We start from the raw sequence: 288,358 nt of genomic DNA, 5'->3' as shown, positions 1-288,358 counted from the left end.
CGCCCCCTGTCGTCTCCCAGATGACATAAGTGATTTTGGAATGGACTCAATGAAAATGAATGGGGAAAAAAATCCGGTACTCCACATTTTCCAGTTCACTGATCCAGCCGGGGTTACTAGAGTTCATTCTGGAGCCTCAGATCCCCGCGGATCATGGAGTTCTACTGTATCGCGTTGGATCCATACACGTATCGATTTTTTCGAATGGTGATCAGGAATTGGAATATACCAGTTGGATACCATCTGATGTCAGGTAAGGACTCTATGTTATCAGTGGTAGGATAATCAGAGTAAGTTTGATGAAGTTATAAGCTGTTTTGTGAAATGTCTTCTTTCGGTTTCACTGTAAAAGTCCGTGAGGAAATCAACGGAGCGATTATCAGTGCGCGGCCGTAATGTGCGTGCACGTATAATATTGATCATCTAGCGTTTATTTGAAAACGATTCATAAAAAGGCCGACGAATATCAACGTTGTGGAATATTCCACTAAAAGACAATTTTCATAGAATGCTCCAGAATGAGCTGTTTTTGCTTTTCTAACTGCTCTGAAACGGCAACGACGCGATAAAAAAACAATCTGCCTCCACAGCACTGACTGGAAAATAGTCTTTGATAATGCGATGGGCAGATTAGACACATAGCCATAATTTAAAACATAGATTAGGCGATATTAACGTTAACATTGGCGCCGATAGTGGCATTCAAGCGGTAAAACGGAAAACCAGGCGTGGCGCTGAAAGTGTTACATGGAATTAAACATAAGATTAATTTCCGTATTTTAAACATGGTAACTCATCCACCTCTGTACTTAAACATGGGACCAATTTCTGTATTTAAACATGGAATTAAACATAGGATTAATTTCAGTATTCAAACATGGTCTCTAGTCAGACATTCAAACCTGGATTCTACTCCTCCCGTATTTAAACCTGGAGTATCCTCCTTCAGCATTTAAGCAATTAGTCACCCTTCATTATTTAAACATGGGGTACCCTCCTTCAGCATTTAAGCAATTTTCTACGAACCATACTCTGTATTTGCCGTTGCCTTCAATACCCTCCTGGATGGAATACACCCATTTCCCTCCCACTGTCTGTCTGCCCTCTCGTAACTTGGTTGAATACACCCATTTCCCTCCCACTGTCTGTCTGCCCTCTTCGGGGGACAATGTGACCTCTTTAAGGGTCGGGGTTACCCCACTGACTACCCTGTAGTAGTACTCAACGGGGGTAGGTGTACTGTCCTCCTCGTCACTCCCTTTCTGGGCATAATCTATCAGATATTTTGGGGGTTTGTGTTCCCTTGAGGGATACCTCCCACTGCTTGGGGCACTTGACGTCACCCTCGGGTGCTCCTCATCATCGCCCTCTGGGGGTTGCTGACTGTCTGCCTGCACGACCGTACTAGGTACACTGGGTCGATGTGTCTCTGTTTCTACACACCTTACTCTGGAGTCCAGCTCTGGCTCCTCTGTCTGTGTCTCACTCTCACATGTTGCCTTCGTGACAAACTTGACTAGCATGTGTTTCTGCACTCTCCCGTTACCGGGATGATAAACTAGGAAAGCGGGGCTTCTTTTACACCTTTTACACTTCTGGACTTGGGCTTTCCCCTGTCCTGCAGGTACGCATAACACACTGATCCAAATCGGTGCATTCTGGCTAGATTACACTTCTTTCCTGTTAGTGCTGTATACGGGGTGGTGCCAGAGTGCTTATTAAAGCACCTGTTTCTGGTGTAAGCGGCTGCTTGCACCGCATAATGCCATATGCTCTTAGGTAAGTTACTACCTGCTAGCTTACACCTAGCCATTTCGAAAAGGGTGTGCCATTCCCTCTCTGCCACTCCGTTCTGGTGGGGGGGATATGGACGTGACGTCTCGTGTCTTATCTTATACCTTCTCAACAGTGATTGGAACTCTCTGTTTGTGAACTCTGTTTCGTTGTCGGATCTCAAGCATCCTACGTTTCCATAAGGGGCTACGTCTGCCAGGAATTTCTCCGTGGTCTGGAGTGTGTCACTCTTTGCTTTAAGAAAGTAAACAAACACTGCCCCTGTGCACACATCAGTAAAAGACTGTACATATCTAAAACCTCCTATGGACTCGTTGCTTACTGGGCCGGCTAGGTCCGTGTCAACTAATGCAAGTGGTACCCTTACTCTGTCTCTGGGATTTCTGTATCTCTGGGCCGGCGTCTCGTCCATGGCCATCATCTTGCCCATGCCCGTATCGTTGGTGGTAGGCTTAGCTTTAGCTCCTGTTGGCCTAGCGTCTAGCCACGCGGTACTCCCGGTGCTAACCTAGCCTATACTTTAGCTAAGCTTGCTACAGTACCCTTATTATTTTTGCCCCGGCGTTATCTGGGCCCATAACCTGTTAACAGAATTCGGCTATAGGGCGACAATAATGTGGTCAAGAGGCATGGTTTCTATCTTGAGCCTTAACTGGCGTGGTTTATTTATTCACATGAAGAGCAGCAGTAACATACAGGTCTCCTCTCTCTGAGAGGCTTGGGGGGAGAGAAAGAAGTGGAAGGAGACATATCTATTTATACTCGCCACCTGGTAGTACTCCTGAGTGTCTCCACCTAGAGCGCCCTCTAGTGGAAACAGTTATGTATGCAGATAGACAGTTACTAGTGTAAACAGTTATATATGCAGTTAGACAGTTACTAACAATCCTACACAGAACCTCTGCCTTCAACACCACCTCTTGTTTGATGTGGTTGTTCAAATAGAGAAGGCATGTGTCAGTGGAGTGGGATGTTCTGAAGCCAGATTGGAATTCGTAGATTAGATTTTTTTCCGCTAGGTACTTTTCTACCTGTTCGTAGACATTTTTTTCCATGACTTTCGAGATGGAGGTAAGAATAGAAACAGGGCGGTAGTGGCCTGGGTCTAATTTGCTGTCCTTTTTGTGCAGAGGGGTCACTCTCGCAATTTTGAAGTCCTTAGGGACGTGTCCCTGTTTTATGGAGAGGTTTATTATGTGTGTGATGGGGTGATGGCTGAGTCTCTGAGGAATTTGGAGGGGATGTTGTTATGGCCAGTGGCCTTGTTAGGTTGGAGGGCGCTCAGTTTTTTGAGTACCTCATCTGTTGTTACCATTTCCAGTTTGAAGTCGTCTTTGCGGACCCCTATGTTTTTGTAGTATGCTACTATGTGTTCTACCCCATAATGCCCTGAGTGGGAGGGTAGTTTGTTTACCAGTGTTGTGGCTATGTTTGTGAAGAAAGTGTTTAAGTAATTGGCTACATTCAGCTTGTCTGTGATGAGCGTGTTGTCCGTCTTTATGTTTATGTTTGAGAATCTGGTTTTAAGTTTTTTACTGCAGCCTAGTTGATTATTGAGTAATTTCCAAAGTTCACATGGTTTGTTTTTGTTTTCCTCAGTTTTGTCATTGATGAAATTCTTTTTTGCTGTTTTGATCATGGAGTTTACGTCATTTCTTAGTCTGTTTCTTTCCAGTTTGAGTTCAGTCACGTGGGCTTGGAGTTCACTGCTTGTGCTTTTGGTAAGCTTTGACTAACTTTTACGAAACTCAGAGCATTTTTTGTCTCTGGTTTTCATAGCGGCCAATATTTCGGAGTGCATCCACGGCTCAGCACGATTTTTTACCCTGGTGGTTCTTAGGGGTGTAGTGTATTTTTGATTGGGTATTAATGGTTATTAAACCGTAAACAGCACAAATTGTTATTAAGAAACAATATGAACAGAATTCCAGACAAAGATGTCAATTGCAAGAGCTCTGAGAAGCATTCACCCCAATCAATACTGACTGACCAAGAAGGAACCTGACTTCATCAGGCAGATCTAATGTAATTAACAATTGAGTGAGGAACACACACACACACAGAGAGAGGGAGAGTGACACACACACACACACACACACACACACACACACACACACACACACACACACACACACACACACACACACACACACACACACACACTCTATCTCACCCCCCACCCAGGAACCAGCTTTGTTGTAAACTTGATGAACGAGAGAGACACACAATAGATGCATGTGACACACATAGACACACACCCACACACTAGCTCACCTCCACCCAGGAGCCAGAATGAGTGAATTACCATGTTAATGTCTAGAACGAAAGTCAGCCTTTGTAATCAAATAAATATATTGTCATTATGCTATGTGGACCAGTCGACTCCAGTACCAGGTACGGGGGTCGAGAAAGTGTTTAAATACTGAGCAGTCTCGACATTAGAAAACACTCGACAGACCCAAGCTGTCTGTGTCACTGAGAGATTCTTTTGCATCCTGTGATATTGCTGTATTCTGCCGCTGGTGCCCTGCTGAATAAATCAACTGGGAACCTGAAGCCATTGACTTTCAACTTGTATCAAGCGTCTACTTTCTTGCCCTGAAATTGGTCATTCCATAATTGTTGTTTACAAAGTCACAGCTGATTTGTAACATCAGGGGGGCCATGTTGTTTAGTATTGTTGAAAATTTGGTTTTGAAACCAAGCCATGTTTCTTCAACCAGTGTACCATTGAGCTCATCTGACCAGTCCAGGCTCTCCAGTTCAAGGTTAAAGGCCTCACTAGAGTAGGTTTTGAGGTCTTTTGTTTTAGCTTTTTGCGGGTACAGAATATCATATAATGATCGCTTAACCCGCATGCTATAACCCCTTTATTGGAGATCTTGGACTTGTCAGAGGTAAGGATGAGGTCAATGGTAGTCTGAGTTGATTCACATACCCTTGTGGGTTGGATGATTAGCTGGCTGAGGCCGTGTAGATCACAAAACCTACTGAATGACTTGAAGACGAGTGCATCTTTTTGTTGCATATCCGTGTTCCAATCCCCAATAAGAATCTTTTCAGCATCCTCAGCTCCAGCTAAGCACCCATCCAGAGTATCATAAAAGCCAGTTTGATCTTTTCTTTGCATATCCGTGTGGGTTGGGTGATCTGGGTTGGGTGGTCATCTGTGGGCTCAGACTGAAGTGTCGCAAAACAGAGAGGCAATGGAAATATTCCAACCTCCAAGCATAGATATACGTATATATGTATCTATATCAGTATGGATATATCTGCATATATACCTGTATAGTACAATTTTGTACACTGTACACACTGTATATACTTTATCTGTTACATTGTCACGGATGTAGTATTGAACCCAATATGCAGACAGACAGAACTGGTGGAAACCCAATATGGGTGTGTTTAATAGAGTGGTCAGTGTCCAGGCAGGGGTCGGTACACAGGGGTAATACTCGGAATGTCCAGGGTGTGCACGGGGGAAAGATAGACAGACAGACCGGGGTCAGAGCAGGAGCAGTTGTCATCAGCCGGGCGTAGGTCTGAGCAGTACTTTGTGAGCAAGGTCAGTGTCTCCAGGTCTTCACCTGCAGGTCAGTGTCTCCCAGGTCTTAACCAGCAGGCCAGCATCTCCAGGTCTTCACCGTACAGGCTAGGAGAGGGGACGAGAAAAGGAATTAGGTCAAGGTCAGTGAACACCACGATCACAACACCAGAGGGAGCTCCACAAATCATGTGAAACCCAGATTCGGCTCAAACAAGGGACTAAACACGTTTCGCAATTATGCCACATCAATGTGGAACGCCCTACCCAAAGCTGTAAAGGAATGTGAATCACTACCCACTTTCAAAAACACTCAAAGAACACCTACGGGAGACTGCAATTCGAAACTGGCCCCTACAAATGTCCTAACCCAGTGTGGTAATATTGACCTTGAATTCTATAACTATTATGTGTGAATAATTAGAAAACCATAATATTATGCCAGGTGTACCTTTCAACAGCAGAATGGATTTTCAGTGCTAAAGTAAGGAGCTGATACTGGTGTTACAGAGACAGCTGAGTTGAACAACAGGGCAGACCAGCTTAGACTTGTTGACAGTTGCATCAGATAACAGCAACACTAGAACAAAGGAACTGAAGAGACACCCAAATGTTAGCAGATGTCAGCACCGACAGCAGAGACCAGATAACTGGCTCTGATAAGTATAAGACAGGACTAAAGATCATTAATCAATAAGGACATGGTTCAAAGTTAAATGAAAAAGCATGATACTTGATTGGCTTGATTGGATTGACAACTCTATAAAGAAATCAATAAAAACATCTATATAGATATTTAGAATTAAGAATCCTGGTATAGTTATCACAGTTATATGATCTGGTCAACAATGGTACACGAAGGAATGTTGATTCAGTCAGAGGAGACTTGAGCAGCCAAGGAGGGGGGGTCATCAAAAACGCCCTCCTCTATACTCATCAAAGGAACCACACCGACGGGGGCCATCGGCGGCCCCCCTCTGTTTAGAACAAAGGAACTGAAGAGACACCCAAATGTTAGCAGATGTCAGCACCGACAGCAGAGACCAGATAACTGGCTCTGATAAGTATAAGACAGGACTAAAGATCATTAATCAATAAGGACATGGTTCAAAGTTAAATGAAAAAGCATGATACTTGATTGGCTTGATTGGATTGACAACTCTATAAAGAAATCAATAAAAACATCTATATAGATATTTAGAATTAAGAATCCTGGTATAGTTATCACAGTTATATGATCTGGTCAACAATGGTACACGAAGGAATGTTGATTCAGTCAGAGGAGACTTGAGCAGCCAAGGAGGGGGGTCATCAAAAACGCCCTCCTCTATACTCATCAAAGGAACCACACCGACGGGGGCCATCGGCGGCCCCCCTCTGTTTACTGAAGGAAGACCCACACAGGAGATCGAGGAGGTGGGGGCAGCCAGACCCCACAGAGGAAACCAGGGGGAGGGGCGGACCGCCCTTCCAGAAGAACCAACCGGATTGGACCAAACGTATTATTAAAATGTGCTACTATTGGTGGGAAATTATAGTATTTAAGAGCAAAACAGTGTTAGTTCAGGAGCCCAGACCGCCCCCAGGTCTGTGGCTCCCCGCACCACCCAGAGAATGCTGTTGGCTGATTTTGATGTAAGTAAGCTGGATGGTCCCAATGGTTGGTTAGAATAGAATGTAAAGGTACTTATCTTAGAAACCAGGCTTACTCATATGAAAAGGGGCTTACAGTAGATTCTCTATTTTCATTGATGTTAACAATCAAATCAAATTTATTTATAGGGCCCGACAACACACGTTAATGTCCCCATGGGCCGTACAGGTCTTCTTTAAACAAGTCAAGAAGAAAACATAACAATAAGTCAAGAACAGAACAAGAACACCATAAGGTCCAAACATTTTTAGATGAATGCAAATAAATGAAAGAATGCAAGCACTCCCAGACATACCCCACGCGAAGGTAAGGAAAAACTCACTAAAACCTAACAATAGGGAAAAAAGCTCCACAGGCAGTGTGGAGGAGAGAAACCTTAGAAGGGCCATTCAAGGGGGGATCTCCCTTCTTAGATGTTGGTGATAGTAGTGTTGCAGACGGACAGTTGGTAAGCATGCACTCATGTGTGTAGTGAAACACAGATGAGTGCATGCAATAGCAACTGAACATTTTGAAAGATTAAAGATAGAGCTAATAGCGATAGCAACTGAACATTTTGAAAGATTAAAGATAGAGCTGATAGCGGATCTATTTGAGGCACAGGGGCGGCGCAAAGAGGGTCACGTCCTCCCCGTCTTAGTCACGGGACATTCAACACTCCGGTCATTGCTCAGGGACAGCCGGAGACAGGGAGATAGGGGGCAGCGCAGAGAGGGTCGCGAACTCCCCGACATCATCGCGGGACATCCGGCACTCCGGTCACCACTACGAGAACTCCGGAGACAGGGGGGCACGCAGAGGGGGTCGCAACCTCCCGGCCTTCATCACGGGACGTCCAACACTCCGGTCAACACTCCAGGACAGCAAGTCATAGGGGGACAGGGAGACGGGACAGGCGTTAGACAGCTCATGAGATTGTAGTGGGCGGACATAGCAATAGATACAAGTGGTAGGCATATATGTGAATGGAGTAGATATATGAAGTAAGCGTATTATGTGAATAGAATAGAAGTACTTAACCCAGCAATGAAACCGCGTTGACTGTTAATCTGTTAACAGTCTGTTAATACTGTTAATCAGTTGACAGGACCACGGACAGACGACGGTGAATAACTGATCCAAGGCCTCGGAGGTGCATGTAGAGCAGTCACTACAATCTTGGCCAAGACCCCGAGGCATCCATCACCTTAGTCAGCGCCAGGAGACGGGCACTCAGAGAGAAGGGGGAGGGAGGGGGGGGGGATGGGGGGGGAAAGAGGGGGGGGGGGGGGAGAGTTAGAGAGTTCCCATGTTTGTGGTGCTGCAAAGGAGCAGACATGTAGTACCCTGTAGTGCCATGTAGTACCATGTAGTACCCTGTAGTGCCATGTAGTACCCTATAGTACCCTGTAGTGCCATGTAGTACCCTGTAGTACCCTGTAGTACCCTGTAGTGCCATGTAGTACCCTGTAGTGCCCTGTGGTACCATGTAGTACCCTGTAGTGCCATGTAGTGCCATGTAGTGCAATGTAGAGCCATGTAGTACCCTGTAGTGCCATGTAGTACCATGTAGTACTCTGTGGTACCATGTAGTACCCTGTACCCTAACTAAACTATCCTGTAGTAAACTACCCAGTGGTACCATTGTAGTACCCTGTACCATAACTAAACTACACAGATTAATCTAAAGGTCAGTCCCCGACCAGGTGAGATCAGGGTAGGTTGAAGGAGAGAGAGAAAAGATGAGTCTTAAGCAGGGATTTAAAAGCTTCGACAGAGCAGGCGCCCCTGATGACGGCAGGTAATTTGTTCCACAGGTAGGGAGCGCGGTAGACAAAGGCTCTGTGGCCGGCGGATTTCTTTTTAACCCTAGGGGTCGATAGAAGCCCCGCATTTTGTGAGCGCAGAGCACGAGCGGGCGAGTATCGGGAGATGAGATCGGATAGATAGAGCGGTGCAAGCCCATTTAAAATTTTGTAGGTGAGGAGTAGCACTTTAAAGTCAGAACGGGCTTGGATAGGAAGCCAGTGTAGGGCGGACAAAACTGGTGTGATGTGATAACATTTTCTAGTTCTAGTTAGTATCCGTGCAGCCGCATTTTGCACGAGTTGAAGATTTTTGATGCTTGAATTAGGTAGGCCTGAAAAAAGTGCATTACAGTAGTCCAGACGTGATGAGACAAAAGCATGAATCAGGGTTTCAGCATCAGCCAGAGTTAAAATGGGGCGTATTTTTGCGATATTACGAAGATGGAAGAATGCAATTTTGGTGACATTTTTTATATGTGCATTAAATGAGAGGGAGGAATAAAAAATGACTTTTTTATGGTGGAGCTCTGGGATACATGACAGGTATCAAAGTTGAGGGAGATGTCCTGAAACAGGCCTCTGTGGTTTGGGGGGCCAACAATTAACATCTCAGTTTTATCTGCATTAAGGAGTAGAAAGTTTTGCGACATCCATTTTTTGACGGCAAGCAAGCAGGCCTCAAGGTTTTGTAGTTGGGAGGAATCATTTGGCTTAATAGGTATATATAATTGGGTGTCATCAGCGTAAAAATGAAAGTTTATGCCAAATTTGCGTATGATATCGCCGAGGGGTAGCATGTAAATCGAAAATAGCAATTAATTGACAGCTGATTTAAAGGCCAGGGGCACCACGCCAGTAGACAAAGAGGTGTTGAAGATATTGAGTAGGGCAGGGCCTAGAGTTGGGAAGAGTTTTTTGATCAGAGTTGCTGGGAGAGGGTCAAACAGACAGGTTGAAGGTTTAGCCACGCCAACCAGTTTAGAGAGGGCACTAAGTGAGATGTTTTCAAGGCAGCATAGCGTATGACTGGAATCAAAGTCAGGGGGAATGCCCGTCAAAGGTTGGGAGGGACTCTGATTGTTGAGTAAAGCAACAATTTCATCTCTAATGAGGTCAATTTTCTTGGTAAAAAATTTCATGAATTTGTTAGCCGAGAACGCATGGTTTAGGGCACTTGGTTGTTTCTGCGTAAGTTTTGCAACTGTGTCAAACAGAAACTTTGAGTTGTTTTGTTTTCATTTATGAGCCTGGAAAAATAAGAGGTTTTGGCACGTGAGAGTGCCTTTTTGTAGTTACGTAAACTATCATTCCAGGCGAGGCGGAATACTTTGAGTTTGGTCGAACGCCATTTATGTTCAAGTTTGCGACAAGCCTTTTTAAAGGAGCGTGTTTCCTCCGTAAAACCAGGGAGTTCGTTTTTGCGGAGCACGTTTAATTTTAGGTTTAAGGGGAGCGACAATGTCGAGCGTGCTACGAAGGGCGGCATTAAGTTTGTCTGTAAAGAGATCAAGGGGGCCAGAGTAAGAGAGGAAGGGAGAGAGGGTGTCTGGTAGGCAGTTAACTAGAATTGGGACAGTTGAGGCGTTAATACGACGGCTCATGTAGGATTCTACACTGTCTGGGCGAGAAACCGTCAGATCAATTTGAAATTTGATGAGGTAGTGGTCTGAGAGAGCAGGAACATAGGGGGAGACGGTCAAATTTGACACAGTGAGACCGCGGGCTAGGACTAGGTCAAGGGTGTTCCCACCACTGTGAGTGGGTTGGTCAACGATTTGAATGAGACCGACAGAGTCAATGATGTCGGTAAAAGCCTTATTTAGGGGATCTAGAGTTTTATTGGAATGAATGTTAAAATCACCAACAATTAAAATGTTATCTGAGCGCATAACAAGCTCAGAGATGAAAGTTGAAAATTCATCTAGGAAGAGGGTGTAAGGGCCTGGGGGGCGGTATAGGACAGCCATTACAAAGGATGCAGTGGAGGTAGGAATCAGACCGCCACACTTTCTGTTGGGTGGAGAGGGATGCAACAGGAGCACCTCAAACGAGGAAAACTTACAGTTTGCGTCGGATGTAAAGTTGTGCTTAGTCATAAATTAGAGCAACTCCGCCTCCTTTCTTGGAGGTTCGTGCGATGTGGGAGCTACTAAAATTAGGGGGTGAGGCCTCGTTTAAGGGCAGAAAGTCATTAGGTTTAAGCCATGTCTCAGTGAGGCCCAATAGGTCGAGACTATGGTCTGTTATCAGTTCATTTACCAAAAGAGCTTTGGTTGGCAGAGAGCGGATGTTGATAAGGCCAACCTTCACACACTCTGTATACTTAGCAGCGCGGTTTTCAGCCATGCGGGTAGGTTTAATCGCAATTAAGTTGGCATGGTTTATCGCACAAGGACGAGCTGGGTAAAGCGGAGCGTAACGGGATATTCTAGTTTTGATTGGGTATACAGGTTTAGGGGTAGAGATAGAAAGAGAGGAGTGGGGAGCCTGGTGGAGGAGGGACCGAGCAAGAAAGGTATAAGGATTGGCAGGGTCCATCAGTTTAGCATGACTAGCAGGCTCGCTAAGAGCCTGCACCCTGGCATGCTTGTGGGGTGGCTGTCAGCCCGAAGCTATAATCTTGTCTATATTGCGAGATAAGAGAGAGGCGCCTTGCATGTTAGGATGCACGCCATCCTTTCTCAGCAAGCCAGGGCGCCCCCAGAAAGAGGACCAATTATCCACGAACCCTAAGCCCTGTTCTTTACAGTATTTTTCCAGCCATCGGTGTAGAGAAGCTGTCCTACTCACGAACTCATCATCATGCCGGTTTACAGGCAGGGGGCCAGAGAAGATTACTCGATGCCGACTCATCTTTCTGGTGAGGTCAGAAAGCCTAACTATGTTGATCTTTGTGACCTCAGAGACTTTCATCCTACAGTCATTATTTCCGACGTGTATAACAATATGGTCGAATTTATCTTCAGTGGGTGGGATATGTGGGTTACCTTTTGCCTTGACTATGCTATTCGCCAGAAATCTCAGGTTGGCTTCAATGTCGGTAGCTCTGGCTCCCCCATAACATTTGATCTCGGCTGGCTTACCTAGCTTAATATGCCGGGTGATGGAGTCGCCAATCACAAGGACGGGAAGACGGGGTTGCAGTGGAGGCCACTGCGTACTGGGACCGGAACCCGCAACACGTGTAAAATCATGTTGCGGAGCAGGTGCTGTTGAGGCCGAGGCTGAGCGGTTACACTGCCGCTCCGTAATGGGCGCAAAGGCCTTGTCCTGAGCACTATGTCTGGGACTCTCCAGACAAGGAGACCTCGCTAGAGGCTCCTTAGAAAAGCCTGTAGTGTCCGAGACGTCTAAAGCTGACTGTTTTCCTGACTCAAGTTCAAGGACACAACTCTCTAACCGAGTTAACCTTTCTAGGAGAGAGGGACAGACAGGACAGACAGAACACATAGCCAAGCTTACACCAGGTAGAGCAGGAACAAATAAAAATACGAAGTACTATGGATCAACTGCTAAAGGCTATGTGTATGAAGCCGATTGAAGGTTTAGCTAAGGAGCTAAAACCAGTGGGTCGAGTTAGTTGACAAGCTAACAAGGCAAGACCAGAAAAAGCAGGTACAGAAGAGTGGCCTGCTAGAGGAGGGCAGGTGAGGGGCAGTAGATATGCACTCGGTTGCCTTGTCGGATAACTCCAGCAGGAAAACTCCAAGTCTTTGTCTGTCTTAGTCGGTCGCCGGCGCTCTGCTGGCGCTTGGATAGACTACACTTAAATCCCTAATGAATATTGTCCCACACCTGTAGGGGGCTGGTCTCTGAGTGATTGGACTAATTAGCACGGCTGCTCAAGTCAGAACCCAATAGGGTGAATAGAGCCTGATTGATTCAGAGAACAAACAATTACCAAAATATACAATGGATTGGGAACTAACTTACATTACTCAGCAAGATCAGTGTAGTCAGCTCGGGCTTAGAGCCAATGTGAGCAACAGGCAGCTGTATTTAACACAGGCCTTGACTCTGAGTGATTGGACTAATTACCACAGGCTGCTCAAGTCAGAACCCAATAGGGTGAATAGAGCCTGATTGATTCAGAGAACAAACAATTACCAAAATATACAATGGATTGGGAACTAACCTACATTACTCAGCAAGATCAGTGTAGTCAGCTCGGGCTTGACTGTTGTATGTACATGTTGGGGTTTTGAGCAGTGGTGCGTTATTGAAATCATCTGGGGTGACACGCACCACGTGCACGCGCGCTCCCGGCGCGTGCGCGCGCTCCCGCGAATGCGCATTTAATGTCCCCTCGCTTGGGCACAGACTAAAGACAGTGCCTAATTGCCTCTACGAATGGAATGTAACACGTCTTCACAACAAGGTTAGGTGTGAATGTGTCTGAGAACGTATTTAACACACCTGACGACCGGAGCTATTGATATGCAAATAGCGAGTGAGGTTGCACACCGTGCTACCCTGTCCCATGAACAACGCATGCCTGGTTTTGAGATGCAAACCTTGTTGATCTTTTGTACAAAACAGACATGTTAATGTATTCTGATAATCCTTGTATGTGAAAAGCAACCTTTTTATTCACTCTGGGCCGCCGAGACAAATAAATCCATGAGTTTGAATTCGAACTCTCCTGTCTGGACTGCACGTTTATTCCTTGCTGGCTATATTGGAAGTCAGATGAGGAGACCAAATTCTATCACTTATGACCAGTGTTGGGCAAGTTACTTTTAAAAAGTAACTAGTTACAGTTACTAGTTACTTCTTCCAAAAAGTAACTAAATTACTTACTCAGTTACAAATTATAAAAGTAACTAGTTACTTCAGAAAGTAACTATTGCGTTACTTTCAATATTTTTTTTTACATAAACAACATACACAAATCGAAACTATTTTAATGTTGCTGTGGGACAAAGTGAGACTAGCCTCCAATCAAATGCCATGTATGTAGATATTATAATTACTATGTTTATATAGTGGATCATACAAATACAATAGATGTTTTGGAACTTTTGATATGTATTGCCCCTCAACAGGCCACAACTGGGCAACATTAAATTATGCTTGTTAAGCACTATACCAAAAATAAATAACAAATATATACTGATTGATTGAACATTTTAATTTTAATTAACATTTTAATCGTGTAAAGATGGCGCCGCTACGTCCGGCCGCCTGTCTGTGCGCTCCGTCGAGACTGTGCATACTTTTGTTAATATTTATAGTTTTAAGAGTTTTGTCTGTACCAACAGTAGGTGCATTTAATGTGTATGACCGTCAGTCACTTATAGACATTGGATTACGGGAAACTTACAGACTGGATTACTCTCTGGATCAGCTCTCTGAACCGCAACAATGGCCCGTTGAGATCTTGAGGACATCAGGACCGGATCTCGCCCCCAGGGACAAAGGACCCAGACGGCGAGGAAAGAGAGCTGGAGTCCGTAACAGGCTGAGAACCAGGCGGCACAGGACACCACTACCCAGTATATTGCTAGCCAATGTACAATCAATAGACAATAAACTAGACGACATCCGAGCAAGGATTCAATTCCAGAGAGACGTTAGGGACTGTAACGTTCTCTGCTTCATCGAGACGTGGCTGGCGCCAGAAGTCCCAGACCACGCCATCCAACCGGCCGATCATTTCTTCATTCACCGCAAGGATAGAACAGCAGAATCCGGTAAACAACGTGGAGGAGGTATTGCCTTCATGTTGAACAAAAATTGGAGTGACCCAACTAACGTGAAGGAACTATCCAACCACTGCTCCCCAGAACTGGAATATATAACCATCAAGTGTCGTCCTTTCTTCCTCCCGAGGGAGTTAACGGCGATCGTCCTGGTCGGAGTGTATATTCCACCGCAAGCTGAAGCCAGCAACAAGGTTGCGCTCTCCAGACTACACGACGAGGTAAATAGAATCCAAGAGGCGAATGTTAACGCCGCCATTTTAGTTCTGGGAGATTTCAATAGCGCCAATCTGAGAAAGGTATTGCCCGACTTCTATCAGCATGTGACTTGCAACACCAGAGGCGGTAACATCCTAGATCACTGTTACACGCAATTTTAAGGTGGCTACAAGGCTCATTCTGATAGTGGCTTCGGTAAGTCAGATCACGCATCAATTTTTCTTACACCGAAGTACAGACAGAGAATTAAAAGTACTCCCGTGGTCTCGCGAGAGGTGCAGAAATGGGATGTGACGTCAGAGGATACGATCCGGTCAGTGTTTCACAACACAGACTGGAATGTGTTCCGCGACACAGATAACATTAATGCCTACACGGAGACAGTGCTGGACTATGTTTGTACTAGGGTGAAAGAAACAATCCCCACTACCAAAATGAAAGTTTACCCAAATCAAAAACCCTGGGTAGACAAATCCGTCCGTGAAGCTCTGAGAGAGCGCACCAAAGCATACAACGACGGCCTAGAGGCAGGCAACATGAATGACCACAAGGTGGCGCGATACAACGTAAGGAGGACTGTGTCAGAGGCCAAACGACGCTACAGGGATAAAATTGAACTCCAGTTTGAACAAGCTGACTCTAGAGCTATGTGGCAGGGGCTCAAAACGATGACAGACTACAAAGGCGCCTCCCTCAAACTGAACAGTGACATCTCCTTAGCAAATGACCTCAATACCTTCTATGCGAGGTTTGATGCTGGTAATAACAACACCAGCTCACAAGCCTCGGCAATGGGGGGGGGGGGGTCGGCTGCTGATGGAGGCGCAGTGTTCAGGGTAACAGAGCATGAGGTGAGGCGGACCTTTAAAAAAGTGAATATCAGGAAGGCAGCAGGTCCAGACGGCATCCCCGGCCGCGTCCTAAAAGTCTGTGCCGACCAACTGGCCCCAGTATTCACTGACATATTTAACCTGTCCTTAGAACAGGCTGTCATCCCCACCTGCCTGAAGAAGTCCACTATTATCCCTGTACCCAAAAAATCCAAGCCTGCTTGCCTCAACGACTACCGCCCTGTAGCTCTCACCTCCATAGCCATGAAGTGCTTCGAGAAGCTAGTAAAGGGCTACATCTGCTCCTCCCTCCCCATCAACATGGACCCCCTGCAATTTGCATACCGCCCCAACAGGTCCACGGAGGACGCCATATCCCATGTGCTGCACACAGCAGCATCACACCTGGACAAGAGGCAGGGGAACTATGTGAGAATGCTATTCATCGACTACAGCTCGGCATTCAATACCATAGTCCCCTCCATACTCATAGCCAAGCTCAGGGACCTGGGCTTGGGCTATGACCTCTGCCAGTGGGTCTTGGACTTCCTGACTGGCAGACCCCAGGTGGTGAGAGCAGGCAACTGCACCTCCTCATCCATCACCCTCAACATAGGGGCCCCCCAGGGCTGTGTTCTGAGTCCCCTCCTCTACTCCCTGTACACACACGACTGTGTGGCTCAGCGGAGTAGCAATACAATCGTCAAATTTGCTGACGACACAGTGGTGGTGGGCCTGATCTCTGCCAACGACGAGAGGGCCTACCTGGAAGAGGTCAAGGTCCTGGCGGGATGGTGCCAGGAAAACAGCCTCTCCCTGAACGTCAGCAAAACAAAGGAGATGATTGTGGACTTCAGGAGGTCGGGGGTCAAGGACTACAGCCCCCTCAGCATCGACGGGGCACCGGTTGAGAGAGTCAACAGCTTTAAGTACCTCGGAGCCTACATATCCGAGGACTTGACATGGACCACACACATTAACAGTGTTGTGAAGAAGGCACGACAACGCCTCTACTTCCTCAGGCGCCTAAGGAAGTTCCAAGTCAGCCAGAAGATCCTTAAGAACTTCTACTCATGTACAATAGAGAGCATCTTGACCGGCAACATCACCTCCTGGTTTGGGAATAGCACTGCACAAGACCAAAGCAGACTACAAAGAGTGACACGTTCAGCCGAACGCACAATTGGAGGGGGGCTCCCCACCCTCCAGAACATTTACTACAAGCGTTGCAAGGGCAAGGCTAAGAGAATCATTAAAGACTCCAGTCACCCGAACAACTGCCTCTTTGAACTGCTGCCGTCAGGCAAGCGATACAGGAGTCTCAAGGCGAGCACAGAAAGACTCAGAAGAAGCTTCTATCCCCAGGCCATCAGGCTGCTAAACGAACAATGAATGAACACTACACAACAACAACCACCAAACGCACATAGCACACACATCCACACGCACACACTCACTTTAAACAAACACACTGTAGCACCCACTCCACACACTTATAGCACACACCCACTTTAAACAAACACACTGTAGCACCCACTCCCCACACTTTATATTTATGGATGAAGGATTGCACTACAACTCGTACACCTTACTGTAAATTGTACCTAAAATTGTACCTCATCCCATTTCTGCTTTGCACTAGATAGTACTGTACATTAGTACACTGCATAGTATTGTGTATTGTATATTATATGGTAACTCAGAACATTGTACATATGTCTATACCGAACACTGTGACCTCATTTTCTTCTTCTAAATTCATGCTATATTATGTTATTATGTTATTTGATACTATCTTGTCTAGCACAGTCTCTGGAGCGTAACAGTAAGAAGCATTTTGTATGAAAGTATTCTGTACTTCTGTATGACAACTATTAAAGAACTTGAACTTGAACTTGAACTTAATTAACAGATTGCAGAATGGGTACAGCAGTACGGCTCAATACACACAATTGTTAAGGGGATGCAGATCAGAGAAATACTTTCGTCTTGTTTACATCAGGGTCCCCCATTTTCAATTCATGACATTTATGACATACACAACATACAGATATAAGAATCTAATCGAATCATTCTAAACCAGGGGTCTCAAACTCAATTTACCTGGGGGCCGCTGGAGGTAGAGTCTGGGTGAGGCTGGGCCGCATCAAATATTCCACAAAAAAAGGGTTTAAAGTATTCCAAAAAAAAGTACAACTGATCCAATCTTCTCACAAACAAACTCACTAAAACCTCACAAACACCAGCAACTGAGCATTCTCAGTGGTGTCAGTGGACGCATCCACAGCTATGGAAATGCATGTGCATTTTTTTAACAATAATTCTGCTTGCAGCTTGATATGATTTCATTCCATTTATTTTTGTGGTTCTTAGCACTGAATTCTGAGGAAAGGCTGCATCAAAATAACTGTGTTTTGTTTCATAGTGGCGTTTCATATTGCCACTCTTCACAAGAGCTACCGTTTCTTGGTGCTGGGAGGATGCATGCACGCATATTTTTTAGTCCATGCAGCTTTGAATTGCAGCGATTTTCACTGTCGACTTTTCTTTTACTTTCTTTGAACATGCCACATTTTTCTACTAACTGCCTGCTGGCGAAACTAGGCTTGATTGATTGATTGATTGAAAACTTTATTAACAGATTGCAGAATGGGTACAATACAGTACAGCTCAATACACACAATTGTTAAGGGGATGCAGACCAGAGAAAGACTTTCGTCTTGTTTACATCAGGGTCCCCCATTTTCAATTCATCAGGAAACTAGCAGGCTACTAGCTACATTTATCTCACGGGGATACAAGTGGGAATGAGGTTACTAGCTACAGTACACGCAGATTAGACTACCTGTCGATGCGCTGTCAACTCGCTCTGACTCGCCCTGCTGAAAGACAACATGCATTCCGTGAAGACCTGCCCTACTCTGCTCTGATTCGCAGACTGTGGGTGGGGGGAGACACGCTGACGGGACGCTGAATGTGATTGGACCAGAGTAGACAGACACACACAGTGGAGCAGTGCTTGCAGAGGAGATGAGTGGAGAATTTGCGCACTAAACAAGGAAGAACATATTGCCCCTCAGCGCAGATATCTGTCTGATGAAAGAAACAGGTTCATTCATAGTAACGCGCCGCATTTATTTGCAGTAACGGTAATGGCGTTATTGAGATTGGAAGAGTAATCCGTTAGATTACTAGTTACTGAAAAACCTAATGCCGTTAGTAACGTCATTACTTATAGCGCCGTTATTCCCATCACTGCTTATGACCCTTCCTTCCTCCTTCCAGATAGCGATCTCATTGTACTGTACAATAACCTTAGATATTGATAGGATTATACGACACCAGTTGTACAGTAAAGACCAAGTATGGCTTTGTCAGTATTCCAATGTACAGTGTGTCCCCCCCCCCCTACCCCCCCCCCCCCCCCCCCCATCTCCAATGTACAGCCCCACCCAACCCCACCCCACCTACCCAACCTCCTCCAATGTACAGTTTCTATGTCAAATGTATGTCAGTATTCCAATGTACAGTGTCCCCCCCCTACCCCCCCCCCCCCCACCTCCAATGTACAGCCCCACCCAACCCCACCCCACCTACCCAACCTCCTCCAATGTACAGTTTCTATGTCAAATGTATATACACTCTTTTTCTGGATTTGCAAATCTGGTATGTCATAAATGTATAGATGTAGCAGTACTGTCTATCTGTATGTCGTGTGTGTCATATGATTAATTGAAAATGGGGGACCCTGATGTAAACAAGACGAAAGTCTTACTCTGGTCTGCATCCCCTTAACAATTGTATGTATTGAGCTGTACTGTACTGTACCCATTCTGCAATCTGTTAATAAACTTTTCAATCAATCAATCAATCAAGGTCGATGAAAAAGAGATCCAGGAGAACAACTTAAGCAACAGAGTAGATACAAGAGCTTAGTAACGTGACTAACGAGGTACGGGAGTTTACGATCTGACAGCTTCCCTACATCTGGGGCGGGTTTATATGCCCAGATTCACTCTGCCTCCAGACCGTAGATCAGCTGTCTCTAATGTAAACCACCTGTAACTAGTTAACGATAATGAGAGGTGGTAGAGTGAACAGAGAGAGCACTGACAAGGTAGAACCATGACAATTTGCACTCTGGTTAGAACTTATTCTCATTCTACTGAACTTGTGTGGTATGATGACAATAAATCTTAATCTAATCTGATCTAGGACGTTTGTTGTGAGAGTCAGTTTGCCTCATTCAACAATACCCTCTTATTATTTTTCTTATATTCTTGCTTACCTGTCTGTTAATTCAATCAGTGCCAGCTATTAGACAGGGCCCGTCGTAGCAATGCCACACTTTAAAAGATTAGAGTGTGTTACCTTGTTTGTAGAGCTATAACTATATTTTATATGATAGCTATGGGTCCAATGTTATTGTCGATTGACAGTATGAACCTTCCCTTCAATATGCCATAAAGAAATATTTCTTTCATAAATACGTTCCCGTTTTATACCGTGATGAATATGAGTGTTATATCGGAATGATCTGGGATAATTCCTGCAAAGCTATTTATAAGGCGCTAAGCTAATAACGTTAAATCCATTGGCGTGTCGGCCCTACACAAGCTAGAGTTAAAAATCCAAATGCATTTGATCAGTATTATGTTCCACCATGAATGCATGAAAGGGGGGGTGGCGGGGGAAGTCGTTTCTGATTATTGATTACCAGTAACGGCATTAGTATTGAATGCTAAAAACGCTAATCAGCTGGATCGGTATGAAAACATTGCACAATCAAGCCAGAATTTACGTCAGATAGTCCTTACCTGTGGCCGGGAGTATTCCAAAAATAATATTCCAATTGTTTGATCGCCTTCTGGTACAGTACATCCAATGTTGATTAGGGCCACGGCATAATCAATCACAGTATATGGATCGGATGTCCCGTAGAGGTTTTGATGCGACCGATTGAACCTATACCATTGCCGTCTAGTAAAAATCTGAGCCTGGAGACCTTACAGTGTAATACAAGGGTCTGGGACAGGGTTTACTGCAGCTCGATACCGCCACCTGGGAGAATCTGGCCCGTACTGCACCCTCAGCGTCGTAGTAGGGCTTTGGCAACATATGGGTCCCTGGCATTAAATAGGATATTCAAATTGAAAAAAAAAGAAAAATGAACCAAACACATAATATTACGTGGTCTTGCACCCAACGGTTGTCGGGCAATCACGTAATATTACATGGGCGGCACTTATTGAGTTAAGAGAACAATAATAAAGGTCACCGCCACATTCATAAAGCCGTTCTTAACGTCCAAATCTGTTCTTACCGAGGTGTGTTGCATGATAAATCTCACTCATTCTTAAACTCAAATGCGCCTTCGCGCTCAATGCATTTGCATACAGACACGCTAGCCATCTCCTTATAAGGCGAATGAGGCGTGTGTAAAACAGCCGTGGTTCGGCATCTCATCCCTGTCTGATGATCCATTCAACAGGAAGCGATTTGCGACTGATCTCAAAATGACACACACACGTTGACTCAGTGCATGTGTGTGTGTTCCTGTGGGTCGCTCATCGCATGTGTGTGTGTGTGTTAATCTGATTACAAATAAAGACTTACTGTATAGTGCGAAATAAATCATTCCAGCAAAGTAGGCTTTGGCAATACTTTGGCAAAAAACGACTGCACGCTTGTCAAGAACCAATTGTGCAGTATACTGATATGTATATGTCTCTGATCCTATGCTCTCTCCTTTCAGAGAGAGATGACAGGTGACCGATCCGGTATTTCCGAACCTATAGGTTTGGAAATACCGGATCTGTCACCTGTCATCTCTCTCTGAAAGCAGTGGCGGCTCTGCCACTAGGGGCGCAAGGGCGCCGACCCACCTGCTGACTGCTGTTAAATCAGAGAGAAGAAGAAAATAAAACTTTTTAGTTTTTAGTTTTATAGCCCTATAAATAATATAAACATGTTTAAAATTAATAACATTTACTCATTTTAAGTATGTTTGTGTTTCCAATGCACAATATAACGTTATTATATAAAATAAAAAAATACTCGTTTTCTTGAACAGGAAGTGACATCACTTTTTTTTTTTTTTTTTTTTCGGCCCGGGCTAGACGCAATAGCGCTCTGAGTGCGCGTCACGGTTTGATCGCTGTATCCGTCGAAGCCAATCAGTGCGTAACGCGCTGTGCGTTGAAATATGACTATTATGTTGGAATCCGGGCGCGATTTGAAGCGGTCTAGCCAGTAGCGTCAAGAATGTCTGTAGCCGCATTTCGCGGAGACGCTCTCTGATTGGCCGACGCCAGTATTTTTTTCCGTAGCAGAATTTCACAGAGACGATCTCTGATTGGCCGAATCCAATTTCTAATGTTCCAATTCTAGCTTATTCCGGAATTTCCGGTCCGTTGGTGAGAGACTGAGAGATAGTTGTGTTGTTGTGTTGTTGTGAAATGCAGGCAGCAGAGCGTGCCGTGACTGCAAGTTCTTTAGATGGTTAAGCTTAGGCACTCTTTCAAAGTTGGTTAAGGTTAGAGTTTGTCTTAGAGCATGGCGATAGAACGCCAGGTAGTTTGCAGTCTGTTCGACGCGGAAAAATGGACAAAGAAATGTACTTGTGTTGTGCTAACAGCCTAACAAGCTAACACTTGGCTAACAAGCTATATGGCGGATGCAGTCTGGAGACAGTGGACAGTGGATATACATCAACAGTGGATTATACACGTTTATCAAGCTCTCCTGCCCTGGACGTTTCAACTAAACAGTGAGTCTCTCTCTCTCTCTCTCTCTCGCTCTCTCTCTCTCGCTATACACAGCTGTCTCCGCGAAATGCGGCTACGGAAAGAAGTATTGACTGTGCTTGCTGAGACGATAATTAATAGGCTAGCGATTCAAAACGCGCTGCTGTGTTGTGAACTATAACATTAATTTAGCTGCTGCTGATGCATAATGAATGAATGGTGAGTTGTTTAAAATGACAACATACATGTGTTAATTATTTGATTTGATTGATCCGAGAGACAGAGAGAGATTGCTCCAGAGCATCTCAGAGCATTACATTTTCAACTCGACCTATTAACGAGAACTGCGACCTACAAGGCACCAGCGCCAGCGGCCGCCACTGTCTGAAAGGTCCCTGTGGCTAAAACCCAGAGTGCGCTCAGAACTTGTAGGTGTGGAGCAGAGAAGAGAAGAGAGGAGAGGAGAGGAGAGGAGAGGTTGTAAATATGCGTTCTATGCGTACGGCCTGGGCAGCCAGCATCTAACTGTTCTAACAGCAATATATAATCCATTTCAGAGGCAGAACGCACGCAATAAGTTATAATAATAATTATTATTATTGAAAGGTTCTGGGTTTATAAAGTCTATTTGGGGGCAATTGACCAATGGTTTGCTTTCAACCCATGAACTCCTTCGTCTCTCACCTTTTTATATACAATTTTTTTTATTTGATCTACTAAAACTGTATTGTATTATATTGTTTGTTTTGTAAAGTGTCTTTGAGCATTAGGAAAAGCGCTATATAAATCTGATGTATTATTATTATTATGAATGGTAGGCTTTTTTAAAGTTTCTCATCTGGGTAAGAGTTTCTTATCTGGGTAAGAGTGCTCTCAACCACTCTTAGAATTTGGTCTTGCCTGAGAGAAAAGCAACAATAAGAAAACATTGCTGAATCCCAGGTAAGAACAAAATAAGAGGAAATGCTAGTTAAGAACGAAATCTGTTCTTATATTGCTTCATGAATGAGGCCCAATGATCTCCCATGACCTCAAGTGGGAGCTGAACATCAAAGCACAGCAGAGGATGTAGTTCCTGCGGCAGCTGAAGAAATTCAACCTGCCAAAGACAATGATGGTGCACTTTTACACAGCCATCATTGAGTCCATCCTCACCTCCTCCATCACAGTATGGTACGCTGCAGCCACGGCCAAGTAGAAAGGCAGGCTGCAGCGTGTCATCCACTCTGCTGAGAAGGTGATCGGCTGCAATCTGCCATCTCTCCAGGACCTGTACGCCTCTCCAGAACTCGGAAGCGTGCAGGTAATATTGTGGCCGACCCCTACAACCCCGGTCACAACCTGTTTGAGTCACTCCCCTCTGGCTGTGGTCCATCAGGGCCAAAACCTCACACCACAAGAACAGTTTCTTCCCCTCTGCAGTGAGCCTCATCAACAAGGCTCGGGACCCTCACTGACACCCCCCCACTGTGTTACATTAACACACCCTACTGGACTATATACTTGCCCACCGCAGTGTTACTCATTCTAATTAGTGTATATAATTTACCACATCTGCCCAGTTGTACAGCCCTCCTATTCCTATTTTATTTTTTACTTATAATTGTACTATATTCTATTGTGCTATATTTAATTTAGTTCATATCCCATATAATTTTATTCAACCTCTTATTTACTGATTCTGATGTAACTCTAACCAGTTCATTAATTAGTCTCTCGATCTATGTGTAGCACCCTGAATATATGGCTATTATTCAGAAGTGCTGACTTGCCTTTTATCTCCTGTTGTGGCTGAAGGTTGTTTAACACAGCAGGAGACGATATTTCCAATTGTAACAAGTAGGTAATTTATTTAAGAAAAGAAGTTCTTAACAGCAAGAGCTATGGGTCGAGCAGAGGATCACCACAGCTTGAACAAAAAAACACTCTCTCCTCAATCCCTTTGCCTGTCCCCTAAATCCCCTCTCAGTCCTGCCCCCCCATGACAGATATGATGACGTATCATATCATGTCAGATCTGACATGACGTACATTAAGATGATACGTAGATTTAACATCGGAGAGAGATAAGAACATTAAGAACATGAAGAGAGATAAACAAGATATGATGTCCACACACGATATGATGTAGAGAGTGAGATGTGTGTGTGTGTGTGTGTGTGTGTGTGTGTGTATGTGTGTGTGTGTCTGTGTGTGCGTGCGTCTGCGTACAGACGTATGTGTATTGTATGTGTGTATTGTGTCACAGGGAATGTGTGTGTGTGTGTGTGTCGGTGTGTATGTCTGTGCGACTGTGTGTGTCTGTGTACGTGTGTGTCCGTGTGTCTGTGTGTGTGTGCTGTGCCTGTGTGAAAGAGAGAAAAGAACAAGATATGAAAGCATACAATGTACGAGATTACCAGCACACAACATGCCGTACTGAAATGTCCATCTGTTCCAAATTGTTTTAAGAACGTCAGCCAGACCGTCTTTCAGCACTGCTAGTTGACCTATATTAAACTAGTCCACCCCATACCCATTTTCCCCAACATTCCCCCATTTGGGGCTATCCCTAGTCCCACCCAAATCATATAACCAAGAAAATGTGAACGTCTAACTAAACGAGAAACCATATTTATATAATAAAAGTTTAAATGGCTGATCTAAACAAGAAACCTAGCCATATAATAAATTTTAAATGTCTAACTAAACAAGAAACCTTACTTCATTCACTGGACCCCTAACGGACCAACAAAGGCTGACTACCGTTCTCACAATAAACACAAAACCGCTCAAAACAAGAGTAATAATAAAACATAAAAAAAAAAAATACCCCAATTTATAATCCTAACCTGACAGACAAATCCCCCCAACCTCCACCGCTTACCAAATGAGCCACAGTTCCGGCCGGAAACCGCGACTCTCATCAGGGAAAGGAGAAGTTGACCGTCAGAACTAAACATAGAACATCCCTCCCAAAAAAATGACATTGTCTCTTCCATAACATTGAGTCCCAGTGTCCATCGCTCAGCCCCCCTTCCATGCCCACGCCATAGTCTCCTCACCGTATTGCCAAAAGTCACATTTTGCCAATACAGCAACCACCACGCCACACCTCCAGTCCTCGTAGAAGCATGTCCCCATGCCTGGACGGGAGGCACTGGTACCGACCTCACCACGTGTCCCCCCATCTTCGACGGGAGGTGCCCATCTTGCCCACTGCGTTAGCCCCCCCCTTTGTCCCTCCAGTCCCCAGAACCGATCCCCAGACCACTTCTTCTCAATGCTTCCTCAGGCTCAGAACCGACACTCTGCCGATGCCCCTTCCCATTCCGGTTTGACCAGGACCACAAGTAAAATAAACAAAAAATAATAAAAAAATAAAAAACAATGCAATGATTTTCAATGGTTGCAATCTCTATGCCGAAGGATCATTAGAAAATCAGACTAAAATTCCTAGTTAAAGGAATAAACCAACAAAACTGCACTCAGACCATCCCCCGTCACTCTTAAAGGAAAGAACCAACAAAAAGAAAATGTCCCTACCTCACCATACCCCTAATCCTCTATCCCCTCGTCTCCCTCTAAGGCAGCATAAAGCTGAGGATATGGCCCGATTTGTGGCTCAATCTCTTTCTGTCCCACCATCAGCATTTGGCTCGTTACGTGTGAAGTTACCAGCCTACCCAAGAGAGGCATACCACAACAGAAAAGGAGAACCAATATCAACCCTGCCACCCCAATGGATATCCCCGTCTGCATCACTATGCCTCCCCACTGTCCCAATCTTTCCAACACCCCACTCCCCCACCATTCTTCATTCCGGCCAGAATTCCCCCTCAACTCCTCCCTCAAATCCTTCAGCTTAGCCATGGCCTCGGAGAACTTTCCCCCTGGCCCCACATTCGTCGGAATGAATGTGCAGCAGTACTGTCCAAACATGGAACAGACTCCACCCTTCTCCGCCATTAACCAGTTCAGAGCCTGTCTATTCTGCCACGCCACCGTACTGGTCGCGTGCATCTGGTCCCCCATTGCATCCAACGCCTCCTCGGTGTAGTTGAGATACCGCTGCTGATTGTAAAACAAATAGTTGATCCACCCGGTGTTCTTATTGACCGATATCCATGGCAGAATAGACTCAAACCCTGCCGCAATCTCATTCTTAGCCATGAACTCGGCTGGAATGCCCCTTGGCTGTCCTATGCTGTCCAGATACACCCTTGGGTCTGCCTTGTAGCTACGCTTCGTTCGAGAGATAGGGGACTCAGAAGGTCCTTCCGTCACTGATAATGGTAGGACCACCATTGGCATGATCGCCTGAACCCGGGCACATCTACCTGACCAATCTAAAGGAAGTGTATTCCTCAACCTCCTACCGCCGCAGAGCCAGTATTGGTCCGCCAGTGCCATATCCTGGACATGAAAAGGGCAAGCTACAGGCCGTGGGTTGGTATCAACTCCCTTTAACACGACCCCGTGTCCACACTTTCCTTCTTTCGTGCAGTTAGTCGTGATGCTCCAAATAGTAGTGCACCGCCCCTCTGCCACCTCCCCTACATCCCGGGTCCCCTCCTTTTGCAAGCACTCGAAATCCTTGGTCAGCCATAGTTTGACACCTCTGGGTATTGGCAACCCCGTCGCTACCCCCTGCACACGTACATCCAATTTCCTACAACGTTCCCGCATAGTGACATCCTTGAAATCCGTGACGTTTCCTGCCGCCTTAAAACAACTAGAGCCGAGAAACCCCAAACACTCTGCCTCGCACCAAGGGCGACTATTATGGGGCCCCTCCCATGCCTCTGCGTCCCTGTCACACTGAGCCCAACTGAACTTCGTGCCCTTCACCAGCAGCCTATCCGGACGTGCCTTGGAGCAGACATAACAATCCTCTATCTGATTCTGCGCGCTCGTGTACTGGACCCACTTAAACCACTCATTCCCTAAAGCCGCCCTATACATCGGGTCAGCCTCCGGGTCTTCCTCGTCATAGTCATAGTCGCCCCCATCTTGTTCCCCGGAAGGAAGCAAACCCCTCAACCTGGCCCAGAGTGAGCCCACTGAGTCCCTCAACGTTCCGGCTGTCCTCTGGAACATATCCTGTCCCCCCACCTCTTCCGACTCAGTGTCCTTGACCTCCCTTTTTCCCCTCACCCCTGTCCCCTGTGATTGGTTCGGGACAGGCTCAACTCTCCTATCTACCCCCACAACCCGATCCTCGTTAGTATAATGGTAAGTATCCCCGCCTGTAACGGGGGAATGGTCAAAATCAAAAACATGCCCTTGCGGTCCTACGGGAAACACCCCGTTTGGTTGTAGTCTTATCTTCTCCCCCCCTTCCTCGATGGAGGGAAGAGGGGGCGCCTGATTCTGAGCCTGGTCATGAAAGCCTGCTGGTACTTGAGCCTGAGCGGGACCCCGTGGGACTCCTACCCACTCAAACCCGTCATCCTCAAGGACGGGTCGACCGTGACGGTTCTTAATGACGTCGTTGTGCCCGGCCGACCGTCCGCACACTGCTGCCAACATCTGCGGGAGCATCAGCAGGCACTGCACCTTCCAGTTGCCGTCTCGGACCCTCCATGTCGGGTTCTGCATAACTGCGATCGATTGTATCCCCCAAGAGATCGCCGCTGGCCTTTATGCAGTGATTGAAGTGGAACCAGGTCGCTGATCCTTTGACTTGGACTGCCGTTCCAGTCGATCGGATCACCTCGTACGGGCCCTCTCTCCGGGGTGATGACCACTTTCTCTTGTGGACCTTTACGAAGACCAAGTCCCCAGGGATCAGTCTCGGTTTGGTGGCTTCCTTCTCCGCCTCCTTCACCCCCTTTCTCTCCTTTCTCTGCTCCTGTCGAAACACAGCTTCATGTATTTTAGTCACTTGCTGAAGATATTTTTTCAGATCTTGCTCAAAAATATCTAATGCCGGGCCCCTAGCCAGGTGTCTAAATGGCGGTGCTGGCATGCTGCGGCCTGTAAGCATTTCATGCGGTGTTAGCTGTGTTTGGCGGTTTACGCTGCTTCTAATAGCCATCAGAGCAAGTGGCAAAGCATCAATCCAGTTAAGCTTAGTTTGCATACAGATTTTCAACAGTTTGTTTTTAATGACCAGATTGGCCCTTTCCACCTTCCCCTGCGACCCGGGACTATAGACACAGGAAAGGCGCTGTCTTATACCTAATTTCTGCATCAGCCCTTTAACCACCTTGTCGATGAACTCGCGGCCATTATCGCTTTGTAATATCGTGGGAATTCCAAATCTCGGAATGACCTCGCGACACAGGAACTTGATCACTGTGTCCGCGTTCTTGTGTTTAGATGGAATGGCCTCAATCCAGCGACTAAAGCAGTCCTCTACTACCAGGAGGTATCGTTTGCCCTGCACTGGCGTTATCATGTCTGTATAGTCCATAATCAGATGTCTGAATGGTCCCTCAGGGAGGGGTGTGTAAGCCGCCACTGTCGGTACTCCTTTGCGCACATTGCCCTGTAAGCATGTTAAACACCTGGCTAGTGTAACGTCAATTTGTGCCTGAAGCTTTGGGGACCAAAATCCCATTTTCGTGATTCGTTTCAGGGTCTCTGCTCTTCCACAGTGATCAACACCATGAGCCTCAGGTATCACTAAGGACAGAAGATCGATGGAGGCGACTATCAAACCGTTATGACTCCTCCACAGACCATCTGCCCCCCTTACAGCCCCCCTCTCCGTCCACGACTGTTTCTCGGCCTGCGTGGCTGAGTCCTGAAGATCACTCAAATTATCCTCAGTTACCTCAGTCGTCAGTTCGGCCGCAAACATCAGAACAGCCGTGGACGGCACCGCAGCCGCCGCCTTCGCGGCCTCGTCCGCCGCGTTGTTTCCCGTCGTCACAAAGGACAGGTCTTTTCTGTGTGCCTGGCACTTTACGATAGCAATGCTTTTGGGCAACTTTACAGCCTGAATAAGCGCCACAACCTGCTTGTGGTGAAGGATCGGTGAGCCGTCCGATTTCTTAAAGCCTCTTGCCTTCCAAATGGCCGCGAATAGGTGGCATACGCCATGCGCATACGCAGAGTCTGTAAAGATGTTAACCGTGCGATCTTTAGCTATTATGCATGCTTCTGTTAGTGCTATTAGTTCTGCAAGCTGGGCCGAACATGGTTGCATGCATTGTCCGGCCTTTCTTGTTAGTGTTTCTCCGTTAGGTTTGCACTGTACGACGGCATATCCTGACCTTAAATTTTCCCCCTCCCGATAGCAGGACCCATCCACAAAAAGTGAGAGTTCTGCTATCGCGAGCGGGTCGACTCCCAAATCAGGACGGAGTTTCACGAAAGCCTGTACCTCCACCTCACACTCATGCGGTTGACCCTCGCTCGGGAGTGGTACCAGATCCGCCGGGTTACTGCCGTGGCATGTTTTTATCGTAACGTCCGAGTACTGCAGGAGCCTCATGTAAGCCTGTTGCCGTTGGCTGGTCAGAACAAATTTGCCTCTTTCAATCAAGTTTGCCAATTTGTGATGTGTCCAAATGCAAATGTCATATCCCATTGTCACGGCCGTTGCCTTCTCATACATCAAATGTGCTGCGGCCAGGGCCTGATAACAAGGTGGCAGACCCTGCTCTACCGGCGAAAGAGCTCTAGAGTAATATGCTATCGGTTGTTTTTTCCCACTCCCCCCCTGTGTTTGAGTCAGGACAGCTGTCGCATGCTGCGCTCTATGTGAGACGAATAGGTGGAAACACTTCTCATAATCCGGCAGCGCCAGGGCAGGGGCCTGTAACAACAGACGCTTAATGTTTATGAACGCGTCATCCCCCTCCTCGGTCCATGTCAAGGGAGCGCGAAGCTTGTCTGTACCCGCCTCTTTTATCATCATCCTCAACGGCGCTGTCGCTATCGTATAGTCCTCCACCCACTCAGAGCTGTACCCAGTCATCCCTAAAAACGTCATCATCTGTCGGACCGTCAATGGCCTAGGTGCCTTGGATACAGCTTCGAGCTGCGTGGGTGAGATGTTTTTTATGCCCTTTTGAATGACGCGAGACAAGTACTCAACTTTTGGCTGGCAGTACTGCAGTTTTGATCGGGATGCCTTGTGGCCTCCCACGGCTAATCCACTCAAAACTTTGATGGAGTCCTCATGGCACTGCTGACGTGTATCCGAGCAGATTAGAATGTCATCTGCATACAGTAAAACCGTGCTGAGTAGTGTGTCGCACACTCCTTGCAAGTCTTCCTTGAGCGCCTTCGAGAAGTAATGCGGCGAGTGCGCGAACCCTTGTGGCAACCGGGTGTAAGAGTATTGTTTCCCCCTGTGGGTAAAAGCAAACAGATACTGAGACTCTTTTTCCAATGGAACACTGAAGAATGCCTGCGTGAGATCAATGACCGTATAGTACTGCGAGCTACTCGGGATGTTTGTCAGGAGGGTGTGTGGATTAGCGACTTCCGCCTCTGGTCCAGACACCACGTCGTTCACCGCCCTCAAATCGTGTACCAGTCTGTACCTAGCCCTGTCCGCCTTTAGCACTGGGTGGATAGGTGTATTACATCTGGATTTGAAAGGGACGAGCACTCCCCCCTTTAACAGTCCCTCAATCTGATGTGATATAGCTTCCTCCGACTCTGGCTTCATTGTATACTGTCTGATAAAGGGTGGTCTACAACCCTTCTTTAACCTGACCTTCACTGGCTGTGCCGACAATATTAGACCCACATCTGTGTCGTGTTTTGACCACAACCGTTCTGGGGTGCGCGCCAACATGTCCTGTTCCAGCAAAGCATCCGCCTCTGGAATAACGCAAGGGTCTCCTGGTAATCTGATTACTTGCGGTTTTGCCAAAACTGAAAAGGAAATCATTATTTTTATGAAACTCCCATCTGCGCTGTTCCAAATTAGCGGAGATTCCGTGGAGACCCACCTTTGAGTCTCGGATTCCTGTATCATTGAACCTAGATGTTCGGATTCGTAACCAGGATTTATTCTCAGAGTGATGTGTGGGGCGGCGTCTCTTAGTCTATGTTGTTCCCGTAGATACTTACTCGTGTTAACCCTCAACGCCGCGCCCTGTCTCCCTACAATTATCGTAGATGAGTCAATCTGCACCTGCTCGGGCTGTCCCTGCAACCATGCCTTGTTCCTAACTAGGTCACTATTCGTCAAATATTGTAGTGTGCAATGTGCCTCCATGTTTGTTTGTCTAGACTGAGGCAGTTGGGTTTTCAGAAATGGCTCCCAGGGGGCACAGACCCTTTGCAGCTCTGCATCTATGTTGCCCAGCCAGAACACAGTGGCCTCTTTCTCCCCCGTCCCTTGTAGCATCATTTGGTACACGTCTTGTTCAATTTGAATCCCCTCAGGCGTACATAGGATTTTACAGCCTAGTTTACACATTGCATCTCGTCCCAAGAGATTGCGCGGGGTGCTGTCCGAAATTAATACAGGTATTGTTATGGTCTTGTTGTTATACGTCATAGAGATTGGATCTGATGTGGGTATTAATTGTGTTTTTCCCGAGAATCCGACCGTCCGAACATACTGTCCAGACTGGGGTAAGTGAGCGGCGTATTTTAGCTTTATGCAGGAAAAACCTGCTCCAGTGTCTGCCATCATCTCTGTTAATTTGCCCTCCACTAGGACCTGCAGAATAGGTTCTTGCTCAGCTCCCTTGGAAACCACAATCATTTGATTTCCCCCCGTCGCATTCTCTGGGCACCCCTAGTGATTACCCCCCTGGTTTCGGGGCCCTCCTGTCTCCCCCTGGTCGTGGGGCCCTTGTGACTCCCCCTGGCGCACGGGTCTTCCATACTCCGAGCCGGGACGGTATGGTTGCCTACATCTCATTTCCCTGTGTCCCTGCATGCCGCAGTTCCAACAGTGGAAACGGGGAAACTGTTGTTCGTTCCCCGGTCCCTGTGTAAACCGTGGGCCTGATTGCCCATTCCCTGCCTGCCGCCTGGACGCCTGGTTCTGTGAACTATAGCCATAGCTTCTCACTACCTGAGGTGCAGGCGGGGGTCCCTGGTCCTGCATGGGTGGAGAGGTAGCAGATGACACCATTACTGCCTGCAACCTCCTTTGGGGCTGCAGTTGTTGCTGAGTTAACTTCCTTGAGTCATTTCTATCCTGATCCCTGACTTTCTGCTCCTGAGCCCTTTGCTTCTCCACACTATGTGTTACATGTGCACAGAACAAAGGATAAGTCATGTCCATTAACCCCACCACGTCTTCCAGTCTATTCTTAACCACCTCTGGAAGCCCTCTCATCACACTTTCTCTAAACATCGCTCTCTGCAACGGGTCAATTTCTGGGTTGTGTCCTAGCTCACCTCTCCACTCCTTCAGTATTTTGTTCACATAGCACATGTTCACCGGCAATTGCGTGACATAAGGTGGGGATGTTGGTTTCCCTATATCCGTCTCTCTCTGATTTAGCGCTAAAGCTTCCTGCCTGTATGCTCTCCCCTTCTGGGCGTAGAGCTTCATTACCCCCAACTCTTCTGTCCTCTTTTTCAACCTCTTTTTGCTGCTGTCGCCTGGCTTGTGGTTACGAATCATTACATTCATCTCTTCGCATATGTCGAGATCAAAAGTACCTCCGGAAGGCCATTTTGTGTCCCCGGCCTTTGTACGCCTCTGCCAACGGACACCAACCTTGAGAATTAGGTTCTTTATCAACGGGTTCCGGTCTAACAGTATGTCCTCTGCTGTATGCATCGTTGTTTAGTGTGTATATGTGTTTATTGTGTTGTGTGTGTGTGTGTGTGGTTGTACTTCAGCTACTACTACTCTACAACTACCTACTACTCTACAACTACCACTCCAGGAACAACAGTTAACCTAGATCTACTCTCTACAACTACCACTCCAGGAACAACAGTTAACCTAGATCTCCTACTCTACAACTACCACTCCAGGAACAACAGTTAACCTAGATCTCCTACTCTACAACTACCACTCCAGGAACAACAGTTAACCTAGATCTCCTACTCTACAACTACCACTCCAGGAACAACAGTTAACCTAGATCTACTACTCTCTACAACTACCACTCCAGGACACAGTTAACCTAGATCTACTACTACAACGCTACTACAACTCGGTGTGTGTGTATGTGTGTGACTGTGTGTGTGTGTGTGTGTGTGTGTGTGTGTGTATGTCGGTGTGTGTGTCTGTGTGTGTGTGTGTGTGTATGTGTGTATGTCGGTGTGTGTGTGTGTTTGTGTGTGATTGTGTGTGTGTGTGTGTGTGACTGTGTGTGTGTGACTGTGTGTATGTGCGTCACAACCCGCTGTCTACCGGGACACAGGAATGTGTGTGTGTTTGTGTGTGTGTCAGTGTGTGTGCGTCTGTGTGTGTGTGTGTGTGTGTGTGTCTTTGCTGTGTGTGTGTGTGTGACTGTGTGTGTGTGTGTGTGTGACTGTGTGTGTGCGTACTGTGTGTGTGTGCGTCACAACCCGCTGTCTACCGGGACACAGGAATGTGTGTCTGCGTGTGTGTGTCGGTGTGTGTGTGTCTGTGTGTGTGTGTGTGTGTGTGTGTGTCTGTGTGTGTGTGTGTGTGTGACTGTGTGTGTGTGTGTGTGTCTGTGTGTAGTGACTGTGTGTGTGTGTGTCTGTGTGTGTGTCGGTGTCACAACCCGCTGTCTACCGGGACACAGGAATGTGTGTGTGTGTGTGTGTGTCGGTGTGTGTGTGTGTGTGTGACTGTGTGTGTGTGTGTGTGTGTGTGTGTGTGTGTGACTGTGTGTGTGTGTGTGTGTCTGTGTGTAGTGACTGTGTGTGTGTGTGTCTGTGTGTGTGTCGGTGTCACAACCCGCTGTCTACCGGGACACAGGAATGTGTGTGTGTGTGTGTGTGTGTCGGTGTGTGTGTGTGTGACTGTGTGTGTGTGTGTGTGTGTGTGTGTGTGTTTGTGTGTGGTGACTGTGTGTGTGTCTGTGTGTGTGTGTGTGTGTGTCTGTGTGTGTGTGTGACTGTGTGTGTGTGCGTGTGTGTGACTGTGTGTGTGTGTGTGTGTGGTTGTGTGTGTGTGTGTGTGTGTGACTGTGTGTGTGTGTGTGTGTGTGTGTGTGACTGACTGACTGACTGTGTGTGTGTGTGTGTGTGTGTATGTATGTATGTCTACCACCAGGGGTCAGAGAGAGAGAGAGAGAGAGAGAGAGAGAGAGAGAGAGAGAGAGAGAGAGAGAGAGAGAGAGAGAGAGAGAGAGAGAGAGAGAGAGAGAGAGAGAGAGAGAGAGAGAGAGAGAGAGAGAGAGAGAGAGAGAGAGAGAGAGAGAGAGAGAGAGAGAGAGAGAGAGAGAGAGAGAGAGAGAGAGAGAGAGAGAGAGAGAGAGAGAGAGAGAGAGAGAGAGATGGCTGTGAATGAATTGAAGGAGAAGGGAAGAAGGGCTTTTTATGCCATCAAAAGGAAATTCCAATTGACATCCCAATTAGGACCTGGCTCAAAATTCTAAATTCCGTAATATGGCAGTGAAGTGTGGGGTCCATTAACTAACCAAGATTTCCCAAAATGGGAAAAACACCCATTAGAAGTACTGCATGCATAATTGTGCAAAAACCTACTTAAGGTCCACAGACACACTGCCAATAATGCATGCAGGGCAGAACTCGGCCAATACCCCCTAATCATTCAAATTCAAAAGCGAGCCATAAAATTTTACACACACCTCCAATCAAGTGACCCCCACTCCTACCACTACAAAGCCCTTCAGAGCCAAGAGATGAACCCAGATAAGAGTCCCCTCTGCCAGCTAGTCAGAAATCTCTGCCCACAAATGCCTCAGGACAGATACCAAAAAATCTGGCCCAACCAAATAACCTCAAAACAAAAAGAAAACTATATAGAATATTGGAACAAATCAACCAAATCTCAAAGTAAATTAGAATTCTATTTGACCCTAAACAGAGAGTACACGGTGGCAGAATACCTGACCACTGTGAATGATATAAAATTAAGAAAGACATTGACACGGTACAGACTGAGTGGACATAGTCTAGCCATAGAAACAGGCCGTCACAGGCAGAACTGGCTGCCCAGAGAGGCCAGGCTGTGTTCACTTTGTCATCAGGGGGATGTTGAGACAGAACCTCACTTCCTACTATACTGTGAGAAATACAAGGATCTAAGAGAAGTTTTCTTTTATAAAATAAATAAAATTGATCCACAGTTTATCCATCTCCCTGATAATCAAAAGCTGTTATATATATGTGGGGAGAAAAGTCAGTGTACAGTATTAGCTGCAAAATATGTAGATGGTTGTCATACAATAAGAGAACAAGCCCTGTAAATACACGTATCTGGGTGGCTACATCTGTAAAATGACTACCCGATTGAATGATTATTTTGTAATTTAATATGTTTCTGTTGATTGTTTTACTTATTGCTAATATTATGGTATGTTTTATTGCTTAATAATATATATGTTATTGTTTGTATATTGGACTTGATTTGGCAATAAGTATGTTGATATTTCATGCCAATAAAGCCTATTTGAATTGAATTGAATTGAATTGAGAGAGAGAGAGAGAGAGAGAGAGAGAGAGAGAGAGAGAGAGAGAGAGAGAGAGCTATCTCTCTTGGCAGAACGCCCAGACCTGGGAGCTGGCTTTCCGCCCAGAATGAGCTATCTTCAGCAGTTTTTGTTTTGAAAATTTGAGAGTCTTATCTACAGAGGACAGAAGGCACAGTTATGTGAAAGGGGTCGGGGAGAGGTTTGAAGAGGTTTGAAGAGGTTTGAAGAGATGGAGAAAAATTTGACCAGAGGTCGAAAACATGCAATTAAAATTGATTAGTCGCGTACTTATAGCCTGTTAAAAGAGGAATCGCCCCAGTGTAAAACACCTCATCAGTCGTGTTCTTTTTAGTCGTCCATCCAGAAAACCAGTTCACACAACCAGCTCACTTTCTCCTCCCGCAGAAACTCTGACGGATATTTATATAACAAGCCCAACGCTTACCTTTTTTTGTCGACAACCGGCAGAATGTCTACGGGAGATTCCAGGAACTGGCCGTATGAAAAGGCCCGGTGGAGCGATCTACAGGTCAAGGGTCACCAAATGTTGTGGCTGAAGGTTGTTTAACACAGCAGGAGACGATATTTCCAATTGTAACAAGTAGGTAATTTATTTAAGAAAAGAAGTTCTTAACAGCAAGAGCTATGGGTCGAGCAGAGGATCACCACAGCTTGAACAAAAAAACACTCTCTCCTCAATCCCTTTGCCTGTCCCCTAAATCCCCTCTCAGTCCTGCCCCCCCATGACAGATATGATGACGTATCATATCATGTCAGATCTGACATGACGTACATTAAGATGATACGTAGATTTAACATCGGAGAGAGATAAGAACATTAAGAACATGAAGAGAGATAAACAAGATATGATGTCCACACACGATATGATGTAGAGAGTGAGATGTGTGTGTGTGTGTGTGTGTGTGTGTGTGTGTATGTGTGTGTGTGTCTGTGTGTGCGTGCGTCTGCGTACAGACGTATGTGTATTGTATGTGTGTATTGTGTCACAGGGAATGTGTGTGTGTGTGTGTGTGTCGGTGTGTATGTCTGTGCGACTGTGTGTGTCTGTGTACGTGTGTGTCCGTGTGTCTGTGTGTGTGTGCTGTGCCTGTGTGAAAGAGAGAAAAGAACAAGATATGAAAGCATACAATGTACGAGATTACCAGCACACAACATGCCGTACTGAAATGTCCATCTGTTCCAAATTGTTTTAAGAACGTCAGCCAGACCGTCTTTCAGCACTGCTAGTTGACCTATATTAAACTAGTCCACCCCATACCCATTTTCCCCAACACTCCCTTTGGTGCACCAAGACATTAACTAGTTTCCATTGATATTCCCTCGAACAATTGTTGTGAATTGTCAAAATAAAACATGTGTAAACTCCCAAGGAATGTGCAATTCTACAGGGGACCGGGCTGATTGTAAGTGGTAAAATGGGTGTCTGTAGCGCTGGCACAATGCCTAAAGCCACCGTTGTAAATACCTTCCCCCGCCCAAGCACACATTCTAAAGGAGAAGGATACCAAGTCATTTATTATCTTTAAAACAAATGGCTGTTGAAAACCAAACCTTTTCCCAATGGATCATTAGGCCTGAAGGCCACAGCTAAGTTAGTATTTCAACCGTGCTTTATTTACTTAGGCCAGGACCCAAAAGGTCAGGCAGGAAACCAATTGTTTAAAATAGGTGATTAGATCACAAATCTAGCTTGAGGGGCCGAGCAGCTGGTCACCTGCTAGTCACCGGGAACTCCTTGGGTGAGATTTCAATAAAGGAGAAAACTAATTGCCTAAAAGTTAGAGAACAGTTAACCAGAGAACAATACATAATTAACTATAAGACTAATCAACTCGGTATAAAACTAAACAAGATACTTAGAGTGTTCAATAAATCAATAAAACAAAGTTAAAAGATTACTTTAGAGAATAGAAATACAACCAGTATGATTAATTAACAAACAACAAAATGTTTAAAAAAGTTACATGAGGACAAAACTCAAGGAAAAGACTGTTAGGAACTGTAGTCAAAATAAAGAATAAATCTCTTAATGATAAGGATAAGAAAACCATGACAAATAACTTTTTATCTGTTAACTCAAGAAGCCACGTATGCTATTTCTGTTCAAGGAGAGAGGGCCGCTAGAACTTCCATATAAGGGGACGAAATGATTAAGATAGTTCCTAGATGTAAATAGGACCTGCCCCTTTAAGGATCCAAAATGGCCGAGATCACGTTAAGCCAATAGAAAGCAGTGACGCCCCTAGCTATCGTCACCAGGACGACGCGGGAAAAAGGGGCGGAGATTTGTCTTTATCTACAGACGCTGGGAAGACGATCCAAAAAAGAGAAGAAAACGAGCGCTCCCAGCTCTGAGCCAGGGGATCACGGAAGACCAGGGTTGCCGTGCCAACCAGCAAAAACAAAGGACGGGCCTCGTGTTGCCGAGACGACCTGAGACAACAAAACAGGAGAAGACGTTCTGAGCGGCACCAGCCGATCAGATACATGAACCGACAGCCAAACCGAAGACGATGATTTTAGATATAGAAAGTAAATTAAGTACTTGTTTTATTCATTTAGTTTGTGTTTATTGGAATGAATAAACACAGCTGTCTTATTCAAAAACCTCTCGTCCGTGCTTCCTTCCTGCAACCGAACCCAATTGAAAGGCAACAAATGCAGAGAGAAGGGTAATTCCACTATACGATCAAGAGATACGGTATACATTAATTAATGATTACTTCACAATGACGCGGGTTCTCCTTCTCCTACCGGCTGGAATATGGATTATAAACAGTAACACTGGATCATATTCTTCCACCCAGTGCTTCTTCTGTGGGGCTAGTTGGCGGTACCAGCAGGGGGCAGCGGTGGCAGGCAGAGCGTACGACAGAGACGGAGAAGGAAGCAAGCCAACTGAGACGGAAGTGGGAGGAACGAGCCTCTTCGACAGTGGACTTGGATGTGATCGGTCGTGTCTTGACAGAGCCCCCGTTGTGGACCACACGGGTGAACGTATTGAACTTGAGTATATGACGGGTTATCCTAGAAATATCCGTGATAGCGCGTGAGTAAGAGAAACCGAACCCAAGGACTAACGTCCATAGATAACGTGTTATAGTAGCAGTGTGTGCGGTATATTTAGCATGCTGCTAACGGCTATGTTGACTCCAGTATACACCGGGCGCGAGGTGCTGAAGAGACCGGTGGTGTAGCCAGCCACGTTGCGTAACAGTATAACCGTATAGCAGGAGGGCTGTTTGGGACCCAAAGAGTAGCTTCAGTTTAAGGTAGGGCTAGAGTATTGCTGCGCGTCTACCCAGCACTGGCCGTCAACAACCAGTCTTCGCCGGTGTTCGACGTCTGCTCTGCCCCGGCTGTCGTCAGCCCAGCACGGGAGTCCTTCTCGTCCAGCAGAGGTCGCCATCACCCAGCACGCGCTCTCAGCCCGCTACTGCCCCTCTGCTCCAGCCCCGCTTGCTAGCGCCCGTGACGAGAGCGTTCGACGCCATCTTGCTACCCGGACGGTGGTGGCGCGGCGAGGCTGCGTGAATATTTTAGGCAACCAACTTGTGTTCAGCGTTTCTCTGATTGGCCACTACGCCCATGTGACCGCGGCAGCGCGAGAGAGCGGCAGTGCGGAAATAGGCTGCATTCTATTGCTATTCTCTGCGACAAACTCTAACCTTAATCAACTCCGAAACAGCGCCTAAACTTAACCCTTCTAACCTTAACCAACTCCGAAACAATGCCTAACCTTAACCCTAACCTTAACCAACTCCGAAACAATGCCTAAACTTAACCATAACCTTAACCAATTCCGAAAGAATATTGCCATGCTCAAAGACAAACTCTAACCTTAACCAACTCCGAAACAGCGCCTAAACTTAACCCTTCTAACCTTAACCAACTCCGAAACAATGCCTAAACTTAACCCTAACCTTAACCAACTCCGAAACAATGCCTAAACTTAACCGGCGAAAGAATGCACGTTAAAAAAAAAATTAAAAAAAATTTAAGGGATTCAAACTTGTTACCAACACACCGCAGGATCCACAGCAAGACGGCGAACCAGTTGAGCTAGCCGTCAATGTTAAAAAAGGGGGAATTACTGCTACATAATGCTGCCGCGGCAGGGCTCTGCCGCTACCGCGTCGCCGCAGGGGCGTGGCTAGACGCAAGTTGGTTACCTTAAATAATTACGCGGCGAGGGCGCCATCTTGGTTGAGTACAATAGAGCTTCGATGCTCAGGATCTTATTGCACCGTACACAGTGTGATGCGGCCTACGGGTGAAGCTAACGTTGCTAACTACAGTTCATAGGGGTACCCCATAAACATTACATGCCGGCATTAGTATAGGACTTTTGTTTTGGTAAAGTGGGCCCACCTTTTTGATTTCCTTTGAGTGTGATAACGCGTTGGTTCTTTAATAATAATTTCCCATCTAATTAACCCTTTCCCAGTGGGGAGGTTACAGACCTGAGGTATTATCCCTACCATATAATTAAAGCCTGATAGAGGTATTATACATGGTACTGACCCAGACGTGGGTGATGAGTCAAACACATTGAAGTATATTATTCCTGGTACTAACCCAGAGGTGGGTGTATAATATACGTGTCCATAAGGTATTGAGTTACAAACTGAGCAATAGTAGGACTTCATTCCATTCGACCACTCCTATTAAATCTTTGTAACTGAACCATACAAACTAACATAAAACATTAGATGGGGTTCTGTGTGCGTGTCCATTCCTGTGCCCAGTATTAACCATTTTGGTGTGGGTAACGTTACTACAATTAACCCCTTCCTATTCCACCTTTCCCTTCTTACTGTAAGGTTTCTAGTGTCACTGAGGGAGGGTACTGCTTGCGGGGGGAACCAAGTTATTTATTTACAATTCAGTCACTAGGTGTGGGAGGGTTAAAGGAGTAATTGGGGGAAGTGCGAGCGTGTTGGGGAGTACTGCTGACCGCCCTGGAAGGGAGAGGAAGACCAGAGTACCAGACCAGGTTGGTAAATCCCGGGCCCCATCCACTCCCACTGCCAGCCTCCAGTTGGTGCTTCAGACCCAAAGACGGAGGTGCAGTCAGACAGAGATCTACTGTGTCTCGCTACCCAGTGGCTGTGCACACCCGTTCCCACGAAGCAGGGATAATCCACCCTGCTACATATGTAACTAACCAGTTCATTAATCTCTCATCGTAACTCTAACCAGTTCATTCATCTCATCTATGTAACTCAGTGGCGGCTCTACCACTAGGGGCGCTCGGGCGCCGCCCCCCCTCAGCTCCTACCCTGGTTATATGAGAGAACAAGAAAAATAAGTTTTTAGTTTTTTGTTTTAAAGCCCTATAAATAATATAAACATGTTTAAAATTAATAATATTTACTCATTTTAAGTATGTTTGTGTTTCCAATGCACAATATAACGTTATTATATTAAAAAAGAAATACTCGCTTTCTTGAACAGGAAGTGACGTTTTTTTTAATTTTTTCGTATTTCTCGCCCGGGCTAGAAGCGATAGCGCTCTGAGTGCGCGTCACAGTTTGATCGCTGTCTCCGTCACAGCCAATCAGTGCATACGGCGTTGTGCGTTGAAATATGACTATTATGTTGGAATCCGAGCGCGATTTGAAGCGGTCTAGGCAGCAGCGTGAACTTCCGTGAAGAATTTCCATAGCCGCATTTCGCGGAGACGCTCTCTGATTGGCCGACGCCAGTATTTTTTTCCATGGCAGAATTTCACAGAGACGATCTCTGATTGGCCGAATCCAATTTCTAATGTTCCAATTCTAGCTTCTAGCTTGGTTCCTAGGTTGGTCCTAGGTTGGTCGGTGGAGATAGTTGTGTTGTTGTGAGATGCCTGCAGCTGTTTGTCTTAGACGAGCGTGCCGTGACTGCAAGTTCTTTAGACTGTTAAGCTTAGGCACTCTTTCAAAGTTGGTTAAGGTTAGAGTTTGTCTTAGAGCATGGCGATAGAACGCCAGGTAGTTTGCAGTCTGTTCGAGCGGAAATGGACAAAGGAATGTACTTGTTGAGTGTTGTGCTAACGAGCTCAGCTAACACTTGGCTAACAAGCTATATGGCGGATTATACACGTTTATCAAGCTCTCCTGCCCTGGACGTTTCAACTAAACAGTGAGTCTCTCTCTCTCTCTCTCTCTCTCTCTCTCTCTCTCTCTCTCTCTCTCTCTCTCTCTCTCTGTGCTTAACGTTAACGTTTGTAAATAGTTTTTTTTAGGAGCAGTACTACTGCTGGCCATTCATGAAGCGAGACATTGCTGATTGTTTATTTATTTTATAACACAAGACTATGACTACCAACTGCCTAGCCAGCCGTGTATCAATCTTGGATGCAATAATAACGTTACTTACCACACTGACTATGTCGATGGCTCATTGATTTAACTACTGCAGCTCTCTCGGATTGAAAATACGTGGATTATGGCTTGTTCAATATCGTCTATGTTTGAATGAATGAATGAATGAGAACTTTATTAACAGATTGCAGAATGGGTACAATACAGTACGGCTCAATACACACAATTGTTAAGGGGATGCAGACCAGAGAAAGACGTTTGTCTTGTTTACATCAGGGTCCCAGATTTTCGATTCATATCGATAGTTTAATAGCTAGCCTTGGCTCGTTTAACAATATGCAAAATATGTGTACAGCCCTGTACTCATACTGAAGTTATTCTTGGTATATAATAGGTCTGATTGTGTAACGAATCGATTCCACGTCGCGCTGTGTGTGAGAGAGAGAAGGAGAGAGGGAGAGATCTGCCTGTGTTTGTAGACGGGCGAGTTTTGTTTCTAACTTTTCTATTTATATATTGTGTTTCAAGTTGTGAATTAGAGTCTAGACTATACTTTATTTGACTGGTTGTGTGTTGTTGTAGTAACAGCTGAGCGACTCGTTCATAAGAGCCGATTCATTGCCGTGAGCGTGAGTCGAATCGCTCACGTCTTGCCATGAGTGTTGCGTGGTACTGTACTGTACATGTTTGCATTTTGCAAAATGTTTGGTATAGCGCCCCTAGTGGCGAAGTACCCACCGGCCGCCACTGATGTAACTCTAACCAGTTCATTAATATCTCATCTATGTAACTCTAACCAGTTCATTAGTCTCATCTATGTAACTCTAACCAGTTCATTAATTAGTCTCTCGATCTATGTAACTAACCAGTTCATTAATCTCTCATCGTAACTCTAACCAGTTCATTCATCTCATCTATGTAACTCTAACCAGTTCATTAATATCTCATCTATGTAACACTAACCAGTTCATTAGTCTCATCTATGTAACTCTAACCAGTTCAGTAGTCTCATCTATGTAACTCTAACCGGTTCATTACTCTCATCTATGTAACTCTAATCAGTTGATTGATTGATTGATTGAAAAGTTTATTAACAGATTGCAGAATGGGTACAGTACAGTACAGCTCAATACATACAATTGTTAAGGGGATGCAGACCAGAGAAAGACTTTCGTCTTGTTTACATCAGGGTCCCCCATTTTCAATTCATCATAACATATATGACATACATGACATACAGATAGACAGTACTGCTACATCTATACATTTATGACATATCAGATTTGCAAATACAGTACTGTTTGTGATACAAAAGTGTCCAGAAAAAGAGTATATACATTTGGCGTAGAAACTGTACATTGGAGGAGGTTGGGTGGGTGGGGTGGGGTTGGGTGGGTGGGTGAGGGCTGTACATTGGAGGTGGGGGGGGGGGGGGTTGGGTAGGGGACACACACACATTTTACACTGTACATTGGAATACTGACAAAGCCTTACTTGGTCATTTACTGTACAACTAGGTTAGGACATTTGTAGGGGCCAGTTTCGAATTGCAGTCTCACGTAGGTGTTTTTTGAGAGTGTTTTTGAAAGTGGGTAGTGATTCACATTCCTTTACAGCTTTAGGTAGGGCGTTCCACATTGATGTGGCATAATTGCGAAACGTGTTTAGTCCCTTGTTTGAGCCGAATCTGGGTTTTACATGATTTGTGGAGCTCCCTCTGGTGTTGTGATCGTGGTATTCACTGACCTTTGGGAAGTATTTTGACATGTACATGGGTACCTTGGTCGCGTAGTGTATCTTGTAGACCAGGCCCATTGCAAGTTGCTGTACTCTGTCGTCTACTCTAAGCCATCCTAGGTTGTCAAAGTGGGCAGGGGTGAGGTGGGTTCTAGGAGTCAGGTCAAGCAGTAGTCTGACTAGCTTGTTTTGAGATGTTTGTAATTTGTTTTTTAGTGCCTTTGAGGTGCTTTGGTACCATGAGGTGCAAGCATAGTCGTAGGACCCTTGAATGAGTTAATTAATTAGTCTCTCATCTATGTAACTCTAACCAGTTCATTAATCTCTCATCTATGTAACTCTAACCAGTTCATTAATCTCTCATCTATGTAACTCTAACCGGTTCATTAGTCTCACATCTATGTAACAAACTTCAGTGATCCTTTTGTCTTGCTGCACCGTCCTGCTCCTGAGAGGCAACAGACAATCTATTTTAAAAGAAGCTGACATACGATGGCATCTCCCTGTTATATCTCAATGTGTTTTACACAAGGTCACTGATTATGAGGAATTCATAGTTAAAAGCCTCACTCATGATCAAGGTGGCGACTATCAAAATATTTTTGATAACATTGCAGGCTTTCCATTATGGAGTTAAGCGTGATGGCAAGTTATTTCGACGGTTAAGCTTAGGCACTGTTTCGAAGTTGGTTAAGGTTAGAGTTTGTCTTAGAGCATGGCGATAGAACGCCAGATAGTTTGCAGGCTGTTTGACGTGGAAATGGGAAAAGACACAGCTCGTCACGGATTGGGCAAACGCGTCAGTGGCCAATCAGAGAGTGCCAGTCAGTGCCAATCAGAGAGCGTCTCCGAGAAATGCGGCTAGGTTGGTTTGGTAATCACGCAAACGGCGCAGTGGTTGTGGTAATATTGAGTTGAATTTCATAAACAGCCTTGTATACTGTTTAGCAGAAGTGGTGGCAGGGATAGTTGAATAGACAAAGGTCACACCTACTGTGACCAGATAGTACTGTATGGTAATCTGGCCCAAAGGGTCAAAGAGTATTCACACCCCCCCCCACCAGAGGACATCAGGCTAGCCCCCCCTCGTGAGACAAGACAGGCCCCTTCATCTCAGCAAAAGATCACATCAACGGGGGCCACCGCTGTCCCATCACGTCGCCACAACCCAGGGGGGAGGGGCTGCCAGCGCCCACAGGAGACCGCTCACAGAAGACGCCCACGGACCAACTGTATTATGTAAAGCTATTATTGGCTAGAAATTAGAGTATATAAGAGGACACAAAATGGTAGTTCAGGGGCCCAGACCGAACCAACCCCAGGGGTCTGCGGCTCCACCCCTCCACCATCGAGAGACTGCTGTGCTGTTTGCATTTTATGTGAGTAAATACATGGGAAACACCATTTGTTGTTTAAGCTTAATGTCTGAAACCAGATTTACTCATGTATAATGTGTGCAGTATGGTTAATGTATGTTCAGATTATGTTAACCAAGTGACTGTTTTATGTACATTATTGAGGTTTGAGATGCAAACCTGATTGTGATATTTCTGTACACAGACAGCCCTGTTAATGTTCTCTGATAATCTTTTGTATGTAAAAGGCAACCTTCTATTCACTCTTGGCCCTGGCTCAAATAAATCAGTTGAGTTGAACTACAGTTCTGGTTTGTCTGGTGTACACGTTTATTCCTCATCTGCTAAGTCAGATGAGGAGACCAACAATTCTATCAAGTATGAATCCTTCCTCCTCCTTCCAGTTAATCAATCTCATTGTATTGTACTACAATAACCTCAAATTATTGTAGAAAGTCTGTGGGAATTTACCACAGAAATGGTGCCGTTCTTCCCACCCTTTGTGTCTCCCCCTGAAAAGGTGCGGTAGGGTCTTGTCCAGTGTTGGGACTAACGCGTTACAAAGTAACGCGTTACAGAAACGAAGTTACTTTTTGCCGCAACTAGTACTCTAACGCATTACTTTTGAAATTCAGTAACGCTACTTACGTTACTGAATGGTTCGTCACTGCGTTATTTGCGTTATATACGGCGTAGATTGATAGCGAGCGGTAGTGATTATTATTATTATCCTCATCCCCACCCGCGTAGAATGATACGAGGCGAGTCTGGCCACTGGCCAATCAGAAGTGCGCAAGAAATGCGGCTACGGAAAGAAATAGACCCTCTCTATTGTAAACAAAACAAACGCTCGCTATGAATCTACATAAAAAGAACGCAGTAACAAACTAACAAACCATTTAGCAACTACTTGGAGAGATAATTAATATACAACATGGAAACGAGATAAAGAACATGTTTGAGGCGCTGCTGGAGTCAACTGGACTAACGTAACGTTACTACATCTCAACCACCGCAGACTTTGGTGAGTCAGTGCAATGTGTTCACTGAAACTCAAGTTGATCAATGGATTTTGACTGTACGAAATCTGCCAGGGAATCTCATAATACTAATCAAACAATATAAATATAGTCCTTTCATGCACAATTGATATCCTAACTATTCTAACGTTGCAATGCTTTGATTGATATCTTAAACAACGTTGCAACTTGCAAGATGGTGAATGAATGAATGAATGAAAACTTTATTTAACAGATTGCAGAATGGGTACAATACAGTACGGCTCAATACATACAATTGTTAAGGGGATGCAGACCTGAGAAAGACGTTTGTCTTGTTTCCATCAGGGTCCCCCATTTTCAATTCATATAGACATTTATGACATACACAACATACATGACATTTATGGCATAGGGACATATAGGTATTTAGTACTGATACATTTGTGACATAAACGGTATTCAAATATACAGTACTGTTACCCCTAGCTTTGGGTAGGGCGTTCCACATTGTTGTGGCATAATTGCGAAACGTTAGTCCCTTGTTTGAGCCGAATCTGGGTTTGTTGAGCTTCCTCTGGTGTAGTGGTTGTGGTATTCACTGACCTTTGGGAAGTATTTTGACATGTACATGGGTACCCCGGTCGTATAGTGTATCTTGTAGACCAGGCCCATTGCAAGTTGCTGTACTCTGTCGTCTACTCTAAGCCATCCTAGGTTGTCAAAGTGGGCAGGGGTGAGGTGGGTTCTGGGGTCCAGGTCAAGTAGTAGTCTGACCAGTTTGTTTTGTGATGTTTGTAATTTTGTTTTAAGCGCCTTTGAGGTGCTTTGGTACCATGAGGTGCAAGCATAGTCGTAGTACCCTTGAATTATAATGGTTATAATGAAACGCTCCGGCGACATCAAGGCTGTTCCTTCAACCGGCGCACTTCTTATTATATGACTCGGGACAACATTTGTTTGTGTCAGATTTGTGTTTGTATCTAGACCACATTGCTTAGCAGAGTTCGGTGATGTGAATGGAAACTGTCAAGTTGATCAACCGATTTTGAGTACTATAGGGCATGGGACTCGGGAGCAATCTTTTTTTTTTATCTTTTTTTTTAAATAACTAAATAGTTACTTTTCACAGTAACTCATTACTTTTGGGTGTAAGTAACTAGTACAGTAACGAAGTTACTTTGAAATGAAGTAACTAGTAAAGTAACTGAGTTACTATTTTTCAGTAACTAGCACAACACTGGTCTTGTCATATCAAATCTGGACCTTGCTGTGTGTTGGGGACACGGGGCAAAGAGCTGGGGTGTTGCTGCGTTTGGAGTTATAAACGAGGGGCTTGTTGTCTGAATGGAGGAGAGAGAGGGACAGGATGAAGGTTGGTTGTGTACGCCACTGGTTGGGACCCACGGTGAATAGGGCTTTTGCATGCAGGGTTGGGGGAGCGGTGTCTTAGGTTAGGATGTCCGGGGGTATAGAGATCGCGCTTGTTGTGCAGTGAACATGCAAACGTGGGCTTTTTATGTTTGTATGTTTATTCAGACACAGGAGGCCGGTCTCGGCCTATGCGGGCCACGGGGGTTGGGTTGGTTAACTCGTATGGAATATACTTTATGAACTGTACGGGGGATTTTGCGTATTGGTGGCGCACAGACTATCTGATCATGATGTAAGGGTGGCGTCGCATGACGGCAGATAAAAGGCTTTCCTGGCTAGGGAGCACGGTTATCTGGTGTGTGCGACAGGAGCGCGTTCTGAGTATGTAATTGCCCGAAATTGTTCTCAGGAAGGGGGCGCGGGTAAGTTGGGGAGATTTGATTGTTCTGGAATGGAAATAGGCGGGACGGGGACCGTGAGTGGGTCAGTATGGGCATAAATGCGTCGGGCTAAGGGCTCTGTTACTATTTCAGAACATGCAAGTCGGGTATGGTGAAAGATTGGTGGACCTTGACATGATCAGCGCAGGGGTCTGTGCGATTGCAGGATTAAAACGTAGTAGTTAATAGAAGATAAGGGTGCCGGCGTGTTCAGGACAAGGCTCGATAATGGACTGACTGAAGTCAGGGACCGATCTGCCTATTTTAAATGAAGATATATTTGCCGTCCTTAGGCATAGTATCGAACGGATCGGGTGGTCCTTTTTAATCTTGAGCGAAACCGGCCTGTTGATTCGATTACGTTCGCTGTGATACAAAAACAATTCGGTCGAAATGACTGATAAGTACTTAATGGTTGTATGGGGGACTATGGCTATGGTTATGAATGATTGGCGAAACGTGGGAGCTTATTGTTGTTTTGTTATGATATTTTAATGACCAACGGACATATGTTTGAGGCGAGTCCTACTGGTGGTTGGGGCTAGCTAGCTTAGCTCTGTGGAAGAGTCCGCGGTGAAACTGGGGACGTTACAATGGCGTTATGAGAGAATTGATTAAACACTGTGGCGGCGATTGCTGGTAAGAGGCAAAGCAAGACGTAGGGTGGCGAGATTGTGGCCGTTTTGAGGGTTATTATTGATGCGGTAGCGATAGTGTATGGTATTAAGGAGTCGCTGCTTGATGACGTCATGGTGTTGTGGAGAGTATGTAACGTTCGCGGTGCTATGAAGTGAGGCGGAGTAGGTAGGAGAGAGAATTCGTGTTGAACTATAGGTGCGGCGTTGGTTTGTGTGAATGTTTTAAAAATTATTTTCTGTTAGAGTGGTTGGTTATTTTAAGCTTGTGTGAGTTGTTTATGCTTTGGTTGGTACTGAGCGAATTGCGTGGATGAACGGATCTTGAAAGGCACGGCTCCCGTGAGGGCCTTGAACATCGCATTAGAGCTGGCTAAGCTAGTTAGCTTGCATGCCGTTGTTTTGTGGCGTTTGCGGGCGGCATATGTTACGGTTCGAGTTTTGAGAATGATGTTGGGGAAGGGGTAGAGAACGTGATGAATGTCGTGGCAGGTTATGAATGTCGTGGCAGACTTTGGTTGTCGTGGCAACGTTATAACGGTCGCATCGGTTGCTACTGCGCATGCACGGTACAGCGTGGATTGGGTCTGGTGCATTCGTGATAGTTCGCTCAGGGGACAGAAATAACGGGTAAGAGAATATTCTGCATTATGTAATATGGTTATATTTGTATATTGTGCATTGTATTTTTGTGTAAGCAGGGGAAGAGATGTAACATGTATGGTGGTTAGGTTAGGGGAGATGGTCAATAAGGGTTTACTTAGGCTGCAAACAATACAGTGAGCCTATTGAGGAGAAATGAAATAATGGATACAATGCCCATAAGTAAACTGGGATTCATAAAACCGGCTATACTGGGTAGATTGTATTATTGTCTTTGATACACAGGGGTATATTTTTAACCAGGGGGGAATGAGTAGTGATTGATTAAAAATATTGTTTAGTTAAAAACATACAGTTGTTGAAAATTGGTAAAATTTTCTACAAAGTAGAATGCAGTAAAATCAATTTATCACACGTGTATGAAGAAAGGAGCATTTAGGACTAACCACTATAATGTTATGCTGAAATGAATGATGCTTACATGTATAATAATTAGAGTTGATGGACATTTCCAGTTTTTTAATTTGTGTAACGTGTACAATTGTAAGCTTGGAATAATGATGTTGTGTTTTATGTAGCTTGAATTAAGATGCTTGTATAGAATGCATTGATGTTGAAATGTCAGATATTGATACTTGTTATAGCTTTAAGGCCATTGAGTTAAATAGGATAATGTTTAGATTAATGTTTGCTGCAAGTCTTTAGATCATGGGGATGATAATTTAGTGATGTAGGCTTGTTGGGGTATATTTTCTTTGCATTGCTATGTTGGAATCTGTTGATGCTGGTGTAATTGGTTAAATCTTTAATACACTGTTAATATGGGTAGGACATGTGTTTATGCTTGTTTTAAATCGGTAAATCTTTAATACACTGTTAAAATGTTGACACAAGCCTCCGACTTGTAGGATAATTTATTGATGGAGGCTTGCTGCAATGACAAATTTTGATATGGTTGTGTTTACAGTGATCGACATGATTGTTTTTATTGATCCTTAATAATTTTATACGCTGGGGAGGGGGTTGGCCTTCTCCCTGGGAATGTGTGATTAATTCAAAAACCTGGGGGCGGCTTGCCTCTGGGAAGATGAGAAGTGTGATTAACCATTTAATGATTTACAGATGGAGTTATTTCATGAAGTGAGGAGATAGGGTCTTTGTGTCAAAAGCCTTTATGCTCAGGGGAGACTGTATGCATGGAGCATGAAAGAGACAAAAGTTGAGGAGGTTATTTTGCCCGGGGGGTAGGAATCCTTTTGAGGCAGTAAAGGGCCCAAGGGGGGTCGTGTATACAGCTGCTTACAATGGCTGTTCTTTTTATGACAGGATGGCGTGAGATTAGATGCAACAGGAGAGAGGTCAGAGGTGAAGATGCAGGAGACAGTTGTAGAGTGAGAGAACAGTTGGCAGTTATTTTTATGACGGGGGAAATGTTGAGACAGGAAGCGTGCTAATACAGAACACAGCTGATGGAGGAGTGAGCACAGTAATTGAATTAGGATAGCCAGTTCAGATGAGGTTAATTACATTGGAGGGCTACCTGTTTGATTAGAAGGATTAGCTTTGGCTCTCAGGACACTGGGTATGTTTTGAGGTCTATCGCTGAGGGGGTTCCCAGACTTCCTCTGGATGTGAGGAGTAGAAGATACAGTGAGGACTGTATGGTGAGAAAGTGTGTACTGGATTAGCCAAATATTGAGAGCAGAAGAGATAAGCGCAGGGGAACTAACCTTTGTTTGTCAAAAGATGTGAGGTGATTAACGAGTGGGGTGAAAGGATATATGTTTATAGTATGAATGATGGGTGGTGATGTTGAATTGTGATGTTTGATTGGGTTTTGCTTTTATTTCTTTTGTTAAAGAACTCTCAGGATTGAATGTGTTGTGACACTGTGAAATTGGATGTTTGGTTGAGTTGGTACAGATGATATTTTTAATTTAAATTTAATTTTTGTATGTATGTGTGAGATTGGGATGTCCTTTTGATTTCAGTGAATGATTGAGCGGGGGATGGGGGCCAGGAAGCCTTAATTACCCATTCACACACAGGCACACACACACACACACACACGCACACAGACACACACACGCACACACACAGACACACACAGACACACACACACACACAGACACACACAGACACACATTCACACGATCTGATTTCACATACATACACACACACAACTTAGCTTTCACTTAAGGTGAAACTAGTCTTAAAAATAACAAAATGTGTTTAAGTAAGGAGTGTATCGAACCACTTGGGTTATACCATTATCATTTGTTTCATATCATTTGTTTTACTGAAGGAGTTTGTTTTTATTACTTTCATTTTGGTTTGATTTCTTTTGAATGTCTGGTATGGGTGTGGATGGAGCCTGTAGAGAGAGACTGTGCAGGCTTGAAAGGTGTCAAAATCACAATGATAGGTGTGATGAGGTTTAGATGTAGGGTTTTAGATTTCTTTTCTTTTCTTTCTAAATAACCATTAAGGTGGTCTGCGGTTGGAGCTGGTTAATTTCATTGATTTGCTTTCACATCTGTTGGAATGTTTTTTTGATTATTTGACTTTTGTTTCTTAATTTCTCTGTTATGATCTGGTGAGAGGACGGTTGAAGCGTGAGGTGCATTGGGACAGATCGAGGCTGGGATGCATTGGATCAGATCGGTGGCAGTTAAGTGGTCCCATCACGTTTGCATAATGGTTAAACATTTGGCTTCTCTTGAGAATATTTGACATATTGTGTAAAGAAAATTTGTTTTGTGTTTTTGTTCCCTTGCAGTTCAGTCGGAGGGGGAGGATGGACCATCACAAGTGGAGGGATCATGGGAAGATGTGTAGGAATACATTTCATTAGATTATGACACAATGGTGTGAACCCGTTCAGTCAGTTCCTGTGGGAGATTGTTGGATTGTGGAGAGAGGTCGCTTGTAGATGCTGCCCCTCCTTCAATATAGCCCCGGATACAAAGGCCGGAGGTTTGAGACAAACCTCCAGACTGACAGAGTCGTTCGTCTGTAGATCCATGGAAATACAGTCATGGGACAGAATATGACGAGGTCCAGGCCTACAAACATTGGCTTCAGCTGAGGCTGGCCGACATGGGGTGGAGGGGGGGGGGGCGGAGACGGTCAGAGACTGTGCAACCAAAGCGTTGAACAAGGGCCTCTGTGTGATTGATTGGTATGTTGAACGGGAGGTGACTGAACGGTAACAACTGGTATAGATTATGACACAACGCAAGAGTACTAAACTAAACACGTACACATAGGTAGAATATTAGGTGTAGATTATGGCCGACATGGTGAAAAAAAAATTTTCCTTGCGTGATGCTCCGCCTTCCCTGTCCGTCTGTGCGCAGAGGTGGTAGGTGTTATGTCCATGGGATGTTCATAAAAGGGGGGAGAGGTGAGAAGACCAACTGAGTTGATTATGCAAAATGTGATTGGGCTGACTTGGAAAAGGAATTAACAAGAGAGGAGAAGCAAAATGTATGAAAGAATGAATAATAATTTCTGTGTCCTCCCCAGATCATGTAAACGAATACTGTAATTTTAAAAAATTGTGATGGATTATACTTTAAATGTGTAATGTTTAGATTAAATTGTTATATTGTGTTCAACAAGCTCAAATGTTGTTGTTTCAAAAGTAGGCCTCTGGCTATGAGCCATGAGGAGCAGAAAGCTAATTGATGATATGTACAAAAGAAAAATGGAAAAAGAAAAAACGCAGAAATTTTGAAAAAATGAATTTTAATTTTAGAAAAAATGAATCCTTTGTATGATTAGTATGTATAGAAAATCAAGTCAATATATCATATGTGACGATAAGAATCGTCAAAACGGGGAAATGTGGTAATATTGAGTTGAATTTCATAAACAGCCTTGTATACTGTTTAGCAGAAGTGGTGGCAGGGATAGTTGAATAGACAAAGGTCACACCTACTGTGACCAGATAGTACTGTATGGTAATCTGGCCCAAAGGGTCAAAGAGTATTCACACCCCCCCCCACCAGAGGACATCAGGCTAGCCCCCCCTCGTGAGACAAGACAGGCCCCTTCATCTCAGCAAAAGATCACATCAACGGGGGCCACCGCTGTCCCATCACGTCGCCACAACCCAGGGGGGAGGGGCTGCCAGCGCCCACAGGAGACCGCTCACAGAAGACGCCCACGGACCAACTGTATTATGTAAAGCTATTATTGGCTAGAAATTAGAGTATATAAGAGGACACAAAATGGTAGTTCAGGGGCCCAGACCGAACCAACCCCAGGGGTCTGCGGCTCCACCCCTCCACCATCGAGAGACTGCTGTGCTGTTTGCATTTTATGTGAGTAAATACATGGGAAACACCATTTGTTGTTTAAGCTTAATGTCTGAAACCAGATTTACTCATGTATAATGTGTGCAGTATGGTTAATGTATGTTCAGATTATGTTAACCAAGTGACTGTTTTATGTACATTATTGAGGTTTGAGATGCAAACCTGATTGTGATATTTCTGTACACAGACAGCCCTGTTAATGTTCTCTGATAATCTTTTGTATGTAAAAGGCAACCTTCTATTCACTCTTGGCCCTGGCTCAAATAAATCAGTTGAGTTGAACTACAGTTCTGGTTTGTCTGGTGTACACGTTTTATTCCTCATCTGCTAAGTCAGATGAGGAGACCAACAATTCTATCAAGTATGGTCCCTTTCCTCCTCCTTCCAGATAGTCAATCTCATTGTATTGTACTACAATAACCTCAAATTATTGTAGAAAGTCTGTGGGAATTTACCACATGGTTTTACGACAGGCTGCTGTACCGTCAAGCGTTGTGGTGACGTCAGTTGGTTGCTGGATTGAGTTGCAGTAAAACGTCTAACGTTACTTCGTGGTCCGGTACGTTTTTTTAATACATAATAGTAGGTTCTTGTCGACCTCTCCGTTTTGTTACAGTAAAATCTGCTTGTATTAATCTACTGAGCGCACATCTGATCTGTTGGGCGTTTCTGCCACTTTTCCATCCAGACTGGGCCTTGACCAGAGGTAAGTTAGCTGGAGCAGCTAACAAGCTAAGCTGCTATGCTAATGCTAATGCTACTACTGACTGAGTTTGTGAGAATGTGTGACGTTAGGTCAGAAACTGGTGCGACTCTATGTATAGAGAGAAATGTGCGTTTATTCAGCTCGTTACTAATAATGACCGAACATCTCAACTGTTGAGCGTTTCAGCCACTGTTTGGACTTTACTTGAGAGGCTATGCTGCTGAAATGCTTCTAGGATGAGGTTGGGATGGAGCCCATAGCTGTCAACCCTACCGGTTTTCCGGTATTCTCCTGTTTTTTTTACCCTCTGCACGGCCTGTTCACGGATTGGTACGTATTTTGTACTTATTATTATTATTTTTTTTTTTACAAAATGGCTGCAATTCTCCTCCGTGACGACAGGTGGCAGCAGTTATCACAGGAAGTCAGACCGGAAAAACCGGAAGACGGTTGCGACATGAAGAAGAATAACAACAGCGTCCGGATAAAGGAGGGATTTAGCGCAAATGTATTAGTACATTCTACGATGGACTTGAGAGAGGATTGTGCGCTTCCACCAGCTAAGAAAGCCAAGAGGACCGGCTGCAAATATCTCGCCAGGTGGGAGGACTCGTTCCCGTACCTCACGAAGAGCAACATTTCAACACTCCATGCTTTTTGTAAAGTATGCCGAGCTGATTTCAATATCTCACATGGAGGAAAACACGACGTCAGTCAGCATGACAAATCAGCGAAACACAAGCGAGGCATAGAAGGTATGACAAATGCCCGTGTTATGACTACGTTCGTGACGAGAAATACAACAGAGGCTGATCTAGTCACCAAAGCTGAAGTTAAAATGGCCATGATTATTGCACAAACAAACAGTTCCTTCACTTTCTGCGACGTGTTCAACCGGAGCGTATCAGATATGTTTCCCAAAGGTTATGACATTGCTCAGAAGTACTCGGCTGGGAAAACGAAAATCACCCAACTCATCAAAGGTAAGATAATGAATGAAAAACTTTATTTAACAGATAATTGTATTAACAGATTGCAGAATGGGTACAATACAGTACAGCTCAACACACAATTGTTAAGAGGATGCAGGCCAGAGAGACTTTCGTCTTGTTTACATCAGGGTCCCCTCCCCTCCCCCATGTTGTGGCTTTCATTGCTAGCCACAGACTAGCTAGCAGCTAACGTTACTAATGAATAGACAATATACTACTAGCCTAGGTTTACCCTGCGTTCTGTTAAATGGCTGCTGTGAAAAGGATCTATAAATAATACTGTTTGCTAATATAAAGGACAATCAAATCTAATCAATGGACTCTTTTGCTCAACAGGTGCCATAGCTGTGGAGTGTGATGACGACGTTACAAGTGTAACCCGATGGTTTAGCTTGCGTTGTGTTCTGGTGTGCTGTCAAGAATCAGGCAGGACTGGATCTCAGGTTGTTTATTCACCCTCTGTGAAAACCCAAATAACACAGGAATCAATGTCTGGTCTTATCCTTTTTGGCCACAAGATGGCGCCTTGGTTCTCTTAACAACCAGAGAGAAACTGGCGCGAGAGGGACGCACGCTCAGAAATGAGCGACGTGAGGGGAAATACGTCACTTCGGCAGGAAGTGACGATGTTTCAAAACAAAAGACTTTTGGTAATAAAATAATAATAATAAACAAAACAATGAAAAAAGGGTGTTTTGGCGAAATTCACAAGAGGGACATATTAACCTGTTACATTCACCCCCCCCGAATTTCCCCAAAATCACCTAGCACCAAAGCTGCACTTCAACACTAAGGACGCGCATAAGACACCGCTCAATTCTACCCCTCTGGATCAGTCAACACAAAGATCTAATCTCTGAGTTCAGTTAAAAAAACTATCCGGAAAACAGATTAAAAGGCGTTACAGGTTGATCAAACCCCCAACCCTTCAAGAACATAGGGGTGCAGTCTACACCCCATTACACCCGATCCCCAGGCACTCATATGCGACAGCGTCCTATCGGTCCCATTTATAAATATGTGTATGAAGTGACTCTAAAGCTTTATGCCACACCATGCCTTGCGAGGCGGCAACAGACCCCAATTAACAGGTTTCTGAACCATGTTCTCTATGAGCCTATTGACTGGCTTGACCATCCTACCCGCCCTTGTGACTACCCCACCCGCAATCGGAACTCGGACAGAATCATGCTCGGGCAACCCTGAGAGTGGTCTGTCATGTCGGCTGCTAAAGGTTTGAGATAGGTCGGGCTGAGGGCTGTCACGTCTGTGTTCAGAGGTCTGTGGCATGTCCGAGTCGACAACAGGAACAGTCTGTGTCTCTTCAGAGTCAAGTGGACAACTGGCCAGAGTGGAGGCTGTGTCAGTCAGTGCGTCATCCACGTGATCAGAGGGAGGCGAGTCAACGACATCTGCCACTGTGCTTCCATCCTCATTTCGGTCCGAGTCAGACAGGACCCACGATGATGTCCGCTCCCTAGAAGACTCGTCGTCCAAGCCACTGAGATCACCAGCATCGGATGAGATGTCTGAATACTGATCCTCCAGTCGATCACGAACAGGGAGGAAACTGACATCCAACAGCAGGTTCCTGTGGACGACCTTCTGCCGGCCTGAAACATCACAGATTTTGTAGATATGGAGCTTGGGTTTTTTTTCGACAACAGTGTACACCACAGGCTCCCACTTATCAGCTAGCTTCCTCTTGCCCCGTTCCCCCTTGTTGGCCAGCAGCACACGATCCCCAACTTGTAGACTGACGCCCTTGACCTTCTTATTGTACTGACCAGCCTGGTGCGCTTGCTCTTTGGCGGTGTGCTGTTGAGCGATTCTGGCAGCCTCAGACAGGTAAGTCTGGAGGGTCTTAGAGTAGCTGCTAAAATCCACCACAACGGGATCATGCAGGGCAGACCTGAATACAACGTCCACCGGAAGCCTCGGCACACGCCCAAACATCAGGTGGAACGGCGCATAGCCAGTGGTCTCATGGACGGTCGCGTTGTAGGCAAAGGTCAGCGTCTGGATCTGTTGAGGCCATTCTTGCTTGGCTCTGAGAGGGAGTGCTCGCAACATATTTCCCAGGGTGCGATTGAACCGCTCTGTGCCCCCGTTGCCCATGGGGTGATAGGCGGTGGTATGAGACTTGGCCACACCAGACAACTGCAGCAGCTCGGACACCAGTTCACTCTCAAAGTTGGCACCCTGGTCTGAGTGAATGCGCTCAGGGAACCCGTAGGTACAGAAAACACCGTCCCACAGCTTCCTGGCAATCTGTTTGGCCGTCTGGTTTCTGCATGGGAAGGCATGTGCCATTTTCGTGAAGTGATCAGTTATCACAAGCACGTCAACAGAGTTCTTGTTCTTGTCTTCCGCTGACCAGAAGTCGATGCAGACGAGTTCCATGGGAGCTTGGGCTTCGTCAGTATGTGGGTGAGTGGGTTGTTGTCAGTCCACACCGTGAAGCCGTGCCCTTTCAGCCAGTGACTGAACTTCTCCGTAACGCTCCACTTCAAAGCCAAGAATTCAAGACGATAGGCGGGATATCTCTGCTGCGACTTGCTGAGGCTTTTGCTGGCAAAGGCGATGGGGCGTGCCTTATCCTCTCCAGCGGGTAGCTGTGACAAGACTGCCCCTAGTCCGTCCAGAGATGCATCGACAGACAAGATGAAGGGCCTCGAAAAGTCTGGATGAGCCAGCACAGCACAGCTGAGGAGCTCCCTCTTGAGCCTATGAAAGGCTTCCTCACATGCAGGACTCCAGTCTGCTGCGGTCAACTTCCTGAACATGCCGGCACTCCTTCCACCACGGCCCTTCCTCTTCTGGCCCCCTGTCAGGGCAAACAGAGGCTTGGCGATGGCGGAGCATCCAGGGATGAAGCTCTGGTAGAAAAATACCATGCCCAAGAAGGACCTAAGCCTCTTCACGGAGGGAGTACAGCCATCCTCCTCCATTACGGCCTCCCTTGGCATGTTAGAAATCACATCCACCTTTGTTGGGTCCACAGCAACACCACTCCGGTCGATTACGTGACCAAGGAACTTGACTGACTCCCGCAGAAGATGACATTTCTTCAGACTCAGCTTGAGATTACTGCCCCTCAGCTTCTGGAAGACCACTCGCAGCCTGCTAAGGGCTTCCTCTTCGGTGGGGCCGAATACAAGGAGGTCATCCAGGTAGCAGAGCAAACTGGTGAAGTTGAGACTGCCAAAGATATCCAACATCATCCGCATAAAGGAAGCTGGACTGTTGCAGAGTCCCTGTGGCATTCTGTTGTATTCGTACAGGCCAATCGGTGTCGTGAAGGCAGTGTACTTTTTGTCTTCTTCGCACATGGGGACGTTGTAAAACCCGGAGGTTAGGTCCATTGTGCTGAAGAAGGCATTGCCTCCGAGAGCTGCCAGACAGTCGGCTTGGTGAGGAAGCGGATGGGCATCCTTCAGAGTCCGAGCATTCAGCCATCTGAAATCTGTACAAATCCTCAGCCCACCATCCTTCTTCCAGACCATGACGAGGGGAGATGCATATTCGCTGATGGATTTGCGGATGATGTCCATCTCCTCCATCCCTGTGAGCACCTGCCGGAGATGTTCATAGTGGGCAGGGGGCACTCTCCTGTATGGCATGCGGAACGGCCGGTCATCTGTCAGGCGGATCCGATGCACAAACCCCTCTGCTTTGCCGCAATCAAGTGAGTGCCTGGAGAATATATCCTGGTACTCTTCGACAAGCTCAACAAGCTCCTTCTTAGAATGGAAGCTGGCGTGGCACGAGTCGATGTCGAGGGCACTCAATCCGAGGGTGGAGAGCCTGTCCCTGAGGTCGGTATCTGTAGCAGCCGGCCTGATACCCTGTCCTGGCCTTCCTGCCTCCTTCGTGCAGGAGCCCTGCTGGATGTCTAGGTCTTCCACCGCAAGGCAAGGTGAGACATCTGCGACCTTGGAGTTGCGTTTCAGGGTGATTGGTCTGGGTGAGAGGTTGGTCATCTTCACAGGCACCCACCGATCTCCCCACATTGGCGTGATAACCCGCCCAACAAGCACGTCTCTCGGTCTGGCCTTAGAGGTGCAAGGCTCCACGATGACCGTGCTTCCTGGAGACACTGGCACATTGCTGGGCAGCCTGCCCCACACCAGGTATTCGCGTTGAGGAAGCAGCGTGATGGCATGGGGTAACTTCACAGTGCCGATCCTGTCGGGGGCCTCGTCTCCCCTCCATCTGGTGGTACATGACATCATATCCAAGAACTGCTCATGATCAGGCGGCGAATGCTTGCCTGCCGCAGATATGAGTTTCCAGTAGGTGTCACTACCTTTCATGACACTCATTAGGTGCTTGAGAACGTTTGATCCGATGATGAGGTCATCGCGCTGACCTGGGACCACTAGAACAGGGACGAAGCATTTCACTCCGTAGATGGTTAGTGTTAAGTCATATATGTATTTGGGGTGGGTCTGTTTTCCTCCACAGCCAACCAGCATAATCCTTCCTGCTGACTGAGGTTCTCCCACTAGGGCCCCAGCTTCTCTGAGCTTACATTCTGCCTCCTCATTCAGGGTGCAAGCCATGGATCCTGAATCAATCATGCCCTTCAGTCCAACTCTGTCATTCACTGTGACCTGAGTGTAGAACAATTCACTGAAAGCTGGCACCTCTGCTGATCTTTGAACCACGACTTCGCATTCTGGCATGGCTGAACAGGTGTTAACATAGAGAAGCTCGAGACTTGACTCATCTTCACTGAGGGTCTGCTGTCCACCCCCCACACTGCCCCTCTCTGAGTGTGGGTGTTCTAGTTTCCCGAAGGCTGATCCCGACTGGGGTCGCCCTGACCTGACTGCCTCTGTCCACGCCTGTTGCAGTCTCTCTTCCAATGACCTGGAGTGAAGCATGAGAGGCACAGATTCTCTCTCCTGCAGTGCATGAGCGTGGAGTGGCCGGTATCACCGCAGACCCGGCAGTTCCTCGTCTGAAAAGGACCCGGAGCGAACTGTCTTGGCGGGGCCGGTGCCGGTGCATGGGCTGCCACCTGCACATTCTGCTGTGTCATCATGCGACCCAAGAGGCTGAATAGAGCACGCATGCCATCTACGTCGGCCTCTGCAGTGAGGCCCGGAGCCGGCTGGCGATGACCTGGCTCAAAACCAGGTTGAGCAGTGGCCACTGGTACCGGGTGAGGGGCGATTAGCACCTGGGGAAGTTGTGGAGTGAGAGCGGCTGTTGGAGCCGGAATGAACTGGGCTGCTGTGGGCGAAAGCTGTGGGGTTAGTGCTGACCCCGATGCCACATCGTATGCTGCCGCAGTTGAGACAGCTGAGAGATGTGAAGCTGTGCTGACATGCACTGGCGGTGGTCTCTCCATGTGCTGTGGTATGGCCGTCTGGGTGTGGCTCAGTACATGTATCTGCGGGCTTGAGAACGGCCTTGCGATGACCTGAGCTCACGCTGGTGGCTGTCGATGCGCTCCTGAACCTCGCTGGTCGACCATTCTTCAGCCGCTCTGATGCTGAGCCTGTTAAAAAGGACCGGGTCTGGACAGTACTTGATGAACATCATCGACACTTCACGTCCTGGATCCTCCACACTACGCCCCTGCCTCTTTAGACACTTGTCTGCAATATCAATGGCATTGTTCAGTCTCACCCAGTACTCCATCACTCCCTCCCGCTGCAGTGGCTTGATATTATAAAAGTCAGCCATGGGCATGGATGAGTAGGATAGCTCACCGAAGTGCTGCTTCAGAATGTCAAAGATCAGGTCGGGAGTCTTAATGGGGTCGAGTGTGGGGTTGTGTCGTAGCGTAATTCTCACTACATCTTTCGCCCCCCCCATTAGCTTAGACAGTATCTCTTGTGACTGTTGGTGTTTCGGTGTGTTTTTCTTTATAAGATATACCCCCATTACTTCCACCCACTCACGAACGGAGTATTTATCACTGCCATCGCCCCTGAAAATTGGTGGCTCCTTAACATCGGACTGCATGACGAGCTTTACACCTGACAAATTCAACTCAGGGGCTCTCTGCTCCGATTTAGGGCTTTCTGCTGACATGGACCTATTAACACCCCTGTCACCCTGTAACTGGGTCGCAATCGACTGACCAATCTGACTGGCCAACTCTGAGATGAGAGCACTCAACTCTACGTGAGAAGCTGTTTGTGGGCTTGGTAATTCATACCGGGGGACCTGGCCACCAGTGGAACAAAACCGTGGGGTTTGCAACCCACCCGCCCTAGGCGTTTGGCCTTCATCTACATGAGAAGCTGTTTGTGGGCTTGGCAATTCATACCGGGGGACCTGATCACCAGTGAAACAAAACCGTGGGGTTTGCAACCCACTCGCCCTAGGCGTTTGGCCTTCATCTACATGAGAAGCTGTTTGTGGGCTTGGCAATTCATACCGGGGGACCTGGTCACCAGTGGAACAAAACCGTGGGGTTTGCAACCCACCCACCCTAGGCGTTTGGCCTTCTTCACCCAAAAACCAACCTCTCCCAAAGCCCACCCCAGATAAACTCTCTCCTTCAGAGACCCCAGCCCCTTCTGAGTTAGCTGCTGGTTCCATGCCAATTGAGAAATTCAAAGAACTATACAAAAATAAAAATCATACGTACATAAGTACATATATATATAGTCACACAATATCCAATAATCCAATGTTCCTATTTGACACTTTAAAGTAATTATTCTCCTTTTTTTTTCCAGCTTTTTCTCCCTTTCTCCTTTTTTTTTGTATGAAACCTTATCTAACAAAGTATTTGCTTTATTCTATTCGACACTTTGAAGTAATTATTCCCCTTTCTTCAGTTGTCAATCTTTTCTCCCTTTCTCCTTTTTTTTTTTTTTTTTTTTTTTTTTAACCTTATTCAAAATGCCCCACACGGCCAAGAGTGACCAACTTGAAACGAAGGCGATCTTCAGCTTCCCTCGGCGATCGAGACGACATCGATTGGCAGATGAATCCGAAGGTCGACGGCACCAATGTAACCCGATGGTTTAGCTTGCGTTGTGTTCTGGTGTGCTGTCAAGAATCAGGCAGGACTGGATCTCAGGTTGTTTATTCACCCTCTGTGAAAACCCAAATAATACAGGAATCAATGTCTGGTCTTATCCTTTTTGGCCACAAGATGGCGCCTTGGTTCTCTTAACAACCAGAGAGAAACTGGCGCGAGAGGGACGCACGCTCAGAAATGAGTGACGTGAGGGGAAATACGTCACTTCGGCAGGAAGTGACGATGTTTCAAAACAAAAGACTTTTGGTAATAAAATAATAATAATAAACAAAACAATGAAAAAAGGGTGTTTTGGCGAAATTTTAACCTGTTACACAAGCATATGTAAAGCTCAGCCTTTTTCATTGTTGTGCGACGAATCGAACAACAGAAACAACGACAAAGAATTTGTCATTCTTGCAAGAATCTACGATGAGTCCAATCTGGAGGTGATGACGAAGTTCCTAGACATGCCCATATGCAATGTGGGTAATGCTGAGAACTTGTATCAGAAGATATCCCAAGTATTGAGGTAAGATAATTTCACTGTCTACCTAGTTTGCATTTAATTGTAACAGCTAATATTAGAGCATAGCAGCTTTTGTCAGGTTGTTTTATGGGCATATCTTAATTTTTTTCCAATAGCAAAAGAGGAATTCCATGGGAGAACCTTGTTGCCTTCAACTCCGACAACGCCAGTGTCATGAAAGGCCGGTACAATTCTGTTATTAGCAGAGTAAGGGGAAGCCAGCCTAATGTCCAGGACCTGGGCTGCATTTGCCACCTTGCCCAGCTTGCCACTGGTTGTGGAATCAAAGCAGCCAAAGTTCCAGTGGCGAGCATTTTGGCCGGGATACACAACCACTTTGACCAAAGGTAAAAACTACAATTTCTCTCCTCTTGCCTGTACCCCCATCTCTCCCTTATGCCCCCCCCCCACACACACACACTCATAACTAATCCCATATATTAGTAGCCTACACCATGAGCAGACCTACAAAATATAAACTAGAACAAGGAGGGCTGCAGCGTTCTTGTAGTGTGAATCCAGTGTTTAGATGAAGAGTGTATATATATGAAGAGTGCCTGGAACTTCTTTGTTTTTTACCTACAAAATATGTTCTTGTTTTCAGTGCAAAGAAGGGTGAGCTCTTCAAGGAGTTTCAGGAGTTTACAGAGTCAGATAACCTGAAGCTGCTGAAGTACTGCACTATCAGATGGCTCAGTCTGCACACATGCATACTGAGAGTACTCAACCAGTGGGAGGCTTTGAAGGTAAGATTGTAATACTAAACTCCACTCCGCCGATATCTCCATGTATTATGGTATGTTTCCATTGATGACAGGTATAGAAACAGTTTAAGATAACTTCTGTGGCTCCTCACAACATGCACTGAGCTCTGCATAGCCTGGTAGATGGTGCCATCTAGTGGCGATCAAAATGCTTGATTGTGATTGGTCAATAGCGCTCTGTTACCCGTATCAGCGGTCATTATTGCGCGTTGCCCATGCCAGCGGTCAGTTATCGAGAAATAATTGACCGCTGCTATGGGCAACCGAGCGCTATTGACCAATCACAATCAAGCATTTTGGCGAATGTGAAAACGCCATGTAATAACCCTTTTTTAAAGACGGGTAGATATTAGCAACAGTTTCCAGTTAGAATAGAATTATAATTTCCAGTTGAAGACAGCAAGATAGTTTGACTGTATTGTATAATGTATTGTATGGTTTTGTTTTACAGTGAGAAGGCTAGGAGCCCTGTTCCCTCAGTTGAGTTTCGATCTGAATCTGCTGTCACAGGAACTCGCCGTATACCAGACCGAGCAGCTTCCCCAAGAAGACAGAATCGACAGATTTTGGGGCCTTCTAGGCAAGGACTTGAAGTTCAGTGAGCTGGCGAGACTTATGAAGGCTCTGTTATGCATTCCACACAGCAATGCCAGCTCTGAAAGGGTATTCAGTATGGTGAAGAAGATTGTCACAGAAAACAGACTGGCATTGGACAACAGTACTGTTTGTGCTTTACTGTCATGAAAGATCAATCACACTGGTTCAGCTGACAAATACACTCCTTCTCAGAAGGTGTTGAAAAATGCGAAGTCTGCAACGTATATCTACAACCGGTCCCTGGCCGATGCAAGAGCCGCCCGCGCATGAAGTATCAGTCTAATTAGATTAGATTCAAATGTATTGTCATTATACAGTACAACGAAGACATTTGGCATCCAACCAGAGTGCAAATGTAACAGTAAAGTGCAATAGTAATATACAATACATCAGATGTATGTACAGTACAGATCACTTTAAACAAAATGTCACTTTAAAGGAAGGAGGTATTGTATAGTTTAGATACAGTTACAATTGTATATTGTAGTGTACATAGGATCCAGTTTTTCATGAACATGGCATGTCTTTTTTTATCATGCATATCTTTTGTTACCTATTTTTATTGTATTGTGCACAAAATGTCACTTTAAAAGGAAGAAGGTATTGTATAGTTTAGATACAGAGTTACAATTGTATATTGTAGTGTACATAGGATCCAGTTTTTCATGAACATGGCATGTCTTTTTTATCATGCATATCCTGTTAGCTATATTTTTTGCATTTTGCACAATCAATGCGGGCGTGACCACCTGCATTTCCCTGTATGTGACAAATAAACCTCTTGATTCTTCTTGAGTTGTCGAATTAATATGTAGCCTACAGTGATGTGCAATACACAATTGTTAAGGGGATGCAGACCAGAGAAGGACTTCTTCCCCCATTTTCAATTCATAACATTTATGTATGAATTGTAAGATTTCAATAAATATGAACATGTTAATGCTACTACTACATAAACTGAATTTATACTGAATTTGCAGGGATGCTCACAGCATTTCACTTTCAACCAAGTAGCTGAATAATTTAATGTAGTAACTAGTTCCTTGTTGGACTGATAAGTGGTTGCCTAGTGGAGATTTAGGATTCACTGACTGTAGACTGTAAGAAAAAAAGCTGCAAGAAAACTAAATGTCTGGCATCTATGGTTTCCAAATACTGTCAAATTACAGTAAAATCAAATGCATTTACAGATTACAACCTTTATTTAATGGTTAATATTTTGATAAAAGGTAATTTACTGTATTTTTATAGCATTTATACTTTAAACATTGATCTTAAGGCGATCACTGTGACTATTGCTTTTATCGTTATATATGCCTATGTTTGTGTACAGCACTTTGAGCTACATGACATGTATGAAAGGTGCTTTATAAATACTTACTTACTTACTTACTTAAAGTAGGAAAACAAAATAATACAGGTTTTGACCAGCAGATGGCAGCGACGAGGCAGCTCCATTGGGAGGGGGCGGGGCCGGGTGGGAGGGGGCGGGCTGAGGGGGCGGGGCCAGGAGAAGGGGCGGGGCTAAAACGTGCACGTTTTAGCAAATCGTAATGTTGACAGCTATGGATGGAGGAGATGGCAGCAAACAGGTCTCTCCACGCAGAGAGGAACACATTCTATCCTCTGGACTGGACAGGAGATTCCTTTATTGATAAAGCAATATATAAGCAATAAACAAATGTAATCTGACTGAATATACAATTTTAATAAAATAAACGATACACAGAGTTGCATAGAGTCTGTATACCCTATTGGTCATAATATAAGTTGCAATAAATATAGGCAATATAAAATATGACTAAAAGTAAACGGTATATACATAAAGGTGCAGATGATGGTCTGTCTTAGGGCTGGACGGTGTGGTCTAAAATTTATATCACGGTATAATTTGAAGCATAGACGGTAACGGTATACAGGGAACAAACTTAACTTTTTGACTTACCAGCCATCTGGCTGGTAGATTTTTAAAAGTACCAGGCAGCCGGGCAGATTTTTTACCAGCCAAAAATTATAAATAGCTTTTTAGTATATCGCCATGTGTTATTATTACATATAATACTCTCATATGCTATTTTCAATTAATATCATAAACAACATAAGGAATATTAGCATAATTTTTAGTGGACTGAAGGAATGAGTCAGCGTTAATAGTTTTAAATGCAAATAATTTATTGAAACATAGAAGTGGGGTCGGGACACACACACTGTTTCAACTCACCACCCCTGCATCATATTGTAGTCTGTCTTCAAACTTCCACTCCTCTCGAAACTTTTTTATATTTGAATATCAACATTATCTGTCCATCCTCAGTAATCCTCAGTTTACTATAATATACTCCTGTCCTGAGTCCTGACTAGTGACTCCGTCGTCTTTCCAAACGCACGCACACACACACACAGGGAAGGGGAGAGTGCCCCCCCCCCCACCATTTCCCTTTCCTCAGTGCTGTTCACTGGCTCTGCCTCGTCTGATCATCAGGATTAGCTTGTTAGCTTACGTTAACGTTGTAGTGATTGGTACATAAACGTTAATTTCGGGCGATGTGGGCATAAAGGAATGGCGACGGTGCAAAGCATGTAGCTGCATAGGACTCGTTGTGAGAAGAAAAAAAACATCACAGACTTATTTCGCGTCTGTAGGCGCACTGCTGTGTTAACGCTGCTGTGTTAACGCTGCTCTGTTTTCAAGAAAGTGAAACACGGAGTGGGCGGATATCATATGACTCGCGGAGTTTCTACAGGGTTTTTCAAAATAAGAGTATCATATGAACCTGAACGTTGCTAGCTGCCGGAGCCCAGATATTATGACTGGAGCTGCGCTTGCGGCGGCAATGAGACACGCACAGGATTTTCAAAATAAGAGTATCGATATGAACTACACGCCAGCTGGCGGGCAGACTATTATTTTTAGTCGCCAGACGGTAAATCTACACGCATTTGGCGAATGGCGTGTAGTTATTTTGTTCCCTGTATATCACGGTATATTCATTTATCTTAAAAAAAAATCGTATTCTTCTGAAGGGGTAAAACACTGGTATGGCAGCTATTACTATACTCTTGTATTACTAGGATATATTTCACATAGTAGTACAGAGGTATTTTAAGAACATTTATTGTGCAAAACTGCAATAGAAAAATGCAAAAGCTTTTCTCAAGTGTCTGCGGGCAGGTAACGCGTATTTTGGATCCAGTGCTTTGACCATGTCTTTAAAGCCCTTTTGATCGACAGTTTGAAAAGGAATCATGTCCTTAGTTACACAAGTAAACAGTGACAGCGTTTGTTATGTCGGTCCACCGCTGGCTTTTTTTGTCGTTAACTTAAAACATAAATAATAAAAAATAATAAAATGATTCTGTTACAGCTGCTGAGCTATACTATAGCTAATGTCCATCAATATCCTCCTTTTAATGAAATAGGTTCAAGAATCGAATCAGGATTGTTAGCAGAGAGAGAGAGAGGGATGGGGAGACTGAGGGAAGGAGGGAGGGAGGGAGGGAGGGAGGGAGGGAGGGGGCTGCTAGAGTGGAGCTAACGTTAACGTGTAGGCTACATCAACAGGCTGCTATGAGTGGAGCTAACGTTAGCTTTCTGAGTCTACATCAACAGTTAACATTACATAAGGTTTTAGCGCGACGTGGGCATTCCAGAATGGCGAGGATGCAAAGCATGTTAGACCATTGGTCATTGGACTCGTCGCAGAGTTTACATTACACATAGAAACTGCGCGTTGTCACACAGCCTTCAAACGCAGGGCGGAAGAGCTAGTTTGCTTCTAGAATTGAAGGTCCGCTCTGCTCTGTGTCTATTATGAAATGACAATTGCGCGTTGACACGCCCACTACGCGAAGCCTCTGTGCTCCTAAATAATCTTTTCCAGTTCGCACATATCTATTTTTAGGGGAAAATACGAGTGAAATAGTCGCACTGTCGAGCCCTGGCTGTGGTTACGTCACGGCATTGCTATTTTAGAGCTGCTCTACCGGTTACAAGGTATAGTCAAAATCCATACCGTAGCGCAAATTCATACCGTTTATACCGTTTATACCGTCCACCCCTAGTCTGTCTATCGGTCAAAATATGCCTTATAGTCCATGCAGGGTTTAGTGGTTAAGAGTCAGACATTCCTAATGGTTCTCAAGTTCTGCAGCCGTTAGTTCTCCAGCTGCTGGCAGCAGTCCGTGCCCCCGGTTGTGGAGCCTGATGGCCACTGGCTTGAAGAACTGGCAGACGGGCACACAGACACACACGTTGTTGACCTAGTAACGTTAGTGGCAGCTTGCTTGCTGTTGCTGTGGCCTGGTGTTTTGAAAAGTGCTCCATTCCTTACCGAGCGGTGTGGAGGTGAGGAGGATCTGAGGGTGATCCAGGCTTGTTCAGTAGTGGTAGAAAAAACGGTTGAATTATCTGTGCTGACGATCCATGGCTGTTCTTTTATATTATTATTATTAGCTGCGGCAGCCTCAGATATTAGCCCTTCATTAGCAAAATCCAGAACTAACGTTAGCTTAGCAGTGTCTCATCTGTTTAGCTTGGCTTAGGAGTCCATGGCAGGGCTTGACATTAACTTTTTGAGCCACTTGTCACAGTGAACGTTGTACTTTGCAAGACTCTTATTGTTACTGTTTTTTATCTGGTATTCTTAGGCCATAGCCGCACTGATATCCAGTACAGTGGAGGAGATGGCGTCTTGCAGTCACCTCTCTCAGCTGGGACTAAAGGAGGTGGCTGTCTACTTGGTGGACTGCATTAAAACACCAGGGCCCTCATTCATCAACGTGACTTACGCACAGATATGTGCTTAACCTGTGCGTACGACCATTTCTAAGCAAAGTGTGGGATTCATCCATTTCAACTTGAACTTGACTTCGTGCTTATATTTACGCACAGCTCGGAGCATGCGTAGCTGACGCCCAGTGGTAGAACATCGTTACTACGGCATAAGCGCTCCTCAGTTCTGCATTAGTTTCAACGCGGAAATAAGCTTCCGTGCATTACTTCCAACACTGGCGTGTTCAACTTCTGTATGACCCGTAATTCATTATAGTTCATTGTAAAATAGCGACAGTAGTGTAATTATAACGGGCTCATGCGGGAACAAGAGGTTGGCTTGCTTGTTTGACACGGGGGACAGAAGCAGAACACCCACCTCCAAACGCCATTAAATATTGTTTCAAATAAAAAGCGACGTACTATTATTTTGTGTCATGTTTCCAAATAAGATTGGCCACAACGGAATGCTTTCTACTTCAATTTGTTGATTAGAATAGATTACCTCGCTCCGTTGAAACTTCACTGAGCTCAGCACACAGACATGATAATAATAACAACAACAATAATAATAATAGCTTCATTTTACATAGCGCCTTTCAAGAGAGACCCATGCAAGGTCGCTTTACATAGATGGGGGGGGGGATAACAAAGTAATAAAGATAGTGGACAGACTGGGCGGCTAGGTGGTGTAGTGGACAAGTCACTCGCCACCAGTGTGGAGACGCTAGGATTCGCGTGTTCGAATCCAGCTCTCCACATTGTTTTTCAGTTTGGCTGGTCGTCCGCAGTAATACACATTGGCCGTATTACGGGGAGGGAAAACTGAAGGGTGGGGATCGAACGTTGTGAACAAGCGACTCCTACAAGTCGGTTGGTGCGCCTGCGCAGTAAAATCAGGAAGTGTCGGGGGCAGCGTGAGCCTCCCACGCGTTACTCCTCGACACTAAGAGATCGAGCTGCGCAGGTGAAAAGATGCGACTGCTGTTACCTCAAGTACCGGAGGGGACTTGTGCTATGTATGACTTAGTCCACATTGCAGCCGGCTTGTGGGAGGCAAGAAACAGCGTTCATGACAGGGGAGGGTTGAATTGGATGATACGAAATTGGGATGGGAGAAAATATGGAAAAATGGGAGAAAAAGTGGATCAAAAAAAAAAAGATAGTGGACAGACTATGTAAATATGATGATGGGATTCAAGTTCGCGTTTTTGTTGATCATAGGCATGCTGTCAGAGTATGATATCTTAATCAAACATTCTAGAACATTTGTCGTCACAGATCATGTCATAATAGAACATAGGCTACATGGCATGGTCCATCGTAATATTGTAGACTGTTATTACTGTACCAGTACCACCCATTGTGACAACAGCCTTGTGAGTCCCGCACACAAACATGATGGAATTCAAGTTCATGTATTGAAAGGCAGGCTACATCATACATGGCAGTGAGATTCATTGTTCTTGTATATGCTCTCGTATTATTGTTTATATAGGCTACCCAATACTGACATCAAAATAGATTGTATGCCTCTAGAAATCATATGCAGCAGGTCGAAAATTTACGGAAAATCCGTCGCGATTTGGAATAAAATTGAGGAGAACTTTAATCCCTGGGTATTAATCAAACAAAACGGGAAAAGGCAGTCATATTCCAGCACGGTCTTTATTAGTGCCCAGGCAGCAATGGTTAATAGATATCATATCCGACATCACCGTACGTGTACGTCTGTCAGCCTGTCACATAACACGCTTCCCTCGGCTTAGTCCATTTTTCCACATTTCATGGGGGTATTCCATTACCGTATATGGTTAATCGGGGCGGTTCTGGTATGCAAATACTTAAAACAGTGCACGAGCTCAAACGTAGGATCAAAGTCATATTTATCAAGACAGGTGTGCGTAGGACCTGTGTACGCACGTGTGATAAATCCCGTTTTTTTTGTGCGTGCACATATTCTAAATTCTGTGCTTAAGTATGGAAATAGAACATTTTCTACGTCACGTTGATGAATGAGGGCCCAGAACTTAAAGGATCTGTGAATGAAGGAGGAGGTAAGGCTCTAAAGGGTAAATCCATCTTCAGTGTTCTTACAGATTCTTTTTTTTAATCCACTTTTTCACCTTATTTTCTATTTTTCTCCCATCCCAATTTCGCCTCGCCAATTCTCCCTTCAATTCTCCCCTCCCCTGTCTCGAACGTTGCTAGACTATGCCTCCCACTGGTCGGCTGCAATGAGGCCCAAGCCTTGCATCACGTGTCCCCTCCGGTACACAAGGAGGCTGCTGTCGCATCTTTTCACCTGAACAGCGCAATCTCTGTGGCGAGGAGTAATGCGTGGAAGGCTCACGTTGCCCCCGATACTTCCTGATTCTGCTGTACTGGCGCACCAACCGACCTGTAGGAGTCGCTGTCCACAACGTCCAATCTCCCCACCCACCGGTTTTCCCACCCTCTACCACTGCCAATTGTGGTAGTATGAACGACCGGCCAAGCCGGTAGTAACGCAGAGAGCTGGGCTCGATACCAGCATCTCCTGCGTTAGTGGCGAGCACCTTGCCCACTGCGCCACTCAGCCGCCCGTGTTCTTACAGATTCTTGAAATAAATCATGCAAAGACTAGGCAAAACCTTTCTAAATATATCCCAGGGCTGTACGTTAACTTTTTTGCACATAGCACTGGTGCTACAGAGGTTGATGGTTTTGTAGCACAGGTAAAAATCTTGTAGCATGAGTATAAAACGTGTTATATTTGTAACAGTCACAAATGTGCCTATTGTATTTCTGTGTTGTTATTTAGTTGCAGTGCCACGTTTGGTCACTAAGTGGCGCTTTATTGTTTGTACCTGATGTAGCTACAGGTTTAATTTGATTTAACCTGAGCCAGTGACTTCTTCACTTTCTGTTCCACCTGACGTCCGACAGCAGCGTCAAGCGTCAACTTGTTATAGTAGTTTCTCTAGTAACGATGTGGCTAGTAGGCACTAGGGCTGCACTATTTTGGGAAAATATCTAATTGTGATTTTTCTGACAGATATTGCGATTGCGATTCAATTTGTGATTATATATTTTTTTAAAGCAGCCCAACAGAGGTTTATTGTAAAATGCGGCTTATATCTGGCCTACACGGTGGGTCTGCTCGGGACACCGAGCCTGGAAATGTTTATTTTTACCTGGGAATCGATACCGGTACCCAACAGTACCTTTTTTCTGTACTTTACTCTCTCTCGCTGAAGTCTAAACTTCACAATACACAACAACATTCCTTTCAATAAACTTTTTGTATTATTTATTTATGTTTAAATATCAACATTATATGGCAATCCTCAGTAAATACTATCAAACTCCTCTGACGTCATCTGGTCTTTTTAAAGACCAGATGGGACGTGCTCGCGACACACACACACACGCACACGCACACGCACACACACACACACACACAGGGAGAATGGCTTATATAGTAGACTTAATGATTTTAGAATATTTCAGCTAATGAAGTGAAATGTTTATTATTATCAACTATCCAGTTCGTTTTTATAGTGCATGTTTTGCTACTTAAATGTTAATTGAAGGTACAGTAGAGGGAGGGAGGGAGGGAGGGAGGGAGGAAGAGAGACGGGGTCAGCCCCCCCCCCCCCCCACTATTGGAGCTCAACTGTTTTCTCTGTCTGAGCAGGGTTAGCTAGCTTAGCTAGCGTTAGCGGCTGACGTTAGTTTACCCGACGTGGGCATCATGAATGACGAGGATGCAAAGCTTGTTAGACGCATTGGAGTTTTCACTGCACAGAGAAACAGCGTGGGAAAAAAAGCTGGGACTTATTTCGGGTCGTACTGTGGAGCCCTGCTGTAACGTCTTCACACACAGGCGTTTCATGAGCTGTTCTTGTTGGGCGTATACGTAGCTACCTTGGGCTACTTCTGATTGGTCAGCAATGAGAGCACAGCACTTCTGATTGGTAAACATGACTGGCACGTAAGAAAAAAATCTTGAATCAGACTCGCTGTATAATGTCACACACAGGCTATCGCACGGGTGCTACTGCAGTAAATTCATTCATCGCACAGACCGTTTTTTTCGTAGAACGTGTGACATATATGTCGCACTGTACAGCCCTGTATCCCCATTCATTCTTTCTATGCATGTTTTTCCATGATTCTCATTACCATAATTTTCAATATTCCAATAAATCTAACTTTCTTTTAAACCTCACATGAAATGCAAAAAAGATTTGCATTATATCACCAAAAGAAATGGCCCATCAGTAGTTTCCAGCCATTTCAATTTCCATTTACTACTAACATAAGGATTTTTTTTTTACAAAAAATGTATGTCCCATTTCAAGATTCAAGAAAAAACACAACAGGAGTAAGATTTTTTTCAAGAGATTTATTCGTCACATACATACACGAGACATGTAGTGAAATGAAGGTGGCCATGCCCGCCTTGATTCTGCAAAAATAGAATAGATAATAAAATAGACATGATAAAAAGTAATACGAATAAAATACTATACAATGCTAAGCTTAAGAAATAAAGTTAATGAGTACTATATACAATAATATACAAATATACAGTTATGTTTTTTAATGTGACCTTTTTTGTAGTGTGTTTGTGAGAGACTGCAAGTGTGTGTGTGTGTGTTCATGTGTGCTTGTGTGTGGAGAGATCAGTGTTCAGTGTTCTGATGGCCTGGCGGAAGAAGCTGAGTCTGAGTCTCTCTGTTCTTGCTGCATGTATGCGAAGGCGCTTGCCTGACCGCAGCAGCTTGAACAGGCTATTGTTGGGGTGGTGAGTAGGGCTGTTGCGGTATGACATTTTCTCACCGCGGTTGTGTGTGGCTAATCACCGCGGGATGCGGTGGTACCGCACTTCTATTAAAAGTTAAAAAAAAAGATAAAAAAATTTAAATGATTGTGTATATATTTTTTATTATTAAGACATGCAAGTTTACCCGCGGTCATGATTAGAAAGGTCGTAAGAGTCCCAAAACTATTTTAAACATGTTTGATAATCTATCCATTTGTCCCTCAACGTTCTGATATGTGATAAAAGTAGATTAGGGTGTTGCCTGCTCCTTTAAGAGTGATACGTTGTGGGATATATCTATGCCCTACTCCAACTTAAAACTAGCGTTATTTGAGCGAACATTTAACGTTATTATAACACTATTTTAACGTTAGTGAATTTGAATGCACATACATAGCTAGTTAAATATCACAACTTGTGTCATCATTGGGGGAAACTAAGTGCTGCCTCTCTCTACCATCCCCGCTACACTTTTTTTGGCAATCGAAGCTTCGGGCCGAGCTTCGATTTTAATTCGAAGCTTCGATTTTTTTTATTTTTTTTATTATCTTATGTTGTGGGACTTGTACAGCACTTTCATAAACTTTGTTGTTTTTAAATGTGCTCTATAAATAAAGTGGGTTGGATTAATTAATTAAGTAGCCCCTTTCGTGACTGAGCCAACAAGGTTTCACTCGGCTGTGTGATTTAATTCAAGGTGGATCGCTGTTGTCGTTTGAACAACTTCAGATTTCATGGGAACTACCAATCCCCCAAATCAAGAATGTTTAAAATTAATGAAGTACGATTTTGATTATTTGAAATATGGCCTGTGTAGACTAAACTATGCACAGAATTATGTCAGTCTACAAGGTCCGGATCTACATGGTCCGGCAATGTAGACCTTGTAGACTCCACTACAGACCAATTATCAGTGAATGTTCATGCATTTTTAAGAAGGACAACTTCCACAAAAAAACAAAGAACTCACCAAAACATCTCAGTAGCACCTTATCTAAATTTTATTTCCTATTTTGTTTATTCATCCCATTATCTTTCTTTCTTATGTGTGGAATTCTACAAGGCATGTAGGTGTATATGTATTTGAGGATGATATCCTTCAAACAGGCAATAGTGATGATATAATTTGGGCAGTGCTGAGCTGGGTTACTTTCCTCCAGTGTATTTGTCCCCCGGCCCCACCCAATGGCCCCATGTGCGCGGGTGCGCGCACACACACACACACACACACACACACACACACACACATTTACATTTACATTTTACATTTAGTCATTTAGCTGACGCTTTTATCCAAAGCGACTTACAAGTTCTGTACGACAAGCCATCAGGAAGAGCACAACTCTATCAGCTGAGTAACAATGTTCATCAAAGTGTTGAGTGCTACAGTGTAGGTTAGTTTATTAGGACAAGTGCATGACAGTATGGTTAGTTAGGGTTAGATTTTTTTTTTTTTTTTTTTTTTTTTTTCAGATAATGGTTGAAGAAGTGAGTCTTTTAGTCATTTAGCTGACGCTTTTATCCAAAGCGACTTACAAGTTCTGTACGACAAGACAGCAAGAAGGGTACAACTATATTAGCTGAGTAACAATGTTTATCAAAGTGTTGCGTGTTACAGTGTAGGTTAGTTTATTAGGAAAAGTGCATGACAGTAAGGTTAGTCACGGTTAAATTTTCCTTTTTCTTTTTTTTAATCATTTCAGATAATGGTTGAAGAAGTGAGTCTTTAGTCGACGGCGAAAGATTGGACGGGATTCGGCTGTCCTAACTGGGATGGGTAGTTCTCACACACACACACACACACACACACACACACACACACACACACACACACACACACACACACAAATCGAAGTAAAAAAAAAATGTGAAAACATTTTTTTAGACTTTTTTTTTATCTTTTTTTTTTTTTTTTTTTACTTCGATTTTTTTTTTAATGTTCGAAGCTTGTGCCATCGAACGAAGCTTCGAAACTTCGAAGTATTTAAGACAGCCCTAGAGAATAGACTACTTTTTGATGACGACGGGGGACAGTTACAGGGTACGGGAGAGCAGAATAGGAGTAGCGGACATATCGGATCACAGTGCCATATATCTGACAGTAGATCTAGAAGGGAGATGGAGGAACACGATCTGGAGACTAAATGTAGGAATATTAAATAACAAGGGGGTGGTGAGTCAGATCAAGGAGGAGATAGCCAGGTATAAGGAGGAAAATGACAACGGGGCGGTAGATCCGAACATTCTATGGGACACACTGAAGGTGGTGATAAGGGGGAAATTGATGGAGAAGACAGCAATGCTGAAGAAGGCCAGAACGGAGACATATCACAATCTGATAGGGAAGCTGAAGAAGCTAGGGGAGACACCAGATATCAAAAGAACAGGAAACGCTCGGAGAAATCAAAGAAGTAAAGGCCAGGATAAATAGGGAATTATTGACGGAAATAGAAAAGAAAGCGAGGTTCATGAAACAAACGTACTATGAAGGGGGACCAAAAGCGACCAGACTGTTGGCTAGGAGAATTAGGACGCAACAGAAGTTGAACACGATACACACAATAAGGGATACAAAGACTAATGAAATATTGAGAGACCCAGCTGAAATAGAGAGGACATTTAGAGAGGGATAAAGGGAACGGAATATAAACTAGGCCTATTTGCGGACGACGTGATAGTATACATGAGGCAACCAGACAAGAGCTTCCCGGCACTGATGGATCTACTGAAGGAATATGGCCACTACTCAGGATACAAACTAAACGTGACAAAGACACAGACCTTAGCATGGAACTATACCCCAACGACGGAAATTAGGGAACAGTACGGGATAAGATGGGACATGGACAAGATTAAATACTTAGGGGTGAACATCACGAGAGGGGTGGGGAAACTGTTTGAGGCGAACTATACACAGATAAATCAGAACATCAAGAGAGACTTAGAGAGATGGACAGTAATGCCCTTGGACTTCAATTCAAGAATAGAGGTCATTAAAATGAACATACTATCAAGGTTACTGTACCTATTCCAGTCACTACCGATACAAATACCACAGAATCAATTCAGTGGGACAGACTGATATCGAGGTTCATATGGGTGGGGAGAAGACCACGGGTCAGATATAAAACACTACAACTACCAAAGGAAGAGGGAGGGATGGCAGTACCCAGCCTACAATATTATTACTATGCAGCACAACTGAGAGCAGTGACGTGCTGGTGTAACGACAGATATGAGGCAAGATGGAAAGACATTGAAAAAGAAGGGGAGGGATTCGATACAAGGTACAAGCTCTGGTGGGAGATAGGGAACTATTTAAAGAAAAAGAGGGACTATTAGATCCAATCACCAAATGCACCTTGACCATATGGAACAGAGTAGTAAAAACACACAAATTGGAGAAGCAGTCAGGGGTTCTGAGATGGGTAGCACATGACAAGAGATTCAAACCAGGTTAGACCATGGATTCAGAAGGTGGGAGAGGGGGGGAGGGGGGGGGGGGCAACAGCGATATGCAAAATGATAGAGAAGGGGGAAATGCAGACACTACAAAAATTAAAGGAGAAATTTGGACTAGAAAACAGGGACCACTTCAGATATCTACAGGTTAGAGACTACTACAACAAAGAAATAAGGGGGGCCAAAGACGAAGAACAGAATGGAATAATAAAGATGATAGTATACGAAGGGGGGCAAGGAAGAGTAATATCAGCAATATACCGGGCTATAATGAACAGCAAGGGACACACGACCGATTACATAAGGGAGAAATGGGAGAGAGAGCTAGAGATAGAAATAACAGGGAAGGAATGGGGGAACATATGCGAGGTGCAACATTCAACAACAGGATCGAGGATATGGAAAGAGTTTGGATGGAAAAACATAATCAGATTCTTTATAACCCCAGAGCTGAAGGGAAAATATGCACCAACACAAAGAGCATGCTGGAGGTATTGGGAGGAGATAGGGGAGGCAATGATCAGAATATTAGGATACGGGTTACCACAAACAGGACTGGTGCTTTACTTAGGAGACCTGACACACGAGGGAATACAAGGGGGGGACAAATATTTAATAAAGATAATGTTGATAGCGGCCAGAAAAGCAATAACAAGACTGTGGTACAAAGAAGACCCACCGACAATAGCACAATGGGTAGGAATAGTGGAAGAGATACAGGATATGGAGAGGATAACACACATGCTGAGGTTACAGGAAGAGAAATTTGGAGAAAGATGGGGAAAGTGGGAGGATTACAAGGGGAACGAAAACGACATCACAGAGGAAGAACCAAATACACCACAAGAGGGCGAAGGGTAAAGGAGGAAAGAGGTTCAAAGAGGGTCTCTGAACCCATGTCACACACTTAATGTTTTCTAATTTTATTTTTGTTTAAGATATGACAATTGTTTTATGTTTTTTATTCTGCTTAAGTCAGTATTTTTTATTTTTAGTCTTTTGGGTATTACATTTTTTCTTTATTATTTATGTCTGTTTAATAGTGTTGTTGAAGTTATTGTATATGTTGTGTTGTTTGTCTATAAATGTTTAATAAAGATTTAAGTTTAAAAAAAATAAAAATAAAAAAATAAAAATAAATAAAAAATTTTTTATTCGAAGCTTCGAATTAAAATCGAAGCTCGGCCCCGAAGCTTCGATTGCCAAAAAAAATTCGACGGTCAGCCCTAGACTAAACGTTAATGTAGTCCCGAGTGCAGCGGGGACGGCAGAGAGGCAGCACCCAATCTGCGTGTAACGTAGTCAATAACATTAAGAATAGAGAGCTGCAAACGGAAATGAATGCCCAGTCCTTGAGAGAATCAAGAATCAAGAGGTTTATTTGTCACATACATACCAGGACATACAGTGAAATGCGGGTGGTCATGCCCGCATTGATTGTGCAAAATACAATAATAAAATAGAATAAAATAGGCATAGAAAAAATAAAATAGATAAGACACAAGATATGCATGGTAAAAAAAATACATGCTAGGTTCCTGAGAAACTGGTTCTTATATACACTACTATGCAATATACCAGCGGTTCTCAAACTACGGGTCGTGACCCAAAGTGGGGCCGCGGGTAGGTGACAGTGGGGTCGCACATTGGCAAAAAGAAAAAAACTCCGATCGAGTTTTCCACCCGGCAGCTGTGTGTATTTGCCATGTCTCGCCCCTTCATCAACGGAGCCTGACACACAGTATTCCAATACACATCTCACTACATCCTGTGCATGTATAATCGCGGGAGGGGGCTGGGGCCCGGGTGTGGTCTTTTGTGTGTAACCTGGACTCGCAATGGATAGGTTTGTTGTCAGAAGCGGTGCCGGTTGGTCGCGATGAAATGGGCTCTGCACATAACCAGCTGCTATACCACACTGAAGTGAGGTGGCTATCTCGAGGCAGAGTAATAAATCACTTTTTTTAACTCGGAGAGAAGAAGCGCAGATTTTCCTTGCAGACAAAAACAACCGATTGGCAGAGAAATGTGCTGATAATGAGCTGGATTACGAAACTCTGTTAGTGACACCAGGGGCGGACCTAGCCCATTTGGCGCACGTTAATATAGAGAGATGAAAACAATACAATACGTTATTTCAATTGATATGAATAGCTAGTTACGTTAATATAGAGAGATGAATGTTATTTCGATTGATATGAATAGCTAGTTACGTTAATATAGAGATGATAAATTAATTAAACGTAAAAAAGAAAAGAAAATATTTAACTAAGAGTGATTTGAACTTGTGACCATAGGCTCCACAGCCAGCTGACGAACGAGTTGAGCTAAGTGCGTCGACGTTAAAACTGAGTGACGAATGCATAATTTACACTTGTGCCAATTGCGTGCGTTTGTCTAAGTATTATTATTCTAAGTATTATTATTATTATTATCTACCGGCGTGGCGGCAAAACCTGCGTGTGTGCGAGGGCTCTCTCATTATTATTATTATTATCTACCGGCGTGGCGGCAAAATGCAAAAACAGGCTCATGCGCATGCGCACGCTCAAACCGGCGTAGGGGCGAAACTAGCGTAGATCGCTGGCCAATCAGAGCAACGCGGAAGGACAAGCCAGTTGCCGAAAGGATATACGCACCCTGAACGCGTGTAGCCTTTTTACAACTCATCCGCGTTTCCGGCGCTCTGATTGGCCAGGTCATGTGACATGTGCGCCCAATAGCGTGTTTGCCCATTTCCGCGTCGAACAGCCTGCAAACTACCTGGCGTTCTATCGCCATGCTCTAAGACAAACCTTAACCAACTTCGAAGAGTGCCTAAGCTTAACCAGTGTAGAAACTTGCAGTCCCACGATTGGCGCTCATGTCACATGACCTGGCCAATCAGAGCGCAAAACGGGAACCCGGAAACGGCGATGCGTTGTAAAAAGGCTTCAAGCACCCCGAACACTGTAATGACATTACGCCGTAAAACAGAGTGCATTATCCCTTTAAAAAAATACAATAGGGTCCAGCTGCAGACTCGGAGCCTCGAGGTCCAGAATGGTACTTCCGCCCTGCCACAGGACTATTAGTCCTGTGACAGGGCTATGCGCTGATTGGCGGAAAGTACGGAAGTATCTCGAAGTACGTCTGACGTATCTCGAATTACGTCTGACGTGTACGGAAGTATCTCGAAGTACGTCTGACGTATCTCGAATTACGTCTGACGTTTCTCTACGTTAGCGAACATTAAGTTCAAGTTCTTTAATAGTTGTCATACAGAAGTACAGAATACTTTCATACAAAATGCTTCTTACTGTTACGCTCCAGAGACTGTGCTAGACAAGATAGTATCAAATAACATAATAACATAATATAGCATGAATTTAGAAGAAGAAAATGAGGTCACAGTGTTCGGTATAGACATATGTACAATGTTCTGAGTTACCATATAATATACAATACACAATACTATGCAGTGTACTAATGTACAGTACTATCTAGTGCAAAGCAGAAATGGGATGAGGTACAATTTTAGGTACAATTTACAGTAAGGTGTACGAGTTGTAGTGCAATCCTTCATCCATAAATATAAAGTGTGGGGAGTGGGTGCTACAGTGTGTTTGTTTAAAGTGGGTGTGTGCTATAAGTGTGTGGAGTGGGTGCTACAGTGTGTTTGTTTAAAGTGAGTGTGTGCGTGTGGATGTGTGTGCTATGTGCGTTTGGTGGTTGTTGTTGTGTAGTGTTCATTCATTGTTCGTTTAGCAGCCTGATGGCCTGGGGATAGAAGCTTCTTCTGAGTCTTTCTGTGCTCGCCTTGAGACTCCTGTATCGCTTGCCTGACGGCAGCAGTTCAAAGAGGCAGTTGTTCGGGTGACTGGAGTCTTTAATGATTCTCTTAGCCTTGCCCTTGCAACGCTTGTAGTAAATGTTCTGGAGGGTGGGGAGCCCCCCTCCAATTGTGCGTTCGGCTGAACGTGTCACTCTTTGTAGTCTGCTTTGGTCTTGTGCAGTGCTATTCCCAAACCAGGAGGTGATGTTGCCGGTCAAGATGCTCTCTATTGTACATGAGTAGAAGTTCTTAAGGATCTTCTGGCTGACTTGGAACTTCCTTAGGCGCCTGAGGAAGTAGAGGCGTTGTCGTGCCTTCTTCACAACACTGTTAATGTGTGTGGTCCATGTCAAGTCCTCGGATATGTAGGCTCCGAGGTACTTAAAGCTGTTGACTCTCTCAACCGGTGCCCCGTCGATGCTGAGGGGGCTGTAGTCCTTGACCCCCGACCTCCTGAAGTCCACAATCATCTCCTTTGTTTTGCTGACGTTCAGGGAGAGGCTGTTTTCCTGGCACCATCCCGCCAGGACCTTGACCTCTTCCAGGTAGGCCCTCTCGTCGTTGGCAGAGATCAGGCCCACCACCACTGTGTCGTCAGCAAATTTGACGATTGTATTGCTACTCCGCTGAGCCACACAGTCGTGTGTGTACAGGGAGTAGAGGAGGGGACTCAGAACACAGCCCTGGGGGGCCCCTATGTTGAGGGTGATGGATGAGGAGGTGCAGTTGCCTGCTCTCACCACCTGGGGTCTGCCAGTCAGGAAGTCCAAGACCCACTGGCAGAGGTCATAGCCCAAGCCCAGGTCCCTGGGCTTGGCTATGAGTATGGAGGGGACTATGGTATTGAATGCCGAGCTGTAGTCGATGAATAGCATTCTCACATAGTTCCCCTGCCTCTTGTCCAGGTGTGATGCTGCTGTGTGCAGCACATGGGATATGGCGTCCTCCGTGGACCTGTTGGGGCGGTATGCAAATTGCAGGGGGTCCATGTTGATGGGGAGGGAGGAGCAGATGTAGCCCTTTACTAGCTTCTCAAAGCACTTCATGGCTATGGAGGTGAGAGCTACAGGGCGGTAGTCGTTGAGGCAAGCAGGCTTGGATTTTTTGGGTACAGGGATAATAGTGGACTTCTTCAGGCAGGTGGGGATGACAGCCTGTTCTAAGGACAGGTTAAATATGTCAGTGAATACTGGGGCCAGTTGGTCGGCACAGACTTTTAGGACGCGGCCGGGGATGCCGTCTGGACCTGCTGCCTTCCTGATATTCACTTTTTTAAAGGTCCGCCTCACCTCATGCTCTGTTACCCTGAACACTGCGCCTCCATCAGCAGCCGACCCCCCCCCCCCCCCATTGCCGAGGCTTGTGAGCTGGTGTTGTTATTACCAGCATCAAACCTCGCATAGAAGGTATTGAGGTCATTTGCTAAGGAGATGTCACTGTTCAGTTTGAGGGAGGCGCCTTTGTAGTCTGTCATCGTTTTGAGCCCCTGCCACATAGCTCTAGAGTCAGCTTGTTCAAACTGGAGTTCAATTTTATCCCTGTAGCGTCGTTTGGCCTCTGACACTGTCCTCCTTACGTTGTATCGCGCCACCTTGTGGTCATTCATGTTGCCTGCCTCTAGGCCGTCGTTGTATGCTTTGGTGCGCTCTCTCAGAGCTTCACGGACGGATTTGTCTACCCAGGGTTTTTGATTTGGGTAAACTTTCATTTTGGTAGTGGGGATTGTTTCTTTCACCCTAGTACAAACATAGTCCAGCACTGTCTCCGTGTAGACATTAATGTTATCTGTGTCGCGGAACACATTCCAGTCTGTGTGGTGAAACACTGACCGGATCGTCTCCTCTGACGTCACATCCCATTTCTGCACCTCTCGCGAGACTACGGGAGTACTTTTAATTCTCTGTCTGTACTTTGGTGAAAGAAAGATGGATGCGTGATCTGACTTACCAAAGCCACTATCAGAATGAGCCTTGTAGCCATTTAATGAGCCATTAAATGTTGTATTCATAAAATAATATAAAATCAGCAGCATGGGGAGGGCCGGGGGGAGGGGAGGTACAGGTAGTAGAAGACATAGAGGTACAGGTCACATAATTATAGTACAGTGGAGAAGTAAAAATAGAATAAAAAGGCAGTGTAAACAATGTAATGGGAATTATTAAAGGACAAACGATGAGCCGTTTACATTAATCATTCTGAGTCATTATTAATAATAATAAGAAGGTTTATTTAATAAAGAAAGTTCATGACAGCGTGGCCACGCTGCCAGGCCAGTCACCCGCCAGAGACAGACATGTTTACCCACTAGCGTCTGACAGGGACTGACCTAGAGCCTTGGTCAGACATACAATTGAATACATGAAATGACGTAGAAGAAAACAAAATGGCTGGTTAGAGAAATTAATAATACGACTATGTTATGGCTAAGCCTGGAAGGAAAACAGCGCTCCATCTTACAGTTCCCATGACCTTGGGTTCTGGCTCTATGGCTGGTAGAAACAGCAACTTCGTTATGACTGAGAAGATGATAGAGTATCTTAAAGAGACATACACACATTAACCAGTAAATCTGGTCGGACTGAAACTCAAGCTGTATGACATGATAAAACAACAGATATATAAGAACATGATAATATATTTCCACGACAGTTCCCTCCTTCTGATAATATTAATCACAATCATTATCATTTCATAGAGACAACAAACATATTATCATCATTAAACTCAGCACAAACTATTTTTATTATCTAAAAAACAAAAGGTCCTCTGCATAGACCCTGTGTCACGTGCAAAAGAGAAGTTGTCATAACAGCAACCATCATTAGCGTCTCTTTGCAAATGCCCAGACGGTGGTTGCAGGACTCAAGGGTACAGTCCAGCCTCTGGTTTTGTCAAGGCCATACTTCTCCCACCACCAAGCTGAAAAATTGAAATCACAAAAGAAAAAAACAGGAGAGTATCTTGCAGAATAATAATTCCCCTTATTCAAAACAAAAACATTCTCACAAAACCCTTTCAGTAGAGCGAAAACAGATTACAGCAAGAACACGTGACTGCAAACTGCACAGTGCTTGGAATCCCTCAAGCAGAGGAAAAGCTCAAGGCTATACTCTCAGATAGCTAAAACAAAACAAAACTACAATTTGCAAAAACATTTCCATTCTTTAACAAAGTTCAGTACATTGTTACTTAATATTTCTGAGATAATGTAATGTGATGTGGGTCAGACTTGCCTCTTAATCAGTTGTTGAATCTCAGGCAGGTCCCCCCCTCTCCGCCACCAAACACCCCCGGGCCGATCCAGTCTGATGGTTCCCTCGTCGTTGCAGATGGTCTGTTCTCTCGCACTGTCCTTGGTTCGTTTTCACAACTGAAAACAGGCCAACTGTCTTATCCTCCGACGTTAAAAGCCTGTTGATGAATCGCAGTTGGGACTGAACTGTCTTAGTTCTTTATCTTCGGCCAATGACTCGGCCAGTGATGGCCCAGCTGTGGTCAGCTGTTGGGCAGTGTCTGATGTAGCTCATAGCTGCGTCGTCGTGTCCAGCTGCAGGCCAGAGCATGCAGTAGACCCGCTGCAGGCTAGAGTAGTAGGCCAGCTGCATGCTAGAGCAGAAGCATATGCTTCTCCGGGAACAGCTTCCTCTCACTGGGGCAGTGGTCAGTAGGGCCCGGCGGTCACTTGTTTGGCACAGAGACGGAGGACCCCCCCTGAGAAACTACAAAGGAGAGGTGTACGTGGGAGAAAAAAGACAAAAGAGAGATACGAGTGGCTGGCTGTAATCTCCCTTTCCTGAAGCTGGACGAAGGTCATTCCATTATAAAGCTCCATCTGACATCTATTTCTGATTTTGCGATAGGTCATTGTACTGTATACTTGACCTCTTTATTTAAAATGAGTTGGTGAATGGGGGTGTGGGTGGCACAGAGTGAGCAGGCTACAGTAACCGCATCTGTACATGTGTGTATTGTATTGTGTAATGCATACCACCCACAAGACTAACCCTGTGAAGTCACATATATATATATAGACATTTATCCCAAAAATAATGGAACAAACGCTCTTCAGCAACACAAACAAAGTGAGGCAAAACCTCCTGTGTCACCCTCCAGCAACATCTAATAAACAAACTCAAACAAACAAACCCAAACAATCCAAACAGGTGCTCCTTACAATCTGATATGACTCACAAATAGCTTCTAAAACCTACACTGCAGCCAAAGAAGGACTGCTAGGCCCACCACATCAGGTCCTAACACTAATTATTTTTCCGGCCCCCTAACCTACCTATACTGAAAGCACTGTAGACCTAGCATTCTTCAACCACACCTGCTACCAGCCAAATATCATATCGACCATATACTGTCAAGTATATTGTATAATACAAGACAAGTATATCGTACTAATCCCTTCAATGACTGCCCCAGGGTTATGTGGTACACAGGAAGCTAAACACAGCCAGAAAACAATGAAAGTACCTACTTGTGGTGTCCACTAAACTAAATATTTAAACAGCATATAAGTGGTCAAATCAAATTATAAATTAAGAGCATCCTCACCTGTTTGAAGACCCGCTAGAGCCCCCATGTTACATTCAAGCCTAAAGTATGGCTTGTGTAGGCCTTGAATGCAAAGTGGTGGACACAGGACAAGACAGGAGTTTATCAAAAATAACAATATCTATTGGAACAGCTATTTAAATGGACAAAAGGGTGAGAGCTGGGTGTTCCAGACTCCAAAGGTCAATAACAAAACTAAGGCACCTAGGCCAAAATAGAACAACCTATATATATATATATATATATATATATAGTAGCAGTGAGAGCAGATGAGACTCTGGTGAGCGACATCTCTTGTGAAAATGGGAGACTCTGCAGCCTGCACTCTGCTCTGCTTTGTAGGGCGTGGTGCCTCATCTACTGGACCACTGTTCTATCACCCTCTTCATAGGCAAACCATGCACATTTTGATCTCTCTGACCCGGCACCGTTTTAGCTGTGGTCATCTCCCATGACAGTTTTGTAAAGCTCAGTTGACATAACACAAGCAAATTGTCCTGTAATTTGTTAGTGAAGAATATTGCTGTTCTTCCTATTTTGTTGCAAATGGAGTGCCGTGTATATACTGCGACTCTGATAATTTGGTTCTAAAGATACTATCACACACCCACTTCTATCCCAAAACTACGTATTGCAGCTTTACGTTAACTTGAGTGGTTTGTCTTGTTCTCCACTCGCTCTGTTCCCTCTGCCCTGCCTCTGAAAGCCCACAACTAGGAGGGACAGCCTTTCAGGTCCAACACATTAGCCTATTACCTTCATCTGGGAGTATTAATACATATCCACTCTATTATCCACAAGCATACATTACTTGTGAACGCGCATGTACCTCTTCCACTCGCCTGTCCCAAAACACACTATTACAGCTGGCGTCATAACAAAAACCCTGCCGCTCTGCATGTTTGAAAGTGAGAGGGCAAGGTTATGACATCCGTCCTTCCATCAAATTTTCCTAGTTACTTTACCGCAGGGTTTTCCCTCCATCCTTTTTTGTCTCTGTTAAATACACAGTGATGGTCAGATAATAGGTAATTCGATTACTGATACTTTATCAATTAAGGCTAGGATGTCACCTAGATTATTGTGCAGCAGTATAGTCCTCTGTATCCAAAGGTCAACTAAAGAAATTGCAAACTGCCCACCACAGAGCTGCAAGGTTAGTTTTTTAGGAACACTGTTTTTTCGTCTCAACCTGTTTTCTTATACAAACAAATTGTCAGATGCAACCAGGTTCATTCTTATTTTACTAGGTCAGCTGATGATGGACAGACTACGTTACCACGTCCAAAATCTTTAAAGAGGACTGTTGTTCATCGTGCCATCAATCATTGGAATAACTGCCCACTGAACATAAGTAAATTGAATAGTAAAGTGTCTTTCAAATACCACCTAAGAATGCACTACTTAAATATGTGAGCTGATGTTGATAATGATGTCTACATTGTTAATTGTGATTGTCATATGTATCTCATGTTGTTATGTTTTGTGTCTTCCAAGCACATTTCACTAGATAGACTATTTGTTTAGTTCAATAGTTGTTCTTAAAGAAACATTCCCATCAGGCACCTCGCGGAACCCCTGTGTGCCCTGTGGTGTGCAGGCAATCTACCCGTTATGTCAGTCCTTTGACCACCCGCTTATTGTAAACAATCATGCATGCACTTGTTTTAACGTTATTCTGTGTCGTTAGCCACGCTATATGTTGTATTCATTTTGTTAACTATTTAGCCAATGTTGTTATCACTGAACGAACACCACCAAAACGTTACTGATCTCTAATCCTCATTTAGCAGCCCAATTTCTCCGGCAGTAGCAAGTAAAACAACATACGTTACACTACTTGTATGATAGCGCACATAAGTCCTTTTAGACCCAGTGTCATCTCCCTCTAAACTCTCACTATAGACCGCTCTCCATAGACTCACTATGTTTGCCACATGTATTCCCACTGTAGGCCTACTGTATTTGTGCTGTATAACGACAACACATTCGACACTTAAGTATGGATAAGTTCTATGTATTGATCACAGACACAAGTGTCAATCTATGTAAATATTGATGAGTATTTTGGTGGCTGATACAATGTGATGATGAGCAAAAACAGTCCAGCTCTACTGTCAATAACAAGATACTAACTGACGTAAATTCACCCATGGCAATGTCAACACACACAAACGATGCAGATAAACACAAACGATGCAGATAAAATAGCGAATTGTTTATCCCCTATCACAGCGTGCGTGCATGTAAACGTGTGTGTGTGTGTGCCTACACAGACAGAGGAAAATATTTCTATGTAATATAACAGCGTGCACAGCCTGTGCTACAGTATGCACTTGTTTCTATTCTATCCTGCATTTAATAAAAATAATTACCCATATTTGTGCCTTTATGGCTGCTCTCTTTTTTTTTTTTTTTTTATGTTGATTCAAAACAGGGTATATATTGAAATGTATTTAAATCCCAGTCTCAAAGGTATACCTAAACCCTATACACTTTATGATCACTTTGGAGCTACTAATACAAATTTCAGAAGGCCCATTGTCAGTGATTTGTTCACATGGCCTTAATATATTGCTGTACCTGTATCTCCATCGATCTGTGTGCGTGCATGTGAGTGTGCGCTATACTTTGCCTGAGCTCAGGTCGATGTCTCCCCGCCGTGCGTCCAGCCAATGCGCTGTGGGCCCGTCCCGTCCTGCACCTCCGCACGCCATTGTGCTTTTTTCCCCTCAAACACCTCCTTATAGGCACAGTCTTTATACCAATGCCCGGCGCACCGGAGTTGATGGTCGCCGGCGAGACCAGCGGATAGGAGACGGGACGGCCGGTGGCGGTGACGCACACGGAAAGACACCGAGCCCAAAATCCAGCCCCGGGCACACCGTGGGAGAAAAGACAGAAAAACAGATTCTTAGCTTCTCCCGTCATGACCCCACAGGCCCCCCTTTCCGGCCCCTCTAAACTGTCCACATTTTCCATTTTCTAGGTAAACACAAACCAAACAAAAACAAACAAAAAATAAACAAAACCAAACAGAAAATAAAAGACAAAAAATAAAAACCCACAATAAAATATGTGGCAGACAAATCGTTTCCTCTGAACACTTTCGAGAAAAAAGCTCTGTGGAGTAGCGTATCACGCCTGTTATTTCGGATATCACGCCTGTTATTTCGGATATCACGCCTGTTATTTCGGATACAATGCCCTTATCCTATTTCTTTTCAGAAAAACTGCAGTATGACCAGATAAGGTAGTGGAAAACTAATCACGTACTAACACATAAGCCCCTGTCCCCCTATCTTTTGGCATCCCACGCACGGTCCAACTTCCCGCCTCTCTGTTAGGAAACCCACAGAATCTAAACCTTCTCATATACTTCCAGAATCAGTGCCTAAAACTATTTGCATGAACTTCCCTTTCCACTATACCCACAGTACTTTGCACACGCCTGTTATTTCGGATACAAATGTAATTCACGCCTAATTATCGGAACATACCTCTTAATTTAAAGTGTCCAGAGGAAAACCATAAAAAAGGTACCCAAAAAAAACAATACTATGTACAAATTATGTGGCCCCCAAAAATTGGTTCCTCCTGAGCACTCGGAGACAAAAAGCTCTGTAAACAGCGTACAGCCAGAACATACCCCTTAAATCCCAGTGCTCAAGGAAACACAGGGGGGTTACACACATTATCCTATATTCAATACCCCACTCGCATAATTACTTTATAGATAGAAACAAAAACCGCTTTTAAACAGAATGGCTACTTTATACATAACCGCTTTTAAACAGAATGGCCACTTTATAAATAACCGCTTTTAAACAGAATGGCTACTTTATAAATAACCGCTTCTAAACAGAATGCCCAGCTCACCGAATATCTCCCCCACGCGCTCCCATGGATTCTAGCCGTAGTTGGCAGCCAAACGGACGCTAGCAGGCGGTTCCTCACTCCCTTCCCATGTGCGGGGGAGTATTGAGAAGAAGAAAGCGCTTTCCCTGAAACCCAAGATTTCAACCTGCCCGCATAGCGCCTCGGCTCGCGGCCAACTCGACCCCCATCGCTCTAAAATATATATTAACCTAATTAAAAAAAAAAATACCCCATAATTCTTCTCATCGTCAACATATTTTATTATACTCGTGGTAGGCCCCCGCACCCCGTCTATAAGGCACGAGCCTAATCCCTGCCTAATACATTCGGGACGTACCAAGATTGAGAAACTATAGAAAAAACCATCGCCAGTCTACCAAGCACAGTAATACACCAATACAATGAAAAAAAAATAACCACTGCAGAGCACATAGTAATATACATTTAAAAAATAGCTCTGACCGGCACCATGTTCTAGTTTAGACCTCTAATTATAAATTTAAAAACAAAAAATGTTTTAAACAGAAATCAGAATGTCAACAGCTCACCGAGTGTTCCTCATCACGCGTCCCCAAGGTTCATGCCGGAGGTGACAGCCAAGCGGACGGCGCAGCTGGTTCTCTCCCCTCGGTGTCTCGCACGGAGGAGCCTCGAGACAGCGCTCCCCCGGAATTCCAGGATTCACCCTTTCTGCAGAGTCCGTTTGGCGGCCGACCTCGACACCCATCGGTTAAAAAAAAAACACCTCGTCGCCATCTGTAATGGGAATTATTAAAGGACAAACGATGAGCCGTTTACATTAATCATTCTGAGTCATTATTAATAATAATAAGAAGGTTTATTTAATAAAGAAAGTTCCATGACAGCGTGGCCACGCTGCCAGGCCAGTCACCCGCCAGAGACAGACATGTTTACCCACTAGCGTCTGACAGGGACTGACCTAGAGCCTTGGTCAGACATACAATTGAATACATGAAATGACGTAGAAGAAAACAAAATGGCTGGTTAGAGAAATTAATAATACGACTATGTTATGGCTAAGCCTGGAAGGAAAACAGCGCTCCATCTTACAGTTCCCATGACCTTGGGTTCTGGCTCTATGGCTGGTAGAAACAGCAACTTCGTTATGACTGAGAAGATGATAGAGTATCTTAAAGAGACATACACACATTAACCAGTAAATCTGGTCGGACTGAAACTCAAGCTGTATGACATGATAAAACAACAGATATATAAGAACATGATAATATATTTCCACGACAACAATATACAATATTATTAGCTCTAATAATAACACGCCTCGTGGGCATAGCTGTCAACACGCACGGTTTTACCGGGATTCTCCTGTATTTCGACCGTCTGCACGGCGTCTTTACGGCGCACGGATTGGTACGTATTTTGTACTAATTATTATTATTTTTTTTTTTACAAAATGGGTGCAATTCTCCTCCGTGACGACAGGTGGCAGCAGTGTAGATTAGACCGTTATCACAGGAAGTCAGACCGGGAGACGGTTGCGAGCCGAATAAGAACAGATCAGCGAGCGGATTTGCTCAGAGCTCAGGGGAGAGACTGATGCGGCACCGAGGGTGTCAAATCAACTTAGCCAGTGTCTCTTGATTGCCCACTCTGTGGCTTTTGTCTCTGGAACAAAGGGTTTGCAAATCTTCTGTGGATAAAACAATACAAAGTTACTGTGTATGTGATGCAGGAAGGAATGTGTAAATGTCTTGGTGAACAGCCGTTTGCTCTGCGCCTCGGCGTCCCCCTCCTTCACTCTGACGCCCAATTTCCTGAATGCGATTTATAAATAATAATTGATCCGTTTTAAAAGTTGTCGTGAATTGTCATGGTATGACAAGTACAGTTACTGGTAACTCGCAGGCATTGCAGAGATATTGAGGAAAAACACAAAATCGCATTGGCTTTTTTTCTATCTCACATTTCTCTGTAGACACACACTGTTCCAAAATGATATTCCCACTGCTAAATTAATTACCATACACAGTAAATTTCGCAGAGTAAATTTTACTCAAACTGAGTCCATTTGAGCCCAAGTGAGTAAAATTTTACTCAGTTTGAGTAAAATTTACTCAGTTTGAGTAAAATTTACTCTGTGAGATTTACTGTGTAGGTATTTTTTTATAGCTTTAACGAGTTGTAGTATTAATATGTAGCCTACAGTGATGAAGGTATAAAGACACTATGGTAATACATTGATTGATTGCTTTTATAGTTTCACAAACACATCAAGACAAATCACAAACACAAAGAAATAAAAAGAACAATAGTATGTTGCCAGACACTGTCACATCAATGAACAAACATACACCATGTCATATGCTTTACACTAAGGACGCAAGGGGCTGATTCTCTGACATATATACACACATTACATATATACACATACACATATATATATATATATATATATATATATATATATATATATATATATAATATATACACCAGCGCCGCCAATAGATAAAAAAAATTAACTAATCAATCTCACAATTTTCTGTAATCAATCTAGATTAATCTAGATTAAAAACAGCATTTTTCTACATAAAACCGAAGCTTGTAACAGATATTTACTTGAGTAAAATCATGGAATTAATGTAAAATCAACACAAAGAAAGTATATTTAGATTCAAAGACTATTTTAATAGCTTTCTTTGAATACAGTTTCTCTCCTGTGAAATACAAATGTTCAACAAAACCATAATTTACATAGCATTTTACACTCTAAGTAGGAAAAGTTTACCCTACAACGAAATGGCTGGGTACATACAGGTTTTGACCAGCAGATGGCAGCGACGAGGCAGCTCCATTGGGAGGGGGCGGGGCCGGGTTGGAGGGGGCGGGCTGAGGGGGCGGGGCCAGGAGAAGGGGCGGGGCTAAAACATGCACGTTTTCTCAAAACGAAATGTTGACAGCTATGCTCGCGGGTCATTATAATACGAGAGCCGTGGGTCTGCATTGTATAGAGCGGATCCCCCCGTATTCAAGCGCTGGAGCGCTTTGCGATGGATCAAACTGTATTAGTAGTAATAATAGTAGTTGGCTAGTTGCGCGCTTCTGGCCACCTCCCGCAGTGCGCGCATACACACATACTGTCTGTAGCTATACAGTACGTGCAAAATTAATTGTCAAGAGCCAATCGCACAGGTTGCCTCATCTCATCTGGCTCTGCAAATAGATCTAGAGTCTGAATATCATATATAGCTGATGATGATCTCTCTCGAGTCAAATCCATTCTGAGAACGGAATGCAGTGCCCGCAACGAGGGTCTTGATTGATTGATTGATTGATTGATTGATTGAAAATTGTATTAACAGATCATGCTGGACCTACAAAAGGCCTTTGACACTGTCAATCACTCCATTCTTGATTGAACATTTTATTAACAGATTGCAGAATGGGTACAGTACAGTACAGCTCAATACACACAATTGTTAAGGGGATGCAGACCAGAGAAAGACTTTCGCCTTGGGGGGGGGGGGGGGGGGGGTCGGGTAGGAGGGGTGGGGGACACTGTACAACTGTACAAGCAAAACTGCACATTGGAATATTGACAAAACCATACTTGGTCATTTACTGTACATTGGAGGGGGTTGGGTTACAACACAGGAACAGAGTATAAACAACAGTACAGGAATGAGAAACAGTACTGTACTGTTGTTTATACTCTGCTCCTGTGTTGTAACCCAACCCCCTCCAATGTACAGTAAATGACCAAGTATGGTTGTCAATATTCCAATGTACAGTTTTGCTTGTACAGTTGTACAGTGTCCACCCCCCACCCACCCCTCCTACCCCCAACCACCTCCAATGTACAGTCCCCCCCCCCCCCACCTACCCAACCTCCTCCAATGTACAGTTTCTACGTCAAATGTATATACTGGACTCTTTTTGTATCACAAACAATACTGTATTTGCAAATCTGGTATGTCATAAATGTATAGATGTAGCAGTACTGTCTATCTGTATGTCGTGTATGTCATATGTTATGATGAATTGAAAATGGGGGACCCTGATGTAAAGTTTAAACAAGACAAAAGTATTTCTCTGGTCTGCATCCCCTTAACAATTGTGTGTATTGAGCTGTACTGTACTGTACCCATTCTGCAATCTGTTAATAAAATGTTCAATCAAGAATGGAGTGATTGACAGTGTCAAAGGCCTTTTGTAGGTCCAGCATGATCTGTTAATACAATTTTCAATCAATCAATCAATCAATCAATCAATCAATCAATCAATCAATCAAGACCCTCGTCGCGGGCACTGCATTCCGTTCTCAGAATGGATTTGACTCGAGAGAGATCATCAGCAGCTATATATGATATTCAGACTCTAGATCTATTTGCAGAGCCAGATGAGATGAGGCAACCTGTGCGATTGGCTCTTGACAATTAATTTTGCACGTACTGTATAGCTACAGACAGTATGTGTGTATGCGCGCTGTAAACGACCCTCCAGGTAGCGTCATTCAGCTTGTGTGTGATAGGGAACCTTTATTTTGAAGCACCGCCAAACCGGAAGTAGCTAACCGGAAGCAGATACCGCGAGCATGAGCTCAGCTTGACGGTCCAAATGAACGTTAGACATACGGCTACAAGGAAAGAAAGTTCTCCGTGAATATCTTCTTTATTCTTTTGTTATATGGAAATGGTCTACAAGGTAACTGCTGTGCACTTTCTATGGTTTTAATGTTGGTTTGAATTCACTTTTGTTTGTGTTTTGACAACTTAAAGTTATTCCTGCTACTGTGAAAATACGTTGTTTTCTAGCTAACTTGGTCATTGCAAATTGTTAGCTTGTCTACACATTTAATAAGGTCCAGAGTACCAGCATTTTAAGAGTTTTTTGTTTGATTGTAGATCTGGAAAAGAAGACTTTCATGTGGGTTATGGTTAAGCCCCTGTTGGAGAGAGAGAGGACAAGGTACTGGGATGTCTATTTGTCCTATTTATTGATATGGGCTGTTTACTTTATATTTGTATTCATTTAATGTATTGGCTATGTCACTGTTATTGGAAGCCATTTGTGTCAAGTGTTATGTTAGCTTATTGAACAATGTGAATGTGGCACTAATGTATATATATCTGAGTATCTTTTCTTTGTCTTTCTCTGTCATTTCACTTCAGCTCTTACGTTGTGAATTGAAATAAACATTCATGAAACACCAGTAAAGGAGTCCATCCATCACTCTCCCAGGGATGCTACAGTAAGAGCTTACTCTATGGTGAAGTGGAACATCGGATATTCGTCTCCCGGACCCTGCACTTAACTTCACCCTCACTTGAGTTGTTAAGAGAAGGAACCGTTTCATTACCTTACTATAGACCTGATAATTAATTACTTTTTTTGTTTTAAAAATGCACACTTCATGTAGAGCTTCCTTTGTTATTGTGTGTATTCTAGTCATTGCTTTGGCATGAACACTGATGTAAATGCCCATAGATAACACATTCAATGCTGGTTATTTGCCCTAATTTACCATTCAAAGTGTATGCTGTGCTATTTCTCTGTCCATGTCTATGCTGCTCTGTATGAAGGCGCAACCACATTCACTTTATTCTAACGTTGAAAGGTGCAATAATTAGCTCATCATGGCATCCTTAGAAGGGAAAGGAGGGTTATATAAGGAAACTAGCTCCCCAGATGAGGTCAAAGGCTTAGGAGAAGAGCATCATACAGAGGTAGGCCTAGGGTTGGAAGAGTCTGAAAACCGACAGAAGGAAGCTAGTGAAGAGGAAAAAGGTCCCACTGATATCCCTGAGGAAGAGGATGACCTAACTGAAGGTCTCCGACGCTCCCACCGTACACCGCGCCCAACAGAAAGGATGCGTGCGCACCAAGAGGAAGAAGCATGCAAAAGGGAGAAAAGACTGCTGTACCTGTATGAAAAATGGAAGCGCGACATTTGCAAGGCAAGACACGAGATGAAGACATACATGTCAGAGGAGGAGCTCTGGACTCTCATCGACAAACTAAATATGTCTAAGACGGACGTTTGTATGATGTATGTTGAAATCAGAAGTCTCGCCGCGCCCCCCAATGACATACGACGACGAGTGGATACGTGCGAGACAGTAACCAGGGAATTAGTCAACATCGCTCATGATAGAACCATAGGTACAGAAGACGATTTCAATGTCCAACGGGAAAGGAGCCGACTTCATGAACTGCGTCGCCATGACTACGCAAGGTCGGTCTATGGAGCTGCCTCTGACGTCTCTGCATTAACTCAGAGCAGCGGGTCTGCACAAGGCTCGTCTATAATAACAACGAAGCGTGTGGAGGCAGCGGCTGAACTAGCCGAAAAGGAAGCCACCTATCAGATGATGCAAGTAGAGGAAAAACAAAGGGAAGTTATACGCGAACTAGAGGAACAACAACGAAAGGCTCTGGAGGTACAAAAGCGTGAGTTAGAGCGACTGCAGGCCAAGAAGGAAGTGTTCGCAGCCCAAGCCAAACTAAAGGTCTACGACGATCAGATCAGACATGAAGCTGCCGAACACATCAATGAAAGCAATGCAGAGATGAGGAACGCACCTGCTGCCACACTCTTTCCATCTCATGCTGCACCAACATCTCATTCTGACATCACTGCTCTCGCACAGGTCTTCCATGACAGCATAGCCTTGAGTAGGCTTCCTGCACCAGAGCCATTCGTTTTCAATGGTGATCCTATACAGTTCATCGAATGGAAGACAACGTTTACCTCACTCATCGACCAAAGAGCAATAACCCCAGCTGAAAAACTCTACTACTTGAAGAAGTATGTTGGTGGCCCAGCTCGCCAGGCTCTAGATGGCACGTTCTATCGTAACGACAAGGAAGCCTACAAAGACGCCTGGGATAAGCTGAATCATCGCTTTGGCCAGCCATTTGCCATTCAGAGATCATTCAGAGAGAAGCTATCCAACTGGCCGAGGATTCAGCCTAAGGATGCAGAGGGACTCAGGAGTTTCTCTGATTTTCTCAATGCCTGTCGGGATGCCATTCCTCATGTCAAGGGTCTTGACATACTCAACGACTGTGAGGAGAACCGAAAGCTTATTTACAAACTGCCAGACTGGGCAGCCGCTCAGTGGAACCGTCAAGTCACAAAATGCTTGAATGAACGTCAAGAATTTTCAACTTTCGAGGACTTCACAAAATTCATGTCAACTGAAGCGGAGATTGCCTGCAATCCAATCACGTCTTTCCAAGCTCTACACTCATCAGCCACTAGTGCCGATAAAGGAAATGTCAGAGACTCTAAGAGAAACAACGCCAGCGTTCTTGCCACTCAAGCAGACACTGACAATGAGAACCGGAAGTTTAGGACTATGGCTCCATGCATTCAGTGTGAAGATGACGGACACCAGCTCCATGCATGTGAAAGATTCACAGAGATGTCACTGGATGAGCGACGCAACTTCATAAAGGAGAAGAGACTATGCTATGGATGTCTAAAGCCAGGACACAATGCGAAAGACTGTCGCCATCGTCACTCCTGTGACACCTGCAAGAGAAAACATCCTACAGCCCTCCATGATAACAACTATCAAAGAGAAGAAAGGCCTGCACCTGATGCAGAATCAGATCAAGACCCTGAGGCAAGATCCCTCAGTGTAGCAGTTGGAGGCTCATCCAGCACATCAATGATTCTACCAGTATGGGTTTCCTCCAAAAGTAACCCAACTATGGAGAGACTTGTCTACGCTCTTCTCGACACTCAAAGCAATACTACATTTATCGACCAAGAGGTGAGTGACGGTCTTAATGCAGACAAGCATCCAGTTAAACTGAAGCTGACAACCATGAGCGGAAAGGACACAATTCTCACAAGTGAGAGAGTCTGCGGCCTTCGTGTAAGAGGATATAGCTCTGCCACTCAAGTCGATCTTCCAGTGGCCTACACTAAGGACTGCATACCCGTAAACCGTGCACACATCCCCACTTGTAAGACGGCTAAGAAATGGAGTCATCTAGCAGGAATAGCAGACGAAATTAAAACACTAAAAGACTGCGAAGTGGGTCTTCTCATAGGTTATAATTGCTCGAGAGCCATGGCTCCAAGGCAAGTCATCCTCGGAGCAGATGAGGAACCATACGCTGTACGGACAGATCTAGGGTGGAGTATCGTGGGGCCCTCAGCTCAAAGCCAGGATTCGTTGAGCACCAGTCACATGTGCCACAGAACCACAGTTAAAGAGCTACCCCCGGCCACACCGGCCGATGTTATCCGCATTCTAGAGTCAGACTTTAAGGACGGCAGTGAAGACGGAAAACCAGTGTCTCAAGATGACATCACGTTTCTGAAAGGGATGGATGAAGGAATACGGAAAACCAAACAAGGCCATTACGAAATGCCCCTGCCCTTCAAAAACAGACTCCCCAACAATAAGAACTCAGCCCTGAATCACCTTAAAAGGAAACTGCAGCGCAACGAAGGGTACAAGAAGAAATACGTCAAGTTCATGGAAGAGGTTATTGGAAAGGGGGGCGCAGAACCAGTCGAAGATGGTGGGAGAGAAGGCGAAAGGTGGTACATTCCCCATCACGGCGTCGTTCACGCAAAGAAACCCGACAAACTTCACATTGTGTTTGACTGCTCAGCAAGTTACAAAGGAACAAGCCTCAATGACCACCTCCTTTCTGGGCCCGACATGTTGAACAACTTGAGTGGAGTGCTCATCCGCTTTCGCCAGCACCCAGTTGCTCTGATGTGCGACGTTGAAAAATTTCACGTTCAGGAAGCTGATCGAGACTACTTGCGCTTTCTCTGGTGGAAGCAAGGAGACCTGAACTCACCGCCCAGGGAGTTCCGCATGAAGGTGCATCTGTTCGGTGCGGCCTTCTCGCCAGGGTGTGCCAACTACGAACTAAAGCACTTAGCTAAGGAGAAGGCACACACCTACCCGCACGGATCACGATTCGTCATGAGAGACTTTTACGTGGACGACGGGGTCACAAGTGTTGAAAACACTGAGAGTGCAATTCAGTTAGCCAAAGAAGCACGCAAACTCTGTGCCACAGGTGGCCTCCGTCTACATAAGTTTGTGTCAAACAACAGAGATGTCCTCAAGAGTATCCTGCTATCTGAACGAGCAACCAACGTAAAGTGCATGCGCCTCACCTTTGATGAGCTGCCACTTGAAAGAGCTCTCGGGATTCAATGGGACACAGAGTCTGACAACTTCTGTCTCAACGTCAACCTTAAAGAACAGCCTACTACACGCCGCGGCATCCTGTCAACAGTAGACTCCCTGTACGACCCCCTCGGGTTTGTGGCACCAGTCCTGCTCAAAGAGGAATTTGGCTCTCCTGGTGCTGAGGAGTTCTTCTGGACTGATTCGAAAGTAGTCTTGGGATACATGAGGGAAGTCAGAAGTGCTTTGCACTTAGCACAATGACCAAGGAGCAAAGCACTATAGTTGATCACTTGTCTACGTTTTCTTCTTGGTCACTCGCTACTCGAGCTATCGCACGCATTCAGAGACGCGTCCACAAGAATAAATCTAACTCACTAACCTCTCGAATAATCAGAGATCATATAGAATTAGCGGCAGTGGCTAGTCCGTAATGAACTAGAATGGAGAAGTAAGATGACTCCTTCCATCCACTAGTCTGGGGGTCCACCTTGGGCAAGTGGTAGCACCCCCTAAGCCTCCCTACCTGGGGTTACAGGCCAACTAGGTTATTCCTTATTATGGAATCAGTCGGATTTACAGTGTAATATAAACCACTCCTGATTGGTGGGAGTGTAAACGACCCTCCAGGTAGCGTCATTCAGCTTGTGTGTGATAGGGAACCTTTATTTTGAAGCACCGCCAAACCGGAAGTAGCTAACCGGAAGCAGATACCGCGAGCATGAGCTCAGCTTGACGGTCCAAATGAACGTTAGACATACGGCTACAAGGAAAGAAAGTTCTCTGTGAATATCTTCTTTATTCTTTTGTTATATGGAAATGGTCTACAAGGTAACTGCTGTGCACTTTCTATGGTTTTAATGTTGGTTTGAATTCACTTTTGTTTGTGTTTTGACAACTTAAAGTTATTCCTGCTACTGTGAAAATACGTTGTTTTCTAGCTAACTTGGTCATTGCAAATTGTTAGCTTGTCTACACATTTAATAAGGTCCAGAGTACCAGCATTTTAAGAGTTTTTTGTTTGATTGTAGATCTGGAAAAGAAGACTTTCATGTGGGTTATGGTTAAGCCCCTGTTGGAGAGAGAGAGGACAAGGTACTGGGATGTCTATTTGTCCTATTTATTGATATGGGCTGTTTACTTTATATTTGTATTCATTTAATGTATTGGCTATGTCACTGTTATTGGAAGCCATTTGTGTCAAGTGTTATGTTAGCTTATTGAACAATGTGAATGTGGCACTAATGTATATATATCTGAGTATCTTTTCTTTGTCTTTCTCTGTCATTTCACTTCAGCTCTTACGTTGTGAATTGAAATAAACATTCATGAAACACCAGTAAAGGAGTCCATCCATCACTCTCCCAGGGATGCTACACGCGCACTGCGGGAGGTGGCCAGAAGCGCGCAACTAGCCAACTAAGTATTACTACTAATACAGTTTGATCCATCGCAAAGCGCTCCAGCGCTTGAATACGGTCGGGGGATCCGCTCTATACAATGCAGACCCACGGCTCTCGTATTATAATGACCCGCGAGGCGTGTTATTATTAGAGTTAATAATATTGTATATTGTTTACACTGCCTTTTTATTCTATTTTTACTTCTCCACTGTACTATAATTATGTGACCTGTACCTCTATGTCTTCTACTACCTGTACCTCCCCTCCCCCCGGCCCTCCCCATGCTGCTGATTTTATATTATTTTATGAATACAACATTTAATGTTCGCTAACGTAGAGAAACGTCAGACGTAATTCGAGATACGTCAGACGTACTTCGAGATACTTCCGTACTTTCCGCCAATCAGCGCATAGCCCTGTCACAGGACTAATAGTCCTGTGGCAGGGCGGAAGTACCAATCTGGACCTCGAGGCTCCGAGGTTGCAGCTCGACCCTACTCAAAAAATAACCCAAAGGCCCCGCCCCCCTCTCTTACTTCCTTTCTCGTCTATTCAGACTTGATAAATCAATGCACGATAACCACGATCGGCTATGCAGTTTGTAGGGGCAGCAAAGCGAGGAGCGACTTCTTTTCCCTGGCTCAGGCTTTTGGCTGTTATGTTTGTTGTGTTGCTATCAAACGCACCAAATCATGCCCCGACAGCAGCCAGCCTCGCAAATAATGTCATCATTACCGTAAATAGAGGCGTCCAGAATCTTCTTTTGATAGTCGGACTTGTCCTGTAAAGTGACTGTCGTCTCGGGGCATCTAGACAAACTTCTAGGCTGGGCGACAATAGGGTCTTTTTTTGCACTGATCCGAGGCCTTGTCATCGCTCGGAATACTCTCACACATCCGTCGGGGAGTTCATGGTCTACTCGTCAGATCTGTGCTAGAATTTGTATTTGTTGGTGTCGGAGATGGACACCGACAAGTTTAACTATGTCTACAGCTGTGACTTGGACATTAATGTTCAACTTAAACTGTGAGTGAAACTTCATTAACAGCTTGCAGAATGGGTACAGTACAGTACGGCTCAATACACACAATTATTAAGGGGATGCAGACCAGAGAAAGACTTTCGTCTTGTTTACATCAGGGTCCCCCATTTTCAATGATCATGGTGCAGAGATGAAGATCTGTATGCCCTGTCAGTTATATTATGCATACGGTGTCGGTGTTTATATACCACGTGACAAATTTGACTTATATCACCTTGATTTCAGCGATGCGTTTTTCCATATAAACTAGTTTCTGTCGGGGTGTTTGTCCAGTGTTTACTTCCCCGTGCATGGCAACATCATGACTCAACCTCTGAATCTGCCCGGTGAGGGCTCTAATTTGGAAGCACAATCCATGTGCAGTGGTCTCACGGCCAATCTCGTGAGACCCCTGACGGGGACATAAATAATCTTCATAATTTTTTAACCAGCCGTCCACTGTAGCGTTTCGCCAGGTAGTTTTGATTGATTGATTGAAAAGTTTATTAACAGATTGCAGAATGGGTACAGTACAGTACAGCTCAATACATACAATTGTTAAGGGGATGCAGACCAGAGAAAGACTTTCGTCTTGTTTACATCAGGGTCCCCCATTTTCAATTCATCATAAATTTATAAATTTATAAAGTTAACACAGTCCTAGGGCAATGTGACATTGCGTTAGGCTCCTTGCCACCTGAATTATAGCGGCTATCAAAATGTCAATGGTATGACGTTAAATCATATTTGGTATTTCTGGCTATGTTGTCACAACAGTATATTGTAAACAGTTCCACAGTGTGAGGGATGACTCGCACACCACATCTCAACCCCCTCTTCTGCCTTCTCTCCAGCCCCTCCCTCATACATTTTACATTTCACTGTACATTTTACTGTATATTTTTGGACTGTATATTTTAGAATGTATATACATATTTTATACTGTGTGTTCTTATTTTTGACTACCTAAATGTTTATTGTGAGCGATCTGTGGTGCTGAATTTCCCTCTGGATTAATAAAGTACTTCTATTCTATTCTATTTTGTATCCTTCTCTCCTCTATCCAGGGGCAGTCTGGAAGGCAAACGCGAGCAGAAGAGCTACAAGGCTCTCCTCCAGGACCCCATGCTGCGTTTCTCTGGCCTCTACCAGGAGGACTGCTCCGACCTCTACGTGACCTGTCAGGTGTTCGCCGAGGGCAAGCCTCTCGCGCTGCCCGTGCGCACCTCCTACAAGGCCTTCAGCACGCGCTGGAAGTGAGTCCTGAGACGTCACTAATACACTGGCTGTGATGTGATCATCCGTTGAGCTGTGGTGAATTTAGGCGAGCTTACTTAAGGAACCTGTCCAGGCCGGGCCGTCCTCAAACTAATGACCAAACACCCTGAGCACAGTGCCTTAGTTATTAGCATAGATTAATGTCAAAAGATTCAGTGGTCAAGTCACGTTTATTTGTATAGCCCAACATCACATGTTCATTGGTAGATTATATTAGATTCAAATGTATTGTCATTATACAGTACAGTACAATGAAAAGATGTTTGGCATCCAACCAGATTGCAAATGTAACAGTAAAGTGCAACAGCAATATACAATGTACAGCCTACAGGTGATTAAACTGGGTATAAAATATATGAATTAGTACTACTGAGTAATAGTGCTCATCAGATGTATGTATGTACAGAGTTGCACATAACACCACCAACGCTTCCGTTTCTCATGTCTCCTCCTGCCATCGTGTCTTCTCTCTCTCTCCTCCACCCCCTTCTCCATCCTTCCCTGTCCTCTGTAGTTGGAACGAGTGGCTGCGGTTGCCAGTGAAGTACCCAGACCTTCCCCAGAGCGCCCAGGTGGCCCTCACGGTGTGGGACGTCTATGGGCCCGGCCGAGCCGTCCCCGTGGGGGGCACCACTGTCACTCTCTTCGGCAAATACGGGTGAGTCTTGTTCCACGGCGGTGGAAAAGTTCTTGTTGTTTACATTTAGTCATTTAGCTGAACGCTTTTATCCAAAGCGACTTACAAATTCTGTACCACAGGTCAGCAGGAAGGGTACAACTCTTATAGCTGAGTAACAATGTTCATCAAACAGTGCTGAAACTTGGGTGCTGCAGTGTTGAGTGCATACTATAGTAGTAGAGACATGTTAGTATAGTAGGTAGAGTGCATGGTAGTATAAGACAGTAAGAAGGTTAGTGTTTTTTTTTTAATTTATAAATTTTTTAAATTTCAGATATTGATTGAAAAAGTGTTTTTAGTCGACAGCGAAAGATTGGTCTGGTTTCGGCTGTCCTAACTGTGGTGGGAAGTTCGTTCCACCATTGTGGAGCGAGGACAGAGAATAGCCGGCTTCTCTTTGATGACCCTCCCAGAGCTCTGATAGGAGTGGGTCTGAGGCGGCCAGAAGATGTAGAGCGGAGGGGTCTTGAGGGTGTGTAGTTAGAGACCATTGACCGGAGGTAGGCGGGAGCTGTTCCCTTCGCCGCGTGATATGTTGTTGTTGTTCTTTTATCTCCATCTTGAATCCTTATCACTACTTCAAGTAAAACCTTAATAAAGTAATTCTCTTTACCTATATGTCGGTTTGAGCTTCTGTTATAGGAGCAATAGGCGGAACTATTACTATGGAATATTTTCAAATCCTTAAGCCAAATTTGACAACGCCCTTCCCAATCAGAACGCATTAGGACATGCTAGCTAGCAGGCAGCTATGTGTTGGCAGTAGGGATGGGCGTGATTAATCGATTACTCGTAGCTATGAGAAAAATCTCTTAAATTATTAATCTTTATGAAAAAATATATATAATATATATATTTCTTTTTACATATTTGTTTCACATGTATGTGTAAGATTATAACTGTTTGTTGGTTTCCTTAAACATATACGTGAATGAACAAAATTAACACTTTGGTCGCCAGGCTTATATTCTTAATATACCATCCTCCGCCAGCTCTATTTGTCTATGGAGAAGTTCCCCTTCTTTGCAGGGCTATAACTTTTTAAATTGTATTGCTAAATTGACATTACTATGGCCCATTCAACATCAAGTATCTATTGTTCAGGGTGTAGCAACGTTATACTTTTTCATTCACATATTCATACTAAAATACGGTCTAAAGTATAAGTATGTTTTTATCGTTTTCTGCAGCTTTCTCCAGAACGTGATTTATAGCCCCAAATGCATTATATTGATGATCAAATACAGTTTGATAGGAATCTGCGCGAGATAAAGAATTTCAAATGGACGTGCTTCTAGAAGTTACTACTGATCATCTGATGTTGACCGGATGGGGGGGGGGGGGGGGGTCGTTTATAATTCCGTGGCCAACGTTAGATGATTCATCTAGTGTGGGTGATATGATCATTAGAGCCATTAGTATCGAACACGTTAAAAAATAACGCTGAATCTTACCGTAGCTTCCTCATAGCGTTGGGCGATGAGCGTGGAGCAGAAATATTCCTATTATGGGATGTAGAAATATGCGATCCATTTCCAGGTTGTATAATAGTATATACGTCCAAATCATGTTGTTTATCGAGTTATTGGTAACTGATTGCTATCCGTTGTGTCTAGCTCGAGTCCTGGGACTATTAGCGAGTGATCGGACCGAATTGGAATGAGCACCAGCTTCCATTTCCTGTTTCCGCTCTGGGCGATCCGCCGATCGGCCACCAGATGGCGCTCTTGAACCGTTGGAGAGTTGAGAGGGGATCAACAGTAGATCTCAAGTGTCCGGGGGAGAAATATGATTTCGATCACAGATTTTTGAAATATTGATATCAAAGACGTGGTACGGCGTCTTTGGCAGAATGAGCATGGCGGGGAATGACGTGGTACAGCGTTTTTGGCGACCATAGTTTTAAGTAAAAAAAACAAACATATATATATTTTGAGTTTTTTTCCCCCTTTTCGAGTAATACACGATCACTTGAGTATAGCATGCGATCAATCGATCTGGATTCTTCTTAAAAATCCCCATCCCTAGTTGGCAGCAGGCCTTTGTGTATGCTGTGCCACTGTAATGCGCGTAACAAGCGTGCGTGTCACTAGACTAGAGGGTTTGACAGACAGCTCGCTTGTTCCAATCATTTTACTTTGTCGTTTGATTGGATGCTGTTGTTTTAGCTCCTGCCCCTTACGGGAACAACGGCTCTTTTTCATTTTTGTGTCAAACGTCCTTTTTTTTTGGAGTACTATAGATTAGGCCTACTGTCGAGATATAATAAGAAATGTTGGCAAAAATTGATCCTTGAAACAAGCACGAAGCCGTCCAGACCCACGGCACAACTAGCGCTGTGTCAGCAGCCAGGTGTGGAATGTGAAAGTTGTTTGGTCAACATTACACTTACTTGCTAATGCTAGCAGCCCATGTCATTCCGATCTTGCGCCATCGCTGTCTTTTGAAGGTCATACCGGGCTGAGTTTTTAAGCCAGCACAAAGTCATTGACATCATATGAATCTCGGCATTGCACGGAATCCATTGGTACCACAAGTGACTCGCTAGCTTACCGGGAAACAGGATAAATATCGCTCCAAAAGTAGCTGCGTCTTTACCGCGACATCTCCACTCCCTAAATCATACAGAACGCAGCAGCCCGCCTGATCTCCAACCTACCAATGTCAGCCCACGTGCCCCCACTTCTTAGTGAGCTGCACTGGCTCCCCATCGCCGCACGAATCCGCTTCAGGGTCCTTGATCTTGAACGGCTCCCTCCTACCTCCGGTCAATGGTCTCTAACTACACACCCTCAAGACCCCTCCGCTCTGCATCTTCTTGCCGCCTCAGACCCACTCCTACCTGAGCTCCTTCAAATGACAATATATACCCCGTGAATATTATTGCACGGATCGGAATACGCGTGTGCGCGCTTCAAGTTGCGAGTCTGTGTCAAATGCAGGTGGAGAGGCCGAGAAGAGATCGCTCCGTATGAGCCTCTCTGTCTCTCTCCCTCTCTCTCTCTCTCCCTCTCTCTCTCTTTTTCTCTCTTTTGGGGAAGTGCAAGTGTCTGACAGGGAAAACCGCTTCCGCATTATTTCCACTCGCTCCGTTTTGGTCATTGTTGATTGTGGGCGGTGGCTACAACCACAGAAGGGGTTAGGTATGCAGATGAGAATTCTTACACGTCACATACGCTAAATTCAGAATGGCTTAGTTCACTGGGGGAGGACCTTGTCTCATCTGAACTGGAGGAATGCACAAAAATGAGAAGTTGAGACATAGACAGTGTTGGTACAACCCCACATTGCTAGAAAACAATGCTAAATACTGGTACAGGCAATTTATAAGATAGTTCCCCTTTAATCAATCGAGCGTGGAGCTATGTCTCATCACGGAACTCCTCCTGGTCTCAGGATGTTCCGGCAGGGCATGCACGACCTGAAGGTGTGGCCGGGGGTGGAGGGCGACGGAGGGGAGCCGACCACCACGCCGGGGCGCACCAGCAGCAGCCTCTCTGAGGACCAGATGGGCCGACTGGCCAAGGTAGGGGGGCGGGGCCGGGAGAGGGGTCCCTGTCAGTTAGTGGGGGGATAAAGTGTGTGTGCGTGTGTACTTGAGAATGGGGACAATCCTCCCAATTTGAGGACACTTCCTACATTTCACTTATCATCTTCACAATGATGAAGAGCTTGGGCTTTAGGTATACTGTACATAGTCTTCTTCACAATGATGAAGAGTTTGGAGTTTAGGTATACTGTAGGTAGTCTTCACAATGATGAAGAGCTTGGGGTTATGGTATATTGTAGGGTAGGGGACTTTAATCCCAACACCAGTTAGTACTGAGTATGCACTGGTACTGGCCAGGTTTAGGGAATATACATATATATATACATACGGTACATAATATACGTTAGAATGTCCTCACAAGTATAGGAATATAGATGCGTGTGGCTGTTTGTGTGTGTATGTGTGTGTGTGGGGGGGGGGGGTTAAGTATGATAGATGGAGAGAGGGAGAGCCTTGTCTAAACCATCATCTGTTCCAGGCCCCAGACCTGGAGTTACTCAGTGATGTGAGTACAAGAGGAAAAGACGGCATTTGGAATGCTGTGCGTGTGTGTCTGTGAACATTTTTGTGCATTGGCATTTGTGTGCTTGAGACGTTTGCACACATTAGGTTCCAATATCTCCCTTGCTGCACGAAAATAACAGGAATTATTTTAAAGGAACACGCCAACATTATGGGAAATTCGCTTACCGTCTTCTCCAGACAAGAAGATAAGATACCAATCTGTGCGTTCAGTAGAAAGCCATCTGGCTGCAAGCTAACCTAGTTTAGCACAATTAATTAGAGGATATGGACCACTATCAGCTAGGCTAGTGGTCCGTATCCGCTTCATTCATTTGTGCTAAGCTAGGCACAGAGACGAAATTGGTATATCTATCCTCTTGTCTGACTCTGGAGAAGACTGTAAGCACATAATGTCCCATAATGTTAGTGTGTTCCTTTCATATTAGGCCACCATTCATATTTAGGGTATTTATGTTCATAATGTGAATACTAACTACAAGCCAAGGTGGAGGCTTCCTGTTCATGGCCCTGATGCCTGTAGCTGTTCCGCAACCGTTCCTACTTCCGGGGTAGGCCTGATTGGCCCCGACAGGCATGTGACCCGCCGCGGCCACGCCCCGCGGCAGCCCCAGGAGCAAGCGCGCTACTGCTGGAGTTCGCTTCGCCTTTCACATCGCTGCCGTTGGCGAAAGCAGGATGAGAGGCGAGAGCGTAGATTTCGCTGTGTATCATTTAATCATTTAACATTTGAAAGGCATACATTGTTGTCATACAGAAGTACAGAATACTTTTATCCAAAATGCTTCTTACTGTTACACTGTTAGAGACTGTGCAGTGCACGGCTTTAGTCTCACTCGAGTGAGGAAGACCGCTGGTTCTCCAACATACAGCGGTGTGCTCTTCAGAATGTACCGGGAGAAACGTTTACTGTACCCCGCAGACATAAGCGTCTCACATGGCTGAGCTGTGCACGGCTTTAGTCTCACTCGAGTGAGGAAGACCGCTGGTTCTCCAACATACAGCGGTGTGCTCTTCAGAATGTACCGGGAGAAACGTTTACTGTACCCCACAGACATAAGCGTCTCACAGGGCTGAGCTGTGCACGGCTTTAGTCTCACTCGAGTGAGGAAGACCGCTGGTTCTCCAACATACAGCGGTGTGCTCTTCAGAATGTACCGGGAGAAACGTTTACTGTACCCCGCAGACATAATAAGCATATAAGCAGTGCTTACTAACGTTATTAGTTACGTTATTTCTGACCGAATTAGTCATTCATTTGTCTGCTTTCACCAATGGCAGCGATGTGAAAGGCGAAGCGAACTCCAGCAGTAGCGTGCTTGCTCCTGGGGCTGCGGCGGGTCACGTGCCTGTCGGGGCCAATCAGGCCTACCCCGGAAGTAGGAACGGTTGCGGAACAGCTACAGGCGGCCCTGATACCACCACTCTAACCACTGAGTGGATTAACTCCAGAGTGTGTGATTGGCTGCTGAGTGTGTGATCGGAGTCTCCAGATTGGCTGCTGGCACTCAAACCTGTGCATTGATTGGCCTAAGTGTCTGCATATCAACCACGGTGCAGTTTACCCATCTGTACACATCTGTTGCTGTTCCATTTCTCAATCTCACTTCACTAAACCCCTTTCCTCTCTCCTGTCTTTGTACCCTTCTACCTACATCTCTCTCTCTCTCTCTCGCTCACTCTATCTCTTTCTCTCCTTTTGTCTCTCCATTGCTCTCTCTATCTCTCCCTGTTGTCTTTCTTTCTCTCTTTCTCCCATCTCTCTCTCTCCATTGCTCTCTCTCCATTGCTCTCTCTCCATTGCTCTCTCTCTCTCTCTCTCTCTCTCTTTCTCTCTCTCTCTCTCTCTCTCTCTCTCTCTCTCTCTCGTCCAGTTGACTAAGGCCCATAGACAGGGTCACATGGTGAAGGTGGATTGGCTGGACCGTCTGACCTTCAGAGAGATAGAGATGATTAACGAGGTGAGTCCGTCCAGAACTGCTGGTTCTAAACCCCTGCTGGTTCCAAACCCCTGTTGGTTCTAAACCCCTCTGCTGGTTCTAAACCCCTCTGCTGGTTCTAAACCCCTGCTGGTTCCAAACCCCTGTTGGTTCTAAACCCCTCTGTTGGTTCTAAACCCCTCTGCTGGTTCTAAACCCCTGCTGGTTCCAAACCCCTGTTGGTTCTAAACCCCTGCTGGTTCCAAACCCCTGTTTGTTCCAAACCCCTGCTGGTTCTAAACCCCTGCTGGTTCCAAACCCCTGTTGGTTCTAAACCCCTGCTGGTTCTAAACCCCTGTTGGTTCCAAACTCCTCTGCTGGTTCCAAACTCCTCTGCTGGTTCCAAACTCCTCTGCTGGTTCCAAACTCCTCTGCTTGTTCTAAACTCCTCTGCTGGTTCCAAACTCCTCTGCTGGTTCCAAACTCCTCTGCTGGTTCCAAACTCCTCTGCTGGTTCCAAACTCCCCTCTGCTGGTTCCAAACTCCTCTGCTGGTTCCAAACTCCTCTGCTGGTTCCAAACTCCTCTGCTGGTTCTAAACCCCTCTGCTGGTTCTAAACCCATTGAACAGCCCATCAGAGGTTTCTATCCTCCACGGGGAAAGTCTGGGAGTGTTGCATATTTGGATTTGATGGTGTTTTTTTATGTTTTTTTTATTTTTATTTTTATTCGCCTTTTTTTATACGCTTTTATCCAAAGTGACTTACAAGTTCTGTACGACAAGTCAGCAGGAGGGGTACAACTCTTACAGCTGAGTAACGATGTACATCAAACAGTGCTGAAACTTGGGTGCTGCAGTGTTGAGTGCATAGTAGTAAAGACATATATTAGTTTAATCTCTATCTCTAGTTACTAATGTCAGACACTGTTCCAACTTGCACTCGCTGTTTCTCAGTTAGATGATACTAACCTCCTGGCTGTTGTCATAGTAGTCAGAGTAATCATGCGTACGCCATATCTACTTATATCTTGAAGTCTCGTGAAAAACGCTGTGCAGCCAGGGTCTAATATGGATGTAATATTATTAGTCACACTTGGGTAAGCTAAGCACTCACAAACATTGTGCTTACTTTCATTGATTTTATTGTAAAAAATTAAATAAAAAAAAATGCAACACGTTGCTGTTATCATGGCGTTTGGATTAATATCACACGGCCGGGCTTTAGGGACACAAGACAATTTGGTGCAATAGCCGCTTTTGAGGATATCAAGCGTTTTGTGAAAACGGTTAGCTAACCGCCTGGGCAGCCAAGTGGGTCAGCATGATCCGAGTGACCTGTGAGCATGAGTATGAGATTAGTCGCGGCCAGGCTACCGCCTCCGCTGATCCCAAAACACAGAAGGAATTGAGCAAAAACGAAGGGAACGGAGGCCTGATCGGAGCAATTTTCTCAGGACCTTCGACTGCAATTTCCTCAGGACCTTTGACTGGAACGTTTGGTTATTTTTCTTTCTCCCCCCCTCATACCTTTCCGAAGCGGCGGCTGTACATGTTGGCTAATGATTCTGAGGAGAGCTCTGGCGTTGATCCATGCTTTTGTTCCACAGAGCGAGAAGCGCAGCTCCAACTTCATGTATCTGATGGTGGAGTTCCCGCGGGTCAAGACCAACGAGAAGGAGTACAGCATCGTGTATTATGAGCAGGTAGGTGATGAGTACAGCATCGTGTATTATGAGCGGGTAGGTGAGGAGTACAGCATCGTGTATTATGAGCGGGTAGGTGACGAGTACAGCATCGTGTATTATGAGCGGGTAGGTGATGAGTAGGTGTGTCGCGGTGGGAGCAGAAGGGTTTCTTCATGTAATCGACGGTCTGTCTTGGGTAGAATTTCGTCTTTTGTGTTTTAGTTTTTATTGAACACGTTACAAAATGTAAAAAAATCCATATCCAAGTTTCAAGCTTTTATTTGTTACGTATAAAGTACATGTACATTACAGTAAAATGCTTGGTTCTGTATGAGCCCCTGAGAATGTGCTTCATACAGTAAAAAAAAGTAAGTAAAAGAGGAATAAGTCCCAACACTATACAATATACAAACTAAGGTACAACCTAAGTACAATGAAGTAAAAATGCAGACAATGAGGTTCAATTATTTTTTTTTAAATAAAGGCAAAATGCTAAATGAGGTATGGATGTAGTGCAAATTTAATAAATAGATAAATATGATCTAGTGTTAAAGTGAGTGTTAACACATTGACGACCAGCATGTAGCGCCGATTTATAGGCCAGAGGACAGAGGTTTGTTTACAAACCGATGTACTTTCTAACAGCTATATATATAATTTATAGTATTGCTATCTGTCCATTCTCATTGTCACTTGAGTGCATAAACCGTGCCTTCATAATGGCTTAAAGAAAATAAAAATCCATCGGTTGGTTGTCATTTTATAGCGCCGTGAATATAAGGTTTATTGCAGTTTTCGCCTCGGTTTTTTTTCTGGGGAGCTAGATAATAGGCTAAAGGCTAGTCACGTTATATCAAACGCCATTTCTGCTGTATATATACGAATGAAATAAAACAAACTGCGTAGCATCCGGACTATTACAGAGCATCTATGGATGAAATGGGGGCGGTGGGGAACGCCGATCAGTATTATTGATTAGCAATACAGTGTGTGTTCAAGTAGCCATTTTCACTGATCGATCACGTTACGTTTGAAAACAATGTCCAATCCAGCTGTAATTTGGGGGAATAGTATCCTACCATCAGGCCATGTGATCGCCGGCAGCATTTCGTCATTAGTCATCGGAATCTGGTAGATCGATATGTCCATTGGCTAATCATAAATCCCATTATTCCAGGCTGAAATATGCGTTCGGTAACGGGATCAAAGATGGAGGGTCTTCGTTTGGAACCGAGGCTCATATGAAACGCCCACAGACAGTGAAAAGAATTTTTTTTAATCGCCCTCAATGATACTGCAGTGGAGCGATGTCGCCCCTAAGCGGATCTGGCCGGTATTGCATGTTTCGAAAATCAAATATGTGGGTAGGTCCTGCAAGTCGATCGCGGACGTTAACACTTTGAGTGCCGTGGGTTCATTCACATTTAGTCCCTTGAATGCCACCATCGGCGTCAATGTTAACGTTAATATCGCCTAATCTATGTTTTAAATTATGGCTATGTGTCGAATCTGCCCGTCGCTTATCAAAGAATCATTTTCCAGTCAGTGTTGTCAAGGCAGATTGGTTTTTTATTGCTTCATTTCCTTTTGAGAGCATTTTGAAAAGCACCCGTTTTCAGGTGAAAAACAACCTATTCTATGATAATCGCCTTTTACTGGAATATTCCAGAACGTTTATTTGTCGGCCTATTTATGAATCGTTTTCAAATAAACGCTAGATGATCAATAGTATATGTGCACGCACGCACGCACGTTCGAGCCGCACGCTGATAATAGCTGCTTTCATTTCCTCATGGATTATCCTAACACTGATAGCATAGATTCCTTACCTGACATCAGATGGTATCCAAATGGTATATTCTAATTCCTGTCACCATTCTAAAAAATCGATAAGTATATTGATCCAACGTGTGTACAGTATAACCCATGCTCGCCGCGGCTCAGAGGTTCCAGAATGAACTCTGGTAATTCCGGCTGCATCAGTGGACTGGAAAATGTGGACTGGAATATTTTTTTTCCCCCATCCATTTTCATTGAGTCCATTCCAAAAGGGTGATTTACCATCTGGGAGACGATAGGGGGCGCTTTTTTCACATCTGATCGCCGGCGGCCCCTGGATTTGAATATGATTTCAGATCGCTTAAAAAAAAAAAAAAATCTGAGAAAAGCCGTGACGTGGCTTTCAACGTAACTATCGTAAACCCGAGATTAGCCGTGAGTGGCGCTCAAAGTGTTAATAGCGTTATAAATATGGAATAAAACAATAACAACTCGCCACGAGTTAACTCGTGGCTCTGGTCCTTATGTTCACTGATTCTTGTTTTAAAGGCTCTGGTTGTCTTCCCCACATAAGAAAAATCACACGGGCATTTTAGTAGATACACAAGATTGGCTGAATTACACGTGATACGCCCTTTAACAGGTATTTTTTTGTTCGTTTTCGGGTGCGTGTAAAATTTCTCTTTGATCATGCCTTGACACTGTACACAGGCTTGACATGGAAAATTTCCATCAGGGATATTAGACAAAAAATGTGTAGGTTTCCTTACGGGCAAGTCGGTTTTAACTAATAGGTTGGATAAATTCGCTTGTCTTTTATAAAAGTAATTAGGCGAATGTTGAAACGCTGTCCCTATTATTGGATCCGACTGTAGAATATGCCAATATTTATTGACAATGCTCCGTATGCCTTTCGTAATGGGGCTAAAAGTGGACACGAAAGATACTTTGTCTGTGTTTTCTTTTTTCTTTTTGGGGATAAACAACGAGGCCCTATCAATCAGCTTGGTTTTATTCAGGGCTTTACGTGTCAAATCGACACTATAGCCTCTGTCATGAAAACTGCTTCTTAGAACTTCTGCTTGTGCAGTAAATCTATCTTCAGTGTCGCAAATTCTCCTATAACGGAGTATTTGGCTGAAAGGTAGACTATTTTTCAAGGCAGGAGTGTGGTAACTGGAATAATGTAAGAATGAGTTACGGTCTGTCTCCTTTTTGAAGACCTCTGTATGTAAAGAAATACCATCCGGGGCTTTCTTGATCAAAACATCTAGGAAAGGTAAAGTATGTATATCAGACTTTAATGTAAACTTTATAGTTTCTCTGCAGGTGTTCAAGTACTCAAGGAAGGCTTCAAGATCAGACGATGTACCAGACCAAATAAAGAACATATCATCGATATATCTCATATAGGATTTGACGAATTTCTCAAACGGGTTATTATTAAAAATGTGGTCAGACTCATACTTGGACATGTACAGATTGGCTAGGTTCACAGCGGCTGGGGAGCCCATGCTGAGGCCTCTGTTTTGCAAGTAGTATTTATCTTGGAATCTAAAATAATTCCGAGTTAGTACTAGGTCGGCTAGATTAACTAGCGCTTCTGTGGAGGGGAGTAATTCCTCTCTCGAGTTTAGATAAAAACTCAGTGCGTCCAGCGCGTCAGCATGTGGAATGCTGGGGTATAAACTGACTACGTCTATGGTAACTAATAAGTCCAAGGGACTAATATTACAGGTCGAAAGTTTGTTCAAAAATGTAGTAGTGTCTTTCAAATAACCACGCTGAGAAGAGGCCAAATCCTTAATATGCGAGTCAACAAATTGCGAGATTTTTTCTGTAGCGGAACCTATACCAGAGACGATCGGTCGACCAGGAGGGTTAACCAGATCCTTATGGATCTTCGGTAAAGTGTAAATAATAGGCGTAACTGGGTACTCTACGAACATAAACTTAAATTCATTTTCTGTAATCACCTCTGCCAATCTAAGGCTTTTAAGGGTAGTCTTAATTTCCGCGGAAAATTTAAATACTGGGTCTGTATTTAAAAGGGTATAAACCTCAATATCGTTCAATTGTCTATTGATCTCGGATACATACAAACTCTTATTTTGGAGCACGATTCCGGAACCTTTATCGGCTTTCCTAAAAATTAAATCATCGTTCTTAATAAGATCCTTGAGAGCTGCTGACTCTGATTCTAATAAATTAGGGTAAAGGTGGGCTTTGTGACTGGTTTCACATAATTTAAGGACATCAAGTTGTACCAATCTGCAGAATGTCTCCACTGAGGGTGGGTTGAGATGAGGGGTAAACACGCTGCGTGGTTTAAATACCTTTCTTTTGGAGCAAATGGTATCCGGCTCTGTTTCTGGCCTTTCATCAACATCATCACATATAGGCACATTTTCATTAGTAACATATTGAGTTCTCTTATCCAAACCTCTGGCATAAAATGCTCTTAACTTAATGTTTCTAAAAAACTTAAATAACTCAACTTTGGTGGTAAAGGAGTCCGCTTTCCGAGCCGGGACAAACGATAAACCTTTAGAGAGGATATTGTGATGTGGGTCGCTCAAATGTGCGTCAGAAATGTTTACTATATTAGAATCAATGTTAGAATCAATGTTTATCACCGGAACCGTGGATTTCTTTCTTTGGCTCCTCCTCGTCTTCCTACGGGATCCCTCGCCGGTCTGGGAGGGAGAGGAGCGTCCTGCTCTCCGCGAAAATTCGACTGGCTTCGAAGAGGGTATCTGCCTTGAGAGGGCGTCTCGTCTGAGCTCGCCGCTGTGGAGGAAGAATCAGAATGCCGTTGTTGGTCTCTAGGCTGCCAATTCTGCCTACGGTTCCTGGAGTGGGGATGATGGAGCCATGGATACACCATTTGCGTTGCGTAATCTTGCTCATCTCTTCTCCTCTTAGCTCTCTTGTGCAGTTCGATGTCCAATTTGTACTTGTCGAGCTTCTGGTGTACTGACTCGAGCATTTCGGTCAGCTGGTCAGGCGTTAAAACCGTTTTGATTTCAGCCTCTAACGAGGAAAGTTCAGCTCTGACCTTGGCTAATTTGGAGCCTTCGTTATCAATAATCAAGAGCATTAGATCCATGGAGCACTTGTCAAGGATCGAACACCACTTGTCACAAAATTCAGGAGATTCTCTTCCTAGTGTGGGTTCCTTGGAGATACGCAGGCCCCTCGGAATGATGTCATCCTGCCAGTATTTGGTAAGGGTCGTACCATGGAGCAGGGTACGAGTCTCTCTCTGCCGTAGTCTGGTAATAGTAACTACTACTAGTAGTAATTAAGACTACCCTTAAAAGCCTTAGATTGGCAGAGGTGATTACAGAAAATGAATTTAAGTTTATGTTCGTAGAGTACCCAGTTACGCCTATTATTTACACTTTACCGAAGATCCATAAGGATCTGGTTAACCCTCCTGGTCGACCGATCGTCTCTGGTATAGGTTCCGCTACAGAAAAAATCTCGCAATTTGTTGACTCGCATATTAAGGATTTGGCCTCTTCTCAGCGTGGTTATTTGAAAGACACTACTACATTTTTGAACAAACTTTCGACCTGTAATATTAGTCCCTTGGACTTATTAGTTACCATAGACGTAGTCAGTTTATACCCCAGCATTCCACATGCTGACGCGCTGGACGCACTGAGTTTTTATCTAAACTCGAGAGAGGAATTACTCCCCTCCACAGAAGCGCTAGTTAATCTAGCCGACCTAGTACTAACTCGGAATTATTTTAGATTCCAAGATAAATACTACTTGCAAAACAGAGGCCTCAGCATGGGCTCCCCAGCCGCTGTGAACCTAGCCAATCTGTACATGTCCAAGTATGAGTCTGACCACATTTTTAATAATAACCCGTTTGAGAAATTCGTCAAATCCTATATGAGATATATCGATGATATGTTCTTTATTTGGTCTGGTACATCGTCTGATCTTGAAGCCTTCCTTGAGTACTTGAACACCTGCAGAGAAACTATAAAGTTTACATTAAAGTCTGATATACATACTTTACCTTTCCTAGATGTTTTGATCAAGAAAGCCCCGGATGGTATTTCTTTACATACAGAGGTCTTCAAAAAGGAGACAGACCGTAACTCATTCTTACATTATTCCAGTTACCACACTCCTGCCTTGAAAAATAGTCTACCTTTCAGCCAAATACTCCGTTATAGGAGAATTTGCGACACTGAAGATAGATTTACTGCACAAGCAGAAGTTCTAAGAAGCAGTTTTCATGACAGAGGCTATAGTGTCGATTTGACACGTAAAGCCCTGAATAAAACCAAGCTGATTGATAGGGCCTCGTTGTTTATCCCCAAAAAGAAAAAAGAAAACACAGACAAAGTATCTTTCGTGTCCACTTTTAGCCCCATTACGAAAGGCATACGGAGCATTGTCAATAAATATTGGCATATTCTACAGTCGGATCCAATAATAGGGACAGCGTTTCAACATTCGCCTAATTACTTTTATAAAAGACAAGCGAATTTATCCAACCTATTAGTTAAAACCGACTTGCCCGTAAGGAAACCTACACATTTTTTGTCTAATATCCCTGATGGAAATTTTCCATGTCAAGCCTGTGTACAGTGTCAAGGCATGATCAAAGAGAAATTTTACACGCACCCGAAAACGAACAAAAAAATACCTGTTAAAGGGCGTATCACGTGTAATTCAGCCAATCTTGTGTATCTACTAAAATGCCCGTGTGATTTTTCTTATGTGGGGAAGACAACCAGAGCCTTTAAAACAAGAATCAGTGAACATAAGTGTTCAGTGAGAAATTCAGATATAAAGTCGTCAGTAGCTAGACACTTTTCCAGGTGTAAACATACCGTTAACGATCTCAGATACATGGGACTTGAGTTAGTCAACAGGCCCGCGAGAGGGGGAGACAGACATAAGTTACTGTTACAACGGGAATGTTATTATATCCACCTGTTTGATTGCATAGAACCTAGAGGAATGAATGAAGAGAACGTTTTAACCTGTTTCCTTTAAGTACCTTTTATCTATATGGTTTAATCCAAGTGGTTGTTTCCTGCAAGAGGTATGTTTATCCTTTGATGCTTAAAAGAAAAAAGAAAAAAGTATAGGGGCTAAATTAGCCCTATAAACTACGGGCATGTTACATAGCAAGTTTCTGGTAGGGTAATGTAATGCAATTTTTGCTTTTGCTTTTGTGTTTTTTATGCCTTTTTATATGTCTTTTATACATGGTATATTTGTATAATTTGTATTTACTAACAGACTCTATTTTGATAGGTCTTTTCTTTTGTCATTGAGGACCAATAGACTCAGGCACACCTGCGCTGTGATGTCATTTCCTGCCAATTAACCACCTGTGTGTATATAACCATTATCTTGACTGCAAGTCCATTGCAAGCTATAACACTGAAGAAGGAATACATATTTCCGAAACATGTTTGTTTCAGGCTGCCATTAAATTTTGAACCTGAGAGTGCTGGTCTGGCTTCACTGCTTCTTTTATATAATACTTAATGGGATTTCAGCACCCAGTGTCGTATCTTGAGAGCGCGGTCTAACTTGACATTTGATGTTACATAGTCATTGAGCATCCTTATTTCCAATTCATATTTTCCAACACTAGAACAATTTTGAAACTTTTTGGAGATAGTTTCTGTGTATGTTGTTTATATTCTTATGTACTGTACGTGTGTGAAATCAGGCTGCTGTTTAATTGGATACTGTAACTCCATATGGTGAAGTGACTGCTGATTGGTGCACTGTCTCTTAACCCCCCCCCCCCTTTCAGGACGGAGATGAGGCGTCGCCCGTCCTCACCAGCTGCGACATCGTTAAGGTCCCTGACCCCCAGATGTGCATGGTGAGAGGATAGACACATACACACATAGTGTCATATATCTGGAGAGAAACAAACAAACAAAAACGACTAACCTTCGTACGTCTTTTTCTATTATGCAGTCTGCTACTAAAGAATCTACCATGCCTATGTTTAGGTTTATGTTTATTAAAGGATCCCCATTAGAGACGCATGGAAGAGCCTCTAGTCTTCCTGGGGTCCTGGACAAAACAAATGCAATACAAATGTACAACTAAAAATATGTTTTTTTATTCTTTTATTTTTTTTGACATGACATACAAACCTTTACAGTAGAAATCCACTATAAAACACATACATGCTCTTACTCGTTCTTCCCCCCCCACCGGACCCCCCTTGAATACATCCATTATTCCGTTTGATACCAAGGATTAATAGTTCATATAATGTTTTATCCTCTCCACCACCCCTAACCAGATTTCTATGCTGGCTTCATTAATACCTAGAATTCGTGCGGTAGATATCTCCAGGTAAATCACATCAAGATATGTAAGAATCCATACCCTCCGGCACATTTTATCAGGTTGAATCCAGCGTGATGCTATTAGCTTTTTGGCAGCCGTAGTACCGGACAAGATTAGCCTCTTTATGTGTACAGAGTGTGATACCTGAGAGACATCATTCAGCAGCAATACAGAAGGCATTACAGGTATTGTCAAATACAAAAATCCTGATAATAGTGTGGTTATTTCTTCCCAAAATATCTTAACAGGCGGACATTCCCAATACATATGCATAAATGTACCATCATCACCGTTTGTACATAAGGAACATCGAGAGTCTTGTTTAAGCCCCATACGGTTCAATCGAATAGGAGTTAGGTAAGTCCTATGAATAAAATTAAGATTAATCTGTTGATGATCCGGGTTACGTGATGATAGCCGAATGTTTTCCCAGACCTCAGCCCAATCAAAATCTACTTCCAGGTCTGGTATATCCATCCTCCAAACTGAGTCTAGGGGAAGGGCTTCATACGAAGATGTGAGTAAGTGACGGTAAAAGTCTGACAAATCCTCTCGATGTCTCCCTTTCATAAAAGAACTTGTGATATCTGTGGTACTCAAGTGGTGTCTTTAATGGGACTCCATGAGCCTTCAAGCATGCTAATAATTGTCTGTAGAAATAATATGTGGAACTGGTGAGGTTAAATTTGTTAAATATATCTTGATAGCTACAGAAACCCCGTTCGTTGAAGATATCTCCCAATGTATGTATGCCATTCTTTTCCCATTTGGGAAATCTGATAGGTTGTTGTGCAATAAGGAGTGTATTGTTATTAAATATGGGAGAGTGTTTATGCCATTTATGTTGGTTACTAATTTTTTTGTGTGTTTCACGCCATATCCGGATCACATGTGTAATAAGAGGGCCAAATTTCAAGTTGCATTGCTTAATTGATAGGTTGGTGTATACTACATCCTGCAGTATATGTGGTGCCACAATGTTTTCTTCTAATGTTCTCCAGGATACAGATGCTTGAGAATCAAACCAGGTGATCAGTGGTCTTAAAGAGTACGCTTTAAAATAGTGGTAGAAGTCTGGAAATGCTAAACCTCCGTCGGCTTTGTTTCTCTGTGCGGTGGATCTTTTAATTCGTGGAGGTTTGTTGTTCCAAATAAATGTATATGCGGCGGAGTGTAAGTAGCCAGCAGGGGGGGGGGGGGGGGGGGGGGTGTAACGGTAGCATTGAGCTGAAGTTGATTCTGGGTAAAACATCCATTTTAATTATTGATACTCTGGCCTGTACTGAGTTTTTATGTTTTGACCACCTGTCAAAGTCATTTGTGATCCTTTCTTGGATTCCTGTATAATTATACTTCACTGTTTGGCATATAGTGGGGAATATTTCAACTCCAAGACATCTAAAGTGTTCTACCATTTGTATATTTCCTGGAAGGATGGTAGCCTTCGCAGTGACATTCAGTGGAAGGAAGGCCGATTTTGGCCAGTTTATCCTAAATCCCGATAGATTGCCAAAATCGTTTATTAGCTTGAGAAGATGAGGTAGTGAGGTGGTAGGGTTTTGCATGAACAATATTACGTCGTCCGCATATAAAATAATATGATGCTGTGTGCCCCTAATTGAGATCGGCTCTATGGATTGGGATTGTCTTATATACTGTGCTAAAGGTTCTAAGGATAGAGCAAATAGTCCGGGACTAAGAGGACAACCCTGTCTCTAGACGAACGCGAAACAGGAAAGAGAGGGGAGGTGAATTTACCTGTTATAACCATGGCCGATGGCTCTGTGTATAGTACTTTTATCATATTAATGAATCCTACACCTAACCCCATCCCTCCGAGTACTGCCCATAAATAAGCCCATTCCAACCTATCAAAGGCCTTCATCGCATCCAGGGATAATATAGCTGTAGGAGGCACGATATCCTTGCTGTTGTCTATCACATGTAGTAATCGTCTAATATTATCCGTGATCAGGCGGCCTCTTATGAAGCCTGTCTGATCAGGATGAACTAGAGCTGTCATATGCTTTTGAAGTCTGATGGCTAGTACCTTAGCATACAGCTTAAGATCGTTTCCGAGGAGGCTTAAGGGTCTATAACTACCACATTCGGTGGGGTCTTTGTCTTTTTTAAGGAGGACAGATACAGTATGAGTGCCATATTGACATCCCTGGGGAAGTTCCCCTCTTTGATTGAGTATAAAATCATATCCAGTAATAGGGGTCCAATTACTTCCCAACATGAGAGGTAAAGTTCTGGTGGGATACCATCCCAACCGGGAGCCTTCCCACTTTGCAATTCCGATATAGCCTCTCTAAGTTCCTCTAGTGTGATAGGTGTATCTAACTGTTTAGCGTCTTCCTCTGAGAGTCAATGTTGATGGTTTTGTTGGACATTTGTATTTCACAGAGAGAAACTGTATTCAAAGAAAGCTATTAAAATAGTCTTTGAATCTAAATATACTTTCTTTGTGTTGATTTTACATTAATTCCATGATTTTACTCAAGTAAATATCTGTTATAAGCTTCGGTTTTAAGTAGAAAAATGCTATTTTTAATCTAGATTAATCTAGATTAATTACAGAAAATTGTGAGATTAATTAGTAATTTGTTTTAATCTATTGACAGCACAAAAAATAATACACAGATAACAGTTACATACTTGACAAGTTTACAAGATATCTCTTAACACATTCTGTGCCACGCAGTTTGCCCATCGTATACCACTCTCTGCCAGTGCTTCTTTGCAGGGCTATAACTTTTTAAATATTATAGCTATATCGACATTACTATGGCCCATTCAACATCGGGTATCTATCGTTCCGGATGTGGGAACGTTATATTTTTCCATTCATACATTGTCGTGTTAGTACCGTCGTGAATATAAGTGTTTTTGGAGTGTATAGCAGTAATTCCTAGAATGCGAGTTATAGGCCCGACGCATTTTACACATAATCGATTGGCGTGTAGTTCCTATAAAAACTATATTAAAAAATTCAAATGCATATGCTCGGTATACATTATGCTCCATCATGCGTGAATGAAAGGGGGGGGGGGTCGTTTATGATTCATTGATTGTCAGTAATGGCTTTCCTTAGTAAGACATCATACGTTGAGCAGATGGATTGCAATGAAATAAATGGACAATCGAGCTGGAATTAACGTTAGATTCCTCTAAAGAAAAAAAATTCCAATTATTTGACGTTGATCTGCTAGATCCATTTTCCGTTTGTATGACGCAATAAACGGCGAAAGCATATTGATTCTTGCGTCTCGAAAGCGATCAAATGCACTTGAGTGTTTGTCTTGATCAACGTAACAAGATATCTCTGCCGGCGGATTTTCCCCGATGCACAGAGCGCCACATCCGGTTTAGAGTGGAGTGCAACTCGCCCGAAATCCACCAGGTGGCGGTATTGAGGCGTTGAAATATCAGACAGGGTCCAGCTGGCTCCCGGAGCCTTCCTGGGTGAATTATGAATGCCAATAGCGAATAAAGGAAATAACGATCATAAAAACTAGTAAACTCGTTGTTGGCGTTATTAGATTGGCGGGCAATAACGAGTAAACTCGTTTTTTGGCGCAGGCTGTGTTAATATATTTTTTTGCAAGTCATTTAGTTATGTATTGTAGATAAGATGTTTTTTGGCAGAGCATTCCAGAGTACTATTGACCTATATATACCAGTGAGTTTGAGAACATTTGATTTTGGTGCTGTTTTTGTTCTGATGTTACCAGTGTTGTAACCATGTTCAGAAGTTCATTTGTTCATTTGCAACTGATGAGCCAAGCTAGATGGCTTACCAGTGCTGATAATGTTCCGCAGTAGCATTAGAAGACTCACCGATCATTTATTTTCAACCATTAGCCATGCCAGATGTTCATGCATAAAACTAATACTTTTCCTGTATGAATTGATTGATTGATTGAAAACTTTATTAACAGATTGCAGAATGGGTACAGTACAGCTCAATACACACAATTGTTAACACATTCCCTGCCATGACTTATATCCATCAATATAGCCAGTCTGCCACCACTCTAAGCCTATGGAGATGTTCACCTTCTTTGCAGGGCTATAACTTTTTAAATTGTATTGCTAAATTGACATTACTATGGCCCATTTAACATCGATTATCTATCGTTCAGGATGTAGGAATGTTATACTTTTTCATTCCTATATTCATACAAAAATACCTTCTAGAATATAAGTGTTTATCGTTTTCTGCAGTAATTCCTAGAACGTGAGCTATAGGCCTAAACGCATATATAGATTATCGATTGCCGTCTATTCCCTAGACACGCTATATTAAAAAATTCAACTGTACATGATCGTATACGGTATGCGGCATCATGCGCGGATGAAAGAGGGGGGGGGGTCGTTTATAATTCCGTGATCGTCAGTAAATGCTTTATGTAGTATGGGTGATATATTGATCAGATCGGTTTGCGGTGAAATGAATAGACAATTGGGCTGAAAATGACGTCAGCGTCCTCTTACCGTTCGCCGATGAGACTGGAGGAAAAGTATACCACTTATTTGACGTCGATCTCCTAGATCCATTTCCGGTTTGTATGGTGCAATAAACGCCCAAATCATATAGATTATTGAGTTAAGGCAGCGATCCATATGCACGCCAGTGTATGTCTGGAGTCCCGCAACAATATGTGACTGCCGGACGGATTTCCCAGATGCACCGATTGCCACTTCCGGTTGTAACTCGCTCGAGCATCCACCAGGCGGCGGTATTGAGGCGTTGCAATATTGTGCAGAGTCCCACTGTATCACCAGCGGCTGGGTGGCTGAATTATGAATGCCATGGCGAACAAATTAAATATGATCTCAATATCGCTGTACAGCGTGGTTTGGCAGACAACGCATGGCGGGCAATACCGCTGTACAACGTGAACGGCGGTGGATGTGTTAAGGGGATGCAGACCAGAGAAAGACTTTCGTCTTGTTTACATCAGGGTCCCCCATTTTCAATTCATCATAAATGAACAGCCTATTGCCAGACGAGCCACTTTATTCTGAGCAACCTGCAACTTTTTCAAATTAGATTGAATATGCCTATATATATATTAACACTTTCAGTGCCGGCCTCCGTTTCCTATTTACCCCGTTGAATGCCACCACCCACTTCAATGATAGAGCTCTGTTACGACCCCTGTGTGTCTAAGGGTAAAGGGCTGTAACATAACAGTTGGTTGACAGAAAAGATGGACCACGTTTGTAAACAACAATGATATTTATTGAGAGATGCAAAGGAAGCACATGTAGCTCAGGGGTGAGCCCAGGCCAAAACAACAAACAAACACCACTATACTCCAAATAAACCCAATCTAATCTATGGTAAAAGAAATTACATTACCTAAACTACTCTTACCTAACCAAAACAGGAGAAAACAATATCCAAAGGAAATGGCAGCTCACCCCATCTGTGCTTCCTGAGAAAGAGAGAAAAACACATTAATGATACATACAACAAAATGGAAACATAACAAAACAATCTATAGGTAACAATGCTCTCTCTGCGGCCTGGCAGGGACCAATGGTGGAGGGAACAATGGCTGGAGGGAGGAAAGAAAAATGGAGAACACACACACATGGAGACGCACACTGGGGAATATATACATTGGGATGTAACACCCCCATACACAAGACAAAAACATGTTTGACACATAACACATACCACCAACAAAACATGTTTTTCTTTAACAACGAGATCCCCATCTCCGAGATAACTTGTACTCCAAAGTAAAGAGCTATGAAAAAAAAAATAAGCCGTCGGTACAACAATGAACCAGTCAACAAACAAGTCGACCGCACGAGAGATTTAACTCCGAGATAGAGCATCCGCCAACACATTCTCAGACCCCTTCTTATGCTTTATGCTGAGGTTATAATTTTGCACTATGAGCGCCCAACGCATGAGGCGCTGATTGTGGTTGTACATCCGCGACAGAAAAACCAATGGGTTGTGGTCGGTGTATACTACCACTGGTAAAACGCTCGAACCGACGTACACCTCAAAATGTTGCAACGCATACAACATAGCCAAAGTCTCCTTTTCAATAGTGGAATAGTTTAGTTGATGTTTGTTACATTTCCGGGAAAAATAACAAACCGGGTGACTGACACCATCGTGATCTTCCTGTAATAACACCCCTCCAGCTCCCACCCCGCTGGCATCCACCTCCAGCTGGAACGGCAGGGAGAAATCTGGAGCAGAGAGAACAGGGGAACTGCATAAGAGAGCTTTAACACCATCAAATGCATTTTGACAATCAGCTGTCCAAATGAATGGTTTGGACGGGCTACACAGGCTAGTGAGAGAAGTGACGACAGAAGAAAAGTTTCGGCAAAAACCACGGTAATACCCAGCCATCCCAAGGAATCTACGCAATTCCCGCCTAGTAGTAGGCACTGGAAAAGTTGTGATTGCAGATATTTTTGCATCCACCGGACGCACTTGGCCTTGTCCTACCTGCTTACCAAGATAGGTAACCGTAGCCTTGCCGAACTCACACTTGGCAAGGTTAAGAGTCAGGGAGGCTCCAGCTAAGCGGTCAAAGACAGTTTGTAAGGTTGTCATGTGGTCACGCCAGTTGGTCGAATAGACAACCAGGTCATCGAGATAGGCATTACAATTTGGAACACCAGCCAGGACTAGGGTCACCAGTCGCTGGAAAGTGGCCGGGGCATTACGCATTCCAAAAGGCATTACAGTATATTGCAAAAAATTGTCAGGAGTAACAAACGCCGAGATTTCCGAGGCACGGGGGGTCAAAGGGACCTGCCAGTAACCCTTTAGCAAATCTAGTTTGCTAACATAGGTGGCAGATCCAAGGTTGTCAACACAATCTTCCATGCGGGGCAGTGGGAAGGAATCAGGCACGGTGACAGCATTTACCTTTCGGAAATCAGTACAAAATCTAGGAGTTCCATCCGATTTGGGAGCTAACAAGCAAGGTGAACTCCAGGGACTGCAACTTGGCTTGGCTAAACCATGTTTTAACAAATAGTCAACCTCCTGTTGCATCATGGCCCTCTTGGTGATGTTAACACGGTATGCATGTTGCTTGATAGGCACAGCATTGTTAACATTAATATCATGGGCCAATACAGAAGTACAGGAGGGAACATCACCAAACAGAGCCATGTAGGCCTGAATCAAATGTGTGATGTCCTCTCGCTGCTCCTCAGGTAAGTGTGCTAAGTGAGTGGGCAGGTTCAATAACATCTCAGTGTTGGACAATCTAGCACCCTGATGGGCTGCATTGCGCAACTCTAAGCCATCTACATCCTCACCACTAACGTCAGGAGAGTCCGGAACTATTGGAGTTGAGGCAACAGCAGAGACGGCCAGTCCGGCTGTCTGGTCTGAGGTCTTCACCTGCACACTATCTCTGGAAAAATATGGTTTAAGCATATTGATGTGGCAAACACGAGAGTGACGTTTATGATCAGGGGTGCGAACTACATAGTCTGTATCACTTATTTTCTTGTCTATTGCATACGGTCCGGAAAAACGAGCGGAAAGAGCAGAACCAAGGATAGGTAACAGGACTAGAACCTTATCACCTGGCTGGAAAGATCGAGAAACAGCTTTCTCGTCATAGTGCCGTTTCATAGTTCTCTGGGAAGAAGAGAGCGCTTCTTTTGCGAGAGAGCACGCCTGATGCAGTCGCTCTCGAAACTGGCTAACAAAATCTAGAACATTAGTGGGTGTGCTGGCACCCTTTGACATGAACCGTTCTTTAAGAACTTTCAGAGGCCCTCTAACAGTGTGCCCAAAACGAGCTCAGCAGGACTGAAACCAAGAGACTCCTGTATGGTCTCTCGCGCAGCAAATAGAACAAGGGGGACACCCTCATCCCAATCTTTCTCTGTGTCTAAGCAATATTTACGCAGCATGGACTTTAAGGTCTGATGCCAACGTTCTAGAGCCCCCTGAGTTTCAGGGTGGTAGGCACTGGACACTATATGTCGGATACCCAGGGACTGTAACTAGGGCTGGGCGATATAACGATAACGATAAATATCGCGATATATTTTAATAATCGATATCGAATATCAAATTTTTATTTTTTTTTTACCTGCAACAGGGCAGTTTTAAAACCAGAGACAGTGGACAGACTTGTCTTTCTTGCCTGCAACTTAAAGTAATGGCTTTGCTTGTCCAAATGACAATACTGACCAAATTCAGATTTCTTTTTCTCTTGTCCATTTATTTTGTTTGCTTTCTAATTTAAAATACATTTTGAAACCGTCTGTACACAGTAGGCTATGTGTGCTAGCAGAACTAGACTCCAGTCACGAGTCACAGTGCACATGTGCGGTGGTTTGTCCACCAAAAAAGCGCCAAAAGATCGAAAATAAACTAGCAGAGCCAGAACTGTTCAACTCCTCTGGAGCCACAGCCAGCAGAGAAGCCGGTTTACTTTAGCTTTTAAACCAGCTGCAGCCTGAGAACTGGAGTGTGAGGGGATGTAACACTAAAGATGGCGGCAATGACAAAGAATTGCTGCAAAATAAACATACATCTGTTGTTAAAAAAAAAAAAAAAAAAAAAAAATTGTTTTTTTTATACTTAACAATTCGATAATTATCGATATCGAGAAATAAAATAAAATTATCATATCGTTATCGCGATATGATTTTTTTCCATATCGCCCAGCCCTAACTGTAACACTTGCTCAAATAACCTAGACAGGAAGTTGGTGCCTTGGTCAGTTTGTACTACCTTAGGCAGTCCAAACGTGGAGAAGAACTTCGTCAAAGCCTTAATTATTACAGGCGCTGTAATTCTGCGAAGAGGGATAGCCTCAGGGAAACGGGTGGCGGTACACATTATTGTCAACAAAAACTGATTGCCGGCTTTGGTCTTTGGCAACGGACCAACACAGTCAACTATGACATGTTCAAATGGTTCACCGACCGCTGGTATAGGACAGAGGGGAGCAGGTGGAATTACCTGGTTTGGCTTTCCGGTGATCTGACAAGTACTACAGGTACGACAGTACTGTGCTACATCGGACTTCAAACCGGGCCAAAAGAAATGTTGAAGTATTCTGTTGTATGTTTTAGTGACTCCCAAGTGTCCAGACCAAGGGTGGTCATGGGCCAAGAACAGTACATGCTGACGATAAACTGCAGGGACAACAATCTGATAAACAGTGCTCCAGTCTGGTACCTGATCTGGTAGCCCTATCTCCGATTGTGCATGCTCTGCCAGTCTAGTACCATGGGACCTCCATGTACGCATCAAAACTCCTTCATCCACAAAATAGGAATGCAACTCTCTCCTCTGTTCTGTTTCAAGAGAAGAGAAACATTTTGCAAGAGAAGGGTCAGCCTTCTGGGCAGTAATTAGCATTTCACGAGTAACGGGTAACTTCAATGCGTCGGAACTAGTTACAGTTGTCTGTGGGGGTACCTTACTATGAGTCGGTGGTTTGTCAGTGGTATCAGAAGTTGGAGCCAGCAACTCCTCCCTGACAAAGGCTGAAGCAAAAACAGAGTCAGACAAATTAATTTCATCACCTCTCTTTTTCAATTGAGCCCGAGTGACAACACTTGCAGAAAAAACTTCAGGGAAGTTCTGTGACAAGTCATCAGGCAGAGAATCTGTGTCTGGGTGATCCAACACTTCCAGCACAGCGTTCACCTGTCCTCCAGCTAAATCATTTCCCATGATAAAGGAAATGCCTTTAACTGGCAAGGAAGGTCTCACCCCTATTTTAAAGAAACCAGTGACCAAATCAGATTGTACATGAATACAGTGTAACGGGGCTGGCACGAAACCCATCTCAATACCTTGAACTAGGACACTAGAACCACAGGAAGATTTCTCAGACAGAGGTAGTACATCAGAGAGGATAAAGGATTGTGAGGCTCCAGTATCTCGTAAGATCTGAACTGTACACTGATCTTTTGGATCCCCTGTCAAGGAAACTAAACCCTTGGAAGTAAATGGCCTGAAACAAGGATCGAGAACATCCTGATCATTGTGCATCTGTTGATCGGAATCAGGTGCCATTTTAATCAGACCAACCCCTTTGGGTTGCCTAAAGTTCTGAGAGGACGGTTGCTGCTTACGTTTCAATGTTAAACAGTCAGAAATAACATGACCAGATTTATGACAGTAGTAACATGTCTGCTCCTCTTTTGAGCGTGGAGGTGACATTTTTGGTCGGGGGTGTGTGAATTCTGGATGGTTGGGGACAGAAGGTCTCTGAGAGAAATCATGGGGGAGAAACGAGTCACGCCTATCTACAAACACAGTTTTATGGGTTAGCGCAAACTCATCAGCTAATACAGCAGCCTGCTGCAGAGTGGACACTTTCTGCTCACTCAGGTAAATTACAATACGCTCTGGCAAACGATTCTTAAACTCTTCTAATAGAATGAGTTCTCTGAGAGAGTTAAGATCTGAGGCCTTGCTTGCTGCACACCATTTATCAAAGAGAGTTCCCTTCTCTCTAGCAAATTCTACAAAGGTCTGGTTGACAGCTCTCTTGTGACTGCGAAACCTCTGCCTATAAGCTTCGGGCACAAGCTCATATGCACGAAGGATGGCAGCCTTCACAGTATCATACAATAGACTATCTTCTAGGGGAGTGGTTCCCAACCTTTTTCCCCCCAGGGACCCCCAAACATCTCTGATGAAATTCGCGGACCCCCTCCTAATAAGATACCATAAAATACTTTTTTTTTTTCATTTTAATAACAAACTGCTTATACACAGGCATATGCATCACAATTAGACCCACTATGCTTCTTTGACTTGTGCCTTCAATCAACAAATCTCATCTTGCACCATATGCATTTCAAAATGTTTGGCCAATATTCAAATGCTGTATTCATCCTCTCAAATCAGGCCCTAATGGTGAACGGTTTGCATTTATGGAACAAATCAATGCAACAAATTAAACTAAATATGAGACAGGAAATTCCAATCAGTAGCAGAGAGAATCTGTCCTAGCTGGGTTTAATACCTTTTTTTGTCATTTTAATAACAAACTGCTTATACACAGGCATATGCATCACAATTAGACCCACTATGCTTCTTTAACTTGTGCCTTCAATCAACAAATCTCATCTTGCACCATATGCATTTCAAAATGTTTGGCCAATATTCAAATCCTGTATTCATCCTCTCAAATCAGTCCCTAATGGTGAACGGTTTGCATTTATGGAACAAATCAATGCAACAAATTAAACTAAATATGAGACAGGAAATTCCAATCAGTAGCAGAGATAATCTGTCCTAGCTGGGTTTAATACCTTTTTTGTCATTTTAATAACAAACTGCTTATACACAGGCATATGCATCATAATTAGACCCACTATGCTTCTTTGACTTGTGCCTTCAATCAACAAATCTAATCTTGCACCTTATGTATTTCAAAATTTTGGCCAATATTCAAATCCTGTATTCATCCTCTCAAATCAGGCCCTAATGGTGAACGGTTTGCATTTATGTTGAATGAAGTAAGAATCCACTGCAGTAAAAATATCCTCACCTCGAGTGGTGGTAGTAAGGTTGACTGACATGAGAATGTCCTGCTTCAGATCCTCATTTTCAATATATTGCACATAAACGATGAGCACAGCCTCGTCTGCGACAGTTGTAGTTTCATCAAGTTGTATGGCAAATGGACCCTTTCTAAGCTTTTCTGACAGCTGCTGCTCGCAATCACTTGACATCTTATCAATTCGGTATTTCACTACATTGTTCGAGAGTGGTACTGATTTTAGTTTATCCGCCACCTGTGGGCCGCACAGTTTCGAAACCATTTTGATGCAGGCTGGTTTGATGAGCTGCTCGCCAATATTGTGCGGTTTCTTTGCTTTTGCAATTAAAAGCGAACACTCAAAGGAGGCTTCGGTAGCCTTCTGTAAATCACTGCCACCCCTGCTCCACGCTACTCTAACATCAACAGGCTTGTTCGCCTTGAGAGACTGTTCTTTCCTCCGAAAAAAGTCTGGATCCTTCCCAACGGTTTCTGGGTGCTTAGACGCCTGATGTCTCTTCAGCTTGCTGGGCTTCAGGCTCGAGTTTGCCAACTTTTCTCCACAAATCACACACTCGGGTCGTTTGTCTGGTCCCTCAGTGAAGCCCATGGTGATGTAATTTTCGCGATTGCTGTAGGTCCTAACTTTTTTTGCAGATGAGCTGCCATCATCTCCTTTTCGTTTGTCACACATTTTCGCCTCTGGCGGCTGACTGCAGACGAGCCGAGAAAGTTAACTAGCGTGCTAGGCTAGCTACAGAAAGTGATACAGTCAACTGATTCGCGTTTTAGCGGCTACCCGGTAGCCTACTGTTAACATTCAAAAATCATGTCTAGATGTTTATTTATTTATCTTTATTTTTTTATTGTAGTGGAGAGACTATTCATGCTTCTGATGAGGAAAAAAAAAAAAGATAAAAAAAAAAAAGGCCTCAAATAATCTGTGGTCTGGCGGACCCCCTGCGCCCCCTGGCGGACCCCCAGGGGTCCGCGGACCCCAGGTTGGGAATCACTGTTCTAGGGAAAGTGTTGAACAAACCTCTTGGGCTTTACCAGTCAATTTGCATTGAAGCAACAAAGGCCAGACCTCTCTTGGCCAGCGCAATGAAGCAGCAATACGCTCAAACACATTAAAATAAGTATCAACTTCTGTCTCGCGGAACGGAGGCACCAAAGCAATGTGTTTACTTATATCAAAAGTGTGTGATGAATAAGCTGTGGAGGAGGACATACCCGGGCCTTGTGGAGGAGTCGGTGTAGCAGAGTTGGATTCACTCCTTAGGACTTCCAGCTCCAACCTCCGCAGTCTGAGCTCTTTTTCCACTTCATGCTCAAGCTCCAACCTACGAATGTTAACAGCCCTTTCATTTTCTGCCTCAAGCTCCATTCTACGAAGCCGATACTCCGCCTCACGTGCTTGTGCCTTCTCCTGAGCCTCCATCTGGAGACGTGCTATTCTAACCTTGACCTGGGCCCCTTCTCGAGACCCAGTTGACACAGGAGAGGTCAAGTGAAAATGTGGCAATGTGACTTTCACACCTGCCTTCTCAGCACTTTCACCATGAGCTTGCTCCTCAGATACAGAAGGCTGTGCTTCAGTAGGTTCACCAGGAGGACTTGCATGTTCATCAGAGACCACAGGTAAAACAAGCGTCCCCTGCTCCAACAGCTTATCTACCACAAGACACCTGATATCCTGCTTAAGATGCTTCTGTTGAACCGAGAGTTTAAAATGTGTGGCAATCTCCACTAAGTCTGCCTTGCGGCAGCTATCTAGCGCTTCCCAAGTAGGATTGCTCAAGAATTTCCCCAGATCAAAAGTACTAACTGCCATTTTTTTTTTTACACAAATGCCATTTTTACACACAAATCAATTAATTACTATACAAGTGTAAACAAACACAGTTCACCAAATCCATCAACCAACAATTGAACACGGGTTACAAGATCCAGGCAGAGCCCCCATTTATGTTACGACCCCTGTGTGTCTAAGGGTAAAGGGCTGTAACATAACAGTTGGTTGACAGAAAAGATGGACCACGTTTGTAAACAATGATATTTATTGAGAGATGCAAAGGAAGCACATGTAGCTCAGGGGTGAGCCCAGGCCAAAACAACAAACAAACACCACTATACTCCAAATAAACCCAATCTAATCTATGGTAAAAGAAATTACATTACCTAAACTACTCTTACCTAACCAAAACAGGAGAAAACAATATCCAAAGGAAATGGCAGCTCACCCCATCTGTGCTTCCTGAGAAAGAGAGAAAAACACATTAATGATACATACAACAAAATGGAAACATAACAAAACAATCTATAGGTAACAATGCTCTCTCTGCGGCCATACAATCACAAAGGCACTTTCACTATTACAAAGGCCTATAAACAAAAAGGGATATTATCAAAGTACAATGCCACAAAATAACACTAGGCCTAGCCTCATGCCAGAGAGAGAGAAAGACTGAAGGGAGAAGCCATGTTTTAACAGGTGTGTGGTGATCCATGATTGGGTGGTGTTGATTGAGTGTTGGAGTCTGGAAAACCATCTACCAATCGGTGCTGTGCTGGGTAATGGAAGGGCAGGCCTGGCAGGGACCAATGGTGGAGGGAACAATGGCTGGAGGGAGGAAAGAAAAATGGAGAACACACACACATGGAGACACACACTGGGGAATATATACATTGGGATGTAACAAGCTCTCATATTTGCGAACGCATAAACTATATCTTAAATTATGGCTATGTGTCTAATAGGGCTGACCCCTATTAATCGATTAGTCGACTAATCGGTCGAAAGGAGCCGTAGTCGACTGACCAACCTCTTAGTCGAATATATATTTAAAAAAAAATTATAATTTTCTTTTATCATTTTTTCCAAAAGAAAAGAGGCCTAGAAGTGTGGCTAACGCTAATGGCACACATACCAGAGGCTAACTGCCTACGAAAACAGGCACAGAGGCACTGAAAGAGGATTTCACCCATCTAATGAACACACTAGACTAGACAAATATCAAGATGTATCCATCAGTGGACCAATTGCATGCTTTTGTAGAGGACAAGAAGCCTTCAGTCGACTCCTTCAGACATTAAGCACCCCCACAGCCCAAATGGAATGATAAAAAATAAAATAAAAATAAAATATTTTGTATTTAATTTTTTTATTATTTTTTAAACAAACATATAAACAAACATGACAACACACGATAAGATATACAAGCATTAACACTTTGGGTGCCGGAAAACGCTTAAACACGTCATTCCCGGCCATGCTCAAGTTGCCGAAGACGCTTTACAGCGTCTTTAATATCAATATTTCAAAAATCTGGGATCGGATTCATATTTCCCCTCCGCTGGCCTGAGATCCACCAGGAGGACCCACTGAGCTCTCTGGCGGTTCAGGAGCGCCATCTGGTGGCCGATCGGCGCAATCGCTTAACAGGAAGTGCCGTAGAGGTTGTGCTGGTCGGCCGTATTACTTCCGGGCACTCGCTATAGGTCCCGGGACTCGATCTCGACACACTACATAGCGATCGATTGCCAATAACTCGATAAACAACATGATTTGGACGTATTTACCATTATACAAGCTGAAGATGGACCGGGTAAATCGACATCCCATAATGGTAAAATTTCTACTCTAGGATGATCGCCCGACGGCGCACGGAGACTGGGGTGAGTTTTAGCGTGTAAAATTACCGTCTTCGATACTAACTGCTATTATCAACATTTGACCCACATTAGATGATTGGTATAACGCTGCCCACGGAATTATAAACGCCCCCTAGCCCATCCGGTCAACATCAGATGACGTGTAGTAACTTCTAGAAGTACGTCTATTTGGAATTTTTTATATCGCGCTGATTGCCATAAAACTGTATTGCATCATCAATATAATGTATTTGGGGCTATAGATCACGTTCTGGAGAAAGCTGCAGAAAGAGATGAAAACATACTTATACATTAGACCATACTTTACTATGAATATGTGAATGAAAAAGTTTAACGTTGCTACACAATGAACAATACATATAGGACTTTGAATGGGCCCTAATAATGGCAATGTAGCAATAGAATTTAAAAAGTTATAGCCCTGCAAAGAAGGGGACTTTCTCTATAGACAAATAGAGCCGGCAACCTATGGTTGATAATGAATTTAACCCATGGCAGCCAAAGTGTTAATTAACAGTGCATATCCAATGAAATCACCATTTAGTTAAATGTCTTATACAGGATATACCCCTAATACCTGCTATCTAGTACCCTACACACATATGCTCTAGCTCAGGGGTTCCCAACCTTTTTTCCCCCAGGGACCCCCAAACATCTCTGATGAAATTCCTGGACCCCCCTCCTAATAAAATACCATAAAATACTTTTTTTTATCATTTTAATACTTTTTTTGTCATTTTAATAACAAACTGCTTATACACAGGCATATGCATCATAATTAGACCCACTATGCTTCTTTGACTTGTGCCTTCAATCAACAAATCTCATCTTGCACCATATGTATTTCAAAATGTTGGCCAATATTCAAATCCTGTATTCATCCTCTCAAATCAGGCCCTAATGGTGAACGTAGGGCTGGGCGATAGGGAAAAAAATCATATCGCGATAACGATATGATAATGTTATCATATTTCTCGATATCGATAATTATCGAATTGTTATAAGTATTACATTTAAAAAAAAAAAAAAAATTTAACAACAGATGTATGTTTATTTTGCAGCAATTCTTTGTCATTGCCGCCATCTTTAGTGTTACATCCCCTCACACTCCAGTTCTCAGGCTGCAGCTGGTTTAAAAGTGAAAGTAAACTGGCTTCTCTGCTGGCTGTGGCTCCAGGGGAGTTGAACAGTTCTGGCTCTGCTAGTTTATTTTCGATCTTTTGGCGCTTTTTTGGTGGACAAACCACCGCACATGTGCACCGTGACTTGTGACTGGAGTCTAGTTCTGCTAGCACACATAGCCTACTGTGTACAGACGGTTTCAAACTGTATTTTAAATTAGAAAGCAAACAAAATAAATGGACAAGAGAAAAAGAAATCTCAATTTGGTCAGTATTGTCATTTGGACAAGCAAAGCCATTAATTTAAGTTGCAGGCAAGAAAGACAAGTCTGTCCACTGTCTCTGGTTTTAAAATTGCCCTGTTGCAGGTCACAAAAAAAAAAAAAAAATAAAAAAAAAAAACAAATTAAAAACGATTTTTCGATTTTATTTTTTATTTCGATATTCGATATCGATTATTAAAATATATCGCGATATTTATCGTTATCGTTATATTGCCCAGCCCTAGGTGAACGGTTTGCATTTATGTTGAATGAAGTAAGAATCCACTGCAGTAAAAATATCCTCACCTCGAGTGGTGGTAGTAAGGTTGACTGACATGAGAATGTCCTGCTTCAGATCCTCATTTTCGATATACTGCACATAAACGATGAGCACAGCCTCGTCTGCGACAGTTGTAGTTTCATCAAGTTATATGGCAAATGGACCCTTTCTAAGATTTTCTGACAGCTGCTGCTCGCAATCACTTCTTATCAATTCGGTCTTTCACTAGATTGTTCGAGAGTCGTACTGATTTTAGTTTATCCGCCACCTGTGGGCCGCACAGTTTCTAAACCATTTTGATGCAGGCTGGTTTGATGAGCTGCTCGCCAATATTGTGCGGTTTCTTTGCTTTTGCAATTAAAAGCGAACACTCAAAGGAGGCTTCGGTAGCCTTCTGTAAATCACTGCCACCCCTGCTCCACGCTACTCTAACATCAACGGGCTTGTTCGCCTTGAGAGACTGTTCTTTCCTCCGAAAAAAGTCCGGATCCTTCCCAACGGTTTCTGGGTGCTTAGACGCCTGATGTCTCTTCAGTTTGCTGGGCTTCAGGCTCGAGTTTGCCAACTTTTCTCCACAAATCACACACTCAGGTAGTTTGTCTGGTCCCTCAGTGAAGCCCATGGTGATGTAATTTTCGCGATTGCTGTAGGTCCTCACTTTTTTTGCAGATGAGCTGCCGTCATCTCCTTTTCGTTTGTCACACATTTTCGCCTCTGGCGGCTGACTGCAGACGAGCCGAGAAAGTTAACTAGCGTGCTAGGCTAGCTACGGAAAGTGATACAGTCAACTGATTCGCGTTTTAGCGGCTACCCGGTAGCCTACTGTTAACGTTCAAAAATCATGTCTAGATGTTTATTTATTTATCTTTATTTTTTATTGTAGTGGAGAGACTATTCATGCTTCTGATGATAAAAATGTGCTAATTAAATATTTCTATGAAAAAAAAAAAAAAAAAAAATCATTGTGGTCTGGCGGACCCCCTGCGCCCCCTGGCGAACCCCCAGGGGGTCCGCGGACCCCAGGTTGGGAATCACTGCTCTAGCTCGTACCCCCCCCTCCCGGACCCTCCATTGGATAATCCATCCATTATAACTTGTTCCTAACCAGACACTACCTTTATATGCTAGCTTTTATTCTCTCCACCACTTCTAACCACATTGTCATTTTGGATTCATTGAGACCCAAAATTCTTGCTGTAGATATTTCTTGATAAATCACATCGAGATATGTAAGAATCCAGACCTTCCGGCACATTTTTTCCGGTTGAAACCATCGTGATGCTATCAGCTTTTTAGCCACTGTGATACCAGATAAAACCAATCTCTTTAGCTGTGGAGGTACTGCACACTCAAAGACATCATTCAGCAGTAATACAGAGGGGTGTACAGGTATATTCAGAGTTAAGAGATTTGATAATTGCTGGGTCACTTCTTTCCAGAATATCTTAACTGGTGGGCAGTCCCAGTGCATAAATGTCCCCTCGTCCCCATTTGTACATAAGGAGCATTTGGGGTCTTGTTTAAGACTCATTTTGTTCAGTCTTATAGGAGTTAAGTATGTCCTGTGAATATAGTTAAGATTGATTTGTTGATGGTCCGGGTTCCTTGATGCAAGTCGAACATTTGCCCAGGCTTCTTGCCAGTCAAAATCTATCTCCAGGTCTGGTATATCCCTCCTCCAGACTGAGTCTAGATGGAGGGTTTCATAGGAAGAGGTTAGTAATTGATGATACAAATCTGAAACAAAACCTCTCGATGTCTCTCTTTCATAGAAGAATTTGTGGTATCTGTGGTGTACATTTGGTATCCTTAATGGAACACCGTGAGCCTTCAAACATGCCAATAACTGTGCGTAAAAATAATATGTGGACTTGGTGAGATTTATTTTTTGCGTATTTCATCATAACTACAAAAACCCCATTTGTTGAAAACATCTCCTAATGAGTGTATGCCTTGCTTTTCCCATCTAGGGAATCTTATAGGTTGTTTTCCAATCAAGAGTGCATTGTTATTGAATAAGGGAGTATGAGTATGCCATTTATGTGGGATATAATATTTTTTTTGTGTTTCACGCCATATCCGGATCGCATGAGTAATTATGGGGCCAAATTTCCGTTCGCATTGCTTAATTGATAATTTGGTGTATACTATGTCCTTCAGCCTATGTGGAGCTACTATATTTTCTTCTAAATTTCTCCAGGATACTGATGCTTGGGGATCAAACCATGTTGTCAGTGGTCTTAAAGTGTACACCTTAAAATAGTGGTAGAAATCTGGAAATGCCTTACCACCGTCTGCTCTGTTTCTCTATGCGGTGGATCTTTTTATACGTGGTGGTTTGTTATTCCAAATAAATTTGTATGTGGAGGAGTGTAATTCTTTCCAGTAACCCTCTGGAGGGGGTAACGGTAGCATTGAGCTGAAGAAGTTGATTCTAGGTAGGACGTCCATCTTAACTATTGATACCCATGCCTGTACTGAGTTTTTAAGTTTTGACCACCTGTCAAGGTCGTATTTGATTTTGTTTTGGATTTTTATGTAATTGTGCTTCACCGTTTGGCTTATGGTAGGGAATATTTCAACTCCCAAACATCTAAAGTGTTTTACCATCGGTATCTCTTCTGGGAGGGATATATTTCTTTTTGCATGGCCGTTAAGTGGGAGGAAGGCCGACTTCGGCCAATTTATCCTAAATCCCGATAAATCTCCAAAGTCCTCAATCAGCTTGAGAAGATGAGGCAATGCGGTGTTGGGGTTTTGCATGAACAGTATTACGTCGTCCGCATATAAACTAATTTTATGTTGTGTGCCCTTGATTACGATTGGTTCTATGGATTGGGATTGTCTTATATATTGTGCTAAAGGCTCTAATGATAGATCGAATAGTCCGGGACTAAGAGGGCAACCCTGTCTGGAAGAACGTGATACCGGAAAGATTTCGGAGGTGATTGTACCTGTTGTAATCATGGCCGATGGGTCTTTGTATAATACTTTAATCATATCAACGAATCCTTTTCCTAACCCCATCTTTTCTAATACTGCCCATAGATACAACCATTCCAACCTGTCAAAAGCTTTCATTGCATCCAGGGACAGCATCGCCTTAGGTGTGGTGTCGTCCTTGTTAGCATCTAGTACGTGTAGTAATCGTCTTATGTTATCAGTGATCAAGCGGCCTCTTATGAAGCCAGTTTGGTCCGGATGAATTAAAGACGTCATGTGCTTTTGTAGTCTGATGGCTAATACTTTAGAGCAGAACTAGAACTATCCGTGCATGCTTTTATTTCCTCTAGGCTTGACTACTGCAACTCACTTTTCACCTGTCTCACCAAATCATCCACAGATAAACTACAAATGGTCCAAAATGCTGCAGCCAGGCTACTCACAAGGTCAAAAAAATCATGTCACATCACTCCCATTTTGGTATCCCTGCACTGGCTCCCGGTACACTATAGAATTCACTTCAAAGTCCTCACTTTCACTTTCAGAGCACTTCACGGTCAGGCCCCTATCTACATCACGGAACTCATCCATCCCTACACCAACACCCGCTCACTCAGATCTGCCGATCAGCACCTCCTAGTGATCCCCAGGACCAGGCTAAAAACAAGGGGTGATCGAGCCTTCGAGGTGACAGCACCAAGGCTCTGGAACGCTCTCCCCCTGGACCTGCGAACTGCCCCCTCTGAGAACTCTTTTAAAAAACAACTAAAAACACATTTGTTCAGGCAGGCTTTTGATCACACATAGGCGCCTTTTTCTTGTCCTCACTGTTCTATAGTGTTGTTTTAATTAGTGACTCATGATTTTATCCAAATTCTTTTATTCTACTTTTTCTATCTGGTTTCACTGTTTTTAACTGCTGTTTGTCTATTGTCATTTATTTCTGATTTTGTTTTTTATTGTGTTTTTATATTAACCTGTAGTGTAAAGCACCCTGTGCATTCGTGCTGTGAAGGGTGCTATATAAATAAAGGTCATTCATTCATTCATTAGAGCAGGGGTTCCCAAACTTTTCAGGCCAGGGCCCAGAAAATAAGGCGCGGCCCAATGCACATCGTCAGGCTTTTTTTTTTTGCCAGGCGACTGATTTTTTTAAGCCAAATATCACTTCAATCCTATTAAGTTAGTTCAAGTTAGTTATTCATTTATATGTGCTATTTATGAGAGGGCTAACTTGTTGCAAAATAATAATGATAATAATAATAGCCTCATTAAAATACTATTGTTGCTTCGGTTGTTTTCAGCGTTTTATGTGCATAATCTGTTATTTAGTTTGAAATGTTCGTTGAAATAAGTAGATTTTTCGTTTTTGTTTATTTATTAAGTTAATATAAAACCATATAGTCACATTTTAGAATACAATAGAATAGAATTTTAGAATACAACTAGAAACACTGTCCTGGCCTGCTTCTAAGTTCAGTGACCTGACAAAAAAAAAATTAAAATTTCTTTTAAATCATCTCGCGGCCCACCCGTGGCTGCTCGCGGCCCACCTTTGGGTTGCGACCCCGACTTTGGGAACCACTGCCTTAGAGTACAGTTTGATATCGGTTCCGAGGAGGCTTAAGGGTCTATAACTACCGCACTCGGTGGGGTCTTTGTCTTTTTTAAGGAGGACTGTTATGAGTGCAATATTGTCGTGTTTATGGAAGTTCCCCTCATTGACTGAGTATAAAATCATATTTAGTAATAAGGGTCCAATTATGTCCCAACAAGAGAGGTACATTTCTAGTGGGATACCGTCTCTTCCAGGAGCCCTACCACTTTGCATTTCAGATATGGCCTCCCTAAATTCATCTAGTGTGATCGGTGTTTCTAACTGTTTAGCGTCATCTTCTGAAAGTTTAGGGAGGTTAATTTGATTAAGATATGTGTCCATTTTGTTTTGATCGAAGGTCGTTTCTGATTTGTACAAGTTGGAGTAGAATTCTTTGAATGTCGCGTTTATTTCTTTAGGTTCTGTAACAAGTCCTTGTTGTGCTTTAATGGTAGTTATATCTGCAAATGTTGCGTTAACTCGCATAGCTAATAGGTGACTTGGTTTGGAACCTTGAGAGTACTGCTGTTGTCTTGTGCTACGTATTTGTATTTCAGATTGTTGTCTGTATATGGCGTTAATCTCTTTTTTTTAGTATATTGACTTGATTTTCCAGTCGAGCCGAGTTGTTGTATTGTAAAGAATTAAATAACGTTGAATAAAGCGTTTCCAGTTCAGCCAGTTTTGAGCATCGATTCTTGCGTATTTTGGAGGAAAAGCTATCAGTGAAATCCTTGATCATTCCCTTTACCGACATCCATAATATTCTGGGGTCCTGCACCGAATTAGCGTTCATCCGTAGGAATACCGTAAGAGCTTCTTTGATTTGTGTAATGAATTCCTTGTTATTAAGCAGCATCGAGTTAAATCGCCATCTTGGGGCTCGGGATGATTGTATACCAAATGTTCCTTTTAGGAGTAAATAACAGTGATCTGATAATGCATTGGGTATCTTTTCCACGTCATAGTTATCAAATAGTCTCGGGGATGCAAAAACGTAATCTATTCTGGATAATGTGTTATGTCTCGCAGATCGGCAAGAGTAATTCCGGGTTGTGGGGTTAAGTGATCGCCATAAGTCATTTACACCTGTAATCTTTGACCAATCCTTTAATGCATTAGATGACTTTTTTTGTTTGTTGGAAAAGGAGGGGTAAGATTTATCCATCCTTGGATTCCAAATGGCATTAAAATCTGCACCAATTATAAATGAGTATTCGGGAAGGTCTAACATTGCTCTGGTAAGTGTAGTGAAGAAACTAACTTCGTACAAATTTGGGGCGTATACAGCTACCAACGCTATTTTCCTGTTCTTGTGTACAATCTTAGCTATAGTTATCCGACCATCTGAATCAGACCATACTCCCTTCAATTCAATATTCAACTTCCGTCTAACGACTATGGCAACTCCACGAGTTCTCGTTCCAAAGGAAGAGTGACTAATGTTATGATATGTGTTGTCCGCTAACGTATCTATGTCTTTCCCTAAAATGTGTGTTTCGCTTAGTAGAGCCACGTCAACCTGTCCTTTTTTCATCAGTGTGAGCTAGAGCTGCCGCGGTATTGATGTTTTCCTTACCGCACACATTTGCAAAATATTTCCTACCGCGCGGTTATTACCGCACGCACAAAAAAAAAAAAAAAAAAAAAGTTTGAATGCATTTTTTTTTTTAGTAGTAGTCTACTCTTTATAGCATATAGCCTGCCTCTAGTCTAAATGTCTATCTTTAGAGGATGACTTTGCAGCATGAATATTGTTTGGGATTCGGCAAGCACGCATTAGTTATTGAAAGTGAAACACGGATTCGAAGTTTCCCCTATGGTCGTGCGCCGTTCACTCGGTGTCGCGGGCAGGGGTGGTTACCCCTAACCCCCCCGACCCTTTCTTATTATTATTACTATAAAGTTACTACTTTATAATAAAGGCATTCGTTTTGTGGCATTAACATTATATAGTTATACGTTCAATAACATCAGCGTATTTACCGGACCATAACAAGGCAAGCAATACTCTATTCATATCTCAGTTCCTTTCTTTGCTCAGAGCGTGCTGAGTTGTCCCATTCTGCGGTCTGTTAATAAAGTTTTCAATCAGACAAGTGTATAGAACGAAGGGCTTTTATTATAACATTCGTTGCAGACAGTAAAATCATTATGTCTCGTTTAGTACTCCTGAAGAGCGATGGTAGTCCACTCCGGCGGAGAGTTAAAGCTAACGTTATTAGCCGTGTTGTGATGAGCTGACATTCAGGACGTAAAAAACGTGTGACGCGTCTCTCTTCTGACCAATCAGTGGTCTGCAATGTTTCACGTGACTTTTCTGGTACCCAATAGGGTCGCTTGGAACCTCGATAGAGTAGTAGGGTATATCTGCAGAGCCGCAAGCCCGACGAGAGGAGGGTAATTTATTATTATTATTATAAAAAACAGCGGTGACGCGGTATTCAGCCTACTCTGCGGTGGCCGTGATGTAACAGCGATACCGCAGTAATGCGGTAATCGCGGCAGCTCTAGTGTGAGCACGCTTTTGCGTTTGTGTCGATTATTTATTCCCCCAGTGTTCCAGATCATTATATTCAAACTAGCCATAATCAATACATGTTGTGTAGTTGTTGGTAATGCTTCTGGAGAGCGAAGCTACAATAGATATACATCCAACTATTGAGGTCCCGTTGAGAGCCGAGCTTAAAAACATACATATATACAAATAATAATCCCCTAATCCCCCCTCCCTCCGAGATTCATACAGGACTGTGTTCCATAGACACATCCTACGCATATGACTCCCTCCCTTACGCCACCGGGTTGCCCAAGATGAGCTTTCTAACCCTAATCTTCCTATGCTAATTGCCATAGAATCTAAAACTTTCATTCTAATTCAATAGAATGTCACTTTTGGTCTAGCGCCTTCCCATTAATGTAATAACAATAGTGTGAAAAATGAAAAATATACCTCTATTGATATATTAAAAAAATTAAATATTATACATTTTTTTTTTTTTTACCAATAGTCGACTAACGGCAAATTTTGGCCAATCCTAGTCGACCATCCAAATCCTTAGTCGGGGACAGCCCTAGTGTCTAATATGGCCGTCGCTTATCAATGACTTGTTTGCAGTCAACATTGTCGAAACGGATTGTTTTTTAATCTGTTCATTTCCGTTTTATACCATTTAGAAAAACGCTCGTTTCTTGAAACTTCCAGAAGATTTCAGAAGATTCTGTGATAATCGCCCTTTACTGGAATACACAAAACACGTTGTAATTTTTCGGCCTATTTATGAATAGTTTTCAAATAAACGCTAGATTATCGATACTATATGTGTACTTATGCACGCTATAGAAGCGGGCTGAAAAATGTATTCTCTTATTTCCTGATCGCACACACACACACACACACATACACACATATGGCACACGCTGATATATAGGTGAAAATAGCTCTGATTATCCCAATACTGGTCAAATAGATTCCTTACCTCAGATCAGATGTTCTCCAAAAAGATTATTCCAATTCCTGATCGCCATTCCAAATATCGATCGCGTTTATTGATCCAACGCTGGGTACTGGAAATATATATTCCACGCTGTTCTGATGGTCCACAATGAGTCCGATCGGCTCGGGTTACTTGCCTGAGAAGTAAAATGTGGATTCCGGACTCTTTTTTTCCTATGCGTTTCATTAAATCCAATCCAAAGGGGTGCAGTACCATCCGGGAGACGATGGGGGGCGGTATTTTCCCAATTCGAGTTCAGACAGATCCCCACTGGTAACGTGAGGCTAGATTGATGAAATATGAATGGAAATCGCTAATAAAAAAAATAACGATTAAAAACGAGATATCTCGTCGGCTGGCACTCAACGGTTGGCATGAACTAACGAATTATGCCGTGGCTGGCACTCAAAAGTGTTAAGGCTGTCAAAGTTAACGCGGTATTTACGCGTTAACGCACAATTCTATTAACGCCACTATTTTTTTTAACTCGTGATTAACTTTTTAGAAATCTTTTAAATTATTATAATTTGTTTTAGACTTCACTCAGGTGTATTATTGATACTCTCATTGATACTATGTTTGTTTCTGACTCAAAGTGTGTGTGTGTGTGAGAGATAGAGAGAGAGAGGGGGTGGTCAGAGAGATGAGGAAGGGGTGAGAGAGATGAGGAAGGGGCAAGAGAAAGAGCTGGGAGAGTGAGTGTGTGCATGTGTGAGAGGGAGAGAGAGAGGGGGGGCGGGGTGTGAGTCCTCAGCCCTTGTGTGTGTGAATGTAACAAGTTCCTAACGTTTTCTTTCCCCTATTATTTCATGGATACTTTGGACACTGGACAGTTATTTTGTGCATCACTCTGTTTTGAATTTGATGCAAATTTGCAATGCATGAGGGTCATCCTTTTGTGTTAAATGGCTGCATAAAGCAAGCATTTGTTGACTCATGTTGATAAGAGTATTAAAACTTGGAACTTGAAAAATATCTGTTTAAGGTAGGGGGAAAAATGCTATTAATTTGTGATTAATCGCGAGTTAACTATGGCCAATCATGCGATTAATCAGATTAAATATTTGAATCGATTGACAGCACTAATATATATATATACTACCTACTATGTTAATATGCCTTTACTACTATGCACTCAAAACTGTAGCACTCAAAGTTTGACACTGTTTGACGAACAATGTTAGTTACACTGAACGCACAGGAAGTCCTTCATTCTGACAGCCATCAGACTATACAACGCATCACTGTGCCTCACTGAGCACAGAGTGACGGTACAAACTCCGGTAATCTTCCTGGATTTATGACCTTTGACCCATTACTTTTTACTCTCACATTGACACTTTACATTTTCTTTTCTACATTTATTACTGTATATTACTGTATATTTTTGGCTGTATATTTCAGAATGTATATCCCAGACTGTATTGAGGCGACATCGGTCTGCTACACTGGTAATGCATTTACATTTTGTCATCTATCTGATGCTTTCATCCAAAGCGACTTACAAGTTCTGTGCGAAAAGTCAACAGGAAGGGTACAACTCTTTCAGGTGAGTAACAATGTTCATCAAACAGTGCTGAAACTTGTGCTGCAGTGTTGAGTGCATAGACATAATACATATTAGTATAGTAGGAGAAGTGCATGGTAGTATAGGACAGTAAGAAGGTTAGTGGTTTTATTTTATAATGTTCTTTTTTTTTAAATCCGATATTGATTGAATTGTGTTTTTAGTCGACAGCGAAAGATTGGTCGGGATTCGGCTGTCCTAACCAGTGTTGCGATGCTCATATCAACACTGGTTGCACGCACGCTAATGATGCCACGTGCACGCGCGCTCCCGCGCATGCGCATAAATGTTCCCTCGTGTTAGATTCTGATGGTTCAGCCAGTATCACTTCTTCATCTGTTTGGCTTGTGTTATCACCTCTGCATCGTCGTCGTCGTGTAGTGTCTGCGTTGTGTTTATTTCCCTCTGTCTTGTCATATTGGCTGTGCAATCTTTGTCATTCCCCTTTAATGCAACTCCGTAACCATAAGTATTCACCACCTTCGTAAGAATTCGACACTTGACAGCGTAATACCTTTCTCGGAGAAACATTGTTTATTCCATAAACAAAACCTCATAATCAGATGGGAAGTTGGGAACCAATTCGTATTGTCCTTGAAAAGTCTATTCTGATGATCTCTCCTTTCACCCCGCTCGGGGGGTCATCGCGGCCTGGTGGTTATTCCAAAAGCCTGTCGTCGTGGCACTTCTCTAGTGCTGCCCCCCCCCCCCCCCCTCTCTGTGATGGGAGGAGGGAGCCGTCTCAAAGTCTCTGATGGTTCCTCTCTTCTGTGTGGTTCGTTTCTCAGTCTGCCTTACACCCGGAAGAAACTCACTTTTCTATATTCTTGCCATAGCAACGACAGGCCCGGCCTCTCTTCTGGTTGTCATGTGACGCGCCGTCATGGCAACGGATTTTAACCTTTAACACACATTAAACTGCCGTTTCATTAATGTCAAACTCTCCATCGCTCTGACCCAAACCTCCTGCCGCTGTTATCAGTTGTTTATGTGCTGTGGAATGCAAACACCCTGCTTGCTGCTCCTACTGACTCCTTCTTGCCTCTAAACCGCCTCCCCCACTGTCACCATGCACAGCTGCCTCTCTGACCTGGCACCGTTAGATGCTGTCATCTCCCCCCAATATATACATTGAAAAACACCGACATCCTTCACTCACATAAGGACAGACTAAGGCCCCGTCCACACGAGCGCTGGATTTAATGTAACCATGATTGTATGTGCGCAGTTGCACTGTTCGGGCACACACAACCGGGGTTTTGCTACACTGCAACCGCGGTCTTTGAAAACCGGAGTCCACTGTGAAGTTTTGCGCACATCCCGGTTGCAGTGGGTGCGTGTGGGCATAGCAACCGAGGTTATTCCCAGTGTTTACAGCAGAGCTGTCGCAATTATTTCCCATGTTCACGGCAGACTGTCGCAAACAATAGCAAGTTAGCAACCGAGCTGCATCCCCTTAACAATTGTTTGTATTGAGCCGTATTGTATTGTACCCATTCTGCAATGTGTTAAATAACGTTTGCATCCATTCATTATACTAGCGTTAACGTTACCACATTATTACGTTAGCATGTAAGCTATATACTATACATAGAGAATGCCATTCACATTAGCATGTAGCTAACGACACCGGAGATCTTTTTGTGAGACTAAACTATCCGCTCTTGGTGGTAAATTGTGTTGCTGTTGGTTTTGTTTCATCAACAAATGAGAGGCAGAACACACAGTGAATGTTTGTTTATTGCACTTTTATTGCACTTTCTTTCTTTGCTGAAAAATATATGCTCCGTTGGCTAAATGGCTAACGCAAGGTATTTAAAGATGGCGGCTTTGTTTTGTTTTTAAGCAGGAAGTGTAGTGAGCGTTCAACCTTTTCTGATTGGTTGAAATGGCCTTCATGTCTGAACAACATCGCCGCCTACTGCTTTGGCATTGTACTACATGTATCGGTTGCTGGTTTTTCAGCCGCCGTGAGTACGCGGTTATACGCGGTTATTCACCTGTGTGGACAGAGGTTTATTTTTTTCAAAACTTCGGTGTCATTAATACCCATGATCGTGTGGACAGGGCCTAAAAGCAGTGCCTAATAGCCTCTACGAATGGAATGTAACACCTGACGACCGGCGCTATTGATATGCAAAGTAGCCAGGTGGGTACTGCGAGTTGGCCCATCAGTCGAGTGCAGCGCATTCCTGTGTGCACACGCGTGCACATCCGTGTGTGCGTGCACGCGCTTCTGCTCACAAAACTTTGGTTGCACGGAGTGCAACCTCGTCCCATGAGCAACGCGTCACTGGTCCTAACTGGTGGGAAGTTCGTTCCACCATTGTGGAGCGAGGACTGAGAATAGGCGGCTTCTCTTTGATGTCCCTCCCTCCCTCTAATACAGTAATATGTGTTGTATTGTCTTCTTCTGTAGGAGAACCTGGTGGAGAGCAAGCATCACAAGCTGGCTCGCAGCCTGCGCAGCGGTCCCTCGGACCACGACCTGAAGCCCAACGCCGCCACGCGAGACCAGCTCAATGTGAGTAACCAGTTGTACAGGAGTCGTCTGGTAATCCGGAGGTTCCCGGTTTGATTCCCGCTCCTCCCGGGCAGCATGTCGAAGTGTCCTTGAGCGAGACACTTAACCCCTAATTGTTCCCGATGTGCAGGTTGGCACCTTGCGTGGTCGCCTCCGCCATCGGTGTGTGAATGTGTGAGTGAATGGGTGAAATGTGAGGAACAAATTGTAAAGCGCTTTGGATAAAAGCTGCTATATAAATGCAGCTATTTACCATTGACTTAAGAAAGCAGACCCTGGCAAAAATCACATCATGATCATTTGAATCAGGGTATCTGATTATCTGGTATTAAAAAGACTTAAATTCATAATTTAAGGCCTTAAGCGGTATTAATTAATCTTTGCACTGGTATTACATTTCGTGGGGGTGGGGCAGCCCGACTGTCGGGAGATGAAATTATAGTAAATATATTAAATGTTTTTGTATTCAAGTCAATGTTTTTTGCGGGGCTACTGGGAGCTTGGTGCGTCTGACGAGAGCTTTTATGGAGCGTGTGAGAATTTTAATTGGTTGGCATGCAAGTGCAGCCGCCAGTTCAGTGTCGCTATGCGTTTAGTTTTTTTGCTAGTATGGTTGTGAAATTGGTATTATATGATATTCTAACTGGTAATAACCTTTTGAAAATTATGAATTACATGATTAACAACAATTATCATTCCCTCTAATCTCTTGAATCACATCACACTTGCAATATTTGTCAAAAGTATGGCAATATGATTTCTTCCTCAAATTGTTCACACCTAATCCTGGGTTTATGTTCAGGATGCACTAAATATGAAACATAATAAGATCACAATATTATAGACATTTGAAATGATGGGGCATCCCAACATGGATCTGTTTTTCATCCTTCAGCCAGTTTATTTATTAACCTGTGTGTGTGTTCTATTAACCTCAGTCTCATATATATATATATATATATATATGTCTTATTATCTCTCTACAGATCATTGTGAGCTATCCTCCAACCAAGCAGCTGAGCTCAGAGGAACAGGACCTGGTGTGGAAGTTCAGACACTACCTCACCACGCAGGAGAACGTGAGTGTTCCAGTCTTGTCTATTCTGCTCTGCTCTGTTCTGCTCTGCTCTGTTCTGCTCCGCTCTGTTCTGTTCTGTTCTGCTCTGCTCTGCTCTGCTCTGCTCTGCTCTGTTCTGCTCTGTTCTGTTCTGCTCTGCTCTGCTCTGTTCTGCTCTGCTCTGCTCTGTTCTGCTCTGCTCTGCTCTGCTCTGTTCTGCTCTGTTCTGTTCTGTTCTGCTCTGTTCTGCTCTGCTCTGCTCTGTTCTGCTCTGCTCTGCTCTGCTCTGCTCTGTTCTGCTCTGCTCTGCTCTGCTCTGCTCTGTTCTGCTCTGCTCTGCTCTGCTCTGCTCTGCTCTGTTCTGCTCTGCTCTGCTCTGTTCTGCTCTGCTCTGTTCTGCTCTGTTCTGCTCTGCTCTGTTCTGCTCTGTTCTGCTCTGCTCTGCTCTGCTCTGCTCTGTTCTGCTCTGTTCTGTTCTGTTCTGCTCTGTAACGTAATATCCTGGATGTAAAAACAGGTATATTTACTGTATACGTAATATCCTGGATGTAAAAACATGTATATTTACTGTATACGTAATATCCTGGATGTAAAAACATGTATATTTACTGTAAACTTAATATCCTGGATGTAAAAACATGTATATTTACTGTAAACGTAATATCCTGGATGTAAAAACATGTATATTTACTGTAAACTTAATATCCTGGATGTAAAAACATGTATATTTACTGTAAACGTAATATCCTGGATGTGCTCCATCTCCTCCCCAGGCTCTGACTAAGTTCCTGAAGTGTGTGAACTGGGGCATGCCTCAGGAGGCCAAGCAGGCCCTGGAGCTGCTGGGGAAGTGGAGGCCCATGGACGTGGAGGACTCCCTGGAGCTGCTCTCCTCCCACTACACCAACCCCACGGTGCGGCGCTACGCCGTGGCCCGTCTGCAGCAGGCCGACGACGAGGTACGGGGGTGTATGTGTGTGTCTGTCTCACATGAGCTACGGGTGTGTGTGTGTGTGTCACAGACGAGCTACAGGAGTGTGTGTTAGTCTATTGCTCTGTTTATAATCGATCCATTTATGAATGATTCACACATTAAATACATAACCGACATGATGTACATGAGATACCAGATATGACAGAAATGAAAACAAAGAATGGGTCTATGGCTTTGTTACGTCTTCACACACAAAAAACTGAAGTCCAAAATAACCTTGGGCGTCTCATCTCCTGGCCCTTTGGCTGTTGTTTATAAGAACACTGTCAGACTGTCACCTAGTGTCTGAGCTCAGTTTACTAGTTGATCATATTAACTAGTCAAGGCTATCAGAGATAGAATATGTATTTTAACACAGATCTATATGACATGATAATATTTCTCTCACATGGGCTTTCAGAATATTTCAATTTTATCATCAAATTCAGATGATAAATAAAACGCTTGTAGATTCATGATGACAAGCGGAATGGCGCAACTTAACGGGGCAGTTTCTCTCAGGCTTTCGAGACCTATTTCTGAAGCGCTGTGGCTGTCCCATCAACACTGCAAATCGGGATCAGACATCACGCCATTCTGTCAGGCTTTGTGCCTCCTGGTGGCAGATAACAGAACAGCAATCAACCTCAAAATCAACCGCGTCGGTGCTGCGTATTGCAGACGGTTTATTTTTGTATTTTAGTGTTTGGTTTTTATTATTTAACTTTTTACTGTTTGAAGCACAATTTCAGGAAGTACAATTTCAGGAGGGTCATACATAACCACTAACCAAGCATTTCACTATATTGTACCTTATATGTGACAAATAAAACAAAACTTGAAACTTGAACTACAGTACCACTACACCACTAGTTGTCATTGTGACTGGAAACTAGAGATGGGCATATATAAAATTTTTTAATCTAGATTAATCTACCTGCAATCCTGGAATTGATCTAGATTAATCTAGATTAAAATGGCTCAAAAAAAAAGAAAAGGGTCTGCCAAATGCATTCAAAATGTGTGTTCTACCCAAATAATGACCGGAGGAGGAGATTTATCCTCTCCTCTTCATCTGAGGAGTCACTAGCTGTTCTATCTCCTTGTTCAACAGCATGAACATGTCTCTTCTTTTTGTAATTTCCAGTGTTTCTTTTAAAACCAGATTTATCGTAATTGTCTGTGCCCTTCCTTTGATGCCATTAACATTGTTACACTGATATTGACAGCTCTCTCCAGTGTCAAATCACTCTGTCAGTAGTTTCTTCTGTGCACCTTCATTTCTTAATCCACACACAAACCTGTCTCTCAATGTGTCTTTTAGTGAATCTCTGAATTCACAATCCTGCTGACTGGTTGCTCACACACAGACTGCTGCAGAAGCAGGTTTCTCAACAAATTCAGTGCAAGCTCAGTGTAACGGTTCCATGAATGAAGAGAACACTGAACAGCTACTACAGTCTCAGGTCCACATCCAAGAGAACACTGAACAGCTACTACAGTCTCAGGTCCACATCCAAGAGAACACTGAACAGCTACTACAGTCTCAGGTCCACATCCAAGAGAACACTGAACAGCTACTACAGTCTCAGGTCCACCTCCAAGAGAACACTGAACAGCTACTACAGTCTCAGGTCCACCTCCAAGAGAACACTGAACAGCTACTACAGTCTCAGGTCCACCTCCAAGAGAACACTGAACAGCTACTACAGTCTCAGGTCCACATCCAAGAGAACACTGAACAGCTACTACAGTCTCAGGTCCACCTCCAAGAGAACACTGAACAGCTACTACAGTCTCAGGTCCACATCCAAGAGAACACTGAACAGCTACTACAGTCTCAGGTCCACATCCAAGAGAACACTGAGCAGCTACAGTCTCAGGTCCACATCCAAGAGAACACTGAACAGCTACAGTCTCAGGTCCACATCCAAGAGAACATTGAACAGCTACTACAGTCTCAGGTCCACCTCCAAGAGAACACTGAACAGCTACTACAGTCTCAGGTCCACATCCAAGAGAACACTGAACAGCTACTACAGTCTCAGGTCCACCTCCAAGAGAACACTGAACAGCTACTACAGTCTCAGGTCCACATCCAAGAGAACACTGAACAGCTACTACAGTCTCAGGTCCACCTCCAAGAGAACATTGAACAGCTACTACAGTCTCAGGTCCACCTCCAAGAGAACACTGAACAGCTACTACAGTCTCAGGTCCACATCCAAGAGAACACTGAACAGCTACAGTCTCAGGTCCACATCCAAGAGAACACTGAACAGCTACAGTCTCAGGTCCACATCCAAGAGAACACTGAACAGCTACTACAGCAGGGCTATTCAACTGGCGGCCCGCGGGCCAGATCCGGCCCGCGGGATGATTCTGACCGGCCCGCCAAAGATTACATGATAATAAAAAAAATATAAAAAAAAATTAAAAATAAATATTTTTTTTTAATCTCTTTTTTTTTTAATCTCTTTTTTTTTTACTTTTTTCTTTTCATGTTAACGTTAACACGCACAATTGAGCCAAAAGTCACTCAATTAATGACAGATTTCATTGATAAATTGAGGGAAAACTTTGCAAGTCGATTTGATGAATTTGACATGTCCAGCTCCAGAGAATTGATGCATTTTGTGAGCAACCCATTTGCCAATGTAGCTGCTATTTCCACAAAAGGACAAGAGTTCCTTGCATCACTTCACATTGATGAAGGTCTCCTGCAACTTGAAATAATTGACATGCAAGCATCATCTGCTCTGAAGCAGGCACTTGAGAATGAATCCACCACAACATTTTGGATAAAGTGTATTCATGTCAAGACATTCCCTAAAATAAAAACGCTGGCAATATCTGTGCTAACAATGTTTGGCTCAACATACACCTGTGAATCCAGTTTCTCTCACATGAATGCCATTAAAACAAGCAACCATGCCTCCTTGACAAATGAGCATTTGCATCACTGTTTGCGGGTAGCCCTCACTTCCTATGAACCCTCTTTATCTGCCATTGCCCAGTCAAAGAAGTGCAATCGCTCTCATTAGGTGTATGTAGGCTAGGCCTGTCTGCCCCCCACCCCCCTGATGTTTTGAGAGTTAAGAGTCGACAATAAGTGCTAATAAGATGCTGTGATTTGCTGTTGTTGCACAGACATGAAGCACTTTTTCATAAGCTCAGCTGCACTATAAATGTTTTTTTGTTCAAGTGCTTTTTTGATGTTAGAATGTTCAGATGCACATCATGCACTTGTTTGTTTTTTATTTTATTTTTATATTGAAATGTTGAAGAGGAGATGTTGCAGTTGTTGCACAGTCATAAATGAAGCACTTTTTGCAGGAGATGTTGCAGATGTGGCACATAAATGAAGCAATTTTTTTTTAAAGTACCGTAATTCCTCTAATAGTAACCCCGGCTTGTATTTGTTTCAACTGTAGCGGGTACCAGGCTTGTATTAGGAGGAGGCCTGTATAAGAGGGAGGCCTATATTTCAAATTTTCAAACGGATCATAATGAATAAATCAACATTTTGTGTCAGTTTGAACCCAGTAAAATGTACTGGGTTCATTTATTGAAACCAAGTACTGTATGAAATAGTAAACAGTGCAATTACAGTAGGGCTGGGCGATATGGCCTAAATATGATATCACGATATTTTCTGACCTTTCGGCGATACACGATACGCATCACGATGTTTTTCTTTTTTCCCCCCAAACAATTCATTATGAGGCTTACCAAGACAGTATTTGAGTTTGCAAGCTAACATTAAAGACAAAATAAAATACCCATGCATTTAGCATTTTTATATTATATATTAGATTTAGATTATTGGATTATTAGATTATATATTGCATATATTTAGCAATGAGATATTATATGATTTAGATACGAAATATGATGAATTGAAAATGGGGGACCCTGATGTAAACAAGACGAAAGTCTTTCTCTGGTCTGCATCCTCCAGTCCACTGTTGACTGTTGTTGTATTGAGCTGTACTGTATTGTACCTATGCTGCAATCTGTTAATAACGTTTATATTCATTCAGTCGGCAAACAGAATCAGTTTGATTGATTATTTGAGACCCGGTTACTATTAGAGGAATTACGGTATACTACTTTTGCAATGTAGTTAAATAAAAGTTGTGAAAATGTGGTTGCGTGTTGTGTCAAGTGTCCATATATTCATAGCACGGGGAGGCGCCGTGGCAGTCCGGCCCCTGGCCCCTTGGGTTTCTGACAATGTGGCCCCCTGAACAATTTAGTTGAATAGCCCTGTACTACAGTCTCAGGTCCACCTCCAAGAGAACACTGAACAGCTACTGTCTCAGGTCCACATCCAAGAGAACACTGAACAGCTACTACAGTCTCAGGTCCACCTCCAAGAGAACACTGAACAGCTACTACAGTCGGAGTACAGCTCAATACACACAATTGTTAAGGAGATGCAGACCAGAGAAAGACGTTTGTCTTGTTTACATCAGGGTCTCCCATTTTCATTTCATATTGCTCCACATTGTCATCAAACGGTCCAATATTTCCAATAACCCAAGCCATTTCTGTTGTAAACACTCACGATAGTCCAGTCGATCCTTCCTTTAGTGTGTAAAGTGGATTTCCTCCTCTTGTAGATGTTTTCAAGTGCCGCCCGAGTAACGTGAGCTAACATGCTAACATCAGGGTCTCCCATTTTCATTTCATATTGCTCCAGATTGTCATCAAACGGTCCAATATTTCCAATAACCCAAGCCATTTCTGTTGTAAACACTCACGATAGTCCAGTCGATCCTTCCTTTAGTGTGTAAAGTGGATTTCCTCCTCTTGTAGATGTTTTCAAGTGCCGCCCGAGTAACGTGAGCTAACATGCTAACTCGCTAAGCTAACGTTAATAATGTAAACAAAGCTCTCAACGGACTTCTTCTTTCTTGCATTGCGCAGATTCAGACGTCCTCATCGCCGAATTGTGTTATATCCTGAGGACTTCTTAACCTCACCTGTATAACAATGATTACCGGACCACTAAAGTTACTTTAGTTTAACACATTATTCTGACTACAACTCCGGTACATACGTGCAATCACTTCCGGGCACCACAGCTGTGAACTACGGCAAGTATTTAAGGACAATACAGACTCAACGTTGAGAAAAAGATTAACGGCGTCAATTATATTATCGTGCGATACTAGTCTCGCGTTAACGCAGCACGTTAACGCCGTTAACGGCCCAGCTCTACTGGAAACATTACATTACATGAAAATTTACACATTTGAATGCTTAGAGTACCATCAGCATAAATCTCCCTCTCCTCTCCTCCTTCACCCTCTTCTCTCCTCTCCCCTCCTCCTTCACCCTCACCTCTCCTCCTCTCTTCCTTCACCCTCTCCTCCTCTCCTTCACCCTCTCCTCTCATCTCCCCTCCTTCACCCTCTCCTCTCATCTCCTCCCCTCCACCCTCCTCCCCTCCTTCACCCTCTCCTCTCCTCCCCTCCTTCACCCTCTCCTCTCATCTCCTCCCCTCCACCCTCTCCTCCCCTCCTTCACCCTCTCCTCTCCTCCCCTCCTCCACCCTATCCTTTCCTCCCCTCCTTCACCCTCTCCTCCCCTCCTCCACCCTATCCTTTCCTCCCCTCCTTCACCCTCTCATCTCCTCCCCTTCACCCTCTCCTCTCATCTCCTCCCCTCCACCCTCTCCTCCCCTCCTCCACCCTATCCTTTCCTCCCCTCCTTCACCCTCTCCTCTCCTCCCCTCCTTCACCCTCTCCTCCCCTCCTCCACCCTCTCCTCTCCTCCCCTCCTTCACCTCTCCTCCTCTCTTCCTTCACCCTCTCCTCCTCTCCTTCACCCTCTCCTCATCTCCCCTCCTTCACCCTCTCCTCTCATCTCCTCCCCTCCACCCTCCTCCCCTCCTTCACCCTCTCCTCTCCTCCCCTCCTTCACCCTCTCCTCTCATCTCCTCCCCTCCACCCTCTCCTCCCCTCCTTCACCCTCTCCTCTCCTCCCCTCCTCCACCCTATCCTTTCCTCCCCTCCTTCACCCTCTCCTCTCCTCCCCTCCTTCACCCTCTCCTCCCCTCCTCCACCCTCTCCTCCCCTCCTTCACCCTCTTCTCTCCTCCTTCACCCTCTACTCTCCTCACCTCCTTCACCCTCTCCTCTCCTTCTTCTCATCTCCTCTCCTCCCCTCCTTCACCCTCTCCCCCAGGACCTGCTGATGTACCTGCTCCAGCTAGTCCAGGCTCTGAAGTACGAGAACTCCAGTGACATCCAGGCAGGCCTGGAGCCTGGCAGCAAGAGAGACTCCCAGGGCCTTGGAGAGAGCTCTGGGCTGGGGGACCTTGACAGGTCAGTAAGACTGCAATATTGGGTGTTAACATCCCAGTATTATTCAGAGTCCTCAAATATTCCGTCCGTGAGTTGGAGCATGTAAATCCAATCCAATCCATTTTATTTATAGAGCACTTTTAAAAACAACAAAGTTGACCAAAGTGCTGTACATGTCCCACAACATAAGATAAAAAGATAAAAGCACACAATAAAAACATATACAATATATCTAGGGCTGTCAGTTTATTGCGTTAATTAGATTAATTAATTACACAGCAAATTATCGCGTTATGAAAATTAACGCAAAATTAATTACAAAACGTTTTTTTTCTTTTTTTTGTATAATTTTTTTTTTTTTTTTAAATCTCATTCATTCCATAAGAATGTAGAATACACATTACAGACATTTTTTTATATGGTCCATTTGCATGTTCTTGGTATCTGATTTTAGGGACATGGATCTCAGGGAATGTATTCCCAGTGTCAGAAATACTGTGTCTGTTACTAGGCTTGAGTAAATTGTAATGAACCAAATGAGAATATCAATTAAATTTTTTTTATCTTTGACTGTGAATAACACTATGCTCAAATTGACCAGACCTGAAAAATCTAAGCAAATTAATAGATGGAAGATGATTAAACAGAAGGTTTTGTAGATACAATACTGAATTCTGCCATCCGGACACATGAAATTTGAAATATGATTATAGAATATCAGGCATAAAATGGTTATGCGATTAAAATGTGATTAATTAGATTAATTAATTACAAATCCTGTAATTAATTAGATAAATTTTTTTTAATTGCCTGACAGCACTAAATATATCACATAAAAAAGGCAGGTCTCTCAAACTGTTTAAAAACCAAAAGCCAAAGCAAATAAATTAGTTTTGAGGCGATTTAAACACCTGCAGAGTGGGGGCCTGCTTAACATGCAGTGGCAGCTCATTCCAGAGCTTTGGGGCTGCCACAGCGAAAGCACGGTCCCCCCTAAGCTTCAGCCTGGACTTGGGAACAGCCAAGAGGAGCTTATCAGAGGACCTGAGGGACCTTGGAGGAACATAAGGTTCCAGCAGGTCCGAGAGGTAGCCCGGTGCCAAGCCATTCAGACATTTAAAAGCAAACAGTAAAACCTTAAAATCAATCCTAAAACACACAGGAAGCCAGTGGAGTGCCATTTACAGTTGCAGGGATATGCTAATATCCCTATGAAAAGCCCAGCATATGATTACTGGACTATGGAATATGGAAGCACCTTATCCTGTTTATTGTTGGGTTTTGTGGTCTGTGTGAGATCCGATTCCATGGTAATACAATAATCCATTTACTTGTGTATACAGGCTTATTCATAATCTAATCTAATAATAGAATCTGTAATGCCATCAAACAGCATACAATACAATACATAGTAGGCAAAAGAGCCCTGCTTGGTACTGCACTTTGTTTATGTGTTTTATTTTGGTGTTTGGTATGGGTTGCTACTGCTGGCTACACCTCGGGCTCTGCCAAGAGAGGTCTGGAGAAACTCACAGTATAATAAACGACTAAACTCCAACCCAGACATCAGACCAAACCAAGACGGGTGCTTTTGCCTCAAGCTCACTGTTTGACGACATTACAAACTGTACCTTTACACGAGATCTTAGCTTAGTATCCAGGATATTAACCCCTTATGCTGAGGGCACATTTTGCATAAAACGCCTGACGATTGCATACATAGTAATTAGCGATGTATTACTTGAACCACTTATAGCACATGCATGAGTATGGTCTCTTTTGAAACGTAACATTCTGAACAGGAGAAGAATCACTCTGAGTGCCAATGTAATAGAGGTTTGAACACACTGAAATTAGGGCTGGGCGATATGACCAAAAACGTTATCGCGATAAAATTATAAAATTATTTTCATATAATTCGATATCGATAATTATCGTCGATATAATGTCTGTCAAGTTTAATTAACTTCTTATGCTGCTGCGAATGTCTCGAGTCGAGTTGATGTCGTCATCGGTCCGCGCACGTTAGCAGTTAGCCGACAAGCGGAATATCTCATGACAATGTAATAAATATGACACTAAAATACTCTCTTCCGCCACAATATATTGAAACGACGTCCACTGTATACCCACACTACTATAAACGTGGCCTCAGAATTCACGCCACACACATACTCGCCACGTAAATATATAAAACATCGCCGTGCAAGCTAGTTATCCTAGCCAGCCTGTTGCTTCTAAGCGGTGTATTCCATGACAATGTGCTAAATATGACACTAAAATACTCTCTTCCGCCACAATACATTGCAACGACGTCCACTGTATACCCACACTACTATAAACGTGGCCTCAGAATTCACGCCACACACATACTCGGCACGTAAATATATAAAACATCGCCGTGCAAGCTAGTTATCCTAGCCAGCCTGTTGCTTCTAAGCGGTGTATTCCATGACAATGTGCTAAATATGACACTAAAATACTCTCTTCCGCCACAATATATTGAAACGACGTCCACTGTATACCCACACTACTATAAACGTGGCCTCAGAATTCACGCCACACACATACTCGGCACGTAAATATATAAAACATCGCAGTGCAAGCTAATTAGCCTAGCAAGCCTTGTTGTTGAGTGAGTCCTACCTCTGGGTCTCCTTCCGGGTCTCCTTCGCTCTCTGCCATCTCCTTCACCGATTGGTTGTTAGTGCGTGCTCATATCCAAGCTTGGAAAATCGATATATCGAAACTTTGCGACCACGTTTCATGTTTATTTCGAGGAAATAATTTATCGCGATAGTTATCGTTATCGTTTTATCGCCCAGCCCTAACTGAAATAAAGGTTTTGCTTACTCATGTTTACGGTTACTTGTCCGAAACCGACGCTCATTGGTTGTAATAGGTTGAGTAGGGTGTCAATCGAACGGCAGCCATTTTAGCTTTCCAATGATGTGTAGGTTGATCTGCAAAAATACAGCGCTAGGCCGACAGACGAGGGCAAAGTGCGTGGCAGCCTGTATAAGGGCCGACTAACATTAACCTCCTTAACAGGTGCCCCAAAAAGTGGGCATTTTTGTTTTCATTTGAGGACTGCATACTTTCTTTGCAAACCAAAATACTATACGTTATACTTATAGCACATGCATAAGCCTGGTCTCTTTTGAAAGATAACATTCTGAGGTTTCTGATACAATAGGTGCTAACTTTTAGTGCTAATGAAATAGAGTAACATAGGTCTGAACTTGAGTTGTAGAAAAACTTGTTACTCACGTTTTTCTGTAGTAGTTGCAATATCCAAATATAGTATTTCCCAAAAAGTTGGTATGAGCTGGAAAACACCCTGTTCTTATGTAGTACATGTCCAAATTTCATAAAGATCCGTTCAGAAATTAGTGATTAGGAGCGATTTTGGTAAACTGTAAAAGCTCTCCAGTAAACCATTTGCTCATTGACTTCAATTCATTCTGTGGTTCTTTCTCTTCCGGTTTTCGCTCGTGACCTTTCACCTTGATCCCTGATTCGCACATCCCTACGTGGGATATCATTTGAAAGCCACACTCATTGGCTACAACCCTGTCCAATAATCTTCGAGATTGCCAAATGATTGACAGAGCTAGAGTCCCGGGAGTCGAGGGTGGTAATCTGACTCTGAATCTGACTCTGTACTTTGGCGCACGCCGCACATATCGGCATGTAACTCGAGAACCGCTGAACGGATTTTGTCGCCTGAAACAGCAATTGACATGCAACAAATAGGGCTTTATTTCTCTATATATATATCGTATATATATATATATACCGATCGTTGAGTGCCGGAAACGTAGATCTACGTTTCTGTCACGGTATTTCTTTTATTATCTATTGCCATTCATAATTCAGCGGGGCACCTTGTGCATACTGTTCTGAGTGTGTCTGAGCTGGCAGACGGTATTATACCGCCCTCTTAACGCCTTTGGCCAGTAATGCACCCCGTTAGAAATGGGTTGGTTTCTTTTCTCTACCAAGCTGCGGCATGGGGGCGGGTCCTAAACACTCCGGCAAAACATACACTTCTAGGGATGGTTTGGACTACTGACCCCGCCCGCCCGTTGAAGTGCAATGCCCAATAACGTCGGAGACAGGATCGCTGTGGATAATGAAAGGTTATGACTATAACCTAGTTATATGAGTACTGGCTGAGCGTCTCGCTCTTCGCCATACCGAGATATACCTCTATCTCCAGTACCTACTGTACTTCATTAACGAAAACAATGCACCCTTGCACTTGACCAGGCCCCGCCCCAGTGTCCCCTATAAGACACCGGACATGGTCATACTCGCCCTCCTCGGGAAAAAGTTTCCATCATAGAAAACCCAACCAAGGGACCTCAGGGCGCGCTAAGAGCGAGACGCTCAGCCAATACTCATATAACTAGGTTATAGTCATAACCTTTCGTTATATAATCGTACTGGCCAATCGCGTCTCGCTCTTCGCCATACCGAGATATGGGGCAGAGCAGACGCGTGGCCCGACAAATGTACCCCCTGAGGACCCGCAAGCCCTACCACCAGGGGGGAGGGGAGTCCCGTCCACCCGCCCTTCCTAGTGAAGAGGGGGCGGCAGTCAACTCTACCAAAGTGCGAAAAGGAGGGAACTAGAGACTCCTAAAAACACACAGCACAGGCGGGACCACGTGTGACACATCACCCCGTGGCACACACCCACACACCCCTGCTAACCCACCGAAGGGCGGGACACAGAGGAGGTCCCAGACCTCGGAACCGCCTGGGAGACAGAACCCCCAGTCATGTCCATGAGGTAAAACCTAACGAAGGGACCCGGGGAGGACCAGGAGGCCGCAGCACAGATGTCCTCCACCGAAACCCATGACTCAACAAACCATTACAGGGGGGGGGGGGCAGGTGGCGCACGGAGATTACGTTCGTCACCAACACCGGGAGACACTAGGATTCGCCTGTTCGAATCCAGCTCCCGGCGTTGCCATCAGCTTGGCTGTCCTCTCACACTGATACAATTGGCTGTATCAGGGGGTGGGAAGCTGAAGGGTGGGTCCTGGGCGTTGTGGACAGCGACCCCTACAGTTCGGTCGGGGCGCCTGCTCAGCGAGGGTTGGATCTAAGGAGAGATAGTGTGGCCTCCCACACGCTACACTCTCCCCGGTGAGAACCTGCGCGGCCAGGTTGGCCTGCCCCAGGCTGCACATGCGTCGGAGGAAAGCATGTGACAGTCTCCGGTCTCCCGGACCAACAGTAGGGGAAAGTACGCAACAACCAGGAAGGGTGGGATGGGAGAAAAAATCGGGAAAAAGGAGGGGAAGAAAGATAAAAAAAAAAAAACAGACCATTACAGGCGAGGAGTCAGGGAAATCCCTAAACAATACCCCGTCAACCTGCTCCATAAAGGAGGGGACGGGGAACCCCCAGAGAGACTTCCCACGTGAGCAATAAATTGACACGTTTATGTAACATTGAGCCACGTGACCAAAGGCAGCGTGAGAGTAGCAGAACTCTCGAGTTCCCATGCACCGCAACACCAACTTGACAACAACAGAGAACCACACATGGGGCCTGTAAAGAACTCACGAAGTCGGCAACCAATAGAAACGCGCCCAGTTACGTATTCTATGGCGGGGGGCCAGTCCAGCCAACGTGTAGCAAAGGGCAATGCCCTCGCACAACCAATGTGACTGTTTGGACAGTGCCTTACCAGCGCGAGAGCCACCGTAACAAACAAAGAGCTGATCGGTAGCCCTGAAGTCCTGAGTCCGACTGAGGTAAACCCCCAAAGCCCGGACGGGACACGACAGGTGAAGGCTCGCCTCTAACTCACCAGCGTGACGAGGCGGATGAAACGCCTGAACCACAATATCCCTGGAGCGAAAAGAGCTCTGGATATTTTTTGGCACGAAGACTGGATTAGGCCTCAGAGTCGCACCGCTATCGAATAGACAAGCACTCAGGCCTCACCGAGAGAGCACACAGCTCACCCACGCGCTTAGCGGAGGTGATGGCCGGCAGGAATGCAGTCTTGAAGACAGCTATTCCAAAGACGCCTGCTCAAGAGGCTCAAATGGGGCCTCAGACAACCGGCCGAGGACCAGTTGGAGGTCCCAACTCGGAGACAGAGAGCGTTCCACCGGCTTAAGATGCCGAGCGCCAAGCAGGAAACGCTTCACAAGAGGGTGGCTGAACAACGTATACCCTCACCGTCGAAGCCCACAGTCTACCCAAAATAGACTGAAGGAAGGAAAGGACAGCCTCCAGGGGGCAGGACACCGGGTCCAAGCCCCACACTCTACACCACTCTTGGAAAATACGCCACCTACCCGCGTAAGCCGTGGTAGAGGACGGAGCGCGCGCGTGTTGGATAGCGTTAACCACAGAATAGCCAAGACGCATCCCCCCCAATTCACACTGACAGCAGCCAAGCCTAGAGGCTGCCCCAGAACAGGAAGGCAGAACAGAGTTCCGCGTGCCTGAGAGAGGGCCCGCGGTGACCACGGAACAGGCCACGGCGGGGCCACACAGAGCTGAATCAGGGCCGGGGACCAAACAGCTGAGCCCCGTCCCCGCACGACCAGGACCAAGTCCCGCGCAAGGTGTGAGGCCCCCACACTGCCCGATAGGGTGGGTTCCTACACACCGTAGCCCTGCAGTGATATTACTACCACCCAAATTACACGTGCCTGCCAGACCACTGCCGGTCTTCCGGGAGTGGGAGGCACTAACGTGATACCCGGCCTGGCGAAGGCGAGGTCGGGGGAACCCGCACTGTTTGCCTCAAGAGGTCTCGAGCCCCCCTGCTGACAACCTTTGTAGTTGACAGACTTAACACCAGGCTCAACCAAACACAGACGCAGAACGTGTGGCGTGGGAGCCGCTTAACAGCACAACATTCTCACGGACAGACCCAGTCTCAGCCATCAACTGGGTGTCAGCCCCTGTCCCCATGAGAAGCGAAACGTGGGGCCGCTTGCGCTTCATTGGAGACACGCGGCCCGCAGCCAAAGGAAACAAATCAGAGCCCTTATCCCGCTGGTGTTGGGGGGGGGGGAGTGACCGGAGAGCGAGCTGCACACAGCTAGACGGCGAATTTTTTTTAGGGTGTGCTCATCTAATGTAGCCGATCCCTCGACCGCCAAGGCTGTCGGCCTTGCGGTCACCTGTTGACGTTGTGCCCAGGGTACCTCAGGCGGGGGAAACATGGCCGCTGGTTGAGGGCCTCGCCACAGCCGCTGGCGAGGCCGTGCTCTCACCTCTGGCTGCGCGGTGTGGGGCCTAGGTCAAATACCGCCCGCGCTCCAGCGGAAAGACCAAAGTCCAAGACTAATCCAACCAAGATGTCTGTAAACAAGCGGTGACAGCATCCTAGCCCTCCCTGTGGTTATAGCTTGCGGCTAGGTCAAAGCTAATAACGTCAAAACCTTGCGCGATGTTTCAACGTCGGCTGGCCTTCAAGGCCACCCGACACCATTTTTGACAGAAAAAACAGCGATTCGAACAATGTTACTAATCGCTGCTAATTCTATACCGTGGCGATATAGGCTTAATAGCCCACCAGCCACCTGCTGGGCCGACTCACCTCATGGCGTCGGCCGGGCGGGGCACTGTTCCAACATGCCAGAGGCAAAGGACTGATGCCACCTGCTTCACAAGCACGGAGCACCAGTGGTGGTTGCAACCAGAAACCTCCACTGTGGTGTGCACCCATGAAGGGGTTAATGAATAAATGAACTAAAACTCCACCAACACACTGCAGAATGGGCCAGCCCATACACACAATGTTAAGGGGATGCAGACCAGAGAAACACCAGTCCTGCACACTATTCATAAATTCACAAAAAGCACACCAGCCCTAGGCCTCAGCCCATTCACCCATGAAAAAGGTAAACAAGCCCCGTCAAAACTCCCAGCAGTAGACACCGATTGACCGTCAGCATGAATGGTTAAGAGGAGGGAAGACCTTTTTTAAAAAGACAGCCCTCAGGGGGGAATCAAAAAGAACAGTAACCCAGCATCGTAGCATAGCATTAGCCGCACACTCCAGAATAACCGGGAAAACGACAACGTTTACCCAGATATCCTGCCCCTTGCGCCAATACACAACTCGGTTGTCTCACGGGACAACGAGCAGTATCACTAACGCCAGCATTGTCATGCCTAGTGGCGCAGACCCTACCTGGGCGCGACCTAGATGATTGAAACGAAAAAAAGAGGAGGGCGAGTATGACCATGTCCGGTGTCTTATAGGGGACACTGGGGCGGGGCCTGGTCAAGTGCAAGGGTGCATTGTTTTCGTTAATGAAGTACAATAGGTACTGGAGATAGAGGTATATCTCGGTATGGCGAGACGTGATTGGCCAGTATGATTATATAACTGGAATGGCGATGAGATTATTGGATTATTTTTCTTGCATTACTTCAGAGACCAGGTAAGGACACTATATATGAAAGCTTGCGTTGATCTGATATTTATTTCTACTGCGATTGAATCTGTGTTATAGCTGTTTGGCTGTATGCCGTTGGGTTGCAGGAGGGGGGGGGGGGGGGGGGTTGCGCCGGTCTAAGCCACATTGCATGCGTGCACGACAAAGGATAATAGTGATGATCTAGCGTTGAATTCAGGAAGAACCGATAATCAGGCGAAAAATTACGCAGTGTTTATTGAATTACACAAAAACGCTGTTTTCGTGTCTTTTTCCTGGAATTGCTCAGAAGCGGCCGGACTATGTTCATATTCAAAACAGTATAAAACGGAAATGTACGGATGAAAAAATAATCAGTTTTTTGCACATTGACCAGAAGCAGCTCAATGAGACTCGACAGCGTTATTAGACCCATAGCTATACTATAAAATATAGGTTTAGGTCTACAAAGTACAACTACGTTTACATGGGGTTAATGGACGGCACGGAAGTGGTCACTTCCCGGAAGGGGCGTGGCACTCAATGTGTTAAGAGGTTAACAGGTTAATGTGCATCTAGACATACTTCATCGAATGTTTTTTTTTTTTTTCTATTTTCTGTATTTTTCCTCTCATCCCAATTTAGTCGCTCATGCCAATTCCCCCTCCCCTTCCTGGTCATTGCGTACATGTGCCCCCCACTGGTCGGTCTAGGGAGCCCTGAAGTCTATCACATGCTTCCTCCGATACATAGGAGACAGCCAGCAGCCTCTTTTCACCTGGCAGCGAGGACTCTCATTGGTGAAGTGTAACGCGTGGGAGGTCACACTACCATCACCATTTCCCTCCCTCACTGTGCAGGCGCCCTGACCGACCTGTAGGAGTCGCTGTTTACAACGGCCAGATTACCACCCACCGGCTTCCCTCCCGCTGACACTGCCAATGGACCTATCTCAAACCCTGCCCTCTTTTCTTGCAGGGTTTGAGATAGGTCTATTGTGCCAGTATGACGACCGGCCAAGCCGGAGGCACCGCTGACAGCCGGATTTGATATCAGTGTCTCTGCGGTGGTAGACAGATGCTTAGTCTGCTGTGCTACCCGGCCGCCCTTTCATCGAATGTTCTTTTTTTTTGTATCTACTTTTTTTTCTCCTTTTTCTGTGATTTTTCTCCCCATCCCAATTTACCTCTCGTGCCAATTCTACCTCCCCTGTCCTGATCGTTGCTCGCATATGCCCCCCACTGGCCGGTTGTAGGGAGGATAGAAGCCTTGCATCACATGTCCCCTCCGATATATGTGGAGGCAGCCTGTCACATCTTTTCACCTGCTAGCGCGGACTCATTTGGCGAGGAGTAACGTGTAGGAGGCTCACACTGCCCCCGCCATTTTCCTGACTTTGCTGTGCAGGCGCCCCAACCGACCTGTAGGAGGCGCTGTTCACAACGACCAGACTACCACCCTTCGACATCCCACCTGCTAACTCAATTGAGTTAGTATGACGGCCGGCCCAAGCCGGAGGCAACGCCGACAGCCGGATTCGAACCCGGTGTCTCTTGCGTTGGTGACAAGCGCAATGTCCGCTGCACCACCCAGCCGCTCCTTTCATCGAATGTTCTTGAATCTTTTCGTGGCCTCTGGTGATTCAGTTGTTTGTTTCCAGTAACTGTTTGTCCCTAAACAAGTATTAGCTGTAATCTGCTTACTAGCTGGACTTTGCTTCCTTACAACATTAACTTATTGAACTTGCGTGTCAGGAAATGTTGTAAACCCAGTTCCCAGTGTTTTCAAAGGCAGAACTCTTACTGTAGTTTGGCTCTGGGTGGTATCTAGGGCTGGAGGATTGAAGCATGTTAATGCTATTGCGATACTTGTTGATCAAGTTCGCCTAAGAGCATTCACTGGTGTAAGATCCTCTCTCCTCCAAGCTGAAGAGCCCAGATCCTCTCTCTTCCAAGCTGAAGAGCCCAGATCCTCTCTCCTCCAAGCTGAAGAGCCCAGATCCTCTCTCCTCCAAGCTGAAGAGCCCAGATCCTCTCGCCTCCAAGCTGAACACTGAAGAGCCCAGATCCTCTCTCCTCCAAGCTGAAGAGCCCAGATCCTCTCTCCTCCAAGCTGAACACTGAAGAGCCCAGATCCTCTCTCCTCCAAGCTGAAGAGCCCAGATCCTCTCTCCTCCAAGCTGAACACTGAAGAGCCCAGATCCTCTCTCCTCCAAGCTGAAGAGCCCAGATCCTCTCTCCTCCAAGCTAAACACTGAAGAGCCCAGATCCTCTCTCCTCCAAGCTGAAGAGCCCAGATCCTCTCTCCTCCAAGCTGAACACTGAAGAGCCCAGATCCTCTCTCCTCCAAGCTGAAGAGCCCAGATCCTCTCTCCTCCAAGCTGAACACTGAAGAGCCCAGATCCTCTCTTTAATATGACCATTTGTGATCACCATCTCTTTTCTGGCGCCTAAAGTTCAACACAACTTCTGGCCTCCTAGATTCGTTCCCCGTGCGCGAGACGCCATCTGTATACCTATCTAGTCCAGCTAACTAAAATGTTGACACACAGCATAATATCAGTTCAGAAGTAAGAATAGACTGTTCTTTCATATTAACTCTCTTGGCGTAAGGTCCCAAGTGAACTTAGACCTATATAATTGTCTTAAGGGTTTTATCTTCTATGAAAATACTACGCAAATCCTTCAAAGTGACTAGAAGCCAGCATGAGGACAGGCCAATGGTCGACGAGTCTGCCGTGTACTTTGACGCACGCCTCACATATCGGCATGTAACTTGAGAACCGCTGAACGGATTTTGTCGCAGATCAACCTACACATCTTTGGAAAGCAATCGACAGGCAACACATAGGGCTGTATGCCCTATCGGTTATATTATACGTGACAATAAATATAGGCAATAAAGAATTAGAATCTCAATGTATACTATGAGTAAAAGTAAACCGTAAACACAAGGTGCAGTATACACACACAAGGTACCCTAACTGGCATGCTATACGTCATACGTTGTAGTCCGTGCAGGTTTTGGTGGTCTAACCTTATGAGTAAAAACTCCTTTGTTCCTTGTGCAGTAACCCTGCTCAATTTGCACATGTAATCCAGCATTTAAAGCCCGCTCCCTGTGGATTAACCCTGCTCAATTTGCACATGTAATCCAGCATTTTAGACATTGCTTTGTTGTGTTGTTGTGTTCTGTATTCCTTTATGTCCGAGCATCATCTTTTGTACTTGTGTTGTTTCCCGTCTTGAGCCCTTGACTGCAAGTCAAGTCTCCCATCTGGGACAATAAAGTGATTGGAATTAAACCATCGTATTAATTTGTGTAGAATTGCTCTAGTTCTCCCAATGTTTATGTTATTACTCGGATTCAAATTCCCATTCAGTAAAGAGTGAAATTCACTTTGTTGTGGTTCCTCGACAATAGCAGCATCCAATATAATATAAAAATATACCTGTAAGCAGGGATGTGGGCACCAAGCATAGGCATACCTTTGTACATGCAGATTGGTGAAAATATGTAGGAGGAGTAGCATTGTAAGTGTTTTTCACAGGAAAATTACGCCATTGAGTGCGGTGAATTTGGCTTGAGCCAAGGAATTCAATGGGACCTCGTTTTTCAAAAAGGGATGAAGTTGTGCACAATAGTAATAGCGAGATTCGAACTCTGGACCTACTGTTTTGGAGCGCAACGTGCTGCCAACTGAGCTAAACCTCATCTGTTGAATTTAATCGACCCTGTGGCATCTCAGCCTTCACACAGTTGCTTCCTCTTGGTTGAGTGAGGGGGGGGGGGGGGGGGGGGTTACAAAAAAACCCTGATATGGTCTGAAACGGAAATGAACTTTATGTAAGGTAAAAAATTAAGAAAATTAAACATTGCTTGTGGTGAAATAGCAATAGTTATTCTTTTTACAGTAGCCATCTTGAGAAAGCAGAGTAATGTAATGAAACCCTTGATTAGTGTTATTAATTACACCTGTGCTGGTCTGGCAAACGATGTAACTTGAAGCAGGTTTGATTGAGAGAAATGGTCAAAAGCCATGCATTGGAAAATCAAAAACAAAAGTCAAACCTGTGTAGACATTGGTCTACACAGATTATGTGTACCACGTTTCATGCAGATTGGGGACATTTTGTAGGAGTAGCATTTTTTTTTTTTTTCACAAAATACTAAATGGCGGCAAGGATTCCAACGGCACCTTGTTTTTGAAAACTTGACTTAAGGTCAAATCAACGAGACCTTTCGTACGTTTTATTCTAACCTGTACGAGTCAGAAGTGAATAAACTGGAGAAATTCCTTGATCAAATTAACTTACCACAACTCTCAGAGGAAGACGCTAAACGGTTAGATGCACCTATTACACTAGAAGAACTTAGGGAGGCTATTTCTGACTTGCAAATTGGTAAGGCCCCTGGCTGGGACGGCTTTCCACCCGAACTGTACCTCTCATGCTGGGATATAATTGGACCCCTATTACTTGATATGATTTTATACTCAGCCAAAGAGGGAAACTTTTCCAGGGATGTCAATATGGAACTCATATCTGTCCTACTTAAGAAAGATAATGACCCCACAGAATGTGGCAGTTATAGACCCTTAAGCCTCCTTGGAACCGATCTCAAGCTGTACGCTAAGGTACTAGCCATCCGATTTCAAAAGCATATGACATCTTTAGTTCACCCTGATCAGACAGGCTTCATAAGAGGCCGACTGATCACGGATAATATTAGACGGTTACTGCATGTGATAGATGCCAGCAAGGATGCCGAGCCTCCTACGGCTGTGTTATCCTTAGACGCAATGAAAGCCTTTGACAGGTTGGAATGGTCTTATTTACCGATCTCAATTAAGGGCACACAACATCACATTAGCTGATATGCAGATGATGTAATCTTGTTCATGCAAAACCCCGCCACCTCCCTACCTCATCTTCTCAAAGTAATAGATGATTTTGGCAATCTATCTGGATTTAAGATAAACTGGCCAAAATCGGCCTTCCTTCCACTCAATGTGACTGCGAAGGCTACCTTCCTCCCAGCAAATATACCCATGGTAGAACACTTTAAATGTCTTGGAGTTGAAATATTCCCCACTATTAGCCAAACGGTGAAGTATAATTATTCCGGATTGCGAGACAGGATCACAAATGACTTCTGCAGGTGGTCAAAATGAAAAAACTCATTACAGGCCAGAGCGTCAATAGTTAAGATGAATGTTTTGCCCAGAATTAACTTCATCAGTTCGATGTTGCTGTTACCCCCCCCTGCTGGTTACTGGCAAAAACTACACTCCGCTGCATATACATTTATTTGAAACAACAAACGTCCACGATTAAAAAGATCCACTGCACAGAGAAATAAAACCGACAGGGTTTAGCCTTTCCAGACTTCAATTATTACTTTAAAGCGTTCTCTTTAAGACCACTGATCACCTGGTTTGATTCGCAAGCAGCGGTATCCTGGAGACCATTAGAGGAGAATATAGTGGCATCACATAGACTGCAGGATATAGTGTACACCAACATATCAATTAAGCAATGCAACTTAAGATTTGGCCCTCTTATTACACATGTGATCCGGATATGGCGTGACACACAGAAAAAGTGTACTAACCAACATAAATGGCCATGGTTTCCGCAGTTATCGAGATATATTCAACAAATCTAACCTCACCAGTTCCACTTATCTCTTCTATCTACAAATAAGAGCAGCTTTGAAGGCTCACGGAGTCTCATTAGATGTTCCACTTGAGCACCACAGATTTCACAAATTATTTTATGACAAGGAGACGTCGAGAGGCTTCGTCTCTGACTTTTATCGCCACTTACTTACGTCCTCATATAAGGTCCTTCCCCTAGACTCTGTTTGGAGGAAGGATATCCCAAACCTGGAAGCAGATTTTGATTGGGATGCAGTCTGGGAAAATGTTCGGTTTTCATCACGCAACCCAGATCACCAACAGATTAATTTTAACTTTGTTCATAGGACTTACCTGACTCCTAGAGGTTTGCACCTAATGGGTCTCAGACCGGACTCTCGATGCTCCTTGTGTTCAAGCGATGCTATTGGTACATATATGCATATGTATTGGGAATGCCCTCCTGTCAAGACTTTCTGGGAAAATGTCACCACTCAATTATCAGAATGTTTGTCTCTGACCATACCAACACTGCCTTCTGTATTGTTGTTGAATGATGTTTCTCAGTTATCGACTTCTGTACATGTAAAGAGACTCATTTTGGCGGGTCTTACGGCTGCCAAAAAGTTGATAGCGTCACGCTGGATTCAACCGGATAAAATGTGCCGGAAGGTATGGATTCTCACCTATCTCGAGATATCCACTGCACGAATTTTAGGTGTTAACGAAGCCAGCATAGCAGTCTGGGTAGCTGTGGTGGATAAGATAAAGGAACGCAGATAAATTAGGAACTTTCTGATGCTGAATGAAGTAGTGGATGTATAGTCCAAGTGGGGGTCCTGAGGGGGGAGGGGGGGAGAGCGAGCAAGAGCACATGTATTGTATTTATTATTTTTATGTCTTTTAATCGTTTAATCTACTTTCATTCTGATTTAATTACTGGACTGTCATTATTGTTATTATTATTTCTGTTATTGTCTTGTGATTTATCGTTGATTATTACTGTTATTGTATTATTTGTCTTGTTTTATGTAAAAAAAGGGAAAATAAAAAACATTTGTTAAAAAAAAAAAAACTTGACTTAAGGTTAAGAAGTTGTGTGCATAAATGCACCTCCAACTTTGACATGTTGGTGGCGCTAGAATGTTGGAGCTGGGGACATGGGACTTGGTGACAGGGGTCAGTGGACTGTCCCGAATCAGTCTGCTAATTTACATAACTTTCTCCCATACGGTTCTATGGGCAGCCATAGACTGCAATGGCAGAAGAATAATAAGAAACTGTACAATCCCTCAAGGTGGCCTACGCAGCTTCGCCGCTTGGCCTCTAATAAAATAGCATAGAATAAAACAAGATAAAATAACAGCAAGATAATTTTTTTTTTTTTTTTTTGATATTTTTTGCACAAATCTCTCCAATATTCAAAACATCTCTTTCCACATCATCATATGCTATTTCCAGGATTTGCCTTTTTCTTTTTTGTAAGAACATACAAAACATGTAAAGGACTCATACAAATACATTAACAACTGACATGGAAAATAAAAAAAGACTTACGAAAAAAGAAACTATACTATACTATACATTATGCGTATACATCCCTGATATATATACTTTGCATGTAGACCGAACTACCTTCGAGCAGGTATGTGCTGCATCCTCTATCGGGATGCCACCCTTCTCCATATTGCATGTGAGAGAAAGCGCCCCAGACACACGCAGTTGTGCATGACAACATGCATGCACGCATGTCTCCAACACATGTATGTGGGTACGTGTATCACGTAAGCATGTGTACATGCCTCATATGTGTGTGTGTGCATCTTCCTGGTATGTGACTGTACTCCTATCTCTTGTGTTTGTCTCATATCCATGTGTGCCTCTGCCCCCTATGTGAGTGTATATCTCAGACGTGTATATATATGTGCGTCTCAGCTACGTATGTGTGTGTCTCCTATATACATGTGTATCCCCCATATGTGTCAGTGAAAGCCTATACTTCAACTATGTGTATATGTAGGTGTGTGTATGCCTATTTCCTATAAGTGAGTATGTGCATGTATGTGTGCCCCTGACGTGTATAACTTATCCTTGTGTATATGAGTGTGTGTAAACCTATTATGTTCACATATGAATATGTGTATCCTAGATGCAAGATCACTATTCTAACATAGTGTGCACATGACAGGATGTGCAGTATGCCGATATTACACATCCATTACTGTGTAGTGTCGGGGCGGCAGTGTCTCAGGAGGTAGAGCAGTCGTCTGGTAATCTGGAGGTTCCCAGTTCGATTCCCGCTCCTCCCGGGCAGTGTATCGAAGTGTCCTTGAGCAAGACACTTAACCCCTAATTGCTCCTAATGAGCGGGTGGCACCTTGCGTGGTTGCCTCTGCCGTCGGTGTGTGAATGTGAGTGAATGTTGTAAAGCACTTTGGATAAAAGCTGCTATATAAATGCACCATTTACCATTTAGTGATGGATGTTTTTGTTTGTGATTGAACAGTTCACAGATCCTGACAGCCCCTGCACCACCTCCCCCTGCTGCCCCAAAAGGCAAGGAGGGAGCAGACAGTGAGAACCTGGAGGTAAGAGAACCACAGGGGAGGAGGAACATGTTCCAGAGAGATCTATATTTACATTTTAAACACTTGAATAAGTCAGCAGTCAGTCACAAATCATCATAGTTACATTCAAATAAATGCAAGAGACCACCAGACGATGCTCAGGACTATAAAAGCATAAAGGCGAGAGTCATTGGTAGCGCCTCATATCATGGTAGACATATTACAGGGTAATTACTGTGTAATAACATAGAAATAAGACTGAGATATGGTAATGACATGTAAATACTTAATGAGTTTATTATTGATGTGTGGTTATGGATGCCAATGGATGTCATGTCAATGGTCTACCTGAAAAAACACTTGTTGATCATTACAAATAATTACTCAGTCAATTATTATGTCTTATTGACTGTTAATTAAGTAATTATTTGTAATGATCGGTGAGTGCTTTTTTCAGGTTGACCTACCTAAGAAAGCACTCCTCCACTCATCAATAAGTAATTACTTGTTGTTACCAGTCTTGTTATTACACAGTAATAATTACCATTTGTGTACCGTAAGTGCTACAGAGTTTTTCTTGTCGTTTGTTTTGTTATAGAGTTCTTGCAGTTGTGATTATGTATATAACGCTATGTTTTCTGTTCATTATCTTTCTGCAGCAGGACCTGTGCACGTTCCTCATCTCCCGTGCTTGCAAGAACTCCACACTGGCCAACTACCTGTATTGGTGAGCGCAGAATAATGGTGTCTGATCTCTGTGAGAGTGTGTGTGTCTGCAGCATAATGGTGTCTGATCTCAGAGTGTGTGTGTGTCTGCAGCATAATGGTGTCTGATCTCAGAGTGTGTGTGTGTCTGCAGCATAATGGTGTCTGATCTCAGAGTGTATGTGTGTGCAGCATAATGGTGTCTGATCTCTGTGAGAGTGTGTGTGTCTGCAGCATAATGGTGTCTGATCTCAGAGTGTGTGTGTGTCTGCAGCATAATGGTGTCTGATCTCAGAGTGTATGTGTGTCTGCAGCATAATGGTGTCTGATCTCTGTGAGAGTGTGTGTGTCTGCAGCATAATGGTGTCTGATCTCAGAGTGTATGTGTGTCTGCAGCATAATGGTGTCTGATCTCCGAGTGTTTCTGCAGCATAATGGTGTCTGATCTCTGTGTGTGTCCGCAGCATAATGGTGTCTGATCTCTGTGTGTGTCCGCAGCATAATGGTGTCTGATCTCTGTGAGTGTTTCTGCAGCATAATGGTGTCTGATCTCTGTGTGTGTCCGCAGCATAATGGTGTCTGATCTCTGTGTGTCCCCGCAGCATAATGGTGTCTGATCTCTGAGTGTGTCCGCAGCATAATGGTGTCTGATCTCTGAGTGTGTGTGTGTCTGCAGCATAATGGTGTCTGATCTCTGAGTGTTTCTGCAGCATAATGGTGTCTATTCTCTGAGTGTGTGTCTGCAGAATAATGGTGTCTGATCTCTGAGAGTGTCTGCAGCATAATGGTGTCTGATCCCTGTGAGAGTGTATGTGTGTCTGTCTGTCTACTAGAAGCCCTGTGTATCTTCTCTCAGGTACGTGATAGTGGAGTGTGAGGACCAGGACACCCAGCAGAGAGACCCCAAGGTCCACAAGATGTACCTGAACGTGATGAGGAGGTTCAGCCAGGCGCTGCTCAAGGTCTTTAACCTTAACCTAATGTAGTCTATTCCAGGGTTTCTTAAACCACGGGGCGGCACCCGGAAATGGGGTGCAGGCCGGTCTGGTTCGGTCCCCGCTTGGTTCGAGTGCCAGTATGTTTTAATGTGACGCATGGGACTGAGTGGCTCGGGAGGTAGAGCGGGCGTCTGGTAATCCAGAGGTTCCCGGTTCGATTCTCGCTCCTCCCGGGGCAGCGTGTTGATGTGTCCTTGAGAAAGACACTTAACCCCTAATTGCTCCCAATGAGCAGGTTGGCACCTTGCATGGTCGCCTCCGCCGTCAGTGTGTGAATGTGTGAGTGAGTGGGTATAATGTGAGGAACAAAATTATAAAGCGCGTTGGATAAAAGCTGATATATAAATGCAGGGGTGTAAAGTACTTGAGTAATTGTACTTCGTTACAAGTACTGTTTTTGGGGATTTGTTCTTTACTCAAGTATTATTAAGTTTGTATAGTTGTACTTTTACTCAATTACATTTCAGAGAAAAAAAACATACTTTTTACTCCTTACATTTTGTTAGATGTTTCTGTAATCAGCCAATCTCATCCCGTCATCTCCTTTGTGACTCTCCCTGTTCTGCGTTGTGTTTGTATCAACCCCTGTTAGTACATCCGTTAGTCATAAGAAACGACCCTGCAACGTGATCTCTTTCCTTAGATCCTCATGTTTATTTTCATAAACATAGCCTCTGTACCCGATGTAACCCATTCTGTATTGTCCTTGAACAGTCTTAATTCTCTTTAATCCAATGGTTCTCTCTCTCGTCGTAGCCATGCATGATGTGATGATGTGGCATATTTCCCCTCCCCCACCCGGCAGGGGGTGAGGAGGGATGAAAGTCTCAAAACAACGCGTCCGCTCGTCTGTGCTTCGTATCTCAGTCTAACTTACCCCGGAAGGAACTCACACCTCATAACATTTTTTTTTTTTTTTTTTACTTTATTTTTTAGCGTTTATCGCTTTTCTGGTCAAGCATGACCGACAGAAACAGGTTGAAATGGGATGTAGAGCAGGGGAAGACACTCTGAGAAAAGACGGCGGGTCCGGGAATCGAACTCGTGTACCCCAGATCCGTGACGAGCACGGTTTTCCCCGACGCAGAAATAGCGCCGAGATATGCGGTGAGCTACGGGAGCTCCCTCTTCATAACATTCTTACCATAGCAACGGGTCCCCGCCCCCTCTCATCGTTACTACGTGACACGCAGTCTTTGACAACGGCTCTTTGACCCAAATCACTGTAGCAACGGCGATGTTGACATTACAGCCCCTCTTACCCCATAACAAACGCTGTGGCTTGGGCGGCTACGTGGCGTAGTGGGCAAGGCGCTCGCCACGAAATCTGGAGACGCTGGGCTTGCCTGTTCGAGCCCAGCGCTCCACATTTGCTTTCAGTTTAGCTGGTCGTCCGTACTAATACACATTGGCCGTATTAGGGGGTGGGAAACTGATGGGTGGGGATCGGGCGTTGTGGACAGCGACTCCTACAGGTCGGTTGGTGCGCCTGCGCAGTAGAATCAGGAAGTGTCGGGGGCAGCGTGAGCCTCCCACGCGTTACTCCTCGCCACTGAGAGATCGAGCTGCGCAGGTGAAAAGATGCGACTGCTGTTACCTCAAGTACCGGAGGGGACTTGTGCTATGTATGACTTAGTCCACATTGCAGCCGGCTTGTGGGAGGCAAGAAACAGCGTTCGTGACAGGGGAGGTTTGAATTGGATGATACGAAATTGGGATGGGAGAAAATATAGAAAATGGGAGAAAAAGTGGATAAAAAAAAAAACGCTGTGGCTTGATAATGCACTTTCTCCAGATCGAGTAACCTTGATGCTGTGGCTATCAGCTGTTGATGTTAAACAGCACAGCCCGAATCCTCATCTGCTGCTGTTAGTCTGCTGCAACACACTCTGACTGCCGGCTACTTTTAAGATCTATAGATCGAACGGCTGGGTGGCGCAGCGGACATTGTGCTTGTCACCAACGCAAGAGACACCGGGGTAGACTCCGGCTGTCGGCGTTGCCTCCAGCTTGGACCGGCCGTCATACTAACTCAATTGGCAGAGTTAGCGGGTGGAAGTCGATGGGTCTGGACATTGTGGACAGCGACTCCTTTTTTTTTATCCACTTTTTCTCCCATTTTCTATTTTTCTCCCATCCCAATTTTTCGTATCATCCAATTCAACCCTCCCCTGTCTTTCAACGCTGTTTCATGCCTCCCACAAGCTGGCTGCAATGTGGACTAAGTCATACATAGCACGAGTCCCCTCCGATACTCGAGGTAACAGCAGTCGCATCTTTCCACCTGCGCGGCTCGATCTTTCAGCGTCAGGGGTCTGGGCTTTAGAGGGGCCCCGCCCCCGTCGCTTCCTGATTCTACTGCGCAAGCGCACCAACCGACCTGTTGGAGTCGCTGTCCACAACGCCCGATCCCCACCCATCAGTTTCCCTCCCCCTAATACTGCCAATGTGTATTAGTGTGGACGACCAGCTAAACTGAAAGCAATGTGGAGTGCTGGGCTCGAACAGGGAGGCGAACCTGTTCGAGCCCAGTCTCCAGTATTCGTGGTGAGCGCCTTGCCCACTGCACCACGTAGCCGCCCTGTGGACAGCGACTCCTACAGGTCTGTTGGGGGACGCCTGCACAGCAGAGACAGGAAAATGGCGGGGGTAATGTGAGCCTCCCACACGTTACACCTCGCCAAATGAGAGTCCGCACTGGCAGGTGAAAAGATGTGACAGGCTGCCTCCACATGTATCGGAGGGGACATGTGATGCAAGGCTTCTATCCTCCCTACAACGGAACATTTCATTGCCCCGGAATAATATTTTTTTTTTACTTTTACTTTTTAGTACTTAATTAAGTACATTTAAAAGTAGAAACCTTTTTACTTTTACTCAAGTGTGTATTTAGGCAGATACTCTGACTTTTACTTGAGTAAGATTTTGAGACGGTACCCATACTTTCACTTAAGTATAATTTCTGGGTACTTTTTACACCCCTGTATAAATGCAGCCATTTACCATTTATTTATATGGGATGCAGGGTGGGACTAATTTAGTTAGTTGGAGACCAATGATGGAAAGGTTTCAGATATAGTTTATTAGAGAGGATAGTACTTTGTTTGCTACGTCTTACCTGTCTATCTCTCTCCCTCCAGGGGGATAAGAGTGTGAGGGTGATGAGGTCTCTCCTCGCAGCCCAGCAGACCTTTGTCGACAGACTGGTAGAGCTGATGAAGGCTGTGCAGAGAGAGAGTGGCAACCGCAAGAAGAAGGTATGTGAAGAAATACACACCACTCGGCCTCTCTGATATACACACACACACATACACATACATACACACACACACACACACGCATACACATACTCCACTGATGGCGTTACCAATCGTGTGTCTGCGTGTGTGTCTCTCTCAGACGGAACGTCTGCAGGCCCTGCTGGCTGACAATGAGAAGGTGAACCTGTCAGAGATGGAGCCCATCCCCCTCCCTCTAGAGCCTCAGGTCCGGATCAGAGGCATCGTCCCAGAGACGGCCACACTCTTCAAGGTACTGAACCTCCTTCTTCTTCTTCTCATCCTCCTCTTCAAGGTACTGAACCTCCTCCTTCTTCTTCTCATCCTCCTCTTCAAGGTACTGAACCTCCTCCTTCTTCTTCTCATCCTCCTCTTCAAGGTACTGAACCACCTCCTTCTCCTTCTCATCCTCCTCTTCAAGGTACTGAACCACCTCCTTCTTCTTCTCATCCTCCTCTTCAAGGTACTGAACCACCTCCTTCTCCTTCTCATCCTCCTCCTCTTCAAGGTACTGAACCTCCTCCTTCTTCTTCTCATCCTCCTCTTCAAGGTACTGAACCACCTCCTTCTTCTTCTCATCCTCCTCCTCTTCAAGGTACTGAACCACCTCCTTCTCCTTCTCATCCTCCTCTTCAAGGTACTGAACCACCTCCTTCTCCTTCTCATCCTCCTCCTCTTCAAGGTACTGAACCACCTCCTTCTCCTTCTCATCCTCCTCCTCTTCAAGGTACTGAACCACCTCCTTCTCCTTCTCATCCTCCTCCTCTTCAAGGTACTGAACCTCCTCCTTCTTCTTCTCATCCTCCTCTTCAAGGTACTGAACCACCTCCTTCTTCTTCTCATCCTCCTCCTCTTCAAGGTACTGAACCACCTCCTTCTTCTCATCCTCCTCTTCAAGGTACTGAACCACCTCCTTCTTCTTCTCATCCTCCTCCTCTTCAAGGTACTGAACCACCTCCTTCTCCTTCTCATCCTCCTCCTCTTCAAGGTACTGAACCACCTCACCTACTTTACCTCCTTCTCTCTTCTTCTCCTCCATCTCCTCATCAAGATACTGAACCACCTGACCTACTTTACCTCCTTATCTCTTCTTCTTCTCCTCCTTCTCCTCCTCTTCAAGGTACTGAACCTCCTTTCTTCTTCTTCTTCTTCTTCTTCTTCTTCTTCTTCTTCTTCTTCTTCTTCTTCTTCTTCTTCTTCTTCTTCTTCTTCTTCTTCTTCTTCTTCTTCTTCTTCTTCTTCTTCTTCTTCTTCTTCTTCTTCTTCTTCTTCTTCTTCTTCTTCTTCTTCTTCTTCTTCTTCTCATTCTCATTCTCATTCTCATTCTCATTCTCATTCTCATTCTCATTCTCATTCTCATTCTCATTCTCATTCTCCTTCTTCTCCTCATCAAGTTACTGAACCACCTCACCTACTTTACATCCTCTCTTCTTCTTCTTCTTCTTCTCCTTGTTCTTCTTCTTCTCTTCAAGGTACTGGACCCACCTTTCTTCTTCCTTTTTTATTCTTCTCATTCTTTCTTCTCTTCTTCTTCCTTCTTCTCCATCTTCCACTTCTTGTTTAATTTCTCTAAACAAGTCTAAATCTAAATCTCTGTATATTAACCCTGTGTTCTCCAGAGTGCTCTGACGCCAGCCAAGCGGATCTGTATTAACCCTGTGTTCTCCAGAGTGCTCTGATGCCAGCCAAGCTGATCTTCAAGACCGAGGACGGAGCCATGTACCCCGTTATCTTTAAGCACGGAGACGACCTGAGGCAGGACCAGCTCATCCTGCAGATCATCTCCCTCATGGACAGGGTTCAACACACTCCTTTCTACTCACAACACTATAGAGCACCGCAACACTTCCGGGATTCTGAAATCATGGGAGAGAGAGCGGGGGAGAAAATGTATGAATGTGGATGACATTAAGTGGTTGTAGCTACGGCTGTGGGGGTGCTGGAGACATGATCCAATAGACTTTTATACGCCCGAGTCTCCTGAACACGGCGCGACCAATCCCAAGTCGATCGGCACTTTCTCGGCCGAGCTATAGTTGCTTTTTCACACCCGAACTATGCATGTGCAGATTGCCCACGGAGTCTAGGTCTCTCAATCTGCGCATGCGTAGTTTGGGAGTAGGTGCGAAAAAGTTACTATAGCTCGGCCGAGAAAGTGCCGATCGACTTGGGATTGGTCTCCCCCCGCTCTCTCCTCCATGAGCTCAATATAATGCGGAAGTGGAGTGGTCTATAGAGCAGGGGTCAGCGACCTTTGACACGCGGTAGCTTAACCAATGGCATGCTAGCAATACGTGTGTAAAGAGGAATATTTTTGGAAATGTGTGGCCAAGTTAGCCCTTCCATGGCCTGATATTTATGGTAGTTTGATTGATATCTTAAAAAATAAAAAAATAAAACGTTCAAGGGTGAGGCAGACGAGGCTGAATCCATCGAATGTGTCCAGGTACGGGAGGCAAGCATGGCAGCGTTAGTGCTCATATATAATTACAATATCCTGAGTATGAGGCGGCTGGGTGGCGCAGCGGACATTGCGCTCGTCACCAACGCAAGAGACACCGGGTTCGACTCCGGCTGTCGGCGTTGCCTCCGGCTTGGGCCGGCCGTCATACTAATTCAATTGGCAGAATTAGCGGGTGGAAGTCGACGGGTGGTAATCTGGACGTTGTGGACAGCGACTCCTACAGGTCGGTTGGGGGACGCCTGCACAGCAGAGACAGGAAATGGCGGGGGTAGTGTGAGCCTCCCACACGTTACACCTCGCCAATGAGAGTCCGCGCTGGCAGGTGAAAAGATGTGACAGGCTGCCTCCTTGTGTACCGGAGGGGACACGTGATACAAGGCTTCTATCCTCCCTACGACCGACCTGTGGGGGACATATGCGAGCAACGTTCAAGACGGGGGAGGGACAGCGAAATTGGGATGGGGAGAAAAACTAGAAAAATAAGGAGAAAAAAAAGTGGATCAAAAAAAATATCCTGAGTATGAGAGACATTTCTTTATTAAAACATTCTATGCACGTTGCCTATATGGATGGAATAAAATGACACATCCGTAGGAGATTTCAATTTTGATGTGGTGTCATAATTAAACTTAATGTTAACCTTGATATCGATGTGGCACACTGGTTAACGAGACATTTAAAAAAAAAATTGCACTTTGTATCAAAAAGGTTGCCGACCCCTGCTATAGATGGGACCCTAATGGGGTGTACCTAAAGAAAAGAAATACAAATAAAATAAATTGTTTATTTTGTACGCTGAATTTGTATTGTGAATGTTTTAACGTGTTGTGTTTTTGCATGTATAGCTGCTGAGGAAGGAGAGCTTGGACCTGAAGCTGACTCCCTACAAAGTGCTGGCCACCAGCACCAAGCACGGTGAGAACCCTTAACCCTTTCACTGCCACACGACAGCCGGTTAACCCTTTCATTGTGACAATACAGAAGGTTAGCCCTTTACTATCACACAAACCGGCGGCGATGCTCCATCATTAGCATCATTAGCTCCGCGGATCCTTCTGTCGTGTGGCAGTGAAAGGGTTAACCCTTCATTTCCGTTTTATACCATTTTGAAAAACGCTTGTTTCTTGAAACTTCCAGAAGATTTCAGAAGATTCTGTGATAATCGCCCTTTACTGGAATACACTGGAATACACAAAACACGTTGTAATTTTTCGCCCTATTTATGAATCGTTTTCAAATAAACGCTAGATTATCGATAGTATATGTGTACTTATGCATGCTATAGAAGCGGGCTGAAAAATCGATTCTCTTATTTCCTGATCGCACACACACACACACACACACACACACATATGGCACACGCTGATATATAGGTGAAAATAGCTCTGATTATCCCAATACTGGTCAAATAGCTTCCTTACCTCAGATCAGATGTTCTCCAAAAAGACGATTCCAATTCCTGATCGCCATTCCAAATATCGATCGCGTTTATTGATCCAACGCTGGGTACTGGAAATATATATTCCACGCTGTTCTGATGGTCCACAATGAGTCCGATCGGCTCGGGTTACGTGCCTGAGAAGTAAAATGTGGATTCCGAACTCTTTTTTTCCCCATGCGTTTCATTCAATCCAATCTAAAGGGGTGCAGTTCCATCCGGGAGACGATAGGGCGCGGTATTTTCCCAATTCGAGTTCAGACAGATCCCCACTGGTAACGTGAGGCTAGATTGATGAAATATGAATGGAAATCGCTAATAAAAATAAATAACGATTAAAAACGACATCTCGTTGGCTGGCACTCAACGGTTGGCATGAACTAACGAATTATGCCGTGGCTGGCACTCAAAGTGTTAACAAGTCTGTGTCCAGTGTTTATATTCAAATGTATTGTCATCATACAGCACAAGTACAGTACAACAAAAATAAGCTTGGCATCCAACCAGAGTGCAGTAATGTAGCAGTAAAGTGCAACAGTAATATACAATGTACAGGTGATTAAGCTGGGTATAAGATATATACAAGACAAGATAGGGCTGGGCGATATAACGATAAATATCGCGATATATTTTAATAATCGATATCGAATATCGTATCGTTTTTTCTTTTTTTTGTGACCTGCAACAGGGCAGTTTTAAAACCAGAGACAGTGGACAGACTTGTCTTTCTTGCCTGCAACTTAAATTAATGGCTTTGCTTGTCCAAATGACAATACTGACCAAATTGAGATTTATTTTTCTCTTGTCCATTTATTTTGTTTGCTTTCTAATTTAAAATACAGTTTGAAACCGTCTGTACACAGTAGGCTATGTGAGCTAGCAGAGCTAGACTCCAGTCACGAGTCACGGTGCACATGTGCGGTGGTTTGTCCACCAAAAAAGCGCCAAAAGATCGAAAATAAACTAGCAGAGCCAGAACTGTTCAACTCCCCTGGAGCCACAGCCAGCAGAGAAGCCGGTTTACTTTAGCTTTTAAACCAGCTGCAGCCTGAGAACTGGAGTGTGAGGGGCTGTAACACTAAAGATGGCGGCAACGACAAAGAATTGCTGCAAAATAATTTAAAAATTATTATTATTATTTAAAAAAAATTGTTTACATTTTTTTTTTTTTTTTTTTTTATTTTTTTACTTATAACAATTTCGATAATTATCGATATCGAGAAATATGATAATATTATCATATCGTTATCACGATATGATTTTTTTCCATATCGCCCAGCCCTAAGACAAGATACAAGATATGAATGATAAATTATAAATATAAATGAGTAGATAGATAGATAGATAGATAGATAGATAGATAGATAGATAGATAGATAGATAGATAGAAACTTTATTGCCATTTCAACACTGTTGATTGGGATTTGTCTTGGTGCCACGTACAGTACAGACAATGTTAAAAACATACAATATAAAAACACAAGAATACAATATAAAAACACAAGAGTACAATATAAAAACACAAGAATACAATATAAAAACACAAAGAGTACAATCCCCACAATAAAGAGTTTTACACAAACAATTAAAAAGAAAGAAAATGCTACAGTACCTAAAATAAATTGCTCAGTGTTCCAGTTTTAAAGTGCATATTGCCTTAAAGTGCATGTCGGCTGGTGCTAGCCCTTGTTGTGCAAAGTGCCTGTACATTTGTACTCGAGTTCAGGTGACGGACAGCCTCGGGATATGTACTGTTTTTAAAACGGGATGTCCTGCACCTGAGACTTTGGAGTCTTCTGCCAGAGGGAAGGGGGTTAAAGAGGTCGTAAGCAGGGTGAGAAGGGTCCCTGATCACCTTTTCCCCTTTCCGCCGGATTTGTGTGGCATAAATGGAGGCCACAGAGGGGAGCTCACAGCCGATGATTTTTGACGGAGTGTAGTGCTAATCAGATGTATGTACAGAGTTGTAATATTAATATGTACAGTGATACAGATATAAAGACACTATGGTAGTTTGTACAGTGTGGTCACAGACCTGGGAAAAAAAATATTATTACAGTTTTAAAGGCCAACCTTCACGTTGTATTTTTGTTCAATAAACAATGTGGACTAGGCCAACGGTGACTTTCATGAAGAATGGGAAAAAAAGTATTGAAATTGACCCAGTTTTAGCGTTTTTATCAAACATTTTGTCTGCCCAACACAATCACCACGCACGTGGATATTTTAATCAATGGTTCATAACGTGCGTGTGTAATCGAAATGATCTCGTCACAACAGGTGCAGGGCACCAGGGGGCTCACCGCTGAGAGTCACACACAGCTAGTGGCAGGCACTGCAGGCAGAGAGCCTTGCTACCATAGATATATGCTTGCTACTACTAGCCGAATGAAAATGTATCTGTTTATAGCCATCCATCTCTAAAGCGAACCACTATTTGTAAAAGCCACAACCACGTTACCATATTTGTAATAATGTAAATCATTGTGTCGTTGTACACATATTGTGTTTATAACGTTAGTAGCTAACATAGCTTAGCTTGGTAGCTATTGTGCTAACAACATATCCCGACATCCGGCTCGCTGGCCGGCATGAACGGCCGACCCAAAATGGTTCTCTCCTCTCTGTACACCCCGTCCCCACGGGTGCCCTGCCGGGGGGCCCATGGACGCGACGGCGGCGGCAGCCGTAGGGTGCTCGAGCCCGTAAAGGCTAGTGGTACACGATAGCTATGAGCTAACTAGCGCTGCGGGCTCGGGCGCCCTGCGGCCGCCGCTGTTGTCGCGTCCACAAGCTCCTCCGCGGGACACCCGCGGGGACGGGGGCACACAAAGAGGAGAGAACCACCCGCAGGGACGGCGGGCTATAGGCTAACGTCAGTGTAGTGGTCCCGACTGTAGCAGGGACGGCGGAGCTATAGGCTAACTGTGATGCACCGAGTGGGCCACCATTGATCTAGTACTATGACCCGGACGGACATAAGGCATACGTTTCCTGAAGTGACGTCACAGCCGTGCTAGCGTCTGATAAGCTTTTAGATTCGGCTCATTAATATGCACCTGTTGTGACGTCGGCGTTTGATAAGCTTTTTTGATTCGCGCGTGCATGTTATTCGTGCGTGGACCTTTTTAACTCTTTCAGAGTGGCATTTCCGGTGTCAAATGGAAAAAAATAAATAATGAAATTATATACCAATGATGTAAACTACCCATAATTGATCAGTAGGGTTTAACCTGGAGGTTGGGCTTTAAATATTTTAACTATTTGGGATGTACTTCCTATACATTTATACCGCTTTTCCACTGCATGGTACCTAATTGACTCGACTCGCTATTGGCACCTGGTACTTCGTTCGTTTTCCACTGCAGGTAGTACCCCCCCGTCAGTGTAGCTGGTCGTCATAGGGCACCGTGACGTCACCTTCAACGCCACACACACACACACACATATTGAAGCTAGCTATGAAATCAGTACCTTATTAGCTAATGTACACTAACAGTTATAATGGGAAATCCCAGTCACATTAGCACATAAGCTCAAATTAGCGATCGTTTTGTGAGACTAAACTCCTTTTTCTTGGTGGTAAATTGTGTTGTTTTGTGCTGGACCAATCAGTGTTTCAGGTCACTTTTTGGTACCCGTTTTACCCGCTTGGAACCTCGACAAAGCAGGTACTAAAAAAAAGTACCAGGTACCCGCAAACTTCGGCAATGGAAAACCGAAAAGGCCAGGTCGAGTCGAGTAGGTACCATGCAGTGGAAAAGTGCCATAAGACAGCCGGAAAGGTTGACCATCAGCTACTACTACCTTGTTCGGATCAGTGGTCCAGCATCACTGTGACCTTGTGTCGTGTCCTTCTCCCAGGGTTCATGCAGTTCGTCCAGTCGGTCCCTGTCGCAGAGGTCCTGGCTACCGAGGGCAACATCCAGGTAAACACCCTCTCATTGTGTCCGTGTGTCATTTAAAGCTGCAATCTGTAATCCCCAATGTAAGCTAAACGGATCGCCCCACCACAGACTTTAGTTTGTTCTGAATGGTTGAGTGAGAGCTTGATGCAACGATAGACTGTTGCAAGTAAACCTGAGCTTCTAATGCATTTTGATGTTGTTAAGGTTTGTTTACATTATTTTGTGATGTTAGCAGTGTTGTAGTCGAGTCACTAAATCTCGAGGTAGAGTCTCGAGTCCCCAGTGTTCGAGTCCAAGTCCGAGTCACCAAAGAAGAGCCAAGTGTTGTAGTCGAGTCACTAAATCTCAAGTCCGAGTGGAGTCCCCATTACCCAAGTCCGCGTCCAAGTCATCAAGGTTGAGTCCACTCCACTATGGCAGTCAAAGTGCTGACATACAAATAAAAAAAAATCTACAATAAACATAAATGTCACCATTTCAAAGGGAGTTTATTTACTTTGTGACACAATAGCCAAACAAATGCACTTGCCATCAATATCTTTCTATTACAAGAGAAAAACTCAAATAAGAACGTTTGACTCCTCGTCTGCACCTTCCGAGTCCGAATGCAGTCAGTGCTCAAGTCCAGGTCGAGTCACGAGTCCTGAAAATCAGTCCAGGACTCGAGTACTAAAACACTGGATGTTAGTCTAAACATTTACCAGTAGTATGAATTATTACGAGATGGGTCTTGCAAAAGGCTAATCTAAGTGAGCATTCTCAATTGTTATTTAATGTGTGTAATCATAATAAATCACAGATTGGACCTTTATTTTCAACACATTGGAAATTGGAAAACAACATAACCTCCGTTCCTCCCTGTCTTCAACAGAGCTTCTTCAGAAAGCACGCTCCCAGTGAGAAGGGACCCTATGGCATCAGCTCAGAGGTGATGGACACCTACGTCAAGAGCTGTGGTGAGTCCTCAGTCTCTTTAAGACCCGCCCACATCGGTTCAGGTGACCGCCTCTTGTCGTCAGATTTGTCTAAAAGCTCTTACTCAATCATCCGTGTGTGTTTCACAGCTGGTTACTGTGTCATTACGTATATCCTGGGAGTGGGAGACAGACACCTGGACAACTTGCTGCTCACTAAGACAGGTGAGCCAGACACACGCATGCTTTTTTTTTTTTTTTTTTTTTTTTTTATAATATTGTTGATCTTTTTCCCCCTCCATTTTCCTCCGATTTTCTCCCCATCCCAATGTTAGTCGTATGCCAATTCCCAATCCCCTTCCGGGTCGCTGCGCACTTACCCCCCACAGTCAGATCATCTGGGAGAGTGGAGGCTATCACGTGCTTCCTCCGACACACGTCCAGCCAATCAACCGCTTCTTTTCACCTGGCAGCGCGGATCCTCCCTGAGAGGGCGTAGCGTGTGGAAGGATCACACTATCCCACTCAGGTCCTATCCGCGCTTAGCAGGCGCCCCGACCGAACTGTAGGAGTCGCTGTTTACAACGACCCGGACCCACCCCGCCAGCTTCTCCCACCCTCTAATACAGCCAATTGTATTAGTGTGAACGGCCAGCCAAGCTGGTGACAACCCCGGAGCTGTGAGCTGGATTCGAACAGGCGAATCCAGCTTACAGCTCCGGGGTTGGTGACGAACGCAATCTCCGCTACGCCACCTAACCGCCCCCACGCATGCCTTTTTTAATAACATTTTATTCGTATTAAAAAATAAGACTGTATGAAGTCATTCACTCACTCACACACTTAGCCGCTCTGCCCCCTAGTATTGTCCCACAAGTATCTAGTTACTGACATTCTGAGCCATGTTTATACTGTAGCTACTTTAGCTAAGTATTTAAGTTACTGACATTCTGAGCCGTGTTTCGCTATTGGCTATTTGTTGATTTGGAGGAGAGAGCGAGAAAGTGCTTAGCCTCTCGCTCACCTATGAGAGAACGCTTCTATGACACTGTGTGTCCTTGTTTTTAACACAATTCTCAGATAAACACCCTGTTGGATGAACAATGAAAAAACAAATACTCTGTTGGACAAACAGTGATGAATGCTCTGTTAGATAAACAGTGATGAATGCTCTGTTGGATGAACAGTGATGAACACGGTTGGATAAACACTGTTGGATGAACAGTAGGGGTGTAAAGGTACACGTATCCGTACCGAACCGAACGGCTGTGTAGTGTAGATTTTTTCACAATCTAATATAATTATTATAAAAGAAAATTACAAGTCAATTATTAATTTCAATATAGAATATTCGTTGACAGCCCTACAAGTACAATTCGTTATTGCACACTACATCACCCCTGAGTGGAACATGGAAAGCCAAACTTTACCCCACTGTACCGAAAACCTGTACCGAACCGTGACTTAAAAACCGAGGTACGTACTGTACCGTGGTTTTTGTGTACCGTTACACCCCTAATGAACAGTCTATGAACAGTGATGAACACTGTTGGATGAACAGTGATGAATGATCAGTGGGATGGACAGTGATGAACACTTGGATGAACAGTGATGAATGATCAGTTGGATGGACAGTGATGAATGATCAGTTGGATGGACAGTGATGAATGATCAGTGGGATGGACAGTGATGAATGATCAGTTGGATGGACAGTGATGAATGATCAGTTGGATGGACAGTGATGAATGATCAGTGGGATGGACAGTGATGAATGATCAGTTGGATGGACGGTGATGAATGATCAGTGGGATGGACAGTGATGAATGATCAGTTGGATGGACAGTGATGAACACTTGGATGAACAGTGATGAATGATCAGTTGGATGGACAGTGATGAATGATCAGTTGTATGGACAGTGATGAATGATCAGTTGGATGAACAGTGATGAATGATCAGTGGGATGGACAGTGATGAACACTTGGATGGACAGTGATGAATGATCAGTTGGATGGACAGTGATGAATGATCAGTTGGATGAACAGTGATGAATGATCAGTGGGATGGACAGTGATGAACACTTGGATGAACAGTGATGAATGATCAGTTGGATGGACAGTGATGAATGATCAGTTGGATGGACAGTGATGAATGATCAGTTGGATGAACAGTGATGAATGATCAGTGGGATGGACAGTGATGAACACTTGGATGGACAGTGATGAATGATCAGTTGGATGGACAGTGATGAATGATCAGTTGGATGGACAGTGATGAATGATCAGTTGGATGGACAGTGATGAATGATCAGTTGGATGGACAGTGATGAATGATCAGTTGGATGGACAGTGATGAATGATCAGTGGGATGGACAGTGATGAATGAACACTTGGATGGACAGTGATGAATGATCAGTGGGATGGACAGTGATGAATGATCAGTGGGATGGACAGTGATGAACACTTGGATGGACAGTGATGAATGATCAGTTGGATGGACAGTGATGAATGATCAGTTGGATGGACAGTGATGAATGATCAGTTGGATGGACAGTGATGAATGATCAGTTGGATGGACAGTGATGAATGATCAGTTGGATGGACAGTGATGAATGATCAGTGGGATGGACAGTGATGAATGATCAGTTGGATGGACAGTGATGAATGATCAGTGGGATGGACAGTGATGAACACTTGGATGGACAGTGATGAATGATCAGTTGGATGGACAGTGATGAATGATCAGTTGGATGGACAGTGATGAATGATCAGTGGGATGGACAGTGATGGATGATCAGTTGGATGGACAGTGATGAATGATCAGTGGGATGGACAGTGATGAACACTTGGATGGACAGTGATGAATGATCAGTTGGATGGACAGTGATGAACACTTGGATGGACAGTGATGAATGATCAGTTGGATGGACAGTGATGAATGATCAGTTGGATGGACAGTGATGAATGATCAGTTGGATGGACAGTGATGAACACTGTTGGATGAACAGTGATGATCACTGTTTGATGAACAGCGGTGGAGAGGAAGGTTCCTCGAGTTTAAAAAAAGAGAACAGGAATTAGACGGCAGGTTCATCGAGGAAGACGTTTGTGATTCAACCCGACTTCCTCGCCCTCCACCCAGGGAAGCTGTTCCACGTCGACTTCGGCTACATCCTGGGTCGTGACCCCAAGCCCCTGCCCCCCCCCATGAAGCTCAGCAAGGAGATGGTGGAGGGGATGGGAGGCATGCAGAGTGAGCAGTACCAGGAGTTCAGGAAGCAGTGCTACACCGCCTTCCTACACCTGCGGAGGTACACACACAGACACACCTCCCCTTCCTACACCTGCGGAGCTACACACACACACGGACACACACACACACCTCCCCTTCCTAATCATCCAGAGGTACACACACACACCTCCCCTTCCTAATCATCCAGAGGTACACACACACACCTCCCCTTCCTAATCATCCAGAGTAGGGGTGGACGGTATGGTCTAAAATTTATATCACGGTATAATTTGAAGCATAGACGGTAACGGTATATATCACGGTATCATCGTTTTTGATTAATTTTTTTTTTTTTATTTTATATAATTTTTTTTTTTTTTTTATATAAAATATATATATTATATAATTAGACTTGTACTTGTATTATCTGCGAGACATCGCCACCACGCAACAAGCTCCACTGTCTGTGTGTACATTAGTAGCCTCTAGCTACGGCCAGGATTCTCCGGAGCTGCAGCTGGACCTATACTCGAGTAGCCTCGAGCTACGGCCAGGATTCACCGGCGCTGCAGCTGGGCCCTAGTATTGGTATAACGTTAAATCACATTCACAAGCCCTCAGCTCGAATACGCATCGAATCAGTGTTATAAGACATTGATATCAGGAGCTATCTGTAGCTACTGCTAGCCGGATATATAACGTTAATACAACGCCTCAGTGAATTATTTAGTTCAATGGGACATTTCGTTTTGAACGGTGAACTAACTTGTGTTAACGTGAGCTAACGGCTAACGGAGCTATCATACACGTCTACTCTCTACTAGACTTGATGGAGCGTTTGTTGATGTCAGGAGCTATCGGTAGCTGGCCGACTAGATACCGTTCGGTTAGACAATGCCTCATCATGTATTAAACTAAAAGTGAATAGTTGACTGGGTCATTTTGTAACGGTAGCTAAGCTAACGTTAGCTCAGGGAGACGTCCCGTCCCACTAGACTACTAGGAGACCCGTGTTTACATGCGTGCGGGAGGGGCTGGCACGCCCACTGCGCGAAGCCTCCTAAATAACTTTTTCCAGTTCGCACATATCTATTATCTATGACTAATTCTATCTATTTTTAGGGGCAAATGCGAGTGAAATAGTCGCGCTGTGGTTACATGACGTCATTGCTATTTTAGAGCTGCACTACCGGTTACACGGTATAGGCAAAATCCATACCGTAGAGCAAATTCATACCGTTTATACCGTATACCGTTTATACCGTCCACCCCTAATCCAGAGGTACACACTAGGGGTGGACGGTATGGTCTAAAATTTATATCACGGTATAATTTGAAGCATAGGCGGTAACGGTATATATCACGGTATCAGTGTTTCCGTTAGAATTTTTTTTTTTGCCTGATAGGCAGGCTATATAAATAATGACATCCTCAAGGCATGTAGATTTATAATATTTTAACTTAAAACTAGGCTACTTTTGCGTATACAGTCATTATATTCCAAATAAAATAAGTCCCGAGACTCCGTACTGCTGCACTTTAAATCAAATGGGTGTCTGTGGGCAGTCGCCCGACATTAATAAACAGCAGTCTGTTATAATCAAATTTTTATGAGCTAACGAATTCCGTTATATTGGACATTTGTATTAATTATATCAAGCGAAGAACTGAGAAATTTGGCAGAGAGAGACGGCAACATTATCGTGGGTTTGCGTGATGACTCTCTCCACCTCGCAACGACTTATTTGCAAAGAGTATGTCGCTGCAGAGCAGCAGATTCAGCTGTTTTAAGGCTCTATCTGGGGACCGCTCAACAGCGCCCCCCACCCAACAGCTGAATTGCCAATGGCTGAATTGGAGTACTGCACGGTGCCGGTACAGATGGGTGGGTTATGGTGGATTCTGCGGCTCTGCAGCTGCATATCCTTCTCGCAAAATCCAACATCCAGTTCGCGCTGCCCAGCCGTCAGAACACTACACATCATAATGTTCACAGCAAACTGTAGTTGATCACCAGGTATGTTTTATTAACGTAGAATAATTCATATAAGAAAAACGATAGGGAAATATCTTACCTTTCTCCACTGGTTAAAAATGCCAGGAACTGAAATTGAAACTTGCTGTGCGCCGCAGTGATATGTGTTTATTATGAAATGACAATTGCGTGTTGACACGCCCACTGCGCGAAGCCTCCTAAATAACTTTTTCCAGTTTGCACATATCTATTATCTATGACTAATTCTATCTATTTTTAGGGGCAAATGCGAGTGAAATAGTCGCGCTGTGGTTACATGACGTCATTGCTATTTTAGAGCTGCTCTACCGGTTACAAGGTATAGTCAAAATCCATACCGTAGAGCAAATTCATACCGTTTATACCGTATACCGTTTATACCGTCCACCCCTAGTACACACACACACACACTCACCTCCCCTTCCTACACCTGCGGAGGTACACACACAGACACACCTCCCCTTCCTACACCTGCGGAGCTACACGGACACACACACACACCTCCCCTTCCTAATCATCCAGCGGTACACACACACCTCCCCTTCCTAATCATCCAGAGGTACACACACACACCTCCCCTTCCTACACCTGCAGAGGTACACACACACACACACCTCCCCTTCCTAATCATCCAGAGGTACACACACACCTCCCCTTCCTAATCATCCAGAGGTACACACACACCTCCCCTTCCTAATCATCCAGAGGTACACACACACACCTCCCCTTCCTACACCTGCAGAGGTACACACACAGACACACCTCCCCTTCCTACACCTGCGGAGCTACACGGACACACACACACACCTCCCCTTCCTAATCATCCAGCGGTACACACACACCTCCCCTTCCTAATCATCCAGAGGTACACACACACACCTCCCCTTCCTACACCTGCAGAGGTACACACACACACACACCTCCCCTTCCTAATCATCCAGAGGTACACACACACCTCCCCTTCCTAATCATCCAGAGGTACACACACACCTCCCCTTCCTAATCATCCAGAGGTACACACACACACCTCCCCTTCCTACACCTGCAGAGGTACACACACAGACACACCTCCCCTTCCTACACCTGCGGAGGTACACACACAGACACACCTCCCCTTCCTACACCTGCGGAGCTACACACACACACAGACAAACACACACACACCTCCCCTTCCTAATCATCCAGAGGTACACACACACACACCCCTACCTCCCCTGCCTAATCATCCAGAGGTACACACACACCCCTACCTCCCCTGCCTAATCATCCAGAGGTACACACACACCCCTACCTCCCCTGCCTAATCATCCAGAGGTACACACACACCCCTACCTCCCCTGCCTAATCATCCAGAGGTACACACACATCTACCTTCCCTTTATGGTAGTGATTCTCAACACTTTTTCATGTCAAGGACCCCCAAGTTGATGCACATTAGGCTGAGAACCCCAGTATAACCCAGAAGAGTCCATGTGAAGGGACTAGCAAACTAGCACAATGTAACTGTTTAACTGTGCATATGATAAATGAATAAGATAAGATATGATATTCCTTTATTGATCCCCTTCGGGGTCAAGTAATATCTTGAATGTTGAAAACTATTCCCTTTTCTGGGGACCGCTTTAGTACCCCATCAAGGAACCCCGGGGGTCCCCGCACCCCATGTTGAGAGCCACTGCTGTACTGTACTGGATCAGCTCTGTTGAGTTTGAACATGTCCCCTTCTGTCCCTCTGCCACACTGCAGGTACTCCAACCTGATCCTGAATCTGTTCTCCCTCATGGTGGACGCCAATATCCCTGACATCGCGCTGGAGCCAGACAAGACGGTTAAGAAGGTAGAAATGTTGTATTAATAATAGTGCTGTCAGGCGATTAAAAAAATTAATCTAATTAATTACAGGATTTGTAATTAATTAATTACAGGATTTGTAATTAATTAATCTAATTAATCGCATTTTAATCGCATAACCATTTTATGCCTGATATTTTATATTCTATAATTATAGTTCAAATTGCATGTGTCCGGATGGCAGAATTCAGTACTGTATCTACAAAACCTTCTGTTTAATCATCTTCCATTTATTCATTTGCTTAGATTTCTCAGGTCTGGTCAATTTGAGCATGGTGCTATTCACAGTCAAAGATAAAAAAATGTATTGATATTCTCATTTGGTTCATTACAATTTACTCAAGCCTAGTAACAGGCACAGTATTTCTGACACTGGGAATATCTTTATCTTTATTACACATTCCCTGAGATCCATAGATGTCCCTAGAATCAGATACCAAGAACATGCAAATGGACCATATTAAAAAAAAAAAATCTGTAAATGTGTATTCTACATTCTTATGGAATGAATGAGATAAAAAAAATTAATAATTTTTTTATTTTTATTTTATTATTTATTAATTTGAGTAAATTTTCATAACGCGATAATTTGCTGTGTAATTAATTAATCTAATTAACGCGATAAACTGACAGCCCTAATTAATAATGGAGCCAACTAAAGTTCAGGTCCACTGTTTACACTAAACTAAAGTTCAGGTCCGCTGTTTACACTAAACTAAAGTTCAGGTCCACTGTTTTAAACTAAACTAAAGTTCAGGTCCACTGTTTTAAACTAAACTAAAGTTCAGGTCCACTGTTTTAAACTAAACTAAAGTTCAGGTCCGCTGTTTACACTAAACTAAAGTTCAGGTCCACTGTTTTAACACTTTCTTCGCCAGGCTTATGTACATCATTATACCATCCTCTGCCAGCTCTATTTGTCTATGGAGAAGTTCCCCTTCTTTGCAGGGCTATAACTTTTTAAATTGTATTGCTAAATTGACATTACTATGGCCCATTCAATGTCAATTATCTATCGTTCAGGACGTAGGAACGTTATACTTTTTCATTCACATATTCATACTAAAATACGGTCTAAAGTATAAATATATTTTTATCGTTTTCTGCAGCATTCTCCAGAACGTGATTTATAGCCCTAAATGCATTATATTGATGATCAAATACAGTTTGATAGCGATCTGCGCAAGATAAAAAAATTCAAATGGACGTGCTTCTAGAAGTTACTACTTATCATCTGATGTTGACCGGATGGGGGGGGGGGGTCGTTTATAATTCCGTGGCCAACGTTAGATGATTCATCTAGTGTGGGTCATATGATCATTAGAGCAGTTTGTATCGAACACGGTAAAAAAAAACGCTGAAACTCACCCCTGTCTCCTCGGGCCGTTGGGCGATGAGCGTGGAGCAAAAATATTCCTATTATGGGATGTTGAAATATGCGATCCATCTCCAGGTTGTATAATAGTATATACGTCCAAATCATGTTGTTTATCGAGTTATTGGTAACGGATTGCTATCCATTGTGTCTAGCTTGAGTCCCGGGACATATAGCGAGTGATCGGACCGAATTTGGATGAGCACCAGTTTCCGTTTCCGGTTTGAGCGATCCGCCGATCGGCCACCAGATGGCGCTCTTGAACCGTTGGAGAGTTGAGAGGGGATCAACAGTAGATCTCAAGTCTCCGCGGGAGAAATATGATTGCGATCACAGATTTTTTAAATATTGATCTCAATGATGTGTTACGGCGTCATTGGCAGAATGAGCATGGCGGGGAATGACGAGTTTAGGCGTCCTTGGCGGAGAAAGTGTTAAACTAAACTAAAGTTCAGGTCCACTGTTTTAAACTAAACTAAAGTTCAGGTCCACTGTTTTAAAGTAAACTAAAGTTCAGGTCCGCTGTTTACACTAAACTAAAGTTCAGGTCTGCTGTTTTAAACTAAACTAAAGTTCCTGTCCGCTGTTTTAAACTAAACTAAAGTTCCTGTCCGCTGTTTTAAACTAAACTAAAGCCCAATCTGGGGAAACGTCTCATTTAAACCAGGCAAACTGGATGCCGGATTCAAACTATGGACAAAAGAAGGAATAAGTCAAATATCTGACCTTTACAAAGAGGGGGTCTTGATGTCTTTTGAGGAACTATCAATAAAATACAGCATCCCAAGGAAGCATTTCTTTAAATACTTGCAACTGAGAAGTTTCATTTCCTCTCTGCAAAACCAATCACTGGTAATTCCTACACTTTCATCTTTAGAAAAAATTTTCATCAAGAACTGCAATAGCAAAGGCCTGTTATCAATGTTCTATAACTGGCTTGTATCTGGTTCAGATGAGACGTCAATATCTAGATTGGAGGCATGGAGGCTGGACTTGGGAGAGGAGATCTCAAACGAGGACTGGAACAGAGCATGCGAGGAGGCTCAGACACAAACAGCCAACACTAGCTTAAAACTACTTCAATACAAATGGCTGATGCGGACTTATATAACCCCTGTCAAACTGAATAAATACAACAGCAACACACCAGACAGTTGCTTTAAATGTACCGAGGTTCGGGGAACTTTTATACACTGTATTTTGGAATGTGACAAAATCAAGAAGTTCTGGAGGGAGGTGGTGAATAAAATCAAAGATATCCTGTCAGTGAATATCCCATTAGACTCCAAAATGATATTGCTACACCTATATCCAGTAAATCTCAACCTGAGAACCAAACAATTTAAATGTATTGATTTTGCTATACTGCACGCAAAAAGAGCAATAGCTTTCAATTGGAAGAAAATAGACAATTGGTGCTTGGATTAAGAACATGGCATAATGCATGTCTATGGAGAGAATCATATATCCTCAGGAACAATATACCGTAGAGGTTTACGAGGATATATGGAAACCATTTAATGACTATCTGAGAAGGGAAGATATAGGAGGGCTGCTATATGATGAGTCCCCCCGCTCTCTCCCGCGGTCAGTCGTGACCCAGACCCCGGGGAAGAGCGGAGGCACGTCACTGAAGGTGTTATAAAGATGTAATTTATTTATTTAAATTTTTTATCTTTATATATTTTTTTTTATTTATTTTTTTTTATAATTTTTATTTATGTACAAGCTATTTTAATGGAGGTACCAATGAATGTACGTATTATTTCTATATGACAACAGTAAAAACAGACTCAAAGATGCTGAGAGAGAGAAAAGGGGAGGGGGTATGTGGGTATACTTGTATAAACTTGTGGAGAAAAGGAATTAAGAATAACTGACTACAATGAAAACCTGAAATGTGTACTGTAAAACCCAATACAAATATTGTATAAAAAAAAAAGTTCAGGTCTGCTGTTTTAAACTAAACTAAAGTTCCTGTCCGCTGTTTTAAACTAAACTAAAGTTCCTGTCCGCTGTTTTAAACTAAACTAAAGTTCCTGTCCGCTGTTTTAACGGACAGAAATATTATCCTTTCCTTTAGTGACACGTTTATCATGGTTTTTCTTCATTACTGGCACTTTCCAAATCCCTGCACTGCTATCAATATTTGTATGAAAAATGTTATCTAAATGAATGATAAAAAGCAAATATTCAGTGGGATTATAGCAGATAATCATGCTATATACCGATTCGTCATGTCACGATACACACAATTCAGATTCAATACAAACTTTGATTTTGATGCCACGATTCGTAAAAATTTTCAATTCTTTGTGTGTGTGTTTAAAAGGTATTCATACTACAGAGCTTGAATTATAGATTCACTGCACTGCTTGGTTTGGCTCAGAAAAATACACATTTTACTGTATTGTACCCAATGAAAATGAGCCTTTAACATTAGCTAATAGCAGAAGTCATACCATACCATTATCACCCGTTAACACATTGGACGCCAACAACGTGATAATTCGTTATTGCCCGCCATGCGTTGAACGCCAACAACGAATAAACACGTTTTTGGGATCAATATTTAATTTTTTTGCCATGGCATTCATAATTCATCCAGCCTCCCTCCGGGACTGCAGCTGGACCCTGTCTGATATTGCAACGCCTCAATACCGCCACCTGGTGGATATCCGGCGAGTTACACTCCAAGCCAAACCGGAAGTGGCGCTCGGTGCATCGAGGAAATCCCTCCGGCAGTAATATCTTGTTACGTGGATCCAGACAAACACTCGAGTGCATGGGATCGCTTTCGAAACGCAATAATCAATATGATTTCGGCGTTTATTGCGTCATACAAACGGGAAATGGATCTAGCAGATCGACGTCAAATATTTGGAATATTTTTCCTCCAGTCTCATCGGCGAACGGTATTTCAGCCCGATTGTTTATTAATTTCACGGCAATCCATCTGATCAACATATCAACCCATACTAAATAAAGCCGTTACTGACGATCAAGGAATTATAAACGACCCCCACCCCCCTTCCTTCACGCATGATGAAGCATAATGTATACCGATCATATACATTTGAATTTTTTAATATAGCGTGTATAGGAAAGAAACGCCAATTGATAATCTATCATATGCGTCAGGGCCTATAACTTGCGTTTTAGGAATTACTGCAGAAAACCTTAAAAACATACTTATATTCTCGACGGTATTAACACAACAATGTATGAATGAAAAAATATAACGTTCCCACATCCGGAACGATAGATACCCGATGTTGAATGGGCCATAGTAATGTCGATATAGCTATAATATTAAAAAAGTTATAGCCCTACAAAGAAGGTAAACATCTCCATAGGGTTACAGCACTGGCAGACTGGGCATAAGGATGGGCATACTGCGTGGCAATCAAAGTGTTAAACTGAAAGAAAGAAATTAGATATCGATATTGTCTAAAGTCCTAAATATTGTGATAGTACATTTTCTCCAATATCAGCTCTACTGTTGCAGATTTGTTTTACTGTATATATAAAAATAATAATAATTTGAGAATTCCATTTACCCCTCCCCCTCCAGGTGCAGGACAAGTTCCGATTGGACCTGTCAGATGAGGAGGCGGTCCAGTACATGCAGAGTCTGATTGACGAGAGTGTGGGGGCTCTGTTCGCTGCTGTGGTGGAGCAGATACACAAGTTTGCCCAGGTGAGTTTCCTCCACGAACACCTTGCTTCCTGCCCCGAGGTCAGAGAAGGAAGCCCTACGGAGCAGGTGTGTTCTGGGTCTTAACCACATATGCATCGGGGCAAACATGGGGCTAGTTTTGCACAACATGCCTGACAATTGCAGACCCAAATTAATTTGCGATTTATTTTATACTTAGCACATGCATGGGTCTGGTCTCCTTTGAAAGGAAACATTATGCTCTTTCTTCCACAACAAAAAATTATCATCATCATCATCATCATCATTTTATTTATCCGTACATGGAATCACCACAGTCCAACAGTACATATTCACATAATTCACAAAAAATACCATGGCCGAAAGGAACAGGAAGAAGAAAAAATCTTATATATACCTGCCCCTACACACGTACAACACACCGATAGACATATTGTGTAAAACCAAACAGAATATACCCATTTTGCAAAAAATAAATAAAAATGTAACATCAACACAACCAAATTAAATCAACATAAATAAACCCATTTTGTCTATCTATCAGTCAAACTACATATTTAGGTTAATTCATTTACACACACACACACCCCCACACACACACACTTATATAATGTATTATACTTCTATATACTATCTAATTTCTATTTTATTATAATATAACTAAATCATACTATTTATTCTACACCATATTGGTACAGTATTATACAATATTTTAATATATTATTATTCTATGTTACGCTGCTATATACTATATTACTATACTCATACTGGCCTACACTACAACTCTATGCTACGTCCTGACACGCTAAACTGCAATATTATACTAAACTGTGCTATACTGTCTATGTATCTTTTCTTTGCACAACCTTTTGAAGTGAAATATATTATTGGAACTCTTTTCATCGTTCTGCAAAGAGTTCCATAGTTTGATACCTATAACTGAGGTGCACCTTTGTTTTAAGGTTGTTCGTGCAAATTGGTGTTTAAAATTTAATTTCCTTCTGCTGTCATCTGGACAGGGAACGAACAACCTCTGTATATTTGCTGGTAATACTCTGCATTTTGCTCTAAACAAAACTAATAAAGTCTGTATTTCTGCTAACTCTTTAAGTTTCAATAGTCTGGATTTAATAAATAATTCGTTGGTATGTTCTCTTGAATCTACATTGTGAACTATTCTTACTGCTCTCTTCTGTAATATAAATAATGGCTTTATGTTGCTTTCATACGTGTTACCCCACACTTCCACACAGTAACTCAAATATGGTAGGATGAGTGAACAATATAATATTCGCATAGAATTATAATCAAGCACATTCTTTGCCTTGTTCAAAACAAAAACACTCTTGGCTACCTTATTTTTTATGTACATTATATGTGGCTTCCATGTCAATTTCTCATCCAACATAACACCCAAAAATTTTAACTCGGATACTCTTTCAATATTAACTCCGTCAATACATAATGCCACATTGTCCTTCTTTCGATTAGTAAATATCATAAATTTCGTTTTTTCCAAATTTAGGGATAGCCTATTGTTATCAAACCATATCTTAAGTTTACACATTTCATTTACAATATCATCTGCTAATTTTTTAAGGTATTTTCCTGAACTGAAGAAATTTGTATCGTCAGCAAATAAAACAAATTTCAATATGTTTGACACTTCGCATATATCATTAATATATAAAATAAAAAGTTTGGGCCCCAGGACCGAACCTTGAGGGACACCACATTCAATATTCATACATTCAGATGTGTAACCAGAGAGTTGTACATATTGTTGTCTATTTTCAAGATAGCTACTTAACCAGTTCATCGCCACCCCTCTCACACCGTATGTTTGTAATTTAGAAATTAAAATGTGATGATCTATCGTATCAAATGCTTTTTTTAAGTCAATAAACACCCCTATTGTGTAATTCCTCTCATCTACTGCTGTGGTTATTTCTTCATATATATTCATTAAGGCTAAGGCTGTTGATCGATTTGCCCTGAATCCATACTGACTCTCACTCAGCAGGTTATTCTTTTCAATAAAACTATCTAATTTATGAGCAAACACTTTTTCAAGAATCTTGGAAAATTGTGAAAGCAAAGACACTGGTCTGTAGTTGGTAAAGCTGTGTTTGTCCCCAGATTTAAATAGAGGAATAACCTTTGCTATTTTCATTCTGTCTGGAAAGGTGCCTGTTTGAAAGGAAAGATTAAAAATATGACACAGGGGGTTAATTATACAATCAATGGTCTTCTTCACAATTATCATGTCAATTCCATCACTGTCAGTTGATGTCTTATTTTTTGAATTTAATGCTATTTCTATAATTTGTCTTTCACTCACATGTCCTAGAAACATAGACTGCAACACTTTACTTTCCCCTGTCCAGTCTTTATTTGCTTTCCCTTCATTATGACTTTGGATATTCTTAGCAAGGTTTGGGCCTACATTTACAAAAAATGAATTAAATTCATTTACCACTTCATTCACGTTTTTAATAACCGTATTGTTGTCATTAATGAAGTAATTGGGTAAATCTGCAGATACAGCTTTGCTTCCAATGACATTTCGTAAAATCTTCCAAGTTTCTTTGATATTATTTATATTTTCCTTTAAGACATTATTATAGTGTTCTTTCTTTGCATTTCTAATTATAGTAGTTAATTAATTTTTGTAAGCTTTATATTGATTTTCAGCCTTTTTTGTTCTTAATTTGATAAAATCTCTATAGAGTTTGTTTTTCTTTTTACTTGCATTTTGTAAGCCCTTTGTCATCCACTTTTGAGTGCTACTGAAGTAAAGGTTTTGTGTACTTACTTCTGTGCTTACTACTTGTTTTTAAGTTCCAGCTGAGAGGTAGGAGCTGGAAAACATAACTGTTCCATAACCTGAAGTCTTATCTAGTACCGGTCCAAAGTTTATAACAATCCCATGGAAAATGTGTGTTTTACAAAGTGTTTTTTCGGCATGATTGATCAGTGCGATCAGCCCCTGCATGGGATCGCGTTTGCTCCAGAATTTCATTGGCTACAAATAATTCTTGCCATTAGCAGTGACTGGTCCGTTCAGGACCCGACCAAACCGGACGTGGTCACTTATCCGAATGGCTTGTCAAATGACGCTCATCGGATGTTTCGTCTTGTAACTCGAGACTGGAAGCACGCAATAAGTTGAGTGGGGTGACTATTGAAAGGCGTCAAATTCTTCTTTCCAACAATGTATTGGTTGATCGGTGAAAACGCAGCCCGGCGCCGACAGACGAGGGCAAAGTGCCGCGACGAGTGCGTGACGGCCCGCCATCGGGCTGTCTGATGCTTAAGTGGTTAAAAGGCACAGACGCGCTAGATGCGTTTTCTCCCATGACGGGACAAAAGAAAAAGGGGGCCATAATGGTCTTTGGTGCCGTGGTCTTTTGGGTCTTTTGGTGTTGCTGAGCTCACCAGTGCGTTCTTTCTTTTTAAGAATGTACCAAACAGGCGGCTGGGTGGCGCAGCTGTCTAAGCGCTCGTCACCAACGCAAGAGACACCGGTATCGAATCCGGCTGTCAGCGTTGCCTCCGGCTTGGCCGGCCGTCATACTGGCTCAATTGGCAGAGTCAGCGGGAGGGAAGCCGGTGGGGTGGTATTCTGGTTGTTGTAAACAGCGACTCCTACAGGTCGGTCAGGGCGCCTGCACAGCAAAGAAGGGATATGGTGAAGATAGTGTGACCTCCCACGCATTACACTTCACCAATGAGAGTCCGCGCTGGCAGGTGAAAAGAGGTTGCTGGCTGTCTCCTATGTGACAGAGGAAGCATCTGATAGACTTCAGTACTCCCTAGACCGACCAGTGGGGGGCACATGCAAGCAACGACCAGGAAGGGGAGGGGGGAATTGGCATAACGACTAAATTGGGATGGGAGAAAATCAAAGAAAAACAGGAGGAGAAAAAGTGGATTAAAAAAAAAATTTAATTGATTTGGCCACACCTAATGTTTCTGCGATCTCTCTGATGGGGTTTGTTTTGATTTGATACAGTAAGGTCATAGATGGAAGCCCTACAGAACAGATCTTGGTCTTAAAAGGCACAGTCACGGCAGTTTTCTCACATGAGCCGTATGGGCTTTGATGCTGCTAGGACAGTCTGTCCCATTGTCTTCATGACAGTGAGACATTATACTTGTAAGGTGAAATAACAAAAAGGTGAATAGATTATGTCTTATCCATGATAATGGCAACACATTTTATTTTTTTGCGACTACAGAGTATATCGACAGTAAACCGTTATAAATTAGCCATAGTAAAATTGGACAGGAAAAGGTCACCGACATGACCTTGCACCCAGGAAGGTGATGATTTATATCGTCTTTGAACCCTTGAGGACAAAATAACACTCCGAAGTCAACTACATGTCACATACTGTGTGTTAAATGGTGCATTTATATAGCGCTTTTATCCAAAGCTACTCCCATGATTCTGTCACTCCGTCTTCATTTTCTATGTTGCTTGATTGTGTGGTGCTCACCTGTCTCGGGCGCGTCTGGTGTGCTTCATCTGTGCTGATGCGTCCGCTCTGCTAATATGGGCATATGCCCCAGTACCTTGGCCGACACGCCAGCCGGTCTGCCACAATATATATATCTCTTTTTTTTTCATCATGTAGTATATATTCAGTAGGTAGTGATATACCTCCATTGCTGTATTCTAAACGCTGTGGGCTGTATTCTAAACACTGTGGGCTGTATTCTAAACACTGGGCTGGATTCTAAACACTGGGCTGTATTCTAAACACTGGGCTGTATTCTAAACACTGGGCTGTATTCTAAACACTGAGCTGTATTCTAAACACTGGGCTGTATTCTAAACACTGTATTCTAAACACTGAGCTGTATTCTAAACACTGTATTCTAAACACTGGGGGCTGTATTCTAAACACTGTATTCTAAACACTGGGCTGTATTCTAAACACTGGGCTGTATTCTAAACACTGTATTCTAAACACTGAGCTGTATTCTAAACACTGTATTCTAAACACTGGGCTGTATTCTAAACACTGTATTCTAAACACTGGGCTGTATTCTAAACACTGGGCTGTATTCTAAACACTGTATTCTAAACACTGAGCTGTATTCTAAACATAAACACTGAGCTGTATTCTAAACACTGTATTCTAAACACTGAGCTGTATTCTAAACACTGAGCTGTATTCTAAACACTGGGCTGTATTCTAAACACTAAGCTGTATTCTAAACACTGGGCTGTATTCTAAACACTGAGCTGTATTCTAAACACTGGGCTGTATTCTAAACACTGGGCTGTATTCTAAACACTGGGCTGTATTCTAAACACTGGGCTGTATTCTAAACACTGAGCTGTATTCTAAACACTGTATTCTAAACACTGAGGGCTGTATTCTAAGCACTGAGGGCTGTATTCTAAACACTGTGGGCTGTATTCTAAACACTGGGCTGTATTCTAAACACTGGGCTGTATTCTAAACACTGTATTCTAAACACTGGGCTGTATTCTAAACACTGGGCTGTATTCTAAACACTGTATTCTAAACACTGAGCTGTATTCTAAACACTGGGCTGTATTCTAAACACTGAGCTGTATTCTAAACACTGGGCTGTATTCTAAACACTGAGCTGTATTCTAAACACTGGGCTGTATTCTAAACACTGGGCTGTATTCTAAACACTGGGCTGTATTCTAAACACTGAGCTGTATTCTAAACACTGGGCTGTATTCTAAACACTGAGCTGTATTCTAAACACTGAGCTGTATTCTAAACACTGAGCTGTATTCTAAACACTGGGCTGTATTCTAAACACTGAGCTGTATTCTAAACACTGGGCTGTATTCTAAACACTGAGCTGTATTCTAAACACTGAGCTGTATTCTAAACACTGAGCTGTATTCTAAACACTGGGCTGTATTCTAAACACTGGGGGCTGTATTCTAAACACTGGGCTGTATTCTAAACACTGGGCTGTATTCTAAACACTGGGCTGTATTCTAAACACTGAGCTGTATTCTAAACACTGAGCTGTATTCTAAACACTGAGCTGTATTCTAAACACTGAGCTGTATTCTAAACACTGGGCTGTATTCTAAACACTGAGCTGTATTCTAAACACTGAGCTGTATTCTAAACACTGGGCTGTATTCTAAACACTGAGCTGTATTCTAAACACTGAGCTGTATTCTAAACACTGAGCTGTATTCTAAACACTGTATTCTAAACACTGAGCTGTATTCTAAACACTGGGCTGTATTCTAAACACTGAGCTGTATTCTAAACACTGAGCTGTATTCTAAACACTGAGCTGTATTCTAAACACTGTATTCTAAACACTGAGGGCTGTATTCTAAACACTGTATTCTAAACACTGAGCTGTATTCTAAACACTGAGCTGTATTCTAAACACTGGGCTGTATTCTAAACACTAAGCTGTATTCTAAACACTGGGCTGTATTCTAAACACTGAGCTGTATTCTAAACACTGGGCTGTATTCTAAACACTGGGCTGTATTCTAAACACTGAGCTGTATTCTAAACACTGTGAGCTGTATTCTAAACACTGAGGCTATGGTTAGACTAGTGTATTCCTGGCGTTTTTTTATACGTTTTTGACGACGTTTGATGTCCTATCTACACAGAAATGCGTTTTTTGGCGTTTTTTTGTGGATACGGCTGAAACGCAAAATTGTGTTTGCGTTTGGAGATACGCAAAAAAAACGCTTCCCAAATAGCTTCAGCTACCATGTGTTGTCAAGTTATTGTTATAAGGACCCCAGTCCAAGCTACAACAGTCTGCATTCCCTTAACAATTGTTTGTATTGAGCCGTATTGTATTGTACCCATATGCAATATGTTAAATAAAGTTTACATCCATTCATTCTGCTAGCATTACCGATTGCATGAGCAGCTGGCTAACGTGAGCTATCAGGATTCAGACCCTGTTAGCTCAGAGTTCCTCTTTCAACTTAACAAGCATTAAACAAAATGGCCCAGTCATCTATTCACCTTTGTTTAATACACACAGCGTTGTCTCTAATGTTATCTAACTACTGATAGCTCGCGATATCATCAGTTTCGTGCTGGCTAAGTAGCGTGAGCTAACGTTAGCGTCTAGCCACAATGCTATATTGTTATAATGGCATACTCCATTGACGTTAGCATGCAGCTAACAATGCTACCGATCGTTTTTTAGACTAAACTATCCGCTCTTGGTGGTCACTTGTGTTGATGTTAGTTTTGTTTCATCAACAAATGACAGGCAGAACACACAGTGAATGTATCCGTTTTGTTTATTGCACTTTTATTAGGCTTTGCTGAAAAATTATTGCTGCATTGAGTGCATCTTGCATTGCAAGATGGTGGCGCGGCATAGGCGCCTGCCTTATTGACATTTTCTTTGCTGGAGCTTCCACCAGGAAGTGTATTGGCACATTCGTTCTGATTGGTTGAAATTGCCTTCATGTTTGCCACCTACTGCCACCTACTGCTTTGGCAGTGTACTACATCAGTGTGCTCGGCTGACAAAAACGGAAAAAAAACGAAAGTGTGACTCGAGGCGCATGACGTCGCGGCGATACGTATAAGAAAACAATACGAAATGATACGAAAGGTGTAACCTCAGCCTGAGCTGTATTGTAAACACAGTGAGCTGTATTCTAAACACTGTGGGCTGTATTCTAAACACTGTATTCTAAACACTGAGCTGTATTCTAAACACTGAGCTGTATTCTAAACACTGAGCTGTATTCTAAACACTGGGCTGTATTCTAAACACTGTGGGCTGTATTCTAAACACTGTATTCTAAACACTGAGCTGTATTCTAAACACTGAGCTGTATTCTAAACACTGAGCTGTATTCTAAACACTGGGCTGTATTCTAAACACTGTGGGCTGTATTCTAAACACTGAGCTGTATTCTAAACACTGAGCTGTATTCTAAACACTGGGCTGTATTCTAAACACTGGGCTGTATTCTAAACACTGGGCTGTATTCTAAACACTGAGCTGTATTCTAAACACTGGGCTGTATTCTAAACACTGGGCTGTATTCTAAACACTGAGCTGTATTCTAAACACTGTGAGCTGTATTCTAAACACTGAGCTGTATTCTAAACACTGAGCTGTATTCTAAACACTGAGCTGTATTCTAAACACTGGGCTGTATTCTAAACACTGGACTGTATTCTAAACACTGGGCTGTATTCTAAACACTGAGCTGTATTCTAAACACTGGGCTGTATTCTAAACACTGGGCTGTATTCTAAACACTGAGCTGTATTCTAAACACTGTGAGCTGTATTCTAAACACTGTGCTGTATTCTAAACACTGGGCTGTATTCTAAACACTGAGCTGTATTCTAAACACTGAGCTGTATTCTAAACACTGAGCTGTATTCTAAACACTGGGCTGTATTCTAAACACTGTGAGCTGTATTCTAAACACTGGGCTGTATTCTAAACACTGAGCTGTATTCTAAACACTGGGCTGTATTCTAAACACTGGGCTGTATTCTAAACACTGGGCTGTATTCTAAACACTGAGCTGTATTCTAAACACTGTATTCTAAACACTGAGGGCTGTATTCTAAACACTGAGGGCTGTATTCTAAACACTGTGGGCTGTATTCTAAACACTGGGCTGTATTCTAAACACTGGGCTGTATTCTAAACACTGGGCTGTATTCTAAACACTGGGCTGTATTCTAAACACTGTATTCTAAACACTGAGCTGTATTCTAAACACTGGGCTGTATTCTAAACACTGAGCTGTATTCTAAACACTGGGCTGTATTCTAAACACTGAGCTGTATTCTAAACACTGGGCTGTATTCTAAACACTGGGCTGTATTCTAAACACTGGGCTGTATTCTAAACACTGAGCTGTATTCTAAACACTGGGCTGTATTCTAAACACTGAGCTGTATTCTAAACACTGAGCTGTATTCTAAACACTGAGCTGTATTCTAAACACTGGGCTGTATTCTAAACACTGAGCTGTATTCTAAACACTGGGCTGTATTCTAAACACTGAGCTGTATTCTAAACACTGAGCTGTATTCTAAACACTGAGCTGTATTCTAAACACTGGGCTGTATTCTAAACACTGGGGGCTGTATTCTAAACACTGGGCTGTATTCTAAACACTGGGCTGTATTCTAAACACTGGGCTGTATTCTAAACACTGAGCTGTATTCTAAACACTGAGCTGTATTCTAAACACTGAGCTGTATTCTAAACACTGAGCTGTATTCTAAACACTGGGCTGTATTCTAAACACTGAGCTGTATTCTAAACACTGAGCTGTATTCTAAACACTGGGCTGTATTCTAAACACTGAGCTGTATTCTAAACACTGAGCTGTATTCTAAACACTGAGCTGTATTCTAAACACTGTATTCTAAACACTGAGCTGTATTCTAAACACTGGGCTGTATTCTAAACACTGAGCTGTATTCTAAACACTGAGCTGTATTCTAAACACTGAGCTGTATTCTAAACACTGTATTCTAAACACTGAGGGCTGTATTCTAAACTGTATTCTAAACACTGAGCTGTATTCTAAACACTGAGCTGTATTCTAAACACTGTATTCTAAACACTGAGCTGTATTCTAAACACTGAGGGCTGTATTCTAAACACTGTATTCTAAACACTGAGGGCTGTATTCTAAACACTGAGCTGTATTCTAAACACTGAGCTGTATTCTAAACACTGGGCTGTATTCTAAACACTGGGCTGTATTCTAAACACTGGGCTGTATTCTAAACACTGAGCTGTATTCTAAACACTGTATTCTAAACACTGTGGGCTGTATTCTAAACACTGTATTCTAAACACTGGGCTGTATTCTAAACACTGAGCTGTATTCTAAACACTGTATTCTAAACACTGTGGGCTGTATTCTAAACACTGTATTCTAAACACTGGGCTGTATTCTAAACACTGAGCTGTATTCTAAACACTGGGCTGTATTCTAAACACTGAACTGTATTCTAAACACTGGGCTGTATTCTAAACACTGGGCTGTATTCTAAACACTGTATTCTAAACACTGAGGGCTGTATTCTAAACACTGAGCTGTATTCTAAACACTGGGCTGTATTCTAAACACTGGGCTGTATTCTAAACACTGTATTCTAAACACTGAGGGCTGTATTCTAAACACTGAGCTGTATTCTAAACACTGAGCTGTATTCTAAACACTGGGCTGTATTCTAAACACTGGGCTGTATTCTAAACACTGGGCTGTATTCTAAACACTGAGCTGTATTCTAAACACTGTATTCTAAACACTGTGGGCTGTATTCTAAACACTGTATTCTAAACACTGGGCTGTATTCTAAACACTGAGCTGTATTCTAAACACTGTATTCTAAACACTGGGCTGTATTCTAAACACTGAGCTGTATTCTAAACACTGGGCTGTATTCTAAACACTGGGCTGTATTCTAAACACTGAGCTGTATTCTAAACACTGGGCTGTATTCTAAACACTGAGCTGTATTCTAAACACTGAGCTGTATTCTAAACACTGAGCTGTATTCTAAACACTGGGCTGTATTCTAAACACTGAGCTGTATTCTAAACACTGGGCTGTATTCTAAACACTGAGCTGTATTCTAAACACTGAGCTGTATTCTAAACACTGAGCTGTATTCTAAACACTGGGCTGTATTCTAAACACTGGGGGCTGTATTCTAAACACTGGGCTGTATTCTAAACACTGGGCTGTATTCTAAACACTGGGCTGTATTCTAAACACTGAGCTGTATTCTAAACACTGAGCTGTATTCTAAACACTGAGCTGTATTCTAAACACTGAGCTGTATTCTAAACACTGGGCTGTATTCTAAACACTGAGCTGTATTCTAAACACTGAGCTGTATTCTAAACACTGGGCTGTATTCTAAACACTGAGCTGTATTCTAAACACTGAGCTGTATTCTAAACACTGAGCTGTATTCTAAACACTGTATTCTAAACACTGAGCTGTATTCTAAACACTGGGCTGTATTCTAAACACTGAGCTGTATTCTAAACACTGAGCTGTATTCTAAACACTGAGCTGTATTCTAAACACTGTATTCTAAACACTGAGGGCTGTATTCTAAACACTGTATTCTAAACACTGAGCTGTATTCTAAACACTGAGCTGTATTCTAAACACTGTATTCTAAACACTGAGCTGTATTCTAAACACTGAGGGCTGTATTCTAAACACTGTATTCTAAACACTGAGGGCTGTATTCTAAACACTGAGCTGTATTCTAAACACTGAGCTGTATTCTAAACACTGGGCTGTATTCTAAACACTGGGCTGTATTCTAAACACTGGGCTGTATTCTAAACACTGAGCTGTATTCTAAACACTGTATTCTAAACACTGTGGGCTGTATTCTAAACACTGTATTCTAAACACTGGGCTGTATTCTAAACACTGAGCTGTATTCTAAACACTGTATTCTAAACACTGTGGGCTGTATTCTAAACACTGTATTCTAAACACTGGGCTGTATTCTAAACACTGAGCTGTATTCTAAACACTGGGCTGTATTCTAAACACTGAACTGTATTCTAAACACTGGGCTGTATTCTAAACACTGGGCTGTATTCTAAACACTGTATTCTAAACACTGAGGGCTGTATTCTAAACACTGGGCTGTATTCTAAACACTGTATTCTAAACACTGAGGGCTGTATTCTAAACACTGAGCTGTATTCTAAACACTGGGCTGTATTCTAAACACTGAGCTGTATTCTAAACACTGAGCTGTATTCTAAACACTGAGCTGTATTCTAAACACTGGGCTGTATTCTAAACACTGAGCTGTATTCTAAACACTGGGCTGTATTCTAAACACTGAGCTGTATTCTAAACACTGTATTCTAAACACTGAGGGCTGTATTCTAAACACTGTATTCTAAACACTGTATTCTAAACACTGAGGGCTGTATTCTAAACACTGTATTCTAAACACTGAGCTGTATTCTAAACACTGAGCTGTATTCTAAACACTGTATTCTAAACACTGTATTCTAAACACTGAGGGCTGTATTCTAAACACTGTATTCTAAACACTGAGCTGTATTCTAAACACTGTATTCTAAATACTGAGCTGTATTCTAAACACTGGGCTGTATTCTAAACACTGTATTCTAAACACTGGGCTGTATTCTAAACACTGGGCTGTATTCTAAACACTGAGCTGTATTCTAAACACTGTGGGCTGTATTCTAAACACTGGGCTGTATTCTAAACACTGGGCTGTATTCTAAACACTGGGCTGTATTCTAAACACTGAGCTGTATTCTAAACACTGGGCTGTATTCTAAACACTGAGCTGTATTCTAAACACTGAGCTGTATTCTAAACACTGAGCTGTATTCTAAACACTGAGCTGTATTCTAAACACTGTGAGCTGTATTCTAAACACTGAGCTGTATTCTAAACACTGTGAGCTGTATTCTAAACACTGAGCTGTATTCTAAACACTGTATTCTAAACACTGTATTCTAAACACTGAGCTGTATTCTAAACACTGTGGGCTGTATTCTAAACACTGAGCTGTATTCTAAACACTGGGCTGTATTCTAAACACTGTGGGCTGTATTCTAAACACTGAGCTGTATTCTAAACACTGAGCTGTATTCTAAACACTGAGCTGTATTCTAAACACTGGGCTGTATTCTAAACACTGGGCTGTATTCTAAACACTGGGCTGTATTCTAAACACTGGGCTGTATTCTAAACACTGAGCTGTATTCTAAACACTGAGCTGTATTCTAAACACTGAGCTGTATTCTAAACACTGAGCTGTATTCTAAACACTGAGCTGTATTCTAAACACTGTGAGCTGTATTCTAAACAGTGAGCTGTATTCTAAACACTGAGCTGTATTCTAAACACTGAGCTGTATTCTAAACACTGAGCTGTATTCTAAACACTGTATTCTAAACACTGTATTCTAAACACTGGGCTGTATTCTAAACACTGGGCTGTATTCTAAACACTGAGCTGTATTCTAAACACTGAGCTGTATTCTAAACACTGAGCTGTATTCTAAACACTGTGGGCTGTATTCTAAACACTGGGCTGTATTCTAAACACTGAGCTGTATTCTAAACACTGAGCTGTATTCTAAACACTGAGCTGTATTCTAAACACTGTGGGCTGTATTCTAAACACTGAGCTGTATTCTAAACACTGAGCTGTATTCTAAACACTGTATTCTAAACACTGTATTCTAAACACTGGGCTGTATTCTAAACACTGGGCTGTATTCTAAACACTGAGCTGTATTCTAAACACTGAGCTGTATTCTAAACACTGAGCTGTATTCTAAACACTGTGGGCTGTATTCTAAACACTGGGCTGTATTCTAAACACTGTATTCTAAACACTGTATTCTAAACACTGAGGGCTGTATTCTAAACACTGAGCTGTATTCTAAACACTGTGGGCTGTATTCTAAACACTGAGCTGTATTCTAAACACTGTATTCTAAACACTGAGCTGTATTCTAAACACTGTATTCTAAACACTGTATTCTAAACACTGGGCTGTATTCTAAACACTGGGCTGTATTCTAAACACTGAGCTGTATTCTAAACACTGGGCTGTATTCTAAACACTGGGCTGTATTCTAAACACTGAGCTGTATTCTAAACACTGGGCTGTATTCTAAACACTGAGCTGTATTCTAAACACTGTATTCTAAACACTGTATTCTAAACACTGGGCTGTATTCTAAACACTGGGCTGTATTCTAAACACTGAGCTGTATTCTAAACACTGAGCTGTATTCTAAACACTGGGCTGTATTCTAAACACTGGGCTGTATTCTAAACACTGGGCTGTATTCTAAACACTGGGCTGTATTCTAAACACTGGGCTGTATTCTAAACACTGGGCTGTATTCTAAACACTGAGCTGTATTCTAAACACTGGGCTGTATTCTAAACACTGTGAGCTGTATTCTAAACACTGAGCTGTATTCTAAACACTGAGCTGTATTCTAAACACTGGGCTGTATTCTAAACACTGTGAGCTGTATTCTAAACACTGAGCTGTATTCTAAACACTGTATTCTAAACACTGTGAGCTGTATTCTAAACACTGAGCTGTATTCTAAACACTGTGAGCTGTATTCTAAACACTGAGCTGTATTCTAAACACTGAGCTGTATTCTAAACACTGAGCTGTATTCTAAACACTGGGCTGTATTCTAAACACTGAGCTGTATTCTAAACACTGAGCTGTATTCTAAACACTGAGCTGTATTCTAAACACTGTGAGCTGTATTCTAAACACTGAGCTGTATTCTAAACACTGGGCTGTATTCTAAACACTGGGCTGTATTCTAAACACTGGGCTGTATTCTAAACACTGAGCTGTATTCTAAACACTGAGCTGTATTCTAAACACTGAGCTGTATTCTAAACACTGAGCTGTATTCTAAACACTGGGCTGTATTCTAAACACTGAGCTGTATTCTAAACACTGAGCTGTATTCTAAACACTGAGCTGTATTCTAAACACTGAGCTGTATTCTAAACACTGAGCTGTATTCTAAACACTGGGCTGTATTCTAAACACTGAGCTGTATTCTAAACACTGAGCTGTATTCTAAACACTGAGCTGTATTCTAAACACTGAGCTGTATTCTAAACACTGAGCTGTATTCTAAACACTGCGCTGTATTCTAAACACTGGGCTGTATTCTAAACACTGTGAGCTGTATTCTAAACACTGGGCTGTATTCTAAACACTGGGCTGTATTCTAAACACTGGGCTGTATTCTAAACACTGGGGGCTGTATTCTAAACACTGGGCTGTATTCTAAACACTGGGCTGTATTCTAAACACTGAGCTGTATTCTAAACACTGAGCTGTATTCTAAACACTGAGCTGTATTCTAAACACTGGGCTCTATTCTAAACACTGTGGGCTGTATTCTAAACACTGGGCTGTATTCTAAACACTGTGAGCTGTATTCTTAACACTGAGCTGTATTCTAAACACTGGGCTGTATTCTAAACACTGAGCTGTATTCTAAACACTGTGAGCTGTATTCTAAACACTGTGCTGTATTCTAAACACTGGGCTGTATTCTAAACACTGAGCTGTATTCTAAACACTGAGCTGTATTCTAAACACTGGGCTGTATTCTAAACACTGTGAGCTGTATTCTAAACACTGGGCTGTATTCTAAACACTGAGCTGTATTCTAAACACTGAGCTGTATTCTAAACACTGGGCTGTATTCTAAACACTGTATTCTAAACACTGAGGGCTGTATTCTAAACACTGTGGGCTGTATTCTAAACACTGGGCTGTATTCTAAACACTGTATTCTAAACACTGAGCTGTATTCTAAACACTGTATTCTAAACACTGAGGGCTGTATTCTAAACACTGAGGGCTGTATTCTAAACACTGTGGGCTGTATTCTAAACACTGGGCTGTATTCTAAACACTGGGCTGTATTCTAAACACTGGGCTGTATTCTAAACACTGGGCTGTATTCTTTTTTTTGATCAAATTTTTTTATTGACATTCTCACGAAACACATTAACCACAATCACAATACATAGAACTTCACAAGAAAATAACAAAAACAATAATAATAAAACAGACTAACAATTATACAGACAAGAGAAAAGAAAACAGAGTTCAACCTTCTAAATTAATTCCAAGGGGTACTATCTAATAAATGGTCTTTCCCAGTGTTCAGCCCCGATTCCCGGCCGTGTGACCCCATATTAATAAAACGTACATCTCCAACCCACCACAAGGACAATTTTTTGGGGGAACACGACCTGAAAACAGAGCAATGAACCTTCATGAAAAAACAAAAACCTGTAGAGGTGTTCCATAGACTCACAGAGACCGTGTAAAAGTGGCCAAACAGTGAAGAAATAGTTAAATAGCTGCCCCCCATAATATCCCCAGCTAAACTCAAGATGACAAGACAAGGGACAAGACAGACAAAAACATTTCCTCCTCCCCCTCCCAAGAGACCGCCGGACTCACCCGAACACGCACCCCAACCCCGCTCAGCCGCACACTGCGGTCTTTACTTTCTCAGCTGCTGCGAACCACAGGTCAATTCCAGCCTGCCCCACCCCAATCACCCGGGCTGTGGATATCTCAAGATAAATCACATCCAATAGAGTTAGGGACCAGTTAATCATTGTAAGCTTCTCAGGCTCCTTCCATCTCATTGCTATTAGCTTCTTCGCTGCTGTGACGCCCGCTAGGACAACCCTTTTCAGTTGTACGGACGCGGGCAGTGTCGTTATATCGTTCAGGAGTAGCGTAACAGCTGTGAATGGGATAGTTAAGCCACACAGATCTGAAAGTTTGTCCGTTATTGACCTCCAGAAGCAGGCCACTGGTGGGCAATCCCAATACATATGCATATAAGTGCCAGTGGCCTTTTGAGAGCACAAAGTGCACCGAGAGTCGGTTATCAGTCCCATAGCAAATAGCTTCCTAGGTGTAAGATAGGTCCTATGAATATAATTAAAATGAATTTGCTGGTGATTGGGGTTGCGGGAAGATAATGCCACATTTGCCCAAACATCATCCCAGTCAAACTCGGGGTCCAACTCCGGGATATCCACACGCCAGATTGTATCCAATGATACATTTTTATACGTGGATTGAATTAAGAGCGTATAAAAGTCGGAGACAAACCCTCTGGATGTCGTCCTGTCCACTATGAGCCTGAGGAAGGGGTGTGGGTGCAAGGCTTGAGCCCACGGTACGCCATGCGCCCTCAGTGCTGACCTTAGTTGAAGGTAAAGAAAGAAGGACTCGCCGGGAAGATCATAAAATTCTCTTAAGTCCTGAAACGCACGGAGGCCGTTCTTATCATAAATATCCTCCAGAGTATGCACTCCCCTCCTTTGCCATTGAGGAATATTAACAGGCTTGTGTCCAACAAGTAATTGCTGGTTATTAAAAATTGGAGAGTCCAGGTGCCAAGGGCATTTAACCCCACACGACCTCTGTACATTACGCCACGTTTGGATCACGTGAGTTATGATCGGTCCATACCTCAGCCGGCATTTCGCAATAGAGATAGTGGAGTACACTACATCCTGCAATCTTAGCGGAGACACCGCCGCCGCTTCTAAGGAGCGCCACGATACAGCCTCTACAGGGTCTAGCCAGCACATCAGAGGTCTCAGTGAAAAGGACCAGAAATAAAGTTTAAAATCAGGGATTGCGAGGCCCCCATCTTGTTTCCTACGTTGAGTAGTAGCCCTTTTGATTCTCGGGCGTTTGTTATTCCAGACAAACTTAGATACCATCGATTGTACCTTGCGCCAGTGGTCTATTGGAGGGGGCAGGGGGAGCATTGAGCTAATAAAATTTATCCTAGGCAGGATGTTCATTTTGATTATGGAAGCCCGGGCTTGTAAGGAGTTAGGAAGGGACGACCACCTGTCTAGATCCTGGCGTATTTTATCATAAGTACCCGTGAAGTTGTACTTAGTAGTTTGGTTCAGCGTGGGGAATATCTCTATGCCCAAGTATTTAAAATGTTCTACTATGGGGATATCAGCTGGTAGTCGTACCGCCTTGGCCAGTTCATTAAGAGGTAGGCAGGCTGATTTGTTCCAGTTAATCTTAAAACCTGACAATTTACCAAAGTCGTCGATTATCCTCAATAATTTTGTGGCCGACCGGGAGGGGTCGTCCATGAAAATCAGCAGGTCATCCGCATAGAGAGCAATTTTGTGTGGAGTATTGTTGACCATTATGGGGACGATGTCCTCCGATTGCCTAATAAATTGGGCCAAAGGTTCGAGGGAAAGCGCGAACAGTCCCGGGCTCAGAGGGCAACCCTGTCTAGAAGATCTGGAGACTGGAAAGAGTGTGGAACAGTTTTTGCCTGTCAGTATCATCGCAGACGGCGAGGCATACAGGACTTTAATCATATGAATAAAACTCTTTCCAAGACCCATAACCTCAAGTACCTTCCACAGGTATGACCACTCAAGTCTGTCAAACGCCTTCATGGCATCCAAAGACAGAACTGTGGATGGAGTTGTATTGTCTTTACTGTTATCGATTACATGCAACAGCCTCCTAAGATTATCTGCAGCCAGACGCCCCGGGATAAAACCAGTTTGATCGCAGTGTACCAATACAGACATAAATCTCTGCAGGCGACGGGCCAGCACCTTGGCAAACACAATCGGCCCCGAGAAGACTCAAGGGTCTATAGCTACCACAATCATTGGGATCTTTGTCCTTTTTGAGAAGTAAAGAAATCAACGCCATATTGACATCTCTTGAGAACTCCCCTTGTTCGATAGCGTAATTGATCATATCGAGCATCAATGGACCCAGTTGGTCCCAGAAAGCTAAATACACTTCGGGTGGAATACCATCCCAGCCTGGCGCCTTACCCCTCTGCATTTCAACAATAGTCTCCCTCAATTCTACGAGAGTAATCGGCCTCCCCAGTTCCTTGGCCTCTTCCTCAGAAATGTGGGGTATCTCAAGCCCGCCAATGAACGATTCAAATTTAGAGTCATCCAGATTACCCTCTGAGCTATATAACTGTGAGTAAAACTCTTTAAAAGTGTCATTGATCTTTTTCGAATCAGTAGTGACTCGTCCTAATCGAGGGGATATCCGAGAAATGATCATTTGAGCGTATTTTCATTGCCAATAGATGGCTAGGTCTGGAGCCGTGAAAATAGTAATTTTGTCTTGTCCTATGTATCAAGAACTCAGACTGTTGTTTAAGTATGGAGTTTATTTCTTTTTTGACTATCTTACGTTGTGTGTTTAGTCGTTCATTATAGTCAGTTTGCAAGGATGCGTATAGGTCCGCATATAATGATTCCAGTCCTTCTAGCTTTTTTGACCGGGATTTTCGCAAATTGGAGGCAAATAGTGTGACATGACCCCTGATGAATCCTTTCAATGCGTTCCACAGGACCCTAGGGTCTTCTACTGTGCCAACGTTGATCAGCAAAAATTCAGCTAGTTTACTCCTGAACTCAGAACAGAAGTCATCGTTCTTTAGCAAGGTCGAATTAAAACGCCATCTGGGAGCTCTTGCGGAGAGCCTGCCAAAGGTTGCCGTAAGGAAAATCCCCTTGTGGTCTGAGAGAGCCAAGGGAACCAATGAGACATCGAAACTATCAAACATATTAGGGGACGCGAATGCATAGTCAATTCGAGAGAAGCTTTTGTGTCTGGCTGACAGGTGAGAGTAATCTCTGAGGGTGGGGTTGCATAAGCGCCAGAGGTCTGTGAGCCCCGTGTCTTTGGCCCACATCCTGAGGGCCTTAGAGGCCCGTTTCTGGTCGCTCGTTTCAGAGGGCCCGGACCTATCCATCTCCGCATCCCAGCACGCATTAAAATCGCCACCCACAATGAGAGCGTATCCATTAAGTTCCAACATATTCTTCGTGATTGTATTATAGAACGCTGAATCAAATGTGTTAGGAGCATACAATGCTATTATAGCCATCTTCCTATGCAAGAATTCAACTTTTGCTATAGTAATCCTTCCCTCCGTGTCCGACCATACATCCAAGATTTTGATATCAAGGTTACGTCTTGTAACTATGACTACTCCTTTCGTCTTATCATCGGCTGAGGATGAGGAGATAACGTGATATTGCCGATTTGCCAGTCTTGACACGTCACCTACCATTAAATGCGTCTCACTAAGGAGAGCAAGGTCAATATTTCTCCTCTTCAATAGCCAAAGGACACTGGCACGCTTGTGTGGGGCGTTAAGCCCTCCTGCGTTCCAAATTAAAATATTCAATTTAGCCATGGTCGGGCTTGTATAAGTGCGTAGAGAACATACCCGTGCAGCCAGGCTGAGTACAGAGGTGCCGATCCCAGCGGGCCCGGACGGTCAATCCCAGGAGTTCAGAGGAGGAACACTTACACACATATAAGACAACAGTACATAGAACACATAAAAATACCACCCCAGCTACAACCCCCCCTCCTTCTACTCTAAACCCTAACCCACCCGTCCTACTATAAGTTCCCCTATACCCACTCTCCAATCCCCACCCTATGCCCCATCCACTGAGGATGGTCACCTTCCTATCACTTCCCACTAGAGACATGGATCAATAAGACGCTCCCCACTCCCACCCCCCTCTAGATAAACCCCTGAGTAAACCCCCACTAGTCCAATAAACACAAATAATAATAAAATAAAATTCAATAAAGATATCGGTCGAAACCACCTGAGCCCTGGCCCCAACATGAGACAACCATAATGGTAAAAATAGCCATTATTAAATAATAACTCCGCATCAACCTGCAGCCCTCTATTTCCGAATCTGCGCTTCAACATCACATTGTTATAGCCCAAAAGGGTATAGGAAAATTCAAAACAAAATTAAATTAAAGCATCCCAGCCGATAGTCTAAGGCAGGTTCGGGTCACAGGTTAATTGTGCAAAATTGTGTGAACAGTGTCAATTAAACAATGACAAAAAAAGGAGGAAGGGAAAAAAAAGGTTATGGTCAAAGTGCATCCCTTTAGCCGTCCCTCTGATCAGGCACAACGGCTGAAATGACATAACCTATGTAAGAATAGAATTAAACACAATCATTCATTAATCAATCCGGGGATGGTAATAGGCAACACCTGACACCACCTGTCATCATACATTGTTTCAATAAAGATATCGGTCGGAGCAGTTAGCCCAAGGTAGGATCGAATCACAGTTAAATTGCTCATTCAAATGCCATTAAAACAGCGACACTAATTATTATATAATTACTCGGCATCAACCCTGTAACCAACTACCTTGGAGTCTGCATATTAATGTCGCAACGTTATAGCATAAGTGGCTCACGGAAAATTCAAAACAAAATTAAGGCGAGTCAGCAGTTAGTCCAAGGTAGAACCGGATCACATTTAAATCGCGCATATAGATGACATAAGAACAGCGACAATAGGAAAGAAAAAAGAGAGGAAAAGAGGGTAATGGCTAGAGTGCAAGCCATATAACCATATAGCCATGAAGTGCAAGCCATACCCGACCCAACCTGTTATCAAATATTGTATATGCATATTCAACCAACCTTGGCATCTACTTTGGATCACCAAAGCTCAAAACAACCTGGATATAAAAATAAAAAGCATACCAGAAGTCAGTTAGGGATTCGGTCACTCTTGAATTGTGCAAACCAATGTCCCTTTGAACAGCAACAGCAACCAAAATACGTAACCATTAACGGGTCTCGAATGTCTCAGCGCAGACCATAGTCGAAGCCCGCTGGCTAGCCCGAGGCTAGCGCGTAAGCTAGTGACGAATCCGGATAGTACGTTAGCCTACTATGTACATTGTTCAGCTAGCTCGTTAGCTTCCAAAGAGGCGATACACAAGTACGACCATGAGGTCAGCTTTAGCAAGTAACAGAAGTCATTGGGAAGCCCCGCTAGTTGGATGGGCAGAGGACAGTTAGCATGTCTGGGCATGACAGCAAGTGTTTGTGAATAGTCGACCTAATCAATGTATATAGGTCCAAACCGCCAAGTCACTCACCCTCCATAGATATCAAGCAACAGACTCGGGTGTCTCCGCGAGATATTCCTTCGCTTTAGCCAACGACCAAAACAAACGCTGACCACCGACCTTCTCCAACACAGATAATTTCGCGGGAGCGAATAACGTGGGCCTCAGGCCTAGTTTCCATAGCTTAGTCAGGACCACCTTGTACTCGGCTCTCTGAGCTTGAACCTCCGGTGTAAAGTCCTCGAAAATGGCCACTTTGTGATCGCCAAGCCTCAGAGTACCCCTTCTGGTACGAGCCGACCGCATGATGATTTCTCTCTGTTGGAGTCTGTTCAGCTTGATTATGATGGGCCTCGGTTCTTTGTTCACGCCGGGAGAAAACCTGCCCGCTCTGTAGGCCGACTCACAGATAGGAGGCATAGGGAGGACGTCTGTCCCTAGTATCTTCTGCAGCAGTTCGGGCACGGTCTCAGAGAGACGGCCTTCACCGCTGGTCTCCGGTACTCCAACAATCCTGACGTTGTGGCGTCTATCACGGGACTGCATCTCCTCCATCGCCGACTGTAGTTTGTTGACTTCAGCCTGCCTAGCCAGCAGGGCGGATTCAAGACCCGCCATCTTCTCACACTGTGATGATACCTCCGTTGTTAGCATGGCTAGTTCGTTAGCATTAGCCGAAGAGGCAGCGTGTATCGCCTCCATCTTGTCTGTTAGCGGTACTACCGCCAGCCGTATTTCTTCTGATATCTCACGACGGAGGCTGATACAGAAATCCGCCAACACTTTCTTCTGTGCTTCAGCGATGCGTGCCTCAGAGTCTGCGTGTACTTTCTTCTGTGCTTCAGCGATGCGTGTCTCAGAGTCTGCGTGTAGCTTGGTCATGACCAAGAGCACAGCTTCGCTTAACTCCCCGACAGCGGGAGACGGTGCGGCCATGCTCGGCGGTGCCGGTGTCGTGCCTAATTCTTTCATGGCTCTGGTTTCCACCCCCGCCATCGTAGAAAGTCGAAAAAAGTTGATGAATGTATACTAAACACGACGACCTAGCAAACAGATAAAAAACAAATAAAAATAAAATAAAGACTAATGGGGAGAAACGTATATTCAGCACGGTAGAAGGGAGCTCATGTGAAACACGTCTACTCCATGATCGCTCAGCTCCGCCCCTCTCAACACTGGGCTGTATTCTAAACACTGGGCTGTATTCTAAACACTGGGCTGTATTCTAAACACTGAGCTGTATTCTAAACACTGGGCTGTATTCTAAACACTGAGCTGTATTCTAAACACTGAGCTGTATTCTAAACACTGAGCTGTATTCTAAACACTGGGCTGTATTCTAAACACTGAGCTGTATTCTAAACACTGGGCTGTATTCTAAACACTGAGCTGTATTCTAAACACTGAGCTGTATTCTAAACACTGAGCTGTATTCTAAACACTGGGCTGTATTCTAAACACTGAGCTGTATTCTAAACACTGAGCTGTATTCTAAACACTGGGCTGTATTCTAAACACTGAGCTGTATTCTAAACACTGAGCTGTATTCTAAACACTGAGCTGTATTCTAAACACTGTATTCTAAACACTGAGGGCTGTATTCTAAACACTGTATTCTAAACACTGAGCTGTATTCTAAACACTGAGGGCTGTATTCTAAACACTGTATTCTAAACACTGAGGGCTGTATTCTAAACACTGAGCTGTATTCTAAACACTGGGCTGTATTCTAAACACTGAGCTGTATTCTAAACACTGAGCTGTATTCTAAACACTGTATTCTAAACACTGTATTCTAAACACTGAGGGCTGTATTCTAAACACTGTGGGCTGTATTCTAAACACTGGGCTGTATTCTAAACACTGAGCTGTATTCTAAACACTGAGCTGTATTCTAAACACTGGGCTGTATTCTAAACACTGAGCTGTATTCTAAACACTGAGCTGTATTCTAAACACTGGGCTGTATTCTAAACACTGAGCTGTATTCTAAACACTGGGCTGTATTCTAAACACTGAGCTGTATTCTAAACACTGTATTCTAAACACTGTATTCTAAACACTGAGGGCTGTATTCTAAACACTGGGCTGTATTCTAAACACTGTATTCTAAACACTGAGCTGTATTCTAAACACTGTATTCTAAACACTGAGCTGTATTCTAAACACTGTATTCTAAACACTGTATTCTAAACACTGAGGGCTGTATTCTAAACACTGTATTCTAAACACTGAGCTGTATTCTAAACACTGTATTCTAAACACTGAGCTGTATTCTAAACACTGGGCTGTATTCTAAACACTGGGCTGTATTCTAAACACTGAGCTGTATTCTAAACACTGGGCTGTATTCTAAACACTGAGCTGTATTCTAAACACTGAGCTGTATTCTAAACACTGAGCTGTATTCTAAACACTGCGCTGTATTCTAAACACTGGGCTGTATTCTAAACACTGGGCTGTATTCTAAACACTGGGCTGTATTCTAAACACTGAGCTGTATTCTAAACACTGTATTCTAAACACTGATGGCTGTATTCTAAACACTGAGCTGTATTCTAAACACTGAGCTGTATTCTAAACACTGTATTCTAAACACTGTATTCTAAACACTGAGGGCTGTATTCTAAACACTGAGCTGTATTCTAAACACTGAGCTGTATTCTAAACACTGAGCTGTATTCTAAACACTGTGAGCTGTATTCTAAACACTGAGCTGTATTCTAAACACTGTATTCTAAACACTGTATTCTAAACACTGGGCTGTATTCTAAACACTGGGCTGTATTCTAAACACTGTATTCTAAACACTGGGCTGTATTCTAAACACTGGGCTGTATTCTAAACACTGTATTCTAAACACTGGGCTGTATTCTAAACACTGAGCTGTATTCTAAACACTGTGGGCTGTATTCTAAACACTGAGCTGTATTCTAAACACTGAGCTGTATTCTAAACACTGGGCTGTATTCTAAACACTGAGCTGTATTCTAAACACTGGGCTGTATTCTAAACACTGAGCTGTATTCTAAACACTGAGCTGTATTCTAAACACTGTGAGCTGTATTCTAAACACTGAGCTGTATTCTAAACACTGTGAGCTGTATTCTAAACACTGAGATGTATTCTAAACACTGAGCTGTATTCTAAACACTGAGCTGTATTCTAAACACTGTATTCTAAACACTGTATTCTAAACACTGAGGGCTGTATTCTAAACACTGAGCTGTATTCTAAACACTGTGAGCTGTATTCTAAACACTGAGCTGTATTCTAAACACTGTGGGCTGTATTCTAAACACTGAGCTGTATTCTAAACACTGTGGGCTGTATTCTAAACACTGTATTCTAAACACTGTATTCTAAACACTGTGGGCTGTATTCTAAACACTGTATTCTAAACACTGAGCTGTATTCTAAACACTGTATTCTAAACACTGAGCTGTATTCTAAACACTGTATTCTAAACACTGTATTCTAAACACTGTGAGCTGTATTCTAAACACTGTATTCTAAACACTGTGGGCTGTATTCTAAACACTGTATTCTAAACACTGAGCTGTATTCTAAACACTGTATTCTAAACACTGAGCTGTATTCTAAACACTGGGCTGTATTCTAAACACTGAGCTGTATTCTAAACACTGAGCTGTATTCTAAACACTGAGCTGTATTCTAAACACTGGGCTGTATTCTAAACACTGGGCTGTATTCTAAACACTGAGCTGTATTCTAAACACTGGGCTGTATTCTAAACACTGAGCTGTATTCTAAACACTGAGCTGTATTCTAAACACTGAGCTGTATTCTAAACACTGAGCTGTATTCTAAACACTGTGGGCTGTATTCTAAACACTGTGAGCTGTATTCTAAACACTGAGCTGTATTCTAAACACTGGGCTGTATTATAAACACTGGGCTGTATTCTAAACACTGGGCTGTATTCTAAACACTGGGCTGTATTCTAAACACTGAGCTGTATTCTAAACACTGGGCTGTATTCTAAACACTGAGCTGTATTCTAAACACTGAGCTGTATTCTAAACACTGAGCTGTATTCTAAACACTGAGCTGTATTCTAAACACTGAGCTGTATTCTAAACACTGAGCTGTATTCTAAACACTGAGCTGTATTCTAAACACTGTGGGCTGTATTCTAAACACTGAGCTGTATTCTAAACACTGAGCTGTATTCTAAACACTGTATTCTAAACACTGTATTCTAAACACTGGGCTGTATTCTAAACACTGGGCTGTATTCTAAACACTGAGCTGTATTCTAAACACTGAGCTGTATTCTAAACACTGTGGGCTGTATTCTAAACACTGGGCTGTATTCTAAACACTGTATTCTAAACACTGTATTCTAAACACTGAGGGCTGTATTCTAAACACTGAGCTGTATTCTAAACACTGTGGGCTGTATTCTAAACACTGAGCTGTATTCTAAACACTGTATTCTAAACACTGAGCTGTATTCTAAACACTGTATTCTAAACACTGTATTCTAAACACTGGGCTGTATTCTAAACACTGGGCTGTATTCTAAACACTGAGCTGTATTCTAAACACTGGGCTGTATTCTAAACACTGGGCTGTATTCTAAACACTGAGCTGTATTCTAAACACTGGGCTGTATTCTAAACACTGAGCTGTATTCTAAACACTGTATTCTAAACACTGTATTCTAAACACTGGGCTGTATTCTAAACACTGGGCTGTATTCTAAACACTGAGCTGTATTCTAAATGTTACAAAGGGTCAGATTAAACCGAATATATATATTTACTGCCTGAGATCCCATGTATAATATCTGCATATCGTTTGATATCCCCTGTATATTCCTTGTACAATATGCACGGAATATCCCTTTAGTCTAGCAGGACAGACCATAATATTCATCCCCCTATTGGAAGCGATCCCCTGGCGCCAGGTACCGAGTAAAGCCTTACCCCCTCGAGCTGACTTGAAAGCTGCCGCCGGGACTTGTCTTAACATGCCCGCTTTCGCCCACGGCTACGAGACCGAGAGGCGACAGAAATGAGATGTCCGCCGTACATATATATATGGCGCAAGAAATGTAGAACCCCCCTTGCAGTTCCTCTTCAGTTCGCCTTCAGTTCAGTCTGGTTCAGTTACCAAGTAAAGCCTTACCCACTACGTAACGTGCGGTATAGCAGGGCTCGTATCGCCCAAGATAGAATCGTGTTATCCTAATACCTTTGTTCAAGGTACCGTTCGCTATTTACTAGTAAAAGCCTTCATTACGAGTCAAAGACCACGTGAAGGGAGTAATTGTGCGTCTATACAGAGCACTTATAGCCGCGTGCAAATAGGAGAGACCAACGTCAAGTTCAACTCTGAACCACCGCGCACTACAGCGCAACACGGAGGATTTACCCCGCCAGCAGAGCCACTTTTCCGGCAAGGATTATTCTTCAGTGCTTTGACTGTGGCGGCTGGAGCAGAACCGTCTGCCCCGCTGCTGCTGTGGGAACTACACATCTACCGTGAGGACCTCCACTCGAGCCCGTCTCTGCCGGAGCAGAGACTCCACGGCTCTCACCTACACGGCGCGCATCCTGGGACCAGGTTGCCTATCCCCACGGCTCCAGGGGTGATATTGCCCCCGTGAACCATTGACTTGCATAGAGCTTTGGCCCCCTCTGCTGGCTTACAACCGGTAGTACCCCCCTTTCCCAGAGCACCATAGAGATCATCCTTAATATTTACTATTGATTACCTATGCACATTCTATTTGCCTTATAAGCGCAATTGACCAAAGTGATGTAATCTAATATCTCCCTTTTATGTAATAAATATTCTAACCGAGTATTTTGTGTGGAAAACCTGTTATTGTGCGAGTGTCGTCACCTAGAATACCTTTGTACGGTGTTGGCCAGTAATGTACAAGTCGGTAGTGATTCAATGATATCAGTACTTGATTAATACAGTCAGGGAATTGTACCCCTCAGTTACAATTGGTCCTTCGAGCCGGAGAATAATTAGCGTAATATTGATATAATATTAATATTGGCATGGCCGATGACGAACACTCCACAAACGGTTCTCCTAAGCTAGATCGCCCGCAGCGCAGACGACAGCCACCTCCCTACCTAGAGGCATACTCTGTCAGTCCAATACCTAGCTTTAAAGGGAGGTTAAACGCGGAAAAGGTAGAAAGTAAAATTATGTCTGACCTTAACAACCAGGCTACCCCGCCAACAGAGGCCCTAGTGGGTTCTAAAGTAACTGACCAAGCTCACGGTGGGGACCAGGAGGGAACTGACATGACTTTACCCCCAGACAATACCCAAGAAGTAGTCCCCGACCAGCCCCGGGAGGAAGACAACCCTAAAGAGACGCGCACCCAGGAGACGGATCTCCGCGGTACGCAACCGGAGAACGGATCTCCAACCAGTACTGCCGGGAGCCGATCGCCCCGAACGGCGTCTTCCCCCAGCGAGGCGGACAAGATGCTGGCGCAGGCACTCATCGCCACCCTGGCAGCCTCCACCGAACGCGATCGACTTCAAGCGCAACAGACGTGCGAGCGCGAACATTACGCAGGTGAGCGAGAGCGCTTCCAGGCGCAACAAAGGAGCGAGGACGACCGAATAAGACTGGAGACCAGACGCCTCCAGACAGAAGAGAACATCGAGCGAAGCCGCGCCGACGTCGCAAATGCACAGCTCCACGCCGCCCATGCCAGCGCCAATGCCCAGCGCGACGCTGCCCAGACCAGCGCCAATGCGCAGCGCGACGCCGCCAATGCCCAGCGCGAAGCAGCGCGCGACGCAGCCCATGCCCGGCGCAAGGCAGAGCGCGACCGGATGCAGGCGGAGCTGATGGACAAACTGGTTGCCATGGCGACACCCCCTCACTCCGCACGGAGCTCTCAGAGGTCGTCAAGACATGGGTCTAGGACACATTCCCCTACCCGACGAAGCGACCCGGGACCCCGCCTACAGGAGGATCCTGTCCACGTCTCCGAACCCCGCCTACAGGAGGAGCCTGTCCACGTCTCCGAACCCCCTCCCCAGCCGGTCCATACGAGACCCAGCAACCGGGTAACGGAACCGGACCACGCCGAGAGACTGAGCAGACGACTCCAGGTCCTAGCAGAGGAAGAGGAGGAGGAAGAGGAGGGGTGTCAAGCCGACCCGCAGCCACGTACTCAGGACCAGGAGGTCCAGTACAGCCCAGAAGTCAGCCCCGAGGCACTGTATAAACACTGTATTCTAAACACTGGGCTGTATTCTAAACACTGGGCTGTATTCTAAACACTGGGCTGTATTCTAAACACTGGGCTGTATTCTAAACACTGAGCTGTATTCTAAACACTGGGCTGTATTCTAAACACTGTGAGCTGTATTCTAAACACTGAGCTGTATTCTAAACACTGAGCTGTATTCTAAACACTGGGCTGTATTCTAAACACTGTGAGCTGTATTCTAAACACTGAGCTGTATTCTAAACACTGTATTCTAAACTGTGAGCTGTATTCTAAACACTGAGCTGTATTCTAAACACTGTGAGCTGTATTCTAAACACTGAGCTGTATTCTAAACACTGAGCTGTATTCTAAACACTGAGCTGTATTCTAAACACTGAGCTGTATTCTAAACACTGAGCTGTACACTGGGCTGTATTCTAAACACTGGGCTGCATTCTAAACACTGAGCTGTATTCTAAACACTGAGCTGTATTCTAAACACTGAGCTGTATTCTAAACACTGAGCTGTATTCTAAACACTGGGCTGTATTCTAAACACTGAGCTGTATTCTAAACACTGAGCTGTATTCTAAACACTGGGGGCTGTATTCTAAACACTGGGCTGTATTCTAAACACTGTGGGCTGTATTCTAAACACTGGGCTGTATTCTAAACACTGTGAGCTGTATTCTAAACACTGAGCTGTATTCTAAACACTGGGCTGTATTCTAAACACTGAGCTGTATTCTAAACACTGAGCTGTATTCTAAACACTGTGCTGTATTCTAAACACTGGGCTGTATTCTAAACACTGAGCTGTATTCTAAACACTGAGCTGTATTCTAAACACTGAGCTGTATTCTAAACACTGGGCTGTATTCTAAACACTGTGAGCTGTATTCTAAACACTGGGCTGTATTCTAAACACTGAGCTGTATTCTAAACACTGGGCTGTATTCTAAACACTGGGCTGTATTCTAAACACTGTATTCTAAACACTGAGGGCTGTATTCTAAACACTGTGGGCTGTATTCTAAACACTGGGCTGTATTCTAAACACTGTATTCTAAACACTGAGCTGTATTCTAAACACTGTATTCTAAACACTGAGGGCTGTATTCTAAACACTGAGGGCTGTATTCTAAACACTGTGGGCTGTATTCTAAACACTGGGCTGTATTCTAAACACTGGGCTGTATTCTAAACACTGGGCTGTATTCTAAACACTGGGCTGTATTCTAAACACTGAGCTGTATTCTAAACACTGGGCTGTATTCTAAACACTGGGCTGTATTCTAAACACTGGGCTGTATTCTAAACACTGAGCTGTATTCTAAACACTGGGCTGTATTCTAAACACTGAGCTGTATTCTAAACACTGAGCTGTATTCTAAACACTGAGCTGTATTCTAAACACTGGGCTGTATTCTAAACACTGAGCTGTATTCTAAACACTGGGCTGTATTCTAAACACTGAGCTGTATTCTAAACACTGAGCTGTATTCTAAACACTGAGCTGTATTCTAAACACTGGGCTGTATTCTAAACACTGGGGGCTGTATTCTAAACACTGGGCTGTATTCTAAACACTGGGCTGTATTCTAAACACTGGGCTGTATTCTAAACACTGGGCTGTATTCTAAACACTGGGCTGTATTCTAAACACTGAGCTGTATTCTAAACACTGAGCTGTATTCTAAACACTGAGCTGTATTCTAAACACTGAGCTGTATTCTAAACACTGGGCTGTATTCTAAACACTGAGCTGTATTCTAAACACTGAGCTGTATTCTAAACACTGAGCTGTATTCTAAACACTGTATTCTAAACACGGAGGGCTGTATTCTAAACACTGTATTCTAAACACTGAGCTGTATTCTAAACACTGAGGGCTGTATTCTAAACACTGTATTCTAAACACTGAGGGCTGTATTCTAAACACTGAGCTGTATTCTAAACACTGGGCTGTATTCTAAACACTGAGCTGTATTCTAAACACTGAGCTGTATTCTAAACACTGTATTCTAAACACTGTATTCTAAACACTGAGGGCTGTATTCTAAACACTGTGGGCTGTATTCTAAACACTGGGCTGTATTCTAAACACTGAGCTGTATTCTAAACACTGAGCTGTATTCTAAACACTGGGCTGTATTCTAAACACTGAGCTGTATTCTAAACACTGAGCTGTATTCTAAACACTGGGCTGTATTCTAAACACTGAGCTGTATTCTAAACACTGGGCTGTATTCTAAACACTGAGCTGTATTCTAAACACTGTATTCTAAACACTGTATTCTAAACACTGAGGGCTGTATTCTAAACACTGGGCTGTATTCTAAACACTGTATTCTAAACACTGAGCTGTATTCTAAACACTGTATTCTAAACACTGAGCTGTATTCTAAACACTGTATTCTAAACACTGTATTCTAAACACTGAGGGCTGTATTCTAAACACTGTATTCTAAACACTGAGCTGTATTCTAAACACTGTATTCTAAACACTGAGCTGTATTCTAAACACTGGGCTGTATTCTAAACACTGTATTCTAAACACTGGGCTGTATTCTAAACACTGAGCTGTATTCTAAACACTGGGCTGTATTCTAAACACTGAGCTGTATTCTAAACACTGAGCTGTATTCTAAACACTGAGCTGTATTCTAAACACTGCGCTGTATTCTAAACACTGGGCTGTATTCTAAACACTGGGCTGTATTCTAAACACTGGGCTGTATTCTAAACACTGAGCTGTATTCTAAACACTGTATTCTAAACACTGTATTCTAAACACTGAGGGCTGTATTCTAAACACTGAGCTGTATTCTAAACACTGAGCTGTATTCTAAACACTGTATTCTAAACACTGTATTCTAAACACTGAGGGCTGTATTCTAAACACTGAGCTGTATTCTAAACACTGAGCTGTATTCTAAACACTGAGCTGTATTCTAAACACTGAGCTGTATTCTAAACACTGTGAGCTGTATTCTAAACACTGAGCTGTATTCTAAACACTGTATTCTAAACACTGTATTCTAAACACTGAGGGCTGTATTCTAAACACTGAGCTGTATTCTAAACACTGAGCTGTATTCTAAACACTGTGAGCTGTATTCTAAACACTGAGCTGTATTCTAAACACTGAGCTGTATTCTAAACACTGAGCTGTATTCTAAACACTGAGCTGTATTCTAAACACTGTGAGCTGTATTCTAAACACTGAGCTGTATTCTAAACACTGTATTCTAAACACTGTATTCTAAACACTGAGGGCTGTATTCTAAACACTGAGCTGTATTCTAAACACTGTGAGCTGTATTCTAAACACTGAGCTGTATTCTAAACACTGTGAGCTGTATTCTAAACACTGAGCTGTATTCTAAACACTGTATTCTAAACACTGTATTCTAAACACTGAGGGCTGTATTCTAAACACTGAGGGCTGTATTCTAAACACTGAGCTGTATTCTAAACACTGTGAGCTGTATTCTAAACACTGAGCTGTATTCTAAACACTGTATTCTAAACACTGTGAGCTGTATTCTAAACACTGAGCTGTATTCTAAACACTGTATTCTAAACACTGTATTCTAAACACTGAGGGCTGTATTCTAAACACTGAGCTGTATTCTAAACACTGTGAGCTGTATTCTAAACACTGAGCTGTATTCTAAACACTGTGAGCTGTATTCTAAACACTGAGCTGTATTCTAAACACTGTATTCTAAACACTGTATTCTAAACACTGGGCTGTATTCTAAACACTGGGCTGTATTCTAAACACTGTATTCTAAACACTGGGCTGTATTCTAAACACTGGGCTGTATTCTAAACACTGTATTCTAAACACTGGGCTGTATTCTAAACACTGAGCTGTATTCTAAACACTGTGGGCTGTATTCTAAACACTGAGCTGTATTCTAAACACTGAGCTGTATTCTAAACACTGGGCTGTATTCTAAACACTGAGCTGTATTCTAAACACTGGGCTGTATTCTAAACACTGAGCTGTATTCTAAACACTGAGCTGTATTCTAAACACTGTGAGCTGTATTCTAAACACTGAGCTGTATTCTAAACACTGTGAGCTGTATTCTAAACACTGAGCTGTATTCTAAACACTGTGAGCTGTATTCTAAACACTGAGCTGTATTCTAAACACTGTATTCTAAACACTGTATTCTAAACACTGAGGGCTGTATTCTAAACACTGAGCTGTATTCTAAACACTGTGAGCTGTATTCTAAACACTGAGCTGTATTCTAAACACTGTGGGCTGTATTCTAAACACTGAGCTGTATTCTAAACACTGTGGGCTGTATTCTAAACACTGTATTCTAAACACTGTGGGCTGTATTCTAAACACTGTATTCTAAACACTGAGCTGTATTCTAAACACTGTATTCTAAACACTGAGCTGTATTCTAAACACTGTATTCTAAACACTGTGAGCTGTATTCTAAACACTGTATTCTAAACACTGTGGGCTGTATTCTAAACACTGTATTCTAAACACTGAGCTGTATTCTAAACACTGTATTCTAAACACTGAGCTGTATTCTAAACACTGGGCTGTATTCTAAACACTGAGCTGTATTCTAAACACTGAGCTGTATTCTAAACACTGAGCTGTATTCTAAACACTGGGCTGTATTCTAAACACTGGGCTGTATTCTAAACACTGAGCTGTATTCTAAACACTGGGCTGTATTCTAAACACTGAGCTGTATTCTAAACACTGAGCTGTATTCTAAACACTGAGCTGTATTCTAAACACTGAGCTGTATTCTAAACACTGTGGGCTGTATTCTAAACACTGAGCTGTATTCTAAACACTGAGCTGTATTCTAAACACTGAGCTGTATTCTAAACACTGAGCTGTATTCTAAACACTGAGCTGTATTCTAAACACTGAGCTGTATTCTAAACACTGTGAGCTGTATTCTAAACACTGAGCTGTATTCTAAACACTGGGCTGTATTATAAACACTGGGCTGTATTCTAAACACTGGGCTGTATTCTAAACACTGGGCTGTATTCTAAACACTGAGCTGTATTCTAAACACTGGGCTGTATTCTAAACACTGAGCTGTATTCTAAACACTGAGCTGTATTCTAAACACTGAGCTGTATTCTAAACACTGAGCTGTATTCTAAACACTGTGAGCTGTATTCTAAACACTGGGCTGTATTCTAAACACTGAGCTGTATTCTAAACACTGGGCTGTATTCTAAACACTGGGCTGTATTCTAAACACTGGGCTGTATTCTAAACACTGAGCTGTATTCTAAACACTGAGCTGTATTCTAAACACTGAGCTGTATTCTAAACACTGAGCTGTATTCTAAACACTGGGGGCTGTATTCTAAACACTGAGCTGTATTCTAAACACTGAGCTGTATTCTAAACACTGAGCTGTATTCTAAACACTGGGCTGTATTCTAAACACTGACCTGTATTCTAAACACTGAGCTGTATTCTAAACACTGAGCTGTATTCTAAACACTGAGCTGTATTCTAAACACTGAGCTGTATTCTAAACACTGGGCTGTATTCTAAACACTGTGCTGTATTCTAAACACTGGGCTGTATTCTAAACACTGAGCTGTATTCTAAACACTGAGTTGTATTCTAAACACTGAGCTGTATTCTAAACACTGAGCTGTATTCTAAACACTGAGCTGTATTCTAAACACTGAGGGCTGTATTCTAAACACTGAGCTGTATTCTAAACACTGAGCTGTATTCTAAACACTGGGCTGTATTCTAAACACTGAGCTGTATTCTAAACACTGAGCTGTATTCTAAACACTGAGCTGTATTCTAAACACTGGGCTGTATTCTAAACACTGAGCTGTATTCTAAACACTGGGCTGTATTCTAAACACTGAGCTGTATTCTAAACACTGTATTCTAAACACTGAGGGCTGTATTCTAAACACTGTATTCTAAACACTGTATTCTAAACACTGAGGGCTGTATTCTAAACACTGTATTCTAAACACTGAGCTGTATTCTAAACACTGTATTCTAAACACTGAGGGCTGTATTCTAAACACTGAGCTGTATTCTAAACACTGAGCTGTATTCTAAACACTGAGCTGTATTCTAAACACTGAGCTGTATTCTAAACACTGTGAGCTGTATTCTAAACACTGAGCTGTATTCTAAACACTGGGCTGTATTATAAACACTGGGCTGTATTCTAAACACTGGGCTGTATTCTAAACACTGGGCTGTATTCTAAACACTGAGCTGTATTCTAAACACTGGGCTGTATTCTAAACACTGAGCTGTATTCTAAACACTGAGCTGTATTCTAAACACTGAGCTGTATTCTAAACACTGAGCTGTATTCTAAACACTGTGAGCTGTATTCTAAACACTGGGCTGTATTCTAAACACTGAGCTGTATTCTAAACACTGGGCTGTATTCTAAACACTGGGCTGTATTCTAAACACTGGGCTGTATTCTAAACACTGAGCTGTATTCTAAACACTGAGCTGTATTCTAAACACTGAGCTGTATTCTAAACACTGAGCTGTATTCTAAACACTGGGGGCTGTATTCTAAACACTGAGCTGTATTCTAAACACTGAGCTGTATTCTAAACACTGAGCTGTATTCTAAACACTGGGCTGTATTCTAAACACTGACCTGTATTCTAAACACTGAGCTGTATTCTAAACACTGAGCTGTATTCTAAACACTGAGCTGTATTCTAAACACTGAGCTGTATTCTAAACACTGGGCTGTATTCTAAACACTGTGCTGTATTCTAAACACTGGGCTGTATTCTAAACACTGAGCTGTATTCTAAACACTGAGTTGTATTCTAAACACTGAGCTGTATTCTAAACACTGAGCTGTATTCTAAACACTGAGCTGTATTCTAAACACTGAGGGCTGTATTCTAAACACTGAGCTGTATTCTAAACACTGAGCTGTATTCTAAACACTGGGCTGTATTCTAAACACTGAGCTGTATTCTAAACACTGAGCTGTATTCTAAACACTGAGCTGTATTCTAAACACTGGGCTGTATTCTAAACACTGAGCTGTATTCTAAACACTGGGCTGTATTCTAAACACTGAGCTGTATTCTAAACTGTATTCTAAACACTGAGGGCTGTATTCTAAACACTGTATTCTAAACACTGTATTCTAAACACTGAGGGCTGTATTCTAAACACTGTATTCTAAACACTGAGCTGTATTCTAAACACTGTATTCTAAACACTGAGGGCTGTATTCTAAACACTGTATTCTAAACACTGTATTCTAAACACTGAGGGCTGTATTCTAAACACTGTATTCTAAACACTGGGCTGTATTCTAAACACTGGGCTGTATTCTAAACACTGAGCTGTATTCTAAACACTGTATTCTAAACACTGTATTCTAAACACTGAGGGCTGTATTCTAAACACTGAGCTGTATTCTAAACACTGAGCTGTATTCTAAACACTGTATTCTAAACACTGTATTCTAAACACTGAGGGCTGTATTCTAAACACTGAGCTGTATTCTAAACACTGAGCTGTATTCTAAACACTGAGCTGTATTCTAAACACTGTGAGCTGTATTCTAAACACTGAGCTGTATTCTAAACACTGTATTCTAAACACTGTATTCTAAACACTGCGGGCTGTATTCTAAACACTGAGCTGTATTCTAAACACTGAGCTGTATTCTAAACACTGTGAGCTGTATTCTAAACACTGAGCTGTATTCTAAACACTGAGCTGTATTCTAAACACTGAGCTGTATTCTAAACACTGAGCTGTATTCTAAACACTGTGAGCTGTATTCTAAACACTGAGCTGTATTCTAAACACTGTATTCTAAACACTGTATTCTAAACACTGAGGGCTGTATTCTAAACACTGAGCTGTATTCTAAACACTGTGAGCTGTATTCTAAACACTGAGCTGTATTCTAAACACTGTGAGCTGTATTCTAAACACTGAGCTGTATTCTAAACACTGTATTCTAAACACTGTATTCTAAACACTGAGGGCTGTATTCTAAACACTGAGCTGTATTCTAAACACTGAGCTGTATTCTAAACACTGTGAGCTGTATTCTAAACACTGAGCTGTATTCTAAACACTGTATTCTAAACACTGTATTCTAAACACTGTGAGCTGTATTCTAAACACTGAGCTGTATTCTAAACACTGTATTCTAAACACTGTATTCTAAACACTGAGGGCTGTATTCTAAACACTGAGCTGTATTCTAAACACTGTGAGCTGTATTCTAAACACTGAGCTGTATTCTAAACACTGTGAGCTGTATTCTAAACACTGAGCTGTATTCTAAACACTGTATTCTAAACACTGTATTCTAAACACTGGGCTGTATTCTAAACACTGGGCTGTATTCTAAACACTGTATTCTAAACACTGGGCTGTATTCTAAACACTGGGCTGTATTCTAAACACTGTATTCTAAACACTGGGCTGTATTCTAAACACTGAGCTGTATTCTAAACACTGTGGGCTGTATTCTAAACACTGAGCTGTATTCTAAACACTGAGCTGTATTCTAAACACTGGGCTGTATTCTAAACACTGAGCTGTATTCTAAACACTGGGCTGTATTCTAAACACTGAGCTGTATTCTAAACACTGTGAGCTGTATTCTAAACACTGAGATGTATTCTAAACACTGTGAGCTGTATTCTAAACACTGAGCTGTATTCTAAACACTGTATTCTAAACACTGAGGGCTGTATTCTAAACACTGAGCTGTATTCTAAACACTGTGAGCTGTATTCTAAACACTGAGCTGTATTCTAAACACTGTGAGCTGTATTCTAAACACTGAGCTGTATTCTAAACACTGTATTCTAAACACTGTATTCTAAACACTGGGCTGTATTCTAAACACTGAGCTGTATTCTAAACACTGGGCTGTATTCTAAACACTGAGCTGTATTCTAAACACTGAGCTGTATTCTAAACACTGAGCTGTATTCTAAACACTGAGCTGTATTCTAAACACTGTGGGCTGTATTCTAAACACTGAGCTGTATTCTAAACACTGAGCTGTATTCTAAACACTGAGCTGTATTCTAAACACTGAGCTGTATTCTAAACACTGAGCTGTATTCTAAACACTGAGCTGTATTCTAAACACTGTGAGCTGTATTCTAAACACTGAGCTGTATTCTAAACACTGGGCTGTATTATAAACACTGGGCTGTATTCTAAACACTGGGCTGTATTCTAAACACTGGGCTGTATTCTAAACACTGAGCTGTATTCTAAACACTGGGCTGTATTCTAAACACTGAGCTGTATTCTAAACACTGAGCTGTATTCTAAACACTGAGCTGTATTCTAAACACTGAGCTGTATTCTAAACACTGAGCTGTATTCTAAACACTGAGCTGTATTCTAAACACTGGGCTGTATTCTAAACACTGGGGGCTGTATTCTAAACACTGGGCTGTATTCTAAACACTGGGCTGTATTCTAAACACTGAGCTGTATTCTAAACACTGAGCTGTATTCTAAACACTGAGCTGTATTCTAAACACTGAGCTGTATTCTAAACACTGGGCTGTATTCTAAACACTGAGCTGTATTCTAAACACTGAGCTGTATTCTAAACACTGAGCTGTATTCTAAACACTGTATTCTAAACACGGAGGGCTGTATTCTAAACACTGTATTCTAAACACTGAGCTGTATTCTAAACACTGAGGGCTGTATTCCATACACTGTATTCTAAACACTGAGGGCTGTATTCTAAACACTGAGCTGTATTCTAAACACTGGGCTGTATTCTAAACACTGAGCTGTATTCTAAACACTGAGCTGTATTCTAAACACTGTATTCTAAACACTGTATTCTAAACACTGAGGGCTGTATTCTAAACACTGTGGGCTGTATTCTAAACACTGGGCTGTATTCTAAACACTGAGCTGTATTCTAAACACTGGGCTGTATTCTAAACACTGGGCTGTATTCTAAACACTGAGCTGTATTCTAAACACTGAGCTGTATTCTAAACACTGGGCTGTATTCTAAACACTGAGCTGTATTCTAAACACTGGGCTGTATTCTAAACACTGAGCTGTATTCTAAACACTGTATTCTAAACACTGAGGGCTGTATTCTAAACACTGGGCTGTATTCTAAACACTGTATTCTAAACACTGAGCTGTATTCTAAACACTGTATTCTAAACACTGAGCTGTATTCTAAACACTGTATTCTAAACACTGTATTCTAAACACTGAGGGCTGTATTCTAAACACTGTATTCTAAACACTGAGCTGTATTCTAAACACTGTATTCTAAACACTGAGCTGTATTCTAAACACTGGGCTGTATTCTAAACACTGTATTCTAAACACTGGGCTGTATTCTAAACACTGAGCTGTATTCTAAACACTGGGCTGTATTCTAAACACTGAGCTGTATTCTAAACACTGAGCTGTATTCTAAACACTGAGCTGTATTCTAAACACTGCGCTGTATTCTAAACACTGGGCTGTATTCTAAACACTGGGCTGTATTCTAAACACTGGGCTGTATTCTAAACACTGAGCTGTATTCTAAACACTGTATTCTAAACACTGTATTCTAAACACTGAGGGCTGTATTCTAAACACTGAGCTGTATTCTAAACACTGAGCTGTATTCTAAACACTGTATTCTAAACACTGTATTCTAAACACTGAGGGCTGTATTCTAAACACTGAGCTGTATTCTAAACACTGAGCTGTATTCTAAACACTGAGCTGTATTCTAAACACTGTGAGCTGTATTCTAAACACTGAGCTGTATTCTAAACACTGTATTCTAAACACTGTATTCTAAACACTGAGGGCTGTATTCTAAACACTGAGCTGTATTCTAAACACTGAGCTGTATTCTAAACACTGTGAGCTGTATTCTAAACACTGAGCTGTATTCTAAACACTGAGCTGTATTCTAAACACTGAGCTGTATTCTAAACACTGAGCTGTATTCTAAACACTGTGAGCTGTATTCTAAACACTGAGCTGTATTCTAAACACTGTATTCTAAACACTGTATTCTAAACACTGAGGGCTGTATTCTAAACACTGAGCTGTATTCTAAACACTGTGAGCTGTATTCTAAACACTGAGCTGTATTCTAAACACTGTGAGCTGTATTCTAAACACTGAGCTGTATTCTAAACACTGTATTCTAAACACTGTATTCTAAACACTGAGGGCTGTATTCTAAACACTGAGGGCTGTATTCTAAACACTGAGCTGTATTCTAAACACTGTGAGCTGTATTCTAAACACTGAGCTGTATTCTAAACACTGTATTCTAAACACTGTATTCTAAACACTGTGAGCTGTATTCTAAACACTGAGCTGTATTCTAAACACTGTATTCTAAACACTGTATTCTAAACACTGAGGGCTGTATTCTAAACACTGAGCTGTATTCTAAACACTGTGAGCTGTATTCTAAACACTGAGCTGTATTCTAAACACTGTGAGCTGTATTCTAAACACTGAGCTGTATTCTAAACACTGTATTCTAAACACTGTATTCTAAACACTGGGCTGTATTCTAAACACTGGGCTGTATTCTAAACACTGTATTCTAAACACTGGGCTGTATTCTAAACACTGGGCTGTATTCTAAACACTGTATTCTAAACACTGGGCTGTATTCTAAACACTGAGCTGTATTCTAAACACTGTGGGCTGTATTCTAAACACTGAGCTGTATTCTAAACACTGAGCTGTATTCTAAACACTGGGCTGTATTCTAAACACTGAGCTGTATTCTAAACACTGGGCTGTATTCTAAACACTGAGCTGTATTCTAAACACTGAGGTGTATTCTAAACACTGTGAGCTGTATTCTAAACACTGAGCTGTATTCTAAACACTGTGAGCTGTATTCTAAACACTGAGCTGTATTCTAAACACTGTGAGCTGTATTCTAAACACTGAGCTGTATTCTAAACACTGTATTCTAAACACTGTATTCTAAACACTGAGGGCTGTATTCTAAACACTGAGCTGTATTCTAAACACTGTGAGCTGTATTCTAAACACTGAGCTGTATTCTAAACACTGTGGGCTGTATTCTAAACACTGAGCTGTATTCTAAACACTGTGGGCTGTATTCTAAACACTGTATTCTAAACACTGTGGGCTGTATTCTAAACACTGTATTCTAAACACTGAGCTGTATTCTAAACACTGTATTCTAAACACTGAGCTGTATTCTAAACACTGTATTCTAAACACTGTGAGCTGTATTCTAAACACTGTATTCTAAACACTGTGGGCTGTATTCTAAACACTGTATTCTAAACACTGAGCTGTATTCTAAACACTGTATTCTAAACACTGAGCTGTATTCTAAACACTGGGCTGTATTCTAAACACTGAGCTGTATTCTAAACACTGAGCTGTATTCTAAACACTGAGCTGTATTCTAAACACTGGGCTGTAGTCTAAACACTGGGCTGTATTCTAAACACTGAGCTGTATTCTAAACACTGGGCTGTATTCTAAACACTGAGCTGTATTCTAAACACTGAGCTGTATTCTAAACACTGAGCTGTATTCTAAACACTGAGCTGTATTCTAAACACTGTGGGCTGTATTCTAAACACTGAGCTGTATTCTAAACACTGAGCTGTATTCTAAACACTGAGCTGTATTCTAAACACTGTGAGCTGTATTCTAAACACTGAGCTGTATTCTAAACACTGGGCTGTATTATAAACACTGGGCTGTATTCTAAACACTGGGCTGTATTCTAAACACTGGGCTGTATTCTAAACACTGAGCTGTATTCTAAACACTGGGCTGTATTCTAAACACTGAGCTGTATTCTAAACACTGAGCTGTATTCTAAACACTGAGCTGTATTCTAAACACTGAGCTGTATTCTAAACACTGTGAGCTGTATTCTAAACACTGGGCTGTATTCTAAACACTGAGCTGTATTCTAAACACTGGGCTGTATTCACACTGGGCTGTATTCTAAACACTGGGCTGTATTCTAAACACTGAGCTGTATTCTAAACACTGAGCTGTATTCTAAACACTGAGCTGTATTCTAAACACTGAGCTGTATTCTAAACACTGGGGGCTGTATTCTAAACACTGAGCTGTATTCTAAACACTGAGCTGTATTCTAAACACTGAGCTGTATTCTAAACACTGGGCTGTATTCTAAACACTGACCTGTATTCTAAACACTGAGCTGTATTCTAAACACTGAGCTGTATTCTAAACACTGAGCTGTATTCTAAACACTGAGCTGTATTCTAAACACTGGGCTGTATTCTAAACACTGTGCTGTATTCTAAACACTGGGCTGTATTCTAAACACTGAGCTGTATTCTAAACACTGAGTTGTATTCTAAACACTGAGCTGTATTCTAAACACTGAGCTGTATTCTAAACACTGAGCTGTATTCTAAACACTGAGGGCTGTATTCTAAACACTGAGCTGTATTCTAAACACTGAGCTGTATTCTAAACACTGGGCTGTATTCTAAACACTGAGCTGTATTCTAAACACTGAGCTGTATTCTAAACACTGAGCTGTATTCTAAACACTGGGCTGTATTCTAAACACTGAGCTGTATTCTAAACACTGGGCTGTATTCTAAACACTGAGCTGTATTCTAAACACTGTATTCTAAACACTGAGGGCTGTATTCTAAACACTATTCTAAACACTGTATTCTAAACACTGAGGGCTGTATTCTAAACACTGTATTCTAAACACTGAGCTGTATTCTAAACACTGTATTCTAAACACTGAGGGCTGTATTCTAAACACTGAGCTGTATTCTAAACACTGAGCTGTATTCTAAACACTGAGCTGTATTCTAAACACTGAGCTGTATTCTAAACACTGTGAGCTGTATTCTAAACACTGAGCTGTATTCTAAACACTGGGCTGTATTATAAACACTGGGCTGTATTCTAAACACTGGGCTGTATTCTAAACACTGGGCTGTATTCTAAACACTGAGCTGTATTCTAAACACTGGGCTGTATTCTAAACACTGAGCTGTATTCTAAACACTGAGCTGTATTCTAAACACTGAGCTGTATTCTAAACACTGAGCTGTATTCTAAACACTGTGAGCTGTATTCTAAACACTGGGCTGTATTCTAAACACTGAGCTGTATTCTAAACACTGGGCTGTATTCTAAACACTGGGCTGTATTCTAAACACTGGGCTGTATTCTAAACACTGAGCTGTATTCTAAACACTGAGCTGTATTCTAAACACTGAGCTGTATTCTAAACACTGAGCTGTATTCTAAACACTGGGGGCTGTATTCTAAACACTGAGCTGTATTCTAAACACTGAGCTGTATTCTAAACACTGAGCTGTATTCTAAACACTGGGCTGTATTCTAAACACTGACCTGTATTCTAAACACTGAGCTGTATTCTAAACACTGAGCTGTATTCTAAACACTGAGCTGTATTCTAAACACTGAGCTGTATTCTAAACACTGGGCTGTATTCTAAACACTGTGCTGTATTCTAAACACTGAGCTGTATTCTAAACACTGAGTTGTATTCTAAACACTGAGCTGTATTCTAAACACTGAGCTGTATTCTAAACACTGAGCTGTATTCTAAACACTGAGGGCTGTATTCTAAACACTGAGCTGTATTCTAAACACTGAGCTGTATTCTAAACACTGGGCTGTATTCTAAACACTGAGCTGTATTCTAAACACTGAGCTGTATTCTAAACACTGAGCTGTATTCTAAACACTGGGCTGTATTCTAAACACTGAGCTGTATTCTAAACACTGGGCTGTATTCTAAACACTGAGCTGTATTCTAAACACTGTATTCTAAACACTGAGGGCTGTATTCTAAACACTGTATTCTAAACACTGTATTCTAAACACTGAGGGCTGTATTCTAAACACTGTATTCTAAACACTGAGCTGTATTCTAAACACTGTATTCTAAACACTGAGGGCTGTATTCTAAACACTGTATTCTAAACACTGTATTCTAAACACTGAGGGCTGTATTCTAAACACTGTATTCTAAACACTGGGCTGTATTCTAAACACTGGGCTGTATTCTAAACACTGAGCTGTATTCTAAACACTGTATTCTAAACACTGTATTCTAAACACTGAGGGCTGTATTCTAAACACTGAGCTGTATTCTAAACACTGAGCTGTATTCTAAACACTGTATTCTAAACACTGTATTCTAAACACTGAGGGCTGTATTCTAAACACTGAGCTGTATTCTAAACACTGAGCTGTATTCTAAACACTGAGCTGTATTCTAAACACTGTGAGCTGTATTCTAAACACTGAGCTGTATTCTAAACACTGTATTCTAAACACTGTATTCTAAACACTGAGGGCTGTATTCTAAACACTGAGCTGTATTCTAAACACTGAGCTGTATTCTAAACACTGTGAGCTGTATTCTAAACACTGAGCTGTATTCTAAACACTGAGCTGTATTCTAAACACTGAGCTGTATTCTAAACACTGAGCTGTATTCTAAACACTGTGAGCTGTATTCTAAACACTGAGCTGTATTCTAAACACTGTATTCTAAACACTGTATTCTAAACACTGAGGGCTGTATTCTAAACACTGAGCTGTATTCTAAACACTGTGAGCTGTATTCTAAACACTGAGCTGTATTCTAAACACTGTGAGCTGTATTCTAAACACTGAGCTGTATTCTAAACACTGTATTCTAAACACTGTATTCTAAACACTGAGGGCTGTATTCTAAACACTGAGCTGTATTCTAAACACTGAGCTGTATTCTAAACACTGTGAGCTGTATTCTAAACACTGAGCTGTATTCTAAACACTGTATTCTAAACACTGTATTCTAAACACTGTGAGCTGTATTCTAAACACTGAGCTGTATTCTAAACACTGTATTCTAAACACTGTATTCTAAACACTGAGGGCTGTATTCTAAACACTGAGCTGTATTCTAAACACTGTGAGCTGTATTCTAAACACTGAGCTGTATTCTAAACACTGTGAGCTGTATTCTAAACACTGAGCTGTATTCTAAACACTGTATTCTAAACACTGTATTCTAAACACTGGGCTGTATTCTAAACACTGGGCTGTATTCTAAACACTGTATTCTAAACACTGGGCTGTATTCTAAACACTGGGCTGTATTCTAAACACTGTATTCTAAACACTGGGCTGTATTCTAAACACTGAGCTGTATTCTAAACACTGTGGGCTGTATTCTAAACACTGAGCTGTATTCTAAACACTGAGCTGTATTCTAAACACTGGGCTGTATTCTAAACACTGAGCTGTATTCTAAACACTGGGCTGTATTCTAAACACTGAGCTGTATTCTAAACACTGAGCTGTATTCTAAACACTGTGAGCTGTATTCTAAACACTGAGCTGTATTCTAAACACTGAGCTGTATTCTAAACACTGAGATGTATTCTAAACACTGTGAGCTGTATTCTAAACACTGAGCTGTATTCTAAACACTGTATTCTAAACACTGAGGGCTGTATTCTAAACACTGAGCTGTATTCTAAACACTGTGAGCTGTATTCTAAACACTGAGCTGTATTCTAAACACTGTGAGCTGTATTCTAAACACTGAGCTGTATTCTAAACACTGTATTCTAAACACTGTATTCTAAACACTGGGCTGTATTCTAAACACTGAGCTGTATTCTAAACACTGGGCTGTATTCTAAACACTGAGCTGTATTCTAAACACTGAGCTGTATTCTAAACACTGAGCTGTATTCTAAACACTGAGCTGTATTCTAAACACTGTGGGCTGTATTCTAAACACTGAGCTGTATTCTAAACACTGAGCTGTATTCTAAACACTGAGCTGTATTCTAAAATTCTAAACACTGTGAGCTGTATTCTAAACACTGAGCTGTATTCTAAACACTGGGCTGTATTATAAACACTGGGCTGTATTCTAAACACTGGGCTGTATTCTAAACACTGGGCTGTATTCTAAACACTGAGCTGTATTCTAAACACTGGGCTGTATTCTAAACACTGAGCTGTATTCTAAACACTGAGCTGTATTCTAAACACTGAGCTGTATTCTAAACACTGAGCTGTATTCTAAGCACTGAGCTGTATTCTAAACACTGTGAGCTGTATTCTAAACACTGGGCTGTATTCTAAACACTGAGCTGTATTCTAAACACTGGGCTGTATTCTAAACACTGGGCTGTATTCTAAACACTGGGCTGTATTCTAAACACTGAGCTGTATTCTAAACACTGAGCTGTATTCTAAACACTGAGCTGTATTCTAAACACTGAGCTGTATTCTAAACACTGGGGGCTGTATTCTAAACACTGAGCTGTATTCTAAACACTGAGCTGTATTCTAAACACTGAGCTGTATTCTAAACACTGGGCTGTATTCTAAACACTGACCTGTATTCTAAACACTGAGCTGTATTCTAAACACTGAGCTGTATTCTAAACACTGAGCTGTATTCTAAACACTGAGCTGTATTCTAAACACTGAGCTGTATTCTAAACACTGGGCTGTATTCTAAACACTGGGCTGTATTCTAAACACTGAGCTGTATTCTAAACACTGAGCTGTATTCTAAACACTGAGCTGTATTCTAAACACTGAGCTGTATTCTAAACACTGAGCTGTATTCTAAACACTGAGGGCTGTATTCTAAACACTGAGCTGTATTCTAAACACTGAGCTGTATTCTAAACACTGGGCTGTATTCTAAACACTGAGCTGTATTCTAAACACTGAGCTGTATTCTAAACACTGAGCTGTATTCTAAACACTGGGCTGTATTCTAAACACTGAGCTGTATTCTAAACACTGGGCTGTATTCTAAACACTGAGCTGTATTCTAAACACTGTATTCTAAACACTGAGGGCTGTATTCTAAACACTGTATTCTAAACACTGTATTCTAAACACTGAGGGCTGTATTCTAAACACTGTATTCTAAACACTGAGCTGTATTCTAAACACTGTATTCTAAACACTGAGCTGTATTCTAAACACTGTATTCTAAACACTGTATTCTAAACACTGAGGGCTGTATTCTAAACACTGTATTCTAAACACTGAGCTGTATTCTAAACACTGTATTCTAAACACTGAGCTGTATTCTAAACACTGGGCTGTATTCTAAACACTGTATTCTAAACACTGGGCTGTATTCTAAACACTGGGCTGTATTCTAAACACTGAGCTGTATTCTAAACACTGTGGGCTGTATTCTAAACACTGGGCTGTATTCTAAACACTGGGCTGTATTCTAAACACTGGGCTGTATTCTAAACACTGAGCTGTATTCTAAACACTGGGCTGTATTCTAAACACTGAGCTGTATTCTAAACACTGAGCTGTATTCTAAACACTGAGCTGTATTCTAAACACTGAGCTGTATTCTAAACACTGAGCTGTATTCTAAACACTGTGAGCTGTATTCTAAACACTGAGCTGTATTCTAAACACTGTGAGCTGTATTCTAAACACTGAGCTGTATTCTAAACACTGTATTCTAAACACTGTATTCTAAACACTGAGCTGTATTCTAAACACTGTGGGCTGTATTCTAAACACTGAGCTGTATTCTAAACACTGGGCTGTATTCTAAACACTGTGGGCTGTATTCTAAACACTGAGCTGTATTCTAAACACTGGGCTGTATTCTAAACACTGTGGGCTGTATTCTAAACACTGAGCTGTATTCTAAACACTGAGCTGTATTCTAAACACTGAGCTGTATTCTAAACACTGGGCTGTATTCTAAACACTGGGCTGTATTCTAAACACTGGGCTGTATTCTAAACACTGGGCTGTATTCTAAACACTGGGCTGTATTCTAAACACTGGGCTGTATTCTAAACACTGAGCTGTATTCTAAACACTGAGCTGTATTCTAAACACTGAGCTGTATTCTAAACACTGAGCTGTATTCTAAACACTGAGCTGTATTCTAAACACTGTGAGCTGTATTCTAAACACTGAGCTGTATTCTAAACACTGTATTCTAAACACTGTATTCTAAACACTGTATTCTAAACACTGGGCTGTATTCTAAACACTGGGCTGTATTCTAAACACTGAGCTGTATTCTAAACACTGAGCTGTATTCTAAACACTGAGCTGTATTCTAAACACTGTGGGCTGTATTCTAAACACTGGGCTGTATTCTAAACACTGAGCTGTATTCTAAACACTGAGCTGTATTCTAAACACTGAGCTGTATTCTAAACACTGTGGGCTGTATTCTAAACACTGAGCTGTATTCTAAACACTGAGCTGTATTCTAAACACTGTATTCTAAACACTGTATTCTAAACACTGGGCTGTATTCTAAACACTGGGCTGTATTCTAAACACTGAGCTGTATTCTAAACACTGAGCTGTATTCTAAACACTGAGCTGTATTCTAAACACTGTGGGCTGTATTCTAAACACTGGGCTGTATTCTAAACACTGTATTCTAAACACTGTATTCTAAACACTGAGGGCTGTATTCTAAACACTGAGCTGTATTCTAAACACTGTGGGCTGTATTCTAAACACTGAGCTGTATTCTAAACACTGTATTCTAAACACTGAGCTGTATTCTAAACACTGTATTCTAAACACTGTATTCTAAACACTGGGCTGTATTCTAAACACTGGGCTGTATTCTAAACACTGGGCTGTATTCTAAACACTGGGCTGTATTCTAAACACTGGGCTGTATTCTAAACACTGAGCTGTATTCTAAACACTGGGCTGTATTCTAAACACTGAGCTGTATTCTAAACACTGTATTCTAAACACTGTATTCTAAACACTGGGCTGTATTCTAAACACTGGGCTGTATTCTAAACACTGAGCTGTATTCTAAACACTGAGCTGTATTCTAAACACTGGGCTGTATTCTAAACACTGGGCTGTATTCTAAACACTGGGCTGTATTCTAAACACTGGGCTGTATTCTAAACACTGGGCTGTATTCTAAACACTGGGCTGTATTCTAAACACTGAGCTGTATTCTAAACACTGGGCTGTATTCTAAACACTGTGAGCTGTATTCTAAACACTGAGCTGTATTCTAAACACTGAGCTGTATTCTAAACACTGGGCTGTATTCTAAACACTGTGAGCTGTATTCTAAACACTGAGCTGTATTCTAAACACTGTATTCTAAACACTGTGAGCTGTATTCTAAACACTGAGCTGTATTCTAAACACTGTGAGCTGTATTCTAAACACTGAGCTGTATTCTAAACACTGAGCTGTATTCTAAACACTGAGCTGTATTCTAAACACTGAACTGTATTCTAAACACTGAATTCTAAACACTGAGCTGTATTCTAAACACTGAGCTGTATTCTAAACACTGAGCTGTATTCTAAACACTGAGCTGTATTCTAAACACTGAGCTGTATTCTAAACACTGTGAGCTGTATTCTAAACACTGAGCTGTATTCTAAACACTGGGCTGTATTCTAAACACTGGGCTGTATTCTAAACACTGGGCTGTATTCTAAACACTGAGCTGTATTCTAAACACTGAGCTGTATTCTAAACACTGAGCTGTATTCTAAACACTGAGCTGTATTCTAAACACTGGGCTGTATTCTAAACACTGAGCTGTATTCTAAACACTGAGCTGTATTCTAAACACTGAGCTGTATTCTAAACACTGAGCTGTATTCTAAACACTGAGCTGTATTCTAAACACTGGGCTGTATTCTAAACACTGAGCTGTATTCTAAACACTGAGCTGTATTCTAAACACTGAGCTGTATTCTAAACACTGAGCTGTATTCTAAACACTGCGCTGTATTCTAAACACTGGGCTGTATTCTAAACACTGTGAGCTGTATTCTAAACACTGGGCTGTATTCTAAACACTGGGCTGTATTCTAAACACTGGGCTGTATTCTAAACACTGGGCTGTATTCTAAACACTGGGCTGTATTCTAAACACTGGGCTGTATTCTAAACACTGAGCTGTATTCTAAACACTGAGCTGTATTCTAAACACTGAGCTGTATTCTAAACACTGGGGGCTGTATTCTAAACACTGGGCTGTATTCTAAACACTGTGGGCTGTATTCTAAACACTGGGCTGTATTCTAAACACTGTGAGCTGTATTCTAAACACTGAGCTGTATTCTAAACACTGGGCTGTATTCTAAACACTGAGCTGTATTCTAAACACTGTGAGCTGTATTCTAAACACTGTGCTGTATTCTAAACACTGGGCTGTATTCTAAACACTGAGCTGTATTCTAAACACTGAGCTGTATTCTAAACACTGAGCTGTATTCTAAACACTGGGCTGTATTCTAAACACTGTGAGCTGTATTCTAAACACTGGGCTGTATTCTAAACACTGAGCTGTATTCTAAACACTGAGCTGTATTCTAAACACTGGGCTGTATTCTAAACACTGTATTCTAAACACTGAGGGCTGTATTCTAAACACTGTGGGCTGTATTCTAAACACTGGGCTGTATTCTAAACACTGTATTCTAAACACTGAGCTGTATTCTAAACACTGTATTCTAAACACTGAGCTGTATTCTAAACACTGGGCTGTATTCTAAACACTGGGGGCTGTATTCTAAACACTGGGCTGTATTCTAAACACTGGGCTGTATTCTAAACACTGGGCTGTATTCTAAACACTGAGCTGTATTCTAAACACTGAGCTGTATTCTAAACACTGAGCTGTATTCTAAACACTGAGCTGTATTCTAAACACTGGGCTGTATTCTAAACACTGAGCTGTATTCTAAACACTGAGCTGTATTCTAAACACTGTATTCTAAACACTGAGGGCTGTATTCTAAACACTGTATTCTAAACACTGAGCTGTATTCTAAACACTGAGGGCTGTATTCTAAACACTGTATTCTAAACACTGAGGGCTGTATTCTAAACACTGAGCTGTATTCTAAACACTGGGCTGTATTCTAAACACTGAGCTGTATTCTAAACACTGAGCTGTATTCTAAACACTGTATTCTAAACACTGAGGGCTGTATTCTAAACACTGTGGGCTGTATTCTAAACACTGGGCTGTATTCTAAACACTGAGCTGTATTCTAAACACTGAGCTGTATTCTAAACACTGGGCTGTATTCTAAACACTGAGCTGTATTCTAAACACTGAGCTGTATTCTAAACACTGGGCTGTATTCTAAACACTGAGCTGTATTCTAAACACTGGGCTGTATTCTAAACACTGAGCTGTATTCTAAACACTGTATTCTAAACACTGTATTCTAAACACTGAGGGCTGTATTCTAAACACTGGGCTGTATTCTAAACACTGTATTCTAAACACTGAGCTGTATTCTAAACACTGTATTCTAAACACTGAGCTGTATTCTAAACACTGTATTCTAAACACTGTATTCTAAACACTGAGGGCTGTATTCTAAACACTGTATTCTAAACACTGAGCTGTATTCTAAACACTGTATTCTAAACACTGAGCTGTATTCTAAACACTGGGCTGTATTCTAAACACTGTATTCTAAACACTGAGCTGTATTCTAAACACTGGGCTGTATTCTAAACACTGTATTCTAAACACTGGGCTGTATTCTAAACACTGAGCTGTATTCTAAACACTGGGCTGTATTCTAAACACTGAGCTGTATTCTAAACACTGAGCTGTATTCTAAACACTGAGCTGTATTCTAAACACTGCGCTGTATTCTAAACACGGCTGTATTCTAAACACTGGGCTGTATTCTAAACACTGGGCTGTATTCTAAACACTGAGCTGTATTCTAAACACTGTATTCTAAACACTGTATTCTAAACACTGAGGGCTGTATTCTAAACACTGAGCTGTATTCTAAACACTGAGCTGTATTCTAAACACTGTATTCTAAACACTGTATTCTAAACACTGAGGGCTGTATTCTAAACACTGAGCTGTATTCTAAACACTGAGCTGTATTCTAAACACTGAGCTGTATTCTAAACACTGTGAGCTGTATTCTAAACACTGAGCTGTATTCTAAACACTGTATTCTAAACACTGTATTCTAAACACTGAGGGCTGTATTCTAAACACTGAGCTGTATTCTAAACACTGAGCTGTATTCTAAACACTGTGAGCTGTATTCTAAACACTGAGCTGTATTCTAAACACTGAGCTGTATTCTAAACACTGAGCTGTATTCTAAACACTGATCTGTATTCTAAACACTGTGAGCTGTATTCTAAACACTGAGCTGTATTCTAAACACTGTATTCTAAACACTGTATTCTAAACACTGAGGGCTGTATTCTAAACACTGAGCTGTATTCTAAACACTGTGAGCTGTATTCTAAACACTGAGCTGTATTCTAAACACTGTGAGCTGTATTCTAAACACTGAGCTGTATTCTAAACACTGTATTCTAAACACTGTATTCTAAACACTGAGGGCTGTATTCTAAACACTGAGCTGTATTCTAAACACTGAGCTGTATTCTAAACACTGTGAGCTGTATTCTAAACACTGAGCTGTATTCTAAACACTGTATTCTAAACACTGTATTCTAAACACTGTGAGCTGTATTCTAAACACTGAGCTGTATTCTAAACACTGTATTCTAAACACTGTATTCTAAACACTGAGGGCTGTATTCTAAACACTGAGCTGTATTCTAAACACTGTGAGCTGTATTCTAAACACTGAGCTGTATTCTAAACACTGTGAGCTGTATTCTAAACACTGAGCTGTATTCTAAACACTGTATTCTAAACACTGTATTCTAAACACTGGGCTGTATTCTAAACACTGGGCTGTATTCTAAACACTGTATTCTAAACACTGGGCTGTATTCTAAACACTGAGCTGTATTCTAAACACTGAGCTGTATTCTAAACACTGAGCTGTATTCTAAACACTGAGCTGTATTCTAAACACTGAGCTGTATTCTAAACACTGAGGGCTGTATTCTAAACACTGAGCTGTATTCTAAACACTGAGCTGTATTCTAAACACTGGGCTGTATTCTAAACACTGAGCTGTATTCTAAACACTGAGCTGTATTCTAAACACTGAGCTGTATTCTAAACACTGGGCTGTATTCTAAACACTGAGCTGTATTCTAAACACTGGGCTGTATTCTAAACACTGAGCTGTATTCTAAACACTGTATTCTAAACACTGAGGGCTGTATTCTAAACACTGTATTCTAAACACTGTATTCTAAACACTGAGGGCTGTATTCTAAACACTGTATTCTAAACACTGAGCTGTATTCTAAACACTGTATTCTAAACACTGAGCTGTATTCTAAACACTGTATTCTAAACACTGTATTCTAAACACTGAGGGCTGTATTCTAAACACTGTATTCTAAACACTGAGCTGTATTCTAAACACTGTATTCTAAACACTGAGCTGTATTCTAAACACTGGGCTGTATTCTAAACACTGTATTCTAAACACTGGGCTGTATTCTAAACACTGGGCTGTATTCTAAACACTGAGCTGTATTCTAAACACTGTGGGCTGTATTCTAAACACTGGGCTGTATTCTAAACACTGGGCTGTATTCTAAACACTGGGCTGTATTCTAAACACTGAGCTGTATTCTAAACACTGGGCTGTATTCTAAACACTGAGCTGTATTCTAAACACTGAGCTGTATTCTAAACACTGAGCTGTATTCTAAACACTGAGCTGTATTCTAAACACTGAGCTGTATTCTAAACACTGTGAGCTGTATTCTAAACACTGAGCTGTATTCTAAACACTGTGAGCTGTATTCTAAACACTGAGCTGTATTCTAAACACTGTATTCTAAACACTGTATTCTAAACACTGAGCTGTATTCTAAACACTGTGGGCTGTATTCTAAACACTGAGCTGTATTCTAAACACTGGGCTGTATTCTAAACACTGTGGGCTGTATTCTAAACACTGAGCTGTATTCTAAACACTGGGCTGTATTCTAAACACTGTGGGCTGTATTCTAAACACTGAGCTGTATTCTAAACACTGAGCTGTATTCTAAACACTGAGCTGTATTCTAAACACTGGGCTGTATTCTAAACACTGGGCTGTATTCTAAACACTGGGCTGTATTCTAAACACTGGGCTGTATTCTAAACACTGGGCTGTATTCTAAACACTGGGCTGTATTCTAAACACTGAGCTGTATTCTAAACACTGAGCTGTATTCTAAACACTGAGCTGTATTCTAAACACTGAGCTGTATTCTAAACACTGAGCTGTATTCTAAACACTGTGAGCTGTATTCTAAACACTGAGCTGTATTCTAAACACTGTATTCTAAACACTGTATTCTAAACACTGTATTCTAAACACTGGGCTGTATTCTAAACACTGGGCTGTATTCTAAACACTGAGCTGTATTCTAAACACTGAGCTGTATTCTAAACACTGAGCTGTATTCTAAACACTGTGGGCTGTATTCTAAACACTGGGCTGTATTCTAAACACTGAGCTGTATTCTAAACACTGAGCTGTATTCTAAACACTGAGCTGTATTCTAAACACTGTGGGCTGTATTCTAAACACTGAGCTGTATTCTAAACACTGAGCTGTATTCTAAACACTGTATTCTAAACACTGTATTCTAAACACTGGGCTGTATTCTAAACACTGGGCTGTATTCTAAACACTGAGCTGTATTCTAAACACTGAGCTGTATTCTAAACACTGAGCTGTATTCTAAACACTGTGGGCTGTATTCTAAACACTGGGCTGTATTCTAAACACTGTATTCTAAACACTGTATTCTAAACACTGAGGGCTGTATTCTAAACACTGAGCTGTATTCTAAACACTGTGGGCTGTATTCTAAACACTGAGCTGTATTCTAAACACTGTATTCTAAACACTGAGCTGTATTCTAAACACTGTATTCTAAACACTGTATTCTAAACACTGGGCTGTATTCTAAACACTGGGCTGTATTCTAAACACTGGGCTGTATTCTAAACACTGGGCTGTATTCTAAACACTGGGCTGTATTCTAAACACTGAGCTGTATTCTAAACACTGGGCTGTATTCTAAACACTGAGCTGTATTCTAAACACTGTATTCTAAACACTGTATTCTAAACACTGGGCTGTATTCTAAACACTGGGCTGTATTCTAAACACTGAGCTGTATTCTAAACACTGAGCTGTATTCTAAACACTGGGCTGTATTCTAAACACTGGGCTGTATTCTAAACACTGGGCTGTATTCTAAACACTGGGCTGTATTCTAAACACTGGGCTGTATTCTAAACACTGGGCTGTATTCTAAACACTGAGCTGTATTCTAAACACTGGGCTGTATTCTAAACACTGTGAGCTGTATTCTAAACACTGAGCTGTATTCTAAACACTGAGCTGTATTCTAAACACTGGGCTGTATTCTAAACACTGTGAGCTGTATTCTAAACACTGAGCTGTATTCTAAACACTGTATTCTAAACACTGTGAGCTGTATTCTAAACACTGAGCTGTATTCTAAACACTGTGAGCTGTATTCTAAACACTGAGCTGTATTCTAAACACTGAGCTGTATTCTAAACACTGAGCTGTATTCTAAACACTGAGCTGTATTCTAAACACTGAATTCTAAACACTGAGCTGTATTCTAAACACTGAGCTGTATTCTAAACACTGAGCTGTATTCTAAACACTGAGCTGTATTCTAAACACTGAGCTGTATTCTAAACACTGTGAGCTGTATTCTAAACACTGAGCTGTATTCTAAACACTGGGCTGTATTCTAAACACTGGGCTGTATTCTAAACACTGGGCTGTATTCTAAACACTGAGCTGTATTCTAAACACTGAGCTGTATTCTAAACACTGAGCTGTATTCTAAACACTGAGCTGTATTCTAAACACTGGGCTGTATTCTAAACACTGAGCTGTATTCTAAACACTGAGCTGTATTCTAAACACTGAGCTGTATTCTAAACACTGAGCTGTATTCTAAACACTGGGCTGTATTCTAAACACTGAGCTGTATTCTAAACACTGAGCTGTATTCTAAACACTGAGCTGTATTCTAAACACTGAGCTGTATTCTAAACACTGCGCTGTATTCTAAACACTGGGCTGTATTCTAAACACTGTGAGCTGTATTCTAAACACTGGGCTGTATTCTAAACACTGGGCTGTATTCTAAACACTGGGCTGTATTCTAAACACTGGGCTGTATTCTAAACACTGGGCTGTATTCTAAACACTGGGCTGTATTCTAAACACTGGGCTGTATTCTAAACACTGAGCTGTATTCTAAACACTGAGCTGTATTCTAAACACTGGGGGCTGTATTCTAAACACTGGGCTGTATTCTAAACACTGTGGGCTGTATTCTAAACACTGGGCTGTATTCTAAACACTGTGAGCTGTATTCTAAACACTGAGCTGTATTCTAAACACTGGGCTGTATTCTAAACACTGAGCTGTATTCTAAACACTGTGAGCTGTATTCTAAACACTGTGCTGTATTCTAAACACTGGGCTGTATTCTAAACACTGAGCTGTATTCTAAACACTGAGCTGTATTCTAAACACTGAGCTGTATTCTAAACACTGGGCTGTATTCTAAACACTGTGAGCTGTATTCTAAACACTGGGCTGTATTCTAAACACTGAGCTGTATTCTAAACACTGAGCTGTATTCTAAACACTGGGCTGTATTCTAAACACTGTATTCTAAACACTGAGGGCTGTATTCTAAACACTGTGGGCTGTATTCTAAACACTGGGCTGTATTCTAAACACTGTATTCTAAACACTGAGCTGTATTCTAAACACTGTATTCTAAACACTGAGCTGTATTCTAAACACTGGGCTGTATTCTAAACACTGGGGGCTGTATTCTAAACACTGGGCTGTATTCTAAACACTGGGCTGTATTCTAAACACTGGGCTGTATTCTAAACACTGAGCTGTATTCTAAACACTGAGCTGTATTCTAAACACTGAGCTGTATTCTAAACACTGAGCTGTATTCTAAACACTGGGCTGTATTCTAAACACTGAGCTGTATTCTAAACACTGAGCTGTATTCTAAACACTGTATTCTAAACACTGAGGGCTGTATTCTAAACACTGTATTCTAAACACTGAGCTGTATTCTAAACACTGAGGGCTGTATTCTAAACACTGTATTCTAAACACTGAGGGCTGTATTCTAAACACTGAGCTGTATTCTAAACACTGGGCTGTATTCTAAACACTGAGCTGTATTCTAAACACTGAGCTGTATTCTAAACACTGTATTCTAAACACCGAGGGCTGTATTCTAAACACTGTGGGCTGTATTCTAAACACTGGGCTGTATTCTAAACACTGAGCTGTATTCTAAACACTGAGCTGTATTCTAAACACTGGGCTGTATTCTAAACACTGAGCTGTATTCTAAACACTGAGCTGTATTCTAAACACTGGGCTGTATTCTAAACACTGAGCTGTATTCTAAACACTGGGCTGTATTCTAAACACTGAGCTGTATTCTAAACACTGTATTCTAAACACTGTATTCTAAACACTGAGGGCTGTATTCTAAACACTGGGCTGTATTCTAAACACTGTATTCTAAACACTGAGCTGTATTCTAAACACTGTATTCTAAACACTGAGCTGTATTCTAAACACTGTATTCTAAACACTGTATTCTAAACACTGAGGGCTGTATTCTAAACACTGTATTCTAAACACTGAGCTGTATTCTAAACACTGTATTCTAAACACTGAGCTGTATTCTAAACACTGGGCTGTATTCTAAACACTGTATTCTAAACACTGAGCTGTATTCTAAACACTGGGCTGTATTCTAAACACTGTATTCTAAACACTGGGCTGTATTCTAAACACTGAGCTGTATTCTAAACACTGGGCTGTATTCTAAACACTGAGCTGTATTCTAAACACTGAGCTGTATTCTAAACACTGAGCTGTATTCTAAACACTGCGCTGTATTCTAAACACGGCTGTATTCTAAACACTGGGCTGTATTCTAAACACTGGGCTGTATTCTAAACACTGAGCTGTATTCTAAACACTGTATTCTAAACACTGTATTCTAAACACTGAGGGCTGTATTCTAAACACTGAGCTGTATTCTAAACACTGAGCTGTATTCTAAACACTGTATTCTAAACACTGTATTCTAAACACTGAGGGCTGTATTCTAAACACTGAGCTGTATTCTAAACACTGAGCTGTATTCTAAACACTGAGCTGTATTCTAAACACTGTGAGCTGTATTCTAAACACTGAGCTGTATTCTAAACACTGTATTCTAAACACTGTATTCTAAACACTGAGGGCTGTATTCTAAACACTGAGCTGTATTCTAAACACTGAGCTGTATTCTAAACACTGTGAGCTGTATTCTAAACACTGAGCTGTATTCTAAACACTGAGCTGTATTCTAAACACTGAGCTGTATTCTAAACACTGATCTGTATTCTAAACACTGTGAGCTGTATTCTAAACACTGAGCTGTATTCTAAACACTGTATTCTAAACACTGTATTCTAAACACTGAGGGCTGTATTCTAAACACTGAGCTGTATTCTAAACACTGTGAGCTGTATTCTAAACACTGAGCTGTATTCTAAACACTGTGAGCTGTATTCTAAACACTGAGCTGTATTCTAAACACTGTATTCTAAACACTGTATTCTAAACACTGAGGGCTGTATTCTAAACACTGAGCTGTATTCTAAACACTGAGCTGTATTCTAAACACTGTGAGCTGTATTCTAAACACTGAGCTGTATTCTAAACACTGTATTCTAAACACTGTATTCTAAACACTGTGAGCTGTATTCTAAACACTGAGCTGTATTCTAAACACTGTATTCTAAACACTGTATTCTAAACACTGAGGGCTGTATTCTAAACACTGAGCTGTATTCTAAACACTGTGAGCTGTATTCTAAACACTGAGCTGTATTCTAAACACTGTGAGCTGTATTCTAAACACTGAGCTGTATTCTAAACACTGTATTCTAAACACTGTATTCTAAACACTGGGCTGTATTCTAAACACTGGGCTGTATTCTAAACACTGTATTCTAAACACTGGGCTGTATTCTAAACACTGGGCTGTATTCTAAACACTGTATTCTAAACACTGGGCTGTATTCTAAACACTGAGCTGTATTCTAAACACTGTGGGCTGTATTCTAAACACTGAGCTGTATTCTAAACACTGAGCTGTATTCTAAACACTGGGCTGTATTCTAAACACTGAGCTGTATTCTAAACACTGGGCTGTATTCTAAACACTGAGCTGTATTCTAAACACTGAGCTGTATTCTAAACACTGTGAGCTGTATTCTAAACACTGAGCTGTATTCTAAACACTGTGAGCTGTATTCTAAACACTGAGCTGTATTCTAAACACTGTGAGCTGTATTCTAAACACTGAGCTGTATTCTAAACACTGTATTCTAAACACTGTATTCTAAACACTGAGGGCTGTATTCTAAACACTGAGCTGTATTCTAAACACTGTGAGCTGTATTCTAAACACTGAGCTGTATTCTAAACACTGTGGGCTGTATTCTAAACACTGAGCTGTATTCTAAACACTGTGGGCTGTATTCTAAACACTGTATTCTAAACACTGTATTCTAAACACTGTGGGCTGTATTCTAAACACTGTATTCTAAACACTGAGCTGTATTCTAAACACTGTATTCTAAACACTGAGCTGTATTCTAAACACTGTATTCTAAACACTGTATTCTAAACACTGTGAGCTGTATTCTAAACACTGTATTCTAAACACTGGGCTGTATTCTAAACACTGTATTCTAAACACTGAGCTGTATTCTAAACACTGTATTCTAAACACTGAGCTGTATTCTAAACACTGGGCTGTATTCTAAACACTGAGCTGTATTCTAAACACTGAGCTGTATTCTAAACACTGAGCTGTATTCTAAACACTGGGCTGTATTCTAAACACTGGGCTGTATTCTAAACACCGAGCTGTATTCTAAACACTGGGCTGTATTCTAAACACTGAGCTGTATTCTAAACACTGAGCTGTATTCTAAACACTGAGATGTATTCTAAACACTGAGCTGTATTCTAAACACTGTGGGCTGTATTCTAAAAACTGAGCTGTATTCTAAACACTGAGCTGTATTCTAAACACTGAGCTGTATTCTAAACACTGAGCTGTATTCTAAACACTGAGCTGTATTCTAAACACTGAGCTGTATTCTAAACACTGTGAGCTGTATTCTAAACACTGAGCTGTATTCTAAACACTGGGCTGTATTATAAACACTGGGCTGTATTCTAAACACTGGGCTGTATTCTAAACACTGGGCTGTATTCTAAACACTGAGCTGTATTCTAAACACTGGGCTGTATTCTAAACACTGAGCTGTATTCTAAACACTGAGCTGTATTCTAAACACTGAGCTGTATTCTAAACACTGAGCTGTATTCTAAACACTGAGCTGTATTCTAAACACTGTGAACTGTATTCTAAACACTGGGCTGTATTCTAAACACTGAGCTGTATTCTAAACACTGGGCTGTATTCTAAACACTGGGCTGTATTCTAAACACTGGGCTGTATTCTAAACACTGAGCTGTATTCTAAACACTGAGCTGTATTCTAAACACTGAGCTGTATTCTAAACACTGAGCTGTATTCTAAACACTGGGGGCTGTATTCTAAACACTGAGCTGTATTCTAAACACTGAGCTGTATTCTAAACACTGAGCTGTATTCTAAACACTGGGCTGTATTCTAAACACTGACCTGTATTCTAAACACTGAGCTGTATTCTAAACACTGAGCTGTATTCTAAACACTGAGCTGTATTCTAAACACTGAGCTGTATTCTAAACACTGAGCTGTATTCTAAACACTGGGCTGTATTCTAAACACTGTGCTGTATTCTAAACACTGGGCTGTATTCTAAACACTGAGCTGTATTCTAAACACTGGGCTGTATTCTAAACACTGAGCTGTATTCTAAACACTGAGCTGTATTCTAAACACTGAGCTGTATTCTAAACACTGTGAGCTGTATTCTAAACACTGGGCTGTATTCTAAACACTGTGAGCTGTATTCTAAACACTGAGCTGTATTCTAAACACTGAGCTGTATTCTAAACACTGTGAGCTGTATTCTAAACACTGGGCTGTATTCTAAACACTGAGCTGTATTCTAAACACTGAGCTGTATTCTAAACACTGGGCTGTATTCTAAACACTGGGCTGTATTCTAAACACTGTGAGCTGTATTCTAAACACTGAGCTGTATTCTAAACACTGAGCTGTATTCTAAACACTGGGCTGTATTCTAAACACTGGGCTGTATTCTAAACACTGTGGGCTGTATTCTAAGCACTGGGCTGTATTCTAAACACTGAGCTGTATTCTAAACACTGGGCTGTATTCTAAACACTGGGCTGTATTCTAAACACTGTGGGCTGTATTCTAAACACTGCGGGCTGTATTCTAAACACTGTGGGCTGTATTCTAAACACTGTGAGCTGTATTCTAAGCGCTGTCCTTCTCTCCTTAGTACTGGCGTAGATGAGCGGGACAGAGAGACCGCAGAGTCAGGCTGACCTGGCACGACGGACACACGGAGCACTGTTGCCGTAGAAACACAGTGGTATGGTTCAATAGTGTTCCTGCAGATGGCAGGTGTGTGTGCGTGTGCAAGAGAGAGAGAGACAGCGACAGCGTTCCCCCGTGACACTGCTGAGCAGAGGCCAAGAATGCACTGCCAACCTCTACTGCAAGACGGCTATAACCCAAGGACTTGGAGGCCTTCATGTATATATTATGTATATTAATTATTGAATGAATGAATCAATCAAAATGTATGGCCAAATAAAAACAACGTTGATAACAGAGATTTTCTTTTGTTTTCTTTTTCCACCGGGATTTGTAGGAACATATAAACAAACAACAGACACACAAGGTAAGACAGGCATACAAGGTATACATTATTTAAACCTTTATTTCTTACTCAAACAAATCGAGGTTGCCCTCATCTTCAATTGTGTATCAAGATTCATAATTAAAACATACTATAAAGGGGGCGGCTGGCTGGCGCAGTGGGCAAGGCGCTCGCCACCAACGCAGGAGATACTGGTATCGAGGCCGGCCGTCGTACTAACACAATTGGCAGTGTTAGGGGTGGGAAAGCCGGTGGGTGGGTCCTGGGTCGTTGTAAACAGCGACTCCTACAGTTCGGTCGGGGCGCCTGCTCAGCGAGGAAAGGATCTAAGGGGGGTAGTGTGATCCTTCCACACGTTACACCCTCTCAGTGAGAGTCCGCGCTGCCAGGTGAAAAGAAGCGGTTGATTGACTACACATGTGTCGGAGGAAGCACGTGATAGCCTCCACTCTCCCAGACCGACTGTAGGGGGTAGGTGCACAGCGACCAGGAAGCTTATTGCTTATTCCCAGAGGAAGAGTACGCCCGAGTGCTTCCACGTTTTCCCTGATTGGCTGCGACACGCCCCGCGGCAGGCGCGGCAGCCGCAGAGCGGAGCGGCAGAGCGGAGCGGCAGAGCTTGCAGCAGAGCTTGCGGCATTATGTAGCCGTAATCCCTGATGATTTTCATTCGAAGCTTAGCTCAACTGGCAGCGCTGCGGTCCTGCGGTCCGTTGGTGACAAGTTCGAATCCCTTCAATTTTTTATTTTTTTTTTAACATGCATTCTTTCGCCGGTTAAGTTTAGGCATTAAGGTTAAGGTTAGGCATTATTTCGGAGTTGGTTAAGGTTAGAAGGGTTAAGTTTAGGCGGTCTGGTGGCCGAGCGGAGATTGCGTTCGTCACCAGCCCCGGAGCTGTGAGCTGGATTCGCCTGTTCGAATCCAGCTCACAGCTCCGGGGTTGTCACCAGCTTGGCTGGCCGTCTGCACTAATACAATTGGCTGTATTAGAGGGTGGGAGAAGCTGGCGGGGTGGGTCCGGGTCGTTGTAAACAGTGACTCCTACAGTTCGGTCGGGGCGCCTGCTAAGCGCGGATAGGACTCGAGGGGGATAGTGTGGTCCTCCCACACGCTACGCCCTCTCGATGAGAATCCGCGCTGCCAGGTGAAAAGAAGCGGTGATTGGCTGGACGTGTGTCGGAGGAAGCACGTGGTAGCCTCCACTCTCCCAGATGATCTGACTGTGGGGGGTAAGTGCGCAGCGACCAGGAAGGGACTGGGAATTGGCATACGACTAACATTGGGATGGGAGAAAATCGGAGGAAAATGGAGGGGGAAAAAAGACAAAAAAAAAAAAAGAAGAAGGGTTAAGTTTAGGCGCTGTTAAGGAGCTGGTTAAGGTTAGAGTTTGTCTTAGAGAATGGCAATATTCTTTCGGAGTTGGTTATGGTTAAGGTTAAAGGGAAGATGAAGCAGTGCGATAAATACATATTCATAGCATCACATTAGTATTTAGATAAGCCACAGAAGAAGTCACGTTATAAAAATAAGCAGTTTCTAAGAAAAAACGATTTGTTGTGTACATTTCTGAAGCATTTAGCATTATGGGCGCGGCCATTTTGTTGCTGACGTCATACCGTGGCTTGGGTGTATACACTCTGGTTAGCTGCCTATATTGAATGGGTCAGTCAGCAAATAAAATGTTGCCTACAAAACAACGGGACCGCGGTGGTTCTGTTTGTATTGCTCCTGGCTGTTCAAACTAATTTTACCATGTGAGAGAGAGGAAAGTTGGTTAATTTCCACAAACTACCAGTGAAAAAAACAGTGTTGTTGACATGTTGGCTCGGGCTGCCTGCACCCAGACGGCGCGACCAGCCTGTTGGACAGGGAAGGAGGATCTGCAGCGAACACTTTATTGCCTCGGATTATGTTGTTGGGGTGGGATGTTTGTCCAGAAGACCACTAATCAGCTGAAGCCGGACGCGGTTCCCTCGGTCTTCGACAGACAGACCGGCGTTAGCTCTCGGGAGCGATCGCTAGCTAGTTGGCACCAGCCGGGGCCAGGCGTTAGCTCTCGCTAGCTAGCGTTAGCAACCGGAGCGTCGCGGAGCATTCAGCCTGCTGGCTACCTAGACCCACTTCAACCAGCGTCGCGGAGCATTCAGCCTGCTGGCTACCTAGACCCACTTCAACCAGCGTCGCGGAGCATTCAGCCTGCTGGCTACCTAGACCCACTTCAACCAGCGTCGCGGAGCATTCAGCCTGCTGGCTACACAAGCTGTGTAGCCAGCAGGCTGAATGCTCCGCGACGCTCCGGTTGCTAACGCTAGCTAGCGAGAGCTAACGCCGGGCCCCGAGAGCTAACGCCGGTCTGTCTGTCGAAGACCGAGGGAACCGCGTCCGGCTTCAGCTGATTAGTGGTCTTCTGGACAAACATCCCACATCAGATTTCACATTTGATTATAGAACCCTGTCTTACACAAGGTACACAACAAACAAACTAGGATCACATTGCTCACTGCTTCATCTCCACTTTAAGGTTAGGCATGGTTAAGGTTAAGGTTAGGCATTGTTTCGGAGTTGGTTATGGTTAGAAGGGTTAAGTTTAGGCGCTGTTAAGGAGCTGGTTAAGGTTAGAGTTTGTCTTAGAGAATGGCAATAGACAGCCTATTTCCGCGCTGCAGCTCTCTCGCGCTGCCGTGGTCACATGGGCGTCATGGCCAATCAGAGAAAACGCGGAAGCACGCGACGTACTCTTCCGCTGGGAATAAGCTACACGCGACCAGGAAGGGGATTGGGAATTGGCATAACGACTAACATTGGGATGGGAGAAAAAGGGGGAAAATATTTAAAAAATAAATAAATAAAACATACTATAAAGGTAAGAAAGAAAAAGGGATAGAGATTCAAATCAGTAAGAGTAAAACAGTTAGGCATAGATAAATACACAATAAAATACAAGCAAACACTGATACAAATACAAATCGGCTGAAACAGTTACAGCGTACCAGGGAGGTCTAAGGCCCTGAGCTGACCGTAGGTCATCAGAATCTATTTTAAGCCCATGCTCAAGATCATTCCAGGAGGTTGGTGCAGGAAAACAAAAGGCTGCCTCTCCAGGTTCAGACTGTGCTCCAGGGCCCTGAAGCACGAGCAGGTTAGAGAAGGTCCAGAATTCCAAAATAGCATCGTTGCATAATATAAATAAGGTGGTAGCTTTCCGATAATGGCCTTGTAAAAAGAGTAAAATGCCAATGATCAGAAGACCAACCCGCCTCGTCATGGAGGACACAGTGGTGAGTGGCATAGCCATCGTGAGCATAATCTACGTTTATTTACTTTGTGACACAATAGCCAAACAAATGCACTAGCCATCAATATCTTATGCCAAATTATTAGGGCAGAGGTGGCCAACCCGCGGCTCGCGAGCCGCATGTGGCCCTTTGCCCGTCAATGTGTGGCTCTTCCATCCATAAAAAAATAAATAAAGTATTAAAATAATAATAATACAATGTTTGTTTGTATGTCACTCATTCCATAAGGACGTAGAATAAACATTTACAGATTTTTTTAAATGGTCCATTTGCATGTTTTTGGTATCTGAATCTAGGGACATCTATGGATCTCAGGAAATGTATTCCCAGTGTCAGAAATAGTCTTGTTACTATAGGCTTGAGTAAATTGTAATGAACCAAAGGAGAATATCAATTCTATAAAAAAAAAAAAAATTATGTATATCTGACTGTGAATAACACCATGCTAAAATGTACCAGACTTGAAAAATCTAAGCAAATGAATAAAGGGAAGATGATTAAACAGAAGGTTTTGTAGATGCAGTACTGAATTCTGCCATCTTTTTTTATTATGTAAATTTCTCCACAATTTTTCATCATATTGCAACACCGTTTTTTGCTAGACGTTCACAGAAAGGTAGAGAAACTAACTGCGTTCTGTTTTATGGCAATAACGTTCAGGTTTGTGGGAGATAATCCAAAAAAATAAGAGAAATAAAAAAGTAAATCCAGAAGTCAGATGATTGACAGGGGCTGGCGTGAGCTGGGTAAGGTAGTTTTCCGAAATTCGAAAGCCCTGAGTTTCTTCCTCCAAAAGACTACACTCACTTTTGGCTGCTCCACTTCCTCCTGTCAATATGCGCCGGTTTCCGACTCAATGCCCTGAAATTTCTATAATCTTATATTTCACTAACAGTTAGAATCATTGGTAAACAAACGTAATGCTGAAAATATACACGTTTACTGTATATCTCGGGCTTAAGAGGTTAACCCTGTGAGGCCCAAATTAAAAAGACATTAGCAACTTCAGAGGCCAGAGGGTGGAACATATAAACACATTTACTATCAAATAGCATTGTGAGGCAGGCGGCTGGGTGGCGTAGTGGAGATTGCGCTTGTCACCAATGCAAGAGACTCCGGTATCGAATCCCAGTCTCAGCATTGCCTTCGGCTTGCGCCGGCCGTCGTACTGGCTCATTTGGCAGAGTCAGTGGGTGGAAGTCGATGGGTGGGGATTGGACGTTGTGGACAGCGACCCCTACAGGTCGGTTGGGAGATGCCTGCACAGCAGAGACAGGAAGTGGCGTGGGTAGTGTGAGCCTCCCATGCGTTACACCTCGCTAATGAGAGTCCGCGCTGGCAGGCGAAAATATGTGACAGGCTGCCTCCTCGTGTGCCGGAGGGAACACCTGATGCAAGGCTTCTATCCTCTCTACAACCGACCAGTGGGGGGAATAGTCGAGCAACGTTCAAGACAGGGGAGGGGAGAATTGGATACACGAAATTGGGATGGGAGAAAACTAGAAAATAAGCATTGTGAGGCTGAACAACAGGACCAATTGACTATACAGATTCAGATTTTTTATTTTTTTTTAATGGCTAAAAGTGATTTTGTAATTTTGCAACCGTGGGTCTCACAGGGTACTTTTAACCCTGTGAGGCCCAAATTAAAAAGACATTAGCAACTTCAGAGGGTGAGACCTATAAACACATGATGTGTCGTGACTGAAAAAAAAGTTGAGAAACGCTGGTATATGGTGTGGCTCTTTGTGGTACCACTAATTTTTGTGGCGCTTAGTCTCTGACCCTGGATAGGCTCTGGATTAGGGCCTATTACAAAAAGATTAAAAAAAAATAAAACTATCAATGAACAATTCCGAGTCCTCGTCTGCACCTACCGAGTCCGAATGCAGTGAATGCTCGAGTCCAAGTCATCAGTGCTGACGTCCAAGTCGAGTCACGAGTCCTGAAAATCAGTCTCGAGTCCTACAACATTGGTCTAAAGCAACTACAGACGTTTATTGGGGGTTGCTATAGCAACCTGCATGGTCCCCACTGCCTGTATAGGAAAATGTGCAGCTCACATCCGTGAGTGTTCTGGACCAGCAGTTCTCAAACAGCCTGCCGTGAAACCCTCTTAGGTGCCCCATGAAACCCTCTTAGGTGCCCCATGAAACCCTCTTAGGTGCCCCATGAAGCCCTCTCAGGTGCACCATGAAGCCCTCTCAGGTACACCATGAAGCCCTCTCAGGTACACCATGAAGCCCTCTCAGGTACACCATGAAGCCCTCTCAGGTACACCATGAAGCCCTCTCAGATACACCATGAAGCCCTCTCAGGTGCACCATGAAGCCCTCTCAGATACACCATGAAGCCCTCTCAGGTACACCATGAAGCCCTCTCAGGTACACCATGAAGCCCTCTCAGGTACACCATGAAGCCCTCTCAGGTGCACCATGAAGCCCTCTCAGGTGCACCATGAAGCCCTCTCAGGTGCACCATGAAGCACTCTCAGGTACACCATGAAGCCCTCTCAGGTACACCATGAAGCCCTCAGATACACCATGAAGCCCTCTCAGGTACACCATGAAGCCCTCTCAGATGCTGCCATGAAGCCCTCTCAGATACACCATGAAGCCCTCAGATGCTGCCATGAAGCCCTCTCAGGTGCGCCATGAAGCCCTCTCAGGTGCGCCATGAAGCCCTCTCAGGTGCTGCCATGAAGCCCTCTCAGGTACACCGTGAAGCCCTCTCAGATGCTGCCATGAAGCCCTCTCAGGTGCACCGTGAAGCCCTCTCAGGTGCGCCGTGAAGCCCTCTCAGGTGCACCGTGAAGCCCTCTCAGGTGCTGCCATGAAGCCCTCTCAGGTGCGCCATGAAGCCCTCTCAGGTGCTGCCATGAAGCCCTCTCAGGTGCACCGTGAAGCCCTCTCAGGTGCTGCCATGAAGCCCTCTCAGGTGCGCCATGAAGCCCTCTCAGGTGCTGCCATGAAGCCCTCTCAGGTGCACCGTGAAGCCCTCAGGTGCGCCATGAAGCCCTCTCAGGTGCACCGTGAAGCCCTCTCAGATGCGCCGTGAAGCCCTCTCAGGTGCTGCCATGAAGCCCTCTCAGATGCACCATGAAGCCCTCTCAGATACACCATGAAGCCCTCTCAGGTACACCATGAAGCCCTCTCAGGTGCACCATGAAGCCCTCTCAGATACACCATGAAGCCCTCTCAGGTTTGCCATGAAGCCCTCTCAGATACACCATGAAGCCCTCTCAGGTTTGCCATGAAGCCCTCTCAGGTGCGCCATGAAGCCCTCTCAGGTGCGCCGTGAAGCCCTCTCAGGTGCACCATGAAGCCCTCTCAGGTTTGCCATGAAGCCCTCTCAGGTGCGCCATGAAGCCCTCTCAGGTGCGCCGTGAAGCCCTCGTGCACCGTGAAGCCCTCTCAGGTGCGCCATGAAGCCCTCTCAGGTGCGCCGTGAAGCCCTCTCAGGTGCACCGTGAAGCCCTCTCAGGTGCACCGTGAAGCCCTCTCAGGTGCACCGTGAAGCCCTCTCAGGTGCACCGTGAAGCCCTCTCAGGTGCACCGTGAAGCCCTCTCAGGTTTGCCGTGAAGCCCTCTCAGGTGCACCGTGAAGCCCTCTCAGGTGCGCCGTGAAGCCCTCTCAGGTGCACCGTGAAGCCCTCTCAGGTGCGCCGTGAAGCCCTCAGGTGCACCGTGAAGCCCTCTCAGGTGCACCGTGAAGCCCTCTCAGGTGCGCCGTGAAGCCCTCTCAGGTGCACCGTGAAGCCCTCTCAGGTGCTGCCATGAAGCCCTCTCAGGTGCACCGTGAAGCCCTCTCAGGTGCGCCGTGAAGCCCTCTCAGGTTTGCCATGAAGCCCTCTCAGGTGCGCCGTGAAGCCCTCTCAGGTGCGCCGTGAAGCCCTCTCAGGTGCGCCGTGAAGCCCTCTCAGGTTTGCCATGAAGCCCTCTCAGGTGCGCCATGAAGCCCTCTCAGGTGCACCGTGAAGCCCTCAGATACACCATGAAGCCCTCTCAGATACACCATGAAGCCCTCTCAGGTACACCATGAAGCCCTCTCAGGTACACCATGAAGCCCTCTCAGATACACCATGAAGCCCTCTCAGATACACCATGAAGCCCTCTCAGGTACACCATGAAGCCCTCTCAGGTTTGCCATGAAGCCCTCTCAGGTGCACCATGAAGCCCTCTCAGGTACACCATGAAGCCCTCTCAGGTTTGCCATGAAGCCCTCTCAGGTGCACCATGAAGCCCTCTCAGGTGCGCCCTGAAGCCCTCTCAGGTGCGCCGTGAAGCCCTCGTGCACCGTGAAGCCCTCTCAGGTGCACCGTGAAGCCCTCTCAGGTGCACCGTGAAGCCCTCTCAGGTGCACCGTGAAGCCCTCTCAGGTGCACCGTGAAGCCCTCTCAGGTTTGCCGTGAAGCCCTCTCAGGTGCGCCGTGAAGCCCTCTCAGGTGCACCGTGAAGCCCTCTCAGGTGCGCCGTGAAGCCCTCTCAGGTGCACCGTGAAGCCCTCTCAGGTGCACCGTGAAGCCCTCTCAGGTGCACCGTGAAGCCCTCTCAGGTGCACCGTGAAGCCCTCTCAGGTGCGCCGTGAAGCCCTCTCAGGTGCGCCGTGAAGCCCTCTCAGGTTTGCCATGAAGCCCTCTCAGGTGCACCGTGAAGCCCTCTCAGGTGCACTGTGAAGCCCTCTCAGGTGCGCCGTGAAGCCCTCTCAGGTTTGCCATGAAGCCCTCTCAGATACACCATGAAGCCCTCTCAGATACACCATGAAGCCCTCTCAGGTGCACCATGAAGCCCTCTCAGATACACCATGAAGCCCTCTCAGGTACACCATGAAGCCCTCTCAGATACACCATGAAGCCCTCTCAGATACACCATGAAGCCCTCTCAGGTACACCATGAAGCCCTCTCAGGTACACCATGAAGCCCTCTCAGGTACACCATGAAGCCCTCTCAGGTTTGCCATGAAGCCCTCTCAGGTTTGCCATGAAGCCCTCTCAGGTGCGCCATGAAGCCCTCGTGCGCCATGAAGCCCTCTCAGGTGCGCCGTGAAGCCCTCTCAGGTGCACCGTGAAGCCCTCTCAGGTGCGCCATGAAGCCCTTGTGCGCCATGAAGCCCTCTCAGGTGCGCCGTGAAGCCCTCTCAGGTGCGCCGTGAAGCCCTCTCAGGTGCGCCGTGAAGCCCTCTCAGGTACACGATGAAGCCTTCTAAGGTGCGCCGTGAAGCCCTCTCAGGTGCGCCATGAGGTAAAGACTTAAAATATTAAAATGTTCTTCATCAAAGGCGGTCAGGTGGCGTAACGGAGATTGCGTTCGTCACCAACCCCGGAGCGGCTGGATTCGCCTGTTCGAATCCAGCTCCAGCTCACGGGGTTGTCACCAGCTTGGCTGGCCGTTCACACTAATACAATTGGCAGTATTAGAGGGTGGGAGAAGCAGGCGGGGTGGGTCCAGGTCGTTGTAAACAGCGACTCCTACAGTTCGGTCGGGGCGCCTGCTAAGCGCGGATAGGATCTAAGTGGGATAGTGTGATCCTTCCACACGCTACGCCCTCTCAGTGATAATCCGCGCTGCCAGGTGAAAAGAAGCGGTTGATTGGCTGGACGTGTGTCGGAGGAAGCACGTGGTACTGTGGTAGCCTCCACTCTCCCAGACCGACTGTGGGGGGTAAGTGCGCAGCGACCAGGAAGGGGATTGGGAATTGGCATAACGACTAACATTGGGATGGGAGAAAATCGGAGGAAAAAGGAGGGGGGAAAAAATCAATAAAAAAAAAAAATCTTCATCGAAATATAATGAAATGATCCTATAACACTGAATCATCTCATTCTGTATCTTCCGTGACATTTACAAGCTAAATGATTAGGTGCAGGTGGCATCAAATGGGTTCAATACCATTGACCTGTCTTTCACCATTTCAGTATAAAGAAAAAGGGCCGCTATGCAACATCAATGGCCCTCCTCAAGATGTTTGTTAACTGACCATCACCACCCCAATGTGAGTGGTTATATGGTCCGTGCCGGGGGTTAGAACCCTGAGCATGTGTGTGTGTGAGTCATCGAGCCAGTGACTCAACATTCCCTGTCAGAGAAGCAGGGAGTATGAATTCCAATGAAATAAATATGTATTTCATAAAGGGGAATACCACACATTCTGCACATATGAATGCCAACTTATCTTGGGTTATAAATTATTACAGTATTAATCAGTAGGGCAAAGAATTGTCATGCTCCATTTTGATTTGAATTACTATAAAAAACCCACTTGTAACCGAGAAGTATATGAAGTAATCTACTGACTATCTTAAAAGGATAACACCGGTGTAATTTAATCTTTTCCTTATTGACAACATGTACAAAAAGACCAAAACCAACAATGCATTCCTTCTACATACAAATATGATCCGTCCAGCCAACAGTATAGCTCGTATCCAGAAGTTATAGAACTCCATTGTTTTACCAGAAACCACAAAAACAAGTCAGAGAGCCGTAGTCTTTGTTTTGGTCAGAGAGTACAGTCGGATGGTCAGACGAGAAATTAATTTATTTACATGATACACCCGTTACATTTAGTCATTTAGATGTCGATTTTATCGCGACTTACAAGTTCTGTACGGCAGGGTACAACTCTGGCAGCTAAGTAACAATATTCGTCAAACAGTGTTGAACTTGGGTGCTACAGTGCATAGCTGTAAAGACATATTAGTATAGTAGGTAATAATATAGGTAAGGAAGATTATTTAGTAGCAAAGTGCATGATAGTAAAATACAGTACGAAGGTTAGTCGTTTTTCTTCCTTTCTGATATTGATTGAAGAAGTGTGTTTTTTGGTTTAGTTTTTAGCTGCTTACCACATCTCGCTAGATGTTCCCAGTGTTAACACTTCCTTCGGTCAGTCCTCCTTCCAGTTTGCTGCATCCCATCAGTTGGAACGAGATGCAAAAATTACTTTGAAAATGGACAAATTGATCCCCCCTCACTACTTTTAAGGACTCTATCTCAGAGTTGTTTACACACCTGCAACTGTCACCCAGCCGTTTGATTGATTGAAAACTTTATTAACGGATTGCAGAATGGGTACATTACAGCATCTGCGGCGTATTTAGACCACTATCAGTAGTCTAGTGTTTTTTTTTTTTTTTTTTTTTTACAAATGTTTTTTATTTCCCCTTTTTTAACATGATCAAATAATTATTATAATATTTTTTACTTCACTTTGAAATATTATAGTGAAATATTTTGCAATGTTGTCGCATTTATCTTGTTGAAATCCTCCAACAGGCTATTTTTTGTAAGTTGACTGGTTTGCACACCAATAATACAGTGCAATAATAGAATAGTAGAATAGATAGTAAAATTATGCAATATAATGGCCAGAGTAAAATAGTGCTACAGTACAATCAACAGCGGGGTGTATTAGAAGGCTATGGTGAAGAGGCACGTTTTTAGCTTATTTCTGAAAATATTAAGAGATCTAGCTTCCCTAATGTCCATAGGTAGTGTGTTCCATAACTTTGGTGCATAGTTAGCAAAGGCTGCATCCCCGATTTTCTTTAGACTGTGGCTTGGAACCTTCAATAGTAGATGATCGCAATTGTAACTGAGGGGTACAATTCCCTGACTGTATTACTAGATATGATACTTACTACCACTACCTTTGTACTTAATATTCGGCCACCCAGTACACGGCATAAATATATTATCATGAACACTCTCACGTAGATGAAACGGATCCAACACAAATGTACGAATTAGAAACAGGTCTTTATTTCTACACAGCGATGGTGTGTAGAATAAGCACTTAATCACTTAATTACATTTATGAATTGAAATAGTATGCACTTTTATGGCAAGGAGTATTCGTCGGTATATCAATAGAGAATGTCCAATCTCTGAAGGCGCAGGTGGTAAATATACGACCTGGAATAGTTAAGGAATAACAGCAATGATACTTTAATGATTATACTAGATACACTAGAGGGGGTTAATCCGGTCGCTTGTAAGCCGACAGGAGTAGGAGGGGGGGGGGGGGGTAGAATCCGGCTGCCTCGTCCGGCCAAGGGTATCCCAGGTGAACCCACTGTAGTGCCGTTCAATGCGCCGGCGATCCTTGGACCACAGATGAAAGCAGGTGGACTCTTTGTGGGCCGGCTCTCTCCGGTCCACGGGGGAGAGACGTGAAGCGACCTCGTCTTGCAGAGCGTCTCCTCACCTTGCGTCCTCTCCAGGGGGGGGGGTTCCAACACACGGCAGTGTCGGGGGTCTTTATCCATGGAATAATCAAAGTATCCAAAGCATAATCCGTGCCTGGGAAGGCGGGCTGTCGTCGGTAGAATAATCCGGTATACAGGTCCACTCGCTCGTCGGCTCTGGGGCTCCTCGGGTGCAGCTTCACATAGGGTCAACCACCCTGGGTAAGCAGCCAGTTCTCTGCCCGAAACGATGGGGTGCTGACTACGGTAGTATTCTCACCGCACGAAGCACTATATATTAACAGACTATTATTAGCTTAATAGACTACGTCCAACTCGGCGATATAGTGCCAAATATGACTATTCAAATATTAATATACACGATGTCTCAATACCGATGGTAGGCGAACTTGGCCTTACTCCCACACGTGGCGTCGCGGGGAGGCTTTACGTCTGTGACTCTATTGGAGGGTAAGAAACTGGACTGAAAAGAAAGTCCTACTTTAGTAGCGTAGTATATATACGCACTATGAACAAATAGTCCCATTAGTGGTGCGGTAGCCAGATTCCTACGCGGAACTAGGACTTGTTCGTACATGTCGAGCGGTACGTTTGAACTGGGTCTGAGGGGTATGGCAGCCTGGCACCAAGGTCTCGACCAATAGTAGAATGGAGACTATTATGGGATGTTCAGTAGGCTAGAATGGATATTCAATGCATATTGTACAAGGAATATACAAGGGATATCAGGGAATATTAGAGAATATACAAATACAATTAAATATATATATATAAATAAATATATATATTCGGTTTAATCTGGCCCTTCACAACAGCCACCCCCTGAATAGGTCCCAGACCTAATCAGTTAAACAGAGACAGATTAATCGCGTTGTCTATTTACACATAAGGGTTTGCTGTAGGGGTCAGTCAACTTCACAAAGTCATAGGGTTGTAGGGTCATGGTCATCATCGATTGTGTCTGGGAGTCGAGGCAGTTCTATGAGCCTTGCCACGGGACGGGTGTAAGTGCGACCCTGGACGAGCACTTCAGCTGCTCGGACCTTGCCGTCGGCACCGGTGATCACTTTGCTTACGCGGCCGGCCGGCCACATAGCTCTGGGCAGTGATTGATCAATAATCATGACGACTGTTCCTTCTGTCAAATTGTCTCTCTCCTTTACCCACTTCTGGCGGGTCTGTAGAGACGGTAGGTAGTGCAGTAGGAAACTGTTCCAAAACTTGTCGGCTAATACTTGGCTGTACCTCCACATTCGTCGGCCGTTCGCTTCTTCAGGCCGGTACATTGTCTGGGGTAATGCAGGATCTAGCCGCCCCATCAGGAGTGTGTTGGGGGCTCTGCGTAGGCGACCACCCACTCTGATGAGGGTATGAGCGTCGCTCTCGGGGGCCAGATGAATTAATCTGCTGTCGGATGGGACAGGCTTTCCTCCCTGTAGACAGGCCAATTCATCGGGGAACGAGTCTCTCTGGGCTCGCTGCAGTAGAAGCAATTCTGCTTCCTCGTAGTTAGCTGCTGACATATCAGCGGGGGACTTGCACTCCGGGTGGTACCGCAGGAATGTTCTTTGTTGTGCACTCTCTATGGACGTGCAATCGTCTATGTTAGGGTCGGTGGAGGCTACGGTGCTCAATCCACAGAACACAGACTTCTTATTTTCCACCTCCTCTGGACTTGCTTCCCTCGGGATAGGCATGGGCCACTGTCCTTCCGGGAGTCTTAGGAATGCGGGGCCGTCACTGTAGACATTGCGACGGGTGAGGTCATCCAGGGGCATCCCCCGGGTGATGACGTCAGCTGGGTTCTGTTTTGTATCAACGTAGCGCCACTCTGTTTCTCCGGTTAACTCTTCGGTTAAGTCTTGAATCTCGGTGACTCTGACTCCCACGAAGACTTTGTACTTGCATGAGTCTGATTTGATCCAGGCGAGTACCGTCGTGGAATCTGACCACAGGATTGTTCTAGACACCGGTATGGTGAGCTCACGTTGGATGAGCGTGGCTAGGTGCGCTCCGGCTAGGGCTGCGCAGAGCTCTAGACGTGGGATAGATTGTTGCTTGCGTGGGGCTATTCTCGAGCGGGCGAGGACAAATGCTGTGTAGATCTCTCCCCCCTGGTCTTGGGCCCGCAAGTAGGCTACTGATCCGTATGCGACCTCTGAGGCGTCACTGAAGACGTGTAAGTCCATTTTACATGTCTCTGGCCTCACCGTGGGTGGGAAGTAGCTTCGGCGCATATTAACGCCTGGGAGTGAGTGGAGCTCCATCTCCCACTCTCTCCAGGTGGATGCAAGGTGTGCGGGAATGGGGTCGTCCCAGCCCTGGTCCTTGTCCCACAATGCTCGTACAATCATTTTTGCCCTGGTGGTGTACGGTAGAATACATCCTAGCGGGTCATATTGTCGGGCGAGTGTTGTGTACACACTCCGTCTGGTGGTCGGCGCCGCCGCCGGCCTTCCCTGCTCCGTAGTCAGGGGCTTGTGTCTGTAGTGAAGCGAATCTGTTTTGAATCGCCACACCAATCCCAGGGTCATCTCCTGGGCTTCTCCCGGGATTGTAGCCATCCAGGTCTCGCTGCTGGCTGCCTTGTCCTCGGAGGAGAGGCTGCACAGTACTTGCGGATCGCTGCTGGCCCACTGCCTGAGATCAAAGCCGCCTTTGATCAATGAGGTGCGGAGTTTAATCAGGAGAGCCTCGGCTTCTTCCTGGGTTGAAAGGCTTTGTAGACAGTTGTCTACGTAGAAGCTGTTCTTTACGCTGTGTCGGACCTCTTCGTCCGCTGCTGGGTCCTCTGCTACATGTTTCTGTAGTGCAAATGTCGCACAGCAGGGGCTGCACGTCGTTCCGAAGGGGAGGACTTCCCATTGGTAGATGGCTGGGTGCTCATCTCCTGGCTTCTCTCTCCATAGGAACCGTAACAGGGGCTTGTCCGCCTCTACTAATCTCACCTGCAGGAACATTCCTTTAATGTCCCCGCTGATGGCCACCTTTTCCTGGCGGAAGCGGAGTAGAACGCCGAGTAGGGAGGGGCCGAGTGTGGGACCGGGCAGTAACTCTTTATTCAGATTTTGGGATCCGATCTGGTAGCTGCAGTTAAATACTATGCGGTCTTTACCGTTGTGATGGACCTTGTGGTGGGGCACGTACCACGATTCAGTGGTCTGGTCAGCCTCTTTAATGTCCATCTTTGTGACGTGTCCCGCTGTGATGAGCCTCTCAATCTCAGCGCGGTATACACTCTCTTGGGCGGGGTTCTTGGCTAAGCGCCGCTCCGTGTTCAGCAGGTACCGTTCTGTGGCGTCTGTCTTGGCGTGGAAAGTAGGCATTCCTTCTCGCCGCAGGAGTGGCGTGGCGTATCTCAACACGCCGTTGACCGGGACTCTCTTGGTCCCTGTCTCGAGGAGGTGAATTGCGTAAATGTCATCTTTAGAGCGAATGTCTTTCTTTCCGTTCTTAAAGGGCATTTGTTCCAAGGTCCATAGCCGCTCTACGTGTTGCAGGAGTGCGGTTTCTCCCTCTGTGACTCGGGAGTGGAGACATCTAGTGGCTGTACTTCGGTTGAGAGATTTGGCGAGCGGGCCTTGGAGAGTCCATCCCAAACGGGTCTCGACTGCTGCAGGACAGCCTCGGGGTCCGGTATGAACCCGGTCTATCGGGACAATGAGGTCTGCATGGTCGGAGCCTATCAACAGGGTCGGCATAGCATTGTCTATGAGCGGGATCGGTAACTTGCGCAGATGTGCATATTTCTCCATCAGCTTGGCGACGGGGTATGTGTACCGCGACAGTCCTATTTCTTGGCTGGTGAAAGCGTCTGCAATCTGGTACCGTCGCTCAGGCTGGCCGCTTGCTGCGATAGAGAATGAGACATTCTCGCCCTTTATCGTCTTCAAATCTCGTCTTATTGTCCGAATTGTCATTTGGGTTTCGCTTCCCCGCAGCCCTAGCTGGGCCGCAGCGGAGGCGAGCAGCAGGGTCTTCTCTGACCCGTCATCGAGGACGGCGTAAGTGTCCAGGACTTTATTCTGGTAGCTTAGTGTCACACGCACTACTTTTAGGAGTACTCGGGCTCCACTGCTGCTGGCGGGATCGATGTACATGACGCTCGCTTTGCGGCTGGATGGTGCAGGTGAAGGGCGCCGTCTGTTACTGTCGTGAAGTATGTCCAGATGGGCTCCATCGCACTTGGTGCACCTTTTCTTTAAGCGGCATTCGGCTGCCATGTGTGAGCGCGCACAGCGAAAACAGCGCTTGTTGGACTTTATCCATTGACCTGCTTCCTCCGCGTTCAGCTTGGGGAAGGAGTCACATTGCGCTAGCCAGTGTTCTTTCTCACAGTAGGGGCACACTATCTTCCACTTCTCCGTTCTGGAGGGGGTACTGTGGCTCCTGCTGCTCGGTACTGACTCCGATTGGTGCATCACAGTCACCGATCTTCTTCCATCATTTAGTCGTCTGGTTCCTTCTCTGGAGCCAGGGGTGCTCCGTCCGAATGTATCTAGCCGTAGGCTGCTGACTTCTCTCGCCAGGAAGTCTGCTAGATCGAGGAGGTTCGGTTCGGGGCCATTCGGGTCTCTGTGGTCCCTCTGCCGCCTAAAGCGCTCCTGACGAGCGGGCGGCAGCTTCTCCAGGATCCTTTCCACATTTGAGTTGGCGTAAAGTTCATGCCTCCCCTTCTCTCTTTGCGCTCCCAACATCCCTACCAGGGACTGCACTCTGATGGACAGGTCGTCCAGTGCTCGATTGTCTATTGCTGGGGGTAAGCGGTCGATGTGTCGGATCTCCTGGATCACGTAATCCCATATGCGCCCATACCTCTGGTCCAATGCTACCAGCGCTGCTGTGTATGGGGTGGTGGAAGTCGCGTAGGCGAGCGCTATATTATGTGCGCGGGGTACCTTTAAGTGCTTCAGTAGGATGGCGTATTTGTGGCGTTCATCCAATACATCCACCAACATGGTCTCCAGACACATGCGGAGTTCTGTATACTGGGCCCGGTTCTCTTGGGTGAAGTCGGGTACCATAGGCGTGCCAATGTATGACGCTGACTGTGGATACATCGGCGAGCGTTGGGGGAGAGGCCTCCTAGGCGAGTCTCCTCCCGCTCCTTGGTATGGGATGGTACCGGCAGTGTACCATGGCCCGCTTGTCCAGGTGCTGTTCCTCGGTGCGGGTCGTGCGTCGTGCTCACCCGTGTATAGAGTCGGGGGTCTGTAGCGCAGCTCCGCGGGAGTATAGCCTGGGCTGTACCGGACCTCCTGGTCCGGTAGAGTACTGTGCTGTCTTCGGGCATGGTTCTCCTCCTCTTCCTCTTCGTCTTCAGTTAGATCATCCAGTGCTTGTAGTCTCTGGTTTAGCCTCTCCACAGGATATGCTGCTCCTTCCCGGTTGCTAGGTCTCGCTTGGACCGGTGGGGGGAGGTGGTCTGTGGGGGGTATAGACCTCGTCTGTTGGTCAAGTTCAGGGTTGTTTACTCGGCTAGGGGATGCCGCCCTGGAGGTGTGTCTAGACGAGTTCCTGGAGCCTCTGGCGGAGGGAGAGGGTGTTGTCCGTCTGATCAGCTGTTCTATTAGTTGCGACTGCTGTCTGTCGCGCGCTGCGTCCCGTTGAGCACCGGCTCGTTCTCGGGCCACATTCTCTTCCATCTGAATGCGTCTTATTTCTAGACGTATCTGCTCGTGTTCGCTTCGCTGCTGGATCTGCAGTCGGTCGCGTTCAGCAGCGGCGTTCAGGCTGATGAGGAAGGCCTGCTGTAGGGTCCTCTCTGCCTCTGGAGAAGGCGGTTGTATAGGGGAGCCTTCCCTCGGGGTACTCCTTGCGGAGCCTTGGAGCTCTATCTCCACGGTGCTCTCCCCGTCTTCTTCCGTGCCGAGTTCTCTCTCGGTAGCGTTGCATTCCTCCCGGGACTCATCGGGGACTACTTTTTCAGTACTGGCGGGGTGTGAAGTCATGTCTGGTTCCCACTGGTCCCCACCGTGAACTTGGTCAGTTACATTAGAGCCCGTAGGGGCCTCTATGGTCGGGGTAGTCTGGGCGTTGGGGTTAGACATACTTTTACTTTCTAGTTTTACCGCGTTTACTGTTAGTAGAAGACTAGGTTGTTGACTGACAGCGTAAGCCTCTAAGTACTGAGGGAGCCGTCGTTCGCGCTGCGGGCGTTGGTTAGGAGGATCGTTTCGTGGAGTGTTCATCATAGGCCATTTCAATATTAATAACACTATATTAATATTACACTAATTACCATCCGGCTCGAAGGACCAATTGTAACTGAGGGGTACAATTCCCTGACTGTATTACTAGATATGATACTTACTACCACTACCTTTGTACTTAATATTCGGCCACCCAGTACACGGCATAAATATATTATCATGAACACTCTCACGTAGATGAAACGGATCCAACACAAATGTACGAATTAGAAACAGGTATTTATTTCTACACAGCGATGGTGTGTAGAATAAGCACTTAATCACTTAATTACATTTATGAATTGAAATAGTATGCACTTTTATGGCAAGGAGTATTCGTCGGTATATCAATAGAGAATGTCCAATCTCTGAAGGCGCAGGTGGTAAATATACGACCTGGAATAGTTAAGGAATAACAGCAATGATACTTTAATGATTATACTAGATACACTAGAGGGGGTTAATCCGGTCGCTTGTAAGCCGACAGGAGTAGGAGGGGGGGGGGGGTAGAATCCGGCTGCCTCGTCCGGCCAAGGGTATCCCAGGTGAACCCACTGTAGTGCCGTTCAATGCGCCGGCGATCCTTGGACCACAGATGAAAGCAGGTGGACTCTTTGTGGGCCGGCTCTCTCCGGTCCACGGGGGAGAGACGTGAAGCGACCTCGTCTTGCAGAGCGTCTCCTCACCTTGCGTCCTCTCCAGGGGGGGGGGTTCCAACACACGGCAGTGTCGGGGGTCTTTATCCATGGAATAATCAAAGTATCCAAAGCATAATCCGTGCCTGGGAAGGCGGGCTGTCGTCGGTAGAATAATCCGGTATACAGGTCCACTCGCTCGTCGGCTCTGGGGCTCCTCGGGTGCAGCTTCACATAGGGTCAACCACCCTGGGTAAGCAGCCAGTTCTCTGCCCGAAACGATGGGGTGCTGACTACGGTAGTATTCTCACCGCACGAAGCACTAGCACTATATATTAACAGACTATTATTAGCTTAATAGACTACGTCCAACTCGACGATATAGTGCCAAATATGACTATTCAAATATTAATATACACGATGTCTCAATACCGATGGTAGGCGAACTTGGCCTTACTCCCACACGTGGCGTCGCGGGGAGGCTTTACGTCTGTGACTCTATTGGAGGGTAAGAAACTGGACTGAAAAGAAAGTCCTACTTTAGTAGCGCAGTATATATACGCACTATGAACAAATAGTCCCATTAGTGGTGCGGTAGCCAGATTCCTACGCGGAACTAGGACTTGTTCGTACATGTTGAGCGGTACGTTTGAACTGGGTCTGAGGGGTATGGCAGCCTGGCACCAAGGTCTCGACCAATAGTAGAATGGAGACTATTATGGGATGTTCAGTAGGCTAGAATGGATATTCAATGCATATTGTACAAGGAATATACAAGGGATATCAGGGAATATTAGAGAATATACAAATACAATTAAATATATATATATAAATAAATATATATATTCGGTTTAATCTGGCCCTTCACAACAGCAATGTTTATACTTTGTATATAAGGAGGAGGACCTTGAAATCAATTCTAAATGTTACCGGAAGCCAGTGTAGGTTATTTACTTGTAACTTTGGGTTTGATCCAAGGAGTAAGTTGCCCCATATTGCTCTGTAACATTTCTCTTTTTGTTATAGGACCGACTGCGTGAATATTTTAGGCAACCAACTTGTGTTTAGCGTTTCTCTGATTGGCCACTACGCCCATGTGACCGCGGCAGCAAGAGAGAGCTGCAGCGCGGAAATAGGCTGTCTATTGCCTCGCGCTGCAGCGCGGAAATAGGCTGTCTATTGCCATTCTCTAAGACAAACTCTAACCTTAACCAGCTCCTTAACAGCGCCTAAACTTAACCCTTCTAACCTTAAGCAACTCCGAAACTATGCCTAACCTTAACCTTAACCAACTCCGAAACAATGCTTAAAGTTAACATGCCTAAACTTAACCGGCGAAAGAATGCATGTTAAAAAAAAAAGAAAAAAAGATGGGAATCGAACTTGTTACCAACGGACCACAGGATCCACAGCAAGGCAGCGCTGCCAGTTGAGCTAGTTGTAGATCTTAAAAGAGGGAGGATTACTGCTACATAATGCTGCCGCGACAGAGCTCCGCGGCAGAGCGGAGCTGCCGCTCAGCTCTGCTGCTGCCGCGGGGGCGTGGCTAGACGCAAGTTGGGCGTGGCTAGACACAAGTTGGTTGCCTTTAATATTTAGGCGGACCGCGTAGTAGGATTTCAGTTTTGCCCTCATTTAATTTTAGGAAGTTGTTCGTCATCCATTTGTTTATTGCTAAGAGACAGGCGGAAATGGAGTTTATAGCTGTGTGATAATTTGGTTCAGCGGAGATGTACAATTGTGTATAATCTGCGTAACTATGGAAACATACATTGTGCTTTCTAATGATGTTTCCTCAATGTTCAATGTTCAATGCAAGTAAAGCACTTTAAACTTTAAGTATGACTAAATGCTTTCTTGACTATATATATAGTAACTGTTCCAAAATGCATAGATTTCTATGTATTTTAGGGGTTTGGGGGGCTAGCTCTTTTTAATATAAATGTCAGATTGTTTTATTTATTTCATAGATTTCTATGCATTTCAGGAGTTTGGGGGGCTGGCTCCCCCATATAATTAAATAACATAACCCTAACCTAACCATAAAACCGATAGGGTTTTTAAAAAAAAATAGTTACAAAATCCACCCATTTTCGCCCACAAACCGGCCAAAACCGGCCAAATTTTTTGGTGCCCTTCTGTGCCCTACTGAAGTGCTGGGTCTAGATACGCCCCTGCATTACAGTACGGCTCAATACACACAATTGTTAAGTGGATGCAGACCAGAGAAAGACTTTCGTCTTGTTTACATCAGGGTCCCCCATTTTCAATTCATCATGACATTTATGACATACAAGATATACAAATATACAGTACTGTTTAAGAGACAGAGATCCTAAAAGAAAATATATACATTTGAGGGGGGAAAAACTGTACATTGGAGGGGGTTGGACATTTACCGGTTGGGGGGGGGGGGGGGGGGGTTGGAACGTTTACCTCTTTTCTATTTTATTGAATTAAATGTATTGTCCCCTTTCCCTGTTACCCTTCAAGAGGCCCTTTTGTCCTCTCACCAGGCCGTCATTGTAAATAAGAATTTGTTATTAATTGACCTGCCTGGTTAAATAAAGGTTAAATAAATAAAGTTTGTATGACAACCCATTTCCAACACAACCACGGTCCTCCAGGACCTCTGATTCTACCATCATTTGCAACAATTTTGTTTCTTGAAAAAGCCAGTGTATTACTACATGCTGGAGCCGGTAACTGACTGTAGCTGGTTCACAGGTAACGCTGCCTATCAGCTGTTAGAAAATGCTAGAGGACTGTGGTTTTGTGTTGGAAATGGAAAACCTTTTGGCAGCATGTTGTGGATTAAAACTTGTTGGATTGGTGAGCCGCCCGTCTAAAGCTTGAGCTTCCCGGTTCGCTCGGAACCCGGCCAGGACTCCGACCACGGGACTCGATAAGTAAGCCAATAGTTTTGCTTCGACGACACAACTGGCAAGTATTTGATAACCTCTGGACCTCATCATATTCACTCCAGTGATTGGCTTAAACTTCAAACCCCCACTGAACTGAACTTGGGAAATGTGCTTTTAGCTACTGTGCCCCCGACACGTGGAACATCCTGCAATGTACCTTACAATTCAATACATCAGTATCCTACTGTATTGTACCCATTCTGCAATCTGTTAATAAAGTTTTCAATCAATCAATCAATCCTTTGGACAGTTTCAATCTTGACCAACCATTTCACCCGAGTCTGAGGTTGTTTTTTTAAATCATTTTATTGTTGACTTTGTTTTTATTTTATATGTATTGGCTGCTGTATTTCTCTCCACGTCATTGTAAATAACTTTACTCTCAATGATCCTTTGAGAATAAATAAAGATTGAATTCATTCATTTCATACAACTTAGGTCCAAAAATTACTAAGAAAAACTATCCCTTTAAGAGTCAATAGTCTAGGTTTCTTTATATTGTCCCTGGTATATTATCATATATTATCCACAGTCAGTGTAGTTGGGGATATAAGGGTTCATTTTCCTATATTTAGAAGAAGCCATTTGCTGCCATTCATGAAGTAAAGTATTAAAACCCGCCAACACACACACACAGCAAGTCCATCTCAGTGGAGAGTTTCCAGCGGATTTTTTGCAAATACAGCGGAACCGATAAAGAGCGATCCCAAAAACATCAGAGCAATAAAAAGCAGCCCCAAAAACATCAGAGCCGGATTAAAAACACTTTTTGTCTTCTGCTGGATGTTTGAGGGAATGACTTTCTGACTGACACACAAGTTCGTCACTGGGAGTAAATGAGTTTGAATATGGCCGCCGGTGATGTCATCGGGGACACTGAATCCTTGTGTTGTGTTAATTACAGCTCCATGAAATTATAAGGTAGCAGTCCCTATAAGACGAGGTATTGCTATTTTTTCATCAATCTGCCATCTCTCCAGGACCTGTACACCTCCAGGAACCTGAAGTGTGCAGGTAAGATTGTGGCCGACCCCTACCACCCCGGCCACAATCTGTTTGAGACACTCCTCTCCGGCAGGAGGCTGTGGTCCATCAGGGCCAAAACCTCACACCACAAGAACAGTGTCTACCCCTCTGCACAGTAAGCCTCATCAACAAGAACAGTTTCCTCTGCACAGTAAGCCTTATCAACAAGAACAGCTTCTCTGCAGTGAGCCTTATCAACAAGAACAGCTTCTCTGCAGTGAGCCTTATCAACAAGAACAGCTTCCTCTGCACAGTGAGCCTTATCAACAAGAACAGCTTCTCTGCAGTGAGCCTTATCAACAAGACCAGCTTCTCTGCAGTGAGCCTCATCAACAAGAACAGCTTATACTCGTCTGCAGTGAGCCTCATCAACAAGAACAGCTTCTCTGCAGTGAGCCTCGTCAACAAGAACAGCTTCCTCTGCAGTGAGCCTCATCAACAAGAACAGCTTCCTCTGCAGTGAGCCTCATCAACAAGAACAGCTTCCTCTGCAGTGAGCCTCATCAACAAGAACAGCTTCTACTCATCTGCAGTGAGCCTCATCAACAAGAACAGCTTCCTCTGCAGTGAGCCTCATCAACAAGAACAGCTTCTACTCGTCTGCAGTGAGCCTCATCAACAAGAACAGCTTCCTCTGCAGTGAGCCTCATCAACAAGAACAGCTTCTACTCGTCTGCAGTGAGCCTCATCAACAAGAACAGCGTCTACCCCTCTGCACTGAGCCTCATTAACAAGAACAGCTTCCTCTGCAGTGAGCCTCATCAACAAGAACAGCTTCCTCTGCAGTGAGCCTCGTCAACAAGAACAGCTTCCTCTGCAGTGAGCCTCGTCAACAAGAACAGCTTCCTCTGCAGTGAGCCTCATCAACAAGAACAGCTTCCTCTGCAGTGAGCCTCGTCAACAAGAACAGCTTCCTCTGCAGTGAACCTCATCAACAAGAACAGCTTCCTCTGCAGTGAGCCTCATCAACAAGAACAGCTTCTACCCCTCTGCAGTGAGCTTCATCAACAAGAACAGCTTCCTCTGCAGTGAGCCTCATCAACAAGAACAGCTTCCTCTGCAGTGAGCCTCATCAACAAGAACAGCTTCTACTCGTCTGCAGTGAGCCTCATCAACAAGAACAGCTTCCTCTGCAGTGAGCCTCATCAACAAGAACAGCTTCCTCTGCAGTGAGCCTCGTCAACAAGAACAGCTTCCTCTGCAGTGAGCCTCATCAACAAGAACAGCTTCCTCTGCAGTGAGCCTCGTCAACAAGAACAGCTTCCTCTGCAGTGAGCCTCATCAACAAGAACAGCTTCAACTCGTCTGCAGTGAGCCTCATCAACAAGAACAGCTTCCTCTGCAGTGAGCCTCATCAACAAGAACAGCTTCCTCTGCAGTGAGCCTCGTCAACAAGAACAGCTTCCTCTGCAGTGAGCCTCATCAACAAGAACAGCTTCTACTCGTCTGCAGTGAGCCTCATTAACAAGAACAGCTTCCTCTGCAGTGAGCTTCATCAACAAGAACAGCTTCCTCTGCAGTGAGCCTCATCAACAAGAACAGCTTCCTCTGCAGTGAGCCTCATCAATAAGAACAGCTTCCTCTGCAGTGAGCCTCATCAACGAGAACAGCTTCCTCTGCAGTGAGCCTCATCAACAAGAACAGCTTCCTCTGCAGTGAGCCTCATCAACAAGAACAGCTTCCTCTGCAGTGAGCCTCATCAACAAGAACAGCTTCCTCTGCAGTGAGCCTCATCAACAAGAACAGCTTCTACCCCTCTGCAGTGAGCCTCATCAACAAGAACAGCTTCCTCTGCAGTGAGCCTCATCAACAAGAACAGCTTCTACCCCTATGCAGTGAGCCTCATCAACAAGAACAGCTTCCTCTGCAGTGAGCCTCATCAACAAGAACAGCTTCTACCCCTCTGCAGTGAACCTCATCAACAAGAACAGCTTCCTCTGCAGTGAGCGTGAGCCTCATCAACAAGAACAGCTTCCTCTGCAGTGAGCCTCATCAACAAGAACAGCTTCCTCTGCAGTGAGCCTCATCAACAAGAACAGCTTCCTCTGCAGTGAGCCTCGTCAACAAGAACAGCTTCCTCTGCAGTGAGCCTCGTCAACAAGAACAGCTTCCTCTGCAGTGAGCCTCATCAACAAGAACAGCTTCCTCTGCAGTGAGCCTCGTCAACAAGAACAGCTTCCTCTGCAGTGAACCTCATCAACAAGAACAGCTTCCTCTGCAGTGAGCCTCATCAACAAGAACAGCTTCTACCCCTCTGCAGTGAGCTTCATCAACAAGAACAGCTTCCTCTGCAGTGAGCCTCATCAACAAGAACAGCTTCCTCTGCAGTGAGCCTCATCAACAAGAACAGCTTCCTCTGCAGTGAGCCTCGTCAACAAGAACAGCTTCCTCTGCAGTGAGCCTCGTCAACAAGAACAGCTTCCTCTGCAGTGAGCCTCATCAACAAGAACAGCTTCCTCTGCAGTGAGCCTCGTCAACAAGAACAGCTTCCTCTGCAGTGAACCTCATCAACAAGAACAGCTTCCTCTGCAGTGAGCCTCATCAACAAGAACAGCTTCTACCCCTCTGCAGTGAGCTTCATCAACAAGAACAGCTTCCTCTGCAGTGAGCCTCATCAACAAGAACAGCTTCCTCTGCAGTGAGCCTCATCAACAAGAACAGCTTCTACTCGTCTGCAGTGAGCCTCATCAACAAGAACAGCTTCCTCTGCAGTGAGCCTCATCAACAAGAACAGCTTCCTCTGCAGTGAGCCTCGTCAACAAGAACAGCTTCCTCTGCAGTGAGCCTCATCAACAAGAACAGCTTCCTCTGCAGTGAGCCTCGTCAACAAGAACAGCTTCCTCTGCAGTGAGCCTCATCAACAAGAACAGCTTCTACTCGTCTGCAGTGAGCCTCATCAACAAGAACAGCTTCCTCTGCAGTGAGCCTCATCAACAAGAACAGCTTCCTCTGCAGTGAGCCTCGTCAACAAGAACAGCTTCCTCTGCAGTGAGCCTCATCAACAAGAACAGCTTCTACTCGTCTGCAGTGAGCCTCATTAACAAGAACAGCTTCCTCTGCAGTGAGCTTCATCAACAAGAACAGCTTCCTCTGCAGTGAGCCTCATCAACAAGAACAGCTTCCTCTGCAGTGAGCCTCATCAATAAGAACAGCTTCCTCTGCAGTGAGCCTCATCAACAAGAACAGCTTCCTCTGCAGTGAGCCTCATCAACAAGAACAGCTTCCTCTGCAGTGAGCCTCATCAACAAGAACAGCTTCCTCTGCAGTGAGCCTCATCAACAAGAACAGCTTCCTCTGCAGTGAGCCTCATCAACAAGAACAGCTTCTACCCCTCTGCAGTGAGCCTCATCAACAAGAACAGCTTCCTCTGCAGTGAGCCTCATCAACAAGAACAGCTTCTACCCCTATGCAGTGAGCCTCATCAACAAGAACAGCTTCCTCTGCAGTGAGCCTCATCAACAAGAACAGCTTCTACCCCTCTGCAGTGAACCTCATCAACAAGAACAGCTTCTACCCCTCTGCAGTGAACCTCATCAACAAGAACAGCTTCCTCTGCAGTGAGCGTGAGCCTCATCAACAAGAACAGCTTCCTCTGCAGTGAGCCTCATCAACAAGAACAGCTTCCTCTGCAGTGAGCCTCATCAACAAGAACAGCTTCCTCTGCAGTGAGCCTCGTCAACAAGAACAGCTTCCTCTGCAGTGAGCCTCGTCAACAAGAACAGCTTCCTCTGCAGTGAGCCTCATCAACAAGAACAGCTTCCTCTGCAGTGAGCCTCGTCAACAAGAACAGCTTCCTCTGCAGTGAACCTCATCAACAAGAACAGCTTCCTCTGCAGTGAGCCTCATCAACAAGAACAGCTTCTACCCCTCTGCAGTGAGCTTCATCAACAAGAACAGCTTCCTCTGCAGTGAGCCTCATCAACAAGAACAGCTTCCTCTGCAGTGAGCCTCATCAACAAGAACAGCTTCTACTCGTCTGCAGTGAGCCTCATCAACAAGAACAGCTTCCTCTGCAGTGAGCCTCATCAACAAGAACAGCTTCCTCTGCAGTGAGCCTCGTCAACAAGAACAGCTTCCTCTGCAGTGAGCCTCATCAACAAGAACAGCTTCCTCTGCAGTGAGCCTCGTCAACAAGAACAGCTTCCTCTGCAGTGAGCCTCATCAACAAGAACAGCTTCTACTCGTCTGCAGTGAGCCTCATCAACAAGAACAGCTTCCTCTGCAGTGAGCCTCATCAACAAGAACAGCTTCCTCTGCAGTGAGCCTCGTCAACAAGAACAGCTTCCTCTGCAGTGAGCCTCATCAACAAGAACAGCTTCCTCTGCAGTGAGCCTCGTCAACAAGAACAGCTTCCTCTGCAGTGAGCCTCGTCAACAAGAACAGCTTCCTCTGCAGTGAGCCTCGTCAACAAGAACAGCTTCCTCTGCAGTGAGCCTCATCAACAAGAACAGCTTCCTCTGCAGTGAGCCTCGTCAACAAGAACAGCTTCCTCTGCAGTGAACCTCATCAACAAGAACAGCTTCCTCTGCAGTGAGCCTCATCAACAAGAACAGCTTCTACCCCTCTGCAGTGAGCTTCATCAACAAGAACAGCTTCCTCTGCAGTGAGCCTCATCAACAAGAACAGCTTCCTCTGCAGTGAGCCTCATCAACAAGAACAGCTTCTACTCGTCTGCAGTGAGCCTCATCAACAAGAACAGCTTCCTCTGCAGTGAGCCTCATCAACAAGAACAGCTTCCTCTGCACTGAGCCTCGTCAACAAGAACAGCTTCCTCTGCAGTGAGCCTCATCAACAAGAACAGCTTCCTCTGCAGTGAGCCTCGTCAACAAGAACAGCTTCCTCTGCAGTGAGCCTCATCAACAAGAACAGCTTCCTCTGCAGTGAGCCTCATCAACAAGAACAGCTTCCTCTGCAGTGAGCCTCATCAACAAGAACAGCTTCTACCCCTCTGCAGTGAGCCTCATCAACAAGAACAGCTTCCTCTGCAGTGAGCCTCATCAACAAGAACAGCTTCTACCCCTATGCAGTGAGCCTCATCAACAAGAACAGCTTCCTCTGCAGTGAGCCTCATCAACAAGAACAGCTTCTACCCCTCTGCAGTGAACCTCATCAACAAGAACAGCTTCCTCTGCAGTGAGCGTGAGCCTCATCAACAAGAACAGCTTCCTCTGCAGTGAGCCTCATCAACAAGAACAGCTTCCTCTGCAGTGAGCCTCATCAACAAGAACAGCTTCCTCTGCAGTGAGCCTCGTCAACAAGAACAGCTTCCTCTGCAGTGAGCCTCGTCAACAAGAACAGCTTCCTCTGCAGTGAGCCTCATCAACAAGAACAGCTTCCTCTGCAGTGAGCCTCGTCAACAAGAACAGCTTCCTCTGCAGTGAACCTCATCAACAAGAACAGCTTCCTCTGCAGTGAGCTTCATCAACAAGAACAGCTTCTACCCCTCTGCAGTGAGCTTCATCAACAAGAACAGCTTCCTCTGCAGTGAGCCTCATCAACAAGAACAGCTTCCTCTGCAGTGAGCCTCATCAACAAGAACAGCTTCTACTCGTCTGCAGTGAGCCTCATCAACAAGAACAGCTTCCTCTGCAGTGAGCCTCATCAACAAGAACAGCTTCCTCTGCAGTGAGCCTCGTCAACAAGAACAGCTTCCTCTGCAGTGAGCCTCATCAACAAGAACAGCTTCCTCTGCAGTGAGCCTCGTCAACAAGAACAGCTTCCTCTGCAGTGAGCCTCATCAACAAGAACAGCGTCTACCCCTCTGCACTGAGCCTCATTAACAAGAACAGCTTCCTCTGCAGTGACCCTCATCAACAAGAACAGCTTCCTCTGCAGTGAGCCTCGTCAACAAGAACAGCT

General features: G+C 43.7%; 1 protein-coding gene across 1 annotated transcript; it reads left to right on the top strand.

Moving 5' to 3' along the window:
• Positions 1-100,673: 100,673 nt before the first annotated feature.
• Positions 100,674-260,171, top strand: LOC311227695 (phosphatidylinositol 3-kinase catalytic subunit type 3). The gene is made up of 25 exons (XM_084313449.1): positions 100,674-101,006; positions 102,069-102,257; positions 102,794-102,937; positions 106,355-106,484; positions 108,905-108,991; positions 110,557-110,652; positions 118,214-118,285; positions 147,646-147,750; positions 148,737-148,829; positions 149,581-149,766; positions 155,975-156,114; positions 172,643-172,724; positions 173,363-173,430; positions 174,265-174,370; positions 177,547-177,663; positions 177,806-177,937; positions 179,354-179,482; positions 180,994-181,063; positions 185,451-185,515; positions 186,366-186,450; positions 186,559-186,633; positions 189,548-189,716; positions 193,398-193,488; positions 198,452-198,577; positions 259,837-260,171. The coding sequence occupies exons 1-25, from the start codon at positions 100,942-100,944 to the stop codon at positions 259,849-259,851; spliced, it is 2,637 nt and encodes an 878-aa protein (XP_084169575.1). The 5' UTR covers positions 100,674-100,941; the 3' UTR covers positions 259,852-260,171.
• Positions 260,172-288,358: the final 28,187 nt, after the last annotated feature.

This window comes from Notolepis coatsorum (genome assembly GCF_963971535.1).
Source record: "Notolepis coatsorum genome assembly, chromosome: 4".
In the NCBI taxonomy this organism is placed as follows: domain Eukaryota; kingdom Metazoa; phylum Chordata; class Actinopteri; order Aulopiformes; family Paralepididae; genus Notolepis; species Notolepis coatsorum.
The sequence above is the reverse complement of the archived record's forward strand: the minus strand, read 5'-3'. Positions and strand labels throughout refer to the sequence as shown.

What these genes read in the sequence shown, in the direction of transcription:
- LOC311227695 (XM_084313449.1), top strand. Translation starts at nt 100,942, where the DNA reads ATGGACACCGACAAGTTTAACTATGTCTACAGCTGTGACTTGGACATT. An exon ending in TGCAGCAGGCCGACGACGAG is followed by an intron (nt 149,767 to 155,974) that starts GTACGGGGGTGT and finishes CCTCTCCCCCAG; the next exon opens with GACCTGCTGATGTACCTGCT. An exon ending in CTGGCCAACTACCTGTATTG is followed by an intron (nt 173,431 to 174,264) that starts GTGAGCGCAGAA and finishes ATCTTCTCTCAG; the next exon opens with GTACGTGATAGTGGAGTGTG.